Source organism: Anoplopoma fimbria, chromosome 2 (genome assembly GCF_027596085.1).
Source record: "Anoplopoma fimbria isolate UVic2021 breed Golden Eagle Sablefish chromosome 2, Afim_UVic_2022, whole genome shotgun sequence".
Taxonomy (NCBI): domain Eukaryota; kingdom Metazoa; phylum Chordata; class Actinopteri; order Perciformes; family Anoplopomatidae; genus Anoplopoma; species Anoplopoma fimbria.
In genome coordinates, this window is record NC_072450.1 from 10,167,946 (window position 1) to 10,393,702 (window position 225,757).

Here is a 225,757-nt window from a genome sequence, read left to right on the forward strand (position 1 = left end):
TTTATTTTATTTTACAATGAATAGACATTTGTAAAAAAAAAAATTAAAAGCTAATTTATTTCCCCAAAATTGTATTGACTCATTTCTTTAAAAAAAATAAAAATAAATCAACATTGCTGTTTTCTTTGGGGTGGTTCATGTTTGAATTATTTTATCTTTTACAATATAAATCGGCTAAATTAAAAGTTGAATAAATGTTATTAGTAGAGCTACTGTTAAACAATAAACTTAACGTTAAAATCCAAATTCATACATCTTTTATCTATCTTCGTGTTTCAGTCCAAATATGTAATGTTATCTGTCTTGTATGAAAATTAGTTTTTTATGTTGAATATCAATTTAGCATTTTTCTTTTTTAAAAGCATTTTTCTTTTTTTTGTGTCTTTTCATCTTATAGAATATTTGTCTAGTTTCCCCAAAATGTGCTTCCCGGCACTCCGACAAATATAAAAACAATACACACTTTTCTATTGCCTTAATTTGAATGTTTCAGTGTACTGCACAGCAATAGTCCCTTGAGGGTAAGACGCATCCAAGCCATCTGTGTCACACATTTCTTTAGTTTTGACCACGCTTCATTGGCAGTTCATTCTGCTGATTGATTGATTTCCTAACAATTACCCCTAATTATTTTTCTGGGTGAGAAAAAAAAACTAATTTAATGCATGGGTGATTGCATTAATTGGGAGAAATGACATTGTCCAAGTTTCAGAGTAAATACAATTTATTGACTCCATTATTGTTATCTGATTGTATATTGTTCCAAGTACACTTCACTGACAAAGGTAATTAGTGTCCTGCTGCTTCATTGGGGCAGCCAACAGAGCAAGGTCACCATCACTCTTTTGACTTGTACAAATCAAAGATCACCTCAAAACAAATAAGTTTATGCCTGATTTGCCTTCATCGACATTGAGATAAACTGTCTGACACAAACAAGGGTGCAAATAATCCCACCATTGCTTTTGTAATTAGTTGTTTTGTTTTTGCCATTGATTCTTATTTAATCAACTATTGTGACCTTGTTTGGTCAAACAAATACATTAATGAATGTAATTAAAGTGGGGAGATTGGATTAACTAATTGAATCTGTGACCCGTTGGAGCTTAATTTTCTTTTATACTTGAAGTTTTACACTACCTGCTATTTTGGGGGAGGTCAAATGACATACCCTTTCTCGGCATTAAGCTTTATTTAAATTATAATATATATAAGCAGTAAAGATTAATTAAAAAAGAAACCTGTATTGACAGGTGCTAAGGTGCAGTTGGGAGCTAAACTACAGCAAATGTAGTGCACAAATTTGAATAGTAAGCATCATATCAGCATTAGACCCCTTTTTATATTTGCCATGTAGATATTATTATATTATATATAATGCAATGGGGTATTTTTATTGTCTGTTTTTCCCTGTCGGAAAGATTCATATATATTGGTTTCAGGAGCATTTTCCAGCTACATGCCTTCAGCTGGAATTCAAATTTAACATGAAATATGTTCCCTTCTTTCGGTCCATTTCTTCAGAGACTTTTAGGCCCACTGATTCAGGTCTACAATTGGGTTTAAATGACAGTTAAAAATTACAATTGGCAGTCCCCGGTGAAACCTGTCTACACAGAACAGACATAAAAAAGTGAAAAAAGATGACTCCACATCTAGATAATATGTAATAACAATGTTAGTTTGAATAAAGAAAGCCAAATCTAGATTCAAATGTAATATTCATTTTAGAAATATGAACAACTGGGGAGTAAAGAATACAAAAAAAAAAAACATCAGCCAAATCCTTCATATAGCAATAGTCTTTCCTTATCCCCGAGGCTATGGCCTGGCTAAAGCCTCAATGCAGCAATTATTTGCTGTAATGACTGCAGTTCAAATAAGCCTGGAGATTTTATTAAACCAAATGAGAGAATCATCGGTGTATTATCACCTTATGATTGACAGTGACAAGTGTTGGGCAGGCTCGGATGTGAGCATGATGAAGAAGCTCTTGGCAAAGCTCTCGATAATGTTACCCCTGATAAAGTTTCCCGGAAAACCTCAGCCAACAAATGGAGAGGGAAAGCTCCACGCATATTAATTCCAATTGTCAGATCCCTCCACTTGGGGAGAGGGGCAATCTGGCGGGCCGCCCCGGCTGCCCCTCCATTCACTGAGTGGCATTTTACACAACTAATGAAAAAGAAATCCATTGTGCTGATCATATGCATAGATTTCACTCTATAATAACGAGGGAAATAGAAATATTCATAATAAAAGTAAAGGTCACTCGCTGCTGCAGCTAAGCTTCCTAAGCTGCAATCTTTGCAAAAGCAGTTATCAGGTTACAGCGATAAAATAGGAGAAAGGTTGGGACGCCAAGTTTCACGCCAAGAGGTGAGACACTGCAACTGAGAGCTACTACTACATACTGTAGCTCCTTGATCGTTTGTTTATCTCTCTCCGACAACAAACAATAAAAATGTCGGTTCAAAGATGGATCCAACAGGTCAATCTTCTCCGGTGTCCAATGGAGAGGTTAAAGGTCAGTCAAATAGTTGTGATGTACAAAGTCCTCTCTCTGACGTACAGTACCAAAGCTAGTGTCTACATTCTTCGGGGATTTGTCTAGTCTAGTTAATATAATACATGGAAATATGAACAGCCGCCTCTCCTCTCCTCAGCACACCCATGCTGCCTATCTCTGTATGTAGGTCACCTGGGCTTCTTCAGGCATATGAGAATCGGAGAAATTCGGGGCTGGAAAGAAGCATATCTCACCTCCGAACGACATTCACAGCATTATTATTGCCCGCTGCGACTTCCACGCTGAGCCCTGTCCTTATATGCATCATACGTTGGCATTTATTAGTGCCATGCACTAAGTACAGGCCATGTTATTGAATTTGAATATCAGCTCCTAGCCACATTCGCAGGCCCTGGAAATATATTAAGATGAAGCAATCTCATTTAATAACACCCAAACTAATAAAAGGAGAGCAGATTGGAAATTAAATTTATGAATATTGCTTGGCAGCAGGAGTTATCCAAAAAACCCAGCTTGGTCTGTCAGATATTTCTCTTGCTGTAATTTCCGACTCCTTCCCTAGGAGTGTCACGTTCATGCAGCTGGAATGTTTCGGCCCTTTTGCATTTGGTCGAAAAGTAGAAAGCCATGCTGTCGTCTACTTTAATAGTGCAACATTTTGATGCTTCTACTGTACTGCATGTGTGGCCTAAGCCTTTGTTTAGCATGTTGTTCAGTTTTGAAAATCATAATTTCTGTCCTCTTGTTGTGCTGGAGGTGTACATTGTGGATACAATAAAAAAGCCCCAACACCATAAAAGTTATCTGAAGCCATGACAAAATATAAAAAATGTACCTGGATATTTAAAAAGCCCCTTTTCTCTTTCTTTAATAAAAAAACATCTTGAAACACCTTCTTTCTGAGGTGGCATTCATCCAACAGCAGTCATATCAGTCTGTGCCAGAGCTGAAATTATGGAACGCCACTTCTTCACTTTACTGACTACGCTTCACGCGAGCCCATAATTTCCCCTCTTGTGTCGTTGATGGACAACATTCTGCTGGTCAATGCTTCACTGTTGTGTGCGTGTGCAGCAGCCCTTTTTGCCAAGACATCCGACGGGCCCGGTCCATCTGCGTGTAAATGTTGACTCCCAGTGGAGCTGTGACTGTCACTCACTGCCGAGCCAGCGTAGTGCCAGGCATTGATCGCTACATATTTCTTGCTCTGTACTTCCCCAAACCTTCATCAACAGATGCGGCTGCAGAATTGATTAGCAGCAAGTCAATGACCAAATCTCTTTGGAAACATTTTTTATTTATGTGTGTGTTTATGTGGATAGCTTAGAGGGCCATTAGCGAGATTACCTTTGAGGCTCGGCTGAACAACAGATGTTCAAGGACGACTCAATCAATTTGACTTACAAGAGGCTGCAGTTGCCGGAAAACAAGTGATAAGTCTGCGGGGGGGGGGCAAGGGTTAAATAAAAAACAGTTCACTGTGGTAATATACAGGTGAAGTTGAACAACAGCAGAATTAGACTTACAGTAGGTCCATTATTTAGAATGAGATTTCTGACAGGTTTCCGAAGACTCAAACACACAGTTAATTAATTAAAATCCTCTTAAAGTTTACAATTTAATCAAAAAAAATGTTCTATGCGGGTTTAACTATTGGAACCTTTTAGCTCTTTCAACTTATTGGTTTTACAAGCTAAAGTTATACTTAAATGCTTTTGTTGTATACAAATACAGCTAATAGTTTTTATTAAAATTAATTTTCTGAAGAACTATATATCATATTTATGTGTTTGGGTCTAGGCTGAAAATATATAGCTGAGTCGAGAGAAAAAAACAAAGTTTTAGTTTGGCCATTTAATATGATAAATACATATAGCACAAAACATGTTTACTAAATGGATTTCCGCCCAAGCAAAAACTGCATGGCTATAAGTAAAACGCTTCCAATAAAAGCAACGGCAGCCTCCAGAAAAGGCCCGATTTAATTTGTGCAGAGTGGTGCATTTAATTATACAAGCATTTCTATTGAATTCAAATTAATGTTTGATATGGATATTCTTATTATATTCAAATAATCTCGATTCAGCACAAAATGTATTATTTCTCTGAGAAGATCATGTTCTTTCATTCTTTTCAATTTTCCCCTTTCCTCTCATGATTCAAGTAGTGAATAAATGTGTTGCAGAGACTCACGATCTGCCTTTCAACTGAATGCTTATGCTTCCTTATCTGCAAACTTATTAAAATTAAGTCAGAACACAAAATGGTATTTAAAAAGTTTCAGTGAAACAATTTGCATTGGGAGTGTGTGAAAATGCTAATGCATTATTTCACTAAGCCTCACAATCACTGTCATCCATTTCGAGCTCTGATTGTTTTCCACATGGATGCCTTCATTCATTATTGCAAAATTATAAACATAAAGAAGATCTCTGTATTAATATTTCTGCTTTTTGTAAAAGCTCAATCAACCATAATGTTCTAATTTTTTCTCTGTGAACCTCATTTTATATTATCTCACTACTCAAGGAATGGATGTCCCAGAAGGGATTTATTTCATTTATCAGGATTATTGAATTAAATTAAACTAGACACTTACCGCAAGCCGAACAGAGGTACCTTATCCACTTAAAAGGTAGGCCTGCTCTTCACTGCTATTTAGGCAAACATATTAGGCAGCAAATGCCTTTTGTTGGCTGAGCCTAGGTTACTGCATAATTCATTTGTTCATTAAGGAAAAGCACTGAAAGGGCTTGAGGTAAGTGGAAAAGGTCATGTATTGAATGGATCTTTAATTAAGCTACTTTACAACCACAGTTACACGACTGATGACATATGCATCATGTTTGTTTACATGCAGAATTAGTGTGTGGAAAGAAATAAGTACGCCAAAAAAAGAAGTGGGTGAAGTTGATTTGATCCAAATATTTTAAATGAAACATAATAACCTCAATAAAAATATAAACTATAGGAGATGATACAGAGTGTGTGCAGGGGTAATTTTAAATGCTATAATTTTTCTCTCTTTTTACATGCAGAAATTGCATGTCTGTCATAAAATACTTGGTTCAAACACAAGTCTGGAGAACGTTTCAAGACCCTGTCTGTTATTCTTGTGTCCAGCAGCAGATGGCAGGCTGTTTCCACGAATGAACCGTCTCCCAACACAAGCACATGCTGAACTTCTGTACCCCTGCAGCTGTGATGTTGGCTTCCCAGACCTCACTGCTCTTGCCTGTGAATTGCATTCCCATTAAAAAGGCATTTTTAAAGCCAACACCAGTGCTATAACAATCATCTCCCCAAAGCCAAACCTCCACACCCGGGAGCTCGGCACTGCCACACAGGCAGACATGTGGCGGCTGCCACAAACAAAGGCCCCGTACTCTCCTCCCCATTCTTCTTCCCCTTAAGCTTCCACATGGTTACAGGCCGGCCTGCCAGGGGCAATTACACCCACAGCCCAGTGTGTGAGGTCTCACAGAGACCCCAATCACCGCTAACAAGATCAAGGCTAACTCCCTATCACATGCACGGTGTACAAACACACATTCACCTGCATGTGTGTACGCAAAACAGTCTGTCCCCTCCCTCTTCAACCAACCTCCCTCTCGCTCTCTTTCTCTCACTCTCTCTCTCTCTCTCTCTCTCTGGCACACTCCGAAATCATAACACATTTTGAGTGGCTGTGGAAAGTATATAGCTTTTTTAAGAGCAACAAAAATAACAGGGTGACAATCATGCTGTCAGACGTGGCTGTCTCATTTCACTATATCATTAAGTTCAGGACTTTGTCTTGGTGACACTGCTGCAGAAATAAATCAACATATTTCATTGTTGTACATGAAACATTTATATTTAAATAACAGTCACATGATTAGCTGACGCCGAAAAAAGACAATGGTCGCCCATGCAGACTAGGGCTTACTTTTAGCCGCACTTGCCTATTAAGAAATATTTAAAAATGCACATTATTTCCCCTCTGATATATATAGAGCATCTGATCTGCCCATCAAATACTTGTGCCGCTCCCTGTTTGTAACAAGATAATTTGTTTAAACCCTGTGGACCCAGTTGTTCTGAAGGACATGGTGTCACTTTTTCCAAACATGATGGGTATCTGATTTTGGAAGGACACTCTTCATTTGTCGCATCTCAACGTTCACTGTTGGTGACAAGGGCGTACATTTCACCCTCCTTATCAGATCCCGGCTGCTGGATGGGTGACCGTTCAGAGAAACCTTACCTCTGTACCCTGATACAGCCGTCAATACCCACAAGGCCGTGTGTCATGCGGAAAGCAGCCTGAGCGGAGGTTCAAATGCCTCCTATGATACCTCAGTGAGAGCCCATGCTTCATGTCCTCACACCAAGCGCTGATGTGGCAGCTTGCTAAATAATTTGTGCTTCTTTACCAGGGTCATTGGATAGAGAATCTGGTTGTTGAATAATTAATCGAGACACAATCTAAGCAGCCGACTTCTGTTTCCCCTTCGTTTCTGCCAGATTGTCTGCCGCTGTCCCCCGCAATTCATACTAACTTGCCGTCTAATTCGTCTGGATTGGAACCTCCATTACGATATTTCTGTGCTCAGACTGGTGTTACGAAGAGCATGTCCTGAGCGTGACCCACAGGATCTTGAAAAAGAAAACCACACAGCCGCAGAATCTATTTTCATTTTGTGGATAAAAATAAAACAAAAGCCTATTACCGCCATGGCTTTGTTTAGCTACATAATTGCTTTTCATTATTCAGTGCACAATTGATACCCACAGTGTAGGTTGAAAGAGGCACAGTTGTTCGCATGCGGCTGGAAATGAGATATTTTATTGATACTGCTGCTGTGTCTCAGATCTGATTCCTACAAATGCTGAGTGATAAAACTGGAGCCTGATTGTCTGTCTGTCTTTGTGAATACTAATGCCACTCTTCAGAATATTAGATGGGCTCATGGTAGCCTAGAGGTTGGAGAAGCAGACTTGTTACTGAAGGATTTCCTGCTCACTCCAACTGGCTGCAAAATCTGGTGTATGCAAAATAAACAAGTTACGCAAATCCTAACTCTCTCTTAAAGAATTGTTCAGCATTTTGGGAAATAAGTTTATTTGCTGTATGAGAAGATACCACTCTTGTGTCTGTAAATATAAAGCTACCGCTAGCAGCTGGTTAGCTTAGTTAGTACAAAGACTGGAAATAGAGAGAACCAGCAAGCCATGGCTCTTTCTTATTGTAACCAAATGTAACTATCAGCGGTGCTAAAGCTCATTTATTCACACATTATATCTTTTGGGATAATCTGTGAAAAAAAACAAGAGTAAAAACGACAAATTTCCCATTTAACAGGTTCTTATGTGCTGCCTTTCTCTTGGCGAACCGTTGCTGGGCAACCATCGGCGACTCCAGGAAGTAACTGCTCATAGCAAATTGTCAATTCTACCCTTTTTGTTAATTAGTGAGTTTTTGTTACCCACTGACTGAGCCCTGCTAGTGATTCCCCCCTATTTCCAGTCTTTGTGCTAAGCTAAGCTAACCAGTTGCTGGCTATAGCATATTTACCGGGCAGACATGAGGGTGCAATCCATCTTCTCATTTAGCTCCTTGCAAAAAAGGAAATATGAGTATTTCTCAAAATGCAAGCAGGCTTTGATGTTCCAGTAATGCTATAGTCCTTTGCAATTAATAGATTTAATTATATAAAAAAGTGAGAATTCAAATTGCAATCCTTACCTACTAAAGATAAATAATAAATATAGCCCACGTTTATAAAATACATACAGATATATTATTCAAAATACCCCATAGTACCTTGAATGCTTATGCTTTCCCCAGAGGGAATCACACTTTCAATATCTTTCAGTTTTAGTGGCATGCTAGTGGAATCGCCATGGAGAAATCATACCAATAGCCAGACCTGTGTCAACGAGGCTTAGCTACATCATATTGTTCCCCACAACCAAGACTATTCTTGTGTGTGCATTCCTCAGATACTTTCCCATCGTTGCAAATCCCACTCACACTTAGCTGTCCCTGTGCTCATCACTGATAGCTTTCCACATGTATGTAAATCCTCACATTGATTTACTCTCTTTGGTTTTCTCGAGGAGAAGTTGCTGTATGACCAGGGCGGTTAACTCAGGATAATACACCACCATGGTTGCCAGGTTCTCTGTCCCTTCAGAGCATCCGTTAGGGATAGGGCAATAAGTCTGAGGCGCACAGTGAGAGGGACAGTAAGAGATAGGGCTCTTTAAAAAAGTACACCAAGACAGTAAGAATGACACTTAGCCCTTAATCATCTCTGTGTCTGCAGGGATCCCCTGTACTTTTGTATCTATTGCAGATAATGGTCTTTCCTTACTTGACAGCATGTCTTTGTCGAGCCAGAGCTCTGTAACCAATGCTTAAGTGTATCAGGGTGACAAAGCGTTGCTAGATTCGGTGGTGTCACGGCTCATCATGTAGTGACACTGCTGACAGCTGTGGTGTTAAGACAGGGAGGCTGCTGAATGAAGTCAGAATAGATAGTGCAGTAGACCCAACTTCCATAACAATGCCTTCCCTAAGGATCATTCTGTAACATGCAATCCAACAACACCAGCTGGAACCACTGGAAGACAAGGAGGGGAAGTAATGGAAATCTAAAAACCAAAATTCTGTTTCAGTTATTGGAACGCATGGATGCTTGTGTTTCAGGAGAAAAACCAGACACATAAGGACTACAAGAATGACAATGTTTTTTTGTGGAAAAGAGCTCTCACGCGCTGTTGTGGCTGGCAGGCAGTCCAAGTGTGCTGGCTCCCTCCTCAGAGTAACTGGGAGGGAAAAGTTCCCGCCAACAGATACGCACCATCTTGAATCTGTCCAATCCCATTAGTCCTCTTCTATGAGCCTGTTGGTGGAGTCACATTCCTTGCCACGTTCTCCACTAGTTTTTTTAAAGGGACTTCCTGTTTGTTGAAAACAGCACAGACAAATTGTATAATGACAAATGGTGGCCCAAACATTGTGGGAGCATGCCGTCTTGGGACCTCAAACTCAGTTGCAACTAATTTAACCTCAACCCCAAAACAAGCAGAACAACATAACAATGACCAGGCTTTGTCTGTTTCCATGCATGGTCTCTGAGGTTTGGCTAGATGTGAAGAGAACTATACTTGTAGTTTCTTCCACTTTCTGCTGGTCTGTGAACAGTTTTGAGAATAATTGCATTCAACATGACCAAAAAATAAACATGTTATTTTACCTTTTTGCATTTGGGTCATTGTAAAAATTGAAGCCAAGGCACCATGTTGTGTGAGAGACCGCACTAACTGGATTGAAGCGTTTATGCTGCTGATCACGATCCTGGAAAAGATTACTGCCATCTTCTTTTAGAGGTTAAGAAGAAATAATGTTTAAGATTGAAGTTCTCAGTCATCTTTCCATCCAGCTGTATCAAATGATACAGTCTCGTGTGTACTCTTATGTTGATATCTTGGAATTTTTCTTAAGAGTCTGTGGCTTTTCCAAAGCATTTCACATATTCTTATCCTATAAAATATGAAATATACATGAAGGATGTCAGTCCAAAATAATTCCCAAATAGCAAGTTTTTTAGGTAGCCAATGATCAAATGTTCGCATATCATGCAACAACTGTTATATACTATTCTCTTATAAAATGGGTGTTCGTGCTATTTATAATTTCTTTAAATACTGGTACCACTCTCATGTAATCAAATGAGATCGAACATGCTAATGACTGAGCCTTCTGGTATTATGGATTTTTGAACTTTTAACTGTTTAAAACAGCTTCCAGTCTTTATGCTAAGCTTAGCTAACGGCCTTTTGACTCCAGCTCACACCTATGCTATAGTAATGTGATAACGTTGTTCTCTAACTAGTACTCACTTCAAAATGCTGAATGTGACACATTATTAATCAACATAGGTTTGTGTAAGCTTAATGCCTGAAATTCTAAAGCTCCATATGTTTGAATTTTGTCGAATCTTCCTGATTTTAATGAATTGTATCACACCCAACCCTGGTCTGTAATCATTTCTCAACAATTACCGAGTATAAGCTTCTCCTTTGCACGCAAAACCAGGGCCTCCATAACACAAGCCATTCGTCGTCACGTATGTTTAAACGGGCCTCTGTAATGACGGTGCTGAGCATGTGCTTATATTTGCCTGCTCAACATTGTCGCTGAACTGTAATGAATGTTGTGGAAATCTATTTCATCCCCTGGCCATTAGCAGGCTGTGAACACTCTCTAATACCAGACCGGCCTCATTTTCCAGGCCTCTGATCATACCAAGCAGTGGGCACCTAATTCGCTCAATGAAATGGGGCTTGCGATTACTGAGGCAGAGATTTGATATATCACGGGAAATTAGGTCGATTTTAATAAATTACCCATCCCACTGAATAGTCCACATATGCTTACGCTGGGGGAGGGGTGTCGTTTTGCCAGTGGGAGGTCTAGTTATTTTATTATGTGTATTAAAGGATGGGAATGAGTGGCGGAGGAGGAGGTAGAGAATGGGTTAGCCCCCTCCCAAATAAAGTGTGTAGGCACTTCCTAGTTGCTTAGTGACTTTGGAGTTCTTGTAAACAGGAGCAATTAAGGCTTTGGCTTTATCACCAGGCCTCTTCATGGAATGCACAACCTCCACGTCCAAAATAATCTATATTCATCTCCTCCTGGACCTCCCAAAAAGCCAGCGGCCCTTCCATTGGCACACAGCAACTTGTCACTCGGTGCATGAGTAAATAAAATATGAGTTAGTACATTTTCACCATGTAGCACAGGGTGTATTTTACTTTTTACGGCAGCATATTTTGCTCATGATGGAGGGCGAGTGCGAGGAAAGTCGAAATGCCTCCATAAATCATTCCTTGCGTTCTACCTCAAAAATAGTGCTCACATGATAAATGCAAGCTTACTGGAAGCATTTTAACTCTCAACAATGAGTCTGTGTGTGTGTGTGTATCTGTGTGTGACAAATCTGGAAGCATTTTATGGTCAGCCACAGAGGCCTCTGTGATTGGACAAGCTGTGTCACTCCTGGTCTTAAAAGGCTTTGCACAACAGCGAGGGCATCCGCGAGTCATCCCGCCATTTGTGGGATGAGAAATTCCACAGGATTCACCACGCAATTCTTTTCTATCCAAACTGCTTATTCTATCTGCAGGCTGTTACAGACATATGATTCAACTCGGTAATTTGTGATTGTGGTCCATAATCAATACCCATGGCTTTCTGGAGCTTCACACTGACTTATCTGGAAATGGATTTGTCAGTGTTACAGGCCAATAGCTCTGAATCACATCACTGACGCTCTGATGTGTGTATATTACAGCACTGTGACTCAGGCACTCATGGGAACTACAGCTTGTGAACTGTGAACTTCATTATTTTTGCTGTCTGAATGACTTGGACAGGGTGCAGTATTCTCCCGTGGCATAGGTTTCAAATTCGCCAACTTAACCTCAGCGATAACTAGATGCACATTCCCATTATCTATTATCTCAAAGACTTTGATTGTGTTGGAGATAATGGGATGCTGCAAATGCTTATTTCATCTGTGAGTAATAGGCTCAAACCACATTGTGTTACCTCATTCAGCAATATATATATATAGTAGCATAATCTTCGAAAATATTACTTTAAGTAATAATGTTTAATATAGGAAAATCATTGGGGCACTATGGCTCAAACCATAACAATCTCTACAAGTGTTTGCTATAAGGTTTATTTAGAATTTAGAATTGATTTAAGCTTATTTTGCATAATTAAGAATTTGCACTGGATGAGAGCATAAGCAAAATACTGATGATAATTACATAGCGCTGTAAGTAGAAGCTATAGATGAATTAATCACACATACACAATTAAATGTATACATACCTTAACGGTTGTCTTATAAAATACATTTTAGTATGATAATCAGTATAATGGGCTACTTTTGTACCCCTCAACTCAACTGACAATATAAAACAACAATATATTATAAAGGACCTCAGGGTAAATATATGAGTATGTAAGATCAGGTGAGAGAGAAGAACAGATAAAATAGAGAGATTGCATTTAAAGTCATTTTTTAAGAGAGTTTTGGAAGAAAATCACTACAGTAATATGTTTACATGTATACATATATACACAAGTGGATTTTTGGGGGGTTTGTTATGAGCTCTGAGAAAGGCTCGCAGGGCTCCCAGGATTCTTCATATCATCACATTGCTCCTTCTGTATTTCACAAACCCATTCCAAACAACCCCCCTCCCCACCCCTATTCAAGATAAATATGAAACCAAAAGGAGAAATTCATGCTTGAAGCGAGGGAACTAATCTCCCTCTTGCCTGTTTCATTCCTCTGTGTTTAATTGATAGAAATTGCATGCATCAAAGAAAACGCACACTGAGATTTAATGGGCATAAAATGGACATTAGCATTTTAAAGAGGTGGATTAACACATTAATCCGGGCAATTTTCATCCAGCACTTCCAATGAGATCGTCACAGCGCGCAGGCTCCTAATGGAGCTTAACTGGCTTTCTGCTTTAGTGCTGCTCTGAGGGATAACAGCAAAACTTTTAGTTTTTGGAGAGGGGAAAGGAAGGGGCTTAATTTGTGTGATGGCTCTTTCAGAAATGAGCTTTTACTTCCAAGCGAACAGACGTCTACATGACACATTACACAAGTTGCACCAGTGCCATGGGTGCTCTCCGAGACATTGCAGAGACGAGGGTTTCAGATGGTGAAATTGCCTGTGCTTGAAAAGCAGAAATCAAAGGGGCTGTTGTTGGATGAACATCCATGGAGTTGACTTTTCATCCATGCTGAACATATGTGGTTTAGCAAGGAGAGGCACGCTGGCTTGTTGAGCACAATCTCTGTACATACAATAGAAGTGAGTACATGATTTTACCATGATGTGGGGGCGCCGGGTCTTGCATTACGATCAAAGCGTCTCCAATGTGCTCACCATCCATCCAGATGAAACTCATTTGGGCTGATGCTCTGCGCTTTGCATCTACAGATGCACGTTGGGTTGAGACTCCCACACCCATCCCCGAAGAAAGAAGATGCACTGCACTGCTGTGGATTGTTATTACATATAACTTGTCAAACAGGAAGGAAGTGGCTGCCAGTTGGTCCCAGAGGAGCGTTGGCTGTGTTTCATGTGTGAGGGACGAGCTCATGATGAGCACACACACATGCACATAAAACATGTTCGCACACACGTCGCACCAGCCCAAGCCATCATTAGTGACACGAACCCTCAGCGGCGGTGTTTAGACTACACTGAGCTCTCTTGATGCAACGTGTCCCCTACAATGCTACGCACTTTCATTTCCATCCCGGTACGGCTGCTCCCCCCTTTTTGTTCGAGTCATTTACAGCGCAGTTTATGCACACACAACATGTAAGCCTGCTGTACCTCCCTGCAAAGAGAATGTAATGTAGGTCATCAAACAGAGCCGACTGGGAGAGTGCTGTTGTTTGCGAGCGGCGAGGCAGCCTCTAGAGTAAAAGGACTGATGTGAAAGGAAGGGTGTAAAAAAAAGAAAACAACAGAGGCAAAGAAACACAATGGAACAAACAAAAGCTTCTTCGACAAACTGTTAAAACGTAGAGTGCGTCTGTTTTGGGTGTTGTCACCGGTGGGTGGAGGTAGGGAATACAGAAACACTGCTTTTCTCTTTCTCCCTCTCCTCCTATCTTATGCGCTCCGGTGAATAGTTTATGCTACGTACCTTCTACTCACCTCCATACTCTCTGTCCCATTATCGCTCCAACATGAGATTGCACTCAAGCCAATGTTGGAATTTTTGATAACATGGATTGTGAAAGTGAAACACTGTTTTGAATTAATAAACGACACAGTCTGGAGCTTTTAGAGCGGAATCCACCCTTTTTTCCTGCCGCTCGCTGTTTTATTAGTAATAATACTTTTCATCCGTGGCCTGTTGTCCGGTGCCATCTGAGTAATATCAGAGAAAGCTCTCAGCTTCCTGGATGGGGATCTGAGATGGGTGTCTCCTGTAACATGCTCTGGCAGGGTGCTGTGATTTGAGTAACCCCTGAATCTGCAACACAAGTGACATCTAAAAAGAGAGACTACACTTAAGGCATGGTTTCCCCATTCTCTCCGCTACCTTTGTCTAAAAGCCTGCGACATCTCCATACACAGGTGCTGTGCTGTAAGTGTCTAAGTCACGCTCTGGCCTAGATGGAGAGCAGAGTGGATACACGGCATTGTCATCAGGTGAGAAATCTTTCACTGCAGTGGACACGGACAGAAAGGACTCTTTTGCCAGCCATACATTTATGGACGTTTTATAAAGCTCTTGTCGCTCTGCCACAGCCGCACACTTTCCTGGACAAATACAGTAACTCAATCAGACTTTCATTTCCAACACATGTTTACCAGATTACGATGAAGAGACCCCCTCGACCTCTGTGAGAGATAATGTTCACATTCCAATGGTAACCACTCTGTTATGGTCAGCGGTTTCCTGCCAGACAATAAAACAAGCAAATGCCATACGCTGATCCAAGATGTCAGAAACAGTAAAAACTTTAACCACCTTCTCCCAAGTTCAAATTTAACCTTGCTGATCATGATTCACTTTTGTTACCACCTTTTCCATGAAATGTTCATCAAGAACTCCCTTTATGCAAACAGTTAATGTTTGAACCTTAACATACAAATGTTTCAAATATAAGAAGTGGTTTGGCATGGATTCGATACAGGAGAGATAGAAAACACACACACACACACACACACACACACACACACACACACACACACACACACACACACACACACACACACACACACACACACACACACACACACACACAGGAAGATGTTCACCCAGGGGCTAACTATTGCCAGTATTTGAAACACCATCAAAGATCTGGTCTTTTCTTCATCCTTTGAGAATAATTACACTTACTGTTTCTGCTGCTCAGGCTGATTCATGTTAGCAGTTTGAGAGACAGCCAAGGCACTTGGATGAAAAGGACAGAAATTCATAGTGCAACGCTTGTCTTCTCATTTGCCTTGGCCAGGCTTTCGACAGCCTCAAAAAGCTGGTGAGCTCAGATACTTTGAACCGTATGATAAGGATCAGCTCCAGTCAGACAGACGATATACTAAGAAGAATCCAATTTTACATAAGTCCTTTCAAAGAAGTGCAACATCTGTAATTGAATATAGAGTACGCCGATCAAGTGATCAAAGCAGGGGGCTTACAAAGTTAATGAAAATAAATAAAGCTAAAAAAGTGTATCTTTTTCTTTAGTGACAGAAGGGTTTAAAAAGATGCTGTTTTATCCTTAGTGCTGAAACCTGTCTTTTAATAGGGATCATAATGAGGGATTTTCCTTTTAAAAAATAAAAAAAATCACAAGCCTGCGAACAGGACGGAATTTGATTAGGACAGCCGGCTCTGTTCGTGTGCATGTGTAAGGATGTGAGTGTGTGGAATAGATCCATCCATTCCTGATGTGGCTCCCAGCAGTCGACAGCTCTGCCAACCGTTGTCATTTTCTGGCAGCCAGATTACTCTTGGGGTGGCATTTTCACAGTTGTCAAGTGAGGATTTAATGGCCAATTATCCTCAGATAAATATATCTCTGCTGAGGAGAGGGAGCCACAGGAGCGGGAGACTATCGCTTCTAATTGTAGGCTAAAGAAAGAGAGAAACATGTCCGGTCAAAGCCTCAAGAGACTGGCCGACTCCCTATATCCCTGTACTGCTACTTCATCATCACCCAAGAAGGCAGTTGGATCGCTCAAAATAAAAATCAACAGTACTGTAAATCACGTATTACACTTACAGCACAAAGTATACACAGTGTCGTTAAACAGGGTGTCGCTATCCTCACTTTAACCAGAGCTGTGCTGTCAATAGCTTTTTTTCCCCCCACTGGTGTTCATGACAGGGAAGGAAATTGCTCACTGAGGAGACTGTTAAGGCCAGTGGGATGGCTGAAACACAAGCATGATGGGATGGAACGAAAACATAGGAAACTGAAGCACCTTGTTGTTGGGTTTCAGAGGTGACGTCAAGGAAAAAACTATTAGATGACAAGTAAGACAGTAACGCTCTCATTGCAGTGTTGGAGTGTTATTTACATAATCACACACTTTTTTCCACAAACACCATTAAATGTAGTAATTTTGGGATACAAGCTGCAATAAAAATCATCAACAATTCATGTAGATTTTACATTGATGTCAAACTTTGAAATTCATAGAGATCTCAAATTGTTACAATCCATTTACATTCAAATTTACACAGTATTCATTTAGCTGCAGAGTTAGAGCACTCTGACAACAATTGTAAAGCCATTTAGTGGAACTCAGCAGTAATAGACCAAAGAGGGACACACTTAATCATGCCAAAAAAATGTAATGTAATGTATGTCAATTTGTGGAAAACCTGACTATATCCTACAAGCAATTTCTTCCTCACTGAGATCATCAGTAGCAAAGTATACTAGTGAGTCTAGATTTAATGGAACAGAGTAAAGTTTGGCCAGAGACTCTGACAATAACAGGCTGGTTTCAGGCTCAAGCATTATACAGACATACGTCTCTGTTGCTGGCAGGTTAGTGGTGTGTAGATGTCAATGGGGATAGTGACTAACAGGCTGAGCGGCCTGCACCGACTTCACCTCAGGTTAATGACAGTGACAGTCTCAGTCGCTGGGTCGGTGGAGAGGATTTAATGCATCCCCTTTGGCACCAGGAATTGCTGATAATGATGCTGGGTGGCATGGAGCGTGTCCCTTCTGACATAAGCAATGATTTAAACTCCTGCAATGGGGGAGCAAGTTCATATATACACTCGCACTCACATCTATTCTGTCCAAGTGACGCCTCACATAACCTATTGTCTTTTAATTTTTTTACAAGGACAGCACATAAAAGTCTAACCAATGAACTTTTTTATAAAATGAAATTTGTATAACATACAGTACTTTTGCAGTAGCGCTTTTGCCCAGTGCTAGCAAGCTAGCTAGCGCTGACATGATGTAGCGTACCACCAGCATGTGTATTGAACGTACAAATGTGTTGGCCGTTTAGGATATATTTCAATAGGAGTAATTGGCTTTGTGACAGGAGTCCTCCGTTTTTCTGCAGCATTTTGGGGCTAACAAGCTACCTTGCTAACCAGCTATTAGACACAACCATGTGCAATGACCTGTGCTACACATGCCACCGTCTAAGCATGTCAAACCAGGAGTCAGACATATTTTATGCACATAGCTCATTATTTCACATTGTAACATACAATCCAGTGGTGTTTTAAAAAAAGGTCCAATTACAATACAACGTGAGGCTGTCACAATGCACATCAATATGCTGTGAACATGTTATAAGCTACTTTTTCTGTCAATTATTGAACATCGCACAGACAATACAGTAGTGTGCTGTTGCTAATATTAGCTTAACTATTAGGGTTACTATTTTAAAAGTAATACATTTACTTATAATATTAACTTGGTATACTTATTATAAAACTTACAAGATTTTAACTCTCTGTCAGATGACTGAATTGGCTTTACTCAAACATGTCTTTAGAAGGAGCGACCATGAGAAGATGCACTGTATTTTTGTCATCTAACCGACTATAGCCACCTTAAATCTGACCTAACCTTACCTAAAATGTTACATCGGATCTTCAGTCGTGCTGTGTGTGCTCCTCCTATCACCTGCTGTAATGTAACCTAAGTGTAACTGAATTAAACTCAACATTTTCCCTCCCCATTGCTACATTGTTGCTGTTTCTGCTCCCTAAGTTGTGGCTTTGCCAAGCGTTCTGTGCTACGCTCTTCTTCCTCGTCTTCCCTTCCTCCACTCTTTATATTTACATTATCATCATTGACACTGTAATGATCGGTGTGATTATGCATGCGGACGGGGCTGTGAACGGGTGTGTTGACACGGTGTTGACAGGCTGGCACGGTCACATCTCTCCCACTGTCTCAGGTGGGAGCTCTGGTTATGCACAGCCTTCATTTAGATTCGATTACAGTGATGCACGCCTTATGGGTGTCACTTCTCTTCCGCTTCACAATTTAGGGAGAGAGGACGGGCAGTAATTGTGCTACCTGGGTGCAGAAGCCCTGGTGGCAAATCAAGCAGCGGGTGCGCAGTGGCATACCGTCTGGCTGCCTTTCCCCAGCTCATTTATTTGCCTCCAGTTGTCAACGCTGAAATATCACTGTGTGCAAATTAGCTAGCTGGGCCTTCAAGGAACCACGGTGACTCTTCCCGCCCACTCCACCCGAGTGACGCCTGTTATGTCCAATTACACACCCAGTAACTGGGATTAGCATGTATAACTAGCAACTCCAGCATGAGGATCCATGCACTTGCACACATAGAGTACACACATTCATTGAGGCACAAACAGACACTGATACACCTGCAGAAAAGTGTCTCATCTGGGTTTTCATCTCCATCTTTCAGCATCCTAGGGGCCCTCATTGTGCTTCACAATGAGCTAAGAGAGGCTATCAGCTAATAAGTGACAAGCTATATATATCCGAGATGTATATATTTTACGTCACATCTAAGGCGTATCATTTCTTCTTAAAGGCAATGCAGTTGAGCATAGATTTCACACTTACAAACAATACTATTATGTGACACATGCCACTCTGACACATATTCCCAAAGTAAAAGAATCTACTGGGAACATAAGATCACAGTTTCCTCTCTAGTCAACAGAGTTGAATTCTCATCCTACCAGCTCCAAAGCCTTTGGGTATTGCATATTGCAAATAGCCTACAGCGGCGCAGTTATGCGGAACAGAACAGAAAAACATGCTGGTTTTGGTTGGTTAAAAATGAAATGTTAGATCTGTAGCGTTTACTGTCGTACAGTTGTTGTTATTTCAGTCTGTGGATATTTGCGGCACGTCCCTCGACATGGCCCGACCAAAAAGGCAGAATTACTCAGGCTCTGGCCACATGTGAGCCGCACATTACGCCGAGCTGCGCCGGCCTCTGACCACCCCCGCTCTTAAACTGCAGCGAAAACAAAAGGCGACAGAGAGTTCAAAGTGGTGTCTGTTTTGTGTGTAGTCATGGTGGCCCGCCTCTGGATGCTTTCATCATGTCTCTCAGTGATGCCACAGTGCCCAGAGGGGGCGATGTCACGGCAAGGTCAATGTCAAATATGAAAGAGGGAGAAATGGCGGCAAAGGACTTATGGGGAGAGAATAATTTACCCAGAAGTGTCCTTGGATGGAAGGCACATTCGCCTACAAGCCTGCACATTAGGCAAATACTGTATATTGTCAGCCATTCTTGGCCTCGAGGTCTTGAGATGCAGATTGTAAACCACATGCTTCCGTTTATGTCTCTGTCACTCTTTGTCTCTTCTCTCAGTCTTTCTGGAACGTAGTCAAATGGACAAAGTGCTCCGGGAACAAAGGGAGCGCTGCTAAACTCAGTACGCCGCTTACTGCTCGGAGCAGCTGTGGAAATGTCAAACAGGGCCGAGATGAGAGAAGTGTCGCGAGCGGAATGAAACTGCTGACACCTCATTTCCTTTCATTCCCAGTTCTGAAGCTACTTTTGTCACAGAATGTTTTATATATGTGTAGGTCCTATCTCTCGTCACTTGTGCTTTTCACCCGACATCAACCATAGAAACTCAACACATGCTATCACGCAAAACTGCTTCTTGTGAGCCATTTGTTCTGCCGTGGCGGTGTGCTCCTTGTTTGAACCTGTGCCGTCTGTTTCTCCCAAAATCTACTTTTTTGGGAGAAGCTGTTATTCAGACTGGCTGTAGGTTGCTCTGTGTGAGTGTGTTGTGATTGCTGTCTCTACTATCACAATTCGTTTCTTCCCCAGAAACGTAAATCTCATGTTTTAAAGATTCCTTTAATGGGAATCAAAGTCTAAATATTTCAATACATCTATTTTATTATTCAGTAGACTCACAGGCATTTCCAGCCATCTGACTGCGAGAAATCCATGTGCCTCACGTCTTAGCGGTGCAGGTACATGGCTTCAGCTGGCAATATTACAAGGATTAGCATGGCATATGAAATATTTAGTGGATTTCTTCTCCCCTCCCTCTAAAACCTAATAAATCAAATGACTGCCAAATGTCATTAAAGTGATGGTCTTTGACTGGGTAAGAGAGAGTCTCTTTTCATATTCAAATTTGGGCTGGAAGAAATGAAAGAGCGGAAAGGTTACTTGGTTTAGCTGACAGCCCCCAGTGCCCTGGCGCTGGTGGATGAAGACTCGATGAAGGGCAGATGGAAGGAGGAAGAAGGAGTAGTGGGACGTCGCTGTGACAGAGAAAGGTATTGTCTGACATGCCAGCCGGGCGTTCCTCATAGCATTGGTCTTCTATTGGCGCAGGCAAGGCGTCTGGCCTGCTGTTTTGATTAGTCAAAGATGGGTTTTTTCCCCACTTTTCTTTTCTTTTTTTTTGGGCGAGGTGTCACCTCACAGTGGATCACAGGCAGGGGCAAGTGGGACAACCAGCTGTCTCTGTCACCAACTGTCACCAGCATTGTCTCTCCTCCCTCACTGGCTGAACACATGACGGACATTTGAATGGCAGGCACCAAGCTGGCCCCCACCTCTTCCCCAAAGCCTGCATACAGAGGCATCATCGATATTCATCCCCTCGCCCACCTCCAGCCTCCCTTTCTGTGTTTTTGAGTCATTCATATGTAAACGCAGAGATAAAACATATGGTGCTAATTTGCAACAAATCAACAGTGACCCAGGCTGACTTTCTACTCCGGATATTCATAGTGAGAGTTACTAGACACTCAGCACCTGTCTGTGTTTGAAGCTTTGCCTTATTCATTACCAAAGTGTGTTGGCAAAGAGTGTCAACAAAGGCACAGCAGGCCTATAATTTGCATTCTTCCTACAAGGTGACATAATGATGTAAATTATCAAAGAAAACTGATTTTGTGTTAGACGCTGAGGTTGTTGTAATGCCATTGGCATTGGTCTCACGAGACTATTTGAAAAAAGAAATTATAATAGATACACAAGGCACTGTTTGTTACCTTAACTCCAAAGGGAAATCAGCTTCAAAATCATCTCCATGTGAACTCATTGAATGGCAGCTGTCCTCATGTCGACACCTCATCAGCAATGACAACATTGATCTAAGAGGGATACAATGAGCCAAACAAACTTTGATTTCCCTTCACTTACATCATTAGAACCACTCATAAGGTCACAGCATACGGAATCAGATTGAGGAACATCATGAAAAACATTGCCGGATTAAAAGGAAACAGCGCTGACAAAGTTAATATCCATTATACATCAAATTGATAATGTTAATTTTGAATAAGTCAGAGGTGTGAAATATTCATGTGGAGCTGTCCAAAGTTTTTTTTTGTATTCCTTTTCTCTCCTCCTTCTTCTTCCCTTCCAGTTGACTTGACTTTCTTCTCCATTAATTATCATGCCCAGGAGGTTTTTCAGGGAGAGGAGCAGCCATCAGGCTGAATCATCTTGACAAGGCGGCATGGCCCAATTACACCAGTGCTCCGCCGGGCTTTGATGTGGCGGAAAAGCAGAGAGATAGGGGCAAATTGCACAGCCATATTATGGTAATGATCTGATTTAATCCTGCCACTAAACTTTATGTAGCTTGTTTAAAGAAGATGCTAACGCTAATTACAGAGGTGCACAGAGGTGCTGGGTGGGATCGGGTGGAGAGGGCTGAGCCGAGGGGGCCTGCGGTGGCAGTGCTGCCGCCGTGGCTGGTGGGAGTTTCGAGTCCACAAAGTGCAGCTCATAAATGTTGTAAATGAAAATGAGACAAAGTGGACTTATTTCCGTTTAATTATACATCCAGCAAAGGTTGAAAGGTCAGGGGGTACAGGAGGGCATGTGCGCAAGCTCCAAACCTGTTGGGCTAGCGTTGTTAATTAACACATCGGAGGACGGAAATGAAGGCAGGTTTGAGAGAACGGGAAAGAGACTGAGACAGGAGGAAAGGGAGAAGTGGGGAGGGGGGTTAGAGAGGGGTGTTACAAGGAACGCACGATAATATCAGCCTGTAATTAACTTGTCACTTCAATTACAGCCCCTCAGATTGGAATTGTCTTGGGTTATGGCGCTGGGCCCTGTCTGTATGGTTAATTAGTCTGACGAGTAGCCGCCGCGCTCCTCTCTCCGCTCTCCACGCCGTCACGCCTGCAGCAACTTCGGTTTATTGTTCCTGATGACTGACTAGCATACAGCGGCGAGCGGATCAAACTCCAGAGTACGAGCGCGACTGATCAGCTGTCAGAGGTAAACCGAGGAGGCAGACAGAGTGGCAGCATCACTGACGGCCGCTAAAAGACTAAAAGCTTTGTATCTAAAGTGTTGATGGATCAATCATTCTGAGCTTTGAGTTCAATAAGGTTAGCTAACCTTGATTTGAACCCACCTGTGGACCATTTCTAACTGTCAGACTATTGTTATCATAGAAAAAAATAAAATAAACAGGGACAATGAAAAGGAAATAAATAGCAAAACCAACGGATTAATTCATGTAGGAATGTGCTTTTCTTGCTTATCCGACCACAAGCCATTAGTGCAGCTGGAGATATGAAAGCAAATATAAATATCACACTGACAAATTGCAGACTAGAGAGCAGTCACAAAGCTTCCTTGTAGGAACAGACTTATCTTTGATACTGTTTGTTGTATTCATAAGGAAAACTGTGTATATATCAATAGGCAGACAAAGGTAAACACAATTATCTGTTTGCATTATGCTCAGAAGGAGATCAGAGATATTCAACGTCCTTAGATAGGTTTTTAAACTTTTTAAATGCAAGTGAAGTGCTATAAATATAGATTAGAGGGATAGTTTCAGTATCTGCAATGGTTTGTCCTCTGCGTTACCTCTCTCCGTTAACATGAGGACATCTCCAGGGACGCTGAGGGCCTCTTTGTAAGGATTCATCACTTACACAGGCAGTCAAATGTATCACAGCTCTTGGTGTAACTCTTTGAAATCTCACTGTTATGCACAGCTTGCACTTGTGAAGGGCTTGTGAAGATACGTCGAACATCTTGACACAGGTATAATCCGCACTGGGCCGCAGTGGATTGCTGCGTTTTCTCAGAGGAAAGTTTTGACATTTCTCACTCTATCAGGTACGTAGTTTGCACATTTATTTGCACTTTCTTTCCACTACACTGTCCTGTTGCTGTCGACATGGCAACCAGCTTTGAACTCAAAACAAAAACGTTCTGAACAACCATATCAGTTTTAAGCCCAGAGCTTTTTTGGTGTGGTGCAGCAGCACTTAACAAAAAGCCACCTTGCCTCCCACCAATATCACATTTATCAAAGATCTTGACTGTTTTTTGAACTCTTGATATGTGTTAAAACAGTTTCATATCAATCTTTGCCTTTCAGAATGTGGCAAAAGCAAAGACAAGAGAGGATATCTTGATATATTTATTGTTAACAAAACAAGACTAAGAGTCCACAGCCATGCTAGCCAAGCACCTTGGAACAGTGGTGCTTTAGATAATCGTAATATCAGTGTTGCAACTTGCTTATAGTGACACGCTTACATGTAAATGTTTAGCAGGTATAATATCAATCGTGTCCACTGTCTTAGTTTAGCATGTTAGCATGCAAACATTTGCTTAAACTGATGGAAATGTAAGGGATGCCAACCAAAGAATTGAAGATCAATTTGACCGTGACCGCCACTCGTGGTGCCCCAACGTTTGAAAGGGTAAAGCAAATGTCTCCTCTTGGAAGATCCCATGGTAGATAAAACATGGCAAAGTGACCTTGAGGGTGCCTTTCCAGAAGAGAAACATGATAAAGTTCCTTTTTTGTTGCCTTTACATGAAGTAACCATGACAAAGAGCCCTCTTGGATGCCACTACTTTTGATAAAATATGATAAAGTGCCCTCTAGGCCACCCTATCTTGGAGAAAACAAGATGCAATGCATTAATGGGTGCCCTTTAAATGAAAAAATGAGATGCAGTGCCTTATAGGCTGCCCTTCATGCTAGAAAACTTTTTGTACGCTTGTGCCCCACTGCATTCAGCTGGTTATTTTATTTTTTTGCCCATTCCCCTTAGACAGCCCACCACTGTATTTTAAGTTTATGTTGATAAAAACACAGTAACCACAGGCACCATGACCTTTGTAAGAAAGGAATAAAGATGGACCTTGAATGCCCATATATGTGTATGTGATTAAGTTATGGGCGCAAGACTCAAATGACCATTTGACAGTAATCCTCAAATCCAATTCAAACAGCAGACACATGGTTATTCATTTCTCCATACTTCATCAGCATGAATTTACAGCAAAGATTTAGAGGTTGATAAATTGTAGTCATTGTGGAATTGCCTGTGATAAAAATAGCAGTTACACTCTCAAACAAAAACGTTGTTTTCCTGTGAGCGTCTGCCATCAGAATATGTCATCCACTTGAGGTTATGCTATCCCGGTCACTGAAGAAGTCTTGGCTACGAGGGGCACGGGTGGTGGTTACACAAAGCCATGATGAGGCTTCCTCTCTGCCTTGTGCTCCAAAATGTAACCGTCCGCCTGTGGCCCTCAGAACTCGAGCCCAGAAAACCCTCTGGGGCTCGTTGTGTCTGACATTGTCATTACTGGACGACGTACAAATGTTGTGGTTAACAACATTGACAACAAAAAGAAATTGTGTTTCTTTTTCTCATTTGAGTGAGGCAGTGTGATTGTGCACATATTTACTGGAAGTGAAATGACCCATGAAAAAAATGACTGACCTATCAATCAAATCTGGCAACAGCAAGTAAACGAAAAAAAGTTGTTGATTAGACTTAAACCAAAAAAAGGATTTATGAGTCTTCTTCCTGCTATTGCACACTCTGCATCTGGGTTTGTGTTTTATCTCTTTTTTTGTGATTTTTATTGTCCAGTGTTTGTTCTTTTTATTATCATTTGGTGCCTTTCAGTTGAAGGAAAGCATCAATCGTAGAAAGTGATAATACTCAGACTGGTCTGGTTCTGATGTAGTGCCAGTCATCCATATGACCATATGGAGTCCACCTTAACAGCAATGACAGCAGCAACGGAGAATGTGCTCTTCATGAATAAGCTGGCAATGCAAAACCTCTGAGAGTTACATTCAAATGAGCTCTGTTATCAAGTTCCTCCATGGTGGCTTGCCAATGGCTGTACTGCTAGCATGGCCGCTATCCAATAGCAAAAACCCTTTGATCAGTATTAACCAATCCTACAGCATCGTCCTGGGGCTAACTGAAGCTCGTACTGTTCTTTTTCCGTCCTGCAACTTGTTTACAAGTTATTAAGGAGCCTACTCCCTCTTTGGTAGCCGTCAGTCTGTGTAATTGTCATTGACAGCGCAGTTTGGCCCACGACACTTGGGACAAGCCTACAAAATACGACGAAGACAAGGCTTTGGAAAATTCCGCATCTGCAAGGGAATATGGGTTAAAAGGCAAAATTAGTCTGACAATTACTTCATGACGATGCTGTTAAGTCCATGCAAAAAAAAAAAAAAAAAAACACAAGGTATTGAAATGATTAAAGTGTTACCCTTTCTTTTTACTCCCTGGAAGGATCAAACATTCCAGTTCAGCCAGCTTCTTTTAGTGCTGCCATAAAAGTGTCCCTTCCCTCGCAGACATGTGAGAGCTGGAGAGGTTCACTTCGTCATATTGTTTGAAGATTACAGTATCTTTATGGGCATGTAGCAGTTGTGCACGTGTAGTAACAGAGCTGTAGCGTTCATATTAGAACAACCAATGGCATTAGAACCTGCCTCCGGATTTTGGCCCAACACATTCCCCGTAACTGTTCAAATCAGGATTTTTATGCATTGTTTCCACATGAGGGTAGTATACACATACAGTACAATAATAGTTAAAGAACAAAAGGGTATTCCAGACTTGTCCAAAGTCCTGTCTATTGTCTTCAAGTGTTCGGGTAGTATGTTCATATTTAAAAGTTATCCTTAAGAGAGTAAAAATACAATCATAAAGTTCTCACAGTTCACAAACTGTGCAGAGCTGCTTTATGAGATGACGCCACAAATATCAGATCTGTCTGTTATTGCAAGTGACATTGTCATTATGCACTGACACAGCATCCCTGCTCTAGTGGGGCATAAAAATGTCCTACTAAATCGGCAACATAAACACGCTGATAAATTACATTTATATGCCATCAAGCTGCGACATTTGCTGACACCAAAAATGTTTCTCCAGATCTGCCGAGGCGATGGTTCTCATTATCCAGCTGAGGAGTGAGCGGCGCTGGGTTGTTAATGAAAAATACACAGACAGTGACCTTTGTAAAGTCTCCCTGCAAATGACAGAGTTAACAAACTCCAGTCAGGGTGCAGTGGAAGCTGGAAACAGAGGGAGAGGATCTTGCTGCTCAAGATACATAGAAAGAACTCAACGTTTTATCCGTCTGATTATTCAGGTTGTCGTGTTGGACGGCTGCTGACAGGGTCAGAAAGGTCAGTATGGTCGCTAACCTGTCTCTGCACCAGAAATCACATCTGCAGAGGGAGAAAAACCTCAGGCCTGAGCTCTGCCCAGGCACCGGGGGAGTTGGAACAAGTCGAAAGACGACGGTTTGACTCCATAAAGAGTGTGGAGGAATTTCTATAATTGCTAATGTCTTAATTAGGCCATAAGAAATAATAGAGTCCAGGACTGAAACACAGCCCGCCAAATCATGACAAAATGGCGGTAACGGTTCACTTGGATTTCTAAAAAACATGCAATTCATTAAGCACATTGGGGTAACAGGCTAATTTCCTATTTTGCAGACAATGTTTATGGGGAAAAACTCAAATGCAACATTGTATTAAAGAGAGGTGTGTCCAGCAGACAGAACATAAAAATGATATTTTGTTTCCTTTTATGTATCCAAATATGCAAGCTAGTATTCTTGTGGTATTATTGTACAACTGTAAAGGCGCATTGAAAAACAATTAGAGGCTTTACTGCCAAGTATCAAATTAAACCGCCTGTGACCTCTGGGTTCACTCAGTCATTTTCATAAATCCTTGCTTGGACTGATTTATTGAAAGACCTTAAGACGGGTTACCAGACGAACTGTGAATATGCTGAGTTGATGATGGCACCATGTTTTTTTATTTACCACAGCCTATTTGGCTCCTTTGGAGCTTAGCTGATCACTGCTGATGAAAGGGTCAACACAATGACAGTTGCTCTATGAGATGCAATCAGCCCAGGGACCATTAATGCTGGGGTACTCATCCTTTATAGTGGTACCAGTTTATAAAAGATGTACGCAGCAATACTAACAGACTGTGCAAAATAATTGTTGTGAATGCAATCAACTTCGACAAGCCATGGGTGGAGCTCACTGCATCAAAGTAATTAATATAATGGAAGTTGCTTCGTCAATCCCATGTTATACTCTACATTTACTTTTAAATGGTCTTTGTTCTGTCCTTTGTTATCTGTCCAATCCATCTGGGGCACCAAGGAGTTTCAAACAAAATCTAAAAATGATTTTCAGATCCTAGCTGACCAAGTCCGTGCGCTAACACCGCCTCAGAAGTTTTTGGGGAAATGTTTCAGCACTTTGTTGAGTTGTTCTTTGCTCCATGGCAGGTGCCCTTTCTCACGCTCTCACCGAGACCATATGGGCCCGTCCAGCCTCAGCCTCAGCCTGCACCAGGCTCACTGCCTGCCAAAGCCCTGTCACACCTGAGTACAGAAGATCAAAGAACCCTGCAGTGTCTACAACCACACAGCTGCTGCACGTGCCAAACTTCCTTCCCTGCTCCACTTCCTTTGCTTTCAGCACATGTGTTTCCAAGGTTGACCACTAATCCTCCATTTATGTGCATTATCGGCTCTCTAGAACTCACTGGAGTGACAGCTCTGTAAACTCTCAGCCATGTCGCTGTGTCTTTTGACGTTGATATCCCCTCCGGTTTGTTCAACTGTTGCTCTCTTTGTCTGTCTGTTTGTTTGTTTGTTTCGCCTCAACTGTGGGAAGCCACATTTGGAGAAAAAAAGGAGCACGAGGAGAAGGCTTCTGCGATCTCACTCGGCCAAACCGTAACCAGCAAGGCATAATTGTCGTTTGGGTTTCCACTTGTAAAACAATGGCTTTGGCCAGCTTTGGAGGCAGCTTTCATACCAGCCAGCTGAAGAGAGGAGTGTTTTTTTTACTCAGTGCTGAATTAAAGCTTCAAATTGGGACTGTTATTAGAGAATTCCTCCGGGACTGCTAACGATGCAAATCTCTGACTAAAACCGAGGCAAGAGAACGCTATGGGGCAAATAAATATTCCAGATACAGTCATGTTTCTGAGCAACAAACAAACAAACAAATTAAAAATATTGCTGTGTAATTAAACAGGAGAGAGAAAGCTATTGATTATCTCTTGGCTTGCAGAGTTTTTTTTAATTATGTCTACCACTTAACGGAACAGACATTGGCGCGGTGAGCGACAATTCGAGATTAAGTTCATGTCTTCTGTAGCTCAGTCGTCATCTAGCAAGCGGCGTTTAAGTGATCTTATTGACTTCAGCAGATGCACTCAATCTAAGTTTACTTTTTTGTAGCCTGGATTGATTTGAAAAAAATCACCAGGGGTCCCTTTAATGCTCTAAGCCACATTCATTTCCACTGGGAAATCTATCTTTGTCCTTTTACATATAATGAAATGGTGATTTATCTGTACTTTACTATCCCCTTAATGAAACTAACAACCTAAAAACTAATGTATATGGTGTATGTAGATATACTACGTACTATATTACGAATAACCGTCATAGGTTTATGTTAAAATCATGTGAAATAACTGTATGCAAAAGAATACTTTCTGTTGCAGCTTCTCTTTTGCCACGCTCCTGTTCCAGTAAAAAATGGGGAGTTTATACAAAGTTTGGAATATGCAATGTTAAGTGAGTTCGCTAAGCTGACTGGGGTGCTACAGAAATTTTGTATTTTACTTTCATAGAACTACAGAACTCACAAACGACGGAGCAGAGCAGGCCAATTTATTCACACGGTAGTGTGGGTCAAGTTCCAAAAACCTGAACTTCCCATAATGCCCTGCAATAGCATCGTTCCTGCCCCCTTAATGCCCAATTCTTTCTCTCTTTTTTTGTTTTCAGTTGAATCCCAACACAATCTGAGATACCTGATGACATCATCAGGATTATTTTCTAAAATGTTACGGCCTGAGAAGTACGCTGCTTCTCTTGATTGAGTAAACTGAACTTCAATTGGAAACTGAACTTTAATTGGTAAACTGAACATTACACTGGACCTAGTGTAAGAGGTGAACATATGCGTATGACTGCCCGATGTGGGAAACTTGACTTTTAAATCTCCTCAAACAACAATATCAAGAATATCATTGACAGTCTACGCTGACTAAGAACAGATGCCGATCAGCGTCATGATCAGCGACTTATTTTGTTTTGTAGGAAGAAATGTTGCTCAGATGTTTGGAAGAAACGGAGTATATCATAAAACCCGAGCATATTGATTACAATAGACAATGGCAGCAGTGTTTATGGAACTGCGTAACAGAGAAATGCGGTAATTATACTGATAATTTACTAATCATTCCATGTACAATGTGGAAACCATGACAGAGCTCACTCAATCTGTGCCCAATATTTGTATCAGATGCAGATGTATGCTTTGAATAAACTATAATACGGTGAAAAAAAAATGCTTGCTCGCATAACTGATATTCACTGTACCATTACTGAGACGCAAGCAAGGCCACGCTTTTATTTTATGATGCAGATGTTTATCAGCAATGACTCACTGCTCCGTGGCACAAAAAAAAAACTGCACTGTGATGTACCGGCATTGTTGTCTGACTGCCAGATGCAGCGGCCTCAATTTAATGTTTTCATGACAACTGTTAAGTCTCTGCGAAGCCACAGAGTTAGCATATCCCCAAGGTCAGATATGGAACACTGTTAGAGAGTTTTCCGTTAAGAGTCGCATTCAATATATTGCAGTTTCATCCCGAAAATGCAATATCTAGTATTTGACTGAAACGTGCTTGCCTGTATCTCTACATTGGATCGATGGATGTGTTAGGAAAAGACTGATTACAAAGGAAACATCTAGACTATATGGGAAGGTAGCAGTTTATTGAAATTGGCCCCTAATATAACACTAAGTTTCGGATTGTAACACTGATTTGTTCAATATCTGTCGAGCAGGATTCCCTTTCTGCAACGTTACTTTCAAACCTAACAGATCCCAGGTCAAGAGTGTTTATTTCCCACTGATTTACAACTTATCACTTCAGGACTTCAAAGAGTATTCATCAAACATATTGCACAATAACTGAAAAGCAGCATGGATACTCTTCCAGGCCATCATTGGCAAAATGATGTGCTATAAATCTGCTGGGTGAAGGGGATTCCAGAGTGCATATCAATTCAAATACCACAAACCTGGCTGACAGAAAGCGTTTATAAAATTGTTCAGGGAGTGGTTTTGATCAAGTTTGACGACGCCAGAGGAGAGTGGCGGTGAAGGAAAATGGAACCGTGCCATGTTTCTGTAGTATCTTAATTAAACACTATTGACCCAAACTTGAAGAAATGGAACAAAAAAAGGATAAACTGCTTCTCATTCATTACATTTAAAGACCCATAATAAAGTATTTTATTTACTGTATTTAAATGCTATTTAAAGGAGGCATTTCGAGCCCATTTTTATGAGGGATTATGATGTTATGTAAACAATATTCACATATATTGCAAAATTCAAACCTAACACAATTCTTGGAAGAACAGGGTGTGTGCCACCATAGGAAAAACTACACTTATATAAAAGTAATCAATCCCTCTTGCAATCTAACAGGAGTTGAAAAAAGGGCTGTTGGGAATATTAGTAGATAGGAATTTATTCTGCTTCTTCAAAAAACATGTTTCTGGAATATGTGGCTGGGATGTGATGAACCAATAGAAACACTGAGGTTTGGGGGTCATTCGGGGAGTAGTGACAACACGCCACTCTTCAAATCGTCTCCCGTCTCTCTAATGTAAAAATTAACCATCCCCTTTATGCCGACCACAGCAGATTTGAGAATGGCCGGGCTACACGGTTGTGCAATGCTTGCTTCATAATTCAATGAGGATCAGTTTCACTACAGAGAGTGCTGGAGTCAGAGGAGGGAGATATATGGAGCAACACAACGCGGAATGAAGTGCAAATGCTGACGCTTGCCGAAAGGTTTGGATTTTGGTTGTCATGCGCTCCGTGTTAGACTGGGGTTGAGAGCATTTAGTCCGTCGCCTAATGTTTTTGTGTTGGCACTCGCCTTCTCGCCCGAATGGCTGCCAGATGTCCTTTTTTTTCCTGAGCCGAGGACCTAAAGCACGGCAACACCGAGGGCCCTTGCTCTGCTCCAAAAACCACCGGCAATGTACACGCAAACTGGCACCATTTAATGAGTCACACAATTGCTTCAAAGTAAAATTACATCCATTTAAACCTGTCTTACACATCACCCAAAGAAGAAAAAAAAAGTGTCTACCTTCAATTTATAGCCGAATGAAAACCGCAAAGACAAAAGTGGGACATGTGCAAGTTATTATGGATACACTCCATTCTCAGTGATGAGAGCAGCATGTATAAAACGGGGAGGGAAGGGGAGGGGTGGCATAATCTCTGCCCGGCATATTTGTATGATACCAGACTTTGAAATGGAAAAATCAAAGGAAAGCTTTTTAGAACAAAATGTGAACTTTTCTTGCCGTCTCCTCATGACCAGGCATGGTATATAATCATAATTTCGGCTGTTGGTTCCGTCCAACAGGTGATCACAGGAAAGTTGGGGGCCACGCTCTGTGTAAAAAATAAAGTCTGAGCTGCTGACAGAGTACAAAGAGGGCAGATTGTTTTGGCGTGTAAAGCCTATGCTCACATATATGTGAATATGGGGCAATAAAGCCTTAATACAACACTTGGGAGCCATGGAAAAAGTCGGTGTAAGGCCTATAGTTAGAGGCAGAGGGCCGTCATGTCCGAACAGCTGTCCACAGCTGTGTGGGTGGCTGAAACAGTGGCTACTGCACCCACACTGACGTTGGTTTTATTCGGCGTGCTTTTCCGAGCCAGAACACAGAAATACACAGCCATGGTACTGTCAATAGCCAACATGCTCGGTTGTGTGTGTGTGGAGTGGCCACCCTTGTAACCAGTCTCAAAGACATTTCCCAGAGGCAGACAACACGCTAAGTCTATTATTACCAACAGCACCGCTAACATGTGACAACACCAGCTGGTCTAAGGAACCCAATAAAATGATTTAAAATGTACCCAAAATAAAACAACCAAAACGTGACACATTTGGAGGAGTGCCATCTTGAGCCACAATATGATTTCGTTTCTTCCAGACATAGTATGGCAACCTTGACCTCAAACAACGCTTTTAATGCTCCCAGGCTATTTCAGTGGAAACCGAGTAAGCAATCCTGTCTCCTACAAAATGACGTTCCCATACAACTAAACTGAATTCTCAAATTACGTTTGCCTCCAAACATATTTTCTATCTAATTACGGTCACAGTTTTAAACACATGGTTAACGCTGTAAACTGAAACAAGATGCAACAGAATCACTTGGTTATGTTTAGGCAGCAAAATTACTTGCTTTACTTAGGTTTTAGTATAACACCATGGTTTGGCTTAAAATGAGTAGGTTTGTTACGTTATTGAATTTACGAACATAAATTGAAATAATTTAACATTGACTCTTGGTTTCACACAGGACGCGAATAGTGGTCTCAAGGGTGAAGGTCCTGTGCTTGTTTAACCCGCCCATCCACCCCAACTTCTTCCCGACATGGACTTCAACGGACTATAATAAGAAACACATTTGTGATAGGTCAAAATAAAAGTAATCTGGGAGGAAAATACTTTCCCCTTGACACATAATTGACAATGCAGTTTCGTTGTATGGAAACTTAATCTTTAGGAGACCAGGCTGGGCAATGTGGCTCTGTTTTGACTAAAAACATTGTCTAATAAATGTGCTGCTATGCTTTTGATGTGACTTCAGATTCTTGTGTTGAGCAGCTGGGCAAATAAGTTGACTTTAATTCTCTCCAACTCACCGGTCAGACAAAAGTAGTGCAGCCTCCATCGTCCTGGAGAAGAAGAGAAAGAGCTGGAGGAAGTAACACCTGGTTCCCCGGAGCACCGTTGAGGCCCCTATAGGGATAGCACATGCAGTACCACTCAGAGTGGCCCAAGTACGTTACCAGAACAACAGCTGAGCAGATGATCTGAGGCATAAGGCACTTAGCAATGACATTTAAACATCTAGGTGAGAGGTGGGGGAACATGGGGAAATGGGGTGCGTGTCTGCGTGTGAGTGAAAAGAACAAGTTTTAATTGTGTGTCAGGGCTCGCAGGGTGAAATCAGGCAACCTTTCACTGATAAATCTTTTGTATCAACATGTGCTTTACAGACAGCCCATCTCTCTCTGGCTGTTGCTGTGAAGCTATCAGCCGCAAGAAGAAAAAGTCCAGCCAACACGTTCTCCGAAACACACACGCATATGACATTCAAGTTGAAATATTTGATCATGAAGGTCGTACCATCACATACACACACACACACACACACACACAGGCAAGAAACGCCAAACTTGGCGCAACATCTTCACAGGCCATGTTCCTCTCCCACTACGTTTAAAGTGGAACCACACAGGGTTTCGGCCCCCGTCTGCACATCTGGAGGCGCTGCTGCAGAGGGCCGCTGTCCCCTCCTCCTCCTCCTGCACAGTCCTCATCATCCTCAGCCCCATTATAAATCCCATCTCACCGTGTCCGTAATTATTCCACACATGCTTATGCAACAAAGCAGTAGCCAAGCCAAATGACAAACAGACCCGAGCTATAAATTAAGACTTATTTCTTACTTTAATGGTTTGCACTCTCATAATGTTTGCCACTAATTCTCTGCTGCACAAAAGTGGCAACAGTGCACTTTTTTTCCCCGCGCATTGCTCTCATTAACAGTACGTATCTAAGCAACAAAGCAAATATGGCGTGTGTTGAGAAAAAGTTTTGCCCCTTTTGTAAATCATTTTCTGTGAGGGGATTAAATGATTCGAGGCATTTTAAAGACACAGTTACCCATGCGATATTGTTATAATTAGTGTTGTGAATCTTCATACACAAATAACCAAAATCAGGCATCTCGCTTGAGACTTGCATTCAGAAAACCAGCCAACAGAAAAAAACATTTCTCTGGGAAAGTGGCACTATAAATCCATATCGAGTGTCAAGCACTTTCTCAATTATGTTCAATTACAGAGCAACACATAAATCCTCTAAATCTCTCTATTATACCAGTTGTGTTCATGTCATGACGTATTGGCACTGCTGTGAAGGAGAATTTCCCCGGTCAAGCAAGCCTTTTCTGACCCTCATAGCCTCTCCTCTCATGAAGAAAATATATCAGACCACTTGACAAACTGCACTGGTTTACCTCTTTATTACAAGGACCTGACATCTGAGAGAGCAGAATGAGTGGGACAAGCAGAGCAGAGCAGAGCAGAGGAGGGTTCTTCCTCAGCCCGAGGCTTGTCAGTCAGCCGTACCCAGCACTCACTTAATCAAGCAGGCATGTGGCATGGTGTGGCAACTGCCTGGGTGCATAAGTACATGTCTTGTGGTTTACGCTGGTTTAAGGCAGGATGGATGTGGCGCTAGTGGCAGCCTGTCTCAACTTGTTCTTGGTATGTTTGTTTTGACAGTCAGCTAAGACCCCATGGGCAGGCCCTCCTCGTCCCGGTTGATCCGAAAACATAATATATTTGGTTTTTCGTAGACCGAAATAGAAGCCACATTATCCTTCAAATGTGGAAAGCTGTTGCCCAAAGAAACATACAAAAAGAAAGTCATTTAATTTAGTTTTATTTAAAAAAAAAAATGTATCCCCCTGCCCTCTGGCTCTTTTTAAAATAGAGTGGAAATACTCACACACAGGCAGTTCACACCATATGTATGAGAATTAATCAAATGTTCCTTGGGCCTTGCCTTTGGTGCCCAATTCACAATATAACAAATGTTCCTCCAAGCAGCACATCTGTAGAGGATGTCAATAAAGGACTTTGAAATGTACGCCAATGCCGACACTCGGTATAGACAAGAAAAGGGGGCTTTGGAACAGTTCCCATTGGAGGTGCTCGCTGAAAGGAAGACCAGTGGGGTATTGAAAAGATGTCAGTTTCCCAACTATTTCTATATGTAAATCCACGTTCCCCACGGGTTCCGTTTCTCAGCGAGGTATCTATATATGGAGCCACTTTATTACGGACAAATCCTCTTTAATGTTCTTGTCTGTGGAAGAACAGCTGGAGCGGAGATAAAAATGAGGAAGCAATCTGCACCAGCTGTTGAAGTATTAATACAAAAATTAACTACTGTGTGTTGGTTAATTGCTTTCTGCTTAATGTGCTTTCAAAAGCCTTGATTCCTCTTTTCTGTTACACAATCGCAACTGCGGCGGGATATCAAGAGGCCTGTGAAATTAAAGATTCCATTTAAAGGAGCAGCCCTCCTTCTCCCCCCATTCTTCTCACGGCTCAGCGGTCATAATGGACTCATGTGTTGAATAACCAAAATGGTCACATTAGACACCTGCTACTGTGGTCTTGGTAGACACCAATGGGGAACTCTTTTAGACTGCAGCAAACACAAGTGGCGCTCATCCGTCAAGAGCTCATGCAAACATTGCCATAAGTGAGACTGTAAGTTTATCACACTCCGCTCCGTCCCATTCCAGCAATCACACGCCTACACAAACGGCTGAGTGACGACCGCCGATTTCAAACAGCACAGCTGGTACATTCGCTTTAACTGCCATGCGTTTTATTTGCGTTATTATCTGTTGCCACCTCACTCCTCAGATCCACGCTGACTGAGGCCACATGGAAGCAGTTAAGAGCAACGTGTCCCTTTACAGAAAACAAAGAGAATTTTCTTTCCCCCCCGCTCTTAAGGAGTCACAGCTCTCCTCCTCTGGGGCCCATACATGCACGGGTCGTGTCTCCAGCACATTTAATTCCATGCTGTAAAAACATTAATCAGAGCCAGATGAAGTGGGAAGAATTCTAAGACATTATGTTTTTATGGATAATTTGAGGTTATTTATGCAGGATAAATAAGAAAATAACGAGCCCCAGACAGCAGTGCAGAGGACACTGGTTGCTGTTTGGACATTCATTCGCTGCAATTACTCCACTCCAGAGCACTAATCTTTATAAACCCTATAAACTCCATAAACTCTTTAAACTCTAGAGAGAGATACACAGACAGACAGACAGACAGACAGACAGACAGACAGACAGACAGACAGACAGACAGACAGACAGACAGACAGATAGATAGATAGATAGATAGATAGTGATCTTGACTCTTAAAATTGTTTCCATTGTTGTCCATTAGATGGCTTACTTGTACTAAAAACTCCCGGCACATCGGTGAGGTTGGGGGCCCATAGTTCACGATCAGGCCACGGCCGTCATCTTCCAGGAAAACAATGCTGGATAAGAGTGCTGTGTGACATATGAGAGGTCAGAGAGAGGGCTGCCACCGCAGAGCAGGAGCCAAAGGACAAGGAAGGGGGCAAGCCAATTTGACACACATTATTGCTCTCCCTCGCTCACACAGACACACTCTAGCACTCACATGTACGTAACTGTACAGCATGTACACACTATGTGTATCTGTCAAGACATGTACAGTACTGCAATAATCAACAGAGTCTAAAACGTATAATTTGCTGTTTTATTTGTCAAAAGAAATCCTTAAAATAAGGAAATCATGATTTTAAACTTTAGATTTTTATTGTCATTCTGTTGTTAAAAATAAGTGAAGAATGTGTGTTTATGTCAGACAAGTAGGGGAAAAAAGAAGAGCAAAGCATGGTTGGTAATGTGGAAGATATCCCCCGCAAAAAAAATCAATTTTGTATGTTCACCCCAGAATGATGATTAAAAAGAAGATAAGATAGAAACCTTATCATACAGCACAAGTTTGATGTAGAGAACTCCCCTCCTCCTCTCTGCTTTGATACTGCATGTGTTGCGAACATGGAGTCTGTATCTCTGTTCCAGCGGCACCACCTCAAACTGTCATTAAAGCGCATGTCCTCAGGTGGAAAATGACTTCTGTGGGGGAGCTTCTCCAATGATAACATGGATTTGCTCTAAAATATGTTGCTTTTCTCGGAGCGTCATGAATAAGTAAACGTTGATGAAAACCCTTTGCATTTTCACTATCATTCCTAATGCTTTTGCTTTTAAGATGCATATTGAGGCATGCATAAAACATCCTCTTCCCCCCTTACTGCAGCCGCAATGAATGATGGAGGAAACCTGTGCGCACAAAACCCCTTTTCATGGCAAAAAGAAAACAGATGAACAAACAAAACAAGTAAGTCTAAATGTGTTCTGGGCGCAACTTCGAGGCCTAAAATGACATGTCTCTCCCTTTTTCATTTAGCTGAGCGTTTCCGTATGAATAGCGCTGGCGTCACTAGAGTTCACTTTGGTTGATGAACTTCATCTGATCTTTTAATTCATCCAATTGTCGCTGTTGCCCTGGAAAACAGGGCTGTAATTTTGGCCCCAGCATTGATAAGTTTTTCACTTAGCATTGAGAGGATTAAATCAATTATGTTGATTCTGTATTTACTGCTTGCATGGCCACAGTCGTTTGTAATTAGCTTATTGCTTTTGATCTGATGTAATGTGATGAAATGCCTGGAAGCAGCTCTGGGAGCCTGCTTGGCTGGAGCAACCGGGGTGGGCGATGCTTCCAAGGGCCCCCGCTGAAGCCCGTCCGATTGTCCGAGCATGGGGAGATCAGGGGGACCGGGGGCGACTCGCGTGAGCAGCCGCAGACAGAGAGGCGGGGGGGTTTGGTGTCGGACTGGCGGGAGGGACCACCCGCTGAGATGGCCGCATCCTCCAAACCTCATTACCCTCAGAGGCCTTTCCTTCACATGTATGTGTAATTACACCCCGCCCTGCCCCACCCCGCCCCCACAACGAAAGCTCCCACAACACCTGATACCTGCAGGTAGAGCGCCACGGGGGGGGGGGGGGGGCCTTTGCAATGATAGGGCTTCCAAGGCCCGAGGGCCCGCTTAAATGACTAGCATTCAACTCTGACCACCCACATCAATCAAAAGACCCCATAACACAGAGACTAATCATCTGTTTTGGAGAGAAAGAGCCTGTTTATTCATGGGAAGCTAATTGTTCTAGCTAGCCACTGTTCTGCATCCAAGACTGTACTACAAAGCACAAAGGATGCAGGATTGGATTTGAAATAGTCCAATATCTTTGGATTTGCCTCAAGGACTGGATGTTGCCTGACAGTTACGGACAGCGAATCCTTTTAAAGTTAATTCTGTCAAGCTTCTGGGAAACAGACGGATGAAGTATTTGGCTTAACTGATACAAGAATTAGCTGGAGTTAGCTCAGTTAAATACAGAGTTTTAAAGTGCTGCCCATCTTTCCCTCAAAGGGGAACGGCTCCAACATGACTTCCATTCAAACTACCCCAACAGAACCCCTCCCAAAGAGCCCCTCTACCACCCCCTTCTCTTCCTCTCCCAAACGGGTGAAGCAGGCCCATGGTGCACTGCAGACTGTTCTGTTTATGAAAGAGGTCAGGGTGCCACATATGGCCAGCGCGTTAAAATACACAAGGCTCCTGCCGCGGCTGCTAAAAATGTATTGCGGCTGTCTGTACATGCAGGAATAAAATAAACTCTGAATGTTTCAGCAAGCGGTGCTGAGAATTTAATGATTGAGTATTTGAAACTATGGTCAGATTTGTACATGCAAAAAGCTGAAAAAAAGCACCCGTCTTTAAAAGTCCAAAGATATTGAGTTAGACGTCAGCAATATACAGAGCGTTGTTTGACTTGGCAGGAGGGGACGCGCAGATTTGCCTTGGATAAGTGTGTGTCACACGCCATCTGAGAGGGTAGCAGGGCCACAGTAAGCCGTAGGAAACTAGCGGTGAAACTAAACACATGCAATGACAGCCACAGGCAGTTGATGTGAGCCAAGGAGTCTTAGCTCCCAAAAGACTGGCCCGGGGGGAGAGAGAGTAGGGCTACTGATAAGTGGAATAAAGAGCACAAAATATGAATACCTTCCCCTTCAAAGCAAACCATTATGCGCCACTAAATTCTGATTATTTTCAATGCTATTCTGGTGCTTATTTCTCTTGGCTGCAGCGAGCTCTTCTCTGGCTCTGTAACAGATTTGTGGCTCTGTGTTTCACCTCTCCAACAACTAGACTCTGTGCTTAATAAGACAGAGGTTGGAGATTACTCTGTAGATTGTGTGGGCATTAAGCTTCTCGTCGGGTTTTATGATCGTCTCGCCATTAATAAAGCCTCCTCTGACACCAAAGACTAAATCTATGCACTTCTGCAGGCGCCAGTAAGTGTGGAGAGAAGGTCAAAAAGGGATCAAGGCATGTCGCTGGGTGTTGTTCTTGTTTTTATGGCAATCACGTCTTGAGACTGGGCGCAAAGACACTAAGGTTGCAAGTTTGATTCCAGCAACTGCCAAGTCACCCAACGTGTTATAGACTGAGTGAACACCTACCTGCTCCAGCTGGCTGCTGCTTTGAGCCACTGTGGTGAAAACACAAAATTCACATTCCCTAATTGCGTTCTGATTTAAGTGCTCTACATTTCATAAAAAAATATCAATTCAGCGAAATTCTCCAGACAGCAAAAAAACAAAGGCCCTGATAGTAGGCGCCAGTAAGTGTGAATGCGAGTTCAAGAGGGCATCGCTGGGTGCAGCGCTGGGTGTTGCTCTCCGACGCCCTGTCTTTACGAGATCAGGCCCGGTTCTGGGTAATCCGCTGTGACCTGTGACAGGAAGACTGTGTCCACCTCTCAGCTCTGTGATCCTTGCTTACACCTAGCAGTTGTGGGTAATATCCAACCATAATTCCATCTCCTGCTGGGCAATGAAAATCCTCCCCCGCCACTATTGGTTTTTTCCAGTTGCAGGGTCATGCGCTAGCAAAGCATTGTGGGAAGAGAAGGGTGACCGAGGTGGTGGAGGAGGAGGAGGAGGAGGGGGAGGAAAAGTTTAGGGGTGTGGGTTTTGGGGGGGGTTAGTCATAAAAAAAAAAGAATAAAATAATAAAAACATGTGTAATGAGAAAACATGTGGTGTGTAACTATTGGAAGTCATCAACAACAGAAAATAATAATTAAAGTGCAGGATGAAGAAGAAAAAAAACTGAAGCTGTCTTTTCGTGGCTGGGAGACCACTGTCATCATGTCTCAGGAATTAGGCAAACATATGCTGGTCTGCTGCTGTTGAAACCGAGGCGCCTCGCTCAGGCTGCGGTTTGGGAACATGAAAGGCTTTGTGGGATGAGCAGGAGGACTGGCCCTAATTCAGGGCCTCATTGCCAGGGAAGCTGGCAGCGAACTCCGATTGTGGGACAGGGAAAGGAATTTGGTTACATATTCCAGCGAGGACCGCAGCTCCAAACAAACCGAAGCAACAGGCTGCTGAGCAAACCATTCTGTCCGCATTCAAACCCCCCCATCCCCGTCTTGCTGCTGCTGTAGGGGTGAGGGACTCGCTCCCACCTGACTGAACCCCAGAGGAGGCTGAGGAGGGCGAACTCAGGGGAACAGGAATGTAGAAGGTCAGGCCCAAAGTTGAACGTGTAGCCCTTTTTCCCCTGCTGAGATCCAGTCCGTGCTGGGCTGAAGATGCTGGCAGGAAACTCTCTTGTTTGGATGGAGTGTTTGGAAAACAAAGCAGGCTTTGTGCTGTTTTATTGCAGCCAATTAAACTCTTAAACCCAATATCTGTCTTTGAGATGATGCACAGAGGTCAACCTGAGATGTGCAAGAGAAACAGAGAAGGGGCAACCGTTAACAGGTCTCAATTATCCCCACTTCACTGGGCTGAACACAGCATGCTTTCACTGAAACCTGATCGACTTAGCAAATTGGATAAAACTCTTTTGCTTCTATCTTTTCACAGCCGAGTCAATGTTAGTCTATGGGGCAAGCCCATCTTGATTACTTTCCAGAGGAGAGACTTTTTCTGGCATTTTCAGACAGGCAGGGATTAGATTAATCATGTCTCCGTTCAGAGTACATATGATTATGGTTGACTGTTTACAAGTTTTCTCAGATGTGCTCCCCATGCCAGGACATGGTGGTAGCGCTCAGAGCCTGAAACTCATTCACGCATGTGGTGGTCTTGTTTTAAACCGAGCTTCGCTGAAAAAAATCATTCATTCTTTGACAGTGGAAAACACAGATGTGAAGCAACATTGGATTTGCACCTCCTTGTTAGCATTTATTTAAACTTCTTGGTTGTTCCAAGTGGTCGAGGCTTAGTATTAGAGGCATGTGAAAGTGATTTATTGCAGTTCAGTGGCATCTAAATTGTGTTGATGCAGTCGACGCCAAGCAGGTCAACACAAATGCAAAAATGAGTTACTTGCATAACATTTATTTGTCTTTCAACAGAGGATGTAAGTTGGAGTTTTTGACACAAGTGTCACCGTCAGTATCATTCCCAACCAGTGGGAGGCAGCACAGACTGAAGGATGGGAAGATTGCTGCGCACACAATCGCATGCATGTGTACACAAAGGGGGTGAGTCCATTTGCGTGGTGGAAGGTGACCAGATCACACATCTGGGGTGCAGACCCAAATGGCCGGTGGCGGAGGAGAGGACCAGGATCAGTGGCCAGAGGAGCAGTGACATGTGGCACGCAGAGGGGAGAGTAGACCGCATTCAGTTTGTGTCTGTAATCCTCCACCCGGAGAGAAATGTTTGGTTATGGTTAAAGGCACAGTTGTCCCACATTTTCATCCACTTCTAATTACAACATAGCTGAGGCTCAGTGGCAGCCAGCGTAACTGTTGTTGTTGTTGTTGTTGCTGTTGTTTGTTGACTTTACACAGTTCACCCCCACAACACACTTGTCCCACGCACACGTCCAGACGCATACAATCAAGACCGAGTCGTTCACACCCGTGTGCAACGCCACTGCATATGTGCACACACACACACACACACACACACACGCAAACACACACACAGGAGCACACATGTCAAATATACACACATGCTACAGGCGGCTTTTTACACACACACAAATAAACACACATCCGTCCACAAAGTGATCAACATAGTTGAGTGGTAACCATTGGCGAGCCCAATATAGAGACACAGATCTGTTTGGTGCCACTGGGAGATTAGTACAACCACACTGAAAACCAGAAAACACTATGTAGACATTTTGGGGGAGCGGATATCACAACTTGTACATATGTGAGAGAAACTCAGCGCGGTGGAAGGACAAGTGAGTCACTTATATGCCACATGCAAACTATACAATACAAATGAGTTACCGCTTACTAATAGGTGCCAGATACGGAGTAACCTATATGGTTTAGTGTTATGGTTAAGCTGTATTACAGCTGCTAAATGTGGAATACATCTTCCTTAAAAGTACGATCAGTAACATGTAAAAAAACATCAACAAGGAGTGCAACCAGCGAAAGAAAAAGCAGTTAAAACACATAAATACACAGATAATGTACATCCATCCATCCATCTTCCGTAACCGCTTATCCAGTTAAGGGTCGCGGGAGATAATGTACATTTGAATTTAAAGTTTTATGAGAATTTAAACAACATGAAATTTTTTAATAAATTTAAGGTTTGTTTTAAAAGGCTGGTGAATTCACAAACACAACACATAATCAACCGTGTTTTATTTGCTGTAGATGGAATACACCTAGAATTTGTCTATGTTTATCCGTATACATTTAGTTAACACACACCATGAACAACAAGTAGATGTCTTGATGACGCTGACACTTATCAGGACCAAAGCAACAGCTGCAAGTCTTTCTAAATACATACTGTACAGAATACGCCACAATTTCTCAGTCTGTAATTTAATGTTTGCAATTAAAAACTCCTGCGCTGCCTCTCAGAGCGAGTAATTTACTGAATCAACGCCTTTAAATCAAGCGTTTCCTTCTGTGACAGACTTGTGTCTCCCGGAGGAATTTGCCATTCCAAAACCACAGTCTGCGAACCCCACGTTGTTTTCACTCCCAATCACACGCTTTATCTCCAATTGCTGACTAATTACCAAGAGCTAGGGGTTATGGGAAAGGCCCCAAAATGGCAGTCTGATGTTTTTGTGGTTCAGCTTTTGGATTGCACGCTTTTCTTGTGCTTTTCTTTTAATTGTCTTTCGATTTATGATGTGTGAAACCGGGGTCAGATGTGAGATAGGTCAAAAAAGGGACACATTTAAATTTTTATTTCAGAGAGAATCATAATTTTTGCACAGGAAATGGACATTCACACGTGTACAATAATGCAACAAATTGAAGAAATAGACTGTTCATATTAAACGGAGTCGACTTTTCTGTGTGCGACCAATATGCAAGACGTATGACTGTGAAATGGAGCCTGGTTAGCAAATAAAAAGTCATCCCCATCAAGCCGTATGTCATCGGCAGGGGCAGACATGTAATTAAATCATTTACATGAATGAAATAATGACAGTTTAACGAACAAAAACCTTGAAATGAATTTACTACCAGTTTAACAACATATGGTTGGGTGGGAATTTGAGTCCTGCGGGCCAGGCTGTGACTTTAGCATGGCTCTTAGACATTATCGAGTTATGAGTAAGAGTTAACTAATGTGAAAATGTAGCAATAAGACTAAGTAAAGCAAACATCAGTTTTTCCCTAGAGTTTGAGTCCTGGGTAAGAAAGCTTCTGTTTCAGCACCGAAACAAAGAAACACTAAAGCTCTCCATTGAAATCTAAAAAATGAAATTGTCGGTTGGAATATCCTCAAGGCACAGCAGTACCTACTTTTTTAGTGGTGAAGGGAAACTCCGCCACAAAGTGAAGCATCACTGCTCGGCATTATCAATCATATCTTTTTTTTCTCTGTGATCTCAGATGCAGTAGATGAAGTAATCTGACGACATGCCATGCCTCCGCTGATGTGCGTGCGAAACACCTGAGGTGACTGACTCATATAGAGGCACTGTGCAGTGTGACATGTACGATTCTCTGGAGAGAAAAAAAGGGGGGGCGCTTAATGCCTCTGTTCATGATGAAGCAGCGAATTATGTAGACAGGGTGTGTCATCTTATTCTCTGCTCCTTTCATCATAATCTCCCCCACTACGTTCAGAGGAGAAAGCCCACTGGAGGCCATCAGCCCTGAACCGCAGCCGAGAACATCACACAGAGATCTACCTATGGCCTATTTCAACAGTTCACCATTCAGACAGTTCATGGATTACCAGCCACCGTCTTAAAGATGGAGTGTAAAGAAAGTCTATGTACAGTAGTGGAAGTGCCTGAGTATGTAGCTACAAGTGTGTTTTTGACCACTAACCCTGACTGTCACCTGCTGTACAGCTGTTATTTTGTGCACCAACTGCCGACTGACATGTTACATACAGGACACACGAACTCTAATAAATCAAACTAGTGACAACTGTGGCCGCAACTAGAAAAGAACATTTGGAAATATTTGTGCACCATAACCATTAAATATCCTACATTTAAAACTCCTTACCGTGAAAATAAACAAATGTACATATTTATATTGTCAGGACTAACTGAAATGAGAATTTGAAAAATGTTCTGGTCTCTCTTTAGAGACATTAAAATAAAAAAAGGTTGTATTTCTTAAAAGAAAATAAAGGTTCATTGTAACAAATCACAGAAATAAATACTGCCGTATAGACTTTTTTGCTTTACGTTGTGAAGTACTTAAATTAAAGTATCACTGCCACAAACTATTAATACAACTCATGAATTCATACTTGTGTTTAAGAAACAGTATAGAGGTCAGCAAAAATAAATTTAAAGTACTTTTTAAGCAGTGTTATAGTATTCTATACTGTATCATTGGATTAATAGTTTGATGATTTAATGTATGAACAGATTTGTACTTTTAAGATATCAAAATTATTATTTTAACTACTTCTTATACTGACGGGTTGTTTAATCTAGAAAGACTGAAACATATTTTATAATCTAATCATATGTTTTGAATGCAAAATCCTAATCTACAATATAAGTAGTAACTTTTACTGCCAGATATATATAGAGAAGTAAAAAATACAATATTTCAGTCAGTAAAAATCAGCACAATGGAAACACTCAAATAATGTACAGGTACAGAATTGTACTGAAATACAGTACTTGAGTAAATGTATGTTGCCATTTCCAAACAGAAAACCTTCTTTTTCCCACTTTTTGTGTGTGGCAATACCCCTATCAGTGAGTTCAGCCTGAAACTTGGCCACCGTCCACTACAACAAAATTGTTGCCTGCTTTTAACATAATTACATTTCTGTTGCTTTGATTCCAGTCCGAAGTAATAAAACACTTCTAACCCAAACCTCAAAATCCATCCACAAGTACAATTAAAGTTAAAAGTGCAGTTGTTTTATGATAAGAGCTGCAGGGTCTGAAGCCACCAAGCCCTACCACCTGCTTCTGATTGGCTAGTGGCATGTTATTTTCCCCTCACACATAACCCAGCATGCACTGGGGTTTATTTATTAGGAATAAAAAAAAGGAGTCACTAATCTGTGTTCGGTTCAGACAGCGGGCTCCCCCTACACACTCGCTCTCATACACACACATCTGCGTACCAGCTGAGCAGGGAGCCGTCCCACTGTTAGGCTTTCACATATCAAAGAGCCTCGGGTGCTTTGGCACTGCCGAGATAGTTGTCCTTTTTTTTACAAAAGACAAACAAGCAAAGAGCTCGGATGCGGTCCAGAGACGCCTTTGACACGCTGTTGAAATGGCGACTTGGCTCTGTGACATGTATGATCTGCATGTGTAAAAAAGCTGTGCCAGTTGCTTGTCCTCTATATAGCAAGGCAGTCCACATCCTCTATTAATGTGCTGCTTTAACCATATACCACAAAAAAACATAATTTGCAGAATTGTTCAATGGCTTCAAACTTCGGCTCGAGGCTGCTTTTGTGTGCCGGAGTTGCATGGAAAGTATTACCTCTAGGTGTGTGGTACTTTTGTGATGAATGGTACACAGATTTTCAGAGGACAGGATGTTAGTCTGACACTGTGACATCACCAAAACATCAGCAATTACACACAGTGCGGTGAATCTGTCACAGAGAGATGATCAATTGACAGGCATTATGAATTATCCTACAGTCCACAGAAACTCCCTGAGAGACTAATGTTCCCGAAACAGCTAATCGTTATTTATCATATTTCAGCAGTGGAATCAGTTATTGATGCTGGTAATAATGAGAACAAGAACACGGAGGAGGGATGATGGAGTCGACGGCAATTCTGGATGTCTTGCAATGACAATGCAAGACATAATATTTGACATGTAAAAACAAATCACAGAGGTCCAGTCCATGTACCACAAACAAAATACAGAACGCTATTTTCAGCGAATGGAAACAAGGCCCATTTTGGGGATCAAAGCATACTAATGGGTTCTGGATAACCAGAAGCTGATGTCAGTTTCTGTCCAAACCAAACAGACATGCAAACACATGCGGCACCGCGTCCAGAAGACTTTCAATACTGCTCAGAGAATTATAGCTACATTACATCTAATCTGAGTCCCCCCCCCGCCCCCATTCACAAAAAGCCGCAGCAAGGGGCATGTCAGTCTGGACAGTTGACTGAATGGAAAAACGGCTAACAGTCATGAAACAATTACTTGACCAAGTCTAACTAGGGTTGTGCAGTTGAAACATTTTTATTGCAGAATGAAATCAGTTCATCTATTTTGGATAGCGATGGCGGATAGTTTTCAGAAAATGCCTTTTACACTACATCCGTTCAAGAGGGGAAAAAAAGAAGAGGAACACTGGAAAGAAATGAGAAGCAAACCGAAAAAGACAGAATTTATGTTACACACTTTCTACCACATACAGTACTCAATTTAACCTTTAAGGGTGGGCTGGGGTCGGGAAGTGTAAACTGACCATGTCCCACTGTAAACCAGCCTGCCATTCAAATGACGGTAATTACACATGAAGGCGGCCTCCGAGGGAATGTCAAAAGCTCTGTATATGGGAAGTTGGTTGTGATTTAAACTTTTCAGCCAGTGTTAAATGTACCTGTCACCAATCGGCACGCTCCGTAATGTAAACTAATTTGGAACTGAGGAGAAATGTGCATGGATAAATAAACACGTTTCAGTGTTCAGGTCAGTGGTCGGACTGGTGGGTTTGGGTACAGTTTGGGCTGTCGGATGAATTCTTGAGCACTTGCCAAACTTGAATCAGTTTCACATTCGTCGGCGTACACTTTTAACATTTATCAGTAACAAATGGGCATAAAAAAATCCATGAATGTGTGTGTAAAATCAATCCACCAGTAAAAATAGCAAAGAATAGAATAGATTTTATGTGCCAGAAGGAATTTTAATTTGCACATCAAAAGCCCCCTGACTGCTTTTTTCCTAAAGTTCTACCAATATATGTCCTGAGTGTGTACTAACAAGCACTGTCGTCTGTGCGCCGTATGTGCGTCCTCTACTGAATTCAGCGACAGGTCACACAATAAGACCTAAACGTGGTAACACTGACTCAAGGGGAAAACATGCACATTAAAGACCAGAGAAAGCCCTAATAAAAAAAGCCTCTAATGTAAAACAGTCCCCATTAAAGAGATCCCTCCCAATATTTGTGAACTCTTACATACAATATTAATGCCATTTCAGCCATTGTTCACTCCGGCTGTGTTTGATCCGAGCGGCTGCTATAACTCTCGGGTAATAGGCGCGCTAATGAGAGGAGTTGGCACTTTATAAACACTGTCAAGAGCAGGTGGAGTGAGGGGGTCACACTGGGCCATTGTGTCCACCTCAGCTGGTCCCCATTCAGAGCGACTTATTTTCTTAGATCATGGAGAGTTTTGACAAATCAGCGTATTTCAGTCAGACGTCTTTGTTAGCAGTTAAGTCCGGTCCTGGGTGATTGTATCTGCGATTAATCTGCAGCGTGGTGCTGAGCGATAGGGCGCATTGCTTCTCCAGAAAAAGAGGGTCATCTCTGCCTCTACAAAAGATATTCCATCCTGATGGTGCGTGAGGCAAGGACACACACATAGGATGTATGCTCCCGTATAGAGTTTTATAACGTCTCTCAGCCTGACATTGTGCGTGAGATTTAAAAAGGGGTTCTTTTGTATGTCAAAACCTCACTTTTAATGGGTTTCTTATAAAAAAGTGCTCAGTGATCATGGTTTTCAAATCACAGCAATAGCAAAGCGCTTCCTCATTTCTGTGTCTGGAAGTGATCCCAGGACAGGAGGTGTACCACATCTTAGACTAAGGCTGCACGCTCTTTCTGTTCGCTAACCAAAGGGCTCTTTCCTGCGGTGCTATACAATCATTTATTGAGGCTTAATCAACATGTATTGAATGGTGTATGTACTTTTTTGAGGCATTTTAAAGGCCCCCCTGTGCACTTTAAGCCTCGGCCATGGGGTTGCAAGGTTTTTAACGATATTTCAGCTAAGGGCTAGAGGCAATAAATAACTTCTGTCCCTAAAGAGCTTTCATTGTAGCAAGAAACAATTCTTTTCACTGTGAATTAAAGAAAAGTTGTTATATTAGCTGGACAGCAGGTGCTACTCAGGTCTGGCATTTCTGTCCCTGCTGGGCTGCAAACTGAAGTTTGAGATACAAACAATCCAGATTGGTCAAAACTGTCAGAGGTATGATTCTTAGGAAAATGTAAAAAGAAAGTGTCCTGTTTTAACTTGTCAAAGCAGCACTTTGTTCATGGACCACAACAATACTGGCATAACCCTGCTATCTATCTGAACTATACTGGCAGAAAGCACCAACTACCCAACAAGCTTTAAAAAAACATATAAGGGGTTTTATGAATATGTTTATTTTTTACTAAAATATACATTGTCTCTCTCCGGCCAACTGTTAATACACTTTATTGTACCTTCCCCAAGGTCAGCAGGACGACGGAAAAATGACTGGCCCATTAGGTTGGCCCTTCCAGTTTACACCAGTTTTAAAGATTCTGAGTATCTAACGTCACCAGAAAGCTGTTCCATGCTGACCAGTACAAATTGAAAGGATTTAGATAAAAAAACAAAAACATATCTGTTATTTTTGACCATTTTGGCTGCTGCTAAATACTTACTGATTTAAAATGTACTTTACCTTAAGGGTCTCTAAATTGCAATCAAAAACGTAACGTATCAACATATTTTGTACCGTCTGTAAGCGAGCCTGTTATTGTATAGGAAGGCCAAGGTAATAGAATTTATATGTGGTAACACAGATGAAAGAGTTGATTTAAAGAGGCAAGTTTCCTCCAACTCAAAAAGGCCTACTTTGCACCAGAAATAAATAGCAAAAACCTGGGAGAATTCAGAAAATCGCCAAATTCTATACCCACTTATAGCTACACAGGACTTTAATCCTCCGGATCACTGTTGTAGTGCCACTTTTTATGCCCTGTAACTAATAGGCCACCGGGTGTGAGCCACACAGGTACCCTGGTGCTACAAAGAGACCGTACAGGAGTGATGTGGTGGTGCTTCAAAGAAACAAGGCAAAGGCGGCGGAGTACATGGAATGGAAAAAGTCAGCAAGAAAAGAAAACCCCGACATAATCGTTTGGAGTTTGCCAGCACATAACCTAAATAATACATTTCAGGTTTTGATATAACTATTACTGCCTGTGAAGTGCTCTTTGATGTTAATTGAAACCACTGGGCAGCAATCTGCTTTATAGCACTGACAAATAACAGTTTCCTATGGGCTAAGCATTGAAGGTTAGCAAGCACATACTTGCTCCATATGCTCATTCGATATAAATAAAAAACATAAAAAAGAGCTTGTCTTCACAGAGGCACCACAATATGCTGAGGATATTCACTGGCCGAAGTTGTGGTGAGTGTAAAATGTTGTTTGCAGCTCTTAACAGTATCTTCATCAGAGGTCCCGTGTGGTGCAGGACAAAGCTCCACTGTATTGTTTTTTAGTTTTCCCTGTAGTACTTCCTCTCTTTCATACAGAAACCACAGCTTAACTTGATAAACTAACTAAAGAAATCTAGGTGGCCCAACAGAAACTTCTGAAAGATATCATTATTCACAAAGAGGCCTGTCTCTTGTATTTCAGATTTTTCAGGTCATACAATAGTTTGAAGCAAGGGGGAGAGATGATTGCAGGCCTGTGGGCTCTGGTTTTAATACAGACACTACACAATGGTCTCTGTCTTCCTTTACCGTGCTTTAGTACATTCTGGCAAAGTACACTCCTCATCTTTTATTCGTCCCCGGCTCATTATATCACAAAAAGGAGCAAGGTCAAAGGGTCATCCGGATCTGATGCAATGCACAATAACAGAAAACATACCTCTATCGTGAGCGCAAACACATTGGCCAGATCGGAAGAAAAGACGACATGCTGATAGAAGAAGTTCAAAGTCTTTTTTCCCCCCCCCCTCCATCCCATACGCTACAACATTAGAGTGTGTACAGGGATGACCTTGCCTTGTGTTGAACCCCACAGGTCGGACATGAGAGGAGAGGTGCCTGTTTTAGAGCCTGATTCTCTGTAGGACAAATGACAGGCATTGTTGAAGAAGGTAATTGGCTTGTCTCCATGTAAAGAAGCTGTACATTATGATTGTTCACAGAGTCTCATTTCTAACCAGTGGGGAAACAAAAGATAAAAGACAGAACTTGCCCCTTTGTTAGACATGTTCTCCATCACAATGATTGACAGTGAGAACACATGAATGATAGTTTGATGTGTTGCCTAAATTAACATACAGTAATGATGGATTGTGTTTATGGTTGGAATAGTGTGGTGTTGATTTAAAAAGGATTTGAACAGCCCCCAAATCAAATACTAGAAGGAATAGCTTGGCATTTTGGGAAATGTGTTTTTTGTTTTCTTGCTTAGAGTTACGGTAAGGGGGAGATTGATCCTGCTTTAAGGTCAGAGAATGGTATAAAACTTCTCATCCAACTCTCTGAGTAAAAGCAAAACAAAGCATTTCCCAAAATGTCTACACATTCCTTCGACGTTATGAGATTTTCTTTCTCATGAATCGCATTACTGTTTTATAAGGTAACTTGTAAATGCATTAAAATGCATTTCTAAAGCAATGCACCTAATTATGATCAAAGCAATTCCCTCTACCCTGGCTCCTGAAATGATTCCGCAAACCCCTATTACTAAGAACTAAACGACATGATTTGAATGGTTTATATAGTTTATGAAAATTTAATAGGGCCCAATGTGTACATATGATTCTTCAGCCATGTGTGTTGTGAGGACGTCCACACTGTCCCAGCAATGGACCACCAGCGATGGAATTAAGAACCAAGCAACTGCGGGGTTTATCGGACAAGGTAAGTGGTCTGTCTGCCATTAAAGGCCCTATACATTATGTTCACTGGAAGAGCCCCAGATCTGACAGACTCAGCCAAAAACAGTCAGGCAGGCAAGCCTCTGTTCCTTGAAATGTTATCCCATAAAGATGATTGACAGCGTGAATATGTGAATGATAGTTTGACGCACAAAAGGAACATAGTGTAATGATGGAGCGGGGTGATGGAGGTTGGATAAAGGCAGATTTTATTTACGACATTATACGATTTTTTTCCACGATAGTAGCTCTAAAATGACACTAGAGGCTGACATATGTTAATGTAAAAAAAAACAACCTATATACGCATGCACATGGATCTAGTTTTCACAAAATGACTCCAAGGATATTTTTCAAACATAGACTCGCTTTGGAAGACCAGAACAGAAGAGAGGAAATGTAGGTTATAAATAGGAATCAAAAGAAACCCCCTCCGTTTATTAGTAAGGGATGCCAGGGACACCGACCACTTTGAAAGTGGGAGAGCTTGTGAGCATTTTACAAGACAGGTGAAAGAAACATGTGTGTTAAATCATTGTACCCGGCTCACTTGGGTCAGCTCTACCATAAAAGAAAAGAGATTACAAAGGAAACTAATGAAGACACTGATCAAAGTCTGTAATGGTAATATGTAGCAGGTGTTTCAGACCCCTGCAATCCGCCCCTGCACCACCCTCCCACCACCACCGCTGCTCCATCCCTGAACTATTTCACATGTGCTTTGATAGGAACAATGGACAGAACACATTTCAGCACCATTCAAAACATGTTATGAGGATGAACTCTTGGAGGGCACTTCAACTGTGGGTGATACATAAAGGCAGCCACATGGACGCTGTGCATTTACGGTGCAATTTCATGATCAGCAGTGAGTTGAAAAGGGCTGACGTGGTTGAAGCCCACACCGGCAGAAAAAGCACCTGGATTTGAGATGCATGCAAAGAGTTGAAAGAAAGTTGGCGGGAGTTGAACTGGAGCATGTTCAAAGCATGATTGCTATTTTTACACATTGGCCGAGATGAAAGTGGAACTGCTTTTGATTAGGAAAAGGGGGAAGCATATGGAATATCCATGTTTAAGACTAGGATATTTTGAAGAGGATATATTGTATTTTTCTAAATAATGATAAACAGAAAAAATGTGGATGAACTACAGTAAAACAACACTCTTTCTACCACATATACAATAATAACAGTTATAATAATAATAACAACAATAATTCATATAATAATAATAATAATAACAACTCAAGTTGTGTTTTAGGAAAGGAACCTTCTTTGTAGCAGATTTTATTTGGGAAAAGAAGGCATAATGTTTTGTTTAAGATTGAACGGTGAAGCAACCAGTTGTTTTGTAACTTAATGAGATGTGGATCCACTGCAGCTGTATTGTTGGTGTCTTGTAAACCCATGAGGGTTGGGCGTGTTTTGTGCATGACTATAAAAAACGAAAATAAAAAAATATCTATAGTGATAAAAATGATCATTATTTTTAATAATGATAATTAGTATCATGTTATTATTATATATGTGGAAGCAGAAGTGGTGGAAGTAGTACTGTAGTTTTATATAATAATAAGAATATATTTTATATAATAATAATAATAATAATAATAATAATAGTAGTTGGTTTTGTTTTTGTTTTAAAAAAAATTTCAAAAGAAAATTCATGTCAGCCATTTTAAGGGATGATAAACTTAAACCACTGATTTAAAACTATCTAACTTGCCGATCTGCTCACTGTAGATCTGTACCTGCTCTGCACCTGCGCAGTGCAGCGTCTACAGTGTGCCGAAAACTGCTTCCGCCGCCTGCCCAGCTTCACTCTGGGACTTGTAGTTCTCACCGCAACGCCTTTAGAATCTCCTTCAAGAATCTCTCCACCAAAAAACTATTTACCAATAAAATATCCACGACTCGTCTCTGACCGAAACAACACGAAAGGCTGCACCTGCATGCGGCCTTTCTAATGTGAAAATAGACTGAAATGCCATTTATTCGCGTACTACAACAACCAACCTCGCCTCCAATGAAAGCGAGGCAGTGTAAACACAAGTCCGGAACATGAAAAGATCGGGTGACAGTGAGGGGGAGAAGAGAAGAAAGGTATTGATAGCGTTTTTCTCCATTAGGTCTGGCGTATTTTCATGCCCAGTTGCACGTTGAATATCTAATGCACCGGGTGCGATGCTGCTGGCTGCCTTTTAAAGGCTCGAAAGCCGTGGATGTCAGCGCATACCTCACCATGCCTGTTTCCTTTATTGTGTTTTCCATTCTCCCCCCCCCACCCCCCCCCCCACCCCCAGACACACACACACACACACACACAATCTTCCACAATGAAGAATTACAGTTGCATTAATATATATATACATTGCAGAGAGGAAGCTGTGGTCCAATATCCACTGATAACACGCTATGGATCACAGTGGTGCAGGATAACGTTGTCTGTAAGAGGATGTTTCCACTCAGAACTATTCTATAGGTTGTAGTTATTGACATTTAATAAGGAAACAAACCAAAAAAAAAAAAAGGGGCAACTTTAAAGCATCATTTGTGATGCCAGTGTAGTGTGAAGAGCGACAAATGAATCAATTGTTACTTTGTGTGGCAGTAAAGGAAACAGATCCATTGCAACAGTATAAAACAAATGGTAAAGTTAGTGTTTAAAGCATCTCAGATTTGGCAAGGTGCCAGGCAGCTGCTTCAGGCTTTACAGTAGATACAGTGCGTAACAAGTGGTGCCCTTGCTGTGCAGTAGAAATGATAAGTTATCTGCTAATGCACTGATTAATGTTCTTAAATAATACCCTCTGTAAATAGGCCAGCTGTTGATCCTACTAAACTATAACAGTGAGGTGTGGTGCAGGAGTATTTGCACACGATATGCACAGTGATGGGCGCATCTGTAACAACTGTGCTGGGTGTGATGGTGCGTTAAGCAGTGTTTCGTGCTGACCCGGGCTTATTCAGGCTTCCACATGCTGTAGCCCCTAACCGTAACTTTGCGGTTTGTTGAGCTACCAAAGGAAAAGGAAGGAAAGGGCTCTGGTGTGCATCCTGGGATGTGTTTCGCCTATAGTCATAGTGTCTGTCTGTCTGTCTCTCTGTCATTTCCTCCTCTTATCTCCTGAATTGGACGCCGTCTGCCGTGGCACATATGTTTGGATCATGTTAGACAGCAGCGAAAACTATGTAAGACGTGGTTCCTCCTGTTTATGAAGGCAGCCATGGCGGCCAGATGAGCGGCTCAGAGAGAGAGAGAACTCATTCCAGCTGGCCCTCAGGCAGTCAGGCAGAACTGCACAGACCTAATGGCTTAGCTTCTTTTCTTTTTGGATAAATATAAGGATGAGCAAGAGGAATTGTAATTGTAAAATGACTATATATGACTGTAGAGAAGCCAAGGAAGGAGTGCATTCATTTTGGCCAGTTTGTTTTTTTATAATATCAGTGGTTGTACTAGTAACTTGGATATGATGGTTGTCATATCCAGAAAGTCTGTGCAATGTCTGCAGTGCTGCACAAAGTGAGGAATCGGGTATGAGGGGTCCACTGTCATTCTGAGTTAGGGAATGCAAGCACCATCAGATTAGTGCCAAATGAATACACAATCTTAGAAAATCCCACCACAGCAAGTCAGTAGAGCACACTGACAGGTGGGATGCCATAGTCTATATATATATATTCTTTAAATGACATAGAATAGGACATGTGCCTATCTTCACAGGGAGAATTATTCACACCATATTCACATTAATTCACATTCATTTGAATTGAAAAATCTGAAATAATAAAAATGTTTTCCTTAGAGGAGCGGATGGATCTATCAAGCATTGTTAAACACACTCTGTTTTCTTTGTTGTTTCAACTACAAAAATCGCAGATTCTTTGTAATTGACATATAGGTTCTGAAATAGCTACATTTATATGAATCCCCATGGCAACAGTCAAACTGCCTTGCACCCTAATGAATTGAAAACATTTCATTATGTTTTAGCCGTATTGTCATCACAGGATGAAATTTCACTCATGTCTGGCAAGTGTGAAAATGTCCCTGACCCTGTCCCTTAACCCGATGTTTTAATGCTGTCTTTGATGCAAGCTCGCCATTTGGACGGTGATGACAAGTATAAAGTGCTGTGTCGAAACAGGAAGTGTGTGCGTGAGCGGCAGGCTAAGTAATGATCACACAGGGTCACCAGATGTTGTGAGGTCCCGGGCTCAGCCCAGCCCATTGCTTAGATCAGCCTCATTGCTTTGCTCCGGTTGTGGCACCTAGTGCAAGCTGTTTAGGGTATTTAATTTCTGAACACTCATTAAAATGGTTTGTGTTTCCCTTGGCAATTCTGTTAAATTAACAACTACCGAGGTAAAAGCTGATTATGTGGCCACACATCCAGACATGGTTAATCAATTCTCCCGAAATGTTAGCTGGTGAATTAGTGTAAAGGAAACGATTTATGGCGACTAATGCCGACGTCCTGTCATGTCAGGCCTGGTGTTTTAGCAAGAGGGGGGGTGTCGGATTCAGCACATTCAGCACATTCAGCAGCTTTGCGCTCTGCCGGCCATCTTTTTCTCCCTTTTAACCCGAGCTACATGCTGCTTGCTCTATTAATGAGCCAATAATGGAGAAATAGTGTTGGGCGCTGACATAAAACATGGTGTTTGGATACCTAAGGCAGGGTAGCACATAAGCTCCAACAGAGCTAGATTTACACCTAGGCTCTGTATAGAATGGTAGAAAGGCGAACACTCTGCATGGGGGCTCTCGCAGCTTCATCAGACCCCCGCCGGCCCAACTGTGGAAAAGCCGGGGCTCCGAAAAATACGGCTGTGGCAGATAATGATACCATTACACTAATGGAGCTGGCAAATGAAGGAGAACCCAGATGCCCTGCTTTATTACCGGAGGGGGTCATTTCCTCGCTGCATTCCTAATGGCCTGAGCACACAGTATTGATCAGGCTATCATGCTGCTAATCCTCTACAGAATTACTTATCGCCGGCTAGGTGTCGATCCACCGCATGCCTTGCATTGGCCTTGCCGCTGGGCGGCCACTGTGTGTCCAGCAGGGACCCGCTGGATTGTTTATCCACTCATGATTTAGGGCCAAGCAGGGATGGCGTCTGGGAGGTCTTCAGCAGTGGGCTGGCCAGTTCAATGTGTAAAAAAAAAAAAAGGGAAAAAAAGGAGCCAAATGAACCTTATAGCTTTCATTTAATTAAAGAGCAGGCAATGATGTGGTTCCTCCCTCTTTATGGCCCCATTGGCCGCTGTGGAGCAGGGGAAGCTGTGAGGTTAGGTGTTGTTCGCAGTAATTGTGTTGTGCTGTAAATAAGAACAGGCAGCTCTTGTGCAATCAGCAGCAGGACCACGTTGGCCTGAGTTGATTACTCAAAGCTCCACATATTTAGCTCATGTGGCAGAAAATTGGAGAATTCAACTTGCTAATTTGTTTCTTTAGGCCTAACTATAGCGGACCCCCAAGTTGCAGTTCTCATTACTGCAATTACAAAATTGGCTTTATGTGAAAACTGTAGAAAAGATTTCCTAAATTATTCACGGTATGCATTATTTGAACATGACCGAGAATGGTGTAGCCTCGGCCCTTCATCATGACGAATAAATAGGAGGGTCAGGTAGCACGGGGCACTTTGCCCAGGGCTTGTGACCTGTGATATCCTCGGCCCCTTTACTGGGCCCCTGTGTGCATTAGCATCCTCAAGCCATTGGAAGCGTGGCATCGTTGCATCAGCAGACCCCACTTGTCACCTCTGGCCTCGGCTAATCAAAGAGTTTACCTTAAGGGCGGCATTTAGCCCTGTTCATTAGGGCCACTGCAGTAGCCATAAAGAAGTATTTATATATTTCCATCTGGAACAACCTGTCGTGGCTAGGGAAACTAGCTATTGATCCAGATATTTAGTCATTTCTTTCTGCGTGAGCCATCAATATTGTGCAAACATCCGTCCACGCGAGGGTTGACCTCAGCCTCGGCCTCTATTTCACGCTCCCATTGGAGTTCAATGATATACTATTATGAAAAGTAAAATCAATGAGTGAATATGAAGTGTTGGCGTGTAATATAGCACAGGCCCAAGGCCCCTGGTATTTCATTGATTTGCTATGGCAGCGTTGGAGGGGGCTGATTAGTCTGCCGCTGCGCTATTCCTCTACATGTCTTTACCTTGTTTTGACTGTTTGATCTTTGGCTCATATATTTGGACTGAGGTGTTTACAGATCAACTTGGTCAGTCAAGCTTCTCTTCTAACTAATTCGGCCTACAGGCTGAAATGTCAATTTTCTGACCAGTTTGGTACAACTGCATAATAGTGAAAGGAAGGACATATGACATGTAATGTGTTTGCATATTTAAAATACTGCTTGTTTTTTATGTTATTGTTAATTTGCGAAGGAATATCATTATTTTATGAGTAAATATATTTTAGTTTAACACTAGGAGGTTCAACTAATCAACCAAGCTAATTTTGGAGCACCGCAGTAAGAGTGATGGAAGGTACGTTTTAGTTTTAAAGATGTCACTGATAAGAAGATGTGATTGTTGTATGTTTTTCTGCACTTCATCTTTGATGTAATTATTAAATTCGTTGGTTATATTCCTTACAACTGGTGACATGAGCGAACTGTTTACTTGAGATAAAAACGATGCTCAAAGTTAGTGTTTATCACCCATGAGATGGTTCTCTGTTAATGACATTGGTTATCAGCTGCACAATTGTTGGGTTAGCTTCTCATGATCAATATGAGGAACCCTGTATGTCGTTCCCTCATCTCCTTTTTTATAGTGGTCTGTGTTGAATGCATAACATTTTAGAGGTGCATGATGTCTACATTTGGTTTGCATCTGGATGGGATATCAACTTTTACGGCCCCGCCTGCATTATCTCAGGGTACAGGGCTAAGATGGCCTGTCTGGGACTCCCATATGTGCTTGTGAGGCCCTGTGATCTTTCTAAACATTTGAATGGAAAACCAGAGATAGCCTTATGCTTGGCATTACAGTTCCGTCTGGCTTGGGGATTGAATGCCATATTGAGTCAAACTGTAACTAAAAGGAACATCTGCAGAGGTTTCCGTCAAGCAATGGCTGCCATCTCCTCGCCTCTCGACTGGTTGGCTACTATATGGCATGAAGCAAGATATGATAGCAGAAATGAGGCACAATAATTCACGTCTTACACCCATGCAATCCTGCTTTGATTGATTTCCTCTAGCAGCCTTCAATCTTTCCAAATTCCCAAAAATATATTGAAACTTGAACGTTCAAAAACATTTGTGAAATACCACTTTAGGTCCCAATCCGTGGGTATAATGCTATGTTTTGTATCTACCACCCGGATGTTTTCTCTTGTGGAAACAGTCACTAGGTTTGGCCAAACAGCCCTTGACAGCTTACGTGTCTGACAGCCCCTACCGAGCACCTCGTATAAGTGTTGAGGCATTAGCCACAGATGTCAGCGTATTCGCAAACAAGGCCGCGACGTGGATCATGCAAACCGGGCGACCAGATCAGCCGTCAGATTCAATGAGATTACACCGAATGTGACCTGCTCAAGTAGGGTTCATCTGTCATGCATGTGTCCCGTCACAAGAGAGACATAGAATAATCAGTTAAATCAATAGATGGTGGTGGCTCATTGGACATGTGCTGAATAAACATGGGAATGACCCTCTCAACTCATACACAGAGGCAAGAGTCTCCAGGGTGTTCATTAGCCACTCGAGGCTATGATCCGGGCGAGTCGTTATTTTCTGTTTCTGTTTGTTTGGCCTTCTGGTGATGTGTGTGTGTGTGTGTGTGTGTGTGTGTGTGTGTGTGTGTGTGTGTGTGTGTGTGTGTGTGTGTGTGTGTGTGTGTGTGTGTGTGTGTGTGTGTGTGTGTGTGTGTGTGTGTGTGTGTGTGTGTGTGTGTGTGTGTGTGTGTGTGTGTGTGTGTGTGTGCACAATGCTTGAAATTTAATTTAGGTTGATGGGTGTAAATTCGAGGTACGGATGTCTTTGAATGCATGGTTGTGTGTGTGTGTATTTACACACTCTTCTATATATGTGGTTTTGTTGAGGCTGCTGTTTGCGTGAATGCTAAAAGAATATAAGTAATACAAATCTTCATTAGGCTTGTCTAGCACCATGGATATTGATAATTAAAAAAATACACAGGTGATATTGCATCAAACTCATTCAGTCTCAGACTCCAAAGCAAAAATAATTATGTTACCCGGCCAGAATACTTAAAACAGGGCTTCAGAGTGCGACCAACAACCAAAAATGTGCCTGTGACTGTTGTGAGCGCACCCACCGACATTTTGTCTCTGTCGCTCAACCACACAATACTACGCAAACATTACCCCAATCTCATACCAACATATGTAAACATGATCCCTGACAGGATTGTATAAGAACCTGGCCTCGGCACTTTTTCGCACAGTTGTACTTCGAGCATTAACACGTCGTTATCCCTCATTATTAATCCGGGACAGGACATGTGGACCCAACATCTTTGGTGGAAATGGCCTCATTTGACCCAAAAATATTGCCCGAAAACTATAGTTTACATATTGTATTAAGATATGACAATTGTGTATTGGAACTGAAAAAAAAAAACGTTTAAATTGTTAAATCTTGTGCCTTGCACCTAGTTAAATTAGGCGTACCAGTGCAACCAATGTATTACGTTAGTCTGGGGCCCAGTCATAGCCGCCCCGGTTGTTGCTAATTCTAGCTAACTCTAATAAAATGATTTCACTGTGCAAAGCCACCTGCACAAGACAGATCAGTCTGCTTGCTGTTTATTTGTGAATTTATTTTCCTTTTGTAATGACTCACCTTTCTAATAAAGTAGCAGGGCCTACTGCCAAGGTGTTGCCCAACATCTGGTTTCAATGGAAAGTCCAAAGCCCCTCATTCACAAAAGCTGCAGGAGACCAGGTTCACAAGGCGCTGTAAATAGTAACTGTTAATTTGTACATCATAAGCTCTTTTCCATAAACATGAGCAATGAAAGCGTGTTAAAAATACCTGGCGTTTAGCTTATTGCTGTAGAGGCTGAATATACGCAGTGCCTCCTTTTAGCTAGTGCCAGGTTTTAGCATTGCAATTAGCTTAGCCAGCTGGAGGTACACATGGCTCGCCCGCGAAACACCGTCAACAAAACACCACAGGTAGTTTTGTACTGATATAGAAAAATAGTACTGTGATGCTTTATGGGGTGTGATAGTAATTATGTCAGGCATGGGGGATTCATTGTGCATGTTGTTTGATTAGCAAAGAAGTTAGCATAGCATTAGCACTCAAAAATGATTTTTAGTCCCTGTGACATCAGATGCTTTGGATACCTGCTTCCACCTGATGACTTTTGTAACCACGCCAACATCCGGCCTCCAGTAGGAGTCCTGGTTATCCTGGATTTGCTTTCATGGAGCATTTCTGTACAGTTCGTTCCAGCATTTACTCTGCATCAAGTCTTTGAGAAGTGTCTCCTCACTTCAGGTAGTCTGTTCATGTCTCAGTGATTTTTTTTTCTTCCTCTCTGAGCCCCTGTGTGTTTTCTTCTTCATCAACCTAACTTTTCCTTGCATATGCGAAGGAGCCAACGACAGCTTGACTGGCATGCTGTCAGACAGGCGATGCCTTTCCAACGGTGGAGCATCAGCCCTTTCCCTGTGAGCTTGTATATGTGTGTGTGTGTGTGTGTGTGTGTGTGTGTGTGTGTGTGTGTGTGTGTAGAAAAGTGGGGGGTATTGTCAGGACGTGACCGGCACACTTTGCATGTTCTTCTCGAGACAGGTGCTCCTGGGCGAGCACTGGTGCATGACAGTTGCCTTTCATCGCTGTCTTCTCTACACTTAACCCCTGACCAGCCCTCCCTCCTTCCTCTCCTTCCTCATCCTCTCCTCCTCCCACCTCTTTCCTCCACGTCTGACCTCTTCTACACGGCGCTTCCCTCGGCCGTCCTGAGTGATGGACTTGCGAGGGGGCTGGTGGGGCGCGGGTTGCGGGTTGCGCTTCGTATGTGGTGGTGTGGCGCGGCAGGCTTGTCACAAGCCTAACGCTGTCAGGCCGCGGGAAAAAAACCCAGCCGTCCAGACTGAACTGCACAAACGCGCACACTCACAACACTCACACCCAACGCACACTCAACACCCTCACCACAACTTTTTGTTCAACAGTCCGTAATTCCATCCACCGGCGCTGTCAAGCACTTGATCAAACGTGCATAAAGGAAAAGAGCCCCATGGCTGAGTCCCGCGTCTCCTCTCTTCCTATCATAATGTAGGCAGATTTTCCCTCCTCTGCCTGTTTCTGCAGCGCTGTTTATTCAGATGAGCCTGACTGGAGGGCAGCGGGTCACATCCACTTGCCTGGCTAAAACGGTCCTGAATTGAGGGTTGTCTCCAGTGAAATGGAGAGAGAAAAAACACAAGGAGGGGTTAGGAAGGGCTGCTGAGCGGTCATGTCAGGGCTGTTTGCGGGGCTATTTGTGTGTATTTGTGTGTATATGTGTGTGTGTGTGTGTGTGTGTGTGTGTGTGTGTGTGTGTCAGCGGTCGGGGTGAGGGAGTTTGAGGGTTCAGTTGTCAACCCCTGTGTCATGCTTGCCCTGGCCCTGTTATGTAGAGGGCATCCACTGTCATTTGTTTGCAGGACTGTTTGAAGTGGAGTGTGCCACAGAAGCATAAAAAGCAGCGAGCACACTGTGAGCTCTCAGATGCCGCGAAGTATCACACAATCACTTAAAAGTACAAACTCGTACTCTCTGCAGGAACTAATCCCCGAATAATTTTACACCCCAAAGTTTGGAGATTTGTTTTAAGGGGTTGGCTGTTTAATCTCCTTCGCACTTTTGTTTATTCGAGATGGAGAATGATCCAGATGTTTTTATATGGGGCGTACTTACTTTTATGTTGTTTTCCCTTTTTATTCTTTGAGCTTCACCATGTTAAATGAAGTAGGTGGATTAAAGTCATGCTTGAAGCCAACTTTGGGGAAGACGTAAACTAGTTAAGCTAACAGTCATTCTGTACTTCCAAGTTATTTGAAGTTTATCCCTGTGTGTGTGTGTGTGTGTGTGTGTATCGGCGTTTGTCAGTGTAGGTGTATGTGTGTGTTTCATCTGACGTACATCTCCCACATTCTCTCCACTTTGGAAAAACAGCGATGGTTAAGACTCCTTAAACTTGTTGTTGGAGTGTCAGCGAAGACACGAGCGCGGCGAACACCATGAGCTTAATCCCAACAACAGCCCGTCTGCCGTACCGTACGCCCGCTATCCGCCAGCGAGAGTGGACCCCTTCCTCGCAGCCATTGTCGTGTATATATAGGGAGCATTGTCACGTATGAGATGGACTCATGTAAATGTGGTGACAGGCTACTGTCTCGGGCTGATTGACAGCACAGAGGGATTGGGCTAATCTGAGTGACTGATTCGAGGCACGCGGCGGCTCGGCTGTCCCCATAACTCCTGAGAAATAGACAGCGTCGGCGGAGTTATCTGTGTTTGTAAGTCCTTCTGCTGCACTGGGATGACAATAGGGATTAGTGCCAAGGTTCTTTAAACTGTTTTTTTATTTTTTTATTTTTTTGGGGAGGGGGGGGCTCTTATCGGTGTCTCGGCAGGATGCTGCCGCAGCCAGTTTTCCTTGACTGTCAATTAAAGAGGGGATCATTAACTTCAAGGGTATAAATGTTCTAACACTGGTATTACGTTGGGAAGCTAAGTCGCTGACAGATGTTCCAACTTTAATTCTCCACTTGTTTTTTTGTCCTTTAATTAATTTATGTATCACTATTCGGGTTTTAAATATTTTTCCCCCCTGTCTGCTCTTTGTTAGCCTGTAATCTCCGTTACCATGGTAGTCGCAAAGACGATTGGGCCTTGTCACTCGCCTGTGTTTCTTATGAGGTTCAATCGGCTAATGTATTCAATATCGTCCCAAAACTGAAAGGTAAACAGGATCTAATGGCGCGAGTATTCCTGCACCGCCTCAGTGCAGCCTGGAGGCGCCGGGCGGGAGGAGAACAGCGAGTCTGCCTCTAGTTTCCCCTGGCTTTTTGCAGGAGGACCCAACTACTCAGAACGGTGCTTGATAAAAACAAAACGAGCGCAGTTTGTACCTCTGTACATTTTATTTTGGTGGGGGGAGGAGGTAAACAAAAGTAGTGTACTACTTTGGGGTTTTCGTCTTTCGGAAGCTTTGTTGGCGGTTGTGAAGCACGAGTGTGACAGCTGCGGTTGAGATTTCCTCAGAGCGGAAGCGCAGACATAGACGGGATAGAGAAAGGTGTGTGCTTAAGGTAGCCACATCGGGAAAGAAAGGAAACAAGAGGAGGAGACACGTTAAGGGGAGTGGGAGAGAGAGAGAGAGAGATAGGGCGACGGAGACTGCTAATGGGCAAACTCTCTTCATCCACTGCCACCGCCGTCACCAGCACCACCCTGTTCTCTGGTGACAGCTCTCTTCCTTTGTTCTCCCCCCCCTCGGCCCACTCTCTGCTGGGGATTGGTGACAAGTTTTCGCAGGCTGATCAAACGCTGCAGTGACACCTGATTAGGATATAGTGCGTGTTTACAGCCGTGCATGGCGAGGACCCCCCCCACCCTCCTTCTCAGACAACAAGGGAGACTTCACCTTGACTAATTAAATGTGCACCTGCAATGCCAGCTGTGACAGCCACTGGAGGGCTGCATTTATTTATGTCACTCCATACATACAGTATACTTCCTGTGACGTTCATGCAGGCTGAGTTTGCAGTGGCTCCTCTGTTTACCCGCAGTGTTGGGCTTTACATCCCTGTGTGTGTGTGTTATATCATGGCTTTCAAAATTGGTTCTGACTGATAACTAAAGAAAATGTTTTCACTTGCATATTTTGTTGGCTTTATTTGAACATATATGAATTCAAATTAGATTTACAGCTATTTTTGCTTGAACATGGCTCCATTTTAAAGTGTAAGAATTACAAGCATAGATCACTTGGTGGATAGCAGGCGGCACGTCTTGCCATATCGAATGACTTTGCATGATTATGGCTTTGAGATGGAAAATATATAATCAGCTTCATGTAGTATTGAGGGGAGTTTAGTGGTAGCCAGTTCACGGTCAGTTCTGCCTGCCAACCAAAACAAATGGAATTCTGTGTTATCGCTTTTAAGTCTCTGAGATCTAATTTAAAAAAGGTTTTGAACCCATGTTTAAAATGATGTGATTTGTTCCTATCCTCGCTCAATGTGTGTGCGTTTAATCACGTATTAATGTGCGTGTACATATGCGTGCTTGTACATGATCTGCCTCTCAGAGCGTGTGTGTGTGTGTGTGTGTGTGTGTGTGTATCTATCTAAATCAGTGTTGGGAGTGTAAAAGGCCACAGCTGAAGTGAGCAGGACATCAGTCACCCAGTAGCAGGAGACAGGGCCTGGTAATTTGTGGCCATCTCCCCGTTTCTCTCTCACGCTCCCTTTCTCTCTGTCTGCCTCCTCCCTCCCCACTTTCCTTCCTCCCCCAGCCTCTCAAATTGACCAGGCTCGACTGCTGGTCATGCTGTATTACATGGGTTAGATGAAGTAATTATTTCTAGGCCACTGACTACAAGCAAGATTAATAGTTTTTGAAACGGCCATAATGGAGGGCTGACCCGCCGTGACATAAGCATTATTTCAAGCTCACCTCCACTCTCATCCCTCTCACCTCTGGGCACTGGCAGAGTGTGATTTATACCCGGGTTAATGAGGGGAGGGGACCTAAGGAGCCCGGGTCCACCAGCATACCAGTACAGTGTTACGGGCCCAGCTCCCCCAGCTGAACAGACAGAGGGGTCACTCGAGGAAGGACCTAGATTTTGCTTGATTGAGTTTTGGAACAAAAAGATGTAAAGTGATTAAAAAAAAACGACATCATTTCTTAATATCATCGTCTTACTGTATGTTGTAATTTGATACGGTTCAGACTGGGTTGTAGCTCGCTGACATGTCCTTGAAACAATAATACAATATGCTACTGATATCAGATCCCGCCGTCCTGGGTCGCCTCATCTGTCCCCCCCCTCTCACCCCTGATGCTCTGGAGGCTTAAGGACCAGAGGAGCTGGGAAGCTGTCACTAGGTGGCACTTGGACATCATGTTATCAGATGCTCTCTCCCCCTTCACCCCACCCCAGCCCGCCCGCCCCCCGCCCTCCCTCCCTCCCTCCCTCTCTCCCGCTCCCTCCTTTCTTGCCCTCCCCTCACTTCCTCCCTTCCCTTCCGTGCTAAGTACACCTCAGATGTCAGGGTGTTTTATTTTTATTGGATGAGGGCAGTGTGTAATGCATTCACCTCCGTTCCTGCCAGCTGTTAAATGCCCCAGAACATGGTCTTGCCAGGCTCCGCCCCGTTAACCCCTCTGATTGGCTGTAATAATTAGCAGAAGTGAACAGTAACTATGGCGCCTAGCGAGGGTTTGGGACAGCTTGCGACTCCCTGATACGTACGTGACAGAATGGCCTCGTCCCGCCTGGGCTTTAGTGACTTGGGTCCGGCCCAACCTGGCCCTCGTCTCGTCCGTCTCCCCCCCGCTGACTCCGGTGCATGCGTGTGTTTTAAGCTTTAATATTAACCCTCAACTTAAACACATGCATGCAGTGTGGCACCAGCAATTACATTTTCAAATGGCTGGGTTTGTAAACCTCCAGGATGTTAATCTGTCACCATTCAAGCTACTGGGAAGAGTGAAAAGAGGATTAAGCTATTCAATTCCTGGTAGAATATTTCCCCTTTGTTCAGAATGAGTGAAGGAAAAATAAATAAATAAATGAAGTGGCTTCTCAAGCAAGACAAGTGCCGTCTGCTATACTTCAGGATTTGGCTAATGCCATTATAGCAAACTTATCTGCTTCAGGATTCCAGGAAGACGGGCTGACGGCCGTGTAAACAGCCACAAATGATATTCGGCCCTTAATTCAATATTAATCTGAGGTCACATCATAATGCCAGTTTATCTGGGTCAAAGACTACATGAGACAGAATTAGACCTGTCCTAGATGTTCGGTCCACATCTGTTTTTGTGCAATATGTTTTTTCTAGTGGCTTAGGTCATTGTCAGCATTTGTACTTAGGCCGCGGCTCAAGCTTGTTAATAATACCATATTCAGAGATCAGTTCCAACAAATAGGTCCCAACAAATGATTCAATAGCCTGTGTGCCTAGTTAGAAAAATATGATGTAGTTTAAAAGTAGAACACCAAGTCACATTTTAGGAAATATTTTAGGCGATAGGAAATATTGAAGCAGACAGGATCCTCTCTGTTTTTGATATATTGTATGATCTGCTATTTTTTCTTCTTCACTCTACGTATTGTGCGTGAATGTGACACACAGCTGTTGGTGGTTAAATGTCCTTGGAAGTGTTTTGTCAAGCGACATACTTTATCAAATCTTGTGTTTAGCATAAGGTTATAATATACCACATGATAATTGTCACAGCTGTCAGCCAATCCGCCACAGTACCCCCGTCTCAGCCCCTCGTTTTACCCTTGACTCCCCGGCCCCTCCGGTCGGATTGCACATCATCTTTATCCCAGATGAAGTACCAGACTCTGCAGTGTCAGAAGATGATCTAATATGGAGCCGAGAGGACACAGAGCCGGGAAATCATCGTCATTTGAAGAGGTTGCCTGTCACATGATGGGCTTGATCAACCCGTGCCGCGGTACACAGAGCCGGGTCTTTGCGCAGTCTAACAGTGGTACCGGATTAGAGACACAAGCCACTTCCACTGTGATCAGTCACTCACACGAGGAGACACGAGGCAGGACTGAAATCCTCCTTGCACACTTCATCCACGTCATGTACAGGCTTCTTCGTCAAGCCTACTGTATGGAAATGAGGAACACTGCTGTTGACAATGTACATGTCGGTTTTTTTTAAAGGCCATTTTTCATGCTTTATTCTTTTGTGGTGCATCATAGCAGCAATACAGCTACTGACTTACTATGAGACACCAGGCTGTGTTGGTCCATAGCTGCCTGACCTGCCTGAATGCCACTGATCTGTGACATGTTGAGACAATGACAGTGTGTGTGAAGAGCCTGGCTGTACACCCCTCAGACACTGTGTACGGCTAAGTGCTATTGAATTGTTTATTGTCACAAATCACAAACCTTTCAATGACTAGGTGCGACTACCGCACACCCCACCCACGCGTTCATCCATCCAGCTGCTCTGCCCTGAGCGATGCGCCGGTCCGCTGGGCCCTGAGGAGCGTAACGTCAGCCCTCCGGAGCCGGGGATTTTAAACGCTCCACCTGCTTATCGATCTCTTCTGCCCCGCTGAGCCGGCCAAGACGGGCCAGCAGAGAGAGAGAGAGAGAGAGAGAGAGAGAGAGAGGCGAGATGCGGATTGGAAGGGGGCAATCTGGTGGCCTCGGTCCTCTGATACTCAGGTCTGTCCTTGACACCGCCTGTGGGACAGGCCTGGAGGACGCCTCTTGTCCTCCCTGTAAGCTCTGCATCCAGCTCCTACAGCTAGCCGGCCCTCCCCCCCCCTGGGCCGAACTGCACTTTACACAGCCATATTGATTTTTTTTGGAAGGGGCAGGAAAAGTGTGGCTGGGTTGGTGAGAGCGAGCGAGAGAGGGAGGGAGGGAGGGAGGGGGAGAAATGGAGGAATTGAGGGAGCTTTCTAAAGCACTGACTTCTCCTTGACTGCACCTCGAGATGCGACAACCCTGTTAGAACAACTCAGTGGCCCTGGCGCCATGCTGGAAACTGCTAATCACAGTCCTTCAATCAACGCTCTCCTTCTCCTTTTTTTTCCCCCCACCTCCATTTTCTCTCCCTCCCTCATTTTTCTCACTCTTTCCCCTGACTTGCGCCGTGCTGAACCGGGACCCCGCCTGAATACCAAGGGGCTGCGTCTGCATTAAAACGGGCCATTCCACATGGAAAACAGCTGACCTCGTGAGAGCATGTTGTAATTTGAAGGTGAAAACTAAAAAGCTTTCTCCCGATCGACATAATCTTAATGGAAACATTACGGCCCGGTCGCAAACTAACAATTAAGCAGCAAAATGGCAAATGGCCCTTGCATGTCGGTCATCGTAGCCGAGAGCTCACACTGCTCTTGTGACAAAAAAAAAGTCTGCTAGTTTGAATCCTGCACTGGGTGTTTAGCTCAGGATGCCCTTGAACAAGATGTTGTTCAAAACTTTTTTTATTGTCCACCAGAAACTTTTAGATGTACCGGGTCGCTCCTGTGTGTGTGTGAAATTGTGAAAGTATGTGAGAGTGAAGCCGCTAGTATGTTTCTGATAAAGAGCATGCTCAGTCAATCTTTCCCGGATAAATAAAAAAGGTTATGCAAGGCATACATCGACAGATCTCCTAAATCGCCCTTTCTCTCTTTCTCCTCTCCTCCTCTCGTCTTCTCTCCAGATTTGACACTTGCTAAAGGTCACTGAAACATCTTTTTTTTCCCCCTTTGAGGTGTAGATAAGTGTGAAATAGATGTTGACACCACAGACACATTGAAAAGCACTTAAAAAGAGTGGCCATGTGCCAACCGGTCTGTGTCTGGCTTTGTGCATTTGTAAATACTTTTGAATGATTGATCTGGAAACCTGGGTCTCTCTGTAAGCCTGTCAGGTGCAGTGAGAGAGATCAAAAAAACAGATGAGGTCCAATACCCTTTTTTTTTTTTCTTTCTTTCTTCATCCCTTCCTCTCTCACACGCATGCACACATACTCTCCACCTGACAGAATTACGTGCACCCTGGGATGACTGGAGGAGAGGCTTTAAGTAAGTGTGCGTGTGAGAAAGTGCACACATGCCTCACAAAGAGGGGAATCTGACAGGGCGTTTGATGTTTAGTTAAAAATGGCACATCGGATGTGTGTGTTAGTGTACCTTATCTGACACGTGTGACATTTTTTTGCAAATGTGACCGGGTGCCAATAAAAGGTTGTGTGTACGTGTGTGTGTGTGTGTGTGTGTGTGTGTGAGAATGTAATTAATGACTGGCAGTGGTCCCCCACAGCTCTGGTAATGTGCTCGGATCAGTGTTATAAACAGGGCGTGAAAGGTCTGCCCAGCGCCAGCCCTTTAAATGACTGGCCTCTTGTTCAGGTAGATGGATGGAAATGTTCTAATATTAATGATTGCGTCCCCCGCCGACCTGTCGCGAGGTGAAATGAGCAACGCAGCCTTCAGCCTCCAACAACAATTAACAGGCCTGTCTGCAATTTGTCATCACGTACTCCACCTGTGGACCCCCACCGAACACACGCTGAACATGTCTCTCAATATATATACAGAATGTCCATTACCTTGATTTGAAAAAAAATATATGCAGAGATTAATGGCATAGCATTCATCCGCAGATATTTCTTGGGCATTTTTTTTTCTTTCCTTTTCCTGTTTCTTATTTGAAATGAAAAAGCAAAACAAAACAAGTTTCTGAATTTGATTAAATTAATATGACCCATTCTGCAATTTGTGTCCGTACGAAAAACATGCTGAGGATTATGTTCTTAATATGACACATAAACATCTGATCCGTTTTTATTTTCCATGAGCTTGGATGGACGACCTTGCATTAAACGTGATCTGTGAGGCTAGACCTACACGCCAAATTGAATCTGTAAATACATCTCCGGATAATACAGATTATCCAGGAAAAAAATTGACAACAATCAACAGGAAAGTAGCTGAAAGCCAACGGTGTTTGGATGTTTCTGCCAACATCCTCAGGATTGACCTCATTCATATTCATGTGCTGGTCCTGAGCGTGCGGAGACTCAGGTTTACACATTACCGATGCCCCGGCTCTGAGGTCAACTCCCACACATTCCAGTTAGCCATTGACCAGTCTGCCCAGTTAGACATCACACTGAGTCACCAACTTCTAGTTGCTATTCTTAAAATAAATGAATGCCACAAGTGGCTGTATAAAATGTCAGAAGTAAGAAATGGTTAATTTTTTACCTGAAGGCAAAAAATCTGTGAAAATAGTTAAAAAAGGTAATTTATGACATTCTAACTAGTGCTGTTTTTCTGTTCGTTTATTAGTAGAATGGACACATTTGTTAGATGCATATAAAGAAAAAAATTGAGTGATAAAACTCTGCGAAAGTGGAACCTCTCTCTGCTAGTGCGGTCGTGTATGCGTGCGAGTCTGTAAGTATTTGTGTGTGGTGGCACCTAGGTGCTGTGGTATCACACCATAGTTTGAGTTAGTGGCATACCCCGAAGATGAGGTAGACGAACTGTAGAACTAAAGCGACCTTTATGGAACAAACTTGACTGCCGGTTGTGTTTTCGTGAATTGCTCCCTATGTGTGTTTTCCTCGGTTCTTTTCTAAGATCAAAGCAGAATTCAAAGCTCCTGAAGCGTTTCTATGCATCACCCATGGCAAACACAAATGTTCTGATTTTGGTTGCTCTTCTTTACGCCCTGTGACGCTTCACACGAGCTCCCGACATTCTGCGATCCGGTGCCAAATGAAGCGGGGCGGAAGCGCCTTTTGATGTAGGCGCATAGTCCTGTCTGTCGGAGTCTGAAGTTTTACAGCCGACTTGTCAGAACTGTTGATTCACCATCACTTTTGCAGAAGAGGACCAGTTCTGAAATGGGTGTCACACAAGTACCAATGGCTTGCTGTTCCAACACGGCGCTCTATTACACAGTGGAGTGCAAGAGTTTTCCGTCTGTCTTCACTCTGTGGCACCTGCATCGAATAGAGAGTGCTGCCCTCCTTTGGTTGGAGGTCTTGAAGAAAGTATGGCATACCTCTCACCTAACATACCAATTAAAATATAGATATCAGCCAAGATGGAAAGAAGAATTTCTGTCATACTGAACATGGATAACCAAAAAGTGTACACTGGAAAGCACAAGAAGTCCTTTTACACGGGGTGACTGACTACTTGTCAAGCCATCTTTATGGCTTACTCTACATTGTAGCTTTTCATCTACAGTTTATGATGCATCAGCCAGGTATAAACAATCATGAGTCCAGTGGGACTCGTGTGTCCTCCTTAAGCAGTCGTATCACACACACTGCGTTCCAGTACACCCTCTGGGGCAGACACAAGTTAGACTGGGAGTGTTTTTTTTATCCCCGCAGCGGCAGAGTTATCTTGCTTTTTTAAATTTTTTTAGCTATTGATGCTAAGCACTGGACATTAATCTACTCTGCGATGGAACGCTTTGAAGAAAGTGTCCGTTGAAGTGTCACAAATGGGAAATAAATGAAATTAATAAATATATGGTACACAGTTTGATATCTCTTATAGGCCAAGATCAAAGCAAACCAATTGAGTTCTATTCTACCTAATATGTTTTTCTGTGATAAACAGTCCGGCTGAGGGATATAATCCCATCAAGCAAGAGAAAGATTAAAAAAAGCATCAGATATATCACTCAGCGCAGACGGTCGGCACGGCGGTGTTATTATGGGATTGGTAATCTCATTTCTTGGGTCTGAGTGGGAACGCAGACCTTTTTTTTAGCCTTGTGGTTTTTCCTTCTAGAATCAGGTACAGAGACAGAGACGGGAAGACAGACACAGCGGCCTTCTGATACTGAGAGAGTCCATCTGCTTCAGAGGGCTCTGGTAACTTCTTGTCTTTCCTTTTTTTTTTTTCTGTGGAATTTCTGAGTAGCTTGATGTTTCCGACATGTGTGTGACGGCCTCGGTTGTGTGCGACTGGCGTTGAAGCATCATGCTCGCTACCCTGGCTGCGTGTTATTTTTTTGTATCTGTTGAAGCCTTAGACACACACGCACACACACACACACACACACACACACACACACACACACACACACACACACACACACACACACACACACACACACACACACACACACGTACATTATAAGGGAACATTTCGTGCTTGTGTAAACAGTAGTGGTGTGACCAAAGCAGACTGTAAGGATATTACTTAAAGCAGATGGATGCCAGGATATGGATATGTACAGGCTCACAGCAGCGCACGGATAAAAACACACACACACACACACACACACACACACACACACAACACACACACACACACACACACACACACACACACACACACACACACACACACACACAGATACACACAGACGCGCATACACAGACAACACTCGCCCAGAGCCTCACCTTGATATCTTGAGCTTCTGTCATGAGGTAGAATTTGACACCAATGAATGTGTGTCAGCTTGTCAATTTCTTCCAACAGCCTTTGAATGCAGTCTGGCCATGAATAGTGCATGTTGTTTTGTTTTTTAAGATTCCAACTGTCTCCAAGTCTGTTTTTGTTTGTTCCAGAATAACTTGGAAGGCCTGTACACTTGTGCATCCTTTAAGGAAACTTTCAGCAGGTGTTGTGTTGTTTAGCCTAAGGTAAAGACTCAGCCCTGAAGGTAAATTCACCAAACTGCTTCTGATCCGATTGCCCTCCCATTTTCTTCTGCCTCCGTTATTGGGGATCTGTTTTTACCTCCCACTTGTCTTTAATGCACATACTGCACCGCTTGCCCTCTTTTTGATCGTGCCCCCTTTTGAGTCAGGACACACATCTTTTTAATACCTGCACTTTAATGTTATTAACAGGACGTTTTATTTCACTCTTAAAGTTGGGACATGTTTTGGCAGCCGGTTCCCATATTCCCCCTGTAGTGTGCCACATGAGGTCTTTGGCATTATTAGGGCAGCAGAAATGTGAGACGCCTGTTGTAAATGTCTCGGAAATATACACAGGGTCGTCTCTCCATAAACCGTCACGACCGCGTGGTGGTTGATGCACAGGGCAATTAATGAGAAACTTTTAAAGATGTAAAAATACAGTGGCGTGTCGGTGACATTTCTCCTTCCCCCTTCTGCTGAGACACCATGCAGCGGCTGTGTGTGTGTGTGTGTGTGTGTGTGTGTGTGTGTGTGTGTGTGTGTGTGTGTGTGTGTGTGTGTGTGTGTGTGTGTGTGCACCTGTGGGGGGAATGAATATGAGGGTGTGAACCCACACATGCACACACATACAACGCCTTCACATACCTTCGCGCAAGCACATACGGAAGGCAGGCTGGGGAAATAGTTGTGAAATTTATTTGGGCATATAGTTTTTATGCCAGTTGCCATTGGATTTACAGGTCAGAATGGAATGCGTCCCAATGAAAAGTACTTTGATCCCTCCACCAGGTTGACGTTTTTATTGGGGGAGCTCTGTATGGCACAGGGCATCTTTTATAAGGTTGTGAGGAACCCCACGGCAGCCTTCACCAAATCATAAAAATGTGAGACGTCAATGAAAAGGAACAGGTTCCAGTGCTGCCTCAGACTGTTTTGAGAGCATCATTTGTTAGAACTAATGTATTAATTTGATCCCCAAATAACTGGTGTATCAGTATGTATGATATACTCCGGTATGTGATGCTATTGTACATTTCACAGTTTTTTTTTTCTAAAGAATATATTTATAGTGAGGCAAGGTACAATGGTTGGAAATAAATATATATATATATAACGTTAGCAAATGCTATGTTCCTGCAAGGAAAAGGCATTCTTGTATTCAAAGATTGTGTTTTCAGAACTTTAAATAAAGTGCCACAGTGGAAGTGGCAGTATAGACAGACTCTGACTTATGTAGGCCATACAGGCCCATAAGATATTTGTGTCTCACACACTCTTATATATTTCTTACAGTTTCTTTTGCCAGGAAGTAGTGTGAGAATTTTGTAATTTTAGTGTCCAATCACAGCACCTTGGTGGTAGAAGTTGGATGCTTTAAGGTATACGGTAATGAGAGTTTGCCCCTCTCGCCATCTCTGCAATTCCCCAAAAGTAATACACTTGTATTTTAATAGAGGTATTTGATAACTTAGACAGCAAAGGGAGTATTTAAAAAAGATGCACTATCTACATGCCAAAGGTTCCTGCTGCTACTAATCATCCTGTTTTACTGTGTATTGTTTCACAGAGGCAGAAGCTACTGCGGGAGTTGGGAGACCAGAAGATCCCCTTTCTGGGACCTGCAGATCGGGGCTATCAGCAACTGGTGAGCCTGCCACACATCTGTATAATGCTACTGACTCCAAGACCTCCACTTTAAAAAGCCTTCAGCAGCCTTTTGTCTTCTATACAGCACTGTATTGTGTGATAATTTGCTCAGGACTGGAGCAAGAAACATGTTCTCCAAATAAGATTGTAATTTCCTTTTGTTTGTTATGTTTCTGTATGTCATGATCATCCTGATAAGAATGTCTTGTGTTCCCAAGTGGGACTCCAGTTACTCCGGCCTGGTTCTGAGGAGATCCTGCTCGCTGCCCGCCGAGCTCCATGGTCGGGTGCAGGCGGCTCTGTTCACCCTGAGAAGGAAGGGCTGCCTCCTGAGGGATTTGGTCCGCATCCGCGAACGAGATGTATTCACCGCAGTCTCACGGACGCTGCTGGGCGAGCCGGGCCACACCTATCGCTATCTGGACACACGGCTCTTTGCCATCCCCTGGCACAGCGAGGACACTGAGGTCAAAGGACAGAACTGTTGTGACCCCGATTTGAGGGCTGCTTGCAAGGCATTGTGTGAGCTCAACACCTTCTTCTGCTCCGATGTGTCTGTGCAGAAGGAAGGAGACAGGCTTACACAATGTGCGAAGGAGGAGGCAGAGGCCAAACAGGGTGAAGAAGGGGATTCAGGGTCTAAACACAGTGAAGACTCCAAGAATAGTGAAGGAGGGGACTCAGAGTCCCGACAAAGTGAGGAGGGGGACACAGAGTCCAAGCACAGCGAGGAGTGGGACATTGAGTCCAAACACAGTGAAGAAGGATGCTCCGGGTCCAAACAAGAAGGAGAATGGGAGACGGAGTCCAAACACAGCAGTGAGGAGGGAGAGTCCTCCCAGGTCAAACCAAGTGAATTGGTTTTTGCAGCCGGATCGGAGCAGAGTGAAGGAAAATTCCCGGGCTGGGTGCCTAAGACCATCACTGGCCCAGTGACTAAACCTACGGGACCGGGGGCCCAGGAGAAACCTGCGGGAAACCTCAAGCACAGCTTATCAGATCACCACATTAAGGACAGGGAGGAGCAGGCAAGCGGGCAGGGGTGTTCCCAGCCGAGTCCTCCACCGGCATGCACCGGTCCGGCCAAGTTCAATGTCACCTTACTCAACTACATGGACCCAGCAGCCATGAGCCAGCTCAAAGAGGAGCCTTACTATGGCATGGGGAAAATGGCGGTCGGGTGGCACCACGATGAGAACCTCATCAATCATTCTCCGGTGGCTGTTTACAGCTATAGCTGTCACGATGACAAAGGTAAGGGTGAAAGCTAAAATAGCTTAAAAGTGTGCTAATTAGACAACAATAGTTGAGATCCCAAGATTTAACACTTAGGCACTTAAATCCAAAGTGTGTCATGTGAGTCTTTGCCATGTCGTTTCTGTAATTAAGATTCCGTCTTCTCTTTCACTTCAATATCCCATCAACTTATCTCAGTTGCTTCATGGTGGATCAGATACAGCTAACCTTGTGTATTATGGCCCTACAGCAGCGCTGTAGCAGCTGTAGACATGGCCTCTGGTGAGGCAGCCATCAGATCCATCTACGCGATAGTGTCAGGGCATTATCAAATGTCATCACTGGCTTGCCGCTGACAGCCTTATCGCCGCCCGTGCGTCGGGAGATCACAGACATGTGGATCTGAGCTCTTAACATGCGCTCAATGGCGCAGTCTAACAAACAGGCCTTATCACACACGCCGCATCTCATCTAAATCATTTCCCCAAGAAATGATCGATGTGCAATTATCTGATACGGAATAATGAGCCGCGCTTTGATAAGTGGTCCTGGACTGTACTGTATGGATAATACGATGTCTCCTAATTATGGAATGTGCACCCTTTCAAGAGCTGATAGTGCGTGCTGATCGAGTTGATAGAGAATCTTAGCGAGGGAGGAACTTGGCTTTCTAGAGCATATGCAAAGCAACTATGGAAGACTGTACCACCATTAAAATGTCTCTGTAATTTGTAAGGAAATGACAGTATAAATGATACTCACTATACTTATGATTAATGAAGCTTTGGATTTAAAAAAAAAAAAATTCTGAAGTCCCTTGAACAGCCACTCCCTAGATCATTCCTTTCACCTTACAAAGGCTGGAAGAACATCAAAACATGCTTTCCTGTTGTGGAGGGAGATAAAGGTGCAGCTGTAGATCAGCGCACGTAGAGTACATGTACTGTGCCGTCAGCGGTGGGAGCTCTATACAGTCTGCATCTGGGTCTTGAAACAGTCATTTTACGATATCAAACAGGTAAGATGCCAATTGCTCTGACAACCCAACCCACTTTACAGCTGGGCTTTCTTCATTGGGGTTTTCTTAACCAGAAACACCTGCTGCAGCGGCCTGTTTCCATGATTTGTTCTAGGTCATTTCAACTCTGACCCTGTGAACACGAGCGTCAAACACCATGGCATAACACCTCGCAGTGCTCAGCAGCTGCGTCTTTTCTAGTCATGAATGACCCACAGCTCCAGACTTTAGAGAGGAGAGTCTGATGGAGCTATATCCCAGTTTCTGGCTCTGAGGACTCCCAGAACCAGGCTAATGAAATTGTTACCTTTGGGAACGTTGCACTTTTACAAAAAGGTCACGCTCCTTAAATTGTCCCTGAGAGAAAAAAAGAAACTCAGTACATTAGATATCTTAGATGCACAGTGATTTAGATGTTTTGCATGATACCTGCTTCCTTTGATAGGCTTTTTTCTCTGTGAGCAGCCTCACCTTGTTTTTCAGCCGGTGGAGTGTGCTGAGTGTTTTTCCCAGCTGCGCTGATCCAAAGGAATCTGCCACGACTGAACATTTTCCGGCACAGAGGATGATATTCCACCATTCCTGAGGCCTTGGGGAGTGCTGCCATTAGCTGGCTCTCAGAGCACAATGGCTGGAAATTAAGTTACTATTTATCCGTGCTGAGCAAAGGAAAAGGCAGCTGTGGGGCAGAGAGGCCCAGAAAGACTTTAGTATTGATTTTGCTGAAGGGTGTTGGCCAGCCGGGCCAAATCTTGTTTTCCTAGTATGCCGTGTAAGAATGGAAGGAGAGAGAAGAACAGGGGAGGCGGTTACAGCGAATGGGTTCAGAAACAGGAATATCATAGGATACCTGCTGTCCAATAACACAGTCTCACACACTCACTAAACAACATCAAGGGGCTTTTATCCAACTATTTCCTCTTGTGCAGCATAATGATGGCTTAAAGATCCGTTGCTAACAGCAAATATGATCACAGCAACACATATCATCTTCGCTCTGCTGTTAAGTGATTCTTACCTTTTAGAGACAAAGACTTACATCTTGCATCCCTTTTTCGTGTGGTATGGTTTCAATCGTTGCACACTCCTTACTATTTCATTATATTCATTCAGTTTGGCTACATTTAAGGCATTGTTACAGCGTTTTAGCACTGCATTTCCCAGACATCACTTGTATTTACAGATTGGGATTAATATTTAGTTAAATAGTTGTCATTATATAGAGATAAACCACATGCTTTCCCATGAAAATGTGAGGAATTGAAGCGTATCGCACTTTTACACTCAGTTTAAGTCACGCTGGGTGAAACTGTCAAACCCAAAAGCCTGAAATGTGAATATAAATGTAAAATGCAAATGTTACAGTGAGTTGGGCTGTGTGTGATTGACAGGTGAGAGCAGTGAGGGAGGCAGCAGCGAGAAGCCACGCTGGAGGATCGGGCTCAAGGTAGCCTGGGACATCCACACACCTGGCCTGACGCTGCCACTGGAGCCCGGAGACTGCTATTACATGAGAGGTACTTAATCTTCTCCTTAAACACAAACACACATGCACATGTAAACACGTTGCTCACACAGCTTTCACCGGTGGGTCTGACTTTGGAGGAAAGAAACACGTTTATTGCTTTTTGTTTGAGTGTTTCTTGTACTTTGTCCCAAATGACCCCTTCCAGCAGGATGCACTTCCCAGTCACGTTATATTCTCTTCCTTTAACCCTCTCCACAGGAGAAGTGGAGCTGAGATGTGTGTGTGGAGGGGTGGTTTTAAGGATCCATGAAATTGTGTGCATTAGAGAGGTTAGGAAAACCAAATGTTATTTTATGAAGTCCTGTGACCCGGTGCTGACTACGTCTCTATGGAGAGGACAGACAGTGAGCCACAGGGGTGTAAATCACAGCTAATGCTTTTGGCTGCAGCGGACACCTCCACACTCCTCTGTTCAGCCCTGTGGGCCCTTCAAAGCTTTCTCATATTTTGTGAGTGTGAGGACATTTGTCCACCTTGCAGCAGAAGCTGGCGAACAAGAAGTTAAGTTTTATCATTCTTAAACATTCTCTGCTCTCATACGTATTCAGGGATAGACCTACTTTACAGTCTTATCCTAATCTGCTCAACGAATTGCTATATTTTTTTGTTAAATCTGTGATTTGTTAATGTAATTCATATGCTAAAGAAAAACAAAATATACACTTCAACTGTTCAAATTGATCAATAGTACAGCCTGAACACCATATTCCTTAATTATATTTATCACGAAAATCTACGCAAATCTATTGCATATGCATTTTATTTCCCATCAGGACTTATAGTTATATACTGCTGCTGTCAGGCTGCACAACCAACTCTGCTCCCAGCAGACCACATGACACATGACAATAATAACATGACAATAAAAACCTGTGCAATACATTACACTGTGCAATAATAGTTAAAATAGTTTTTTCTGTCTGTAAATATAATATTTCAGTTATTGTTGATTTTCTACTGTTTTTTATTGCTTATTTATAATACTTGGTTTTTTTTATTTTCATTTTTTACTTTTATCTTGTCTTTCTTCTACTATGTCTCTTGTGTGCACTTTACTCTACGCTGCTGTAAGCCTGCAAATTTCCCCGCTGCGGGACTAATAAAGGATTATCTTATCTTATCTTATCTTATACCTTTATGATTATTTATTTAACCAATGTTTACATTAGAAAGCATAGTTATTATTTAATTTTTTTATACTTTCCCCCCAACTAGGATTGGTTAATGCTTCTTTATGGCATTCCCTCTTAATGCTTACAACAAACTCATTTTCTTTTATTTTCCTAATTTTTTATATTTTATTATCCAACCTGATAGGTGTGTGGTAATATACATATTTGACCTAGTTATTAGAGAGACTTTGTGATTAAAATATTTTTTTCTTACAGTAAATACCTACATCCATCTTGGGTACACTCACATGTGCTTTTTTATGAAGACACTGAACCCCTACCTGTGCACTCTGCACAAACATCATAAATACTCTGCTAAGATTTACAGCCGCTTTCAGCATAGAGCAGAACATGGAGTCAAGGCATGTGACTGACATGATCTACAGGCCTATATCAAACACATTTTTGGATGAGATGCGCTTTACTTTAAGAGTTTTTTGTGTTTTTCTTTGATGTTTTTGAATTTCATTTTAAGACTTTTTTAGCCCGAGATCCCACGAGACCCATTGTACAAATTCAAAACATATAACCAAACTACAAAACGTACGTTCACTCAAGAGGAGGTTTTGGTTAGTGAGATATGTACCTGTACTGTTAATTTATACAATATATACCCCATATTTCATCGAACAGCACAATGGTTTTTTTCCCCAAGTTAATTCAGCGTCTCCCCAGGTAGGGCGTGATATGTGAAACCGTGCAAGTAATTTATGGTCCAAAAGCAGAACCTGAACCAAAACATGGAGAGAACCGGTTCCTTTTTTATTGCACAGACATAGCGATCATAGGTGCACCAACACATGGACTGTCCAGATGCTGTACAGCTAGCTTACCTGGTGCCTATCAAGGTTTACAACAGCAAATGCATACTACAAATGCTTTATTATAAGTAACTGCATTCTGGATTAATCAGCAAGACTACAGCAGGTGAGAAACTGCTGTTTTGTTAGCATCAGGAAATAGTTTAAATTCCAAACATGTTACACAGGAAGCTGCTTTACTTGTATTTATCTTGTCTCAATCTACTATCTACTTTATCTACATTATGTTTTATGTGTTTGGCCAATCTGAATCTTTTAGCAATCAAGGAATAGGAAGGTTTTTAATGGATTCCTTAAATTGAGTCTTTGAAGCTGCTATGTTTTCATCTGAGAGCAGCAATGTCTGTACCTAATATTCAGCCTGACAGGGCTTGAAGCCGACCTCCTTTAGCCGGATAAGATTTACAATAGAACAGTCAGTTTCAGGCCAGCCATGATAATAGAGTGATGGGCTGTTGTGCAGACCATTCTAATGGGACTTGACTGTCGCGGATCAGTGGGGATTTATGCTCCACTTGGTGAGTACGCCCTTGAGAGGCCAACTGCTGCACAACGATAGCAGCTCACACACAGTCCTTGGCTGTCTGACGCTTTGTCGGTCCACCTGAATTAAATACTTGGCACGATGCACGAACATATGCACGCACCTATAAATTTGCACAAATACACACACAGTCCTCTGCTTATTGGAGGAAGGATAACCCCCTCCTCCCCCTGTTCCTTTTTTCAAACGCACATACGTAAACTCAAGACAGAGCTGCCACCGCTAAACCATGTGCCAATATATTGTACCAGTCTTTTAGTGACATACACCATATGATAGATAGTTAGCGGTGTTAAAAGAAAACTACAACGTTGTATAACCGCAGACACCATAATGTCTTTTCAGCACCATTTGTCGCCTGCTGGCCCCTTTGAACTGCTAATGTCTGAGCCGCTGGAGGCAAATTGAATCACCATCATTTCCACCCAAATGGAATTTCGGTGGTTAAAAAAGAACAATGCAAGTCTTGACACCGGGCCTGTTCAATAATCAGATTTCCTGCTCCCAATGCACAGGGGGACTGGAGAAAAGAGTTGACCCAATATATTTAAAAGCCTGCTTCCTGGAAAAGGAGGACAAGTGGCAGCAGGCGCAGGGGTTGAAAGAAAGATAAATATTTATTACAGTTATCGAGTTTGCCTCTACTCCCTCCTGAACCCACTGACGCATCAGACACGCCAAGAAAAGAGCAGATTGATGGAGATAATTTGTTATTGGATATAAACAGTTTTAAAGACGCAGAGTAATTCTGCCCAGAGACCTAATCCCTCACAATCTCATCAGGGTGAAGAAAACACCGGCAAGTTGTTTTGTTTGTCACCATCTTTTTTTTTTTCTCTCCCACCAAACAATAATATCTTCCTCTCAAAGCATTTGGCTGTTTGACTTTCAAATCACAGGCATTAGCCAGTGTACTCTTGCTCAAGGCGGGTGTAAATATGCACATGTGCTGTGAATGACAGCTCTGTCATGGCTAAATTAATTATTGGTATGAGGCAAATAATGGCAGAGCTGAGAAACATCTATACACACAAAGAAACACATGGAGGGATACACAGGAAACAGCAGTAAGGCCTCTTTGTAAAGCTTCTGTGATATTGGACAAATGTTTGTTGGTATGGCTCTTCCATCTTGACAGATTGAGCACGATCTGGTTTTGTTTGGTAATTAAAAATGATATTACAATGCTGCTCATTCTATTTGATTCGCTGCTGGACCAAGCGCAATCTGTCTGAGCGTACAAGATGATTTAGTTGTCATGTTCCTTCGTGTCCTGCTCTTCATCTGTTTTTCTGTTGTAATCAGTTCTTTTCTTTTCATTATAATTAATTAAAAACACACAATCAAAAAAAGGAAATCTCAACTCTTATTTTATTCTTCTGGGCTTTTGCGCTCCACAATGTTTTATTAAATTCTTATTGCGGTCTGTTTACTCCTCTGCTCTGTTGATGATTGTTGGTGGTATCGTCGGCATACTCTGAAATATGTCTCTTCCCTGTTTTCATCAGATGACCTGAACAGTACCCACCAGCACTGTGTCCTGGCTGGAGAGAATGCACGCTTCAGCTCCACACACAGAGTGGCCGAGGTGAGAAGGCAATAAGCCTAAAAGGGAAAAATGCAGTGTTTTGAATTTGTTGTGGAAATGCTGAATAACGAGCCAACAGTCCTCTTTGATTTCAGTACGGGCTGCTGCTTGTACTAAGACGCTATATAAGGGAAAGACTGCACATAATTAAAAACTTCAACACTGTGTCTGGTCATTTTTTTTTTTAACTAATTAAATAATACTGTTTTCAGTATAATCGAAGGATTCTATGTGCTTTATTGGGTGAAAAAAAGAAATGTGAAGATGTATGAAAGCTTAAAATAGATTAAACTTTGTCCTAAACATCCACTAACACCATTAACTGAGAAATAACATATAACAGTATATATCATATGTTGAATTGAATAGACTATGTATGCATGTTCAAAAACAAACATACATACTCTAAAAATGTGTTAAACTTAAGCTTACATTTTCTATCATATTTTGATTGACAGGGCCTAGCTAATCCCTGCATGGCAGTTATTTGTCTAACACTGGGTTTGTCCCTCTCCTACCAGTGTTCCAGTGGGACCCTGACCTACATCCAGTCACGGTGTCAAGAGGCCCTGTCCAACCTGCACACTGACCCAGAGACAGGCTCCCACAGCCTGCTGGCCCTGCTGCCGACAACGCTACAGCACTGTGAGGAGATTCACAATGAGGTGGGGACAGGGTGTGTGTTCACATGCACATCCCCATGTGTGTTTATCTGTCTGTTTTGCATGATTGCACACACACATGTCTGGGATGTTTGCATAATCTCAACTGTTAACGTTTATTTGTATTGCGACTTTTGAGTTTGTATAGGTGTTCATTTGTAACTTGTGTAAACCTGTTGTTGCCCTTATTACTACTTTTGCAGTGGGCCTGATTCAAACAGCATTTGAAAATATTTTCGATAAGTTTAGCCTGCTTGGAGTACCAGATGAGTGAGGCTTGCCACATTGGACAACAGAACATGTGCCAATAAAGTTTAGACAATAGCATGCCAGTCTTTGAAAGTTTTAATAATTTATTTTCTGTGAAACCGCCTGATGGTATCTGAATTCTTCTGATGCTGTAGTCCTCGATCATCTGGTACTCCAAGGAGGTTAAAGATAGCTAACAACCATCTGCAAACATGACTGGATTCTATCGGGACAGGATCCAACGGAAGAGGGGAAAGATATTAGAAAATTATCATGGAATATAGAGAATTTAGGCATCTTAATACAATGTATAAATAACTTATTTGAACAAACATTTGTGCTTCTGTAGAATAATCTTCTTGACAAACCACACAGCATTTCAACAAATACACTAACAACATTTTGTTAATTGAAACTGTGCATAGAATGCGGTAAATTATAGTCAAAGGAATTGATCGGCACTAAAATCCAGATACTATTTAATCCTGGTTTGAACAGCACTTTCCATATCCTCTGCATTATGGGACTTACAGACCATAAGGGCAGTCCACTGAAAGCAGGTTAAAACACTGTAGGCGGCAAAATGGGAGCTTGCCAGCTTTCTACCTTCTTACCTGATGAGTTCTTCTCAGGGAAAAGCCTCCAATATGAAATCCAGGTTGTTGTAATTTGTCCTGGGATGGTGATGGATCGGGAGGCAATAGCCTCTCCATATGTTATCTTAAGATGGAGTCATGCCCTGCTCCCCTCGCTTACCTCTTTTTACACAGAAGGATTGATGCTGGCTTGGGGTATGAAGGGGATAGAGCGAGGTCAAAAAAAAAAGAAGAACGCGAAGGGCCGCCTGCGGAGCCACTAGCACCTCGTGCTAGCTTGCCGCAGGCCAACAGTTAATATAGCACTTCACCTCTCCCCCCCTTTTAACACCCCTGGGCTCAAAGCGTACATCCTAGCCGACGCTAGCACCCAGGCTCCTCAGCGGGACGCCATGACAGATGAGTCTGACGTAAGGTTGTTTAAAGGTTGTAGACAATATTAATTATTCAGCGCTGCCAAACAATAGGGCTGTCTTTGTCAAGAGGAGCGCTGCGCTAGTTGAGCTAGCAACACCTGCTAGTTTGCCGCATAGCGCCACAGGATTAGCAAGCATAGGCCCCCACCAGGAGGGCAAAGCAGGTTTATTCAGGAAACCAGGATGCCATTTATAACAGCACAGGTGTGTGTGTGTGTGTATGTATGTGTGAATGTTTAAGTAAGGGGGGGTGCTCTCGGGGGCTCAGCCCTACCCTACCTGGCACTCACAATGATAGATGTGGCCATTTGTTTGGAGTTGCCCACGAGAGCAGAACACCCACTTAAATGATGTATTGTTGGTGGGGTTATTTATGATGGCGGCCCACTCTGGCGCTTGGCGGGTGCATATTGCGCAGGTCGTGTTTGACATGGACGACCGAGGAGCGAACAAGCCTGAGACGCGCAGGCAGCCTGACCTGAGCAGTGCCTTATGGGCCTTTTCCTTAAAAAAGTGCTAAACAGCAAGCTAGCACCGGCTGACATGCCACGGATATATTGTGCACCGCGGTGGGGGTGGAGGTTGACACTTGTCAGAAGACGTGGGCGGGTCTGACGATGATGAAGCAGAGCGTCTGCCATCTGAGTGTGAGTGTTCAGGGATGGGGCGGGATGTCGAGTTGAAGTAGGGGTTGATGGGAGACAGAGACAGAAATGAAGAAAACCGAAGTTCCCACCTGTTTGTTAAGCGTGGTCCCTCTCGCTGTCTCTTTTTAATCTTTTCTCCTGTCTTAGGTGGAGGCGGGGGGGTAGTCGAACATAGCATCGCCACACGGCCCCCTTGTGCATGTTTGGCTTTGAAATGCTAATCCCAGATGCAAACGTCTTGTCTCATTTAAAGCCACTGTGTCACTTCCCAGGTGGGTGTGTGACAGAGTGCCCTGAGGGACCCCCTCTAATGATGCTAGTCCCCCCATGGTAAATATTGAAGGGAGGGACAAGGTTTTGCCACATGTTCAGGCAGAAAGTAAACTGTGTGGAAGCAGGTGTGCGTGACCTTCCAATGTCCTGTTTTCAGGCCACAATGTCTCCCCAGGCTCTAAGGTATTTGCTTGGCTTTGAAACACCTGTCCTTAGGGCATTATGCTGGCAATATCATTGTAATCCTATAAATCACCTCTCAAAACACATTTCTGCCAGCCGACCTGTGCAGTTTGTAGTTTGTACTTGTTTGTCCTGTTGAATCTACCAGTTTCATTACACTTTAATGCGTTTTTTAATTAATGTGATACAATTTAACTGTTCATTTTTTATTTTTTTAGGGGTTTATTGTTTTTTTTTTGTCTTTGAAGATCACAAAGGATACAATATTCTCAAAGTGAATGCATTTCACACTCTCGGAGCTCGGTGAAATCCTGATAAGGCCAAAGGTTCCTATTTTTCTAAGCTTTAGTTACTGTAGTTGATTTAACTGTAATTTAATGGCATACGTCACATATGTAATAAGAAGGATCTCTACTCCACTTCTCCATATGTGGCCTGACACAGAAAACAAAATGAATCTTCTTTTGCTTTATGGATATAGAAAGAAATAGAAAAGGTAATCTGAGCATGTACAGTGTAACCTAGCTTGTGTATGACCACTGGCAAGTGTGTGATGAGTGTGAATTGCGTGCCTGGTTGCTCACAGAGAGATTGGGGGTACCAGCTCTCCTGGCTGATGTGTGAGGAGGCCTGGAAAGGTAAACAGAGGACGACAGAATGGGATCGATCCCACTCTCATCAGCTCCCACCTCAGGGCCACGGCCCGGAAATTGATTGGACCCGCTCAGGGAATACTGTGAAGGTGTTGAAAAAAAATAGAAAAAACGTGCCTCATTAAATGGGAAAAAAGGGGGCTACTTTGCTTTAACTCCAGACTTGCCACGGTGGCCGGCCAGTCGACTAATGTGGGGCTAATGTGTAGTTAGTGTGTCCATCACCTGGAGAGATGACAGCCACTGCCGCAGGGGAGCCACTAGCTCCCCTCTCGCTCCCCCATGCCGTCTCAGAGAAAAACTAGCCCTAACAACCACTCTCTCTTTGGCACACACCTTCGATCTGTCTGCCTGGATAGGTGGCATTTAGTCCGAGTTCCCCTCTTGGTAACTCTCAGCTGGGTGGCCAGACTCCAAATGCCACATAGCTAGCACTCCTCAGTAGCCTTAGATGGCCAGCTTTGTGGCTGCCACTGGCCTGCGCAGTGGGGGACAGGCGGCCATGTCGGCTCAAAGTGGAGACACAGGTTGGTTTCTTCTCACTAAAGGACAGGCAGACAATCAGAGAGATGGAAGGAGGGACCGGCAGAGAGAAAAAGGACGTCCGATATCGGCGCTCGGCGGCTTTGTTGTGTGTTTGAGCTGTAGTGATCGAAGGGGAGTGGATTTGGAGAGTGTTGAGGGGACCATAAAGGATGACATTTCTTTGAAGGGCAGGTTGTATGGAGTGACTGAGAGGCTGCTGAGCAGTGCCACTGGCTGTGTATTCTCCCTGACATGCCCCAATCCTTGCATGTCATCCCCGCTGTGATCAGAGCCTTTATGGAGGCAAATGGTAGGATGGTTCTGTTTCTACAGAAGGCACACCTCACTGAAGTTGTTTGTGCAAATAATTCCTGGCCTTTGTATTAACTTGCCTCAGGTGCAGGACAGCATGTCACTGCCCAATGACTACTTGCTTATTTTTTTTATTTATTTTTTAAACCACGACCAAAAAGAGGCCACAAGTCACTTTGCAAAGATTCAAAGTTCCGAAGCTATTTGACCACTGGCCCCTAAAGGTTGAAGGTAGACTTTCAGGTTTTATAAAGAAGAGCCAATCCTTTCTGCCACAGATTATGCCCATACACATAATTCAATTGCATTGGCAAATATATTTGGGGACAAAACTTCCTGCAACCCAGACAATGCTTGCTCGCAGGGCATGCCTCCATCTTTTGTTCCAATGCAAGATGTTTCACTTTCTTTTACTGCAGCAAAAGGTTGTAGGGATGTGAGGGTGGATGCCATGCTAAGCATTTAACATCAACAATACACACCTGTGTTCACGTTCCATCTCATGTTTCAAGTCATTGACAGCATTGACTCTAAAATACTTAATCAAGACCTCAAAACCAAGAAGCATCTTTTGTGAGAGACAGCATTGGATGAAAGTGGATGACTGGTTAGTAAAAACATATTTGAATGGAGACTTTCTTTAGGTAGAGCTTACCCTCTTAAACCTTGTTGCCACTATTTATGAGTTTGCAGCTCTAAATAACGGCTCTGTTGTATACATTGGATAATGCTCTGTTTAAAGAACAATAAACTAAATCGTTTTCAGAATAAGGAACAATAGCTCTCTCTGTTCCGTTTGATATGCGACTCCTTTCCATGCAATGACTTTTTGTGTCGTACAGTTGTCGGCGTCAAAATGAAAAGGAGCGTGCATTGTTTTGGGCGGATGATGCTTTGTAGGACGTTTTGGGGGAGGGCAACTCACGGCGTCTCGTGTTTACGTTGGCGGCAATTGGGGCAATCTTTGACACTCACATTGGCAATTGTATGCACAGACGCTAACAAAGCCACTCGCACACCTATGTAGACAGATACACAAACAAGGGCGCAAACATACTGCGGCACATACAGGTACAAACACACAAATACACATAGAAAAACACACTTAGAAATAGATAGGCTACACCTGGCTACATGAAGCATCCTTGCGAGGATTAAATCAGCACTTCAAAAGAGCAGGAAACAAAAACACTCCCAGCGGAGGAGAGGCTCGGCAGCCGAGACTGTCATCTCCAGACGGAGCGAGGGAGTGGGGAAGGAGGGAGGAGAATGAGGAGAGGAGGAGGAGGCAGGAGGGTGGAGGAGGGTGGAGTTCTCAGGTGTGCTGACTAGAAGGTGTGTGTGAACAGACATATTCATAGTTTTTACTGTGTGTCTTTTTGTCTGCGTGTATCTGGTTAGGGTGTTATTCTATTCACAGATATGACCAATGTTTGTCCTATTTGGGTTGGGGCAATTTGTGACTCATGTTATTAAAAAGAAAGTGTCTTTGCTGTGTCTTTCCTTTCAAAGACTTAATAAATATTATTAAATATACTTATACTTAAAATTAATACATTTAGTTGGGCAAATGGATTTTTCTCATTCCCTTTTAGCACTTTTTATTGATTTAAGGTTTTATAAAATGTATAATTTTTTATTGTCTTATTACAAATAAAGATATACTTAACAGAGAAACTGCAATATTTTATATATAATTATAAAGGTGATCACTGAAATATTTTTTTACTTGATTGTTAGTCAAAGTTGACAAAAACTGCGCTACAAAAGCAAGATAAAGCAATTGTCAACGTATTTGTTTGTAGACATATTATATTATACAGTACCATATGAAAGTATTTTCACATGATTATTTCACAATTTATAGTAGTACATAAAAATGCTTATCCTCCATAAATTTAAATATAATGCTGTAATGTTTAATGTTTCAACTGAGGAGCAGTGACATTAGTCATTAGTTGTTAAGGTAAACTAATGGGAGAGTTGGTTGTCCGTCTTAACCAGCTTTTTAATCTTGTTTGTACGTGTGTGTGTGTGTGTGTGTGTGTGTGTGTGTGTGTGTGTGTGTGTGTGTGTGTGTGTGTGTGTGTGTCTGCCTGCAGGTGGAGTTTGAGTGGCTGCGGCAGTACTGGTTTCAGGGCCGGCGTACTGGTTTCAGGGCCGGCGCTTCGCCCGCTTCTGCAGCTGGTGGACCGGACCGATGGAGCAGCTGGAGAGGGACTGGAAGCTCATGGAGACGATGGTAAGGCCGCTCAGACACTCTGCTGGTCTGAGAGCAGCCATAAATGTCTGGTCTCTCCACCTCAGTAGTTTACTGAACTCGTTTTCACCCAAAACACTTTAATAATCGTTGAGTTGTTGAACTAAAAATGTCCTTTTTAATGTACTGTTTCTTTGGTAACACACACAATATCCGACTATCAGTCCCAGATTTTACAGTGATTTAATTCCTGTTTTAGAAAATATATGAAGGGAAAAACACTGCATGAAATAGCTTTTTTTATATACAAAATCTAATAATAACCATAATAATAATAATTATAATAATAATACAAAACATGAAGTAGAAAATAACTTTTTTACCATAGCCCCAAATTAGTAGCAGTTCCAGCATAGGCACTCTGTCATTTCATAATAAGGGTTTTCAGCTTTCTAAATGCTCAACATGCCTGCTCTTGTGCTTCTTATACAAACTACATAAGTGATCTGCTGTCCAATAATTCTCATCACAGGGGAGGGTGTGTTTGAAATTAGATGATGGATTGTCTAACTTCTCACCATGCTGCGTTATTAAGGATGTGTCATGTGTTAAATCGCGGCTTCACAGAACTTTTATTAGAGAGGAACGTGGGCACGCAGCTATTAGTTAGACACCACTGTAAAGGGAATCACTTAGTAATGTCAGACTCATAATTAAGTTACCTTAGTCACAGCAGTGTACAATACATATGTGACGCATACACACACACACACAGACACACAAAACACACAACACACACACACACACACAGCGTTGTAGATATGCAGCTCACAAAACCACACATATACATGCTTGGTCTCGCTTTCTCGTCCTCCCTGCAGGTTCCAATGCAGTCTGTCTCTCTTAGCTAGATTTCAAAGTGTGTGTCTGTGTGTGTGTGTGTGTGTGTGTGTGTGTGTGTGTGTGTGTGTGTGTGTGTGTGTGTGTGTGTGTGTGTGTGTGTGTCCGTGTGTTCATGTATGTGCCTGTGTTTAATACCCAGACAGCAGGAGCAGCAGGGGGCACTCTTGTATCACTGTAGCAGCAGCAGAGGGAGCGAGAAAGAGCTGTGCTCCTCTTTTTCCTCTCTGCTCCATCTCTCTCTCTTTCTCCTTTCTCCGTGTCTCTTTATGTCTCTCGTCCCTCTCCCCGCTGTCTGTGGGAGCTCTCTGTCTCTGTCAGTGTCGAGCGCTGAGCAGTAATCACATCTAATGCTCAGGCGGGGATAAAGGCAGCGGCTGGAGGAGAACTGTACTGCTGCCGACGCCGCTCGGCTCCAGCTATAGTCTCTCTCTTTTGCGCTCGCTCTCTCTCACTTAGTCAGAGAACAGCCTGGCAGAGGCTGGGTGGGTGGGTGGGTGGGTGGAGGGGTTAGTAGACAGGGGCTAAACTCATCTAGAGCTCCACCTCTGGGCCCAGATGAAGTGTGTGATTTGGACCTGTATTTAGAAAAGGGCATCAGTGAAATGTGAGGTCTTTCTCACTGTCTCTCTCTCTCTCTCTCTCTCTCTCTCTCTCTCTCTCTCTCTCTCTCTCTCTCGGTTGCTGTGTCTCAGCCTTTCTGTAATAGGCAAGCAAACCATATCCACTGTGTGTGTTTGCGTGTGTGTCACTCATGTGGATTCCTGACAGGCTGTAGAAACTTACAATAGAGCAAATAAAATGCGCAACATTAATAAAAAAAGAAAAGAAAAAAAAGATATGTAGTATTTTTTATATTTTTCACTTCTCCAGTTACTCTGATTTATGTTTATAACAGCATTATTAATTTCACAGTTTAATCACCTGTCAAATCACACAAAAGCAAGTATATCTTCTGCAGAGATGCATATTGAGCCCTCGCAAAAATAATACACTGGTGAATGCATAAATATAATCACTCACTATTGTGATGAAAGACAACATTATTGCTCTCGCATGCAATATTTACATACATGCATCGACCTCTGATATGCTGATGAAAAGCACTCTATAGATGTGACTTATAGATTTTCCTTTTGCTGGTTTTGATAGCTGTGGCTTTTCTACAGTTAGATTAAAACGCATTCCTATAAATTACTTTGAGTTATTTAGATTATGTGGGTTCACCCTACATTCCTTTATTGCATATATTTTACATTTTGAAGTTGGCAATTGACAGTAGAGTGTAATTTAGTGAAATGCGAGTGACCTACTGGGTGCAGATGCTGTTTGCCATTTATTTATTTCGAATTTTTCCTGTTCTTGCCTGCAGTTTATTTTAATACAGCATTATTTTTGTCAAATCCGATATATATCACCACGGGTATTTTAAAATAACAAATATATGTCTCTTCAAATAGGGTTTATAAATTGACATCGTGTTGTTTTATACTTTGTGCTGTCGCAATAAAACAGCCTATTGTTTTATCCTGCTAAAATAGCAATACAAACAGCCAACCTCCCTCTCTTTATTGTCATATTTAGCACACAGTGTTGTGGGAAGCGCTGGGCTATGTATGCGTTTGTTAGGCTGTATGAAGAATATTGCAATATGGGGGGGGGCTAGCTCCTGTTTATGGATACTGTCTCTCCCCGGGGCTCCCTCTCTGCTCCTCAGCCTGTTGTCATGCAAATGCTTATCCTTCCATTTGAATGGCATTCTGATAAAATACATAAATAAATAAATAAATAAAGAACCCAAAAAAGAAAAAAAAAAAAAGTCCACTTGCTTGCTCGTCTCTTTTTAGTACCTCATGAATTCACGTGGTTTTCTTGATAGAAACAAAGAGACGCGCTGCTGAATAAACTTCAAGTGGAGGTATGTGTGTTGTGAATGTACAGCAAATGTATTATGTGTGTATGAGGGTGTGTGTGAGCTGTTTAGTGTACATATAAGGTAAAGGTTGTTTCTGGACATTAAGTTAAAGGTTTTACATTCCCTTGTGATCCGTGGTGCTGGAGTCTGACCTGCCTTGCTTGCAGCTTTACGTCCCCTCAGGACTCCACTATCACTGCTATCGTACAATAGTGACATTTCCCAAAACTAGCAACAATGAATAGCTTCCTTCTGACTGACAATAGACACAGAGTCTCGGCTTTACGCAGGCTATTTTAAATACCGGTGTGGCATTTAAAAAAAAAAAAAATCCTTTCTTTTTTCACTGTGGGGGAGAAGCGACAGCGGCGAGCCCATGAGCACATCTCCCCTTTTTTTTCTCCCTGTCCCGAGCATGTGTGTGTGTTTGTGTGTGTGTATGTGTGTGCCATTGATGTTAATATATGCACTTGGCATGACTTTAATTGATTTAGCAGCTCTGCTCGCACAGTACAGCTTTTTCCCTAATTTGTCACTTTCCTGACTTCTGTGGCTGCTCATCTCACAACTTCAAAAGCCAGCGCGGAAGCAAAGAGATTTCAGTGCACTCCGTCTCTCTCTCTCTCTCTCTCTCTCTCTCTCTCTCTCTCTCTCTCTCTCTCTCTCTCTCTCTCTCTCTCTCTCTCTCTCTCTCTCTTTATGTTCTTTCTTTCCCTTGTTTTCTCCCTCTCTCGCTCCCGCTATCTCGCCATAGCTCTGTCTCGCTCTCACACTTTCTCCCTCATTTGACAGGAGAACGGGCCTTGTAGATGGAAATCTTTTCAACACACATCAAGGAAATTAATCTACTTTCATAATAAATGGGATCCACTCAGTTGAATACATTTGTATACTTCAAGATGTACAAAACAGGAAGTGGTATCGGGGCCATGTCTTCCTCTACTCCGTTCACCCGGCCTGTCACTCCCTGTTTTTCAGACGGTTTGGTCACACACATACATATGCTGTACATACTTTTTTTTTTTTTTTTCTTCTCATTGTGTGACACAATTTTCCTCTGATTTGTAATTGAGGCTGACTTTTGCCTGCATGCACGTGTGGGTGAATGTACAGGGTTGCGCTTAGTGACCATATCATCTTCTGCCCTCCCTTTAATAACTGTCTTCGGAAACAATCTGGGCTGCTGAGGAGGCTTGCACTGCAATAATACACAGCCTGGCCCGGTCGCCATCGATAGCTGATTAGGTTATTGACCTAGCGCGTGGAGGGTCGGTGCTGAGGAGTGGTCGGGGAGGGAGGCCAGTGAGCTGTAGGGAGAGAGACACAGAGAGGGGGAGGAGGTAGGAAAAAAAAAAAGAGAGAGGGGTTGTGTGTGTGTGTGTGTGTGTTGGGGAGGAGGGGTGGGGGGTCAATGTAAATGTTATTGCTGTGTGAGCTCATTTGATCAAAGTCCTGGAAAGGTTAAGCGAATCCAATCTGGTTTTGTATGGCAGAGTGGAGACACAGGCGCTGGGGAAGAAACCCCCAGGACGGAGAATGGATTATCATATTGGCGCTGGAGTAGCAGGGGCCTCCGATGGACAGTTTACCCTGCCCGTAATGCGTTTAGACAGCAATTGGCCTTAATAACCTTTATTGACTTCAGCGGGTCAGTGCCAAGAATCTAATTATCAAAGTGTATCAATTTCATTGGAGTTTAGAGTTGCACCGCTCAAAATAATTATTTTAAGGTCGGGCCGGGGCAATTAATCCCCCTCTCCACTTATTTGATGGCTTTGTAAAACATTATAAATGTTATGGTTTCTGTAGTGCGTTTCACCGTAAATAATTTCAGCGGGCAATTTTTTGTAATGCATTATTTGGAGAGCCTGCTGTGCCGGTCCTGCCGCGGGAAGAAAGGCAGCATACTTCGTAAGCCAGAGGCCACGGCTGAATCGTGTTGCAGATGTTTACCAGCAGTCATTTTTTTTTCTTTCTCTTTCGCTCGCCATTTTACTCGCAGAGTCGGGCAGAGTTTTACACCCACTTTATATGCACACATGGAACCCAGATTCATTATAAGTGTGAACTAAGCAGTAAAGTGTTTAAAGACCGTTTATATTGCTCATTATGAAGCCATTTATTATCTCTTACATTAAATCACGCTGTGTTTATGCATCATATTGTTGCAAATAGGCATATGCATTTATTACATTCCAATTATTTGTGGTTCTAACGCACATATGCAGTCTGTGTCTGTGTGTATGCATGTGGGTATTTTTATGCGTCTGTGTCTAGGTGTCTTTATATGTGTGAGTGCAGTGTGTCCACAGTGTGAAGGAAAAAGGTAAATGTACAGCTGCACAGTAGTTTATCCTTCATTGACAGTCAATACGGGCTGTTACCTGGATGGTAGCAGCTGTTTTTTCCTTATCGCACAACATAGACTAGAGGCCTAATCCACACACTCATTATTGCACGGCCTTGTTTACCCGCGGCTCAATATTAGCTTGCTTGCTTTGCCCTATTTAGACGGAGCTGTATAAAAAAGAAATTACTCAAAGATTATTGTTATTATTCATTTAAAGAGGAAATATATGGCTGATAATACATTTTACATCACGCAGCAGCTTGTGTTTGGAAAATATAAAATGAAAAGAAGCAGGAAGAGACGGAGCGAGAGAGCGCGGAAGAGAGAGGGGAGAAAATGTAGCGGTGCAAAGGTATTTGCAATTCTCTTTGAAGTCCCTATTCAACAGGGTAAGCTGAATTTTCGGCGGTGCCTGATAGTGTTCTGCGTAAATGCTTAAACCCCTTTAGAGAATTTTCATGGGCAGATACGCGGTGGCTTGAAGGGAGCGTTTATGTTACCTGGAGCCAATGCAGCCCGCAGCTTTGTACCTAAAGATGTACACTAGTAGTGAATGGAATCCCACAGAGGTTTGTCTATGACAGAATCTCACTGCAACATCGCTGTAAGCCGAAGCAGGGGGAAGAGAAAAAAAAAGAGCGACGAGCTGATTTAACCCCATCACTTCTCAGCTGGCGTCTCACGTATGCATTTATTTATACACATGGACACAGACAGGAAAGGCCTGAAAACACTGGGACTGACACGGAAACATACATACTTACTAGCATGCACAGTGGTGTCCATTTAGGAGAGTTTAAAACACACAATATTGTTGTAGCTGAATTTTCTTATCCAATATCCTGTCATTGATTTATTTCATTTTAATTTTAGTATTTAAATGTTATTAAATTCTATTTTATTATTACAATATTCATTTTTTTTTGTTCTACTATTTTAAATGGAAGAATAAAAGTGGCCTATTCAAATGTTCAGAGACATGCACACACGGCTGCCAATAATAATTGCTTCATAAATGTTTGTAATTACTTTTCACTGACATGATGTAGCTGATTGTGCTGTAAGCTAAGGTGTGGTGAGTTATTACATTTTCATTCCCACAATAGACCTGGACAAACTTGATGTTTCAGGGTTGTGATGACTGAACTTGGAACAGCGGAAGTAAACAATCTTGACTTTATGTTGCGGCGTGAAAACTGCAAATGTAACAATGCCATTGTTTTACGTCACTGCCTACCGAAAAACTCCCACATTTATTTTGTCTTTGAACATTTAGCTGTCAGCTACAGTATGGAGTACACCTATTATTTACAGTGAGGGGGTGGGGGATTTTATTGACAGCGGTTTGGATAATTTATTTGGTTTGCCTGTGAATCGTGATGTTGACAGTGTTTTTACTGTATCAGCAGGCTTTGAAGGCGGCTCGTCTCGTCTTCTTAGAAAACAAATGAGCACTTTACAGAGACTGATCTGCCTTATCCGCTTAGCAGCTTCCTCAATCCCCGCATTTATTTATTTACTTATTTATTCATTTACTTACCCCTGTATGGATTTAGTTTGAACGCTCTCCCCCTCTCTACTCATAGCCACCACCCCCCCTTTCCTCTTCCTCTCCCTCACTTCATCCTTGGCCCCGATCAGCAAGATAAGCCTTCAGAGGAGGGGAGATAACATCCATTAAAGTGGTAAAGAGGAATTATGGGGCAGCCCAGATTAATCACTGCTCAGCTTAATCGCATTCAGTGCGGACGGCGGGGTTGGCTGCAGGGCCCGGCTTTTTCCTGTGTCATACCAACAGAGAGAGAGAGAGAGAGAGAGAGAGAGAGAGAGATGCAGGGATGGAGTGTGTGTGTTTGTGTTTTGAAAAGTGCCTTGATGGAGGAGGAAGTATAAAAAGATGAAAGAGAGATTTCGGAGCATCTCATAGCAAAGCCCGCCCCTCTTATAGCTGACTAGAGACATTAGCACTAACCAGCTCTTGATATATGATTATCCCAGTACTTTGATCCAGGTGTGATTGTTTACTCGCGCAGGCAATCATGTCAAAGTGGTGAAGTGATATAAATTACCACAGACACAAGGAAACACACTGATTTGTCGCTAAAGGCAACAAAAAAAATAGTTTGAAATCTTGTTTAATTTATGGCGTTTAAGTGGAATATTGACCTTATTGAATACATGGCCGGATCTTGTCATATTACTTGTCAATATTTATCATATTCTGAGATAGTAATACACACATTTAGATGTGGGGCTGAGCTCTATAAGACAGAGAGAGAAAACAACTTCTTACCCTGAGCTCTGTGCAGACACTTTTAATAAAAAAACATTAAAATATGAATCTGGTTCCTCATCAGGTCTTGTTGATACCCTTACTATTGTTTATCTGCATGTCACCTCAGATTAATTTTGCATTTATTTGTACAGCCCCTAATCACAGTCACAGTCTCAGAGGATCTCCAACACATAGCAAAACAATAAGTTAAAACACAATAATGAAAATGAAAAACAGCCCACACAGACTATAAGTGAACAATCAAAAAAATACACCCCAAAATCTAATTTGGCTAAAAAATTAGAGAGGATGCAAACAATTTTCTGGCATTATTACACACAGGTGAGGTCTAAAATCTCAAAAGTAAAATAAAAAATGCTTTACACAAATTCGGCAAGACATGCAAACAAACAAAAGTTTCATCTTTGAGGAGGCTGCAGGCATAAGGTCTCCAATGTGTTGAGAATGTAATCCTTAATCAGCTTTTTGTTCAAGTGTTGCATCTATTACAGCAAAATACCTACCACTTAATACCTCGGCACCTTGCTAATTCTTTAGAATAACTGGAGCAGCTATCGTGTTACACACACACACACACACACACACACACACACACACACACACACACACACACACACACACACACACACACACACACACACACACACACACACACACACACACAGAGAATGGAGTGATCCTGATGGATAGACAGTGTTAAATGGTGTGAATCGCTTTAAGAAACGCAAAGAAAAGGAAGAAATATAGGAAAACATTGTTCACGATAATCATTTTTTGTGGAGGATATTTGGGAGGTGGAACAGGGAAAAAAAGAAGGGATGGACTGTTGCATTTGCAAAGATGAAAAGAAGAGAGAGATAACGTCAAAGACTTAAATTGGGATCAGAGCGTGCGAGAAAGAGACGGAAAGCTGATGCTGTAGATGCTGTAAAGGGATGGGAGCACAGTCAGGAGGAAGCACAAATCCTGGGAGCATTCTGGGAAGTTTCATGCTTTTTTTTTTTTGCCTGTGCACCTTTCAAAACATGGCATATACAGTATAAAGAGGGTAACCCAACAGAGATCAAACCTGAGATGTGTGTTTTCTGGTGAAGCAGATTCTCTCCCATGTGAAGCCTGAAAGGAATATCCCTTTTTTTTAAATTTTACAACCCCAGGTCTGTTTTTGTAGTTTTCACCATCAATCCTATCAGTTATGTTTTTTCACACCGGTTTCACTGCTGAGATCCCAACACTGTAAGCTACACCTTCACAATAGAGCACTATTTGACAAATCCCCTAAAAATGTCACTCTAGGTGTTTAAAATACTTTTAAAACCAGAAGCGTACTCCCCCAAAGAGTGCTTCATAATCCACTATATTGTTAAACTGTTAGCAGGTACAATCACAGTATTTCAAAGTTGAACCAAGAAGTTGCTTTGCAAGATCTAATTGACTTTTACTATGGATTGTTTGGGTAGTAACTTAACTTAATAACTGGACTTGTTTTAAACCTGGTTGATTATTCACATACATAGCTGTCAAGCTGATTAGTGTTGCTTTATTTCTACATCTGATCAGTAAAGTTGTTGAGAAAACATATTTTCATAACCAAAGGGAATGATGGGTAAAACCGATGACAATGACACCCAGGCAGTCATGAAAAAAAGGAGAAACCCCACCAAGATACAGTATGATATATTTTTATGTTTATTTAGAGTAGTTTAATTGGAAATGACCAAAGAAAAAACATTTCTTTGTACTCATGAGTCACATATATGCCCTCAGAGGACAGGTAATATCAGATAGCAGTAGCAGAAAGCAAGGAAACACAAATATCGAAGTCATTGTCGAGCTCTACCACACTGGTGAAGCAGAGAGCGGCCATCCTTCCAGGTAGCGCATCTCTTCCACGGTCGTATCCTTCCCCGCGCAGATAGAGCGATCTGATGGGTGGTGTTAAATGGGTGAGATGTAGGACAATGTAATTAACGCTAGTCCTTTAGCGGGCCCCGCCTCGCACCGCTGGGAGCGCCCGATATAGCGCTCATTAATTCCTATTTGTGTGTAATGAGAGGGTCATGTTGGATGTAATAAATGGCTCTTTTATTTGGGCGAGAGCTGCAGGGCAGCATCCTCTCCTGGCTAACAGTCTCATAAACACCCTTTAGCTGCTCTCATCAGCCTCCCTTGGTGGGAAGCCTTCACACATACACATACACAAATAACACAATAGTGCGGGCCAGTACACTGTGTAAAAACAGGTGTATTTACAAACACTTTAGTAACTCTAGCATAATCATTTTATAATAATGAGTAGTAGTACTCAAGGTATTTGTTTATTGTGCATTAAATCTCTTTTTTGTGTGCAAATGAATTATACTCAAAATATGAGTGTAGAAAGGTGGAGAAAGAGTCTGTAGCCATAACTGTATATACAAAATGATTTTAGAGGTGCTAGATTATTTACACAATATTATCATGTATATTATGAACATATTATCAACATTTCATTATGATTATCATTGTCGTCATAACCGATATATTGTGACATCCCTATAAGCAGAAGAGATAACCAGCAGATAGCCAGTAGCAACACATATGTTAAAAAGCTTTGAAATTAATTCTTTACATTTAAAGGACCACATCAGTTTTCGTGCATACGCATACATTGTATGTATTCTCAATAGTGCTGCTGCTAATTTCGAGTACAATGAGTTTCTTTAAATATATTTTCCTTTTCGTCCCTGTGGCCAGTAGTTTTGGTTCCTTTCAGTACTGTGAATTGAAAAAGAAAGTAAGATTATTTCTTTTTAGTATGATAATGCATTTGAAAGTACACATTGATAGAAAAGTCTTGAGGGGATTTGTTCAAATACTGACAAGTTTCAACACTCAACACTTACAGCAAGAGTTGGCAGTTGAACAGCATTATAATTAGGGTCTATTTTTTTCGAAAGTTTAAACCTGGAGTACAAATGATGACATAAATGTCATGAAAAATTGTTCGAACTCGACAGCTTCAATGCTGTCAAAACACAAAGTAACATGGATTTTTGATTAATTGCAATAATTAGGTACATGATTTCATGTATTCTCTTTTAATTTATTTTAATTAGTTAGATCAATATACTCCACAGTAACGGGTTTTTTTTAGAGCATTTGAGGTCTGTGTTGAACATACAGCATTAAATAAAAGAAAAACCGAGTGTGTCTGTGACTTCTTAGCTAGATTGAAGTAGACAGTGTCTTATAGAGTATGTGAGTCCATAATCCAGTTATATGTAACTGCTTCATTGTGTGTGCCATTGTCTATTACTGGATAGCCGCATCGTGTGGTGAGAATTGTTTAAGGCAAGGGAAGCAGCGGATTAAACACACTTCTGTTTTTTGTCAAATAATGTATAGAGCTTTGAATTATCAATACTAGGAGTTGAGGTAGAATGACGCAACTGAAAATAATACCACAAATGTTAAGTTTTTTATTGAGAGATTAATTGAAATACAGAATAAAATCACAAACAAATGAAACTGGTATTAAAGGGACAGTCCCCCCTCAAACTCCTAAATGCATATTTTTCCTCTTGTCCGTAACGCTATTTATGAATCTAGATTTTTTGGGTGGGAGTTGCTTAGTTTTGGAGATAGCGGACGAAGAGATGTCTGCCTTCTAAATGGCACTTGATTTAAAGGGGCTCAAAATGCCCAAAACAACAAAATTACATTTGAAACACTCAGTCTGTATAATCCACAGAACTTGTTGTAAGCAGTTATCATCTAGATTGATAAATAGCACAACAGGTAACTGGGAAAAATATATATATTCTTTAGATTTTTGGGTGAACTGTCCCTTTAACAATGTTGGCTCATCTCATGCAAATCCAATTTTATCTGTAAAACCAAGGTTTGTTTATTGCTGATACTACATAAACTTAATAGGCTTTAATAAAGTTAAAAAGATTTTTATGGTAGGCGTCCAGCAGATCCTAATCGGTTCTGGTCTTTTTCACTGTACTATGGGTAATTCCCAATTGATGTCAGACCAGACATGTAAGAGGGCGTGTTTAGTTTTGCTCCAACATTTTCAGCAAGTTGCAAAAATTGAACAATCACTACGCTTCAGACTTCTTGTAGTCAATCAAAACTTTGTTAGCGGCACATTTCAGCCCCTGCAGACATTAGTTACAAAAAACAAAACAAGACAACCTGTGTGCGAGCGTGTCTAGATGGATGGAAACCCTTTTTTATTGGTTTAGCATTTTCAAAAACCCGAAGTATGGTGCAGTGTGTGTTACACTGTAACTCCAGGGCTTAGAAAAAGGCTGGCTTTGGCCCCAGTCAGCAAAAAGCTTTTTACTGGCAGGAGAGTGAGGTGCTGATCACAATCTGCTATCTAGCTAGAATCTAGACTCAGCTTTCATATAGTGAAAGAGAGTAAAAGGGTTTTAAGAGAGCAGAAGGTGCTTGAGTGTCACGCTCATCGCAAACATCTCTGTCCAGCTCTGTCTTCATTGTCCGGAATTAGTCAAAGCGCCTCTCAAAGCTTTCTTGTGATGGATGGATGACGCATTCTTGCCAGGCCAGTGAGGAGTTTGCGTGGGTGTGAGTGTGTGAGTGTGTGAGTGTGTGTGTGTGTGAGTGTGTGTGTGCGTGTGCGTGTGTGTGTGTGTGTGCGTGCGTGCATCCTGTCCAAGCCTGCTGGACAGCTCATTCAGACCAAGAACTATGTGGTTTAGCCATTAAGGCCAACTGGATCCCCACTCCTTATCATGAAGCAGAGACAAAAGCCTTGCAAGAACCAGTCTGGTGAATTTTTATGTGATATTTGTGAGCCCATTGGACGACAACCCAACAACAGATTTGCCTTTTCTTCTTGCCACCAAAAGGGTGCACCAGAAAAAAACATGAGTTCTGCTTCATTTGTCCCTGTGGAAAGCATATGTCCTTCCATCCCGCCTGTATTCTGCCCAGAAGATGGAGTGCCGTTGGGGCCATTGAAAGCGTCCCTGCCCACTTGAGTGTGTTACAATGCCTTCAAACAAAATCACTTGTCAGGGGTCTTTCCTTTTTGGGAGTCTCTTCCCCCCGCCCCTAACCCATTGTCACTTCAAACATGCTGCTCTTGTGTTTCAGACACATTTTTCTAATGTTTTACACTCCATATAATCTGCTGTGTGGAGCAAAGCCCATTTTACTGGCTGACATAATTGATGGTGCCCGCGACCTTGCAAGGGTCAATCTGACAGAAGGGTGTTGGTTACTATCACCTAGGAGATTGTGAGAACACATTAACACGCACAGAGTAAAATTAGGGAACTCTAAATGCCCCTATAATGAATTTGACGTATGTTGTTTTATAGTAGAAACATCCAAATAGACTTTGAATAAATTAAGTATTTTAAAAGAAAATTACAAATTGTGGATTATGGATTATGCATTATCATTTTAGGGATCGGTTTCAGCACTCATCACCTATGGCGTAAGTATGAGTACGTATGAGTACTTATGAGTGTGCACTCAGTGGCCACTTTTGGGGTAAACCTGTACAATTTAGTGCAATCCAATAAAACAGCCATGCCATAATATCTATCTTTACGAAATTCTTAAAGTTCAGTTTTTGGTGGCATCGTCAAAAATTAGTAAATTCAATTATAACTTTATTCCTGAGATCACAGTTAAATTTATTATTCATTAAATCCTATAATCAAATCCAGTACAACACCGTCACTGTGACCTCAATTCTAAAACCTTTGATTTATTTACACCTCTTTGAGAGGGACAACAAAAACTGAACATTATAGGCGTCATAAAAGTAGAACAGTAGTATTTGATTGCACTCAACTTAACACATGTATAAAATATTGTGGACATATTGTGGCCTTTTAAAATGTCTTGCATGTTATAATGATTTATTTGGAGTAACTGCAAAGTTCCTAGTGCAACAAACCTTTTTGAAAGTCAGTACTCTGCAAGTTTCAGTTGTGAGAACTGCTCAAAGTTGCACAGATAATTCAAGAGACAAACATATGCACATACAAAGAAAAGACTCTCTAGAATTGTCTTTGGGAGAACATTTTTATAGAACTGGCTTTCCTCATTTTCTTTCCTCTTTCCTCTTTGATAATATCAAAGGTTGTGGAGCTTCAAGATCTGGAAGACAACCCTGACCAGCAATGTTGACACCCTTCAACCTGCCCCTACACACATACACACACACACACACACACACACACACACAGACACACACACACACACACACACACACACACACACACACACACACACACACACACACACACACCTGTGTGTTTATCAACCAATCTTACGTAATGGAAACTGAACAAATTTAATTTCAGATATGCCTCAATTTTGAACCATCTGTAATCATGTGACAGCGGCCAGACGGCAGGAAAATAATCGCACACATACAGGCACGCACACACTTTTTATGACTTCAAGTGTGATGTCACAGAGAAGTGAATGTGGTCTGGGCTTATTTCTTCCTGGGCTAATATAATTTTTCCACCGGTGGAGAGTCCCCCCCAAGAGCAAAGTAACTCGACAGAGGCATGCAGCAAAAACACACAGATCCCTTGTCCAGACTAGAACTGGTCCTGGCAGGATCACAGCTCCCAAGTTGTTTATATCAGTGAGCAGAAGCTATCCATTACCCCGAGCAAGGTGCCTGATGCCTTTTTCCAGCAGCGGTCAAAGTGATATTGGTTTCTCGTATTAGAGGGGAGAGGGAGATGGAGTCTGCCAAACTCCCACTCCTAAGGCCTATGAAATCAGATGTCAGAGCAGCTGAGCTCAAACTGTGGAAGAACTGAGTGGAGTGTCTGAAGACTTGGAGAAAAGGGTTAAACCTTAACGCTCGGGATACCTTGTTGATTTGTGAGCCATTTTGGTGAGCAATAGGAAGTCAAGTTAAGGAGGAAGTACAGTAAAAGGCAGAACTGGTAACTGTAATTTAATTTTACAAACCTGAAGTTATTGCAAGGGTCTGAAAATCTGGTTTTCCATCTTGGATCTGTTGCCCACAATCACAGGTCCTGCTGACCAGGCCAATGCCCTGCTGAAGAGTTAACCCACTTTCTGGCAATTATCATTACAAACATGCCCGTTTGGAATGGGCTGATTGTTAAGCCTCCCTTATTGCTGCTCATCCAAACAACTTCATTGTCGACACTGTGCTTCCTTGGGTCCTGAGCCATACACCTGCCAAGTGTGAGGTCGATCAAATCAATGTGTGTCGAGAAAAGACCAATAAATATGTCCTATAGTTTTGCGGCCTCTCTGGTCTCTCTTTATCTGTTCTTGAATGTCCTGTAGTGAGCGACGGAGAGCGAGCTGTTCCAAACATGGCGTTTGGCTGTGTAAAGAGTTAATATAGGTCCCTTCTCAACACACGACACCGTGTGAACACAACACATTACTAATATATATGTCCCGTAGATCTAAAAAAATGAATGATTGTTGGCACACAGGGATACAGGCAGATCTACTAGCCTGTTGCTGGGTGCCGGTCTGACAGACAGAGGTGCACTTAGGAGGGGTGGCACCATGGCGGCTAGTTAACACCAGCCCCCAGCCAAAACATGTAAAGGGAATGTACTGGTGATCTCATCAACCACCTACATTTTAGGTAACCACCCATAATTTGGATTGTATGTTCTGGTGTACAAATCACCCATGTCTGGTAAAATAGTTAAAAGGGGAAGTCAATTTGAAGATTTTGAAGCGTTTATGACCTGCCGGTATAAAAAGTTTCCTATATAAGAGAGTGCCAGTGAGCTAAAGAGGGCTCTGGGTCCCCTGAACGTCCTGGTCTATAGTCAGCTAAGACATTTCATGGGGTGTTAACAGTCCCTCGAGCTAGTAGCTCTGTTTTATGCTGTATAAACCTCCAGCTCTGCATGCATCTTTTTTCAACCTTTCCTACCTTTTGAGCTATTACGTGACCTACAATTCTTGAGAAGTTTTTAAGGGATGTACACCATATTGCACATGTGTAGCAACAAACAATCTTCCCATTGTATTATTCTGTGTAGAATGAGTGACACGTTGTTATGTGATGGAATAGACATATGCTTGTTGGTGTTAAGATACAGTCCTGGCTCGAGGTGTTAGTGAGCCGCCCCAGGCTGCCCTCCAGCCAGCCTTCGCTCGGAACGCTATCATCACTCCAGATCCCCTTCAACCACAATATCACCTCAGCCCGACTGCATGTTTGTTTACCAACCCTGCTTCTGCACGGGGCCGGAAATGTTTATGCCTATCTGTTTGGGTATGGACAGGGTTGAGTTTGGGATCTGGGGACCAGGGATGGAGGTACCCAGATCCTCCTTGTCCTCTTGTTCACCCCAGGATGTGGCCTGGGTCAGGGGGACATCTGTGGTCAGCGTCAGGCTTCGGGAGGTGGAGGCTGAGGATAGCTACTGTCATCATGGGGTAAATAGAAGGAAAGAGGGGGATGATTAGTGCTAACACAAGCCCGGAGATAAAGGGCTGTGGTCTTGCCGTGGCCGACTGAGGCAGGGCTCGGCCAGTAAACAACCAGTGGGGTGTCTAAATGGCCTCAGGATCAGCCTGTGGCTAAACCTGAAGGCCTCTCTCAGCACCGGGTCTTCTAAAAACAATACCATAGGCACACACATTGTGGCACGCAAACACACGTGCACAAATGTAATTAATTTGAGGCTTCGTAACACACATTGACATTATCATAGGCACACCTATACTCACAAAAACTAGCTGAGCACAAACATAAAGAGAGGTTTTCAAATACACTAAAAACACAGCAGAAGAGCAGAAGTTGTCACCGGTGTGTTTAACGTGTTTAATGAAGGTGGCAGGTGTTATTTTTTACATCTGTCCGTCAGATGGGACAAAAAGCTTTTGTCCATCAAATATGTTGGACTCAGTTTAAAGGTGCTCAATACGGAGTTCAAAACATATCTATTGCCTCCACACAGCACTTAACATGGAGACTGGTGAGCGGGCGTCTAGCAGCTAACGGTGCTAACAGCACAAACAAATCAAACGATGGCAAAAGTAGTGACAGAGCGAACATTGTTACCCTTAGGGGGAACCGTCAGGTTGGCACCGTGGTATCAGCGTTAGCCGCCATATGAGTGCAGTGCAGATCGGCGTCCAGTAGCTGGCCAATGGGGCACAACAGAGAGACTCACATGCACTTAAATGCACGCGCAGCCGGCCCAGCTATGTAAACAAAGCACAGAAAATCTTGGATTACAATACACAGAGAGAGGAAAGGCAACTTTATTCTCTGCTGAGGTAGCCATTACTGTATCTTTACATCACAAATGGTTGTTTGCTGCTTTATTAATTATCAAAATTTCGAATTAAGCTCCTTTAACAGTTTGTGAATTATGTGGCTTTTATCGGCTATATCTTATTTTGTTTTAGCACGGTTAGAATAAGAAGATTTTCTCTTTTTCTGCTAATCATTCTGTTCCCAGGTCAGCTTTGGGAAGAGCCATAGCAAGTTCAGTACTATGTCAGAGCAGGTTTCAGATCAACTACAAATCAGTTGCTCATCAGCGCTGTCCTTGATGCATTGGAACTGTGCTACTCAGCTAGCATGGCTATGTGCTGTCAACTAGCTGAGATGGTGAGACAGTCAGAATGCACTTTCTGGCACTTTCCTGCCCTGACACTCATCCCAGGAAGATGGGGTTTGATCCAAACTGAAAAGTACAATTTCCATAGGTACAGCCGGCCCCGCTTCCTCCTGGTCACCGTAATCTTCGGTGTCTCCTCCAAGTCAGGTGTAATCAGTCACACACCGCTGCATGTTTTGACACCCATCCTGTGTGGTGTGGAGGAAGTAAGCATATTACTTTGCTGCAAAGCATACTCCTTTCCCTCGGAAATACACACACACACACACACACACACACACACACACACACACACACACCACAATCAAACCCATCACACACAATCAAACCCATCTTCACATGAATTAAGACAGACAGGTGGATTGTCAGAAATGGATTAAAAAAGAGGGAGTCAAGAAGAAATGAAGGTTCCCTCACATTGTGGGCTTTTTTGAAAAGAGGGGTTGGATGACTGTGGAGGCGAGTGACTGTTAATGGGAAGAAATGAACGTGCTTTACTGGCGGATGTGACAAGGAGAGACTGTTCTTAACAAGGCGTCAGAGTCAGTCAGAGTTACAGATCCATCACTCCTCAGAGGCCGGGAGCAGGAGGAGGGGGAGACATTTAAGGATATTCAAAGAGGGAGAGAGTCTGTGAAGGGTAGAGAAGAAGAGGGAGAAAGAGGGATTTGAGTGTGGCTGACAGCACTGCATTTAATTTGGGCTGCCAGATCCTTTTTCATTTGACTCCCTCTCAACCAGCTTAGAGGCTGCGGAGGACTTGGAGGCGAAGGTTTGCCAGGATGTTTCAGATTAGCACTGATGTGCCACGTCACACTTTAAGCTGGCCTGTAATTCATGTTCAACAGGGGGATACTCACACATTACACTGTGCTGTGCAGGACGTGATTAATTGACTCACACTCTAATATTGGGTGTAATTTGCCCATCCTCTGATGTGAAACTGACTTTATACTAGACTTACTGTATGTCGCCGTCCCAGGGACGTTATAATGGAGTTTTTGGCTCAGAGCTGCGTCATTTCTGAACTGAGGAAGATCAATGATGGAGAGAATTGCTTCAGGTAGTCTTTCCACTCAATTCCATGTAGTTTAATATTTAGGGGAATTCAAATAGAACCAAATAGTTTACTAACTAAAGGATGTATAGGGTGGTAAACCTACCGATGTTATCATAGTTTCTGTTTTATGAAGAACATTTTCTGTATTGAAAACAGAAACTACAGTAAATGAAGGGTTGAGTTTTTTTGGAATGGTGTTTCTTCTCCCAGATGTTCAATGTCATAGCTTTGTTCACACATCTCCTCATTTAGGTCCATCTGATAAAGCTATTTTGCTCTTTGCTTTTTCAGACTATGCTCTTCCTGGATACGGTGGAGGAGGAGGAGGGTCAGGGAGGAGAAGGAAGGAGGGAGATGGCAGAAACCCTGCTGTCTGCCTTGACAGACAGACACCAGCAAAGACAGACATGGAGAGACAGGTAACACAATGTACCACCAACTTTGTTCTTGCCGTTGGTCCTCGAAAAATACATCTCTGACAGATGTGTGAGACAGGTAAAGCAGGACACTCTATGAAGCAGGAGCACTGTCTCATATTTGGAATGGGAACACCATCACACACAAATCACACGAAAAATCACTCCAAACTCATTTTGGAAGAGAGCTATTCTGCTTAATAGTTAAAAATGTATGTTGAACTCTCTCAGTTAATGAAACTAACTGAAACTATGGGCCTACAACAGGCTCACAAACAATAAATAACACATGCGAAACACTTGCTGTCAAGGGTCAACACCCAGGATGTGAATACACATGAGCATCATTACCAATGGGCAACAGAGGCTAATATTTAGTGAATCTGAAAATTTGAAAAAACTTTGAGGCACACAACGACACAAAAGTGGAGGTCACAACAAGAGCTATTGACATGATAGCAAGCGCAAGCCTCACAGTGGGGACTTGTTGATCATGATGTGATCCATTGTGATCACATCTTGAAGCAAACAATCATGAATCATCACCGTTGGTTCCTGCTTTCATCCAGAGGCGATGTGAATTCCACAGATATGTATGCAGTGTGGTGTAGTTGCTGTTTGTTTGTTGTCCTTGGGCCTGGCAGCTATCACAGCTATCACAACGGCACGTGTGTCTTGGATAAGCCCAGTCACTTCCTTCCTCCCAGATAAGGGCAGTGAGCGCACGGATTAGAACACTGGCCATTCATTCAGATAAAGAAGGGCCTCACACAGACACACACACACACACACACACACACACACACACACACACACACACACACACACACACACACACAACAATGTTATTTTAGCTGTTCATTCTCTCAGTCACTCTCCCCCTCTGCACTAGCCAGGACACACACAAACACTGGCATGCATGTATACACTAGATCTGCATTCACACATGTTTCACTGCTTATTGTCTCTATCAATGGTTTTGACCTCAGTGTCACACACACTAACACACGCATATACACACAAACTTTGGACTAGACATGATCCAGAGCCTAAAGAAAGCAAAAGTGCCAGGGGCAGTATCCTCAGACTAGAAATTCCTGACAGCAACATCTTTTTCTCCTGATAGATGTATGTCAGCTTCCTGCAGTGTTGCTTTCCTCATGGCGCCCCTCTGTTTTGAGTTGTCCCCCTTAGTTGACCCTTAGCTATGCCCCATCCAGATGAGCCTTGTAAACAGGCTGTTTCCACACACCTTGCCTTGCTGTGTCGACGCCCACCGCCTCACAACTCTGATGTAGGGCCCGCTCTGATAGTGCATTCCAGCTGCAGGTGCTGAAAGCTAGGAACCATGTCACCACACCCACCCCCCAAACCCTAACATCATCGCTGTCCCCCGCCATCCCCGGTTTCCCCACCACCACCCACAATGCAACGTTACCACCTTTTAACCATGTCTAACCCCTAGACTTGGCCCAGCCCACCCTAAGATCCTGACAACCAGTATCACAGACCAGGACAGGAAATGCTCCGTCCTTGTCGTCGGGGCAGACAGACGTTTACTCTATCAGCAGTGAAAGACTGATTAGATTAGTTCTGGAGGAGGGCAAGAGTCCCACACAATGTGTTTGAACTCCAGCTGCTCCTGATACCTCTCCCCCTTTACGCACATTAAATGTCTATCCTTAACCCCCCCCCCACTTACAAAAAAAAGCCAGGGGTCATCCTGTCAAGTGGCTGTCAACAGATCTCATTTAAGCAAAACTAAACACATGGCTATGTGCAATGTTAAGTGGGACGCACTGGTACTGATTAGAGATTCAAGATGCTGGAAACAAGGAAAAGTTTGTATTTCTTTATGCATGTTTTTAATTACAGATACAGTATATCATCAGACACACAGTAAGGGAATTGGTTCACTTCAGTCAGATGTATTTTAATCTTCATCTATTTCCTTAAAAAGTACTCACCACAAGAAAACTTTTGAAATTAATTAGCTGATTCTTTTAGCTGCTTTCTTTATATTGGTTGTCCAAATTATGTTTCCACACAATATGCAACAGGCAGGCTTTCATCATAATGCTGCCTTTTGTTTCCATAGTTTTCATTCAGTGCATAATTTTTCCAAAAGGACGGGAAAAAAAAACAAAAAAAAAAACAACGGATGATTGATGGCTCTTGCTAGAGGCACATAAACATAAACAACCAGCACTGATTGATTAAGTTTCTCGCTGACTTTTGTTTCTTAAACACCAGTTAAAGCAGCACTCTGTGCGCTGCAACGTGGACCTGCTCGCTGCCGTTTTCTGCCTCCGGGGCATTTTTAGCACTACCGAGAAGCAAAGAAAGAGAAATTGGACCTGGTGACCAGTGGTTCTTCATGAGTGACTTATAGGCACTCAGAGTGAGTGATGCCTCAGCTTGCCCCGCTCGCAGAAGCAGTCCATTCATTCACTCTGAGCCAACGAAGTTATGAGAGCTTTTTTATTCTTATGAGCCCCTCTGGTAACTGGGTTTTCCCGATGCACATGGTGAATTCTTTGATAGATGCTGCCCTCCGTGTCCCTTTGGTAAATGCCCCGTGAGTGCCCTAGAAATAGATGGATTATTATGTGGGTGGGGGACTGTACTGTAGGAGAGCAGCTGAGTATGCCACACAGGAAGTGCAGATTGACGAGCAAGGCACAACCTCCGGGGAACATATTAGGATAGGAAATGGCACATCTCAAGGATACCAGTAATATAGAGATACAAAACATTTGATACTGGAGTTGTTAGGTTTTTGTTTAACATCTATACAAATACGGGCAAAGAAGAATACACTGTCTGACACACTGGAAATATGCACACACAAGATCCAATATTTCGTATTTCGTTTTCAAAAGTGCTACATTTGAACTTACTTACAGTAGATATACGATTGGATGCTATCTTGAACATGTCTGATTACAGCATGGCTAGCTTTGAACCTCCTTGAAGAGGTGACCTCATGCTGACCTTCCAGTGCCTAGAGGTCAACGCTCTGACCAACAGAAAAAAACATAAAAGAGGTTTGTCACAGCCGGCGAGCAAACACCGAAGGGAACAGCTGCGAGTTTTGTACTGACCATGCAAACTGCTGTAGGCTTTGTAAGGTCATTATATGATAATGAAAATCATTACAGAATTACATGGGGGTTTAGGACATGAGAGCAGCGGGGAGGGGGTGGGCGGGCCACATTGGGTTTGATAAATGGACTGTGAAGGTGCCCATCTGGCCCTCTCTATGGCTTTTTCTTCCTGCTCTTTTATCCACGCTCGTCCTTTACTACCCCTCTTTCATTCCCCGCCTCTGTTCTCCAGCGGGGCCAGTGTAAAAGCAAGCAGGCCTTGTAGTGAAAGATTAACAGAGTGCAGACCCACCTCACCTCTGTGGAGGAGAAAAGAAGAGGGGAGACAGGCGGAGGTGTTTATGACCCAGAGCAAGGTTTGTGCATGACTTGGCAAAACCCTGTCCTCCCATCTCTTAGTGTGGGCCCGTAGGAGAGCAGGCAGCCGCTGACCTTTGGCATCCGAAACAGTTGGACAGCTCAGGATGCGTGAATCGCTGTAGTTTGGAGACATTTAGGTGTTTTTTGTTTAGTAGGCTTTCGTGGCAATACAACACAAGGTTCAAAATAGTTTCATTTTTTATTTAATTTGTTTCTACATTTTTGGTTGATACCAAGCGACAAAAAAGATGGGAAGCTAATTCTGCAGCAGTGGCAGCCAGGGAACATCATATTCATCTGTATCCTGTTGGAGAAATCGTCTTTGGTAATGGACAGCACAGCTAAACTTATGTAAGGGCATTTTTCGCTCTATGCAAGGATTTTTTTTTAATTCTCTCATTAATGCAATGGTTATTACAGTTAAAGAGCATTCAATTTATTTTATTTTTAGTTTATTTTGGACTATTTTAAGAACTGAAATGTTCTAATTAAAATGACATCCATTGAATTCTTTTTTTATCATAGGCAAATGTCTTTCTATTGTCTAATTCATTTTAAGTCACCCTTTGAACGAGTTGACCCTACCACTGAGGTTAGGGTGTCACTATAATAGCTGTACACTCAGAATCTGTGGCGTAGTACATCTGTCGCCTGTGTTTATTACTTTTCCCCAACTTGTTGAGAGTTAGTGAGGTCTTTATCCCGGGACAAAGGCAACATCAGCTGACATGGCAAGCAGGGCTAAAGGACAGAGAAGGAGGTCCACGTGTCCACAGCTGCACTCATCACTCAGCTGTCCAGCTTGACCCGTGACCTGTAGGGCCGTCTCCCAGCCTCCGTCGGCTTTATGTTTCCTGCCATTGTCATCCTCTCTTGTCCTCACCTGGACAGGGCGATGCTTCACAAAAGGCCCAGTCTGTCATCAAAACCAAGGGTCACCGGGGTCCGAGACCCGACGTTGAAGCTGTGCCCAGCCGGGGATGACCCCACTAGTGATGTCAGCTACCAGTTGCACCCCTGTGGAGACGTATAGAGAAAGAGAAGAAGGAGGAGAGAGACCATCGTTGGCAGGCATTTTATTCCAGTTGGGTGACATTTCTTTTGTGATGCCGCTGACAGACCCTGCCCAGAATCCTGCACTAGGGGTGGGACAGGGAGTTAGAAGACAATGGAGGTCCCCTGTCCCAGATGGGAGTTGGAAAGATTGTCAATGTCGTGTCCACAATAAAGATGGACAGACCCCAGCCTTGTCTAATGTGGCCAATGACCTCTTTAAAGCCCTAGAAATGGAGACCCCATACTGCAGGGATTACTCTCACGCCATTAACAACTCACTCTCTTTATACACTCAAGGGTTTGCTGGACACAGGTTCCCATAGACTTCTAGCAAAGCCGTCATCTGTTCAGCTGCCATTGCACGAGTGATTGGGTTGGGGGCAATGTGTCCTTTCGTGACTTTCTTTCAGTATGAGGAATCTGAAAGGTTATTGAGTGCAAGAGTTTGGGAAATAGGGTTTGTGCGGTAAAATTAAGAGAAGCTGGCATCAAGCTGTCAATACGCAGGTTTAATTAGCAAGGGTGGTGGTGGTGGTGGTGTTCAGGCTGGCGTCATAAACCAAAGTTCTGGTTGGCAGCAGGTCGGTCCGGGCACGTTGTCAACCAGGCCTGTGTGATTTAGGTTGCAACCCGAGGTGACATGTTAATCAGATCTCCCAGGAAGCAACCCCACATTTTGCCTCCACATCACCCCCCCCACAGCGCTCTTGTTTTGCAAGAGCAAGAGATAGTGCAAGTTCAGTCAGTTCTCCTTGGCTTGAGTTGCCAGCCAGAAGTTTCGTTGCCTTCGCCATTGTTTCTCTTTACCTCAGGGGTTTTGCTCACTGCAATGGTGGACACACACCTGCATGTGGCGGGTGGAAGTCCCATCCAACAACCATGTTCTTCATCTGCGTGTTTTGCTTTCGTACCACCTACTTTTGCCGTCATACTGTGTTTACTTGGTTCAGGGCGCTGGAGGAGAAAACAAATAAGTACATGTCATCTGTCTCTTTCATCGCCGGCCAGCCTGTAATTAGTGCAAGCGCAGTGGTTAGCCTAAGACGCTGTCGTCTAATTTGTCTGTCTTTATCTAAAACATGTCTGTGTGGTCCCTTAGACTGGTTACATGCGTGCCGCGAGATCGCCTGTGGCCTGTGTGTCTTTGAGATGTGTGTTTGTGTGTGTGCTTGATTGTAAATTATGAATTCTTCTCTCATGCACCCGCCCTTGTTTAGCAATCAGTCAGTTATGCATGACATGTCCTGACCTCAGCAGAACCTCACAGCTGCTGTTGCCGTAGCCGTTGTACCCACATCGTAGATAGCTCCCAGGCTGGAAAGTACTCTAGAGTACGTCTTGTTCTTGCCGGATTTCACCTGGAGTAAGATGACTGACGATGCTATTTCTTTACCTTCTACTTACTGTACAAACAAGTTCTACCCGTGTAAATATTCACTTATATCTGTCTTGCCTTGTTCTCAAACAAGTCAGTAATTGGCCATCGAGGTACATGCTTTCTCTCGATTTGTGGTTATGTGTGGGAATGGAAGGTTTACAACTGGCAGGGATCAGTATCACGCTCTCTCTTTGTTGATTTTCTCTGCTTATCCTTGACTGAGTCACAATTGCATTAAATTGCTCGCAGGTTTTAATGGAAACAGTCATTTCATAATTACGCATTGCACAGTAAGAGCTTGGCAATGCAATGTGGCACAGAAAAGGGAGAAAGAGAGAGTTAAAAAATGTCATTAAAAGTCCCACAGACATTTAAACACACTTGTTGCAGAGACAGTTGCCCATTAAATGCTGCCTTTTTTAATATGGAAACAAGGTTTGTGTTTGGAAAAGACAATGTGGTAAGGAGAGAAGGGGAGGGTATGGGTTTGGGCCTGTTTTACTGGTAGACACGAAAACCAGGACATTCTTTCTGGTCAAACCCAAAATCCCAGAGAGCTGATAGAGCATGATTGGGTTAGGATGTGTGGCAGGCATGTGAAACAAACGGCAAGGTCTTACCATTTTGGGCCAGTGTGCTCAATAAAAACTTGATCCCAAGTAAATCCCGTTGGTTCTTGGTGGGATTACAGTCCTCATTTGAGGACCAAATTGAAACGGTACCAAATTAGGATTTCTACACTGGAATAGTGTGCATGTGAATAATTATGTGTGAAAGATAAGTGAGCAATTTAGATGAGCAAGTAGAACCATGACAGAATGCATGGGCTTCAGTAAACAAACAATCTGCACATCAGATGCTTTTAAAGCTTCACATTGTGTTTTGTTTAAATTTTCTACAGCGACTTGGTGGTAGGGTATTTTTGTGCTGGGTTCATGTCGCTAATTTCTATATCACAGAATTAACTGTATGCCGTGTTTAAACACACACACATGCACATTATACATGCATGCACACCACATGCTCCGTCCTTTCCCTTTTCTCTCCACCTCATCTACCACCACCACCACCACACCTGGGCGCCCCCCTTCCTAGACACACCTCCACCCCCTTCCCCTCTCTATATGCACATCTTTCTCCCCTCCTCTGTTAATTATAACCTACACCGCTGGAACACTTCATTTCATATCAAGCATATTGTCTCTTCAAGGCTGGCAGGCAGGTCATAAATTATCCTGAAGGTGAGGATGGAAGTTGGAGGAGATAGTTATGAAAATTTCATCTGTCTGCCGTAGCGGCCGCAGCTGCTCCTGTCACCAGCCGTGTGCTGGAGGAATTACACCGGGTCAGCGTTTGTGTGTATGTGTTCTTCGGTTCTGTGCGTATGCGTAGGTACGTGAACACATGTGAACAGTTACAGTGTGCACGGATATACCGCACTCACGCATGCGGGTCTTTGTGTATCTCCACATTTGTCCCTTTGTGCGTGTGCGTGTTCCTGTGTGTGTTGCTGGGCCAGTGTGCACGAGAGGGTTGGCCAGGTAAGACCTGCCTGTCAGTGTGTGGAACATCTCTGGCGTCGCTGTCACCCAAGGGCCCCCAGCTCTGCCCCTGAAGCAGAGAGACTGGGAGGGGGGACAAGCTCGCAGGGCGGTCCCCAAGCTGTCTGTGTTCATTACCGCTACAGAGACGGGACGTGGCCGGCAGGTGGCCAGACCTTTAGTCCTTACCTACTGTGATCATCTGCTGCTCCACTCTGCGTATGTGTGTCTGTGTGGGTGGGTGGGTGGGTGGCTGTACAAGCGTGTTTGAGAATGAAGAAAGAGTACAAGGAACCCCATAAGTTATGTATTCGAGCAGGGAAGTGCATATTTTATGTTTGACCTATGAGTGTGCGTTTGTGTCTTTTACAGATTATTGCATGGGAAGCATCTCTTAATGGCTATGCTTACATATTTACAAAATGTTCAGAAATTCTGCATTTGGAGAAACTGGAGTGTGCTGCTGTGGCACTTTTCTTGACAGAGCGCAAAGCAGCTCTTCTCGACAGACAGCCACCCCAAGTGGCAATTAGTAAGAAAAGAAAAACACAGTATAACTTCCCCCCTTTTTCCCTCCTACGTCAATCTGCAGTTTCCTGCAAAAATTCTATTAGGGCCAAAGTCCATAGCTGTTAATTACAATTCTAACTAGCTTGCCTCCTGACGAATGGATGGCTTCAGCGGCGATGTAGGATAAAAGGGATATCAGCGATTTCACTTCCGTGTACAAAGGCTGCCTCTGAAATGGGTCATCAATCCCATAGTGATAAATGTCTGGTGGAGTAATGACTCTCTTATCGGCGTCGGATTACTGCAGATATTTGTAATTAGTGTAGCCACACAAGTCCCCGACAGATGTTTTTGAGGCGGCACAATATTGTAGCCTTGTTTTAGTGTTAAATGGGAACTTTCTGCAAAGAATAGGGACAGTTAGAGCTATTGTGTTGCGGCAGACATAGGTGAATCTAGAGAACGGAGACGCTGTTTTGTCAGTGGGGAAGTGTGAATGTGTTCTGATGCACACACACCTGCAGTACACACAAACCGATGGCACCACTTGTACGCACACACACACTTGAGCTCATGAACTGGTAGCTAAATACACAGCCTGAGGTCCATCTTTTAGCTATTGAGCTCAGTCATCATATGACTGTGAGAGCCAGAGGGCTCCTCTTCTCCTCCTGTTCCTCCTCCTCCACCTCCTCCTCCTCTTTCTCCTCCTATCCCAGCCCCAGAGGTAGCCACTGCTACGCCAGGGGGAGTGAACGATTCACTTTTAACTTCCATTTCTCATGTTTTGGGTCGAGATTCACTAGCCGCCCTGAAGTTTTTTGTTTTTTTTCCTTCTTCCACCTCTTCCAGCTCTCATGAAATCACAATGTGATGTATTCAGCCTGAGGTGTAGCTCTATTCACAATGCAGTTTGACACTACGAAGCCCTGCTCCCCTCTGCTTTCACAATGCATCTGTACAGACGGACTGCTGACAAGTCTGTACCACTAACACAATTGTTCTGGCTGTAATCGACAGCTACTTTGAATACACACTCAAAAATTCATTTCTGTCTCTCTCCATAAATATGTGTATGTAAATATATATAATGCTATAGTAGAGATCTTTACCAATGAACCCTTTGTGTCTAGATTTCACATTGGATGATGATGTCTGCGTTCTGTTGCCAAAAAAGACACCCACCGACCTACTGTCCAACACACCCACAAACCTATACACACATACACAGCCTGCTCCGGCACTGACAGACGTGTAAGCAGATGCAGCCAGAACTGGTAATGGCAGGTGATTATAAGTGGCACACGTGCCAAACTAATTAAACCCCTGGGTTGACAGCAGCATTTGGTGGCACTGGCATTCTGGCATGCTGGCATTAGAATAATTGTAGCAGCAGCACATTTCACCTGCGAGACTGCAGCTAACAACGTCATTTATTTTACAGCAGGCTGCGTCGGATGTTGCTACAGAGGCCCGAGGTAGCTGGCTTTAGGTTTTGACATGTAAAGCGACCCCCTGGCACAGATGGGACAGCCTCTCTCTGTCTGGTTGAGACACACTTTTGCTCCAGAGTATAAAAACAAGTTATTCATTTTGTTTAACCAGAATATACATTGTACTATACATTAAAAATACTTTCTTACTCTGATGTTAAACTGCAGGAGAAAATCATGTAGTTCATACACTTTACTGTTGGTTTGAATTTGTGAACTTCTGAGAATCACATTAATAATTTATAAATTAATAGAGTTTATTAAGATATGATACAAACACACATGGAAGTAAAAATCCCACATCCATCTTTACATGCATAGACAGTTTTCTGTTACTCCAACACATAAACATGTATACATTTGTATTACATACATGGTGAAGAAGAAAATAAAATAATGTATACAATATATTAAAAAAAAACATAGCTGGTATAAAAAATAAAATTAGTAAGGAAAGTTATAAACAAAAATTCCTAAGAAATGAAGTTTCAAGCAGTGATTTAGAGGAGGACACAGAGTCATCCAGCCTGATATCCCACCTCTGCATGTCCCCCAGTCAGGACACACTGCAGCAGGCAGGCAGGCAGGAGACAAGGACAGGAGGACGAGTCTCTCTCTGTTCGTTCACTTCTCAGGTCATCACTTCTCCAGCTGGAGGGCTGGAGCTGTAAGCCCACCTCACAGAGGTCACAGCTATGCCAGGAGGCCACGAACTGCACTCGAAGGCCCACCTGCACACATTCTGTGCATCTCTACATTTACACTCTCTCTCTCTCTCTCTCTCTCTCTCTCTCTCTCTCTCTCTCTCTCTCTCTCTCTCTCTCTCTATGTCTTTCTCTCACACCCCAAACACACCTGGATGGTTGAGCAAGAATTTGTGAGTTCTGTGGAAACTAGTTTGGCTGTTACCGACTTGACTGATTCATGTGATTGCCATGTTCTGTGCAGCAGGTGTGGCTAGGTGGCCAGGTGCACATTGCGCTGCATCACAGGGTGTGTGCACTCAAGGCGAGAGGTGAATCTGATACAGTGTCTTGTTAGTGTAGGAGTGAGTCGCCTTAAGCAGGGTATCCATTGTCATTGTATGTATAGTCAGGTTTATGAGCTGTGGCGTGGCGTGGCGTAGCACGCGCTATCATGTGATCTCCAAACCAACACCTCATACAACCAGTATTTCCATGCTGCAAATCACCGTGGTTACAGTATTCAGCTACCCAACGTTTCCCCCATAGGCTGCGCTGCCTTCTCCACTAGCACATAATTGCTTCCTCGTTGTACTGCATACATATCACTTGCTGAAACATAACTTACACTTTTCAGGTTTTATTGCACATCCACAGACTGTGTTCAGTCTCGATAGCTACTGTGTTAAGCTGGTTGTAGAAGAAGTGAAAAATCAGCTCTTTGAAGGCACAAGTAAGTGGCCGATGGCAGCTGATAGCTGGGGCTTAGTGGATCCTCATTATGTGCTGTAGCAAGCTGATTAAAACATTTGATTTCTTCCCATCGTGTGTGTGTGTGTGTGTGTGTGTGTGTGTGTGTGTGTGTGTGTGTGTGTGTGTGTGTGTGTGTGTGTGTGTGTGTGTGTGTGTGTGTGTGTGTGTGTGTGTGTGTGTGTGTGAGTGTACAGTAGGGGCCTGTGTGTGTGTCCTGTGCATGTTTGGGTACACGTGCATGCGCTTGTACAAAAAAAACGAGTAGGCCTTCAGGCTGCTGTGGTGTTATCTGTTTTTTCAACCTTGTCATACTAATTACAGTCCATATTTACTTACATTCTCTTTTTGTTTTCTGCCCTCGATAGGCATCTGTGAGCGCCTCAGCCTAGGCTGTTCTCATTAACAAACTGATGATGTGTGATAGGTCTATCTAGTGATGATAGAGGGAGCTTTCCCCCCCAAAAAAGAGGTCATGATACAAATGTTGTCAGCTTTTTGCAAAGACAAAGAATTATGCTCTTGTTATCATTGACACTGATTGTAATTTCACTAGTGAGGCTTGGTGGGGAAATACTCCACGCTTAAATCAAAGCCAAATGAAAAAGACATTAACACCAACTTGTATCGGAACCTTATTAAATTGTATTATTGCCCCATAATCAGTCACTGCTTCCTGACTTGGGTGGCGGTTGTGACATGATTAACATGGAAGACGAAAAGAAGAAAAACAGCTACACAAAATGTATTTTTTCTAAATATTCCTCTTCTGACAATTAAAGCATTCTAAGAAAGTTTCACTCCATGCTTGTACTGTTCACATAAAGTTCCTTTAGCTGCATTTTATATGGGCACAAGCAGAATAGTTTGAGGAGCACTGGCTGAATACTCTTTCTGAGCTACAGTACTTGTATTAGCCTTAAAAAAACAATATAAGTAGCACAAGCAGCTAACCGCTAGAATTGATAGACAGCAAAACTGCAGTGCCCAGACAGCAGTTGGTACTAACGTATTCCTAGAAATATCATGTTTGAAAGAACTCCAATTGAACATTTTTCTACTCTTTTTTTTCTTCTTCCTATTGAGTTACTGACTCCATGAGCACTTCACCAGTGGTGACCTTTGTCAAGCTACCGATCATGTTCGCTGCACGGGTCGCTCACAACATGTCACGGAAGAAAAAGACGGATGGGCCTGACCACACCCCGGCTTTTTAGAAACACTGTTTCTGATTAACCAAACCCCTTCAGTTAACTTAACCGGTTACAGCATTATTATGCGAGTCGGTGTGTGTGTGTGTTACAGAGACATAGACCTACTTACAATAGCAGTTGTAAATGGTTAAACCGAACAGGAAGCCGTGTCAGGATACATGGTGGGGTGAGCAGGGTAAATCGCAGACAGCTGAGTTTTATATGGGAGGGGTAGGCGGTAGGGTGTTTGGGGGTGCGAATGGTTTTATATGAGTGCGAGTGACTGATTCCCAGACACAGGGCACAGTGCATCCTGAATGGGTAAATGGCATTTATTCAGCCGGTTAGTCTGGGAAAACATATGGTGCCATTTGGAGGCCCAGACTGGTGCACGCTGTTCTCCTGTAATTAGACTGGCCCAGCAGAGCAGCTACATAACTGCTTCATGATAACCGGCCTACTGTAGCCTACAGTGCTGCTGCTGCTGCCACACAGTCCTGGCTGCAGCACAGGACCATGCCACCGCATTACACATCCTGTTAACACACTGTTCAACACCGCTGAACACTGGTGACACCACAGCTCTGGCAGCAGCACATGTGCACAGAGGGCCAGATTTGCTGGTACGTATGTGACGGCACAAACAAAAATATGCAGCTGCACCTTTTATTCTGATTGTGCCTGCAATATGCATGACAGTTGAGTCTGATTTAGCAAAGCAGCTACTGTGTGTGTGATCAGTGACTGCGTCTGCCCTCTTTATTCTGGGAAAGAAGGATAACTTAAAAACATGCAGTGTGGCAGTGGAATTAAAGAAAATAAATCCAAAATAGTGGTGTGTGTTACTAAAATTGTAATAATTGTCTTCCTTTATAGAAAGGGTAGGGTAGGAGTCATTAAATAAACTTAAACTTAAATAAAAAAAATGCAAGAGAAAATATTGCTTATAAAAATCTTAAGCCGCTGCAATATAAATGTCAAATCAAAGCATATCCACAGCACATTAGCAGCTCAGTGAATGTCAAGTTCAAGTTTAATGACTACACGCCTGCATCTTGGCTCTCTATTGCGCGCTCTCTTTGTTTGGTCAGATATTGCATTATTTTATAAGTTATAAAACATTTGGTTATTGCCTTCCTTTATTTTATATATGAAACTCGATACTTTTTTTTTACTATCTCAGTATATCTGCCCTGTAATTTTCAGAGAAGTTTCTATGGAATATTGTTTGATTAACATTGCTTGCTTCACACACAGATAGAACCTTTAAGTTTAATATATCTGTGCGTTTTTTAACATGGGCAGCATGATGGCTCTGTGGTTTGCTCTGTTGTCTGTGTAGACTTTGCATGTTTTCCCCATTTTACGTAGGTTTTACAAAAACAAAAAAAAAGGGTGAATATTGCACTTAAACTGCTTTGTTTGAGATCGTGGGACATCTTTTGTTTCTCTCGTTTTTCTTACTTATTGTCTCTGCTCCTCTCTCTTCTCTTTTTAATCACTCCCCACCCTCCCTCCATCAGGATCAGGGCAGCAGATTGTGTGTCGAAGGTGTGGGTCGTGTTGGCAGGGCTGCGGGGGTGTCAGCTGGGCTGTTGTCCCGTAAGGGGGCGGGGGGGGAACAGGCTGGCAGCCCGGCGGGAAGGCCCTGTTAAAGATACACTGCTGGGAATCGGACTGAGCCAGCGCCTGGTCCAAACCACGCACACACACACACAAACACACATACACACACACCGGGAGGGATTGGTAAGGAAAGTAGTGGGGGTGTCCAAACCTGGGATAAAGACATTTCCTCCCTCATTTATAAAATCTGACACCACCAGTCTGCCCTCTCCTCCTCCCTCATCAACATCCCTTCATAAAGATCACAGACACCCTCACAGACACACACACACACATGCTGGTGCACAGACAGTGAAAATCCAAGCTGTAGTCTAGAGTCGTAAGCTGCAGTTCCTCTAATGACCACAGGATTCCTTTCAAAATCTGTCCATTTCTTCTTCAAAATACAACGAAATGAATATTTGTTGAATGCCTGGTCTTGATAGTTAACGATACCCCTAACTTTGTAGCAATTTCAACAATCCTTGTTTCATTAAACAACTTTGGATTAGCTTGCTCCAGCATACGACGCTGGAAACAAGCGTTCAAGCCCCGCAATAGCTTCACAGCGTTCTTCCAGAAACCCTCAGCAACCTATATACAGCTTCACGGATGCTACTTCTGTGTTTTCATCGTTAGTGTATAAATACCTACCTATATTTTAAAATAAAAATATTGAAATAACTTGGTTTGCTCTGAGGACATTTGAAGGTGCAGCAAATATCGTCACACGTTTCTCTACACATTCACGACCTTTTTATGTACAGCGAACACTCCCTCAACACGCAAACATAAAAAATGACATACTGTACTACATACTGTCTGTGTCCAGAAGGGGATGTCTGCGTGGCATGCTATCCTCTTGTTGTCTGTTTAGCAAGTACAGCATGTGAGTGCACTGCCAAATTTGCATATGCCGCCATGTATATTTCAGCAGCGTTTAAGACACACATCACCGACAGTGAATTATGCATGGGGCTGGTACAGTGGAGATGCTTGTTTCATGCAGTTGTGAGGGGGAAATTGAACTGTGTTTTCTTCTGCTCACGACGCTCAAGGCCCAAGGCCCATTAAAGCACGCAGAGCAGGCAGCCTCTAAATGGACTGCTGGTGTACATCGTATTCCCCTCTAACAAAGGGGGCCTAGGATAGTGAAATGCGTCCGACAGGTTCTGACAGCTAGGTAATAGGATTCCCACCTCTCCAAAGGGACTGACTGAGGTGCTGTTGTAGTATCCTTGTAGACCACTCCGTCTTTCTTATATGTGAACGGGCTTGTGTGTTTGTTAAATGCGGTGCTGTGGCAGAGATGAGTGACTGAATAATTCAAAACTGGCATGTCTCACAAAATGATGCAAACCCGTGCATGGGTTGTCAGTGGGAGGAATAAGAGTGTTGCAGTAAAGACAGCCTAAAAGGCTCTTATGCATTATAGACAAACCTTTTGAAACTGTTTTCTCATATGCAAATGAAACACACACACACACACACACACACACACACACACACACACACACACACACACACACACACACACACACACACACACACACAGCCGCAATCTCCTCCGTTCACTGCAAATCCAAATGAGGCATAGGGCTGTTTATGTTTATATTGTGCATGTGACTGCTAGAAGAGGATGGAGGGGTGTGTTGGTCGAAGCACATGAAAGATACAATAATAGACACAATTGTGCCGCTATCCGTGTTTACTTTAAAGAATGAGCAGTTAGAGCTGTGGCTTTGCCTGCGCGACAGCGGTTGTGTTCGCGTAAGCCTCTTCTGGACTGAGGGAATAGACTGCAGGGGATGAGCATAATTCGATGTGTCATTTAAGACACCTATGCTTTCCCGCTGCTCTATATTTATCCACGTGCCGGTCTCTAACAGGCCCTCAGGTCAACACATTGTGTCCCTACCTGTCAGCTCAGCAGTGGACGGGACATATGTGGTGGATAGAGACAATATGAAGCCACCTGCTAGTCACCCTGCCTTCCCTTCTCTCCTCTTTGCCTCACCTTCCCACTGGATTGCATTTCTGACAATTCATATATTCCTGTTATATAGCGTCCTTGTTTAGCCTGGCTTAACACCAGTGAATCTGCTATTTATAGAGTTCATTTTAGCCACCTATGCGTGGTAAATGATGATAAGCCTAGCCTGTAATAAACAATCTCGTAAACAGCTCTGCAGCTCAGGCCTTAATGGCCTTAGGGGCTTGTAAGAGCTTTATAACACATTTATTACCCCCTTTAATGGCCGAGGAGCTGTGAGCCATAACATGAGCTACCACTAATTTAATTTCCTGACATATATTGGCTTTATGTTATCTTTAGGTTTTGGTTATTTTGCCAAGTTGATTGATTTCATACCTAGTCTTATGCAGGGCCTTGCCTTATGCATTGTGGCACCAAAGAGAACTATATTCCACACTTGCCTCAATTATTTTGCCACTTTGTATTCAGAGTCTGGTAAGAGAAGAGGAGAAACCATTACTTTGTTAGCCAAAAGCACACATCCACACAGAACAGACGAAAGGGCCAGCATGGGGAATAGAGATATTTGATGTTGAATCTCCCCCTATTTACAGTAGGATGCCTGAATAAACGTGTTCAGAAGCTGGAAAGCAGCATTATGACCCATAACCTTGAGGTATTTGAAATGGAACAACAGGACTTACTTTGAAACAGAATAGGAGATGTGCTCTGGGCTCAGTGTTTATACCTTGATGTGATTTGGACTGAAATATATATAAAAAAAAAAAAGCCTTTTTATCTGTTCTTTCCCTTTCGTCCATTGCTGAAAATTGCAGGGTTTAGGAAAGGGAGGCTATTGCGATACACTGCACTGCTGGCAATGGTTGGACCAAAGGAAATCACCTCTTTAGTTTTTTAGTGTCTGAAGCTGGGAGAAAATAATTCAACAAGTATTATTGAAAAAATGTTCATCATTGTGTTAGCTATTTACCACTTTTTATCTATCGTTGCTATTCAGTGTCCAAACCAGATGCTGTGGCAATTCTCATAACCATGGCATTATATTTGAAAGATCTAATAGGTAAGAGTGGATCTTTTTTTACAAGGTGCCCTTTCTGCAACAATTTCCCATTATGGTTTATTAAACTAACTCTGGGGCCTGGCGATCTACTTTTGGTTTCAGTGATTTTTTTCCCCCTCCAAATACCAATATCAACCCTTCCTCAATTATTCCTTTGTCTCAAAAGAGGCAAGGTATCAATCTTTTATGTTTTGGAAAAATCTGATGAGTGCTATTTGCTGGACCTCCTGCTCGACAGAGATTGTGGAGCTGGCGTGGGGAGAGAAATACGAAATTGCAGTGTAAATCAATACTGGGCCAGTAATGTTTGGGGGGATCCCCTTTCAAAGAGCAGAGCCGAATTTGTACGCCCTATGTTTTTGATCTCGTACTGTACTCATTTCGTTCCAGGCGCAGTTGTTATCATAGTTGCTGTTGTTTGTATGTTATTTTAGCCTCGTTTCCTAAGTAGCTATTTTACAATTTGGACAAAAAATACAATTAAAGGCCCATCTGTTTCCAATGGTCCTAACGTCAGACAGATGGGGTCTGTCTATTGAAGCCATACTCGGATCCTGGCAGGTTAGAGGCTTCAATAATGAACTTGCTAAATATGTGACCAGGCTGATTACATCACAAGGCCTGTATGGGCTAGAATGGGTAAATATTATTTTTCATGAAGTTAAGCTGTCGCACTTTAGCCTTGGCAATAGTCCGGGAAAAATACAGTACTTGTGTTTATACGTATTCACCGATAGTTATTGGGACTTTTCTTACTTATACCAAGTCTCATGAGACTGCTGCAGTCACTGCAAGGTGTTACTGTTGACAAAACAAGATCCACAAATCTAAAGGAAAACTCTCTGGTGGTCCACAGTGACATTTAAAAAAGAATACAAAGTAATGAAGGCTTGATATGCATGCATAGGCAATAGCACAATGTTCGTCCATATATAGTATTAACTTGTGAACAGCAATTTATTTTTATAATTCACATGTTTTGCGTGTATTTAGAGTAACACCCTAGAGTACTATGAAGGCACATGCATTCTGCAGGAGAAGCTCTCATCCTAGTCGGGGCCCCTTAACCACTAAACCTGACAATGTTAGTTAGTGCTTTGTGGGACACGCAATCCTGATTCTGGTTGAGCGGCACCGGGCCACTGTAAAGGCCGCAGTACTTTACAACTTTTGAGGAGTCATGGGATTTGTCACATGCTTTCACTTTCAAACTCCTCACATTAAGCTTCAAACCATTGACCCTGTGCGCGCCCAATTATACACGTCAAAGAAAATCTCACAATCTCCCACTGATCCCCAGTGCATAGCGCATGTGTGTAAACAGCTTGGCCACAACCAAATATTCTGTTATAGAGTAGTCTTTTTGACTTCCAGTCTGATCCTGCTCCTCCCTGGGCTGCTACAGTACAGCAGTAGTCAGTAGGAACAAAGAGAGTTCTTGCTAACTCCTGTTTTAGATTCAACGGCTACCAGAATTGCGGGGAAAAAAGCAAACGGGCTAATCTAATAGGTAATAATATACCTTATTGACAGCTGTCCGAAAGTGTTTGGGTTAATTGTAACAAATACACTGCCCCACCCTGTTCTGTCTGTGGGAGACACTTGTGTGAATGAGACACAGTTGTATCAGGTTTTCTGGGGACTGAGGCAGGGTCTGGCAGCGATTGATTACACTGCGTTCAGCGGGATGGACTCAGGTCTTCACTGAAGTACAAGCCCCCGCCCACTCCTCATGCCTTCCAAGCATGCAAGCACAAACATTACTAACACAGTTATTTTACCTTGAAACAAGCCCGAGGGCTCTGACCAAGAACACTTCTAATATAGGAAAATTGAGCTGCTTTGAACTTTGGTGTTTTTGATAACTACTTGGTATGCTTCCTGGAGGATAACCTGTTGGCTTGGCTTCCCAAGCTTTAATCCCTTTGATTAAGTGCCAGGGCAAGATAGCGCGGCACTCAATAGGCCCTTTACCTTCCTGATCTCCCCACTGTTGAAAGCACCAGTGCTCTCAACTCTCAGTAGGTGAGTTTTGGCCCTCCTTAGAGTCCTCTGCAGATAGTTGTTTTCAAAGTTTGAGCCAATAACCTCCCTTCCTTTTCTGTGCCCTTTTTCCTTGTCCCTCATCCTGTTTCAGGTCAAGATGTCCTCTGTTCCTTTGCTCTGTTTATACATTATGATTCATAGCAGCAAGGGTGTACGTGGTACAGTACTGTGCCTCCTTACCTCCCTTTTCAGCCGCATGGAGCTGACGGCAGGGCCACGGCCTCTACAGATTAGCGAGGCTCAGAGGAGGAGCACAGTTGCTGGGGTAATTATGCTGGGAGGTGTGGGTTGCCAGATGCAGGATGAGGCTTGGGCCTTGGTTCCATACTGGTGGATCAACCCTAGAAAGCTGCAGCTAATTGTGCAGAGCATCGAGCGCACCTAAGATCCCCATCAAATACAACCATCTCTCAGGTCATGTGGAAGTATGTAAACCCCAAATATCAAATACCCCATGATGGCTTACTGTTTCAGGCACTAATCTTCCCAAACAAGCTTAATATTTTTACAACAAACACTGTAGTTACGACTTAAGGGTTTGGTATGACAAAGAAAATAAATTACAGTTTGACGATTTGCAAAAATATTGTTTGTTGATGGCTTTGTTTCGGTAGTGGTATTCATAGACTCATCTCAGTCAAACCCCTCAGCCTGCGTTGTTTTTTTTTTACATAACTGAAGCTTAGCAGTTTTCTCATCATATTTGAAATGTATCATCATCTGGGTCCAAAACCCCAAACAATTGTTTTGTGCAGCAATTTTTTCTTCTCTTTTATGGGAAATTGTCACAAACCTTGAAATGTAAAAGAGCTTGTTTGGAAGGAGTAAAAAAAACAACAACTCAAACTTCAAATAACTGGCTCATATTTACTGCATCTAGCTCCTGATGCCTGTTTTGATTGGCTCGTTGTTTCTCAAGGGGAGTTTTTGTTATTTGTTTCACTGCAGCTGCCCCAAGACAACCACTGGATTTAGATGCAGATAGAAAACAAGACACTCTCAAAATTGGCTGACCCTTTCCCAGCACTGCAGAGATATGAGGGCACTCTGACATACTTCTGAGGCATCTTTTGTTGTTTCTCATGGGTAAATTCTGCCCAGTGTTATTCCCTGTGAACCCCCTCCGGACACACACACACACACATATAACCAAAACCAGTCCAAAGCAGAATCCAGAGCGTTGCCTTTTTCCCTCACACACATCAAATATTGTATAATAAATACAGTTAAAAGATCACAGCTGGGACCATATTTAGATCTTTGTTTACATTCATAATCTAAGACGGTGGTTCTAAACTAACGGCTATAATGGGTGTTATTCTACCTAACTGTTTTCTAACTTCTCTGTTTGCTTTCATTACTTCTCAGTGCATCCGTCTTAAAAACGAATGATGCCCTGTTCAAGCTGTAGATTAGAGTCGCAGAGAAGTGAGTCTTGTACTATAAACGGGTAGAGAGACTTTACTGTAGAGCATGCAGAGCGAGTTAGCTTATTCCACTGAAATTTGTGTATGTATAAGTAAATATATTCTGCAGCATTAGAGAGCAAAACATTGAAGGATTTGCATAGCGTACATGCCAGGTGCACTGTCGGTTTGTACAATGTTACATACGTCGAACAAGCTCAACTGCAACGATTGCGAATTGTCAACTTAGGAGAGTCAGTAAGTAGCTTTTGGAATGATGAGCCTGTTCAGTTACAGATTTGCAGGGTTACCATGTTAGACGTGTAAGTTATCAGGCTCAGTTAATCAAAAGCTTTGGTAGGAGAGTAAGTAGCCCACCTTAGAGAACCCTAAAGACAAACTCCCTCTAGCCTCTCACTTTTGTCCTCCAGCTTACCTCCGCCAACATTAACTGCCAACTCTGACACAGACATAGACTCTGCCGGCCTCTCAGTAGTCACTTCTTTGGCACTTATCCTGTGCCATGCCATCAGTCCCCAACTCCAAAGCAATGTCCTATGGCATCTGAATAATGTAGGAGGTTAAGTCATCCGCCATGGCAGATAGCAGCTTGACTCCATGCACGTGTGTATTGAGTGCTTGTTTGCGTACTGTGCACATAAATATGTGCAATATTCAAGATGGGCTCCATTACTTCTGCAGCAGGGTATCCCTTAACTCCCATCTTTTTTTAATTATTTATTTCGTGAACAGCATATATATTTTGTTGGGGGTTATTGGGGCATAGATAAGCGTGTGTCACGGCCTTTTCACAATCCCTTATGAGCAAATCCCACCCCCATCCCTGCCTTGCCCCCAGCAGGCCCAGCTCAGAGTTCTTCTGATAGCCATGAAGGGATTTGGGCTGGATGGGCAGACCCTGACTGGGCTGATTGCTTTGAATGGCACTGGCTAAAGCTGCCTTTGAAAGCAGGGGCGTTGATGAGCGCCTTCTCAGACGAGCCTGTGTAGTCACTGCCTCTGGGAGGGACCCTCTCTAATACCCCGGCATAAGATATACAGGAAGAGGCAGGGATCACCAGTCACCCCCAGCCATTCACACACACACACACAGATACATTCTCATAGACATGTACACACCCACTTACTTAGACAACAACAGAAAAATACTTTTAGTGAACTTTTTTACTCTTACTTGTGTTGCCTACTAGTTGATGGAACTGTTAGTGACTCAAGCTAGACGGCGCCATAACAAATTTTACTCTCCCAAAACTTTGGAATGGAGTTATTCAGATTATTTAAGTCCTCTCTCACTCATCAGCCGCACATATTTCTGTTGTTGCCAAAGCTAATTTGAAAATACTCCCTGTTTTCAGATTAGTTACTCCCTGCATGCCCTCCCGGAGCATGCAGCTTGCAAACACAGAGAGGGAGGATTTCTGGTGGAGTACGTGGGCTTGCTTGTTTTGTTCACTGTTTCACCTTGTCCTTTTGCTCTCATAAAACACCTTGAACATGAGAGAAGACAAATTACAGCTTCAGACGCAGGTGTCCAGGTGCGTTTTTTTTTATCTCTCAGCAGGGCCCCAGGGTACATTACCTGTGTTCCACAGCGTTGGCTGTGACATGGGAGCTGTCACTGGTGGGGCCCCTGAGGCCCACGCTGCTGCTCTAAACAGGGTGGCCTTCTCTCCTTGATGGCCTGTCCCCCGGAGCATGGAGCACTGAAATTAGGATGCGTCCACACCCAGCACCCCTGACCCCAAACCCAGTTACCCCTTGACTTTGCTATCACCTTAGTCATGGGAGCCAGCATGTCCACCATAAGAATCCTTGGTGATTAACATGAAGACACAAGCTATACAGCTTTATGCTCATTTGGGTGATTGGTGCAAGTCGAGGCACGAAGACGTCAGTGCTTTGGCCTACTCATCATTACTGTGTTCATATGGAAAAATTCCTAGGTAACGCTTGTTGATGTCAGTAAACCGCGTGTCAGAGTCAGAGAGTTGGGGATACGTGCTTGTCTTCCACAGCAGTCGAATGGCTTCAGGCGAAACAAGCTCATTTTGTGTGAAAGAGAGCGAGGCAAAAGGGGAAAAAGAAGTAGCAGTAAATTACTGATAAGTGACAGAGAGAGCAGCTTATCGTGTGACAGCATCAGTGTGGAATGAAGGCCGGGTGTGTGTGTGTGTGTGTGTGTGAGTGAGTTAACCCTTTGACACGTCTCTTGGTGAGGGTGAAGGTGAGCGAAACACACAGAAGACGCACAGACGAACAGCCGTGGAGAGAAAAGAGGCGGAGAGGGAAATGAGAAAGATGGCAGGGAGAGGAGTGGGTGGTGCACACAGCACGCCTGGCTTTATTTTCAATTGCAGTTTACGATTTTTCATGGTCATGTCTCCCCTGCCCCCTTTTCAAAATAATCGGCTGTCGGTTTTTTGCAAGTCTGGCCGCCTTTCATTTCAGAGGTTTGTTTTTGAAAAGGTTGCTATTATAGCCAAATGGTTTCTGTGCTTCTCTAAACACGGCAAGGCATTAGGCCGGGCTCCGGTTTCAGGGCCTGGCTCCTAATGAGAGACCCAATCACACACAGGGAAAAGACGGATCAGTCCTGCTACACCAGACCCAACCTGTGGTTTACCTCTTGAAACACAACCACACTCCTTCTTTCTCTGTTTTTCCCCTTTTCTTTTTATTCCACTCCAGCCACGTTTTTTTACAATCGAATTTGATCAAAGTTGATTGTGCAGCTGCACTGTTCCACTCAGATCTGTAAATATATAGATTAACACCAAGGCCAAAATCTGGCCTGACAGCTCGCGTGGATGGCATGCTGCTAGAGTATTTAGTTTAATCCCAAATTGGTGAAGACATGTTACGTTTTGAGCTGCAGACAAAGGCTGTGAGTCAGAGCAGCAACAGGCGGACATGCCATTTAAACTTAAGCAGAATATCTGTATAAAAATATCATACACTGCTTGTTACACATTGAATATCAAAGCATGGAGATGCTAAAGCAACAGTTTTTTTCCCACACTGTCATTATTATTATTAATTATTCCGTCTTCAGCTTGCCATGTTACAGACTTTTTATTATGAATAATGATACAAATTACCTGACTTTTTATTTTTATTTATTTTTTTACACATTGGACTGCTTGTGTCAGTGGGCTCCACTATGGGGTCGGTTTGCACTTGGCTTTAAAAATGTGACTTTTCAGTGTCCCTCTGTACAGAATATGTGCTACAGTTCTGCCTCAGACAGATTTAGACTCTCCAGTCCCCTCTTGTTGGTTTCTGTCATAGTGTGGAGTCATACAACTTTGAAATAATTGCATTCACATTTTTGCAATCTTTGCATTTTTGCCAAATGAAACATCTTTAACTTGAACAAACGTGTCTTTTCATTGATTACCACCACCTAGAGCAAACCCATGCACGTTTCTATCCATTTTAAATTCTATCTTCTTGGTATGCAGCTAATATTTGCCTTGCCTTCAGTCTGAGCACATCTTCAGGGTAATCCGCTGCACTGTGAATGTCAACACATTGAGTATCATGAGAAACACATGTACAGTTTACTTTGCACAAATGGTTCTGACTGTGAGTGCATGGAATGGTCTGCTAGCTATAGTATGGCAGCTCCAAACTCCTGCTAACCCCACGGCCCTCCACAACTCTTCCTCCAGTGTTCACAGAACTCTGTTCTGCGCTACTGAATCACAAGACCCCGTCGGTGAGATGGTGGCTCTGACTCCTGTAAAGCTGTAGTGGAAGAAGGGGATGCAGAAGAAGGAGAAGAGACGGAGAGCAGTATGCACAGAGAGTCTTCTGTCACTGCCAGACCCTCTTCAGTCCTCTTGCAGTGGGGGACTATGATTTATGGAGGAGACTCCATGTTTTTAAGAACCTGAGCAGGATCACTCGCTTCTGCTGGAAGAGCGAGGGGGGGGGAGAGCAGTCTCCTCTGTCCCTGGTGCTTCTCTTACACACCTTATCTTAGCTCTTCTTATTTCAATTTCTGTTTATAGTTTTGACGGATTATAAAAAAGCAATGACAGATGGATACCTTCTCTTTTTTTCCCTCCCTTCTGTTCTCTTTTCTCTGTTTTTTTCAAAGTGAGTGATTGTTAAACAGTTTATGTATTCTCTTTCTGCCTGTGTGTTTATTGGAGGTAGTGAATTAGGTTTGAAACCATCACCGGAGGTTGTGTTTGAAACTTGAAAGGAAGCCCCCATAGCACAGGCCCCCTCCCTCTCTCGCTCTCTCTCTCTCTCTCTCTCTCATCCAACCCACTCTTTCTTTCTCTCTCTCTCTCTCACTCAAACACAACCTCGCACTCTCTCAGCGTTAGCATAGTTGTCACACTGTGGCGCCGCTATCTGCACATTATTAGTTATTACTTTATCGGCTCCCAAAGCTGTCAGAAGACACCCTCCTGGAATATACAGCAGGCATAAGCCATCAGTCCTCATTACGCTAGACCCGTGTGCAATTTACACCCGGCTGCCGCTCACACACCCATGACAACATGCTAATGTGTATGTGTTTTTGTGTGTGTGTGAGCACGCTTTTATGCAGATGACAGGGCTGCATACGTGTGATATGAGCGCACCTTTGAGGGAATGCACTCACATGTATGAACGGGGCAGGGCTAATGTGCAACACGATAAAAGCAGGCGCCAAGGCCTTCGTGTTTGCGTTTGAAGAGAGCGAAGGCTTTCGTGTTTTTTTTTTTTTTTTCATGCGTAGTGCTGCTGCTCCGAGCCACCAGGAGGCAGGGACAACATTGAAAACTGACGCTCAGGACAGCTCAAGTACTGTTCAACACACAGGTGTGCGGTAAAACCCCTGAAGGCACCCGGGACAGAACAGGGCCCGGCAAGTCAGGCTGGGTAAGTTACCGCGTATCCCAGAGATAGAGATCAACACAAACGTCAAATCACCTGGAAAAAGAAGTGTGTGATTGTGTGTGTGTGTGGGGCGCAGGGGTTGTAAAAATAAAAAAATGCATCACATCAACATAATGAATTATGTTTTGATTCAGCCCTTGCGTATTTCGCCTGAGGTGGCTGTCATGAACAGATGTACAAGTCAGGTTCTCATCATTACTGTTTGCGTTGGAGTATGAAGATTGTGCAAAATCAGACCTCCTGCACCGACATGCCGTCAGATGCTTATCACCCAGTCCTGCTGCCAGTGACTAACCTCTCCATCGTTTGATCCAGCAAAGTGGCCACATTAGCGCTGACTAATTCCCTTGGCTGTGGGTTTTTTCGAACAGAACACGTTCTTCAGGCCTTCTGTCACACTGTGATTGTACGAGAAAGTCTTTGAATTCACCCCCTCCTCCCTAAATGTATTTAGCAAGTAGAGGCATCAGTTGGGCACATGGCTTTACCACTTTGTCAATCACAGGACTGACATTCCCTTTTTGGCAGTAGGAAGATGTGGGCATATGCCTTTGTTCTTCAAGATGTCTCTTTGAACTCTTGGGAAACGTTAACATGGTGTCATACATGCAAAGTAGTTTTCTTCATCAATCATCATTCTATGCTTCATTTCTAGGGAATGTTTACCACAAACTGTACCGTTTTTCATGAGGTTTTCTGTGCAGCTGTTATAATAATTTTGTGGAGGACACACTTTTGTCAGAAGGTCAGGAATAGATACATTGCAAGCCTTTGAAGCAATAAAGTTATTGCAAGGGAGACATGTCCCCATTTGTCTATTCATGCATTATCAAGAATACGCAGGAGTATGGATGGCCAGCAGCAACAGGAAGGATTTGCTACGTTGCTCTTGGATAGCCGAGCCTCCATCACCACATAATGTTTAACACAATTATGCAAACTTTTTTTTTCTTCAATGAGAACAACGCAAAAATAATGGCTTTAATATTATGCCCTTACCTCCAGCAAGTGTTCTGTATGCAAATGAGGTTCGATTTCATGGACAGAGAGGCGGAGTGTCTCTGGCATCCATCTTTTGTTGCCAGGCGGATTAAGGGAGATCTGTTATGGTTTGTTAACATGAGAGCTTTTGATTCGGATTGAAACGAAACCATGTGTAGAATTAGATTAAAGACAATGTGCGGTGAGTGGCGGCTCAGGCATGTGCTGGACTTCACTCGCCCATACGCCAGCGCCCACCACTGCGGGCCCATTGTTTGGCCTGGCTTCTGTTGTGAAGTGGGTTTTTTGTCCTGTGTTTTGTTCTGTAATGGGCTATAATAACTTATATAAATCACAGTGACTGAGCCGGAGCTCCACGGTTTGGGCTTGGCATTGATGGAAGGCCTGGTTCTCCAGAGGACCGGTGAGCAGAAAGTCTTGTGTATGCTGAGGGAAAGTTTGAAAGTCAGCAGGCTTTAGGTTTGAGAGTGTTGTTTTGTTTTGCGAAGGGAATCAGCCTGAGGTTTTCTTCAGGGGAGGAAGGTCAAATATAGAGAGAGGAACGCTTTGATAGTGATCTACAAACAGTGTGTTAGACCAGGACAGGTGAAGATGTAAAAAAAAAAAAGAAGAAATCTAAGAGGGAGCTGGATTTGTGTGAATTTTTTTTCCCTGTCTTTTGCCTTGCCTGAAGGGCTTTATTTTGATATCAAAAAGAAATTGAGAAAAATAATGCTGGATTACAAAATCAGGCTGTTCTCATTAAAAAGGGCACACAAACATCAACAAAGGGAGAGAACATAAATAGAGTCTTCTTGAAAACTGTGTTCAGTTGGAAGCGAGTTTGTTTTTCTAATGTTGGCTGATCTTACGTGTAGGTGTGTGATAATGAGGAAGGGGATGATAAATGAAGGAATCAGGAATTAGTAAGAGCAGTCACTGTGTTCATTACTAGTCTGTGATGTTTTGTCAATTGCAGGACTCACATCATCTTGTAAGCTTTGGGCGGTGCATTTAGTTACACTGCTGGGAATTGTCCGTAACCCTGTTTTACATTGGAAATAGCCCAGAGGAAAAGGGGTAAGAGGAGAGAGAGGAGGGGGTGCAAAGAGTAACCGCTGATTAATTATGCACATCCCTGATTGTGACATGCTATCTGCTGCTATTAATGGGCAAGGATAATCACTCTGGATTGTAATTTCAGCCTCTGACTTCAGGAGTGTACTGTGTCCAACATCAATCTTCATAGGAAACCACAGCAATTTAGCGAGGAACTTCATCTAAGACTGTTTGTTGAGACTCCAACTAAAGCTCATTTTTAAGAAGTGAAGTGTTAAGAAGAAGGCGGGGGCAGAAAGGGTGAGGGTTGCTTTCAATGGTGTCAGCCATAGACAGGCAAGTTAGAACAGGAAGCCATGATATTACTGTACACAGCTTGAGGTTATGAAAAATAATTAGAGATCTGTGTGGAAGAAGAAGGAAAAAAATATGTGTTTTGAGGTGGCATATGAAAGTTCATAGCTTTCATTGTTTGAACTTTTAATTCGGCTCTAAATGAGTGTCATTATTCTCACTCACACGTGGTATTATTGTGGAGGAGAAATATACGAGAGCTTTGAAAAAAATATCACATTAAAATGTTAAATATGAGGTAATGAGAAAATAACGCTCACCAGCTGATTTTTGGGCATCATCAAACCTGCCACAAAGCCGTTTCAGGTACAGCATTTGCCATGAAATGTGTTTTTGTAAATGTAAATGTCTGTTTTATGTCATGTGCGTAATAACTCTGCCTATTAGAGGGAAAATATAAAGAAGATAAATGGACAGTTTATTCCCCATTTTATCCAATTTCAGCACATTTTTTTCATTACAAACTCAAACCTTATAAAAAAAAATAAAGTGAAATCGAGCCCAGCTTCTCTTTTTTTTTTTTTTTTGCCTTCTCCAAAAGCTTCCCTGGCAGTTTGTCTAAAAGCCGAAATGAAACGAAGAATGTAATTAGAGGGGAGGGAAACTTTTAAGGGGAATTTCAGAATGCCGAGCAATCAGAGCCTTAAAAGCCGCTTTTGGTCCCCCATCAGAGAGTCTACTGCCCCAGCCACAGACAGTACACAGAGTGTAACGGGCCCCCTTTTCCACAGAGACACACAGTTTGTATTCTACCTTCTGTGGCTGTGCTTTGCTGCTGTCACACCTCCCTTACATTAACCTCGCTGTGTGGCTTCAGGATCCAAGAGGGAAACCACAATATACAGGCTTTGTCCCGCTGGAAAGGGAGCTCGGTGGTGGGTGGTGGGACAAAAGTAAGAGATAGAAAAAGGAGACGAGGGAAGATCAGGTGTGAGAAAGGGAGAGACTTGGCGAGAGAAATGCATGGAAAATAGCATGAAAAAGGGCTGTCCTTTGGTGCTTTAAGGCCCACTGGCGAGGCTAAACAAACAGCGAATGCTTTGGAGGGACACATTAACTGTAACTGCCCTTGATCTGGCAGTGTTTAGAGTGCTGTCGGCATGGCTAATAAACACTTCATTTATTTTTAATGGTGCCGGCGCCTCTCCGCAGCCTTCAAAAGTACCCTTTATTTGGGTCATTTACGGCTCTTCCTCGAGGAGCACCCGAGGGACGGCAGATCCAGTCCACATCTCTGTCTGCCGGAGCACTCCAGGCCTGGGGAAAATTAATAGGGCTATCTGGGAAAAATAAATAAGTGATGGGTTTTACCACTGCCAAATAGTCCTGAGAGCTTATTAAGGCAAAGTGAAGGGAGATGGGGCAGCAGAAAAATAGATTTTAATATGAATTTTGCACCTTTTAATGTCGGACCAGGGTTGTTTCGTTTTTTCTCTTTTATTATATTTCCTTGTGCACTCTCTCCTATCTTCTTCTTGCCTCTGTGTTCCTCTTCTACAGTAATTGTAAACACAGCAATTATGGATTGTGTGAGACTTAATTATAGCTTGTGCAGAGCCCTGGGGGAGCTCTGGCGGAATGCTGCGGCTGATAAAAACGCCAGCTCATCAGCACCCCTCAAACGGTGGCAAGCCCCAGCGAGAGTGGACCAAAGGGAACCGTTCCCCCAGGGCCCTCCCAGCCGAAGGACCAATTAGTATTAGGCGGGAATTAATCCTTACGGGACACAGCCACTCAAACAGGTCCTCCCAAGGTGAGGAGGAATTAATGTGGTTTCCTTATTGGTTATTGCTTCTGTTGTCTTTTAGGTCATTCCCCACTTAGTGCGTGGGCTTAGGCATCTCCATAGACCAAGTCGGCCTGTAGCTGACATGTGTTCCTCGGCACGCGTCGTATCGAGACGGGAGTTGGAGTAAGCTCCCGGATTGGAAAAAGAGCAAATCGAAATCTGAGGAGAAACTGTGCCATCTAATTTTTTTCTCTTCATATTTGTTGCAGCTCCATTTATCCTTTTTTTTTTTTTTTTTTTTTGGAAGAGCTTTACAAAGTCGGTTGGAATGGGGGGGAAATAATTTAAGGCATCAGTCTATAAATTCTAGTAACTGCTTCTTGTATTAGACATTCAAAGCTCAGCCCTATTGTCAGATCCCATCAGGAGAGGGCTCATTTAGTGATCCATGCCCAGTTTGAGTATTGATTTCTGGGGAGCACGGCTCCATTAAGGTCCTGCCCGGGGGTGTGGAGGGGTCAGCAGGGGAAGTTGTGGGCTGCTGTGACCCCAGCTGCAGTTTACAATCGATTAGCTCTGACTGGGAAGGGAGAAAGTCCTGGGGAAGTAAGCACAGGGCCCCACACGCGATTAGGCTACATTAGCCCTCTGGTCAGAGCTGTTCCAGGGGTTGCAGTAAGTTAATTAGCACTTTCTTATGATATCAGTGATGACAGGGGTAAAGCAGCTAGCATTGATTCGGCTTTACTCCATTTCAGCCTTAGAGACCAACCACCAAGGCAGCGGATACTCCCGACATCCCTCCGTCTGATCGAGCCCAACATGTACGTCACTACCTGGAAACAATTAGTAGGCACTAACCAGTTATTGATGCTAATATGCAAACCAACCCGAAGTGTTGGCCCTGTTATTTCTTTTTGTCTTTTCAAAACACATGATAATAAATTCAAAGGGATACTGGGTTTGCTTTCATGGCTTCTTGCAGTCTGCAGGAGTTTGACTACAGGATGGATGCACGCTGACAATACCCATCTATAAACTGTGCGTACGGCACATAGAACTTGCAATAGAGGCTTCTACTGTGACATCCCATCACATGTCGTCCTCATGACATGCGTGTTTTCGCCTGTGACTGCTCTTTGTCTCCTCTTTCTCAAGAGAAAACACAAAAGAGCCTGCACTAATTTCTTATTTTGGCAATTAAAGTGTTAAGGTGTCAGCAGCTGATTGTCTTTGTCTCCCACTCTTACAGCATAACGAACATGTCCCCGTCTCGTCATGTCTCTCCAGTAATCCCTTTGTTGTTTGCCTGGCGTTTTTCTTCATTTTTTCCTCCTGCTCTGTTTTTTTGTGATTCTTCCCGCTCCTTCTTTTCCTTCTGTCTTGCGCTACATCTTCTTCTCTCCTCCACTGGTCTCACAGTACTCCCTTTGTTAAATGAAAGGTTTGCCAATAGATCACTCACTCTCTTTGTTCTTCCTCCTTTACCATGCACTGCTCTCAATATTGTTTGTTTTACCAGCAGCTAAACTGCATTACGCTTTCTTTTTCTCTCTCTGTCTGTATCGCTCCATTCCGCCTGTCTGTTTTTTTTGCTCGGGGCCTAGTCAGGCAAGTGAACAGCGACAGATGAAGCACATTGTCTGTCAGCAGTGTTGGAGGGAATTAATCAAATTCAGTAAGTGCTCTGATGAGGATTCAGAGATTCTTGTTACAGATAGAGCTATCAGGTGTGTCTGATCCATCAGGCGCTGACAGCAGCCCGGGGCGGGACACTGTGCCAGGTATTAAGGCTTGTTTTGGGGTGCAGTCCTGCCCTCAGGTGCTAGTGGTCATGAGTGCCCAGCATTTACAATGAACAACCACCAACTCACCAAATGAATTGTGGTGAGCAGTGTTGTCAAGTTACTGGCCTAAGCGAGCGTAAGCTAAATCTAATTGCAAAATTGTCATAAACGAAGGGCTAACGCATGTTCTCAAGCTGTGTCAAAGCACACCTGCTCCTTAGGTATTTATGTGCAGTTAACTATTCAAATCAGAGGTGTGGGAAACGTAAACTGGAGGTACGGCATGGTGCAAAAATGCGGCCCTTGAACATTTGATCACCAAGTTCTCTGTATATGACACAATTTCTTTTTTCAAAGTCAAAGTTTCATTCCATCCACAATTCATATCTGCAGTTACTTATTCTATATAGCAAAAGAAAAATAGATGCTATTCCTAAAGTTGCCTTTTCAGTTACCTTAGTGATTAACGTGGTTGCATTTATTTTGATCTTTTTGAAAACGTGCTTGGACATTAATATCATTTAAAAAAAATGTGAATGGATACTTGCAAAAAACACAATGTTATGGTTAGTAAAATTATAACTTTAGAAACCAATTGCCAAAAATAAAATATTTGCATATTGATAGAAACACACTGGGACACACTTTCACATGTGGAGCAATATGAATGATGTCATCGCACTGTGCCACTGAGAGACAGACGCTAAACAGTTGAGCTCCTCTGCATTAGCGGCTATATGTGGCCATGTCTTCACATGCCAAGGAAGTGCCTCTGCTCCTTTGGAAAGCCAAAGTGTATGTTATGGCTTTGTGACAAATCTCTGACATGACACACTAATCAGATAAGAGCTCAACCCTGAGGCCAGAGAGGGCCACTGGGAGAAAAGAACAGGTTGAAAAATAATAAATATCTCTAAAATGTTACAAATTATAAGTGCTCTGCTATTGAGGGAGTCTATGTGATGTGCTCTTTGTGTCTGCACCCTGTTGGACATTCCTAAGGGTAATTTACAACATGGCTCAGAGCAGCTTGTTTCATTTCAGAGCTCAAATGAAAGCGTTTGTGGTATATTGGCATATTTTTCTTGTTAAGCAATGTTTAAGGTAGAGATAGACACGGCAGTAATTGCAGGTTTGACTCAGAATAGGAGTTGAGTTAGCAGACATCAACACTCCCCCTGCCTTAGGAAGAAAAGGAAAATAAAAAAGATAATGTTGCAGATAAAGCATGGTAGAGCTATGTCATCCACTTAACTATTTCACTGTTGGGTGACTCACATGGATCCTGCAGAAAATGCAAAGTAGATTGAAAAAGTACGACGGGAAACATTTGGGCTGAATATAAACAAGAAAGCAACAAAAAAAAAAATAACTGGGACAGAAATTAAGAATGAGGACACATCAGCCTGTATTAGCGGTAGAATAACAAACACATGCCAAAATTAGTCTCTCACAATAAACTGACAGGGGTATAAAAACAAGTCTGCGTACATGATGTGAGATTATAATGAGGCATTGATTGTTTGTCCTCAATTTCCATTTCAGTTCCCGCTCAAATTGAAGGCAGACACTTGTAAACAGCCGTACCTATGTCTTTGCTGTTCTCATTAGCTTTTCTTTTTACACGTTTATTGAGATAGAGGATCTAGATGAAAAGGGCCCGTGTCACTTCCTGTTTGGCGGAGTGCTTCCTGTTTACCTGACCATGTTCTGGTCCCGATGCTGGTGTTTATCGCCCGGTTTGCAACCATCTGAATGTTGCAGCTGGGGTCCTCTGGGAAGTTTGTTTGTGCTGTCTTTTATTATGCCTTTTTTTTTTTTTTTTTTTTTTTTTTTAACTGCCATTGTGGCAAGACAGGAATGTGCCATTGCTTGTTGTTGGCTGCTGGAGTGAAAAAGCCCAATTACCACGGGTCCCGGTGCCTGGTTGTAGTTCTAGTTTGGGCCGTCTCTCTGTGTGTGTGTGTGTGTGTGTGTGTGTGTGTGTGTGTGTGTGTGTGTGTGTGTGTGTGTGTGTGTGTGTGTGTGTGTGTGTGTGTGTGTGTGTGTGTGTGTGTGTGTGTGTGTGTGTGTGTGTGTGTGTGAGTGTGTGTGTGTGTGTGTGCCGGAGTTGTTCTGGTGAGCAGCTGTCCCAGGCCCCACTGGCAGAGATGGCAGGGGATGGTTACAGTTGCAGCGGTGACAGCGAGGAGGAGGAAAAAGCAGACAGGCTTATAAAGGGACTCCTCATGTGTTGTGTGCTGCCACCTTGGTTCTGCTCACTAGCCGGCTCTCCCTGTCTGTCTCCCCACCACTTTTTAACTGCTGTCTGATGTTGTAAAACCCTGTATGAGTCGCTGCGACTGAAGTCATGTGCGTTCCTCCCCAGGTTTACACAGTATGTGTGGCCAATTAGAGCTGGGGTTATGAGGCTGATGTATGGATTATAGTCTATTATTTCTTCTTCCCTAATGTTGACCATAAACTGCTGTGTCATTAGTTACTTTACCAACTGTGGTGGCGGCACAGGAAGGCACACAGTCTGTCATACGCATTTCTCTGTGGGTTACAAGGCATGGGACACAGGAATGTGCCTGCAAAACGGTGACAGTATTCTGGGGGATTTTAGTAGAGTAAACCAGAAACCGCATTATGTGGTTGCCGTCTAATTAAAAAAAATAGCAAGAACATTGATTTTACTTTTAAATTGGCTTTTGCATTCCAAAAATATATACGTTGTTGAATCGTTTGTTGAGTCATGAAATTCGCTCAGGAATTTTACAAACCACGGAAACAAACGATATGAATTGTGAGTTTTCTGCAGTGTTTACAGTGTATATGATTCCTCTACTGTGTTGTTTCACTGTGGGCACTGTTGTGTGGGACACAGCATTGACTTGCTGTCTGTCTGTCTCATATCCAGTGTGGCAGCGTAGTGAGCGGTGTCTAATGGAGCCCCTGATGAATAATGAGTCCATACACTGGTAATGTTCTGTGCCGAGTAACGGCTGCATTGGTTTCTGTCCTGTTAACTCCGCTGGTGTAAGATTGATTGCGGTGTGCTCCGCAGTCATACAAAGACACTTCATTGCTTGGCAATGAAAATAAAGCTTCCCCCAGCTGAAATGAAGAGCAATGGCACTGGGGCAACGGAGGCAGACCAGCGCCGGGCCTGGAGACAACCACAGCCCCGCATCACCAGCATGAGTGAGTGACACACCATGAAATAGGCGCCGCTCCAATAGACTTATTTGTTTACACATTGCTTTCTGCTAATTGATGTGTGGCAGAGTTTGTTATTTTTGCCTCAGTCAAGATGAACCTTAGTCGCCCCGATTAGGCCTCTCACTGTACTTAGAGATCCTCCACCAAGACTCTCCTTCAAATTACACTTGACACTGTGAAGAAACATCTAATAGAAGTGTGTAATGGGCTCTGATGACAAACTACACGGTTGGAAGACCATGTAATCTCCCTGCAATTAATTAAAGTGCGTCCTGTGTGTGTGTGTGTGTGTGTGTGTGTGTGTGTGTGTGTGTTTTTTTTTTCTTCTTACTCCCTTTCTCTCACACCCAGCCTAACCAGATGCCACCAAATAACTGAAATAACATTGCCTGTCAACGGTAAAAAATGAAGACCCATACTCTAACAAAGAAAGGTACTTAGAGCTGGCAGAGGGAGGCAGATGCAGGGTTATTTATGCTCCAGTGCTTCTCAGTGTCCCGGTAAGGGTCCTCCACAGCTCAACATCTGTACCTCCAGCCGCCTAATTACCCACAACACCCCTTGCCCAACCGCTTCCTAGTCTGTCAGCACCTCAAAGCTCGCTGGAGAGCAGCAGGAAAGAGAGAAGGTGAGAAGAGTGTTACCCATTGCCGGTCTTCATCGTACAGTTTCATCGTACAGTATTGTGTTTTTTTCCTCTTTTATCATTTTTCCTGGTTCAGAAATGACTAATCACAATGTTTTGGCTGGACTACAAATTGATTTTACATAGCTACCTAATCTTACCTTCTGTCACTAAACCTATTATATTAAAATAGACTCTCTCTCTCTCTCTCTCCCTCTCCCTTAGCGCTCTTCCCACAATGTTCTTGCACTAAACTTTAGTTATTTAACTGTTTATTTATTTATTTCCCACCACAGTATTGATTTGAAGACAGAGTGCAATTAGGACCATTTTGGGGATAATTCCTCTGTCTTCACTTATTTTTATAAGTAAATGAGAAATTTGCCATGCTTTATGGAAGTTTTGATGGGAGCTATCAGTTTGGAGTTGCTTGTGCCATTGATTTGATTAAAGGCATTACGCGTTGTCTAATGAGTTTTACACATGGCTGAGTGGTGAATAATCACCCAGTGATTTCTGACCCAGAACTCTTCTTCACACTCCCCCCTACTCTCATTTTTCCCTCACTTTCTCCCTTTCTCACCCTGTGAGCAAAGGACCAGAGACTCGGTACTTCACAGAAGAGGTAACGGAAATCAATTGAGACTGTGATTTGAAGAGGGTTTTTTTCTCCTCTTTTTCTCCCCTCTCTCAAGTCAAATTGATTATTTTGCTTGTTTTGCTTTAATAATCATTTTAGGTAGGTGTTCAGTAAATGTGCAGAAAATGAATATGAATATTAGGTGTCAAGCTTCTTTGCATGATCAGTTTTGAAAACTATAAATTTTACCCGGCTGCAAATTGTCTAGCAATTAAAGCATATTGTGTATAATAAACAGTGTCTCTCCTGGATGTTTAGCTTTATCGAGCCTGTCTGGAGATGGAACTCATACCTGCTGCTCTGTGAATTGCAGCGCATAAAAGATGGACTGAATATGTTCCCGGGGAATATTGCCCTCTCCAGAAGACCAATCCGTCTTGCTTAGGGAGGCAATCTTAGGTGCGGTAGATAAACTAATATTTGTGTATAACCTCAGTCAGACAATACAAATGATCGGATGATTTTTCATCTCCTTATGCATACAGGGAAATATGAAAAATTGAGGTTTAGGAATATTTGCAGGGTCTGCGAGGCGGCTGGCTGGGCCGCTGAGTGCCCTGGGCCACGCTCCTCACCAACGACTGCAGAGTGAAGAGTGATGAGAATATTATACCCGTCTGTTTCCCGTCACTCCCCATCCTCCCCTCCCACCTTCTTCATTCTCTCCCCACTAATTCGTATGGCCACAAGATGGAGAGAGAGCGAGCGGGCGAGGTGAAATGAGAGAGAGAGAGAGAGAGAGCAGTGCACAGGCCGCCCCTCTGGTTTGCCGTCTTTGACTTTCGCCTTCTCCCCGCCACCCATGATTGACAATCACGCTGACATAAACCTCCCGGTCCCTCTCGCTCCTCTTTGTTGTCCCTCCCACCCTCAACCAACACCTCCGCCACCACTGCCAACTCATACCACCGACACGTGGACGCCCTCTTCATCCTGTGGCCCTCGGCCCTCGCACTGCTAGAAGCCTCTTATTGGGTTAATCGGCTGGTGTTACCGGGCAAAACTATTCATCGCATTATGGGAGCTGATGGGCAGATGGGGGCACAATGTCAGCCTGGAAGTACTTTTGTACTGAAACTGATGATTGTGGGAGCTGAGTGATGATATTAAGTAGGCTTCAATGTTGAGACTCCATCTGTCATTGTAAGATGGCACACATGATCTTAAGATCCAAAATATCTTCATGCAGCATGTATAGCAGATGTATTTTATATATAAGTAACACAACAAACTTCAACAACAAACTTTACACATTTTTTTTTATATATATATAAAATGAGCATCCATTGAGGCCATGGTAAAGTATTTGTTCTTATAGCACCAGTCTTGAATAGGGCATGTTTCATTATTAGACAGAGTGCGTTTGGTTCCCTTCAAATATAACAGCTCGGTGTCCCTTTTTATCTTCCTTCCCCGCCTTGAAAGAAACTGCTGAATCCCACAGAATCCAGCCGTCAAGTGCAATTCCCCTCACCAGCACCCCCTGACATGGAGATGGTGACATTTACCCCCACACCCCGTTCTCCTCCTCCTCAGGTTTGGGGGGATTTTATTTTTAGTTTATTGCGTCGCCTCACGCCAAAGCCTCCGTGTTTTCCCTTGAAAACCTTTCTGTTTGCTCTCTATATTTCTGCATTATCTGACTTTGCCCTCTGCTTTTCAATATGTCTGTTTTCTCCCCCTTTTTTATTTCATTTTCTCCCTCCCTCCCTCCCTTTCTTTGCATCTCCCGCTGTATCCCTCTCCCATCCTCGCTCGCTCTCTCTCTATTTTAGCTCTCCTACGGTGGAGAACTTCTCCCCTCCCCTGTTTGTGATAAATCAGGGGGTCTGAGCGGCGGCGCTCGGTCAGAGGCATCAGTCGCGAGGCTGATGAGATAAGCGCCGCTCATCTCTCTGCCCTGTATGGAGATTTATTGGGCTGGGATAAGCAACAAGCTAGCCATCACTCTCAGCCAAATAGACTCCCCGCCTGCATGTGTTTATTCTTATTGCACTGCCACGACCACTGCCGCTGTCAGGGGTGGAGTAGCCCCCGGAGGCCTGCTCCGTAGTAGAGGAAGCCTAGCCCTGCTCTCTGGATCATTACCTTCTATTAGATCAAGAAAACAAGCCTCCACACTGGGGCTCTGAGTGACACTGATGGCCCAATTTCCCCCTCTATCTCTGAGGACCACATAGGCATATATAAAATAAGGTTATTGTTTATATTGGCTCTTCACATCCCAGTGTCAATGGTGTAGTCTTCCCTCTGTATGGTTCTTCTTTTGCTGCATTGCATATGAAAGAAAAAAATCCTAATCATTCATGTACAAACATGTATTTCACTGGTGTGGTCAGATGACAGGGGGCCAAGTAAGGTCAGAGTGGATGTACACATTGGCTTTGTGGACAATGAATGTGTGGTCTTTAAAAAACAACGTGCCCTGTGTACTGTGGCCTTACCTGCACCCAGTATTGAAAGCTAGGCTATGTAATGAAATAAGATATAACACAATATTGCTCTGGCCTTACTTGGTCTGGTATGACCAGTAGCTCATGGTGGCTAATGCTATTTATTGTTAGGAAACAAAACCTTTATATTGGTATGTGGGTGGCAGGTCCCTGATGACTTTATGTCTCTTTTTTTACCAGTGCTACTGTTCCACTATGTTGTAGCATAGTGTAACAGTAGCACAGGTAAAAAAAAAAGTAAAGTAAAGCTAAAGTAAAAGCACTAAAGTAAAGCCCAGAGTAGACGCACCCTACCTGACAAGAGTAGAGTAGAGTTTGTTGTTTCCTGCTCGTGGGCCTTCTACTTGCTCTCATCAATGGGCTGTAATTAACATGCAGATTGCAAATGGTGGCAATGTCTCGTTTCAGAAATGATCGTCGCTCACAGATTGCTGATGCATTTGTGCATGATCATGCACAGGTGGCAAATTTGTTTTGATTAAGGAAACGTGCTAAGATTAACAGGAAATGATGTCATGTTCCATAACGCAGCTTGCATGGTGAAAACGGGCCTCGTGTAATCTCATGATGTCTTTAAAGGAACAGACTCAAGTAATCCTGTAATTACAACATGTGACCACAGTGGCCGCTGTTCAGGTAAAGTTACCTTGTCTCACTCTAACTCCTCTCCTACCAGCTGCTGATGACAGCATTAATTTCAGGGGGACCAGCAGTCTAACACATTAACTGTTGCCCGGCTGGTGTCAGAGAGCTGCAGGCCAGGATGTGCACATCTAGCACCCACTTCTCCCCCACCCCCACCCCCACGCTCCTTCCTCCCCCCGATGCCACAAAAACACACTCCACTCACCCAACAAGTTCTCCACAAATTGCTTTTACCCTCCTCACCCCGGGAGTGTACACACGCACTCACATGCACACACAAAGTTAGGCCTCGGCCGGGTAGCGGGGGTTAGTTTTTCAGCACTCAGGTTATATTTAATCACGGCTGGTGGATGAGGAGGCTTTTCTCTTTATGAAAGGTATTAGAGCAGCGCTGTGTTTTCACTCAGCTTTACACTCTGCCCCCATGCTTTTCTTCCCCTGACCTCTGTTACCATGTGCCAGGGAGGAATTTGATAAAGTGACATCGGGCCCCCACTATCTCCTCCTCACTCCTCGTCTCCCATCTCTCTCTCAGATTCTAATAGTGCGTCTGGCAGGTCTGGTCTGCCTCTCATCTCATCAGTGGGGTCACACCTTTGGGCTGCCCTCGCTCTCTTTCCCCCAGCACTTGCCTTGTCATTTATTTAGCTGCTGAATCGGCCGGTGAAACCAGCAGGTCTGATTCAATCTCCCACCTCCTTAGGCTGATGTACCGGACAGAGCCAGGGCCTTTCTGAGAAATGAATCGGGGGTGGGGGGTGGGGTGGGGGGTATGGGGGGTGCAGGGTTTTTACAGCACGAACATCAGGCCCCCTTGTCTGGCAACTTCCTGCTCTGCAGTCATCCTTTGCTCTTTCCTCACTGAACCTAAACCTTCAGTGAGGATTTTCTTGCGCCATACATTGTTAAACCACACTTTCGTTAAGCCAAGGAATCGCACTCTGACAGAATACTCTATCATTCAACTTTCCCTCTGCATCCTTACGCGACTCGCCCCAACCCTAGTTGATCTGTACTACTTCTACTTAAGGGCCCCAATGCTCTTTGATCTAACTAAAGTTACAGAGGAAAGTGCGAAGCATTGGGTAAAGCTCCAGCAGGGGGGTTGATGCCCTTTCAACACTTTGAGAAGCTGGGGATGCTCTCCATTCTGCTTCAAGTTGCACCCGGGGACTCTCCCCACTTCACTAGCATGCATCAGCAGACACTTGGTCATTAGGTAGATTGACAGTGATTGTCTGGCCTGCCGAGCTGAGGCAGCCTCTGCTCTGCTCAGATGCCTGCTTTGAAATGCACACATATAGATTTTGTGTGGGTGAACAGAATTAACAGAAAACGTTACAAGCGAGGGTAATCGATAGTGGTGTGAAAGATGCGGCGGACAGTGTGGAAATCACATTTTGGACAGGTTGCTACTCCATAATTGATTGGGTGTAGCTTTAAGCAGCTTTTTTTTTTTTTCCTTCTTTAATGTAAGGGCTGATGGTCAGTGCCGCACTGCTGCTCATACCTTTCGCGCTGAAAAAGGTGAAAGGTGTACTGTAGATATTGTCTCCAGAGTGGGATATTCCTCCTTACAGAGCTTGTTGTTTTTTGTGTGAGCAGACTCATTTGCTTGTTGTACAAAACGTTGTACCCTGTACACAAAAAGCTTCACAACTCCTTTCTGTCCCGTCAACCAACATGATGAAAGACATGTATGACACCTGAGATTGAACTAGATCTGACTCCTGTCCTCGTATTCCCGCATTACTGTGTTTTCTTTTGTGTCTCTCTATGTGTGCACATGCAGAGAGGACAAGGATCTTGAGGAGGTTGGGGCTGTCCTCTATTATTCATCAGTGGTAATGAGTGAAAGGAGCTGGAAGCATCTGTGGACTTATTGATCCTATCCTCTGGTTTCGTGCCTCACCTCCGGTGGGGGAGGAGAAAATGAGGTGGGCTGAACCCAGACGCACACCTCTCCTCTGGAGCCTAGGGAACGTGCCCAGCCCCCTGTTTCTCTGCCCTGGCTGCCCGGCCACCTGGCACTGAGACATTAGTGTCTCATTGTTTTGGATTTGAGGGACCTGTCTTGCCACGGTTTAGACATCTGTGATTAAACAAGATCTGTCCTCTATTGCCAATGTTAAATGAAAACATCAATTAAGGGGATTTTTTGTAAAGTATCACACAGTTTGTTAAAGTCCATAAATATTCAAATAACTAAATTACACCTTCTTTTTATAGATGGTGAGATGCCCTGCCTTTATTTAGATTTACCTCATGTTCCCCCATGAATGGTGTTAGTTTTGGAAACTGTCAGACAAATAAAATAAAGAATTTTATGAAGGATGTGTAAAGACCATTAGGCAATAACCCTCAGCTGGCCCGTGGACCATACTGTATATCTGAACCTTGCAGAGGCCTCCCTCTCGCTCTCCATGCCTACGTATTTCCCCCACTCCACCCATTTTACTGCCTAAGTGCACAAATGCAAGCGGCCTAAATTAGGCCAGCCCCCTTTTAATACCACAGAGAGGGGAGAAGCAGCCATTATGAATTATCCTTAATTACAGCCATTTCCTAAACTAATAAAGCTGTTAAATCTTTATTGCAAAGGTTAGTTTACCCAGCATGCATAAAAAAATAGCTGCATGTGTATGCGTCCAGGCCTGTTTCTGTCTGTGTGTGTGTGTGTGTGTGTGTGTGTGTGTGTGTGCGCACATGCACATGTAGGTGTGCGAGCTCATGCGTTCAAGCGTACATGCTGGTGATTGGTGTGGGTAAAGTATGTGTGTGTGTGTGTGTGTGTGTGTGTGTGTGTGTGTGTGGGCGCATGAGGGCTGGCTGGTTGGCTGGCTGGCTGGCTGGCTGGCTGGCAGCACCCATAGTCCCATTAATTTCACGTGGGCTCCCTATCACCAGCCACAGATGCCTATAGACACGTAAATGAGTCTCCAGCGAGCGGTGGGCCGCCTCAGCCAGCCAGCTCGGGCCTAATGGGCTGGAAAGCCAGCGTATGTGACGGCAGGAGATGAGGGCCTTATTTACACTGGCAGACATTAGTGGATGGACGCTGATTCACTGATTAACACGTCAGCCTCGCTCACACACACCCTCCCCCCCCTGTGCCTCCAGCAGTTCTCTTCATCCCTTAACCTTCTCTCCCTTCAAACCTCTACGCTCATAGCCTCACAAAAATATTCCATATACAAACGTATCCTCTTCCTCTAGTTTTCTTTCCTTTTCTTTTATTTCTTCCCCGAACATCCCACGCCATTCACATGCCCATACTATAGACGCATACCCGCTAAAAGACACACAAACACACATATACACAATACCCGGTGTTGTAAATGCATGGTGGCAGGTTGCTGAGAAGGGGGAAGCCATCTGTGAATGATAGCTCCTGTGGAAAGATAATGTTTCTCATGCAGCGCCGGGTGAGGCGCTGATGGAAGAAGATGACTTTTTGAATGGTTAAGTGGGTAAACGTTAGATCACGGCCACAGCGCTCCCGTTCGCCTCACCCACCATCAATCCCTCCCTCTCTCTTTTTCTTCTCCCCCTCGCTCTGCCTTTCTCCCTCTTTCCGTCTACTAGATTGTTTATTGAAAAGGCACAAGGAGGCCGCAGATAAGAGAGGCAAGGCTAATGCCATGATTTGTGTCAGTCACGCCGTACAATTTGTTACAATCGCGACACTTATCACAATATAATATGTTTATTCTGGTCAATTAAGTGGCACAGGAAGGCTCCTGCATTTGAAGTGTCACATGCAAGATGGGACAGGGTGAGGCCGATCAAAGGAAATGGAACTAATCTAATTGCACAGCATCTCACGCTGCTGCTGCCGCCTCCATAGCCATTGCCATCACCAGTCAGCCCATAAACCCTTAGCATTTTTGGAGAAAAGAGGGGACATCAGGTCCAGAGATAGCCAGGTACTGTTTTGTTTGACTGGCACATGTGTATGAATAAAAACAGGCACAGACAATTGTCAAAAAAGTACTTACAATGAAATTCTTTGCTCAGACAAAGACATGCTCAGGTGTTCGTAGGCACTGTTGTTGTCCAGCATACAGAAGATCCCAAAAGAGTCAGAGTTTACATAAAAGCAGTGCAGGCAGGCTGTGTAGCGGACCAGTGCTTCTATCGATCTGAAAGGGTTCATTAGGTAAGTGCTGACATCACAGATTGATGTCTCTTTAAACCAGTGCCTGCCGAGGAGCTGACAAGGAAAATCAGCACTATTGACTTCCTTAGCGGTGTGTGTGTGTATGTGTTTGTGTGTGTACCTTTGCAACATATCAGTGTGTGAACACACATGCTTACATATTTGAGTACATCAATGTCAATGTGCACATATGTGCCAATAAGAATGAACATGTGTGTACAAGCATTTGGCACACAGGTGTGTTTCTTTTTGTGTGTGTGTGTGTGTGTGTGTGTGTGTGTGTGTGTGTGTGTGTGTGTGTGTGTGTGTGTGTGTGTGTGTGTGTGTGTGTGTGTGTGTGTGTGTGTGTGTGTGTGTGCTTGTGCGTTTCCCCCAGGCGCCACACTAAATAGCCTCGTCTTTGATGGGCTCCTCGGGTGTAGGTGTTCACTAATGTTGCTAGTTATACACTCAGCCATGCGGCTAAGGAGCCTGTCAGCCTGTTTCTGCCTTTTTACGCCACCATTCATCCATCTCCCATGACAGAGTGGGGAAGAGATGGAGTGGAAAATGGGGATGAAGAGTAAAGAGAGATGATAAAGGGTGGAGCAGTCAGAGATTGACTGGATTGCATCGTTCTCCATCTATATTTCATCGGCACATTCAGGAATAGTTTTTGGTAATTATGTTGTGCAAGATTCCGACTAATTTGTAACCCAGAGAGACCCTTGGCATGGAGCTGCTTACATTTCATATGAGGCCTCAAAGTCGTTGAGTTGAAATTTAAGATTTAGGACTTTAGGGATTCTTTCATTCCTCATGTGGAAAAGAGATTGAAAGTCTCTGTATACGACCCCAGTCCCCTCACCCAGTACTTGTCGATTGATTTGAGATGTCGTTTGTATCTGATGTGTTTCTCTAATTAAGATCAGGGGAGAATCATTGGCATTGAGCGGCTCCACACGCCCATCGATTGGACGGGAAGTGAGTCAGTGTTTGTGAGGAGAGTGTGGACAGGAGTGACAGGAATCAAACTGGTGGGTTGAGCCACAGCCAAAGCACCACTTGACCAAGTAAGATGGTCTGTATAACATCCAGAGTCAGACTTTGTGTCTTTTTAAGGTCATCTCAGGTGCAATATGGCACACAGTCTTTTGAGGTATTAGTTTCTTATCATATCGTGGAGCGGCTGACATTTTTTGTTGCTTTTTGTAAATCCAGCTCCTGTGACCTTCGGATTATAGCTTTATTTCTGGCAGCACCAGGCAGTTAAGATCATCAATTTCCTATTTTCATGTTGCAACTGTAATAACTGATTTTTGTAGCTGCTGATCTGCATCTATTGTAATCCATAACAAAGTGTCCAATACTTTGTAATACATTCTACCGGAGGGCATCGACAACTGGAGATCTACGGCACATAAGCTCCGATGGTAATACAATAAACATTACCTCCTCTAAACACCATGGCTACACATCCTGCTGCTTTAAATGAGCAATTGATCAGCTCTTTTGGAACATGAACAGAGTGTCTTCATGTCCGGTTGAAATGTCTTAAAACGATCAATAGTCTAGGAGAAACGGAGGCAAATTGACTTATCTCGCTTTAATATATCAATACTCAAGATGGTGAATTCTCACAAATAAGGAAAAGTGAGGAAAAAAAACACAGTTTAGAAAGTTTGCTCTTACTTTTTTTTAGCCTGAGCTGAGCATAATGCAAAGTAAGTGTTTGGATTGTGGAATGTGCAGAAGCGAAGGCATGAATCCCTTCCAGGCCACCACCACCACCACAGGCACATCCCCATTGGCTGCCTCTAGGAGATTAAAGAGAATAATTGCCAGCTGATTGGCTGTTTAATTTTTCATGGACCTTTGATGCACAGGGTGTTTGTATTACCTTTATCAGCAGGCATAATAATGGGATAGAGTTTGACACACTTAAGTAAAACGGGCTTCTTCACAAAGTAGAGGAGCTGCTACTCTTCGTCTCAGCAGAAGCAAACAGACTGGCATCAGTGTTTCTCTTCAGTGCTTGAAACGTTCTTCTTTGCAGCTTATGAATTATAATAAAATAATAGGTTAATGTGTCTATATGGAAGTGCCACGGATAGATTTTAAAGAACAATACAAACAAATATTAATGCACACAGAGTATTGTCATTTAAATACAATAAATACAAAATTAAAATGCCTTTTTTTTTAGTTTTACAGTTGTTGATAAAAATGTACAGAAAGTTTTGAGAATTTAGTTTTTTTATTGGATTTTAATTGATGTGTTGAGGTGTTTCAAAATATTTTGTTCTTCAATATTATGTGAAAGAAGTGATCAACATATTAGAAACACTTTCCAGTTTATGTAGTGTAGTCCAACACAATATTACTACTAAGCACGGCCTCAAATTGTACCATTGCCTTGAGTGAACAAACAAACTGCTAAGGTAGTTGTCTCAACAAAACACTGATCAATTCAAGTGGAGTATATGTAGTGTCTATTGCATGGCTGATGTATTCCATTAGAATTCATTACACAGATGTTTCTTTTTTTCAGTTATTGTATTTAAAAAGGTAGTTGCCTATTTTTAACCAACTGATTTTTATCCCCGCACATTAGGTTTAATTTCAATTTTTCGGAATAATTTGGTCTCAACTTTGAAAGCATATGAAAGTACATGAGAGCTAGTGGTGCCAGCTCTCTCCAGAGCAGCTGCAGTTGACGGTCCCATGTTCATACCGCCGCCTGGTGACACTAATCTCTTCCTGTAGGTGACCTACCTCCTCATTCCAAATCTGTATGTGTGTGTAGGTGTGTAGGTGTGTGTTGTGTGATGGTTGCGGTGCATGTCTCCTCTGCGGTTCCGCTTCGGAGGTCCACGAACGGAGAGCCTCTCATGGTTGTCACTTTGAGGTGGGAGAGCAATCATTTCCTTGGACAACAGCCCCATCCTCATCCCTGCTTCCCGCCCGCTCGGATTACTTCCTCTCGCTGAGAAGATTTTCATCCATAATATTTTCTCCTTATTTATTTTATCTCCATTTTCTTCCTGTTTTCTTTACATCGTCTACCATCTGTGTCTCTTTTTCTCTGCCCTTCTCTGTTTCCTCTGCCTCGTTTTTCCCCCCGGACGCTGTAGAGCATTTTATTACAGTTGTCAGAAAGAGAAGCAATTCTATTGTGGGGTGATTACGACAGGGTGTTTTACCCACAGATCACCAGAGCAATTAAAATCTGTAAATAAGGCTACCCATGATGCCTCAGTCCAAACAATGGGGTCCCGTAGGAAGTGTTTGTTTGAAGGAGAACTGTGGAAGAGAGAGTTTCTCTCTCTTTGACTCTCTCTCTCTCACTCTCTCTCTCGTTAATTAGGAGACGCTCCTTCAACCCTACACAGCTGTGTCGATGGGCAGCTTTGCACAATCGCAGTGACACATATTTCAGACACAAGATGAAGTTGTTTACTTTTGTGTAAGACCTCGCATTACGCCACAGCACTTTGTTGTGCAGCACGGCAAAGATAATGCAGGACGCTTCTGTAATTGTGCTAGCTACAGCTGTTAGGGAGAGCAGAGAGAGAGGCCTGCGCCAGCGACTGAGGCAGACAAGGAGACACACTTATACTTGCACAGATAGGACTGACACACATACACACAACAATGTGACACTTGGAGTTTGAATTTGAAGAAATAGATTGATAGACAATGAGGTAAGGAATAGTGAATTTCTAGTGGAAACATGTGCAAAGTGGAATTTATTGTCCTGTTTGAACAGTAATTTCCAGAAATTTGGCCCCATATTATTATTATTTTTTTTTTTTTCTGAGTGCTACAATTGTCGCTATTCTTTTGGCCTGGCTTACTTCTAGTCACTTGGCAGTAACTCACACCTGTACCCTGGCATTACCCGATGACAATGCTGCCAGATAACCAAGACAATGCTGCCAGGGAATGTCACATTCCTTAAATGAACAGCCTAATTAGTGCTTAAGATAACCATTTGCACAGAATATTACTTTAACTCTGGTTTAGCATCTTAATTTGGGTTACCATTATCTACCTGGTTCACAGCAGTTCACAAAGTGATGCAAGCACCCCAAACGTCTTAACTACTTTTTGGTGTTTCATTTTTCTTTGTAGAGACAAAGGGCCTCTTTGTAGTTCCGTGGGAAGACATGTGGAACATGTCATGTATTTGGTGTCAGGATATGCGCGTACCGCTTCCGCAACCGCCCCCCACCCGGCTTCATAAATTACTCACGATTGGAGTTCGGGCAGGTTGGAGCAAAGGAACCAGGCAGATAGAAGGAGGGACCGTGGGAGTGTTGCAGCTTGACACAGCAGCGCAAAGATGCCAGGCTCCGTGGGCCTCACCAGGGGCTATATGCCTTACCAAGATCCTGTTTACAGTCAGCCAAAGAAGCTGCCAGCCACCCATTTCCATAACGCTGCCTGCGGTCCTCTGCGGAAACTAATTCCTCTCTGCCGGAGATGCACCATGATGTTTGCCTGCTCTGTACCCATCTCACTTTGCATTCTGTATCTTGTATTTTTCTCTTTTGTCTCCATCTGTTTTCCTCCCGTCTCATCTTTCCATCACACTTCATCTCTTTTTTTCCTCTCTATATCCCTCTATGCTCATCTTTTATTGGCTATCTTCAAGCTCTTACAGTCAAATCCTGTCCTTTACTGTTCATTTTATGTCAGTGATTGTTGAAAGTATTCCAGGTTGTCACTGAAGATGTAACAAGATTGTTGGCACGATAACAAGGCATCCCATGGTAGTGCTTACAAGGTGCACTTGTATAGCATATAGGTCAATATAAAAGTTGCATACAGGTTGATTTGTGCGTGTATGCAGGCAGCTTGTCCTCCCGCTGTCCAATCGGTTTGTGGAGGTGTTTGTCTTTCTATCACAAAGATTCTTATGAGGAAGTGTGTGTGTCATTCTGCGCACTACTTTGCATTTATCTTTCTCTGCTCCTTTAGTGTGCAAACATTTTATTTGATTGTTCTCGTAAGTGTAAATCATCCGTTTCACTATTTGCATGGTGTCCTTTTCTATCTATGTGCATGCCAGTGTGCCATGTCCACTCTGCTGTGTGTTAGTGGTTGTGTTTCTACACCCAGGCACATCTCTGCTTGAGTCTGCCATCTTCAGCCTTTTCCCCCTGTTCTGTTCCGTCATATGTTTGTGCAGATTTTTTTTGATTTTTTTTTCAGCTTGAGCCACTTGTGTAGTTGCCATGTTCATGTGCCTGTACATCAGTGAGCATCTGCTCTTTCAACAAGGTCCCCATGGCCTCAAATGTCAGAGCAAGCAGCTGCCAGACAAGTGCATTGTGCAGCAGGCTTGTGTTTCGCCTCCTCCCATCCCTCCACTTCTTGTTCTGTGATGTTAACTGTGATTGAAAGTAAGTAGGCAGCAGCAACTAAGGGAGAGAGATGAGGGGAAGGGTCGCTGCTTTTTACAGAGTTGGACTCCTGTAGTTTTGGAGGAGTAGTGTTGTCTCTGTTGCTCAGGGTCTGACTGTTCTCCAGGGCTTAAGGGTCGGGTGGGGGAGATGTTCTGTTGTGCATTAGGTAAGGCTTCTTCTGCCCTCTTGTGTGAACGACCACTACAATTGGAAGCCATTTGAAGCTTGTCCAGATTGTAGTCTATGAACTATAGGGTATCAGGGGACAAACTGAGTGTGTACATGTGTATGTATATGTGTCTCTGTGTGTGTGTGTGTGTGTGTGTGTGTGTGTGTGTGTGTGTGTGTGTGTGTGTGTGTGTGTGTGTGTGTGTGTGTGTGTGTGTGTGTGTGTGTGTGTGTGTGTGTGTGTGTGTGTGTGTGTACACGCACTGGTTTGAATGTACTTGTATATCCTCTTATATACCTTTTATATGTCTGCATTTGCACTGTAACATTTTAGACAATGTGGATCCCCTGGTGCACTTCACAGTACAGATGGTGCTACACAATGTCATAGGATAGCCTGTGTCAGAGTATATGTGGGCTTGTTGCGTGTGTGTGTGTGTGTGTGTGTGTGTGTGTGTGTGTATATGTGTGTATGAGCGAGTAGTCGCAAGATGGGAGCACTGAGGCAGAAGAGACGGAGGGCGAAGAGACAGGCAGGTACCCCCAGGAGGTGCCTGGGGGCCAGCGGGCCAGGGGTAGCCCCTCCAGCTTCCCCCCCAGCACACTCTGCTCTGCTCTCAGACACTTCTATTGATTTGTCCAGCAGATATTACCACAGGTTAGCTGCTCTGCTAAGTACTGCTCTTTTCACCTCCCTTTGCCTGCAAACAAAGGCTGGACACAGGCTGCATTTGATGTCAGGTGATGTTGTTTCCTTGGCATTACGTTTTCCAGCCACACTACCTATAGACCCCCCCTCACTGGCACAGAGGATGTGTGGTGTACATTATTTTCAAGAAACCATCAGGGGGCACTGTTAGACTCAGTCCCGCCCCATAAACCACCCATCCGAAACCTGGCATACTCGTCCATTGTCTATTCCTGAGTTCGCTGCTGTGGCAGGTGTACAAGCTGTGAGAAAAGGCACTTTACAGTAGGTGTCAATCAATCCGCCACCTTCATTTCAGGATCCCAGAAAGTCGAAATTCTGTGTTAAATCAAGCCTAAAGTGGATTAGTCCACACAGCACCTTCAACGTGTGCCTGTACTTTGCAATATGTGATCAACATGTGTAGCGAAGTGTAAAGTTTGAACCTGACAGATGTAGATGGAAGCCAAAGCAACTCTTGATCAGCTTAAGACAGTTCATCTCATTGCCAAGCTCCTATGTGATCGGAAGTCAGTCGGCGGCACCTCTGTGCCGGCTGACAGGTGGATGAATCGAGTCTTCAAAAGGCCTCATTGGTGACACATTAACATGAGCCGAGCTACCTGGAGGACTCAGAGTTCTGTCACAGGTGGCAGATGAGATAGAGCTACTATGCTGCTCTGCTTGTTTCATAACATAGCCCAACTCATGTTGAGAAGAAAATTGGCACCTGCTTGACACCTATTAAAAGCCGTTTCGGAGATTTGAGAGAGGGTTGTTGTAACATGCCTTGTATTATTAATTAAAACAACCTCCTCTGAGTCATCATCAGCTTCTCATGTGCCCGACGTATAAACAGGTGTGAAGGTAAAACAATGAACAGAGAAGGAAGGAACACCTCAAGGGTTTGGGTGGAATACAACTTCCCACGCTTTAGTTGCAAGCAAATATGTCCTTACAAGACATTGCTACATACTTTGTAATTGTTCCTTTGGAAACTGAAGTGTAGGACAGCATAATAGTTACTCGTCATATTATTGTCTTCTTTTCTTTTGCACATTCATATGTCATTTATCATGGCAGAAAGCCAGACTTGTTAGCGTGTGTTAAACTGGTGTTCTAGTGGGCGAGAAATGGAGGCTATTACCAGAAATGTCAGCCGTAAGAAACAAAATACTTTCCAGGCTGAGGGCTACCTGCACAATGTGACTGAATGGGACACGCATCCTAAAATATATGAATCATTTTTAAAGGGTCATATTTCAGACTTCACGTATTCTTGCAGTGCAATGACAAAAGTATAATTACATTTTTCACTAACTTCCTGAGTGCAGTGTACTTTCAAAAAATGCATTACCTCTCATATTCACCTCAACATTTAAAAAATGTATGTTGGTAGCAATCTCATGTTTCACACCGAAGTGCAGTTGCATTACAAGAAGTTACAAAAGCATGAGTCACATGGCATTAGAATAAAAAAGACATTCAGCAGACCTGTAGAATCTTAAGTGTTGTTGACCCAACCACCATGTAATGTTTGAGAGCTCCTTCAAATAGGTAAATCCAACTGTATACCCCGTTTGCAATAAATTGTAGATTCATACATGTAAGTTTCTTGCAGAATTAATATAGACAACATCAACTGTGCCCAAAGTGCAATTAATATGTCAAACAAACACAGATGAACCGGTTAAAATGAAAAAGAACAGCAGTCAACTTCAAACTAACCGCTCATGATATGATTGACACATACAGTTTACGGAAATCGGCAAATGTTGTGAAATGGCATGCATTATGTAACCGTACCTGGTGTACAGAGAATGATTGATTAATCTGTGGTAAACAACATTTTTGACAGCTGTATAATATAAATATGGAGGATGCCTTAAACTTGCACACAAAGATCTACTGGTACATTTCAACATTCCGTCCCTCGTCGGGCTCCAAGACATTCATGGCTTTAGCCTGTTTTTTGCTAGCTACCAATACCACTTACCTGCAACATGAACAGGGAGGACAGGGACTAATTGCTGGGACAAATGTTCCCAACTGTGGGGTGTGCAGTTGTCTGGGCCCGGTCCAAGCCCTGTTTATCTCAACCTCTGTTGGCAGTCATACACACACCACACACGCTATGCTCTGATTTAACCAGAGGCAAAGTCCCCGCCAACCCCCACTCTCACTCATCAAAGATTCATAAAGGCAAGGTTCTCAATGATTTTCTGTCTCTTCCCGTATTCACAGCTTGTTGTCCTCACCCTCCCTGTCTCCTGCCAGTCAGACAGCGGAAATCAGGCAGAATTACGGCTGAAGAGGCCGCTGTCTTCCAGAGAGTGTGTGTGTATATTAGTGTTTGTGTAGTTTTTGTGGCGTGTGCTTGCACTGTTCGACGTGTTGCTGTGGGGCGACACAGGGGTAAGGACACGGGCAAGAGGGCAAGGGCACGAATTGTCAGTGACATGTTGATGTTGTACTCAAAATGTTGGGAGCCCCCATGCAGAGAAAGGAGTCAGGCCCCGCCCGCTCCTCTCTTCCCCTCATGCACTCCTTCCGCCGCTCTTTGTCTTCCGCCCCAACCCTTGAGCCCTGTGCGTCGTGACAGCTTCCACTCTGGATCTAAAACTAGCTCATTCAGAGCCCCAGTCACCAGGCCCAGGGCACACCATCTGTAGCCCTCGGAGTCCTTCCGTGTGTGCATGTGTGTGTGACTACGTAAGTGTGTGTTTACCTCCTTATTTATGTGTGTGTCCGTGTGCGTGTAGGCAGACTTACAAGCATGGGTGTCTGCGTTTGCATGTGTGTGTGTGTGTGTCTATGTGTGTGTCTGCGAACCCAAACCACCGTGCCTCAGCCTGTTAGTCTTGCTACTTACCAGGCTTAGCCAGATGAGGGCCACTCAGCCCGGATCTAATTCCTGCGACTCTGGCAGCACTTCACTCCTGGCTCTTTTTGCCTCTCAAGTGTGCATCTGTGACCTTGGCTGACATCGGAGGGGGTTAAACTGTGGACTTGGAGTTGTGGCCACAGCGATTGAGTTGTAAGCTAGTTTTTGGATCAGCGCTTCCACATAGCCATCTGGGCTTCTGTGGGGCTCAGAGAGAGGTTATCCCTCTCTTACTCCCCACAGCTGACCCTGGATCAGCAGTAACGGCAGCGACTTTAGTGAGAAGCATCCTCGCCGGGTTAGGTAGTGCAGAGCGGGGATGTTTGTGCAGTGAAAAATCATTAAGAGAGGAAACTAATGAAGAGTTGATCTCTGTTACAACTTCAGCTGTAATCCCTCTGTTATATTGTGCCTAACTCTGCTTGTGGTTGATGTCTTCTTGTTGTCCTTTGTGGCAGACAAGCTAAGTCTGTGTCACCTTTTTCTCTGACGTTTTTTTTCGACTCCCATCAGTAAATGAACAACGCCTGTGCCACTATACACAAAGGGTTGTTGTGTTCTACCCAACTCAGCCCTTGTTTTATGCCAGTAGTACGGTTATAACACAAAGACCTGATATTGTCACTACAAACAGAACACTATTAAGTACCAGTTAGACCACAAACAGCTTCTCTTTCATCACCCAGAACAACTTTCAATGAGTGATTTACACACACACACACACACATACACCTACACAAACAGACACATTTCATAGGCAGGTACATATGTACTCAGTCACACACACACACTATTATATTGCGTTCCGTGGCTTGCTGGGTGCACTCTTTGCATCCTGTTTGGTGCAGAGCCTCAGGGCCCAGCCTGGCTGCTCCTCCAAACAAATTGCTGGCTGTTCACAGCGTTTTAAATGCCGAGGCCCTTTAATTACACTATTTACTTAATAGGGTGAAACAAAACTCGTGTTCACGCAGCAGGAGCACCAGGTGATGCAGAAGTTCAAACACCTGGCGGAAAGCACTCCTCTGGCATGGACGCATAGCATACACATGTGTACGCACGAATGCACACACACTCTTATTGCTTCACAAGAAATACAATAGGCCTCTCTCAGGCTCGGATGAAACTGAGTTAGGGACTTTTTTCTTTTGTTTGTTTACTGGAGAAAAAAAAAACGCATCAGCTACTCTGTACTCAGCCTGACATTTGTTCAGAATGAGTACTGTAAATAGAAGTAGTTTTAGTTGTTGACTTATTGAGGACGCCCATGTGGGAATGTGAACATCTTCTATGTGTGCCACTCCTTCGTTTGTCCATTCAAAGCTTAATTAAAAAGAGAAATTAGCTAAATTTGGATAAAATTCCAAAGTCCTGCCAAAGAAATTTTAACATGATATTTCTTGTCTGAAGGTAAAAAGATTGTCCAATAGTGGCCCTAGAAGAATGGTCAGGGGCCACTATTAGACTGCTGAACTTTTTAAAGAGTATACCATGTCTCTCCAACAGTAACACATGGAATATCTATCTCAGAATTGTTATAACAAGCATTAAAGTATCAGATCATAGTTATGTGCTTCATCTTTTGTCCATGCATACAAAAAAACCAACACAAATAACGTGATCAAATGTTTGTGGTTTTTTTTGTTGCAATTTGTTTTTACAAGAATGTCTCAGCTGTGTTGATGATGATCCTACTCCTGGACCTGTCCAGTTTATGGGGATTAAGATTTATGGCTCAGTAGGGCGCGTCACTAGTTTGCTTCGCCAATTATGTGATCTCGTCATCAACAAGGGATGTCAACAATGAGGTGATTTGTTTGTATGCAGTTTGAACAACATCCCATATGAATTCTAAGAATTACACTCACAAAGAGTTGATTGTTTGTTTTCATGCTTTATTTAAAGGGAACAGCACATTCAGTGTCTCTCTCCTTTTGTACACAGTAACATGCTCCTGGAACCCAATATCTGTTGTGCAACAGTTTAAAACTTCTATCTCACAGTTTCGCTTTACAAAAAGGCTTCAGAACTTTACACCACATCCCCTGGAGCTGTAGAAGGATGACTTGTAACCAGGCAATTGAAGTTACAATAGACTATAATTAGCTGGGCCCGCTTGACCCCGCCATTGTCACCTGAAGACAGGTGGGAATAATGCCCACGTTGAATCGACCTTATCACGTGACTGGGGTCAGGTGTCGTCCACTGGCTCAGCTGTATAGCTGTCGAGGCAAGCCTCATCCATCACCAGCTTTATTGCACCGTTCAGATGATGCCCACAAGGCACTGACGCTTGGCCAGGAGGGAGGGGGCATACGACGGAGGGACGGGGCGAGGGTTCAAAATTATCGTTTTACAAGAACACTCTAAGAACAAGTTTTCACAGCAACCGTGTGCCATTGCCCTGGAAAACTAAGAGTTAGTGCTCCCAACGCCGCAGTAACCCTCTTCCTGATTCCCTAACAGCAGATTTACAGCCTTCGAAAGCTGAGCCGTGAAAAAGTGCAATCACTCGCAGGCTCGTAACCTCTTTACCCTCGCCATCAAGTCCTCTTATTGCTCCATTTTCTCTCCTGGGCTTTATAAATAAACAACGTCATCAGGAAAAAATCCAGTGTCTCTTTAGAACCAGCTCTAATTAGTTTTGCCTGTATATATCAAAATGTTTCGCTATGGTATTTGGCCATGTGTGGCTCATTTGCGGCAATGATGGAGAGACTTGTTTTGTTGGGCTAGGAGGCCGTCCCTACTTAGTGTTGTCTTTGGGATGTTACTTGCGGGGCCTAGAGTAAACTTTTTTTTTTCTTTTTTTTTTTCCACTTTTCCTTCAAGCAAGCTGCTTCTGTTGAGCTAGCCTGTAGCCCGGCACAGGTGGCTAGTAGGCCAAAAGCAGCAGCCACCCTCATTTCTCCCCAGTCAGCCTGGAGCATACACACACACACACACACACACACACACACACACACACACACACACACACACACACACACACACACACACACACACACACACACACACACACTCTCTCTCTCTCTCAGATGCACACACATACATATGCTCTCTGACTCTTTCTCTCTCTCAAACACACACACACACACCCAGAGCCTTAGGGGGTGATCTGTCTCTCCACCCCTGTCGGAAGAGTAAACGGCCAGGAGGGTCCTATCTGTTTGTCCTTTTCCTGCCTCTTTTTTTATTAGAACCTGATTGCATTTGAACAATAGTTGTCTGCTCGTAAATTTTGCGCCTGTGTTGACATTAGGCCACATTCCATCCCATGGCCTGAGGAGGAGAGGGAGCAGGCCGGGGTGTTCAGTAATTTGTTACGCTGTTAAGCACCTAATGGACGTCCACCTGGTTTTTGAGAGCAGTAGCTGTAGTTCAGGGGCTTGCCTCCTTTGCACTTCCAGACTGCAATAGTGTTTTATTGCCTCCAATTATGAAGGCTATTTAGAGGCTACCTAGCTTTGTGTGTGTTTTTTTTTTTTTTTTTTTTTCTTCTGTTACATCTGGTTCACCCTGCTCTAGACGGGGCAGCCAGCCAGGCCACATCAAACACTCTGTGTGTGAAGCAGGCAGGGGCTGTGCAGGTACGACACACCTTCTCTGTTTCTGCTGTGGACTCCAACTAACTTCTTTGTACAGTACATGCACTCCATGCAAATTCAAGGCCCTGCATTCCAGAGCTGGCTAGAGATGCCATTAATTATACTTATTTGTTTCATGTGGTTTAATGAGCAGCCGAGACTGCAGCTGGCAAGAGGGACTCCTCACAGGCCCACCCAAAGGTACCCATGCTCCCTGGCACAATCATTGTTCCCAGCAGCAGTAGAGCCATTGTGGCACGTGTGGGGAGAGTGTTGAACGCACCACACGGCACCCACCTCTTTGCCTACTCCCCCCCGTCTTGCTAATGCATTTTTGTGCGGTTTCCACAACCATTAATTAAAGGGAAAAGGAGTGCATCAGATGTTAGTTTTATTAGCCTAGGCTCCTTAGAGAGAATCAAAATGAAAGGAACATATGTCATGCATTTGATGACGCCCCCACCCTTTCTCTCTGTTTCTCTCTCCACAATTGCCCACCTCACATACTCACAAAGTGTACAGTCAGCAGCTGTCTGCAGACACAATAGCATTTGATTGATCCTGAGGAAACGGTTAAGACGCGGCCCTGCCCACGCTTTCTGGCTGGCTGGCTGGCTGGCTGGCTGGCTGGCTGGCTCACAATCTGCACCACTTTACATTTAACGCTGAATGTGGCAGCGATTGCGATAATGGGAGTTGGGGATGGTGGGTGGAGATCTGAGGCTCTTTTTAAGGCTCTAATGAGAACAACCCAGAGAGTTCACAGGACCTTTTGGAGTCATGGGTGGTGTAGGTTGAGATCCAAAGCTTGACACTTCACAGGTTGGGCCTTGTTCTTAATATCTCTCTGGTACATTGCCCTCTGCATGACATTACTAATATCTTGCACAACAGTTCAGATAAGTATGTAGATAAATGCTATCTGCCTGTCTCTCTCCCTCCAATGTATAACTGCATGATATACAAAGACAGATGTGCTCAATCACTCTTTTCTTACTCAACACTGCACAGATACAGAACGTACATGGATAATATACTTTCTTCTTTCCTCTTGCAACGTGATTGCATGCCTTACCTTCAGGGGAAGGCTGATTTATGAGACACAAGCCTGTTTTTTCATGACTTGTTTGATTGCATTCTCAGCAATCGGGCACTCAGGTTGCCAAGACCATAAAACTTCACACCTGCACAGGTTTGCTGTAGAGTCAGAAGGAGCACAGGCAGAGCATGAGGATGCAGGTGACGTGAGGTATTCTGCTTCCCTTGATCAGCACAGGCGTATAATATTGCTCAAAACTGACACGGATGATTGATTGATGTTCTGTGTCATTTCAATTTAACACAGGCTTTATTATGTGGTCCGGTGTGGCTAATGCGTAGGGCATGGGACACGCTTTGAAGATGTTGCAATGCTCATGTTCATAAAATAAACAAGGATCATGTCTAATTAAATCTTTTATCTTTTTTATCTTCTCTCTTTTCCTGTATTAGCAAATTGCAATTTACAAAACATTCAGGTAGCTGTAGCCAAATATTTTATCTATCGAGCTTAAGTTTTATTGTTTGAGTTTAACTCTAAATATCATGACACCATTGAAATATATACACATTTTATAAGATACAGTGTGGATATATATTTACTGGACTGGATTACATAAAATGTAATTGAACCCCAGCCCAAAATATACTTTTGTTTAAGGTACTATTGTGATATTTCATCCAAAACTTACATAAAACAACATCAATTTAGAAATGATATCTGAGCCTCTGTATATTCCTGCCAAAAAGCTTTCCATCTACATGGCGTGACTCCACCCTTTTCCTAAAAAGAGGTGCTGAGTCAAGCAGCCCAAACCGTCTAATCCCCTGTGGTTACAAATGACCCCCTGTAGCAATAATGCAATAAGCGTTGTCTCCTATCTGCGCTCTCTGGGTTCTTTTTCACTTGGCCTGACACAATTGTGCATTTATCAGTGTAATTGCAAGAGTTGGAAGCACTGATGTTGTCTATTAGGCGGATTTCCATCCTGTTAAGAGCAGAGGGCCTTTTAATGTATGGCCCTGCTTGAGTGAACTGCTACACAATTACACAGCGGCCAGAGATTGAGTGGGGCTGATGATGCTGACGATTGTGATGGTGGTGATGGAAACGATGATATTGGACCAGCCTGCACTCTTCTAACAAGCCTTTCAGAGAGAGAGACTAAGAGTGAGATACAACAAAGTGAAACCGAGGTTAATCATTTTATTTACTCTCTCTCTCTCTCTTACCCCCCACCACCACCACCACCTCTCTCTTCCTCTTCCTTTCCCTTTAACCAAGTGATGGAGCCCGGACCGTGGAGCAGGGGAGGGAAAGGGGAGGGGGTGGGGGTGGAAATCGATGGGGAGCGCATTACAGTAAAACGTATTGATTAGGAGACCTGCGAGCAGCGTGTTGGTCGCGGAGATGGTGGAATGATGCAATGCTTAAAGGAATTTATCCTTTGACTTTTACATTAACCTTTTATTGACTGCTTTGCCTGTCCATAATTAACACTCACTTTAGCTAAAGTGGTTAGTTTGAGCGCAAAGGGGGGGCGCTCCGGACCTTATAGCAGTGAGTGGCCGCGGAGCAGCCGTCCCAGCCGCAGTTCAAGTGCACTGTGCTGCGTGGAGGGGAAGGCCTCTGTGGGATAGAGGCGATAGAATCCTAGATACCTTTCACATTAGCATACCATTTGAGCGGGGGCCTGCCAGGCTATAAGGTTTCAGGGCAAATTGAAATGAGTGATTGTGTTGCCAATCTCTCTTGACCGAGCGCCAGATGGGATAGTTAGGCCCATATCTGTCTGGGGTTAATCCATTGGAACAGCCTGGACTCACAAACACATTCGCTGCCTCCCTCAAACCCCCCCTTACAAACCTCTTTGTCTTTGACCTTACCTTTAAGGTGGGCTGCTCTGCCATGGGAAAGTCTTGTTTGTACGCCACTGTGGCTTACACTGAATTTCTAGCAAGAGCCCTGGAGAGCTTAAGGCACCACGCTTGATATTGACTTTTTGTTTGGTTCCATTTTAACAGTCAAGGGACGGCACTCTGTGAACAGTGGTAGATTGTGTAAAAGTGTGTGCTGAATTACCTACACTATATTATCTTTGATAGTCTTCCAGTCTTGATATCTTTTTTATATCTTTGGTAACACAGGAGCCTTCTATTTGCAAGCTAATGTTGCAAGATCCCTTGTCAGATTAATGCAGCAGGTTCGGTTGAAAGCGGCTGATCAGGTTTTTACGGCATGTAGCCTTTCAGAATGAGTCAGGGCAGCAGAAAAGGGGGCGAGTGTTTTCTCTCATAGCTCTACTGAATGAATACTTAATCAGACCAAATCAAAGGTCTGGGTTCCCAAGGCCTGTGGTGTCCTCAAGCTGATGTCAGCAGCACCACACAGTGTGACTGTGTGCTGTCTCGGTCAGTTTCCACTCTCTCTCTCTCTCTCTCTTGCACACTCTGTAGATATGTATGCCAGCCATGTCCTCCTCCACCTCCTCCTCCTCCTCCTCCTGCTTCTCTGAAGTGGCGCTTCCTTTAATTCGCACCCTAAATAAATGATGAGAACATTTAAACACACGGCTCGTCGCAAAGCCCCAAGGTCGCCTAATCGTATTATTTATGAAGTGATGTGCTACATAATGGTACTTAGTGCATGTTAACAGATGCTATTATCAGGCCCTGATCCAGAGCGCAGAAGATATATTGGAACAGTGGATGTTAATGCCGCTCCTCACCACCGTAATGCAGCAGCTCTTTAAAGGGCTAACCGCACCAAAATGCAGCACTTAGGCCGAGAGCCAGTCGAACATTAAGTGGCTCCGGTGAAAATATATAACCACAAATTGTGGCAGCCCCCGGCTGTCCCCTGACAACTTTAACATCCCCTCATCCATCCATAACCGGCCATCATAGCCTTCTCTTCAGCTCTCTGTGTCCTCCCCATCCCCTTCTTTAGTCACTGGCCACAAGGTGGTGGTGGTCATGTGAGTGTGTGTGTATGTGGGGGTTGTTTGAGGTTTTTTAGGGTGTACATGGGGTAAAGGAATATGATAGGACAGACCCTGGTATCATGACTGAGTGGGGAGTAGAAATGGCCTCGTGGAAATCCTAGGCCACCACTCACAAGAACACACATACTACACACAGTACACACACACAAACGCCATCCTCCTCCTCTCCCTCTCTCACCTCCAGGTCAGGGGTCACTCTCATCTGTCAAGAAGCAGAGGGAGGGCAGATTTACAATGACAGCGGAGAGCAACACCAAGTCACCGCAGTAAATATTTACACTGGTCCGACAAAAAATGTGGCTAAGGTCTGTGGGGGCTCCAAGCGCTGTAGAAATTACAACTAGGATTATTAATCATATGAAAAATCACGCAGTGACGTGAAAGAGGCTAGATTTGTCACGGCTCCGTCATGATTGCAACAACAGAGAGTGATGTTCTTCTGAAAGCATCCTGCGGTGTGTGAGTAGAATGAATGGTGCATTAATCACGACACATGATATCATGGTTTCTCTTGGTTTTGGAAACACTTTCCTGATGCATCAGTGTCTCCCTATCGCTCAGCTCCATTTAGCTCACTGGCTAAATGTTTTAAAACGGAAATGCCAAGAAAAGTAAGTGCAAGTCACATAAAAATCAATAGCTTAAAATATCATTAGCAATGTGTTGGGTAAAGATGCTTTTATCCGAAGCATTTGTACAAAGAAAATCCAGTCTCCTTGCGTCTTGTGCACACAGATCACACAGACACACTTACTCTCTCATATCATGGAGGTTCTAATTGTTGCCAGTATTATTAGGAGTCATAAAAAAGGAGAGGAAACACACAAGCCGTCTGCCTCCTGGTCAAACACACACTACCCACTGTGTGTTTAGGGACGAGTTAACACACACACATATCATTGACTTAACAACATGACATTTCTGGGGTCGACCCCATTAGTCAATACAGATGATCCAGAAATAAAAGATTCCTGTTTATCTTCGCCTACTAACATTCCTCTGTTGTCAACTTGAACTACTTCCTTTAGAATAATGAAGAAACATACCTCTTAAAGATTTGAGAATAGTTTCCTACATATGGATTTGACTTGGTACGGTAGTTTTGATGTTACTAGGACAGAAGTGCCTCTCAAAAACATCTAAAAAAAAAAAAAAAAAAAAAAAAAAAAAAGGACTGGTAGAATGTTTAGTGAGCAACCTGAGATATGTGCCCTTTTTACTGATGAGTGTCTACCAGTTGGTTTTGATGGGAGGGAGGAGTTAATGGGTGCACGTGTTTCCTGTGTCCTGTCGCCTCAGGTGCCACTCAAGTCTGGCGCAGACATTACCCCCTGAGGAGGCCCCAGTGGACCGGCCCTTCTGGGGTGTGGATGACCCCAACATGCCGCTGCCCTTTGATCTGGCTGACATCATCAACAGAGTGGAGTCACTGCTGTGGAGGTGGGCCCCGAAATGTTGAAGTGTGGAAAATTGGAGTTGTATGTACACGTTGTATGCATACAACTTGTTGACTTAATACTCATCTGTGATTTAATTGTCAATTTATTTATTAATTATTTAATTTTCACATACATTCACACAGACATATGGACTCTAGTGTAATAATTTACAGACCGATGCATTATTCCAGATGTGATGAAGAGTCAAGTGAGAAATATAGATAGTATTTTGCATGTTGTGCATTTGAAGCGACAAATGCCGAAAAACAACTTCACCATTTAAATATCCCTTTTTCAACGTTGAGAGCTGCTCAAGGCAAACGTTTGTCATGGCATTGACCACTTTAACACCTGCTTTTACTAATAATTTACATACACATTCTACCAATATACATAAAATACATTACACTTTTGATCAATCATAAATGTATCCCTGGCCCCCTCTAGACCTGCATTAAGGCATTTCAACCACTTGTTGTCACATAGCAAACCTTTGAATGGCCAATATATAAACTCAACTGAGCTTCTGTGAATCAATTAAGCTCGTAATTACATTTAAATGTTAAGTTAACGACACAGGAGGCCTTATGTCCAATCATAACATTTGATGAAAATGAAAAAACTGTTTGTCTTTTTCCACAGGATGTGAAGGATGGGTAGAGGAAGCGAGAAGAGAGACAAAGGAAAACCCACCAGCTTTTCTGAATGCCCCCCAGATGGGCCGAGAGGACAGACACCTCCGTTCTGATCCCACCCAGATTGATTTTGTTTTGATTGGTTCATCTACACCCCCCCATCCACCCCATCCCCTACTCCACCGACTCCGGCATCTCAGCCACCCCAGCTTTGCGTTGGCTAGAAGGAAACCCGAACCACCACAATAGAACCAGAATAGCGCTTCAGTAACACGCCATGCTTAGCGACAAGCTACTAGTGTCACGACGGTCTGACGAAACATAAGTGGGACCTGCGTTTCAGTGTTAGCATACATTGTGGAACTATTTATTATTTCAGTGTATTCTGTTACTTAATCTCACGTAACCCAGACATGCTTTTATCAATAGATTAACTCATTCTCAGTATTCACAGTACAGTACATACATATATGCTTTCTACTTGTCACAATAGTGTTATAATAAAGTATAGAATGGTAAAGCAAAAAAAAATTACTCACTTTGCTCACATAGTATTTCATTCTTCACTTGTGTATATTGTAACCCTGTTTTATTGTGTTCAGAAATGGAATCAGCATAAACTGACCAAAGAAAGATTATTATAAGAAGGTTATGTCATGAATGTCACCCAATGGAGACCGTGACGAATGTGTTGTTTAATGTTATAGGGTGTGATTGTGTTTTTGTGCCATGTGGAAGTGTGACAGCGTGTATGTGTGTGTGTGTGTGTGTGTGTGTGTGTGTGTGTGTGTGTGTGTGTGTGTGTGTGTGTGTGTGTGTGTGTGTGTGTGTGTGTGTGTGTGTGTGTTTGTTTGTGTGCATTTAGCCATGTGAATATACATGTATTCAGTGGTTGGCCTGTGTGTTTGTGCACGCTTACTCTCCCACATGTCTACATGAAGGCGCGTGTGTATGACTGTGATAGAGTGTGTGTGTGTGTGTGTGTGTGTGTGTGTGTGTGTGTGTGTGTGTGTGTGTGTGTGTGTGTGTGTGTGTGTGTGTGTGTGTGTGTGTGTGTGTGTGTGTGTGTGTGTGAGTGAGCCTGTAGGCAGCCTGCCAGTTGTTTGTTCTTAAAGATATGCATATGGAGAAACAGAGGCTAGCAGCGGAGCCCCTGCGCCGCCGCTCTGATGAAAGCACCACTGATAGAATGACCCGGAACACAACCGCCGTTTCTCATAATTACAGCTGTTCAATCGCTTTTAATTACTCTTAAAGTGTGTAGAGCACCACATTCCCCTGTAATGCTGCAGGCCATCCGAGGGAGCGAAAGAAAGATCCGGCGCTTCTGACAAAAAAAATCCACTTTCAAAACAGCTAAAAAAGGGTGGAAAAGGGGGCCGACGTCAAAGCAGTGTAGCAGCCCTGCTCGTTTGATTCCTTTACTCTATCTAGTTCATGATGAAGTAGAGACGCTGTTTACTATTAAAATTGCAGAATGCACTCCTTTTTTTACTTCTGAAGTTTCCAAGATGTTAATGGTTGCCAAACGCTGTTCTTCTTGCTTCTTCTTTTGCTGCGCCTATCTTGTTTGTTGTTGTCAGAGATTTGTTTGTAGATCGGCAGTAGCGTTGACTTGTTTGAATCACTCTGTGCTCCCTGTGCCACAGCTTGTCTGTCTGAAGCAATAGGAATGGCAGTAAATAAATAAAAAAAGTGTTTTATCCAGCAACCTGCGTCCCGCTGTGTGCTTTTGTCCATTATATTTTTTTTAATTCCTGGCGGATAACACACTTAAGACAGGTACAATAGTTTCTTCTTACATGCATGTGTGTGTGTTTCAATACATTGGTTGTATTCCTGTATTCCTGACCTTAAACTTAGGCAAGCCATTAAAGCATGTGTCTCATTAGTTGCATTGAGTTACTGTGCTCCAAAGTAGCCTCTCCCCAGAATCCCTGTCTCCCTCAAGATAAAGAGAAATGGTGCTTACATGCAAAGTAGGCCCCAAAATAATCCCTAACATTTGAATGAAGTTGCTGTCAGTGCAAGAAAGGTCAAGTTCACAGCACCAGGACAATTCACAGTGCCAGTTACAGACATGTGTCCGGAACTTTTAAAATATTCATTAACTTCAACTGCTTATCCTGTTCGGGGAGGGGAGCCGATCCCAGCTGACATTGGGCGAAGGCAGGGTTCACCCCAGACAAGTTGCCAGACTATTACGTGTCTGACATACATAGACAGACAACCATTCATGCTCACATCCACACCTACTGGCAATTAAATTATGCAATAAAGAGTCATCTATCGGTTGGTCGGTCCACCACTTTGGTCAAACAGGTTTTAATGAAATTGTTTACTGACATTCATGGTTCCATGAGGATGAACCATGCTGATTTTAGTGATCCCCTGACTTTTCCTCTTGCACCACCAGCAGATAAAAGTTTTCTAGTGAATGTACAACATAGAAAGGATTGTCATGATATTTGGTAAACAGGTTCATGTCTTGGTGATCCCAGGACTTTTAATGTGTGTGAGAAGTGGACATTAAAGACAAAACTTTTATTAAATACATACATCTGCACTATACCCACAAGGAAGCCTTTGCATCTGGTCTTTTTAGTTTTTTTCATCCAGCTGCCAGCTTTCTGTTTTCTCCCAACTTCAAAGGAACCGGCTGGATTAGCAGACCAAACAGCTTCTATGACGGATTGATTGATGGATTGATTGATTGAGTGATGTCACTGTCAGTGATGAAGTGATGGCTAATGTTCTGTATGTGTCTCCAAAACGTCAACTCCACACCCCCTTCCAACAGTGGGCCGCTGTCCCAGAGGTCACCCATGTTAACCACTTCCTGTAGTGGCTGAGTGACTGAGTGATGGATGAGCGTGGAGCGCTCTCCCCCCGAGGGCAGACTGGAAAAGGGCCCCACTTGAAGAGACAATTACACAGCTCTGGTGAGAGCCACAGGTATGCATTGTTCTGACCGGGGTCAGCCGCCAGCCAACCAGCCGAGCCACCCTCAATTAGGCCAACAATAGGTGCAGGGAGAGATAAAATAACCAGGTGTGTGGTGGGGAAAGGTATCGGTTTGGGGTCATATCCAAGTCAAATGTTTCAGTGTGTGGCTATGAGGCCTGAGTTGATTGTAGTGCACTTTAATGAAATCAAGAAATGGATCTGAATCCAAATTGTTTTTATATCCAATTTGTAAAGAAAGATCAAGAAGCACAATATATGTATTATGTTATTTTGGTGAATGATGATACTCAATGTCAACAAAATTTCCTTTTATGTTTAGAATGAAGGAAATCTGAACTCAACCCTTATGTCATATGATGTAATATATTAAGATTGCATAACCTGTACTTGTTTTTTTGACCAGCTTAGTGGATTCTTCTGACTTTGCATAATACACGCAACAGTATTTGTTTAGTGTGTCTACGAGAATGAATACATGTGTAAAGTTCACTGTGATGCTGGTTATACAAATGAATAGATGTGCGTAATGTATCTCCATGTGTGTGTGTGTGTGTGTCCCAGGTTCCTAAGTGCAGGCTGGTGTTGGAGGCCCTGGGGCCAGAGAGGCAGTAGTAATTGTAGAAGCAGGCTAAAGATCTGAAGATAGCAATCGCAGCTCTGGGGCAGCTGTCAGCAGTGGGACGGGCCGCACTCATTTGTCACCAACACAGACAAACACCACTCTGCACCGACAAAACACTGGCTTGATTGACTACATGTGAAGCAACACCAGCCCTAATGTTTTGCAACTGTTAATTGCACTAAAGGTCATAAAAAAGGCAGACAGCAGGAGGTTCGTGTCAGTGTAAATACAAGGCAGCATTTACAATGACTACTCTGACACTTAAGGTCACAAAGACATTATGGGTAAGAACAATGGTAAAGGTGAAGTTTTTTCTTTAAAGCCAAAATATTGTCAAAATTGTCAAATCCTTTTTAATCATGTTTTTTTTATTAGCACTTTATAAATAATTTAGATTTATTGAGGATGGTATTTTGATAAAATGTGTCTTAAATAAAATGTAATTTAGTAAATTCAAAAAAATCTTCTACAGTCTCTTCCTGCAAACCAACTATCCTCTCTGTTAGCAGGCTTTTCCCCACTGACATGCTCACTGCCCCCTGTTCACTATGTATTAGAGTGAAAGTGAAGTGATGGGGAAGTCTTGATGGTGATGCTGTCAGGAAGCCTGGCAGCTGAGCGGCCTTGATGAGTAGCGGGTATACGGCGTGATGAGTGTGTGCGTCTTTATGTGTGGTTGAGGAGTGCAGAGGGGCTCTTGCGGGAGAGAGGCCTCGCAGATCAAACAGCTGTCTGATCAAATGTAGAGCATGTTTGTGGGTCGTCGCTGTGGCCCCTGGCTCTGGTGACCAGCGGCCCCGATATCATCAGTCCTGCAGGACCTTGCTCTTTTTTATCTCTCCCTCACTCATTTCCAATCTGAAGTGGCTGACCCATTTTTGCACACCTCTGGTCACATTTTCCACTCAAGGTTCAGTTACAGTCCAATCAAAAGGGTTATGCTTAAAATTTACACACACACACACACACACACACACACACACACACACACACACACACACACACACACACACACAAAAAAATTCCAATTTTCATTTTAATTAAATGATTTCTGGAGAGATTTAGATACATCATCATAATTGCAGTAAACAAAAACATGGTGAGCGAGAAGATCTCCCCTCCTGTCTCTCCTCCGCTACCGAGGCCTCATCCCTCCGTCCCGTCTTCACATTCACTGAGCACTGTTTCTCCAGAGCAGTGCTGATGCATCTCCGCTCATATCTGTCTCACTCTCTTATCGTTGCAAGCCCTGTTAGCGCCCTGCCATTCATATGAGTGGGATTAAATGGATCGTTTTCCAGCGTTAGCAGCTTGTCCGCCAAGTGGTCTTGATGTCCAGCCAAGCATAATTGAGTCATCTGCATCTCATCTAAAATGGATGAAAGGACTTTTTGATATCGCCCCCCCCCCCCCAGCCTCCCCCAACAGCACCACTCCTTACCCAGCAGGAGGGGGGAAAAAGGCTTAGGCTAGCATCACTTCATTTTAGAAAGACAGGCCAAGGGGAGAAGGAGAAGAAGTCAAACACCGTGAGCCATCTCACTACTTGTGGAATGACAACACACAAGATGAACCTGTATAGGAACAAAGGAAAACAGATGAGAACAGGTACTAAAGTTTAAACAAGTAAAACTACCTGGTTAAGAAAATATTGTCACAATGGTTAGAGAATACCAATGTCAACTGACCTTCTCAACTTGTAAGTTGAGAAGGTCGCTACAAAGAACATCCCACTGTTTCCTGCTTTGGTTCTGACTGTTAACATAGGTCATTTTAAGCTGTTTGCACAAACAACCAGTGGTGTTGTTTTTCTAGAGAGAAAAGTCTCATTTGCATGGAAGCACAAGATGAGAAGAGGGAGAACAAAGCGGCAATAAATGCACCATAAGTGCATTCCACCTTGAGGCGATAATGGACGAATATGTCAACTTTTGTCAAAATGTCTTTGATATAATTGATGTTATAAAAGGACATGAAAAAAGGACAGAGAACCAAAGACTTATCCTTAGATTTAATTAACAAATGTAATGTTTATTTTGGGCAAATCTCCACTTTTTGGATTATGTTCGCCCTTGTTTGCAACGAGTCTCTCTAGGGTGATTCGTAACACTGCCTAATGTAAAAAAGATTGAAGATCAAGACAAAACAAAGAAAAATGTTAGGTTTAAAAAAAAGAATTTTTCAAAAGGAAAGAAAGGTGAACAGAAGGAGCAAAGATGTAAACCATAGAGGTAGACGCTCACAAGCCTTCACACAGCAGTTTAAATCTTAATCATTTGCATGGGATTAGCAGGACACGGGCAGCTGCACCTCTCTGCTTCTACACCGCTGCCATGTTTAATGTATCACCAGGAGACAGACAAAATAAAATGGTGAATATTAGGTGATTTGATGGGCAGGGTAGAAGGGGTAAGGGATGGATATGAGGAGGGCGGAGGGGTAGTTTAAAAGAGGTAGTAAGGAGAGCAGGAATGTGTGATGTATTCATCAGGAGAGACGCTCACCTTATCTGCTCCAACCTTGAGGATGATTTGCTGGCCAGCCCTCCCATACACACACACACACACTCCACACACACACACACACACACACACACACACACACACACACACACACACACACACACACACACACATATATACATATCCCCACCGCCAGCTCTGCTGCCCCCTTGATTGACAGCTCTTCAAATGAGTGTCTGAGTAGCACTGGGCTCTGGCCCTCCAAGTAAGTGGGCCATCAAATTACATCCAGGGGACCGACTGGCCCGCTCTCCCCTGGCAGAGGAGATCTATTTATTTGTCTGTTTATTTGCTTGGTTTAAATATTTGGTGGGGGAAAAATATTGAATTTTTGTCCCCCGGTCAAAGTCCCCTCATATTTAGTTAATAAAGAGCAGAGGAGGTTGTTTGCCCAGAGAAGTGCAGGTTAGGGGACTTTATTTAAGGGAGTCCTCAGAGAGAGCTGGTGACCTTCTTCTCATGGAGGAGAAGCTTGTGTACACTGTGCTGAGATTCACTCTCTCTGCCTCGGCCAGCCTCTGCCATTCTTCCGTCTATTTATGTACTCAGACATGTTTCCTCTCCTGTCACTTCCCATCCGTTCTTACCCTTCTTGCATCATCCTTCTCTTTCCTTCTCCATACATCCCTCCCTCGTCTGACTTTTTCTCTGCCTCCCTCCCTTCGGCCTCTCTTTTCTGCAGAGCCTTGCTCTATTTGACTGGAGTCTCTCTCTGGATTCCCCGGGCTGCATCCAGGTTAAACTCTTAATTGCCTCGGCGGTGGGTGGTGTGAGGCGCTGGCTCGCTGCAGCTCAGCTGGTCCCTGTGCAGGGGGCTGTGGGGTTATTGGGTAGGGTGAGTTGTTCTGTGTTGGATTGTGGCTGGTGCGTGCTGGCAGACAGTGCTGGGAGATGATAAAGACTTATTAATATAGATGATGGAGATGACCTCTGACAGCAGCTCTACAGCAAGCCTCCACAGCACGTCAGAGACGAGACATGAGCCAAACACCTCTGTCTCTATCTATCTATCTATCTATCTATCTATCTATCTATCTATCTATCTATCTATCTATCTATCTATCTATCTATCTATCTATCTATCTATCTATCTATCTATCTATCTATCTATCTATCTATCTATCCATCCATCCATCCATCCATCCATCCATCCATCCATCCATCCATCCATTCTTTTTCTTCTCCATGTGTCTCTGTCTCACACTAACACAACCACCTCTCCATTATTCCTTTTTTTCTGTCCTTTTTCTGCACTTACCACTCCATTCCTTAAAAAACTGGTACATTTACTGCAGCCACACGCCCACAATCAATACCCACTAGTGGGATGAATTTAAACTGGACATGCTGTAAATGTAAATGTGGACATCTGCAGTGTCTATCTGCTGTCCTGACCCCCCCCCCCCCCCCCCATAAGTGGACAAACTGCGACAGTGTGTGTGTGCATCGGTCGGCCTGACGGCTAAAAGGCCCTCTCACCTTGTCACGGACGACCACATAAAAATCTGTGCTTCGATCCAGGATCCAGGCTCTGCTACGTTCTAATGCTTTTCTGCCACTAAAATAAAAACCTGCAACACGACTGCTCACTTAATCGATGGGATTGTATCCCCTTATAAATATGTTGACAGCTGTCAGGCCCTGTAAGTCACCGGTAAAGTCATTTAATTCCCCTGCCATGACAAACAAAATAAAAACAGTGTACTGTACTGTATATGGTTTTGCAGACTGAGAAAATCCAGCCTCAGAAGCCACAACACAACTCATTTCATAAAGCTATATTAGCAAGTTAATGCCCCCCATCTCAGTTCTCCACCCCTGCCATTGATTCCTGTTTAAAAGGCTATGGGTAGTCGATACCACCTCCTCATCGCCATCTGTCTCTATTTACTAATAAATAAAGTGGAGAGCATTGACTGCTTTGGCCAGGCCCGTAAAAGCTTGCATGCTAATGAGCACTGGGCCTCTGTGGCCATTGAAGGAGGCAGAAGGTGGGGATACCTCTCCACTAACTCCGTCTCTCTGTCTCTGTCTTGATGGCTCTCACAAGGCACAGCACTCCAATCATGGTAATTGCCCGCCGGTCCAGTTGTTGTTTAACATCGCTCATCAGACGAAATGCGGTTTTTTCTCCTAGGCTTTCTTGTATGTTCATTCTGTTTTTCCCCCTTCTCCTCGTTGTGTGTAGGTCAGCTCTTAAGGTCGTGTCTAGTCGTTTGTCAGATGTGGCCCATGAGCGCTGCCGCACTACACTCCGTCACGCTGATCAATTATGGATCATACAGATGGGCTTGTTTGGAACGGCCCCTGTGACGCATTTGTTCTAAAAGGCGCTCAATCTTTTCTATCCACCTCCCTCTTTCCATTCTTCTTAGTTTTGCAATATCTGCATGGGGAGCAATGAATGTTTGCATTAATAAAGATACATAGAGGAGGAAGAAAAATCAATATTTGGATTGAAGGAAATTCCTCAAGGTGAAGGCGAGAAAAGCTTGATGCACAGACCGACTCATACAGAAATTCTCGATCATCATTTACATTAAAATAATTATTAATATTGGAAGAAGAAAATGTAGAAGAACAAGAAAAGGAAGTCTGCACACATTCACACACGCAGCTACATATTCCATTTGGTTTGACACAGATTTCCTGAGTGAGGGGTGTCTCTGATGTGTGGAAGCTCTCATAGCTCAGCATAACACAGTACTGCTGTGTCAACTGTGACCCCGGCGACCCTGCAGGAGCCACAGAATGGGCTGCGGGGTCGCTGTGCAACTCAGGTGAAATGAGGGGTCAAAGGTCAGCTGTCCAGTGTGTCAGACTTGCTGATCAGGAAGTGTAGCCTCTCGCTTCGGGGAGTACACAGGGAGTGTCATGTTTTGGACACATACTCGCAGCCTGACATAAATCTTCCATGCTTACACGCAGTGGAGCGCCCTGCTAAGTCAGTTCGCTGCACCAAAGTGGTTGGAAGATGCCAGTAACAACTACTCAAAGTGTCTGTGCAAGAGATAATTATTGGACTTTTTGTGCTGATTGGTGTTTGTAGCTCCGAGGGCACATTATAATTAATATTACTGCAGTAATTAATGGTTTTATTGCCACTGAGACAAGTGAAAATCCATGTACTCACTACTACATTAGTGTCAAACGCTTTGATTAAAGAAATTCAACCAAAATCCTGCTATAAATTATAAGATCTTGGATTTGATTTAAAAACTCCCACATCCTCTTTAAATTCCTAAAAAAATTTTTTGGTAAATGTAGTACTTTATCAAACTACCTTCTGTTGTCTGATTTGATTTATTATTTCTTTTTTAAGATTTTATAGACAAAAAAAGTCAAACTTGAAAGAAAAATCTCAACTCAAGTGTAACCATTTCTACTTAAAGTATCCATATTTCTTCTCCTATCTCTGGCTTTCCTACTCCGAGTCAAACAGTTTAAAGGTTCATGTTTGTTTGTCCTAACCCTTGCTCTCTATCTGCGGCTCACTCCCATTGTAGACACATCCAAACGGACCCCCTACCTCCGCCACACCGAGGCAGCCCGTCCTCCCAGCCTTAACCCTGAGTATTGGGTTGGAGGGCTCACTGTTGTTCTGAGCCACCCCAGCATCCTGGTAGTGCTATGAAGGGAAACAGCAGCACCGCAGTGGCGTTTCCTTTCCCTGTCTCATCTGAAGCAGGCTCTGCTGGCTGTCCGGATCAAACTGGCCCACAGTGTGGTGCTGAGTCCTGACTGCAAACAAGAGGAGGCCCATGCATTAAAGACTCACCACGGGGGCACTCGTCCTAGAACTTTTACTCTCCAACAGTCCTGGAGAGGGTAATGTTACAAAAAGAGTTTAAGTGTGTGTGTGTGTGTGTGTGTGTGTGTGTGTGTGTGTGTGTGTGTGTGTGTGTGTGTGTGTGTGTGTGTGTGTGTGTGTGTGTGTGTGTGTGTGTGTGTGTGTGTGTGTGTGTGTGTGTGTGTGTGTGGACACCTGAGTGTGTTCACATACTGTATGTTTCAGACACTTCTAATTTACTTTACAAAACAGCCTTTTTAAAAAAAGTATTTTTTTATTTATTTGTCCAATATGCTTATCTGTCTATAGATGATACACCAAAGTCACAGAAGTACTTACTCTCGTCACAAAGGGTCGGGGGTGGCAGATGTTTGCTGGGAGAAATCATCTGGAATACAATAATTAGTGAGCTTATTTCCACCAGAAGCACAGACGAAGAACTGGACAGTAAGCAAAAGAGAACTAGTTCGAAGTCATAGCACATGACACATGGTTTTAATTTACAAGTGATCTTTGGGAAGAGTAGAAAAACACCACAGTAATGATTGCTTATTAAAATACAACATAGCTCAAACCAATGATTACCACTTTTAATTTCTTTAAATGCAATATTTTACGAGTAATGACTACTTTCGAGCAGATTGCTGCAGGGTTCTGTAATTTATTTTATATTTTTGTCAAAGAAAAGGGACAAGTATCACCAATTGCCGTTGATTTTGTTATCACTGCTCTCTGCACTTTTAGGCCCGTCAGTGTTGCATTACTAATCTTTATTCTCCATTCACAGAACAACTAAAGTTTGAAAGTCTCAGGTCGGCTTCTTTCATTTTTGTTCATCCTTGCTTCTGACAAAAAAGAAGACAGGCACTTTTCACTCTCTCTTCCTTCTCCCCCCCCACCCCCTCCACCCCTCTCCTCTCCTCGCCTTCTTCCTCCACTCACTCCGTCCAGGGAGTCATTATTGCTTTGGTAAATATTTCATAGGCCTCAATACCTTTGCACACAGCCACCTGCCAGCCGCCTCTCCTCTCGCACACAGACCATGGATAGACAGATCAAAATGAAAGAGAGCAAAGTGAAGGTGGAGGAGGCGGAATGAGAGAGAAAGGGAGTAGGCGACTGCTCTCTCCGCCTGCCTAGTGTGCATTTACATTTTCAGTGAGCCGGGGCTCTCTGCTCTGTATCCCTGCTTCATAACAGATCGAGTCCTTTCAAATGATGGAAAGATTCCCTGGATGTTGTCAAATCTGTGCCCAACAACGTTTTGTTTTCTGAGGCCCTTTTTTTTTCTCGCCCTAAGCATATTTCTTTTTCTCTACTCTGCACATAAAAGGTGATGGTTTAGTTTCGGAGATGGTTTTGCTGGGAAAGGAGTGAGATTGGGAAAGAGCAAGAGACGAAAGAATGAGCCGGGCGCAAGCTCAAGACAAGACAGAGAGAGAGAATACTAAGCTTCTCCTTCTTCTGACCTTGAAGAGGCCTGTAAGCAGCACCCACTCTCCCTCCCCTCCCTCCCTCCTCCGCTTGCTTTGCCAGCCCCACCTGTTTACTTTGACTGGGTTAGAGAGGGGTCTTGCATCACCTGCAGTGTCCTCTCTTTCTTTCTCTGCTCTTACTCACCCTGTGTCTCTCCTCCTCGCTCCCCCTACCTTGAAAAGGACTCAAAAGGAGTAGCGATCCAAAGATGAAATATTCAGCTTGGGTGTGAGTGCTTTAAGTCATTTTTAGAGTGGATAGCTTGTTGCCACAGAGCTTTGACTTCATAAATAAATGGTCAACAGTGGCCTCTTCAACTGCCCTGTCTCCTGTATATATATGGCTGAATTGTTCGTGTGCCCGGGGCTAAGCCCTGCCAGTAAGTTCCAGGCCTTAAATATGGATTAGCTGTGAAACACCTCTGGACACACTCCTATGTAGTCAGTATAATGTTGGATAAAGCTCAGCTGTACACACGGTGAGAGAGACCTCGAATAGAAAATGGACAATCTTTATGCCATCTTGGGGAATGCAAGGCTGTTGGGTGTGCAACGAGGAATATTAGTTTAGTTGTGTTTTACATTCACATTGTATGCTTGTATCCAGAGCCATAGGGCGCAGATAGAGGGACCAATGTTTAGCTTCTGTCATTTCCACAGAAAAATATTCGTTGAAGGATACACTGACTCGTCAAGAGAACTGAACCTGGGGACATTTGTTAAAACGGAACTCAGACTTACCGCTAGTTAACCGTGTTGCCATATACTGGGCTTTTCTTTTTAATTCCAACAATGTTAGCTGACCATTTACCCCTCCCCTCTTCTTTTCTTTTCAACAACCCCCCCTTTTCCTCAAAAGCTGCTCTTGTTTCTGTTAAGGGAAACGCTTGACGCTTGGTTTCCTTTGAGCTTTCCTATGTAAACGCGTGTTCTCACATTTGCCTTCCAGTGTTGGACATTCCTACCAGGAAATGAAATGAGTCCGTAACAAATGTTTTGGCTTCTGTTGAACTCTTTAGCGAGCAGTGGCCTGCCAACAGTAGCAGTGTGTTTGGGTTCCCAGAAACCCCCTGGGATTGTGACTCCCCGAGCTTCCGGATGGAGGGCGAACAGTTTCTCTCTTTGATTGAGAGAAGAAAAAAAAAAGAAAAAAGAAATGTCACACAGAGTTGCATAGGTATTAGGATAAGAGGGATTGAAATGAAGATTTTCTTTTGTAGATACATAAAAGTCCATTTGTATTTCATTCGAGTGAATAGAGATATGGTCTTGGTCTTGCCAGACCATTTAGCCTTGTGCGCTAATCTGCAGGTGAAAAGGGGTCTGCAGGACTGTGAGTGTGATAAAGGCACCCTTGAAGACAGGTTCGGCTTCCTCTGGTGCAGAAAGTGGAGCTCAGGTCAGGAACAATTTGTGCCTCGTTGATTTTGTGTGTGACTAAGTGTGTGTCTGTGTGTGTTACGGTGAGAATATGCAGTATGCTAACACCCATGAGCCTTGTAGCCATAAATCAGCAATAGGAAGTGGTGTGACACCGGCTGCAGGGCCCTACTGATATGGACTGGAGCTATAATGGGCCCTGTTTCAGTTGGAGGAAGACATCAGCTGCACTGATCTTTCCCACCCTGCAGGGCTCTGGAGATTACCACTGTACGAGAAGAAACACTATTTAGGTTACTCAGAAGGTTAAAAACTTTTTCTACGGCTTGCCTGTACCACACACAATCGCTTCTGTACAATGTGCTCAGTCGAAGCCTTGACAATACTGTACCGCCGCATGAACGATGAGCTGTATTCATGGTTCGTTCAATGTGCGCACGCAGACAACAGCGTTTGTTATTCTGTCTGTTTGTTGCAGATAGTGCCTGGGTCTTGTTAGCTGTCAGGCCGAGCATCCACAAAGCTATTCTCTCACTTATTGATGGGGATCCACTAAATTACAGGCTCAAACAAGAGAGGCGGCTGCAAAAAACAAGCCTTGTAAAAGTTTCCTACAAGCCCCTCACATTTCAGCATTGTGTGTGTGTGTATACAAGAAGAAAAAAGAAGAACGAATGTCAAGAAGATCCCAAATGCATTTTTCTTTATTTCGCTTTCCCTTTTCTTTGGGCTGTCTTTCTTTGGTCAGACCCTGTCTGGTCTTGCTATTATCCTGGGGCGTTATCAGTGTGTAGCTGCCTCTTCAGATCAGGCCTGCGATAAGGGCTAAATAAATGGAATGCTTGGCTAGTGGACATAGGTCAAGCCTTGTTTCGCCCCAGTTTTTTTTTCACGGTGTTGTTGTGTTTGTCTGCAGGGGAAGTGGAGGGTGCAGCTTGAACAGGCTCTGCAGTCTAATGAACTTATTGATTTCAATTTCAGGGCTGTTTTCTCCCCGCCTCACGCTACTGAAGTTTTCATCCATTTCTGGATATAAATTAGTAACTCTGTCTCTTGTTTGGGGACTTTTTCTTTTTTTTTTTTGCTCATCCCTCTCCCTCGCTTGGTCTGTCTCTCGGAGACAGGTTGCTATCTTGGAAATGCTGTTTTTAAATGTGTTAAAAGCTTCTGTGGTTAGATGGATGCTGTCTCTGTGTGGGTGTTATTCTGTGTGGCTTAGCATACACCTGTCCCTGACAGAGATGGAGCTAAGCAAATGACAAGCAGTGTGTGTTTGTGTGCGTGTGTGTGTGTGTGTGTGTGTGTGTGTGTGTGTGTGTGTGTGTGTGCCATCGGCCATTGGGGGTCGTTGAAGATGCTGAGTGACCTCTTCCCAGGGGGGTCAGGCAGCAGCTGACAACTGCTTGTGTCTGTGTGTGTGTGTGTGTGTGTGTGTGTGTGTGTGTGTGTGTGTGTGTGTGTGTGTGTGTGTGTGTGTGTGTGTGTGTGTGTGTGTGTGTCCGTGAGTACATGTGCATTCACTCCTAATCCATATCATGTATCGCATGCACAACATGTTTTCCCCACAAATTTGTGCACACATCCAAAGACAGAGGCCCGTGCCAACAGAAGTGAGCGCAGCACATTCCCAAAAGAAGCCCAGCTCATGGAAAATGAGAGGCCACCGGCGCTGGGACAGGAAGCCTTCTCGTCCCAGGTCTAACGAGCACTGTGGGAGCCTCCACTCTGGACCCGGTACATCCGATACCCCCGATGATGTCCAAAGGCTAAACAGTTAAAAGGTCCGGTTGCTATATGTAGATGCGCAACACCCCCCAGTTCTGAATCTGATACTCTGGGAATCACAATAACAAGGCTGTGAGCTCTGGTCAGTTTTCCAGAGCTATCAGTCGGCCTCCCACCAACAGACGCTTGCTGCGGAGAGCCACAGACAGAAAGAGAGAGAGAGAGAGAGAGAGAGAGCTCAAAAGAGAATTGATGCTGAGTAGCGCAGGTTTTAATAGGGCTGTCAGAGTCATATTGTTTATGTCGTGTTCCAGATTAATCCATTCTTCCTTTATGAGCCTCTGCAGCCACCGTAAATTGCAAGCACGAAGCCGGTCCACTCTTGAGTTATACGCCTCGGGGATCAGTGCCACACATGGGCGGAAAATAAATCATTTCCCCCGGATTTAACGCCGGGCAATACCTGGACCCTTTGTAAATAAAGCCATAGATGTTTTTACACCCCCCTGTTTTCTCTCTCCTGCCTCCAGGGCTCTTATTGAATCTCAAAAGGAGAGGGAGGGAGAGACAGAGAGAGAGCATGAGAGAATAAGAGAGAGCAGGGTTGAAGAGGGACTGGGGGAGAAATGGGGAGAAAGGGGGAGGCTTGTGCGCACGAGAGAGAGTGAGAGAGAGAGAGAGAGAGAGAGAGAGAGAGAGTGTGAAACAGAGGGAAAAGTCAGGAAAAGGATTCCAAGCGGGGAAGGATGAAGAGACACAAACCAAGATAGCTTCGGCAAAACAGACAAGCAGAGAGAGAGAGAGAGAGAGAGGATGTAGATGTTGGCTGGGTGATGTATGCGTGGAGTGCTGATTCCCCGGGTTCTGGGGGTGTTCAGGTTGAGATCTGTCAGACTGTCTAAACACAAGGCCCACTGTAATGCACCGCTCTGGAGCAGTGGGCACCGAGCAGACAGCCAGCTTCACCAGCTTCACCAGCAGGGCGATCCCAGCTCAGCTGCAGCGCTGGCCGTGAAACCACAGCCCAGGCTGCCTGCCTCCCCCCCCACCCCCACCCTCGTTTCCATCACCATAACCTCTTGCCCGCGGGAGCAGTGCCAGAGCCTGGTGAGACAGAAAGAGGGAAAGAGAAAGAAGGACAGAGAGAGAGGGAGGCCGGAACAACTTGTTCATCCCGGCTTTTGCGGACTGCCGGCCGGAGACAGCCAAAGGGAATGAGGAATGTGCTCGCTGCTCTGTCAGGACTTCATGAAGTATACATGACGTGCTATGTGAAAATGCTTCCTGTGTACTGTGCGTATCATGCTCTTTTCTTCCTTTTTTTTTTCTTCTTCTTCTTTAACCCCCTTCCTTCCCCCTCCAGCCCTCCCTCCCCGTTTCTCTCCACCGTTGCTTTCAAGAGCTCAAAGTTTGCTTTGCTTTTCAGTGACAAAGTATTCCCTGGTTGTAAAATGTTAATCAGTGGCAGGCAGCAGGGTGACAAGAGAGGCTCCAGCTACTGGTGGTGTACTGCAGCTCACCCAGATCTCAGCTGGGATGATATTGGGATGCTGCAGATGTTGGACCACAGTGAGATCAGTGCTAACTACAATACACTCTGCATGTCATCTTATATCAAACCATCTTTGTTCCCTTTGTAGAGTCCAAACCAAATGATAACATAAATACAGCCACTGAACAAACCCTACATTAATTCATTCTTAACACAAGCATTTAACCTATCCATTATTCATATCTCTAACAATGCCAGGGGGCATAAAAAATCTGTGCTCCTCTCGCCCGTATATCTGCCCAGCTACAGAGAGGGTGATGCATTATTCAGGGTGTGCCAGGCTACACTGTTCTCCCTGTTCTCAACTGGTGGAAGCAACACTCATCTGGCTGGGACACTGTTCTCTGTCTGTAAACTATCTGTCCTCTCCTTTCTCTAGCTGCTGTCTCTGTCCATCTTAGCCTCTCTTTACCCCCATTGCATCATGGTGATTTTTCATCCTTGGTGTTTATCCAAATACCATGTGGAATTACTTTCTTCATCTCTCTGGGTTATGTCTTTGCATGTTGCATGTTGCTAGATACGCATTGATCCAAAGAAATCCTGCGCTAGTGTTCAAAAACTTTGATTATGTCACTTTTTTAAGTTATTGAAAACTTGAAAAGTTTTTTTGATGTTAACCTTGTCCACATTCTTGCACTCTGCTGTTCTTTGTCGCATCTGTTTACATGCACACAACTTTCTCTTGTCATCTCTTTAAACTCAAACCGCCGTCCTTTAATGTAGCCTCCTTGCTTTTCTCGTTAACGTGAACTGTCACCGATGGAGGAACAGATCCAAATATATATTCTTGTAGTCTGGGTCTGTTGTCTCTCCGCTCTCTGTTCTGTATCTCCCCTGGCTCCCACTCAGAGAAGACATTAACATTTGAGCAGAGAGGGGAGACGGAGAGCCAGGGCCAGCCTGGGGGTCCTGGTGTACTACTGCACACTTTTGTCCCAGAAAACAGAGCATGGGATGATAAGTTGCAACGACTCTTTGTTTAGGCGAGAGTGAGGATGTTTCTCCATACCAACATCATAAGTTAGAGTAGTGATTGGTGTAGCAATCAGCTCAAACTTCTCCTCAGTGTAGTTTAGAGTACAGAGACACACAATTAACAATGTAAGGCTCTTTAAGGGGCATGGAGAGGATATATGGTACATGCAAACAAACTCATATCTGCATTTGTCAACATTAAATGCTAGTACCTAACTTATAGTTTAAAAATCTAAGGTAACTTTGCACAAAATATCAGGTGTTGAATTTCTGCAAAATGAGCGCTATTGACTTTTCTCATAAACCCTCAGGACCAAAGTCAGAAATCAAAATAAAGCAGAGTTACTTTGTGGGTAAAGGGACGAGGTTGGTCTCATTTCGTTTTTGAAATCAGCTCCATAATTTCATCTTTGTAAAACTTAAGTTGCTTCAGGTGTTCGGCAGGAGGAATGATAGCCTTAGGGCTTGGAGCTACCGTGAGGCCCCACCGAGATTTCCCATCATCCCCACAGTCTGGCAGCAGCTTTTCAAACAGCGCCCCTTCTGAAGTTGCCCTTGGTTCTACATGTGTAGCAGTAATTATGAATGAGGGGGACTAAGATCTGTACAAAACCATCAAACATTTTACAGCTTGCTGCTATTGTAATAAAGATCAATAGACACGGTATCAGTCATGGTTTTGAAGGAGAGGTGGTGCTGTACATTTTCCCTCGCATACTTCCTCTCTTTCTTTCTTTCACTCCGTCTCCCTCACTCATGTCCCCTCTCATTTCTCTTTTCTTTTCTCTCTCTACTCTCTCTCCCCATACAGAGCCAGTGTAGCACATCCGTTTTAATTGCCGTTTGTAGGGCTCTGTGATGTGAGCTGCTGAAAGACACCCATCCTATGAAAGAGCAGGAGACGGAGACAGAGAGAGGCGGTGAAATACATTCACTTCAGCTCTAGCTAGTTCTATAGAAAAGGCCAAGGCCAAACTTCAAACACAGTATGTGTATACTGTATATTTTGTGTATTTTGAATGCTTAAAAGTGTGTGTTTGAACACAACGTGGGTACAATACATGAAAGCAAAGGCAAAGAAAATGTGTGTGTGTGCGAGTAGGACCATTTATTAAACATAAACTCTAAGACAAGACAACCACATGGACTTTCCTCACACTTTCAGAAAGCCTGGGAGTGGTGGGGCTGTTAAAGCAGCCTCTGCTAGTGGGCTGAGGTCATTTGACCAGAGATAGAAGACATACAGAAGCAGAAGATCAAACAGCATTCTGTCTGACAGGAGGAGATAAAGAGGCTGTCAGCCTCGCCTCAGAACAAAGCAGGCCCTCACCTCTCTGGCCCACATCAGCTCCCTGACGGCCAGTGATGCAGTAGTAAATCAAAAGGTGGGTAAACTAAGATGAACGTCAAAAGATGATCACAATTCCAACATCCACGCTTATAAAAAATGTATCTGTTTGCTCCAATGTGCCGTATATCTGTTTTGGAGAAATGTTGCTTTCCTGTGCTGATCAGTAAATATATTGGAAAGATAGATGTTTCCGTATAGAAAGATTTCTATTTATTGAACAGTGATCTGAACATTATACATTATACATGCAACTGTGTTTCCGACTTTAATCCTATTTGATATGTTTTCTAATTCCTTTTGGGAAAATATGAAACATCATGGCATATCACGTTATATTGGAATATTCAATTCAATTATTATGTAACCAAAATAAAATCTTATTTTGATGTTGCTTCATCTATGTCTCTCTCCATGTACATGTATAGCCGCTCACTTTGATTTAAATCCATGTAGGTTTTCTAGGGACTGTCCAAGCGTATCACAACAGGTGTTGATATTTCGTGTCAGGGCAGATAGTCACATGTCTGGTCTACATTACATTCATGTTCCCAGAGTGAATGAAATGTATGAACTAGAGTGAGAGGCCTGGTCAGTCTGCAGTGTGGAGAAAAAAAGATTTGGCTTCCCCTTAAGCGTTTTTTTATTGCAGTGGCGTGGCAGTGCTTTCCTTTCATGCCATAAATATTTTAATCAGGGTACAATATGTTAATTTTGATGCAGGCATCACATTTTTCCAGAGTAAAAACTAACATAGATAAAACAAATTGACGTGACATGACATTGATAAAATGTCAATTATACACATGGTCATATTTTGGATATAATCCAGTGCCTCTTAAATCTTTTTTACAGTTATGGTTACACTCTCTCTCCACCTCCCTAATTCATTTACCAAAAAAGAGACAAAATGCACAATAAACAAAGTAAAGTTGAATTTAACTGATGATATTATTAGTATTTACAATGTTCTATAGACATTGCAATTATATTGGTATCATGAATTACTTTGGCCACAATAATCAGTCAGTGGATATCTAATATTCTGACAGCCTTCGTCAGCCAAAAAGTTAAGAAATATGAACCCATGTAAGCAGTGAACCATTACACAGTAAATGCATGTAATAAAGGAAAAGGTTATATATTTATCCCTGCCTAGTATGTACTCTCAATTTCAAAGGCAATATCACCATCATCACCAAGATCCCATGTATAATGATGCAACTGAATGTCTTCTTCTTTAGGCTTCTACAACTGGGACTATGAATTTGATGAAAATACATGAAAATACAGCATGATATAGTAAATAAAGATATAGCCTACTGTTTACATGTTGGCTTTTGCTTCAAAACACATATTTATTTCCATATAGCCATGTTACAAATGACATAAATATTCCCCAAAAACATTGAAATATTAATAAACACTATGAAGATTCATACACAGGTAGATAAAGGGATAATGCCAGACACCACAGGTATCTACAGATTCTTCTAAGCAAGGTTAAAGATGATGTAAGACGCTATGTTGTGACTTCCCGTCGGCCCAAGCGTTACTGTGGAACCGTAAGTAACCAAAAATCCGCCGCATTTTGGCGCCATGGTTAAATATTTTTGGCTAGAACATGGGATGTTTACACGTTATTAGCCGGCGTTTTGTTATTCCATTCGAGGAGCGTTTAGGTTCATTTGTATGCTGGGAATTTCTATTATCCAACAAAAACAAACATGTTAGTGTTCACAATTATCCCGGTCGGCAGTTTTGAGCACAACTTGGTCTTGTATTTACAAAGGATATGTTTGTACGACTTTGTTAAAATAAATATAATAAAATACTTGGTAATATACACAGTTTGGACAACATCCAGTAGGTTTGTGGATTCTGAAAGCGAAAGAACCCATGTTTTCGAACCAGTAGGCCCATAACATGCATATGGTCTACAATTAAGGCCATCTACCATGAGGACTTTTTGTAACCTAGTCACAGATCAGGTGGCCGACCCGATTTAGAATTTGGCTAGCATAATGGCTCCAATCATATATCGTAGATCAGAGCTCTATTAGGCTTCACTAAAATCACAAGATCTTCAATTATGTATATTTACTTCAACCTCCTGTTGGCAGATAATGTCAACAAATTTACAGTTTGTTAAGCCCTCTGAGGCAAATTTGTGATTTTGGGCCATACAAAATATATTGAATTGAATTGAATTATTAGCTGGAAAACTCACTCCCATATCTGTCGGCCTGTTTTCCTCTAATGCAAGCTGAAGGGTCACTGTGACGCTGCATGACTGAGGCGAAGGATGCAATGTGACTTTATTCTCTCTCTGAACACTGATGGTATATTCTTTGCCAAAATGAAAGCATGATGTGACATGTTGATCTCCGCAACACATTATAGAACCTGCTCATGCATCAAGACTTTGTAAGTGTGATGCTTTTCAGCTGTGATCTGCCGTCACACAGGAAAAGTCTGACTGATGAGACTTTATCTGCAATGCCTCTCTTAGAGTGGAGTTACATTCGCTGCCTTGTCAGTAAGTGATTAATGGATTCAAAAGGACATGATTGCTGGGATATCAAACTGTGTACTGTACAGAGAATATAGATTTTCTGCTGAGCCTGAGTGTGTCTGTTTGTGTTGATAAAGACTAAAACATAATCTGCCTCTTATTATATGGATATTTCCCTTCCTTGAAGAGGGCTGTGGATGATTGCTTCCCAATTTTTCTCATTCAAATAATCTACGATTGTCCTTGATGCTGCACAGTTTTGAGCCATCAATGCATGCAAACAAATGGACAAACAACCAACAAAATGGAAAAAAGAGACACACACACACAAATGTTAGCTTTATTAGAAAACAAGCTGAACTCCTTCGAGCGTGACTACACTTCTCAGTAAGTTTTTTTTTTTTCATTTAGCATAAGGAATATGTGGGCTTCAGCTTTGGCAATCGATGGGGTTTGGCATTTGACTGTAAACTTTAAAATACACCCATAATCTGTCTCCATTGTTTTTAATGGCCACATCAACTACTTTCGAGGATAATCATTTTATCTGATAAATGAGGATTTCAAACACTCTTATCAGCTGTGCAGTTGTTTTTTTAATCCTTCCATTCTGTCTCGTTGTTTTTAATTGATTCTGCAGCACAGAGGCTTTCTTCCAGAGATAATGCACTTGTGAGAACAGGTCATGATCCCTAAATGAGGGAATTTCACTCCAGTGTATTTGCCACGCCGTATCTACCGTCCTTCAGAAGCATTTCCAAACTGCTGGAAAGTACAGATTGACTTTGTTTTCCTACATTTCTGCAGCTCCCCCATTCTCGCCACGGCATTCAGAGATGCAACACTCCCCAGCAAATGGCCTCAGCAAAGAGCTGGCGGTGCTGATGCTGTTTGGAAACGCTTCCACGTATGTCCTACCTCAAGGCTTGAACCAAATCTCTGTGTATTAGGATCAAAAACAGTGTCTACTTCTTTCCCTATGTCTTTACATAATTTTGTGATGTGAGCTCAGCCAGGCATGGAAAGTAGACCAGTGTGATTATCCAATAATTTTGCAACAGAAGACATAGAAAATATATAAATAAATAAAAGAAAACAAGAAGTGTTCCAGCATCTGTGCTGTGTTGGACTGTGATAACGGCTCATCCAATAAGACCTCTGCTCACCTCTCCCATCGCCTCACCAATCCACCACCGGTTCCACTCTCAGGCCCTCAGAGGAAAGCTGTTTATTCCACACACCGCCTAAGTAGAGGTCTTGGGGTTGGAGCGGCTGTGTAGCGCATGGTGAAGACAAACACGGGCCTATTTAGTCTGGTGGAGAAAACCATGGTAAACAGTGCAGAATGGAAGCAGCTGGGGATTTTTGTTTTCATGTTGTTTTCTTTTTTTTTTTTTTTTTTTTAAATGCTCCCGTTTCTACACCACCAGTCTGGGCTGGGAAATATCATGGATCTTTTTTATGATGATCAAGGCATACCAAACTCTTTTTATTCTGGTGATGGAGAATATTACAATGAAAGTATTGTTTGTTTTTTTCAAACTGCTATCATATTGTTTTGTGTTGACCACAACGTACTATGACAGCATTGTAGTTTGTTCTTTGAGCTTTACCACATGTGAAAATTCACTTGGACTCCACGTTGTCATCATGTTGACGGTTACAGTTACTATGCACACGTTTCCAAGCATTATAATTCCATGATGTTATTGAGCACTAAATTAAGTTTTTTTTTTTTTTTTTTTTCTCTTTTTTTCAGGATTAGGACATTGATGTGTTGTTTGCACCTCCCATGCACTGGATGTCATACAGGTTGGAACGGTTGTTTTCACATTGTGATCTGGTCCTGATTAGTGTTGACATGCGTGAAATTGAAGTCATAAACATAATCTAGTTGTTAAAGTGTGAAGTTGAAGTGTTCATTAGATTTAATTCTGGTGTCCTCATGCTCTGTACATGGAGTAAAGCAAAAACACAGTTTGCTAGCTACTTGTGCATTTATAATCTTATGAGTTTTTTCCCTGAAGGACACAGTTTTGAGATATTTTCTTTTGTTTTAGTACTTGCAAACTGTAACATTGCAAGTGTATAACATTTGAATAACTGATATGTCAGATCAGGTTATTGTGATCCCAGTACATGCAATCCATTATTATTGAGTATTTGGAGTATGTGCATGCTTGCATGTGGGATTACAAAGTGGGAATGTCCTCTGGAATGGCATGGGGAGACCCTGTCTGCCACTGTGAATCCCACTTGGTATGGTGACGTGGACTCTATCCCATCCTTCCCACTGGCACCTGTCTAGAGGTCAGAGGTCATCCTGTTAGGGGTAATCCCCCCCCCGTAACCTGACCAGGGGATAGTGGCAACCAAACGTGCAATGGTGCACCAAGCTCTCCTTCTAATACTCCTGCTAATCAGATTTTAATTGAATTCCAGCGAACATGTAAAAACCTGGTTCAGTTTTGTTATTCCATTCTCTGAGCAGATGTCTCTGTGATCCCTGTAAAGTGATCTGCAGTGGTGACGTCCTCTGTTTGGACACACATACATGAATTGGCTGATCCATACCGGGGAAACTAAAACCATGTGCTTGTCCTGAGGAATGAGGGGTGGCGGTGTGGTGCTTGGAGCCTGGACTTAAGCGAATTGGTCTTAAGGCTATGAGGAATCTTATTGGGACCTTAAAGAAAAAAAAAAAAACACGTCTCAGTAAATACTATCATTCCAAAAACCTCAAAGCATTTATCTCTCCTAGTTGGAAAAGGGGTCCATCCTAGTGAGTACCAGACTGGACTACAGGACACATCTTAAGGGCTCAGCATGGTCCTCTGCAACAATGTACACACACTGTGTCACCATTGCTGTGTACATATTGTGCTTTCGTATGTGCAAAAGTTAGCATTGCAGTTTGGCATACAATGCTGCTCCTTTTATGCCATTTAAAAAAAAAAAAGAATCCCTAGAAAATGTTCTGGTTGACCATCAACTGATTACAACTGTTGGTCACAAAAAGCAGAAGCCAATCATCAAAAGGGAGCTGCGCACACATGGACCCCAATGTTTCAGATTTCAAGAGGCACGCGTCCGAGTCTGCACACAAGCCGCAATTACATAAATGCAGAGGCTTGCTGGTGAGTATGTGAGCCTGCCAAGATCGGCTCAAGAACCATGCAGAGGCCCTTGGTGGACTTCAGAACCGTTATGTTAAGACTACATTCTTGACTTTGGGTTTTCTTCTATACTTCCTTCAGTCTTCATTTTTACCTTTTTATCCCATTTTGCCTCCCATCCTCTCTGCTTACCAGACCGTCCTGCATGCGCCCCTCTGTTGCTGTGGTATTTGTACAACTCAGTCATAGCATTTGAAACACAGGAGTGGAACCGATGGTGATTTCTTGAAGGAATGGGAGTGGTGGGAGCAGGTCCGGCTGGATGAGCTGTTATCAGAGCTTAACATAGTGTTGACACAGGAGGGATTTTTTTCGGTCATAATGCCAATGGATAATCAAATTGGTCCACTTTCCATGTTCGGCTGTGATCAAAGTACTGCATTATGTAAAGACATAGGGAAATAAGTAGACACTGTTTTGGTTCTAAGATTGGTTTCAAGCCTTGACGTAGGACACATGTTTTCTTATCCCTTCTCCTCTCCGCACATTTCTGCAGGAGGCACCCTCAGTAGCTGCAGTGGATTCTGGGAATTTGCCATAACCACATGCATACAGCGCCAGTGCAGTGACTTTTTCCCAAAGTCCATTCGGTGACCTCAACTTCATGTCTCACAGTCACACAATGAACAATTTCTAACGTGTGTCCCAGTTTGGGACATAAATCATAACTGTAAGCAGTTTTAGGGATCAAGGTGATCCGTCTACCAGCTCAAACCCACCTCACACCAACCAGCGGCCTCAAGCCAAGGAGGGGGATATACCCACATGCCTCCAACTCTCTGATTAACCACCACAAACAGCAGAAAGTTTTGTGTCTGCAGCCCACTTGCCTCTTACTGAGAGCTAAATCAAAGGCCCGCTCTGTTATTAGAGCCAATGTGCTCTTGAGGAAAACAAAATCCGACTGTGAGCTTAAAACGTAGTTGTCTCATTTGATCATTTATTACACATTTTAAGTGGTTTGGAAATAACTGAGGCCAGCGTGGTCTACATCCCTAATTGGTGCTCTTTTTCTCCCATTAGTACATCCAGACTTGTGATCCCACTAAAAACAGGCAAGAGAAGAAAAAAATCTTTTCCCCAAACAAAGCGTTTGTCATCAGTTTGCAGTTGCTCCGTTCGCGAGCATGGTTCAGATTTGCTTCTACGTGCAGCTGTCACTGAGCCTGTTGGACGTCCTGGACCCTAAACACACAAACCAGGGAGATTAGTGTGCCATGTCAACCCACTGCTTCCGCAGATGGCACGGATGCTTTTAGCCTACTCCCTGTAGACAGCCACTCATTGATCTTTCATACTAAACTCCCCACAGCAGGACTCTTGATACTGTTTTATTTATCATTCTGGCATTTACTATTAAGGCCAATAAAGTTTGACATGTGTGTTTTTTAACTGTAGGGGGCACTGTGGTTTCTGTGCAACATGCTGGGGGTGAGGGGGGGGGTAAATCCTGGCAGTCAGAACTGTCACCCCTCAGTAATACCTCCCCAGTCTCTCTCTTTCTTTCAGCCTGCCCCTAGGCCCAATTCCCTAGGTCCAAATCCAACCCATAATTCACTAGTGTTGTCTCTTACCTCGACATACACCTAGTAAACGTGTAAAACATTCCAGTGGGATTTGCTCTCATTTTAATAACAGAGCATTTCAGGCCGTGTGTGTGGGGGGGGGGAGGAGATATCAGTTACTAGTTTTTAAGGATCCTGGCACGGGCTCCAGGAACCCCAAAGCTCCAGCCCAGAGTCCTCATCCAAAACCAACACAGGGGACAAGCAGGCAATTTTGGAAATGCGGTTTTCAGTTTCTGCACATATTTTCCGAGGGTGCTGCAGTCAGGCTGACCATGATGAAATTTGGTTCTGGCTCAAATCCAGGACATTACCTGCATGAGTGTCAGGTGATATCCTCCCTAATTGCCCTGGAAGGCAAACAGAGAATCTTTTTTGGTTGAGATTTCACAGAGCCCTCTGCACCAGTAAATGTGTTGCTCCTGTGGTAAAATGTGATCTTTCAGCTAATGAAGGACACGCTTAGTTTCCTTAACTGAATCAGCCTCTAGTTTCGGCCTCTAGGGGGAGCTTAGCCTACTTTTTTTTCCTTCTTGTTTTCACTGCAGTGGGCACTGGCAAGAGTTTAGCTGGACCTTTGTGAGTAAGCTGATTTATGGCGCGGGCCTGAGTTGTGCATATCTCCAGGGGTATTCAGTCTGACTGGACACAAGCGTGTGTGAACAGTGGCTCTCAGACATCACTGACACTCTGTCCAACCACTGGACCAAGAACCACTGATTGGAGTCTGCGGTCTGTGGTGTGTGTGTCTCTAACACACACCACAGCGGACTAAAGCCCTCAATCACTGGGTCTTGGTCCAGTCCGTGCCCCTGTGTTCCAGAGTTGAGTGACGCGCTGCCTGCAGAGCACTCATTAGAATCTATGTTTCACAAGCAGAGCAGGGATAGTAAATCGTTCAGGCCTCAATGTTGTTATAGCTGGCCCTAACAAGCCACTCTCTGTCTACTTTATTGGAGTTTAAATGCGGATTTCATGTAGTTTTTGGCAACTTGGAAAACATATGACAAACAATGGAAACTATTGGTGTAAGGGACAAGACCGCAACATGATGAAAACGTGTTCAAGCTTTCAAAGGAGCCCTTTAGCTTTTCAAGCCCTCTGCTACTTAGAGACTGACAGAAACATCATTAGACAACAAAAATATCCCATTTCTGTTTTCAATAACATCAGAAAAGGGAAGTGTGCTATGGGAATGCTGTGTAGTTTTTGGAGGGTGCTATGTGATCTCTCATCACATGGTCAGGGCCCCTGCTCTGGTACTGAGCTAAAGGATTTTCTCCCTACGGCCCCACTCCTAAATCAGATCAGCTTCTTTTTTTTTTTTTTAAATGCTACATCTAAGGGCCCCCATCCCATGTCTAACTACCTAGTCTTTTGTTTGCTCATGTTTTCCTTTTCCTCTATGGATCGGCTGGCTCTGACCGTGTAATAGAGCGCATATTGGCCAAGCGAGGCAGCCTGCTGTGACCAGATCAGATGTGTGCTCCTGATTATGAAACTCCCTTTTAGTCACTGACAGACATGGTAATAAATGTGTCCATAAATTGAATTTGGGGCTTTTGAAAAGGAGCAGGAATATCTAAGGAGCATTTTCAGCTGATTGTCTCCAGCCGACATGGCAGCGCTTCAGTGGGATTCTGGGGGGAAAACTGATCCTGCTGTGGTGCGGTTGGAGGGCTGGGAGTCGGAGTGGAGTGTGGGGGGGGGGGGCTACGGGATGGACGCCCAGCCAAGCAAAATAAAGACTGCTTTATTGCTATTCAGAAAATCATTTGATTGAGTTTGCACAAATAAGAAGACGGAGTCTGTGGGAGTGTACATGCATGTTTGTGTGGTTGTGTGTGTTTGCGTATGTATAGTGTGTAAGTTTTCAAGTCCCTTTAACATTTCTTAGAGATACTGGACAGGAGCAGGTTTCTGAGACATTCCACTAACTTTAAAGGGGTGCACAGTGCACTTACAGTTACTTAAAAACTCCCTCTCACAATAGCACTACTGAAATTTAGTGAAGTGGTGTTGACAGCAGAGCTGGGATGTTAGGCCAAAGCTTTTCTACATGATTCCTTTTTGGATTAGGCCTTGGATGCTCATTCAGAAAAGGCAAAATATGAGAACTTCTTACAACTACCTTTATGTCAATATAATTGGAAAGTAATATTGACCACAGCTTGGCTTGTCATAAATGAAATTATCCCCATAATGGGTTCATTTACATCTTTAATAAATAAATGGCAAAATATGTAGACAAAATGAACATTGGCCTTGTTAGATGGTATCAGTAAGTGAACATGTACATAATGCATTTTATTTTTATGAAATTACACAGTGAACACAAGCATGAAAGAGAATTAAAAATAAATAGCTGTTGCACTGGCCAGGCTTCCCCCCTACACATGGTCATGCTAAATCAAAACTGAGCTAATATATGCTAAGCTAAGCTACAGAGTCCACCCTATTACCTATTATACAGTAACATAAAACTGGTGCTCACCAAGAGAGGAAACGGTGTGTAAGTGCCTCCTGAATTTTCGTATATTTAGCCCGGTCAGTCATGAGGGAGGGACACAACTTCTCAGAGTGGTGTGACACATGTAGCTCAGCCACCAAGAGTCACACATCCCCATGTGTTCGCCAGGCCTATCCTTTGGGCTTGATTTGCGTGGAGACGTGAAGTGACGGGTCTGGAAGGTTCCCCTGGGGCAGAGGGCGGCCTGAGTCATCGCCAGAGAACAGGCAGGAGCAGTCAGAGGCCTAGTTTAGAACTGGCAATAACATGATGTTGTGAAACTATTACCCTTCATTATTTATTCACTTTCTACATCTGTCTTGGCAAAGGGAATGGGATTCAGTGTGTGATTTTTATTTATTTTTTTCTGACCTCTCGCCTTCCTATTCTTCTGTCTGTACCCCTTTTCTCCCGTCTCTCTATCTAATTTGCCGTTATCTCTCTGTCATTCACTGTCTGTCCCGTTCCGTCTATTTTTTTCCTTTCTGCATCTGTCTATCCTGCCTTACTTTGAAATGTTATGATTCACTGGCTGCGATCTGTTTGAGCTGTCTCCTTAAAGTCTGTATGTCTCCTGAGTGCGACCACAGAATGGTACATCACTTCTATTATATGTAATTTTCGTTGGGTTTATAAGGTACATTTACTCACTCAACAATGGTGAAGACTGTTCTTTTCTACAGCCGTGTTCAGAGTATCTGTCTCGTACACCACGGCCCTTTTCATGGAAACCATTATCTGGTGTGGGAATGTGCCAAAATTAGGCTGCAAAGTTTGTCTCCGGGAAACATTTTGAAACTTGGATTCATGTAAAAGTAAAAATCCCCACCAGAGTTGTTTGAATTCTAAAATCATGATAAGACAAAACTACCATACTTACTTGTTTTAGGAGCTGTACTGTAAGTCTACTATGGCAGTAGTACATAGAGAAATTCATCATGAACTGACATTTTGTTGTAATCTATAATAAATGGTTTTAAAGGGGTTTAATGAAGGCGGAACAACCACACAAGTACCTCTATGATAGCAATTAAAGGACACGTTTTGATAAGCCACAGGAAATCCTGTTAGACAACAAAAGTTCTTTCCTTTAATTTGCCATAAAACCTAAAACCGTTTAAATACCTCCACCTGTGTTACCTTTTGTGCCACACAACATTGTAGAAAGGCTCAATTACACTGTTATTCTTACTTATGTTTCTCTCTGATTCCCTCTCTGGCCCTCACAATAAAAAGAGGCCAATAAATCACTTAGCTGTCTCTGTGGGTTTGGGGTATTGGTGTTGGAGCGAGCTGTCCCACTATCCCAGCTGAGTAGACATGACTCTCAAAGCACCAAAAAAAAAAAAAAAGAAAACCCTTCCCCACTCCCCTAACTCCCAAAAAACCAACATGGTGAAAATTACATTTTGGTTGAAGAGTCGAATAAATCTTGGCCAAACGTGGCTGGAGAAGTGGAAAAAGGCCCTCCATGGCGGCTTCAGTCTCAGTGATGTGGATCCCGCTTGGGAAAGGGGAAGCCACATAAGAGGAGGTTTGTGTTAGCGGCGGGGTAGATGAGGTGCAAGGGGAGTCGGCAGGAGCATACGAGAAGTCTAAAAGGCAGCAGCGCTTGAGATTTGTGTTCAGATAAGTCTATTAGGGTCTATTATCTACAATTCTAAACGCATGTGGAGATGAAGAGTCGCTTTAAATGAAGAAAAGTCAAATCTAAAAATAGTTAAACATCTTGAGAACTTGCTTTTAGATCAACTTTTATTTCTATTCCTAAGACATGTACATAGTTTAACACGGAACCTTTTAGGAATGACCTCATCAACAACATTTTCGGGCAGCTGTTCAGACGTGTGGTCATTCATCTATAGGTGTTGGTTATAAACATTAACTCTGGGCTCATTCTGATTCACTGTACCGTGTCCACATGGTTGATCTCTGTTGGTTTTCCATCTCTGGGGCCTGTTTGACGAGAACAACTTGTGTAATGCCATCAGCAGCCTGTCGGGCCTAATTAAAACACACATCTACAAATCTGCCAGCAATTACTACACCCAGAAACATTTGGTGCCACTCGCAAATTTTAGGCAGCAAAGGCTGTGTTTACCGGGCTAGCTTTTCATTTCTCAGAGCGTTCCCACAAAACAAATACTGGTTAGAGCTTTGTTTGATACAGCAACGCTCATATTTATTTTGCCATATAAATGTTGCAAAAATGTAGGCATTGGAAGACATGATAATGGAATCCAGATTTGGGCTTTATTTAATTTGTAGCTCTGCATGGAGTCATCTCATTTCAGATTATAGCCCTGTGTAAACTGTGCTGCTTCGTGTCTATAAGGGTTATATTGTCTAAAAGTGTTGTGTCCCAGTCATCTGGATGTGCTTTGCAGTCCCCAGCAGAGCACACTCCTTATCTACATCATTCCCAACCCACAACCTCACGATCATGTGGTTTATCTACTTTTCAAAATGACAAAAACAGCTTAGTGAGCCATTTGTTTGCAGAGATGTAATTAGAACCCCATCTTTTGCATACTATTGATAGTTCAGGTGAAGTATGTACATGCAAAGCTCTATAATTACTTGTTATCGAAATAGGTGCTAAGAGTCGTGACTCAGTGTGCTATTAGTATAACAATGATGTGACAAGAACATTGCTGTACATCACAGCTAACAACTACACACCCATATGCAAATATATAAATACATGCACACTAACATTCCTCTCGTTGCACTTTGTAATAGATGCTAACTTTTTCACATTTCTGTGGTAACTCTATGTTTTGATTGGTTACCTATTGCAAAATTGTTGCTGCTAATGCTGGGAAATAAAAACACATCCTTTATGCCTGAGGAGGTTTTTCTAGGGAAGCTCCACCCATCACCGGGTGTTGACAAAAATGTTAAAACCTTTATGACTCATAACATAATAGGCTAAAATGGTTATTTTATATATAAGTTGGCAATAGAGAGGTGCAAAGTGTGTCATCAATCATTTTTTTGACAATGGCAGATACATCTCAATTACATATTTCAAGATCACATTCCAAATGTAATCACCTGCTTTGATCTGGCTGAGCATGGCCTGATCTGTCAACAGTCATCTTTGAAGATGTCATTTCAAATATGGGTTCGTAACTTATGTTGGTTTACAGTGTAGATTCTTCTGTGTGCCTTCTTTGTAATATAGTTTAAATGTAGCTTTTTAATAACCGGTATACCACTGTAAGACCAAGAACATAAATAGGGCACAATGTGATTAGTTGAAGACTCAATTGCGCACCCAATTTTCTACATTTCCTTCCAGCTTAGTCAACAGTAAATTGTGTTCAGTTGGCCATTGCAGCTAAGTCAGGGACTATACTGTATATCCTTGAGTGTGAGATATGAAGATACTATATCCCTATTTTCCCTGTGTATTGATCTTTCGGGACAGGTTTTCTCTTTACCTCTTCTCTGACAGTTAAAGTGACTTAGAGTAGGGACAGAATGAGTAGCTGCTATATCAGGAGGAGCAGTGGAAGCATGGAGTTGAGCCCTCGGAGCAGAGGGGCTGGACAGGGATTAGTGTGACTGCTGAGGAACACCTGTCTGTCACTGACGGATCCCCTCCTGCCAAGCCCCAGATGGATATTAGGAGCGGTGGGCCCCATCATAACTTCCTCCTTCCTCCTCCCCATTAACGCTAATGTTTTTTTTTTTTTTTTTTTTTGCTGTCTTAACCCTCTTCCCCCTCCGTATTCCCTTACCCTGCATGTCTGGCATTCTGTAGGGGGGCTGGGTGGTGCTGGAGGAGGAGGGTCGCAGAAGGCGAATAAGGGGCTGGGACAGTTTAGTTGGATGGCCAGCTGTGTGCCAGCTGTGTGCCAGCGGAACGCTGAGTGGCGTGGAGAAAGGCCTATTATCTCCCACATGCACACACTCTCTCTCTCCCGCCTTTCACACCCCAAACCCTGGCCCTGCGAAATCAGCCAGACAGATTCTCCTGAAACCATCACTCCTCCTTATACATGCATGTGGTCTCGTCCTGCACACACACACACACACACACACACACACGCACACACACACACACACACACACACACACACACACACACACACACACACACACACACACACACACACACACACACACACACACACACACACACACACACACACACACACACACACTTATTCTAAGTGCTGTGCAGGGAGTTATTTTCCCTTTCTCTGCCCCTGTCTTTGCACACACACCCACAAACACATACACACACCCACAGATGCACAGAGAAGCTTTCATGCCATCCTCTATGTGTCACTGCCTGTGACACACGGGACTAAACAAGTCATTAGAGCATGGGTCGAATCATCCATACACATAGTCTTATCTGTCTGCTCTCAGTCAGCCGGCCTATTGCACAGCGGCTGGACGCCTCTCACTGCTGGTTGGATATGAGCAATTAGCAAGAGAGACCTTTTAGCTCTGCCAGCTGATTTGCGGCCAGTTTCTGCATATGCCTGTAATTCACTTTGACATTTCATCTCCTCGCTTGTCACAGTCTTTATTGTGTATTACCACAATATAAACAATAATGATGAAGTAATAATCAAATCGGAGGCAATATAATCATTTTGTTTTCCCATGCACCAATGTCCACTGGTTGAACCTGTGGGAGACGGCTGATAAGTGAGCGTTCTTGTGCAGAGTGGAGGTCTCTGGAGAGCGAGGCTGAGGCAGCCGGCCGGGGGGGGGGGGAGTCTTCCCAAGTCAGCCCAGGGGAAACGGATGACAGTTACACTACCCTCCGGCCAATTAACTGTCATTCTAGCTGTTGGTTTAACTTGCTGACCTTACCTCTTCTCTGCTGTTTGTCTTATCATTTCCGGCAAAGAGGACCTCATCTGTGTATGTAAAGTGGACAGGTGACCTTCAGGGAAGGGGAACAAAGGTCACAGTTCATCCGCAGTATATTTCTTTTTCGAGCGACAGCAAATATACCGAGGAGTCTTCTGGGAATTTAGGGCCGTAGGAGGAGCGAAGTCCTGTGGGAATGAAAGAGAGCTATCTGTTATTACTTCCAATTACGCCCCAATCTCCCGCTCTATCTACCTGTAAAATGACATTAGACATGCCTGTTCTCATGGTCTTTCACAGATTAAGGCTGTGCTTCTCTGTGATGAGGCCCACGGGAGCTAAGGGTCCACACTCCTTGCCCTTACAGTCATCAGCTAACTGAGTGTTTTCACACAGACCACATCTTGATTTTTCAAGAATTGCACAGGGTTTTTGTCTTTGAGAGGATGCAGGGACGTTAACAAGAAGAATCTGAACGTGGCCGCCCTGCGTTGCTGTGAATTTGTGGTTGATGTGTGAAACGGCGTACAGTTCCAGTGAGCGCCGCTGTCTTAGCATGACAACAGAAGGGGGCGGGCTGTACCGGCCCTTCTGACATGGTGCCCACCCCTCTCTGTTTGTGAGAGCGCCACTTCATTGTGCCCAGTCGCTACTAAGGGACAAAACCTAGAGAGCCTACACAGCTGGAGATGGCAGGGACCATTCATACTGAATACTTGGCTTGTTCAGACACTTTTCTGCCCTGTGTGTCTCACAAGAATCCACTTCCCGTCCTGTCACTGACAAGAGACGGGTAGACAGTTTTACTTTACATTGTCTAGATTAAGAGGGGGGCCTTGTAATTGGTAATTATTAACTCAAAATACCAAGAATAATTCCCTCCTGACCACATGTCGGTTACTTTCTGCTTCTATCCCAGTAAAAAAAAAAAATACTTTCTTTAATTGAGTTGTGTATTTTAAAATACAAACATATTGCTTGGTGTCCACAGCCTGTTTCCCCGGTCCCTTTACACTCTTATGTGACGTCCTGTAGTCTTGTAAAAGTGTGACTTGTCTTGTTTGATTCTGTAATCTAAACTCTCGCAGTCACATCAGGACATAATATTGCACATTTATTCTACTTAGCAATTTGGGTGACTCTGGTTGTGACAAGCTGTCATCTTTAATTTTTCTCTGTGATGTCTTAAGGCATCTTGTCTTGACTAGATGAGGGAGATTTCCCAGGAGTAGATGAGAGAGAGTTGGAACAGAACAGAATTTGGCTCTACAATCCTCCTTCAGCATGCATTTAGTTTCCTTATCATAGACAAGGCACCAATCTATCCTCATGCCGCCACTGAATCACTCTGTCGCCCAAACCTTTCATTCTCTAATAAACACTAACAAAACAGATGCATGGATGAATGCACACACACACACACACACACACACACACACACACACACACACACACACACACACACACACACACACACACACACACACACACACACACACACACACACACACACACACACACACACTGGTGGTATAGCTCTCACCATCTCTCATTTGCATGGCAATGCCATTATCTGGCTGTGAGGTGTCACGCTGGAATGGCTGACAATGTGCCTGACAACAAGTTTATTTAAGCATAAAGAAAAGTTGAGAAGAATAGAGTACATTCTCTGCCTCCTCTTTTCCTCTGGCTTTAGCATATACATGTATACTTTTAAAACTCCCTGTGGAGTACGAGGAAGCACGTCACCTAACCTCATCTCAGCGTGATAGACTGGCCAAAGCCTTTATTTACCCCCCTGGTAAAACCTACAGTGAACACTTTGTATAAACATATATTAGCTGTTTTAGCACTGTGCCTTTCTTAATTTGTGTACAGTTTCTCTATCATGTTCCTCCGCTTTTTTCTTAATATAGATGCGTTTATTTTTCATTAAATTTACTGTAAATTACTGTGTTACTGCGACCTCGGCCAGGTCTTCTTTGGAAACACAATCTGAGCTCTCACTGGACTAACTAAGTTAGATAGAAATAAAAAAAAAAAAAAGAAAGGACTAGCTGCTTGTCAGTATTCATTAATAGTGGCGGATATTGGATTCTATGCAGAGACATTACTGCAGACTTTCAGGCAGGGAGGATTGTGGAGACTATTGGCTGAACTGAGGAGAATCAATAGCAGGGTTTACAACTTAGACACTGGTAGGCATCATCATTACACAGCAAAGCCCTCTCACCTGCTGTTATCGACCTCCCTCTCCGGTTTACAGCAGCAGTGAGCAACACTTGGCTTGTCTGGTGATGTCATATATGGTTGTGTGTGCGAGGCTGGTTTGTTGCAGCAAAGCAAACAGGACCTGTCTGGGTCGTGCAGTAATGCGGCGGGACGTGAATAGCCCTATCTGTGGTATCCGTGTTTGAATAAATCACTTGTGGTGGTGTATTGCAAAATACAGCATGATGATAAGTTGAAGCCGCTGTGTCCAGTGCTAGTAAATTCTCTCTGTTGTTCCTGTGTTGCGCTGATAAGCAGGCTCAGCTCTGGGTTGCTAAACAATTTCCTGTACATGCTTTACCCCCTGCCTAACACCACGCTAGCGCTCAAGAACAATGATTAGCCAGCGAGCGGTTTGGATACACACATCTTCCACATAGAAGCTTTGACTTACAAACACACATGCACACAGGAAAGTGTATGTGTTGGATCATTTTGTACATATGACATACATTCATTTTTAACAACTTAAAATTAGTAAAAAAACAGAGAATCATTTTACAAGCAACCAAGTGTAAGGAGGTCAAGGGTCATAGTACCCCTAGACTTTAGAATGATTATCTAAGATGGAAAAAAACTTTTGAGTAAAATAAGATATTTTTTCATTCCTTTCGAACATTAAAAATGCCCAGAAGTAGAGACACACATGCTTTTAGAAGCATACTGTCACATACACTGCTCTACCACAATACAGGCATCAGGTGCCAAGTTATACAATCATTACTTTGTGTTTTGTTTCTGATCTAAGGTCTATTAAAGATGTTTCATGGATACTGAGCCAATTTCATTTAGCTGTAAACTGTGAGTTGGAATCCAAATCAATCCTGCCTCTCATATTACCCAGGAGAGACTTTTTAAAGAGTTTAATATTGGCTGTATGCAGGCACCAAAGTGAAAACAGTATATAAAAGGAAGCTCATATCTGCAGTGCGTGGCACTGATAGGGAGGTGATGGATATAGCCAGTTGGAGGTTGAGAAAATGAACTCAAACTAAAGGGGATGTGGATCAAAGAGAGGGACAGCGCCAGTGATCATCGTTAGACTTCCTGCGCACCCCCCCTCCCACCCCCACAGCGCCTTCCTTTACATTACCATTATTAAAAAGGAGAGGACTCTCTTAATAAAGTCTATTAATCACACCGGGGGAGTCGGTTCATCGGTTCACCCTCTTGTGAGGGTCTCTAATCAATCAAACTCGCTGGTAATGTATTCATGGGAGATGTAAGAAAGGACTTGTTTGACAGTGTTCCAAGGAGGAAGAATTTATTAAGTTCCCTTCACCAGTCAGCCAATACTGAGGAGTCATGAATACACCCCCAACCTACCCCACCCTTGTCCTCCTCCGCCTGGTACTGTGAATAAAAGAGCCTTCATAATGTATGAAGTCTGTACAAATATTGGAAACGTCCAAAATATGTCCCCTCATTAACAGTGATGAGTGAACGCCGGAGTATTGGCATTTGTCAGATATGCTCGGAGTGTAAAGGCACTGTTGTACAAGGCCTCCGCTGTGTCGGGTGATGTAGAGACATCACTCTCTTGCGATCCTCTCAAAAGCCGGAGAAAATGTGTCTTATTAGTTCACACGAGGTGGCGAAATTCTGTGCTACACCGCTGAATAATGTACAAAGCTGAGAAGGCGCAGGGCCGATGGTTTGCTGGGCCTCTGTTAGTGACGTGTGAGTGGAGAGGGTGCGGAGAGGCGACATCAGGCTGGTAAAAGTGTGCAGCTGTTGGAAGCAGCTATGAGGCCAGGCGTTTGTTATAAACCCACCCCTGTGCTCATCTCCTCAGTAAATGCTTTACAGGCAGATTGACATTGTAAAGACATGAGGGAATTTAGCCATTCAGCAGAAACATGTGAAAAATGTTCCTATAATATTTCTTTTACACTTATTTCAAAATCATATTGCATATTCACAAATGTCAACACTAACTACGATATAGTGTGAGTTAGAGTTGAAAAGTCAAGAACATACACATACTGAAGAGCTGAAACATGTTTTATAGAGGAGGGCGCATAAAAAAATCCTTATTGCCTTTGCTTTGTCCTGAGGAAGAGCTGAAAGACGGCTATGCTTGGCTTCAAAGCTGCATTTCCATAATTGCCCTGTAACTCTGGCCTGTCTGAAGGATCTGAAGGGGGCTGAGAAAAGCACAATCTTTCAGCTGGGTGAACGGCAAAAGCCCCAACGCCTCTCCCTCTGGCCCTGTCGGCCTGTCGCCCCCTTCCCCACTTGTTGCCTTTTGGATTCACTGAAAGAATTCTCTCTCTCTCTCTCTCTCTCTCTCTCTCTCTCTCTCTCTCTCTCTAACCTCCATCAACAAAAGGCATGAAATCAGTGCCCTCCCTCTCTCCCGCTTCGGCCCCAGAGAATGTCACTCCTTCTGGGCCTTTTGTCCTTTGCCCGGCCCAGAGAAACACAACAACTCCTCTCTCTCTCTCTCCCTGGCTATTCTTTAACGTGTTGCTGCTGCACTTTCACTTACATTCTCAATAATGAATGTGCCATAAAACATGCAGGAGACACAGAAGTCGCATAGCTTCGTCAGGGGTAAAAATTGAGCTTTCCTCCTCCTCCTCCTCCTCCTCCTCCTCCTCCTCCTCCTCTTCTTTCGGGCTTTGCGGTGCGACCGCTGTAACAAGTTGCCGTGGAGTGCAGCGACCCTGTAAGCCTGTGTATGAAGGTATGTGGTGTGTGGGACATGTGTTCCAGAGAGCAGATCCCCGCTCCTCCCGCGGTCAGCTAACACACAGGCCGAGTGCTTGCGAAAAGGGCAGCCCCTCTCTTGGCCCGGGCAAGCGCTGGGTGGGGGCGCAGTCGACAGTGGCTCATAAAAGGATTAGTCCACCGCACAAAGACAGTGGGCCGCTTCTAAGCCTGACTAGGTCCACAAAGGAGGTGACATTTGTCTGTCTCGGTGGCAGGAGGAGGTGTGGCAGAACGGGCCTGCCTGGGGTTAGCAGGAGGAGGAGGAGGAGGAGGAGGAGGAGGTGGCACTGGTGGTGGGGCTACAATGACAGAAGGGGTGGATGGTGTGAAAGCACAAGACTGACCCCCTTTATTTGCAGCGGCCTCCTCTTTCACAGGGCACCTCTGGCCCTCTCCAATGGGCCGCTCTAGTGTTTATTTACTCCATGGCTTCTCCCCATTCACACATGAGCCTCTGATGGCTCCATTGGCCAGACCCTTTCAGCCGCCTGGTACAGCCGTCCACCTTCTCCCAGATCAATGAACACTTGGAAAGACAGATTAGATTTCCTTTTAATGATTCCATCTTTCTCAGATTTTTCCCCCCATCTAAATGGCTGTTTAACCCCCCTCTCCCTCGCCCGATGTACCTGTATGTAGTCCTGTCTCAGGGTGCAGCAGTCAACCGCATTCGTGGCAACATAAGCAATGCGATTTAGAAATGAAGTGTAATTAATTTCAAATACGTCAAAAACTTTCCCACACTCTTCATTCTGCAGAATCATCTATTCATTTATAAATAATTACAAGGGCGGTGAGTATAATTGAGGATCTGTGCTTTATAATGTGGGTTATCTGAACCTGAATGTTCATGATATCACATTTTGATTATTTTGTTGCTATTAAGCCTCTAGCTCTTAATATGTTTAATTCCATTTCAGCTTCTTTAATTTCTTACCATCTCATGTGGAATAGATTGCCCGGTGCTTTTGAGGCAGTTGAGTACAAGTGTGCCCCGCAGACTCTGAGCATTTAACGCAGCATGGACCTCAGAAAATAAGAAGAGGAGTCAATGTTGATTATTGCTCATTAGCCAGGAGGACATCCACTTAACGTGCGAGGGAAAACGAGTGACACACCATGCCCTACTGGAAATGGTCCGTGTGTAGCTCAGAGCAAAATGTTAGCTAATGCATTCCATTTGCTCTTTGTAACCGGGAGCAGGTTGGACACGTATGGCGACATAAGCAGCCATGATTACTTTGTTTCTGCCGAGGCATTTTAATCCCTAATTTCATGCACTGATCAGAGGAGAGGCCCTGAGCTCTAGACACGATCACTGGCCCTTCAGTAGCATTTCAATTGAATCCCCATGATCAAGAGGTGGCTTGTTCTGGGCCCCTCAGGAGCAAACGTCCTGTGAACAGTGAACAGTAAGCATCGTTATTTATAAGGTTCAGTGTGCTCACATGCAGCTGCCCTTACAGACCACCATATATTTATAAAATTTTTTTTTTTAAGATGACATAAATCTTTAACATTGATTTATAACATGGTGAGTCTTATCAAACTGATGTTTCTTACATTCATAAACAGTTTAGAAAATGTTTTTTTTATTCTCATTTGATTTGATGTTTCCTTGTAACATAATGTAAGGTAGTGCTGGTCATTCAAAGCAACTTCCTTTTAACAAAAGGCAGTGGGGCAACAATGTCCAAAAAAGAAGAAGAAAAAAACCCCCCACTATTACAATCAATCAGCTGGCTGATGCCACTTATGAATATGCATCGCGCGGTACGATGGGGCTCTTCAGGAAGATAATTGATTAGACAGGAAGGCAACATGGTGAGCAGAGCTGTAAAGACTCCGGAGCCCTTTCCCTCGGCTGAGTTGGGGTTTGTTTAAAGCGGATCCTAAACCTCAGAGAGGATACGGTGCGGGCGCTTTTCATCTGCCTTTGCTGCCCTGAATGGCAGACATTATGAGATCCGCTCCTCGATGACCATCTGAGTGTAGTCGAGGAATGTGGGACAGAGTGTTGTTGTCTATTTTTTTTTTTTTTTTTTGCGTTTAAAAAAGAAAGGAATCATAAAACCAAGTCATTAAAAAAAAATTGAACTATGAAAAGAAATACAAATCTAAAATGAATAAATAATGACGATATTATTGAAAAGGGTGCTTTTCGTTTTAAGCAGGAAAAAAATAGGAGATTAAAGTTTGTCTCCTTAAATACATTTAACGTTTTTAAGATTTAAATATTTATTTTCTGCTATTAAATAAGTTGGATAAAACACAATCATTTGCATACGACTTTAAAGTCTCATCTAAGGCTAGAGGTTTTTTTTTTTATATAATATCGGCAAAATTTGAATAATAGAAATATTGACGGAATTTTTCTTTCCTGTTTTTTTTTCTTGTTCTTTATACCTTTTTATTTTTTTCACCTTTTATCTAATTTTACCGAAGGAATGAAGTGGAACGATTGAATACGCTTCCAAAGTCCTGTAATTCTCAAGTTAAGCATGGCAGCCATAAAATATTGTTTAATACTGCAGCTATTGGCGAATGTAAAGAAGCTGCATTTTAGCTACTCGTTATATTTTACAGGTTTTGCTTTATTGTACCTTTTGATAAACATTTGCATACTATTTATTCCTAATTATTGCCCATTGTTGTGACCCAAACTAAAAATGCCTCTTTGTTTTTTGTTTTTTTTATAAGAGATGTTTGATCGTTTTGGCTAAAATTGAATTAAATATTTTTTCTTACTTGCCTTTAAAACACGTGTGTATATGTTTGCTTTTTTTTTACGCATCAGAACGAGTGATTCATTGAGACATATGCACTGCGTTTGAACATCATAAAATCACAACACGACGGCTTGAAAACACGTTAAAAAGGTCCCATATTGTGACAGATTAATAAGAGCAAAATGTACTATCGAACTTTATATCACACCTGATGGATACATTAGAAATGGGCAGAAAGAAATTGAGACTACATGAGCTCAATCAGTGTGTGTGTGTGTGTGTGTGTGTGTGTGTGTGTGTGTGTGTGTGTGTGTGTGTGTGTGTGTGTGTGTGTGTGTGTGTGTGTGTGAGTGTGAGTGTGTGTGTCTGCACCAGAACATGGCCGACTGCATGTGACTGTAGAGGGAGCTCCAACACTAAGTTTACATAAACTTCCTCTGATAAGGGCTCGCACATGCAAATGATCACATCACGGGGCAAACCAAATAAATGATGTTATTATTAGTTCTACAGCGACCATATATTACAATTATCCCGAAGAGCAGCGTTAGTAGAGGGACACTTTATGATATATGTGAAGAGCAAAAGCAGTGCAAATTCAGCATGATGAGATCTGAGAGTTGCGGTGCAAAAAGCCAAAAATCCATCTTAAGGAACAGCTGAACCTCTTCTACCAAATAGCAGCGATCATATAACAGTTATTCATTAACTATATTCTCTATATAAACCAAGACAATTTCAGACTTAAATTAATGAAAGAATTATTCATTTTACGCCTCTATACGGATAATCCCACAACATTAATATCCAAATATATGCCGCAACACTGGCTAATTAGCCTTAAGTCCCTCCACTACAAAAGTGTGATAAATCCCTCTCGAATATTTACTTATCCCTGCCTGCACGGCGGATGAAGTCTGTGCCTCAGGCTGTCCGCTAACACACATACAAAAACCAAAGCAATGCAATTCAAGCTGCAGTGCACAATAACAGCCACCATCAAAAGCAGCTGTCAAAATACCTCGGCCAAAAACCAGCAATTTCTTAAAGTTGCAGCAGTTCATTTATTAGCCAAAATATAGACTTTCTTGTACAATTTGGTTCACAAGTATGTACATATTCTTAACTTTATATACAAAACATTTGAACATCAAATCCTCACAGAACTTACAAAAAGAAAAAGAAAAAACTCACAGACTACAGGTTCATACATTATTACATTAGCAGTTTTACACAGGACATGCTTACAATGTAAGTATACAGAGATGTATTATTCTTATTTTACATTCCATATTCAAATTTAAAAAAAAAAAAAGAATAAAGAGGATTGGTGAGAGGTTATGGAGAGGAGAGAGCCGAAAGAACCACCGCTGCTTCTAGTGGGTTCTGAGGCCTGAAATACACAGGGGTAACAGAAAAAAAAATAATTGTAGTGATCTAAAAAGAAATCATACTAATAATAGCCACGGGAAGAGCTAAAAAAACAAAATGATATAAAAGTGACAATTGCCTTTCAAAAAACGAGCCTGTAGTGAATTTGCATTGAGCTCATTTGCATGACCAAACAAGTAAGTGTAACATAGGCCTTGACGACAAAAAAACACAAGCGCACACACACAGGGATAACAAATAAAAATCTTAGAATAAAAGCTAATTTGGGTAAATATGGCGTTTAAAAAAAGAAAATTTGATATGGCATCAAAAAAGAAAATTCCCAAATGTCATCAATTGACAGCCTCGCTATCTTTGAACTGGGTGGAAAGCTGTTTTTAACAACTTTTTTTTTTTCTCCCTCTGCATCCAAGGCACTAGATCTCTCTGAAATTGTGGCAATGAAAATTAAAAAGCATTCATTGAACTGCCTTTTTTTCTCAGAGCCCATCCCGGGTTTCCAATGAATTTAGTGTTGAAAACGAGTTGGCTTAATAGGATGAGGGATTTGTGTGTAAACCATTGAATACAAGCACATGGGCCTCAATATCACATGGATGTAGCAATACCAAATAAAGGGAACAAATGGACACGAATATTAAAAAGCACTTTTCACCCAATTCAACACTTGTCTTATTTTTCTTAAATGCTCTCTGATGAGGTTTTTTTTTTTCATAATTCTCTCGGACATTTTCCAAAGCAGCAACAAACACACACACACACACACACACACACACACACACACACACACACACACACACACACACACACACACACACACACACACACACACACACACATACATCTCACACACACTGTATTCTGTAAGCTATAACATTGTAACACTGTTCATCTGTGTGGCCTAGAGAAAAAAGAGAAACAAAAAAAAAAAATCCATGAACAGGCAAAGAAGGCAAAGGGAGGTCTAAAAGAATAGAAATGAATGACGGGCAATGGACTAGTGTCTTTTTTGTTTTTGTACTTATTCATACATGCGCGTCTCAGTGTCGGGGACATGTACCTGTGACTGAAGTCTCTGAACTATGACTCTTGTCCTCCGTGTGCCTGCTGCTGTAGAGGGCCAGGCCGGTGGCGGTGGCCTGGTTAGCCAGTCCCAGATAATGATTAGAGTTCAGTAAAGCCAGCTGATGCGCCGAGAAGGCTCGGTTCGTCCAGTTCTGGATTTTCCCAACGGGACACGAAGATATGAGTCTGTGTGGGGCGATTATGGTCTGGCCGGCTGGCCCTGCGGAGTTGCTGCCGTTCATTTGCGGCGATTTGCGCGGATTGTCAGGGGCCGTGGCCGTCTCTGCCAAAGACCAGATCTTTGGCTTTTGGGCCGGGGCAGGGCTGTTCTCTGAGGGCGGCGAGCTCACGGACACCGGGTTCAGTTTGAGCTGCTCACCGTTCGCTTGGGACGCTTTGGTGTCCAAAGAAGAGTGGTGATGGTGGTGGAGGTGGTGGTGGTGGCTGTGGAAGTGCTCTCCTCCCCTCTCCACGTCTTTGCCCTCTTTCCCCACAGCCTTTAGAAACCTCTGATCGGGCCCTTGTAAATCCTCATAGCCGTCAGAAATCTCCGAGTCACTCCTCCCGTCTAGTTTAATATCTGAATGCAGGTCGTCCTGGTCGTCCAAGTCGTCCTTGTTCTCAATATTTTCCGTGTCGATGTTCTCCAAGTCGATCTCCTCCTCGTCCTCCCTCTTGTCCCCCTCCTCCCCTTCGTGATCGCTGCCGTAAACATTTCCCTCTTCGTCGGTGCGGTTCCGAGGGGCCCAGGTCATCTTGTTCTCCTTCTTTAGCCTCCTCCTGGCGTTGGCGAACCAGGTGGACACCTGGGTGAGGGTCATCTTGGTGATGATGGCCAGCATGATCTTCTCCCCCTTGGTCGGGTAGGGGTTCTTGCGGTGCTCGCTGAGCCAGGCCTTCAGGGTGCTGGTGCTCTCCCTGGTGGCGTTTTTGGGTCTGGATGGGTCACCGAACTGATATTGGCCATATGGATAAAAAGCAGGGTGATGGTGGGCAAACCCTGGGTGCTGGACGCCGGGGCTGTCTTTCAGTTCATACTGAGCACCCTGCAAAGACAAAGAATCATAGAGTCAGGGGGATTTATTAGACTTAAAATATTAATGCCAAAGGATACTTTGTCTGGAATTCTTCTTCATGATAAATTGAATTAAGCCTCACAGTACGGTAAGGGGATTTACAGCAGTAAAGCAGCAGCGAGGTTATTATTAAAGTGTAAACAAACACAACTCAAAACAACAAAGTCTATTTTTGTTTCACTGAAAACGTTATTTGTACCACAAGCTTAGCAATTGAATGGGGAAAAAAAATGCTTTATTTTAAATCTACTTTATATTTATAGCGAAACACTTAACGCGGACAAACAAGACTTTACTTTTATGCCCTTATTCCCCACCTAGCCTGCGTAAACCTTCACAGCACGTTGAAGCATTTTATTAACTCTTTTGCTATCCGTTTCAGGAAATGATGTAACAATAAGCCAGAAACTCACTTTGTTAATGTGTTACTTTTTTTTAACCACTTTTAACTAAATTTCACAAAAGACTCAGCCCAAAAAGTAGCCTTAGACCACGGCGCAGCGAGAAAAAAAAAAAAAGTTTACGCACAAAAAAGTGCCAATAAAATACTTGCTTTTTTTCTTTTTCTTTTCAAGTATAAGGTTAAAAAAAAAAAAAAAAAAAAAAAAAAAAAAGTTCTGGATGACTCAAGAGAGACAAGAGTGACTTACCAATTGATTGAAAATTGATATATCGTTTGAGTAGGGCAGAAACGCTCCGTAGCCCTGCGCTGCTGCGGCGAAAGGAGATCCATACATAGAGGAGAGGACGTTGGAGAGAGCCCCGGACGGACTGAGCTCTGTCCCGGCCCGGGCATTGCTGGCGATCCCCTGGCGCTCCGGCGGGTATATCGGTCGGATGTACTGATATCCCAGCTGAGGGAAAGACATGGCGGTAGGAAAAAGGGGGGAAAAAGTCTGCTGCTGCAATCACACAAAGCAAGAGAATTGCCTCGATATCCACTTTTACAGTGTGAGCATGTGAGCAACAAAAGGTGCAAGCAAGGGAAGTCTATATTTCCTCGGTAACAGCCAGTGTAAACGATCCGGTTGCGCCCCTTATTTCTTCCTCTTCTTCTTCTTTCCACCCTCACTTCCCTATTGATCTGGATGGACTAAGGTCAGGTCCTTACAGATTGCTTTAGATTATTGGGACTCCCTTGCTCAGATTGACATTTCTAGTCGTTTAGAAGCCCCTCCTATTTCTCAAATCTCACCCCTCTCACACACACCGCTCTCTCTCTCTCTCTCTCTCTCTCTCTCTCTCTCTCTCTCTCTCTCTCTCTCCCTCCCTTGCTCTCTCTTTCTCGGATAAGTGCACTGACGTCGGGAGCTCTTATTTGAATGGGGTTTCGAATCTCATTTTATGGCTGGCCAATCTATTTCATTTGTTATTTGTTCGCGTCCGTCCCACCGCATTGTTTGTTTTTAATTCTCATTTTTTTTTATTACCCATTTGCACAACAGTAAGCATTTTAGTATGAACGACTGATTAACTTTTTTTTTTTTGTTGTTGTCTTTTTTTTAGTTTTCTCTTAATACACAGATAGATAAGACACTTTGATGCTCGGAGACTCGCTCAAGAGGACATCGGTTAAAAAAAAAGTACAATCGAGAAAGGAAGTTTTACTCCTTTTTTTGTATTATTGGGATTATTATTTTTTTTTTTTTTTTTACACATTTGTGAATTAATATTCTTCTTTATTAAAAAAAAAAGCTTAGTGGACAGAGCCAAGTACACATAAATCACAAGGGGGGGAAAAATGAAAATAATTAATATGTTTGTAACCACTGACGGTGGTCATGGCTTGTAATGACCCCGGATCACAGGCTGTACACACTTTTTTAATTTATCGCTATGTCATTGGTCGCAAGCTGTGTTTTCTTACACCGGTTTTGAGGTGTTATGGGCTCTTGGTGGCAGGCGAATCGGAGTCAATTCAGTCTTTAATTTGAGACATCAAACGGGTCCCATGTAGCCACTTTACATCAAAGAGAGAGCTGATGATGGGCACATTACACTGTTAATGAAGACTAAGTGTAAAGTAGCAACAATGACAAGTAATAAACAATTTTGTGGATTGGGCTGGGGAGATGTATATTCTGGGAAACAACACTCTGACTAAATAAAGAAAGAGTAAAACATATATATATATATATATATATATATATATATATATATATATATATATATATATATAAAGCAGCACAATTTTATAATTATTGTTTATATTAACAACCACAATAACAATAATAATGACACAAATACTACTACTATATGAATAGCAGTGGTGAATCTCAGTAAATAAACAGATCGCTCGAGGAAAAGCTTAAGTCAACAAATAATTTAGTTATTTTAAATACTTTTCCCTTAATCCTCTTCAAAACAAAACGATCATCCGGACAGACAGCACTTCAAGAAATCAATTTGATAATTATAATGCAACCTGATGTTTCATGTAAATAATGCGGATTAAAACAAAAACAAGGGAGTCAAAATTGAAATTCCATGAATCAATACATAAAAGTGTGTACGGGACAACCGTAATCGCATTGCAACCGATTTTGTACCAGCATCTGTTTTGTTAATCGTTTGCAAAACAACTGCAGAGGTTGAATTATTATTTCACGCACTTTATTTGAATATAAGTCTCAATGTATTATTGACGGCGAGATGAAAATCTCATCAATCTCAGTTTAGTTGTGATAATGCGATCCCCTTTTCCAAGAATTCTGAACTTGTATAAACCTTTAATCTTCTTTGGGAGCAGATAGTTATCATTGTCTGGGAGGGATAATAGCAGCTATAATTTCTTATATAGAGCTACCCATAAGGATACGCCTTGTTTCTGTAAAACTCTGTCCTGAATCTGTGTGTGTTCTCCGCCGACATCCACCCCAACCCGGATTATGGGGTTATTAATTACAGCGGCTTGCTGGTGCCATCCGACCGGAATGGTAATCACTACATAGCAGTCAATAGCACACACACACACACACACACACACACACACACACACACACACACACACACACACACACACACACACACACACACACACACACACACACACACACACACACACACACATAAGATCGACCTGCAAACTGAGGGGGTCCAGACAGTGAAGTGGAGGGTGGTTAAAGATAAGTGGATGGTATTTGACATTTAGATACACAGCAGCATAAGTGTGAAGAAGAAAGAGAACTTTAAAAAGAAAGAAAGAAAGAAAAAAAAAAAAAAAAAAAAAAAAAAAAAAAAGATCACGTCCAATCACGTTGCTGAAAGAAGAGAGTGTGTCTGTGTGAGAGAGAGAGAGAGAGAGAGAGAGAGAGAGAGAGAGAGAGAGAGAGACGCAATACATGTTAGAAGTATAAATCTGAGCGAGGTGTCTGACTGCTGGTGTCCACTAAGCAGCGCTCCTAGTCCGGATGGACACGTGTCTCATCCCCGGGACCAAGTCGCTCGGACGCCCCCCACTCTCTCTCTCTCTCTCTCTCTCTCTCTCTCTCTCTCTCTCTCTCTCTCCACCCACGCCAAGGACTGCGTCTGATTTATTGCCTCCAATCAAACGCACCACGCACTAACTTAACACTTTCACACCGACCCGGGAAACTGGCGTAGCCATAAAAGCATTAAGACGCTGCTCCCCCTCTCTCCTAAAGAGAGTCTCAGTAAACAGTAAACTAACCCCTGCTTGACTTCCGTATACACACACACACACACACACACACACACACACACACACACACACACACACACACACACACACACACACACACACACACACACACACACACAAATCGGAATAGGCCAAAATTCAGCACTTGCAACAACAAAGTTTCACAATTTTGACCTACGATTATTATTTACTTTGTATTATTAGCACTTTATGTATTATTTTATTTTATTTTATTTTATTTTATTTTATTTTATTTTATTTTATTTTATTTTATTTTATTTTATTTTATTTTATTTTATTGTTGTTGTTTCTTACACTAACTTTAATTACTTTTCTTAATTCTGGACGCATGCTGGCAGCGCGCTGGAGCCAATTTAATTTGTAGGTGCTGTAAAAAGGGGGCAATCACACACGAGTGACTTGAGGGCTGTTTTGTCGAGAGCTCTTTGACGGTAATTATGCAGATGACACAATTTCACATTCTCATAAGCAAACATACACGGCCTATCGCTCAACAGTAGTTCCTTATGCAATACACAGGGCACCAGCGACACGTCGCAAATGATGAACCGAGGCTCTGCAAAACAGGCGAGATCAAAGGCTTCAAACAGAGGCACTTCAAATTACACATTTAGATATTTTCCATAACGCTCCAGTGACAGAAAAAAAACCCTCAAAACATCTTTTATCAAAAAGAAAACGCAATTAATGAACGTTGGATGCTTTTGGTAGTTTGAAGTGTGTGTGTGTGTGTGTGTGTGTGTGTGTGTGTGTGTGTGTGTGTGACAGAGAGAGAGAGAGAGAGAGAGAGAGAGATTTCTGTACTTGCTTGACAAAGCAGCTCTCGTTTTGTTAAGCAGTTCTTGAAAGGGGACCGGAGGCAGCAGTAGTATTTGCAGAGTTTGTTACTCACCAGCATTTGGCATCTTCAGTTTGAGGAGGATTCCTGCTGTACATATTATATAAGATATAGTGAATTGGACTGATTTACAGCCTTTTCAATGTGATCATGAAGAGCTACCGTTTCAGCTGAAGCTAATAAATAAACTGCAATATATGTGACATCTGTCAGAATGATGAAACTAAATGATAAAACATGCAGGAAAAAGCCTCAGTGTAATTCCTAAATGTGACTTTTGGTATTATCATATCATTATTACAGAGCAATTATTCTTGGCTCTTGGGAATATACATACTGTTGTTGTTAATCAGAAATGTTCCTCAGCCGGTTCAAACTTAAATCTGTGGATACCCTCAAAAACTAACTGCAACACATTCAATCTCCAAATAAGCTCTTTCAAACTCATGTCCCATTAGGGTGAAATAAAGGTCTAATAAATCTTGCAGTGTTTAAAGAACAGTGAAGCTTAATCCAATAAATGAATTAGTTTCTAAAAATTAATTGTTCTTAGCAGCAGAAGCAGGCGCTCTTTGAAATGCATTTAAAGTTTAATTTTTTTTCACTGTTAGGATAATTTAAATAGTATGATTTTAATTACATTACACCAACCAATCATGCATATTAAATAGATAGCCTAACTTTGATTTGCATTAGTGGCAAAGTAAAGCATTTTTGGAACTGTTCCTCCAGCTCGCCATCTGGAAACAAATTAATAGTCAATGGACTGCAACTTATTAAACTGGGTTATGACAGCGGATCAAAGCGTGAATTAACGCATTGCCTTGCAAGTGTTTTACATTAACTTGTTAAGTTCAGGTTGTAGGCTACTACTAAGTTTAAACAGTCAGTCAGTCAGGCTTAGCCCATGGATTGAGTGGGAGATCTATTCTAGATTCAGGCCATGAACAGAGCTTTAACCAAGGGGCCAGCAGCTTATACATTCTGTACAATGTGCAAAATGCATATAGGCATATTAACCTAAACACTCTGTCTATAGGCCTACGTAGGGTGTTTATAACCCAGATTATAGACATGTGTGCTTCTAAATACTGCTTTTATAGGTGCTTATCGGCCTTTATCTGCTAATGAAGGTCTGCTCGCATCACCCTGACAAAATATAATTTATCATATATGTCAAATATAATATAAAACATATTTTGTATGCCCATTTTACTCAATAGTGGGGTTATAGAACTAATCTTACCCTTCAATTTCCTACTACAATATTCATTTTATGTCTTTGTTGATACTATATAATGTTAACACTTTATATATGATACTCATATATCCCTCCAAAATATATTACTGGCATACTAGTTCATTTTGCCCTAGTAAGAGAAAAAAAATTGAGGGCAAAAATCCACTAAAAGAATAATTCTGGTATTGTGGTTTGTTTATCAATTTCAATTGACTGGACAGGTAATAAAAAACACAGTGTTAAATGCAGTGCTTTCACGTGGACATGTATATCACATGGATTCTTATACTTCCTTTAAATTGTCATAAATTAATTATTTAGGTAACAAAATCTGTCAGTCCATTAATCTGGATGGAACTGAATTAAATTACTTATGTTTTCCAACATCATATGCTTTTGCTGGGTCAAGGGGCAAGATCAGTATAAAATAATCCACAACTGTGCAAAACATGTAAAATGTCATTAATGTATATGGTACATTTTCCCAGTAACATTTTAAGCAGATCAGATGATCCACTAACAATCTGACCATAATGACATTTTACATGTTTTGCACAGGTATGGATTATTTTATGCTAATCTTGCCCTTTGACCCAGCAAAAGCATATGATGTTGGAAAATATAAGTAATTTAATCCAGTTCCATCCGGATTAATGGACTGACAGATTTTGTTACCTAAATAATCAAATCCAACTGATATCAGCTGAAGATGAATGTTATCATTTTACATATTGTTATTATTATTAATTGCACCTCAGCAAAGAATCATGGCTTTAACTACTGTATGATAATAGAATACTCACACTATAGAGATGTGTTATGCTTTGTGGGTGCCTTTAACAATGCTGCATTGAAGGTGAGTTGTTGTTTTTTTTGTTTCCTCTCTGCCCACTCACTCTCGCTCCATCTGCTGCAGTTTCCCCTGTATCAGTAACACAAGGCATTGATTTTACGGTAAAGTCACTTTGTAAAGGGAATGAGTAACTCTGGGCCCCACTATCACTGTATTACACGGGTATGGCCCACGTAACAAGATGAACATTGATTCAGCATTACGGATGATCGATAATGAAATAAGTAACTTCAGGGCCAAATTAAAATGCAAGCTGGCTTGATGCTGCCAGGCTCTGTGAGAGGTGACAGCAGGAGAGAGGGAAGAAGAGGGAGGGTGAGGGAAAGGCAGAGAGGGAGGGGGAGAGAAAGACTACAAGTTGATGGCCAAAGAGAGTTCCTTGTACACAGTGATGATGATGTTTTGAGGATGTTAATAATGATAATTGACAGTGATAGCTAGGGGTGGCCTCAGAGTAGCTAATCTTTTAATAACAAAAACCCATATAACCCATATACTATCTTATATTATCTATTATGAGACTGTGCCTCTATAATCAATGACAATAAAGTTGCTTAAATTACGACACACGTCCCAAAATACTTTATAGTATCATACAGTGAATACTGATTGTATTTTACATCTCAAATCTGTTTAAATTGACTCGATCTATGATTTGGCCGGTCTGTTTATTTGAAAGGAAAGTCCCATCATAGTCCCCCTGGCATCATAAGAAAATCACACGGATGAATGGTGTTGCTTTTAGATGAAGGAATTAAAATGAAGGTATATATACAATTTGCTTTATTTGCTTTATTAATTGAAAGAAAAATCTTTCAGCAGATCACTTCAACATTTTTTCTTGATTCTTTTGCCGTTAACTTTTCTAGTATGGGTCACGCAGAGGAGAGTCTATATGCGGTACAGTTCTAAACTTTCCCAGATAATCCAAAGTGTTCTACCGTTCAACTTTACGAGATTTACACTTATGGTCCATGGAGCCAAACTATCATCCATCCATCCATCCAATCACAAAGTGGCACATCACCGACCATTTACCTCGATTATCCAACAAAGGCCAATAGCAACCCGTGATCTGTTGCAGTCATAAAGCATAACATGGTTTGTCTATTATGGAGTGTCTTGATCCGGTGGTAGCCAGTGATGCCCTTTCGTGGCCCCATAGCTCAACACTGCGGCCAGACAAATATCAGTTTCCCAGCACTTTTGGCCTACTGAGCCAGACAAAGCCTCAGTCTTTCCAGCTGTTGCTGCTGCTGGTTTGAGGCCGGAGAAGAGGCAGCTGTACCAACATGGGTGAGCAGAGGCTCCTGCTCATCTGTTTGCTGGCCATGGACGTTGCAGGGGGTGCCGGGTAGATCTTAGGTGGCACGGTGATGAAGCCAATTGGAGGGATTCAAAATGTGGACATTAGCTGCTATGAAACAGTTTTTTTCCATGATGCTACAGTGACCATGCATAATCAAAGATGGATAGTCACAGAAGATAATGGAGTGACTATTTGGTTGCATTACTAGTCTCGAAAAGTTGATTGTAGCCAGCATCAACCGTGCTGACATTGGACTAACGCCATCACTCACATTCACAAGGCATGATAAAAGATTTAAGTGTTCAGCGTTTACAGTTTTTAGTTACAGGAGTTGCGGGAAGTGTTTTGGCCATTCATCTGTAGCATTTTAATTATCTATGGTTGTCCTCTATGTTGTTACACATATTTTTTCATACTTAAAATGTACAGTTATGAGTTTTGTTATCACTGTATAATCACTGTATTAATACTATTCAGAATCAGTCTCTTTTAGTGAATGGTAAAAATCCATAATTATGATGTGTTTTGTAAAGAATCAAAGAAACATATTATTTATTGTGGGTCAAAATCATTTTGATCCCCCATACAGAAACAAATTTACCCAAACTAAAACATCAACCAACATTAAACAACAACACTGTTTAGATAGGAAAAAAATTATCATTTTTGATTCATTCATTTATATCTTTATCAGGATTTTACCCAAGTGTAAACAGTAAACTGATTTGTCTTGGTTTTGTAATTAGCATTTCCTTATTAATTATTTACCAAGTGTTTCTTCTTTGTTCTTTTTAGGATTCAAATAGGATTCAGTCACCTTGGGAAAACTGCAAGGTTGTGACAGATTTTGCTTTCCATCAAGAAAAAAAACTGCAAGTCTCTGTCGTGAAGTTAGGCAATTATTGCAAAGAAAAAGCTGTTGGTGCAGATGGAAAAATGTGGAAACACTTCCTTGAAACACTGCTAAGTGACGATTGAGCAGCTTAAACAATGGCATCATGAGAAAATACCTTTTTCCTCACCGGCATCGCTGTCACCTTGTATTTCACTATCTGGCACTCCATTTTCATGAGTGGCATCAGCAGCTATGAGGGCTGTTCCTGTGATGGTATGTTATGGATGTTGGTGGGTGCGGACCTTGCTTTTATAATCAGCCCTATTGAGTGGCTCCGCATGCCAACGGGCTGAGGTCAGAGGATACTTTAGAAGCAAACACTTAAACCTCAGCAGAGCGGCTTTGATGCACTTTTACTCACCTAAACACTGCAGTTATTAATGGCGGAGATATGACGAAGATATGATAGAGTGACACAGTGAATACCTGTGAGCACATTGTGTGTGTGTCTTGTTTATATGTACACCCACATACAGGCATTGTCTTGGCACCTGAAACGCACTTTGTTATTATCCGCCCATTATGCTTAAAATACCAACTAATAACCCTATGTGGGAAATAGACATCAATAGTGGTGACAAAGTGCCGCTCTAACCATGCAGGATGCATACATGTTACTACTATAAACAGTTTGCACTGTTTAATCAAAAACATGGTCACAAAGCTTTGGTAACACTTCAGCATATTGGCTAACTCAGCTTGCATCCAACAGTAATTGTCTTTAGTTTTAGGAGCATACACAAGCTCTTTTTTTCAGTCAGTGTTTTTCTTTGGTTTTTGTTGGTGTCTATGGATAGGTGCACTTTTTGTCCTATTCCTGAGAAAGGTATCTCAACATCTATCAAATGGATCATACATTAAAAAACGAACATATGTGGTTCCTAGAGGATGGATCATGGTGTTGTTGGTGACCCCCTGACCTTTTTTTAGCACCACTGCTTAATCAAGTTGTTGGTAACAACATACCTCATAAAGTATTTAAAAAACTGACTGCATTTCTTCTAAATTTTATGTTATTATTCAAAGCACCAGGAAGATGAATCAATAGGTTTCCATTTTGTACACCCCATAAGCTTTATCCAAAATGTCACATAATTGTACACACATGATATTTCATGTCTTGAGGGACTACTTGCCGTGAAATGTTTTAAACTTATTCTCGTAACTGAGAGGATAACCCCTTCTGATTTAAATTATGTCATTGTTTTTTCTCTAGCACCCAACTCAGGACAAACTACATCTGTATCCCCACCTCTGGCTTGAAAGAATGGTGTTCACTCAGTCCAATAGTTTCATATTTTCAGGTGTAATGAACACAATATCCTCCCGGGTATGCCCAACAAAGACAAACAATCCCGAACAAACATGTCTTTTAGTCTTGTTTGGGGTTTGTATGTGTGTAATCACACGCACAATCACACACACACATGTGCTCACAGACGTGTGTGTGTGTGTGTGTGTGTGTGTGTGTGTGTGTGTGTGTGTGTGTGTGTGTGTGTGTGTGTGTGTGTGTGTGTGTGTGTGTGTGTGTGTGTGTGTGTGTGTTAGCCTGCCTGTTGTACAACAAGCACTGGAGCAAGACTGGACCCAGCTGTCAGGCCGCCGCTGTCACAACCAATAATGATTACCCTCTCCCTGCTCCTCAATTCCTGCTTCATAACCACCAAACCAAAGGGGAGATCCGCCCCTTTTAGGAGCACAATGCATCCATGAGTGGGCCTCATCATCGCCCAAGCCCACTCTTATCAGCCCTCTGAGGGCCCACCAGACCCCATCTCTCTGTGTGTTTGTGTGTGTGTTTGGATATCTGCTAATCTTTGTGTATCTGTCAGATTTTTCCAATGAGCACCACTGGCCCAACATTCTCTCTCCAGACCCAGAATGATTCAAGCCCTTCTGGCGCTGGCAGATTATATACCAATCAATACATATGGTCTGCAGGTTTTTATAAAGCACATAAAGAGCCGTCCGCTCTTCAAACAATGCTCCCTCGCAGTTAAGTTGGCGTAAATCGTGAAAAGAGTTTCATTGAACTCCCTGACTTTTTTTTTTTTTTTTTTTTTTTAAATAACCCATGCCTCAAAAGGACACCGAGTTCAGCACATGTCAGCCTTCTTAAACTCCCAGCCACTTCTCAAGCAGTCACATTAGCAGACTAGCATTAGCACATTAGCAGACTTAAACAATATGCACATCGCTCATCGGCATCATTTGGTGGGATTGGGTAGCCATTAGAGCATATATTTAAGAGGCCTCATAGCCTGTCAGCCTTGCCTGCCCATGTCTAATGAAATGAGCGCCCCCAGAGCAGCAGTGGATTAGGAACAGAGGCAAGAGAGTATATATTCATGTATATATACACATGATTATATATTGGAAAAGTGTCTGCATGCTATTCCCCAGGTCCCTTTAAGCCTCCTGACCGGCAAAGCATTCAGGCCCCGTGTGGGAAGGCGGAAGAGGAAAATCACTATGCTCTTAGCATCAAACTATAAATCCTGAAGTTATTTGCCACCATGTTTAATTAAATATTTGGAGAAGAAAACCATGTGATTGATTCGCCTTCTGCATTGATCCAACATCGATTGTGCTCCGTTTTGTTGCCCCAGCTGGGTTAATGCTAAATGGTGGCTGGAATAAATTGTTAGCAACCACCGGAGCAGAAACAAAAATGAATTATGTGTCATGTAAAAAAGCACATAGGTGACTGTGGAGTTCAGTTTCCACACCACAAGCCGGTGGACACGCTAAGGAAAATATTCGCATTATTAGTAAAATATTTGTCTAGAATTTGTTTTTATTATTTATTAATTCCCCAACTTGCTTGCTAATTTTAAGTATTATTAAGTATTGGAAAATATGCAAAAGCATTTTTAACATATTGCAAAAAGGGGGAAACATTGTATCATGTGCT

At 43.0% G+C, this 225,757-nt stretch overlaps 2 protein-coding genes across 2 annotated transcripts; one reads left to right on the plus strand and one right to left on the minus strand.

Moving 5' to 3' along the window:
• Positions 1-54,057: 54,057 nt before the first annotated feature.
• On the plus strand, positions 54,058-171,523 carry fto (FTO alpha-ketoglutarate dependent dioxygenase). The gene is given in 11 exon segments (XM_054613701.1): positions 54,058-54,132; positions 74,985-75,062; positions 75,283-76,318; positions 78,710-78,835; positions 82,892-82,971; positions 83,493-83,636; positions 89,590-89,613; positions 89,616-89,729; positions 108,123-108,250; positions 169,044-169,184; positions 169,826-171,523. Coding segments are annotated over 11 exon segments (1,920 nt in total). The 5' UTR covers positions 54,058-54,090; the 3' UTR covers positions 169,833-171,523.
• A 41,267-nt stretch (positions 171,524-212,790) lies between these two features.
• irx3a (iroquois homeobox 3a) lies at positions 212,791-215,089 on the minus strand. Its single transcript, XM_054617417.1, has 2 exons — positions 214,677-215,089; positions 212,791-213,996 (listed from the first exon to the last, which is right to left on the minus strand). The coding sequence occupies exons 1-2, from the start codon at positions 214,893-214,895 to the stop codon at positions 212,926-212,928; spliced, it is 1,290 nt and encodes a 429-aa protein (XP_054473392.1). The 5' UTR covers positions 214,896-215,089; the 3' UTR covers positions 212,791-212,925.
• Between the last annotated feature and the right edge of the window lie 10,668 nt (positions 215,090-225,757).

What these genes read in the sequence shown, in the direction of transcription:
- irx3a (XM_054617417.1), bottom strand. Translation starts at nt 214,895, where the DNA reads ATGTCTTTCCCTCAGCTGGGATATCAGTACATCCGACCGATATACCCG. An exon ending in TATCAATTTTCAATCAATTG is followed by an intron (nt 213,997 to 214,676) that starts GTAAGTCACTCT and finishes TTGTCTTTGCAG; the next exon opens with GGTGCTCAGTATGAACTGAA.